General features: G+C 42.3%; 1 protein-coding gene and 1 non-coding gene across 2 annotated transcripts; one reads left to right on the top strand and one right to left on the bottom strand.

The window, feature by feature from the left end:
* Positions 1-51,164: 51,164 nt before the first annotated feature.
* Trnas-acu (transfer RNA serine (anticodon ACU)) lies at positions 51,165-51,236 on the bottom strand. The gene has a single exon. It is a non-coding gene; the product is annotated as a tRNA-Ser (tRNA).
* Positions 51,237-54,603: 3,367 nt separating this feature from the next.
* Positions 54,604-284,614, top strand: LOC126419097 (uncharacterized). The gene is made up of 10 exons (XM_050086195.1): positions 54,604-54,699; positions 156,149-156,312; positions 191,067-191,187; positions 200,033-200,145; positions 212,760-212,892; positions 227,288-227,441; positions 233,644-233,731; positions 260,384-260,590; positions 269,668-269,941; positions 282,525-284,614. The coding sequence occupies exons 2-10, from the start codon at positions 156,159-156,161 to the stop codon at positions 282,718-282,720; spliced, it is 1,440 nt and encodes a 479-aa protein (XP_049942152.1). The 5' UTR covers positions 54,604-54,699; positions 156,149-156,158; the 3' UTR covers positions 282,721-284,614.
* The last annotated feature ends 3,744 nt before the right edge of the window (positions 284,615-288,358 follow it).

The raw sequence follows: 288,358 nt of genomic DNA, 5'->3' as shown, positions 1-288,358 counted from the left end.
AAAAGTCTCTGTGTACACTGTGGAATGGGACACCCTTTTCTAACATAACCTTTTTTTGGAAGTAGCCAATACCAGAATTATCCTGAATCTGGTATAGATGAACATTCTTGGCTGTTTCACTGAAAGAATTTCATTTGATTTTGTATTATATTTCAGACTAAAATGCATAAAAAGAAATTAATCTGTTAAACTCTGTATGTACAGTTAAAATTATTCTTCTTTTAGAAATATTTGAAGGTATGAAATATCTGGCATACTTAAATTCATATTATTAATTTGCCCAATCTGACAATAATTATTAAATTTATTTTTGGACTCATTTATAAAATAATGACATAAATTAGTAAAGATTTTTCTTTTCTCAAGAATGTTTGTAAACTCTTTTTGCTTTGCAAATTCTTTGGAATATTGTTAGCACCGCAGAATGTTAGTAGTAGTGGGCATGCCTCTGATGGAAGCAGACGTAATTCTAATCTTGTCAACAACAATGTGAATTTGTGTTCTGAAGTGGAAATTGTCAAGTCGGTGTGATACAGAAGAATGAGATTAAATAAAATAAAGTCATAGCAACAGAAAGAATTTCCTCAATTATTCAGTTTAACAGGAACCCAAAAACCAAAATTTGGTTGTTTTCGGAAACTGGAATCCTGGTGGATTCAAGTTTCTGACGACTGTGAGAGATACACCATCTCAATTTCCCATCATTCTATCCTTTCAATATACGCTTGAATTTTCCCCTAAAAATTTCACTGTCACCAACTTCAGGTCCTAACTATCTTTCTGTACCTAGTATTATGTGAGCTTTACTGGAATTTATGAGTGCTTTAAACTTTCACTTTGCTGCAAATGCTTCAGCAGTTAATCACTAAGAATTTTAATACTCTTTCTTGAGGGGGAGGGCTTTTCTTTGGATCCTACAGTGATAGTTCTGGGCCTTCTACAGCTATTGTAATGAGGACTGGATGCAGAGTCACTTAATTAAAAAAAACTAAAAAAAGCTGTTGTTTGCACCCCATACACAGTCAGCTGTCTGGTAGCAGCCTATGATGTGCAGTGCACACCTGACCCACTTAGGGCAATCCCTTAGCTCTCAACCCTACGGCACAAGTCTAGGAACCCACAGCCTGGCGTGTCTCAGAACCTACACAGTCTCTGGTTCAGGTCTCCCGCTCACCTCAGAGTGAGGGAGCAATGATTTGTTCTGTGGACAATGCTGCAGGTTTGTGAGCTTCTTTTGGAATTCCATGGGCAAGGCTGGTATTCTCAACCTTTTCTGCCAGTCACTGAAATGATCCAAGTATGACGTTAGAGGCTAGACAGCAGGCATCTTTTGTCCCAATGTGTGCTGCAATGTGCAGCTGGTTGCGTACTCTTCCCTCAGTGGCTGTCAGAATGTACTGTTCAGCACACCGAATGAAGCTCCCAGGCATACACACTGAGTGCACATCCCTTGCTGCCACATCCATAAGGGGTACCATTATTTACTGCATGTCTAAACTGCCAACGAGTAATAGAACCCTGTGCTTTTGTGTTTTTCTTGCCTTGACATAGTACATTTCCCACCATGTGAAGTCAGTTTCACTGATGAAGTGGAACACATCACATCAGATTAATTGGTTAGGAGGTTGAGTGTAGCGTCTTGAGTTCTCCCTGATCTGTCTCCCCTGTAAGAGGCACCTAGCCCTCCTATTGACATGCCACTCACACTCAAGTGGATGGGTAGTGACAGATCCTGTACTTCCTGTACAGTAAACTGTATCCACAGAAGAGGATATGAGTGTGTGCCAAGAAGTAATACCTCCACATTTTTTATGCTTTTAAAATAAAACAAATATTAACATTCTACATCTTTATTCTTCAAGTCTACATGTTTGCAGCCCTCTGCTGCTAGAGAGTTACAAATTGTAGCGTGTAACATGGCAGTGTGTAACATAACCATGTTGCTGCATGGAGAAAACAGTGTTCTGTAATAAGGTTTCAAATTCAAATGTACACCCACATAAGGAGGACCTTCTCCTTCAGTGTGACAATTCCAGACCATATGTGAGTGCTGCAATATATGTGACAGACTGACACTTTGGGTTGACTGTTATCGATCATCCTCCATACAGTCCTGACTTTGCCAGATTAGATTTTCTGTTTTCCAAACTTAAAGAACACATTCACTGACTTCACTTTGATTGTGATGAAGTGGTGTAAGCATAGGTGAGGCTGCGGCTCCATCAGCATAGTGAAATATGCTACAGTGATGGTATCAACAAACTGGTCTCTTGTGGGGAGAAATGTGTTCGTTGCAAGGGTGATGAGAAATAAATAAAACAATGGAAACTCCGAGTTGGAATATCAACAATATTAGGAAAAGGGTAGATTGCTACTCACAATAAAGATGACACATTGAGTTGCAGACAAGTACAAATAAAATCTTCACTCATAGCTTTCAGCCAAAGCCCTCTCCGGAAAACAAATACATTTACACAAGCAAGCAAATGTCACACACACGTGACCACCATCTCTGGTAGCACAGACTGGAATGCAACAGTCACATTGAATGAAAGCAGTAATCTGGAGTGGGGTGACTAAGGGAGAGAGATGGCAGAGTATGAGTGGGATAAGAGAAGAGCACTGTCTGGCAGAGCATGCAGGGACCAAATGGAGGCATGACATGACTGCCAAGCACAGCGTCAGAAAAGAGGAGGGGGGGGGGGGGGATGGTCATCAGTAGCAGAAAAGGATAGGAGCAGTGAAGGGAAAAGACAGACGTGTGCGTTGGCAGAGGGTGGTACACAGTGAGGGTAAGGGGAAGTGAATAGAAAGGAGGTGGTATGACAGAGGGGACAGAAATTGTTGAGTTGAGGGTGTGAGAACAGGAGGCTACTGCAGGCCAGGATAATTTCAGGAGTGGAGGATGTGGTGTAAGGATAAGTCCTATCTTTGCAGTGTGGAAAAGCTCGTGGTGGAGGGGAGGATCCAGATAGCCCTGGCTGTGAAGCAGTCATTGTAATCAAGCATGTTATGTTCAGCTGTATGGGGTGGTCTACCATGCCTTTGGCCATCTGTCTGGTAGTTGGCATTCATCCTGGTGGGCAGCTGATTGGTAGTCATACCACTATAAAAAGCTGTGCAGAGTTTGCAGTACATTTGGTAGATGATATGGCTGCTTTCACAGATGGCCTGGTGTCTGATGGAGTAGGCTAAGCCTGTGACAGTACTGGAAGAGGATGCACTGAGTGGGTGGACTGGGCAGGTATTGCACCTTTGTCCTCCGTAGGGTTATGATCTCTGTGGCAAGGGGTTGGCATTGGGTGTAGCATAGGGATGGACTAAGACGTTTTGCAGGTTCTGCAGGTGACACACCACCACTGTACAAGATGTAGGAAGGATCTTTGATAGTATGTTCCTATTCCAGTCATGTCACTGGCTAATCCTATCCCATAGAGGCCGAGCCATCTGTGAAAACAGCCATGTCATATAACTGGTGTTCAGCTGTCCACCAGGATGAACAGCCACTGCCAAACTGTGGCCACAAGCATGGTAGACCACACTGTGGCACAACATGCAGCTGAACAAAACATGTTGATTTCGATGGCTGCTGCGCAACCTGGGCCATCTGGATCCCTCCTTTTACCACCAGCTTTTCTGAACTGCAGAGATGGCAGTTATCCTTACAACACGTACTCCACTCTTGAAATGACAGTGGGCTCAACCTACAGTAAACTACTGTTCCCACATCCTCCATTCAACAGTTTCCACCCTCTCTGTCCTATCATCTCTTTCCTATTCACCTCCCACCACCATCATTGTGTCCCACCCTTCACCAGTGCACCTGTCTGCCTTTCCACTTTGCTGCTCCTTTCCTTTTCCACTTCCCATTCCACCCTTCATGTTTTCTTTTTGAATAAGGCATTGGACGAAAGCAAACGAGAAGGGCAAGTTGCAATTCCGGAGTTCTGATACGTTGGTGTCAGTGGGAAGTATCCAGATAACCTGGACGGTGTAACACTGTGCCAAGATGTGCTGGCCATGCACCATTTAGCCACAGGGTGATCCTCATTACCAACAAACACTGTCTGCCTGTGAACCTATCAGAACTCCGGAGATGGGAACTTGCCCTTCAATATATTTTCTCCTCTCGTTACCCACCAGGCCTCAACCTCTGCTAATTTCAAGTTGCCGCCCCCCTACATCACTTGTCATTCAACAGCATCTTTGTCCCTGTACTTCCGCCTCAACTGACATCTCTGCCCAACCTCTTTGCCTTTACATATGTCTTCCTGTGTCTGTATATGTGCAGATGGATATGCGTGTGTGTGCGAGTGTATACCTGTCCTTTTTTCCCCCTAAGGTAAGTCTTTCCACTCCCAGGATTGGAATGACTCCTTACCCTCTCCCTTAAAACCCACATCCTTTTGTCTTTCCCTCTCCTTCCCTCTTTCCTGATGAAGCAACTGTGGGTTGCGAAAGCTTGAAATTTGTGTGTGTGTTTGTGTGTTTTTTATTGTGTCTATCTACCAGCGCTTTCTTGTTTGGTAAATCACAGCATCTTTGTTTTTTTTTCAGTTTGTTTCATCTAAAAAGGTATAATAGTTTTCACATTAAAAATTTGGAGGCATTACTTTTCAACATGCCCTCATACTTGAGGTACAATTGATAACACAGGTACCTGACACTTGGTAGCCCTTACAACACAGGTTACAATTGTTAGACAGTGGTCACAATGATTTCCAGTTGCTTACGAACAGTTACAAATTCATTCCTTGCCTGAGAACGTCATACACACCAGGGCTGCCAAGTGGCTTGTGCAATCTGTTACAGAACTTTAAACTAACTTTAATCCGAGCTTGCTGATTCTTTTTTAACTTATGGATCTGATGTACTACAAGTATTACCAGTAGCCTTTTAGAACTTAAGCAGTTAAGACCAAAAATAAATATCTATTATAACAACAACAAAAATTGGTATAAAATTTACTGTTTCACTGAAATTATCTCTGAGATTATAGCCACTAACAAATTTAATAGTAGCATTAATTAACAATAAATGCAGACTATATACACTCCTCTTAAAACAAAATTAATTTGACACAATATGTAAGTTATATACAGTAACTGCAAATCACATACTCTGATTTCTTCTTCTGTAGTGGTCAATCCAAGGATTGGTTTGCAACAGCTACAATGGCAGCTTGTCTCCATTCTGTGCGTCTTTGAGCTTTTCTCTCCATTTCTTTATAGGTGTTACATCCCACATCTTTCACGATTTGATCCATGTACCTCAGTCGTGGTCTTCCTTTTGGTCTTTTTCCCTTGACGTATCCCTCTATGATTGTGTTCAGGAGTCCTTTATGTCTTAATAGATGGCCTGTAAATTGCACTCTTCTTTTAACAATGAAACTCCAGAAGCTTCCCTTCTCACCTGCTCTTTCCAGAACCACTTCGTTTGTGACCTTGTCGATACATTTTATTTTGAGCATGCGTCTATAGCACCACATTTCAAAATAATTTAGCTTCTGGTCTTCCTCTGTCCCGAGAGTCCATGTTTCACACCCATAGCATGCCACACTCCACACATATGATTTCAAAAATCTTTTCCTGATTTCAAGGCTGATGCTCTTAGATGTTAAGATGTTTTTCTTCTTGTTAAAAGCAGCCTTTGCTTGAGCAATTCTGCTTCTCACTTCTGCCTTGCTCCTTCCATCCCCGGTAATATTACTGCCCAGATAAGTAAATTTATCAACTTGTTCAAGCAGTCAACTTGGACTTTCACTTGATCTTTTTTTGTCGCATGCCATTACTTTTGTTTTTGCTTTATTAATTCTCTGGTTTATTATGAAATAAAGGTTGATTCACAATGGCAGATTGTCACCCTCCCATTTGTCATATCAAAGTATTCTCCCCTATAGTTCAAATGGATGCATTATTACGTGCCATCAATGGAACGTAACAGAACTTCACTGTCATGTCAAGGTTTCTCAGGAAGAATTCTGTGATGGGCCATTGGTATAGTCCTGTGATATTTCCCTGCTGCTATTGACAAGGAACAATTCCATATTAATTCATGTTCTGCCCATATTTTAGAGTTCTATGGATGTATTCGTGTTTGGAGTTCACATATGGCTTCTATTGTGTATAAATTTCACTTCTATTTTTCATTTTATTTATTACCACAAGTTTGCAGCATATTCCATTTGTTATCTGGATATTTTTATTTTAAATTTGACAATATTATGAAAAGGGTTGGTTACTACTCATCATGTAGAGGAGATGATGAGTCGCTGACAGATGCAACAGGGGTGGGGGGGTGAGGGGGGTCACAGTCTAATATTCTGCCCCCTGATCTAGCTATGTAGTTTTGGTTTTACCATCTCCTTAATGATAGGACAGGTTCTGGTCATATAACTGGATTCATCAGACATGTCATGGCTAGTCTATCAGCTCATTCATTGGGACAGTTCTTGAGCAACCAGGAACCCACAGCAGGTTTATACTGTTGGTTTCCCATAGTTTGATGAGAACTTCATAGTATTCTGCAACAACCTTTGATCTCATTGTGAGAGCTGACAGAGATTTCATAGCTGCATGGCTGTTTGAATAAACGTAGATTCTATGATCCTTCTAGTATCTATGCAAATTTTCCTCCATGCACACTCTGATAGTAGATATTTCCACCTGGAATACTATGGCTCACTTTCCTAGAGAGAGTGCTGTCTCTAATCCATGTTATATCCTGGATACTTTGGCCTCAGCACCTTTGTGTGTCTTTGATCCATCAGTAAACCAGACTACATCTCCTGAATGGTGTTGTGGTTTTTTTCTCCCTGTCCCTTTTTCCATTTGTTACAATAAAAGGTTTATTGAAGCAGCTGGAAGTTATTGTATGAGTATCTGGCATTTCCTTGACTATTCTTATATTTACAACACTCACTATATTAGTGTGAAATTCTGGATATCCTAAAGGTATCTAGTTATTTACAGTTTTTAACCTGCATGGCTCTGCTGCTGCCTCCATTATAACCCAAAGGCGTAATGGCGGTATTCCAGCATGGTCTCCATTGCAGCTGTGGTTGTTCTGCTAATTATGCCTGTTATGGCTGCACTTTTCCAAGCTCCGGAGTAACCTCCTCCTCTTCTACCTTATTCCACCATACTATAGTCCAGAAATTATCATAGGTCTTATCACAGTGGTGTATATCCAATACATACTCCTGGAATTTAGACCTCAGTTTTTACCACAGGTCCTTCAAGTGCTCATAAAAGTGTCTTTTGACTTGGAGCATACATTCTGTATGTGGAGGAGTCCATGTTACTTTTGCATCCTGGGTTACCACTAGATACTTGACTACGGTACCTACTTTGCTGGTAGAGTGTTGCTGAGGAGCATGAGATTCCATTATGTGTGCTGGATATGCTTCCTAGTAAATTGTACAACAACTGTTTTCTTGGGACTGGCCCTTACATCCTGTTTTCTGCACTAATTTTGCGCAATGTTCAGTGCACATTTTGCCATTGTTCTAACAATACTAGCAAATTTTCCAAGTATTATTATGATTAAATCATCTGTACATCCTTGGCAAAAGGATCAACTAGTATTTAATTGCTCAGTTAGTTCATTCACCATTAAGTTCCACAGTAAGGGGGACAAAACCCAACCTTGTGGACACCCTGTGGTGGTGTTGATCAATCACCATTTTCTTATTCATCATACCCTACTTCTACTTTTCTTCTGTTACCATGGTTTCAATCTACCTGCATGTGGTGATTTCAATGCCATGCCCTTCTCCAGCTCTGACCATGGATTTGAAGGTTGTATTACTTAAACTCCCTTGATATCTAGTAAGTTGCCGAGAACAATTTCCTGAAAGTTTAGACCTTTTTTCATCTTCCCAACAACCTGGAAAAGTGCTGTTTCATGTGATTTGCCTTGTTGATAAAGTTGTTGCTTTACATGGCGAGGCAGCTCAGTTAACCTCTTTTTCCCTAACATGCACATTAACCAGTTTTTCTAATATCTTTATAAAAAATGGATAGGTTGATGTGAGGTCCAATAGTTATTCAGAGATTAGGATGCTTACAAAGGACAGAGTAATGTGGAGAGCTGCATCAAACCAGTCTTCATACTGAAGACCACATCAATTATAAGAAAGAAGGACAGACTGATCAATCTCATATTCCTATCCTTGGTGTGATAATTCTTCCATATTTCGGAATGAAGGCAACCCTCACTGTCCTCCAAGCATTATGAATGATTCCTGCAGCTAGACTGACCCTGAACAGTCTAGATAGGTATCAAATTAAACTCTCTGCTGCTTGTTGCAGTAGGGCTGGAAAGATTCCACCTGGGCCTAGTGATTTGAATAGTTAAAACATTCCCACTGCCCACAGGAATTTTATGAAATAAACACATTCTCTGGCAGATTTCCAGTTTCCTTTCTGGTTACCTGTAAACCAGTGCCTCTGAGGTAGTAACTCCTGGTCTGTGTTATCTGCCACAGGGCATTGAGGGACGTGGGTCTCGAGGAGTACATCCAGTATCTCATTCACTGTCCGTCTGTACCTACCATCCTGCTTCTGTAGAGTATCTCCTGGATTACTCGTTATTCTAGTTTGTATTTCATGAAGTCTAGTGCAAGTGGCAATACCTTCCACTTCCTCATAGAATGCCTTCAAGGATGATAGCTTTGCTTATTTGGTCACAAGGTTTTGTTTGACAAGGCTCTCCCGATATTTTGGCCATTGTCCTTTCTTTCTTACAGAGTTGAACAGTCTTCTTACCTGCTTCCTTTGCAATTCCATATTGTTATTACAACGTGGTACATATTTGTTTGTGCACTTCTTGGTGACTGGGCAATTTTCTAATTATGAAGTCGTAATGGCAGATGTCACTGCATCTGTCATTTCCTCAAAATCTAAATGGTTCCTTATCAAAATTGTGATTTAAGTTAAGTGTGAGTTTAGGTTTTCCTATGTGAGTCCCAGTCTGTTTTCCTAGTATTCCTGTGGTTCATAATCTGTTTAACATCCATTTCAACATCAAACTTAATGTATGTATGAATATAATAGAGGGAAACATTCCACGTGGGAAAAATATGTCTGAAAAGAAAGATGATGAAACTTACCAAACAAAAGCGCTGGCAGGTCGATAGACACACAAACAAACACAAACATACACACAAAATTCTAGCTTTCGCAACCAATGGTTGCCTCGTCAGGAAAGAGGGAAGGAGAAGGAAAGACAAAAGGATATGGGTTTTAAGGGAGAGGGTAAGGAGTCATTCCAATCCCGGGAGCGGAAAGACTTACCTTAGGGGGAAAAAAGGACAGGTATACACTCGCACACACACACATATCCATCCACACATACACAGACACAAATGTCTGCTTGTGTCTGTGTATGTGTGGATGGATATGTGTGTGTGTGCGAGTGTATACCTGTCCTTTTTTCCCCCTAAGGGAAGTCTTTCCGCTCCCGGGATTGGAATGACTCCTTACCCTCTCCCTTAAAACCCATATCCTTTTGTCTTTCCTTCTCCTTCCCTCTTTCCTGACGAGGCAACCATTGGTTGCGAAAGCTAGAATTTTGTGTGTATGTTTGTGTTTGTTTGTGTGTCTATCGACCTGCCAGCGCTCTTAATGTATGTATGGTTAGATAAAGATGGCTTCAATGCCACATGCCATTTGTGACATAACTACCCATTACAGTGCATCCAAAAGCTATGTTAGTTACTTCTTACCTTCTTGAGTTCCTGAATTTGGTTCTCTACTCCTATTCAAGATTTTAAAATTACTCTCCAGTACCTATTCAAGCAGGTGCTCGCCTCTCCTATTGGTGGTGCTGCTTCTCCACTCCAAGCTGGCATCACAGCTCATCAACAGTTCCTGTGAGCAGCTGTCTACTGGTCTCCTCACTTCCTGGGAAGGAGGAGTACTGTCCTTGTGGGGAAGGTAAGCTGAAGCCATTATAGTTTTCCTTGTGCTTTCTTCCTCCTTGTGTTTGGCCATGCAGTAATAGACTCTGGGAGAGGGGAATCTGTTTGCCTCAAAAATGTTTCATTATCAGCTCTGGATAGACATATACTGTTGGTGACAGTGACAAAGTACATGAAATATCAAGTATGTTTGAGAAATGTTAAAACAATCAGTTTCAGATATTTAAAGTTGTAACAAATTGCATGTTTAGAGCTTGTGTTAATCTTGTGATGCATATGTAGTTATCAATATACGTTTACACCTTTTCCTTTCTGTACTATTTCTTTTGCCATGTATGCATGAGATCTCTCTTCTTTTCATCATTATTTCCTCACCATAAGCAAATATTATTCTCTCATGTTTCATATAGTCACCCTTCACTTCGCCACAAACTGTCATGTCTTTTTCATTGTTCCCATTGCCAAGGTAATTTTTAACAAATGTAACCACTGCATATCTTTTGACTCTTTTTTATATTTCAGAAGCAGTTCACTGTTCTCAAATTCAAAGTGCCTGAATAGTTTGGCAAGTAAAGATCTATCTTTGTTATTTGTTTTATAATTGTTATTTCTTCTTGTTATTCATTGTTTCTTTGTCAGCTTTTGGCTAGGAATGACAAAGTTTTAATTGAATTAGTAAGACAGCAATCTGTACTTTACAATATGAGTGATGGTAGATACTGATACTCCACGAGGGGAGAAACATTGTGGAACTAAATAGGAAAGGAGATTGGAGACACAGGTAAGTGTAAATGAAAGACATTAAAAAAAATCCATTTAAAGCAAATAATTTAGGCATGCATGTTGGTTAATATGATTTTCTGTGCCCGCAAGGCTCCTCTCAGGAAAGCGCTCCATATGGACTATTGAACAAGTCCTTATACATTGTTCTGACAAGAAATGCCAAGTTTTTAGTGCGCTCATATTGTCTACTAGAGTTATTATTGTTTCTCAGTCAGTCTAATACATTATTTGGTCAGTTAGGCACAGTGTGGTCTTTCCTGTAATTATGCACAATGCCTGTAGGCAGTGTAATTCTGTCTATATTTTCTGGGATAGCATTTATTTGGTGCATATGTATTCTGAATTTTTGCTTCATTTGTTCAAATGCATTTTCCAAAACTCGCATGGTCCTGGAGAATCAAGCCTTGAAAATTTGATGTAACTCTCTTTCTTCCAATCTTTACCTGGTTTGGACTGTGCACAGATGTTTCCATCATATTTCATCTTCCCTGTCCCCATACAATCCAGTACCCACAGAAACTAATTTGTAATGTGCATCAGTCAATTTAAGCAGCACAATTGAAAAAGCCTGTTTGTAGTAATAGAACTGTGAGCCTGTATGTGCTGGTGCCCAGTTTGTACATGTTTGCCCTCAATGGCACCATGCTGTTCATGAAGTTCCAGATTTGTCATAATTTTCCTGAAATTTACTTCCAGGCCCCTTCAGTTGGTGAGGGCATTACCTGGGACATCATGGCATCAGCTATAGCTTGACAAACTTCCTTCATGATATTGTACTCTTTGGCATGACAAAGGCAGAAACTGGAAGAAATAATTTGTAGATTATCACCAGCTGCAAGGTACCTGCAAATATTAGAAGTGGTGTTAAATATGCTATTTATAAACTGGCATATTGTAAATCATATTTAGAAGTACTTTAACTATTTGCTTTATATGAACTGTATGTAGGAAATGCAATATGCTTCAAATATGTTTTATTTTATGTGTATCACTCTTTCCTATGGTATAGTTCAATTTTTAAAAGCATTTGAAACTGCATTGTGTTTCTCTCCCTCAGTGTACTTTATCAGTTGATTCAAATTATCAGTGATTCTGTCATTACTCATAACTGACAGTCACAATTCAAACTTATCTTAAGTTTATTAATTGGTTCTGACAAAAAAATTTCCATCCATGGCCTTGGCTGTGGACATGAATGTGAATCAAATTACAATCACTTGCTTTCGTTTCAGGCCATGAATGCAAATTGAGGCAGATTTCTTTCAGGGGCCAATATAGACAGATAATTAATACAAGATCAACAAGTGGTCAGGCAGTGGAAATATGAAAACTTCATGGGCTTCCTGATGCTTTATTTCAGAGAAAGGGAGACAATAACTAATACTACCTGACCAACTGCAGAAAAGGAAATGGTTTGCATACAAGAATAATAATAATAATAATAATAATAAGAAGAAGAAGAAGAAGAAGAAGAATCAAGGATGTCAACACCTGCCACCACTAGTTGCACAGTTGAGGTTTAACAATTCAACAACTCCAATAAGCACAGTCAGTTCGGAGAAGAGAGTTGGGTCAACATCCCACTTTTCTGACTTACTTAAAGAACTGGTGCATCGGATAACACAGTCCCCCCATTACTCTGTTTCTTATGAGCATGGCAGGTATGATGAGAATCCTGATGCCACAGAGACAAATAATCCTTTGTGATGATGCATATAAAATAGTCAGTAGGCTTTAAAGTCAGAGGCAGCTAGGAGCTATGTAGTAGGTTTCAGACCAGAATCTCAGTAATTTAAATTTTTTATAATAAACATTTCAGGAATGGCTACATATAGATTCAGAAGACTTTGAGGACATTAAAACAAAATTAGTCAAAACAGCCTTGGAATAGCACCACTCAAGAGACACAAAATGCTCGGTATTAGAATAAACAATGTGAAATATCATTACTGCTTAGAAAATAAGCCTGCCAGAAACACTACTCCATCAAATGAAGTTAAGACTTTATCAGCTTTAAACAACAAAATTTTCAAACATAAAAAATGATAAGGGCAGCCAAAAGGAAGTTTGAAATAAACTAGCTGTCACTAATTCAGGAAGACTTCCAAAAGAATGATACCAGGAAATTACATAAAACTTTTAAACAAAGCCTCTAAACTTACCAACCAACTAACTATGCTTTGAAAATGAAATTGGAAAATTAGCCCTAACATCCAAGAAAACTGAAATATTAGCAAGCTATTTACTGTAAAGAAGTTGTTGAATTGAGAGGAGGCAAGAGCAAATTTGTTAGAACAAAATCCATCATACACTTGCAGAAACTCAGAAACCCACAGCATGGATGAAATCCAAAGTATCATTAAAGATTTGAAGGACAGTAAGGTCCCCAGCGAACATTCAGTAACTTATGAAATGTGAAAAAAAGCAGATGTTTGTAAAGTAGCAGAATGGGAAGACATGTAACAAAAGCTGTGATTCTAACCATCTCAGAATATCCATTACTATATTATGAACTTAACACAAAGCTATGTAAAGCTTAAACCATGTATTGTAATATCGTTAAGATGAGGAGACGTATTGTCCCCAATGCTGTTCAATTGTGTTCTAGAAAAGGTAATCAGGCAATGGAGGAAAAACAGAAGCAATTTAAAAAATCATAGTTGGGATAATCTGAGTATTGGTGGTTTGGCTTCTGCAGGTGATCTTACCATCTTACAAGGGAATAGTCCAGTCTGACATGTTGAAACCCACCCTGAATATTTTTGTGTGTTAAGAACACAATGTAAGAAATACACTGTCAAAATCATAGCTGTTAAGACACATTGAAAATATTTTTTAAAAATTGTTGAATTTACTTGTTTTTGTTGCAAAAAAAGAACTGCTTAGGACAGTGGTGTGTACAGCCCTACCAACCGAGTACACAATCGGCTGCGAGAAGAGAGTATGGTGCTGCATAGTACTAATATCTGGACTGATTCAAGTGAAATTGAAGCTCCTAAATCATATGAAAAAAGTCATGTATCATTAGGGTTTTGAACAAGAGGTGGTTCATACCAACAGCTAAACTGTTGTGTATGAAATTCTATAAAGGTGACTAGCAGAGGAAAATAAATAAAGGCAAGCTGGCTAGAACATCTCAAGCAAACAATAATAATAAAGGAACAATAAGTATTATAGGTACTGGTAAAGGACTAGATATGTTTTGTGGAGAGAAGAAGGCCTTGTTCCATTTGGGCATAGTAAAAAATGGCACAAAATCCGAAAATATAACTACTTTCTTTCATAAGTGTTTCCCAGACCTCAAGAATTTTGTATTCAGGAAACTATGCATGAAGCTATTTAATTGCAGTTCTAAACTAGTATTTGGCTATGAACTAAAGGATAAATTAATGTAGCCTTCTATATGGCCTAAAATATAGTTATAAGGCATTTTTTATTGAAGAGGAAGTACAGCTCTCCAACTGAGTATTTATTCCAGACGAAAATGTGCCTTTAGTTGAAGAACGTGTAAATACACACTTTATCAGAACAAAACTAAACAGTTTAATTACCTTTGTGGACCAAGTGAAAACCAATGTTTTGTGCATAAGTGAAGTGTGACTAGCTGATCAGGAAGGGGATTATTATACACATGTGGAATATCTTGAAATGATAAGTGCATGGTATCATAAAACAACTACTCATGGTATTTTTCTATGCAAACATCAGTGTTAGTGTCTGAGAATATGGTCTGAAAAAGTTTTGTGTTGACCTGGATTTATACTTGGCTGCGTTAAAACTGTGTAACGTGAATATTGTTGTCATGTCTGTGTACCAAGCATCTGGTGGAGACTTCGATAATTTTCTCATCAAGATGGATAGCTGTTTTTGGTATCTAGTACATATAAATCAAGTACTTTAGCACCTATACTAGCAAAAGTGATTGAAACTATAATGAAGTACCAAGTGTTATGTTATTTTGAAGACAACAACCTTTTCCTGGATAACCAACATGGATTTAGAAGATTAAAATCTACATTTACTGCAATGCTTGATGTAATAACAAAAATACTGGAAGAATGTGAAGAAAAGAACTGCGTGGCCTTAATTCATTGTGATCAAACAAGGCATTTGATCACACCTCTTATAAGACACTGTTGGAAAAATTAAAATCTTTTGGTGTTAAGGGCATCCTTCTGAGACACTGTCATGTTACATAAGAGACAGGCCATAAAGTGTTTGCATTCAGTGAACAATGTCTCAGGAAATGGCACTTGAACTGAGTGTACCACAGGGCTCTATTCTTGGCCCGCTGCTCTTCTTAATATTTGTCAGTGACTTAGGTTGTGATAGTCACACCCTGTTCTTTACATATGATTAAACAGTCATGAATAAGGTTAGGAATTAAGTTAGGCATTAAAGGAAGCCAAAAAGTGGTTCAAAGCAAACGAAATGAAGTTAAATGAAGATAAAACTCAGAAAATTTTATACGACTGTGGTAATTGTGGATCCATAGCAAATTTTGACAATGGCAGACTCCTGAGAATCACAACTGACAACAAGCTGATGCAGACCAGACACACTTTACACAGTGTTATAAGCTCTAAAGAGTAATTTATCTCCTTACGAAACTCAAATATGTGATAACAGGCTAGTACTTAATCAGAATATATTATACATTATTCCACAGTCATATCTCAAATGGACTGTTATTGTGGAGACACTATACTGAAATAAAAACATATTGCTCCTACAAAAGAAAGCTGTAAGAGTATCTTCCAGCAAGAAATTTGACCATTGTAGACCCATTTTCAAGCAGCTGAGGATAATATTTAGCAAGTGTGTTTTTAACTCTCTTGTCTACACAAAAGAATGTCTACATTCTGCAAGAGACAAGAGATTCACAACTGTGACACATGAAATAAGGCCAACATCGATATTCCAAGCTTTCATCTGAGTAAGACACTGGACGGTTTTCCCACAGCAGCCGTGAAGATATTCTAACACATACCACCAGATGTTTTAACTTTGCCACTCAGTATATTCAGAGGTATACTGACACATCTGCTCAACCAACAGCCACTGTATTCTGTAAAAGAAGTTTTCTCTACATGTGGAATTTTAGACTGGTCAACATGATCCCATAACATGGGAAACCACAAACTGGAAACATTTAATGTTGTGGTTGGCAGGAGAGCCAACACCGTGTTACTAGAGGCAGCCGAAATGCACGCGTTTTAGCTCACGCAGGCTGGCGTGAGGTCTGGAACAGGACAAGGAAATTAGAATTTAGAAAAACGGGCGTAGCTTGTGGAATACTTAACTTTAATCCATTAATGATGAACATCTGTCTAGAAGGTACGTGATTCACAATATCAATAGTAACTGATAATGGCGCCTTGCTAGGTCATAGCAAATGACATAGCTGAAAACTATGCTAAACTATCGTCTTGGCAAATGAGAACGTAAGTAGGCAGTGAACCATTGCTAGCAAAGTTGGCTGTACAACTGGGGCGAGTGCAAGGAAGTCTCTCTAGACCTGCTGTGTGGCGGCACTTGGGTCTGACGTATACTAACGGACTGTGGCCAATTTAAAGATTACCACCTAGCAAGTGTCTGGCGGTGACACCACATTTAAGATCTATAAACTGTTGTTTGCAACCATTTTCAGAAATTATTATTGTGTAATCCTTCTTGTCTGTTATCTTAGTTTTAGTTGTGGTTTTAATATATAAACATTAAGATGCGATGCAGTCTGTCCGGCCATGGCTAGTGAACAATATTGACTTAGTAATAGTATATTACATTACACATGACTTCCATCAACTTTAATTTATTAAAGTGAAATATCCTTTACATATACATCATTTTATAACAATTCTTGAAGCACAGTTCTTATGATAATTTTTGAATGACGTACATTTTAGTAACAATGAAATGTTTCCTTGTTTATTCCCCACAGTTATCACAATACAGTGAAGAGTCATTTGAATAATGAAAACAAGATAAACGAAAAATTAATGCATTCAGGCACATCACAGTAGTTGCTGGTTTCATTCAGACAGAATTGCGGTTTAGTAAGAAAGGGTCTTGGTGGTTGTTCTGCTTATTGTACTGTGTACCGAGCATACTTAAAGCAATTCATAAAATGAGCCAATGCAAACTGATCACACACAAATGACTGAAAATTTAGAATACTTTTCTCCTGATAAACCTCAAATGTCACATACCTATCAGAAATTATATTGTCTGGCAATTTCCTTAAAAATACTTTCCACAATTGAAAAACTCCTTTATCAAGAGTCACATTGGTTGCTCTGGTTTGAATCTGAATTATATCAACATCACCGTCCTGAAAGGCAGAGGTATCGTGTCCATACCACGAGTCCAACAAAAGTAATGAATTAATTTCTGCAAATGGTTAGAAACCATAGTGAATAAAATGTTAGAAATTATTCTTTCCTATTTTTTCAGATTTTGATAACTCAATTACAACCTTTTTTGCCACTAATCAGTAATTTTTTAATTTTTTTGTCCTGATATGCCTTGAGGCCCCTGAAAGCAGATATAAAGCTATGGGAACAGTAATCCACTCGTACTTATCACTGTCATTGTTGTATATGAATGTGTCATAGCATTAATCAGTTGCACAGCAGACTGATAAAGTGTGATTTGCTAGCAGTTCTTTCATGAAAGCTAACTGATCAATATTAGATGCAGCAGATGGGGTAACAGCAATCTTCACCTTCATGTCAACTATGAATTAACTTGTTTTGCAACTTCCTGTTCTGTATGATTTCTTGAATCTGCTCAACCATATCAGAGAAGACTTGAAATCAGTTGCAGTGCTAAGTGCCCAAATCTCATAGCTCTCGTATGATAATGGTGCACTCTCTCTCACAAGCAGCTCTATATTTCAAGAAAACTCATCTAAAGGACTGTTGTTCATATTGTTTATTCAAGTTTAGGGATTTATGTTGATTCTTACTGGGGGTTAATAGGACTTTGTGGCCACTCTCTACAGGAAATCTCTCAGATAGTTTTTCTTTCACAATTTTGTGAATTTCATTTTGGCACTGACTTATTACTTTATGTAAGTCTTTCTTCCATTTACACAGTTAACAGTCAGATTTTATAAAGCAGAATCAGGTTTTCACACTGCTTAACACTAAGCCTTATCTCATTTTGAACATTTATGCTGCCACAAAAGCAACTGGTTATAATTTCTTTGTTAGCTGGATCTATAGAAGATGGAGCAATGCAGATAAATGTCTTGAAGAGACAGCACTGCATCACTGTCATTAGACCAGAATGACTTTCTTCTTCAGAATGCCTTTCATTAAATACAGCCAGACAATTAGGTGAAATAAAAAAGAAGGAAGGAAAAATTATCAGGAAAGTCTGGGGTCCAAATACAACACTGTGAAATGGAAATTAGTAAGCAATAAGGGAATTTATGGAAAAATAGAATGATATTAGACACAATGATGTAGGTAAGACACTTTAAAGGGTAGATGAAGAAAGAATAGAAAAAATAATTTCAACATTTTTGATAGAAACCCTAAAACACCAACAATATGGATCAAAGAAGTTAAAGCAGACCTGTGGGAAATGGAAATAATGGAGGAAGAAATAGGAGAAAAAGACAGAGCAAAAGTAAAATGTATCATGGGCTTCTAGGATAAAACAAAGGAAAAGACAGGTGCAGAAGAAAGAAGAGAACAACATAGGGAAAGAACGGAAAAGTCTTTTGAAAGGAAGAAAGGAGAAAAGAAAGAAGATGTAAGTTATTGTGTGCAGTCCTTAGAAATCCAAACCAATAAATAAATAGTTTCTTTAAGGAATACAATTTTTTCTGGCAAATTTAAAATGTGTGCCAGACCAGGACTTCAACTCCGGTTCAAGACTTGGTTCAGAACACAGTTTTAATCTGCCAGGGGATTTCATACCAATGCACATTTGCTTAAGAGTGGAAATTCATTCTGGGCTTTTAAATATGATTGAGTTCTGATTCATAAACACATTATATCTTTTTGTTTGTAATTGTGTCATTATTGTCACATGCCTGCATAGGATTTTCAATAGCATTTCTCTGTTATTTGCCCACTACTATATGTGTATTTATAAGTATAAAACAATGAAATGAATTGCAGTATGGCCACAATGTGAAGTGAAGAAAGTACTATGGTTAGAACTGAAGACTGACCAGTAAGTGGGATTTATTTAGTTTATTTGCATGTTGTCAAGCATTTGTAATGCTTCATATAGAAATAGACTGAAACCTTCTGAAACTACAACAGTAGTAAAACACTTTTTTGTGAACTATACATAAAGTAATATATTGCAGTTGTCTGTTTAGATATGGTACATAATGTTGGGTTGGCAAGATATGTGAAAACTAGACAGTTATGGAATATGGTATCACATGCACTCCATTAGTTTTTCATATGTTTAGTTGGGATTACCATACGTAAAATTGCTTATCGCTGGCAGCTTTCAGATCAGTGATAAACGGAATTTTTAACTGTGGGTTAAAGCCAGTACAAGCTGCAAGGCTACACTGAAGTCATGTCAAGTCAAGTCATGTCCAATATGAATGAATGCCAACTGTTTTTTCATGGGAACTACACACCTTGCAAATTATCTCTCTGCTCTTTTTATGCAGGAAGTATACATACAACACGCGAGTGCTGGAGTCCACATTGGTATAAAAATGGCATTTATCGGGATCAATGTTTTGCAATTTGCAACAATAGTTCTTGTGTTACCAAATATGGGGCCAAATGATTTACCACTATTCTGACATTCACACCTCATTTGCAGTTTCACTCTGCCTACGGAGAAAAAATATAGAGTTTCAATTTTGCTTTTATTTAATATTAGTTTATCTTTATGTAGTTCCTATGCAGACATATCAAGTATTGTCAGTACTTTTCTTTTCACTTCATATGTACTGCAGTCAGTTATTACAAGGGTTGTATCATGAGTGTATCTTACTGATTTGTAAGTCAAAGAACTAGATAGATCATTCATGTATATTAGAAGCAAATGTACAAGGAAGACCACTGTGAAAAAACTATGGGTAACATCAGAAATATTTCAGTTGATTGATGAAAGAAACAAAAACAAAAATGTTCTGGGAAATTCAGGAATACTGAAATACAGGTCACTTAGGAATGAAATAAGTGAGAAGTGCAGGAAAGCTACGGCAAAATGACTGCATGAAAAATGTGGAGGAATCATAAAATAGATGATTGTTGGAAGGACTGGCTCATACACACAAAATGCATAACAACATTTGGTTAAGGAAAAACAAGAGTGGTAACCTTGAAAATATAATGGTCATTCCACTGTTAAATGCATAGGAGAGAGCAGTTTGGTGGAAAGAGTGCATTAAGGCCTCTATGAGGGGGAACACTTGTCTGACGACATGATAGGAGATGAAACAAGACTCAATACCGGTATAGAAGAGATAGGTGATTCAGTATTAGAATCAGACTTTAAAAGAGTGTTGGGAGACTTAAGAATAAAAAGGCAGTAGGGATAGAGAGCATTCCATCTGAAGTTTTAAAATCATTGGGGGGAGTAGCAACAAAACAACTTTTCATGTTTATGTGTAATGTCTTGTGACGTACCATCTGACTTTTAGAAAAACATCCTCCACACAATTCCAAGGATAGCAAGAGCCAAAAAGTGTGAGAATTATCATACAATCATTTAGTAGCTCATGCATCCAAGTTGCTGACAAGAATAGTATACAGAAGAATGGAATAGAAAATTGAGAATGTGTCAGGTGATGATCAATTTGGTTTTAGGAAAGGGAAAGGCACCAGAGATGCACTTTTGACATTGTGGTTGATAATGGAAGTAAGACTAAAGAAAAATAAAGACACATTCATAGAATTTGTTGACATGAAAAATGTATTCAACAATGTCAAATGGTGAAAGATGTTTGGAATTCTGAGAAAAACAGGGGTAAGCTATAGGGAGAAAGACAGGTAACATACAATATGTACAAAAGTCAGGAGGGAACAATAAGAGTCAAAGACCAGAAACAAAGTGTGCAGATTATAAAGAGTCTAAGACAGAGACACAGTCTCTTGCCCCTATGAAGAAGCAATGACAGAAATAAAAGAAAGGTTCCAGAATAGAATTAAAATTTGAGGTGAAAGGATATCAATGATAAAATTCGCTGATGACATTACTATCTTCAGTGAAAGTGAAGAAGAATTACAGGATCTGTTAAATGAAATTATCAGTCTAATCAGACAGGAAATGGCTGAGAAAAAATTGAAGAAAGACAAAAGTAATGAGAAGTAGTGGAAAAGAGAACAGCAAGAAAGTTAACATCAGAATTGGGGCTCATGAAGTAGATGAAGTTAAGGAATTCTGCTATCCAGGCAGCAAAAAGCAACAATGGATGGAGCAAGGAGGACATAAAAAGCAGACTATCACAAGAAAACTGGGCATTTCTCTCAAGAGAAGTCTACTAATATCAAACATGCACCTTAATTTGAGTTAGAAATTTCTGAGAATGTACATCTGGAGCACAGCATTGTATGATAATGAAACATGGACTACGAGAAAACCAGAAAAGAAGAGTACTGAGGCACTTGAGATGTTACATTACAGAAAATGGTTCAAAATTAGGTGGACTGATGATGTTAGGCAGGAAGTGGTTCCAAGAGAATCTGTGACAAAAGGAATATATGGAAAACACTGACAAGAAGAAGAGACAGGATGGTTGAACATCTCTTGGGGCATCACAGAATAATTTCCATAGTGCTAGAGGTAGCTGTAGAGGGTAAAAACAGTAGAGGAAAACAGAAATTGGAATAAGCCAGCAAATAACTAAAGACATAGGTTGCAAGTGCTACTCTGAGATGAAAAGGTTGGCACAGGAGAGGGATTCGTAGTGGGCTGCAACAAAGCAGTCAGAAGACTGATGACTCAGAAATAAAAAAATAAAATAAAATAAAAAAATTAGAAACAGAAGAGGTCCAGGACAGAACTTCATGGTACTCTGATATTAACAGGTAGGGTATTTGATATAAAATTACTTAATATAAGAAACTATTCAAGAAGTAGCCTCCTGAGGCAAGTCAGATGATATCCTATAATATAAATGTCTAGCTGAGTACCCAGTGTTGGTGGGTATGTGTTTACTCCACTCATCTATTAGTCCATCTTCTCCTTTTCCTCTCTCTGACCGAGCGAGGTGGCGCAGTGGTTAGCACACTGGACTCGCATTCGGGAGGATGACAGTTCAATCCCGTGTCCGGCCATCCCGATTTAGGTTTTCCGTGATTTCCCTAAATCGCTCCAGGCAAATGCCGGGATGGTTCCTTTGAAAGGGCGCAGCCGACTTCCTTCCCTAATCTGATGAGACCGATGACCTCGCTGTTTGGTCTCTTCCTCCAACCAATCCAATCCGATCCTCTCTCTGACCATCTCCTCCTCCCCCAACTCTCTGTCAATCTCCTCCTGATCCTTTCTCTGTCTGTTTTCTCCTCTCTTGCCTCTCCATCCATTTACTCCTCTTCTCCCTATCTGTCCATTTGCTCAGAACTCTCTCTCTATCCATATGCTCCTTCCTCCTCTGACCTTCCCCTCATTCTCCTTCCACGCCCATATCCTCCTCCCATTCTATCTCCTCCTCACCTGCCTCTCTATCTCTGCATCTCTCCTTTCTCTCTTCATCTCCTCCTTCTCCCTATCTTCATTGCCTCCTTGTGACCTGCCCCTTGCTCAATTCACTACAGTAACTGTAGTAATAAAGAATTCGGCAAACTTTGTAAACTACTGACTTTAGGTGTATTTGCATAAAAATGCATATTAATATGAGCAAGTGCAGCTAGAATAATCAAAGTTTATTTCTACTTAACTTTGCAGTTGTTGAAATTGTTAACTGGCTGTCTGTCCAGATGGCAAAACACTTTCCTGCAAGACACAGTTGAGTTGTTACTTGGAAATATATATGTTGAATTAATATTGTGATACATCTACGTCTACAAGATCACTTTCTTTGCAAAGGCTGATTTTTGTGAGTAGCGTGCAGTGGTGAAATTCTGCTTTTTGCTTTGAAAAAGTTGAACAGAAACTCTTGAAATGTTAAACATGGGAAAAATGAAGAAATGTCAGTTCATGATAAACCTCCATCTTGTTGTCCTTCCACAGCCCAACCACATGCTTTTTGCTTTGAAAAAGTTGAACAGAAACTCTTGAAATGTTAAACATGGGAAAAATGATGAAATGTCGGTTCATGATAAACCTCCATCTTGTTGTAGGCTAATTACTGTTTAGCTCTACAGGGCCTTTATACTGAAATGTTTCCCCACACCACCTAGTATTGTCTTTCTATGTGTGTGAGTAACTGTATGTTCACTGTTGTGAGTAAATACATAAAGCGTACACAGGGCGGTGTGTGAAACTGATAGTGATTACACGCTTCCGCTGTTGTAGAAATCTGCTCCAGAAGCTGCAGATACCGTGTTGAGCTGAAAGTGGTAACCAAAGTACGGAGAAATATTCTTCGGGGCTCTGTTGCATAGCAATCAGATTGCTTTCAGTTCTGAGAAATGTCCAGTTACTATTGTGGATTTGAATGATCCATGAAGTGACTTCTTTTCCGAAGAAAACATCGAACTATTTCACTAGAACTGAACGCTCCCGTCGGAACTGTTCTCAGCTGGTGTTTATTAGTAAATCACAATAGCAGTATATCGCTGGGTGTATAATAAGACGTACCTTCTTGAAATGAACAATATTTTATTGTTCTATTAACTGATTTCCTTCCATATGCATTTATATTTTACAATTTGAATCAAAACTCGCAATGGCGTCGATTTTTTACATCACAAGAATGGCTCTCTTCCCCTAAAATTACTCTTAACAAGAACAAACAAAAACTATATCCTAAGAATAATTATGTGAGCGCTGACCGCCACAGAGTAATAAACAATATCTTTGTCTCTCTCTCGCACTGTCACAGCAAGTTACGCTGCATGATACATCATACTTCCCCTCATTCTCCTTCCACGCCCATATCCTCCTCCCATTCTATCTCCTCCTCACCTGCCTCTCTATCTCTGCATCTCTCCTTTCTCTCTTCGTCTCCTCCTTCTCCCTATCTTCATCGCCTCCTTGTGACCTGCCCCTTGCTCAATTCACTACAGTAACTGTAGTAATAAAGAATTCGGCAAACTTTGTAAACTACTGACTTTAGGTGTATTTGCATAAAAATGCATATTAATATGAGCAAGTGCAGCTAGAATAATCAAAGTTTATTTCTACTTAACTTTGCAGTCATTGAAATTGTTAATTGGCTGTTTGTCTAGATGGCAAAACACTTTCCTGCAAGACACAGTTGAGTTGTTACTTGGAAATATATATGTTGAATTAATATTGTGATACATCTACATCTACATGATCACTTTCTTTGCAAAGGCTGATTTTTGTGAGTAGCGTGCAGTGGTGAAATTCTGCTTTTTGCTTTGAAAAAGTTGAACAGAAACCCTTGAAATGTTAAACATGGGAAAAATGATGTAATGTCAGTTCATGATAAACCTCCATCTTGTTGTCCTTCCACAGCCCAACCACATGAAGATGTTGAAAACATTCATGCAGTCATCAACAAACATCAATGTTTGATCACTGTGCAGCCATTGGTAGTTAGTTAGTTAATTAGTTAGTTAGTTAGTAAGTTAGTTGGTGGCATGTTCAATTGATCAGTCACATGGTAAGGAAGCCATTATGATATGGAACATGTCAAGTGCACAAGAAATGCACTTATGATACAAGATTTTTTAATGTATATGTAATACAGTATAGTGTTAAAGATTAATATTTCTATTATTTACCCCATTCCCTTAAATGGCACAACATGCATATACTATATTAATAGATTTATTTATTCCTATTCAAGAATTCATCTATGGTTCAACTCAGAGTTCAGTGCAGTGAATTGTGACAGAAAATTTGGTAATGAAAAGGGTGGCTGCCAAATTCATACCACAGCGGCAGACTGCTGAACAAAAACAAGTTTATGTGGAAGCACACTGTGCTTTGAAAGAAAAGTTCTGAAATGATTCAAACTGACAAAACTTGGTGCTATGCTTTCAATTCTGAATCAAAGCAACAATCAAGCCAATGGAAGACTTCAAGTTTGCCTCACTCCAAGAAAGCCCTTCAGTTGAAATCAAACATTAGAACAATGCTGATTTATTTTCTTGATGTGAGAGGAATCATCCATTCAGAGCCTGTTCTGCAGAGTCAGACAGTTAACAAGGCTTTCTACTTGGAAGTTCTGAAATGACTGTGCAACAGTGTGTGGTGGACCTGGCCATATATGTGGCAGTCAGGTGACTGGTTTTTCCACCACGACAGTCCCCCTCCTCACACTGCCCTGTCTGTATGACAATTCTTGACAGGTTAAGCAGCAATCTGCAGTTGTTTGCTGATGATGTCATGGTGTATGAAAGGTGTCGAAGTTGAGACACTGTAAGAAGATACGAGACAACTTCGACAAAATTGATGTGATGAATGGCAGTTAGCCCTAAATGTGGAAAAATGTAAATTAATGTGGATAAGTAGCAAGATCAAACCTGTGATGTTCAGATACAGTATTACTAGTTTCCTGATTGACACAGTCAAGTCGTTTAAATATCAGGAAATAAGGTTGCAAAGCAATATGAAATGGAACGAGCATGCGAGGAGTGTGGTAGGGAAGGTGAATGGTCAACTTCGGTTTATTGGGGGAATTTTAGGAAAGAGTGGTTCTCCTGAAGGAGACCACATGTAGGATGCTGGTGCGACTTATTCTTGAGTATTGCTTAAGTGTTTGGGATCCATACCATGTCAGATTGAAGGAAGGCATCAAAGCATTCCTGAAGTGGGTTTCTAGATTTGTTACCACTAGGTTCAAACAAGATGTAAGTGTTAGGGAGATGCTTCGGGGAGTCAAATGGGAATCCCTGGATGGAAGGAGACATTCTTTTGAAGCTGATTGCCAAACAGTTCTACTGTTGCCAACATACATTTTGTGAAAGGACCACAAAGGTAACATAAGAAAATTAGCTCTCATAAAAAGGCACATACACAGTCATTTTTCTCTTGCAAGTGGAACAGGGGAGGGAATAACTAGTAGTGGTACAGGGTGCCCTCCGCCACACACTGTACAGTGGCTTGAGGAGTACCTACATAGATGTAGATGGCAATGTAGGTTTTTGTTCCTCATCCACCACACTCACCCAACTTTTCCCTGTGCAAGTTTTTCTTGTTGCCTAAAATGAAAAGAGACATGTTTGCTGATGTTGATGAAGTGAAAAAAAAGATGGATGTACTGTCAAGCAGCACAAAAGATGAATTTGAACAATGTTTTGAGAAATAGAATAAAAGATTAGACAAACATATTAGTGCAAGTGGAGAATATTTTGAAGAGCATTGAAGGCTTGTGCTTAAAATGTAAATAAATAAGTTAAAAAGAACAAGTCCGGTTTTTTGGGTATCATCTTGTGTGCAAAATTGATATAGTCAATATTTCTTAAATGAAGCAATAGAGTCGATTAATATTTCATAAACAAAAGCATCTTTCTATCAATTTTAGCTCTTTGAATAGTTGTGGATAGCAATAATTATAATACTGACTTTAAATATTCATAACTTTAAACTATCAAATATCATGTATCAACTACTTTGGATACCATCCTACTTGGAAAAAAGTGGGGGTTGAGCAGTTCAATCACAAAAGCACACCAAGAATTGTGAAAGCATGAATGTGAACAAACTTCAGACACCAAAATAATAGAACAGTCCATGGCTGCTTTTTAACAAATGTAAAAAGACACCATCAACTTGTTTAAAACTGAAATGTGTCCTGTATGCATAGACTTAAGAGTAGTTAAGTATTATTTTAATCACTTTGACATAAAACAAACAGATATTCACAAATGGTGTTAGAAATGATTAGCTAAATAATTTAACAATACTAAACATAGATACAATTAGTGGTGTAGTTTTTCATATAAAATATTCTTTGTAATTAGGATAAGAATGCCTCACTGCATATGTATATCAATTATCAGTGTTTATAACAGCAGAAAATACTTTATATAAAAAGGGTACAAACATCAAACTTTCCTTCACTTCACTTAGTTATTTTCATGTCCTTGGGATTACATCAGCTCATTTCTTGTAACGCATCAATCATTTTCACATCTTGACTTAATTGAATGTAATTTACATGATTATGAACACTTTTCACATCTTTGCTTAATATAAGGACCTTTAAAGCATTGTATTTTACTAGGTTAATGGATAACAAGTTTAAATACCTGCGACTGACTTAATTTCTGGGAGAAATAGACTAATATCAACTTTTCTCAGAATAAACTGTACTGGTAGAAATAATAGGTCAAAGTAGAAATTGTAAATGATTTTAATATTTGTACAAATCCTCAAAATTTAAAATTTGATCACATAAAGTTTCTCTAAAAAACACACAAACCATAAAATGATTTCCATTACTCTCTGTTATGTGGAATTTTCTCTGGCTCTGCCAAAATTCCTTTTTAGTAATCACATATCCTAATACAGATTCCACATGTTTATATTTTTATAATTTTAGTGCATTCCTCTTTTCTTGTCTGAAAAGCTCAACATTTTCATCATAATATTGCCCAGTCACTAAAATGTTATCTACGTAATCTGTTAATTTTGATACAAGTTCATGTTCAAGTACATGATTTTATGCTCTGATAAGTTCTGTTACAATGAATTTAAACCAAAAGGTACTACACAATATTGATAACATTCCAGAATGAGATTTTCACTCTGCAGCGGAGTGTGCGCTGATACGAAACTTCCTGTCAGATTAAAACTGTGTGCCGGACCGAGACTCGAACTCGGGACCTGTCCTCACAGCTTTACTTCTGCCAGTACCTCGTCTCCTACCTTCCGAACTTAATGGAAGCTCTCCTGCGAACCTTGCAGAACTATCACTCCTGAAAGATAGGATATTGCGGAGACATGGGTTAGCCACAGCCTAGGGTGTGTTTCCAGAATGAGATTTTCACCCTGCAGCAGAGTGCGCGTTGATATGAAACTTCCTGGCAGAGTACTGGCAGAAGTAAAGCTGTGAGGATGGGGTGAGAGCCGTGCTTGGGTAGCTCAGGTGGTAGAGCACTTGCCCGCGAAAGGCAAAGGTCCCAAGCTCGAGTCTCGGTCCGGCACACAGTTTTAATCTGCCAGGAAGTTTCATTGATAACATTGTCCTCTGTAAAGAAAAGCAGTATACTTTCTGGATTCTGTTTTAAGGGAACATAATGAGATCCTGGTGTCAAAATCTAAGCATAACATAATATGAATATGTTTGCATTTGTGTAAAACTGGGTGATCTGTTTCTCGATACAAAAATTTACATCAGGTATCTAGAATCCAAAAGTAACCTCACTCCTCCACCCCTTTTTGAAACAATTTCAGATATGTTGTAATATGGATTAACACTTCCGTCTATAAGGTCACCCATTTACATTTTCCGTAACTCCTTTCCAACAGCAGCTCATTTGGCTATGGATAACCAATATGGTTACTGTAAATTGCAGTGGTATCCTTTAACTCTCACTGTAATGTTTCTAGAAAACATCATTATATTCCTAGAATAAAGATTCCTACCAATGTCTTGATTTGTCAGTAAGTTCACCCACTTCAGAAATATTTGTGTCTAAAAGTCTTTTAAATTCTATTTCATCTGTGTCTAATCCTAGTGTATCTCTGTCATAAAATTTTCCATCTTTTGAAAACTCTGTGCTGTTAATTTTGTAACTGTGAGTTAAATTTTACTTTATAAAATTTGTACAAATTCATTCCCCACTTGGTGCTGTTATTTAAAGTTCTTGTTCTCCCCAGTCAGATGCTGCACTCACATCTCCTGTCCAGTTCATCCCCAGATTAAAGTTGTCACTGAAATCAGATATAATTAAGCATCCATGTCATGCAAGTTACTCCTTTAACAGTAAAAGTTAATAAAGTTGGAATTTTAATACATCACTATGTCTTCCTGTTGCACCTTTTATTTTTATACCAACTACAGGCAACTTAGTAAATCCTTTTGTGTTTCAATTTTTTACTTAATGCTTCTGATATCACCAAAACCTAACTACATTTGTATGTAAGACACTTGCCTTCCCAAAAACCAATCTGTACTTTGATGAACGGAGTACAAATTCCATCACTTTTATCAGAACTAGCTTCTTCATGAAATAACTGATCTTCAATTTTTTTGGAACTATGTCCTCCAAATTTACTGTTCCTTTTACTATCTCAATTTGCAAGTCACACTTTCACCACATTAACACAAAAATCATCATTATTACTATTATTATTAACAATCTTATTACTCCAACTAGATACATTTGTTTGATACTGCTTTTCACTATGGTACTTGTCTTTCAGTTGTTCAACATTACTGTACTTAATATTACATCACGAATCTGGATACAAAGTTACAAACACATTAATAATCGTTTTTATGTAGTTCTCATCCTTTCTTATAACATCATTATCTAGCATCCACCAGAAACAAAAAATTCTCGTTTTCCCACTTCATCAGGTAACATATATACACTGTCATGTTTGGTAGCTGAAACATTTTTATCAACTACACATTGTATTTCATAAGAAATCAAATCAAGAAACCCATTAGCTGCTACGCTATTGTTAGTATTACTCACTCCTTTAATAATGTCCTTGGGTATCTTCATAACATTCCGACAACTGCTAATATCATTATCGATTACCATTGCATCTAATTTCTCCATAAAATAGAGAAAATACTTCTCTTGTTCATCATCTATTACTAAGTCACCACAAGAGTCATTCTATCACACTATCACAAACATCATCAAAATCTCCTTTTACTTTTTAAAGATTGCTTGTACACCCAATTACATTAGTATCATTTTCAATTAACTCAGTGCTCACAACATGCTTACCTGATTCCTTCAACAGTGTTTCAATTCCTAAATCATCATACAAATTAATTACTTGCCCATTTTCTGATAAGTGAAAGTTTCCAGCCAGTCATAAAATTTTCATGTTTTCACTGACATATGTATGTTTGTTTACCTTATCTGCGTTCTTTGGTTTAACTGGTTGACATACTTCTTTTTCAACAGACATTATGTTGATAGAATAGTACACCTTTTTCAAATAATTTCTAATTACTTCACATGAATCTTTATGTCCTCTATTTTTACTACCGTTGGTCTGTTTATTATATCACTCACTTGCCCCTATCTTGCAGACTGACAGTGGAGTGCAAGCTAGTATTTTTTAGTTCCTGAATAGTTGTATTATTTTGTCTCTTTATGTCAGCGTGTCAATGCCAACTTCTATTCACACTTTTGTTACAATCATTTCCATAGTCTCCCCTTGGATGAAAATCATTACCATTATTGTTACTATTGTGATTATCTGAGAAAAAGTTTTTACCATTCTAACCCTTATGTTCTTTCTGTGGTTATTAACATTTCCCCAATTTTGATTATCTCCCTTTTGTAAATGACTGTGATTGTTGTAGTGTTGTCTTCCATTTTTCTCCATAATTCTATCTAGTTTTTTCACATATTGTAAAAGGTGATCTGCAGTGCCATGTGGCCCATACAACAAGTCCCATTGATTTTTTATTGGTAAACTCGTTTTCAAAGCATCTATCTGTGTTGATTCATTGAACAGTTTGCTTAAGAGTGCTACCTTCTTTATTTGACCTTTATAAAATTGTTTCATGCATCCATATCTTTACCTGTTATTTGGTCCCTTGAAAAAATTCATTTTTATTCTGGTCTGTTCCATTTCTGATCATTACATACCTGAGAACTCTTTTTGAAATTAGGAATAAAAAATACCCAATGAAAAATGTGATTAGCCAATGACAATGCCTCACCTTCCAAAATTTTTTTTAAGAAACTTAGTTTTCATGTTTCTAGCAGAACAGCCAAAGAGGAAATAAGAGGGTTGTAGAAAAAGTATTAGCAAGGTTTAGGAAATAGGGAAAGCCTGGAAAAGTAGCCCAGAATCCCATGTAAGGTGAGACTTATTGCAAAGGATGAGACGGAAAGACAGTTTGCTGGGGACTGCACTGGATAAGATTTGAAAACCTTTTATCTGTTCAGCAGATTGACGTAGAAGTTTCTGAAATTATGTCCAGCCTAATATTAGTTTAGTAGAAATGTATAGCACAAGAAAGGAAGAATTGTTCATATCATAGTGACTTTAAAGAAGGTTGAACTCCAGCAATACAAATACTAAGTGCAAATAAATGATGGAAAGTCCTTGCTTATAAAAAGAATAATTTCAGAGGATGCAAACTGTTTCATTTTTAACTAACATAATCAAAAATCATAATTTTAATGCAATATTTACAAATTCCAGCCCCTCCCCTCTCAGTCTGATGTACACTAGTTATAGTTTTTCTGCAGACCCCATGGTACATAGTAATAATAAAATAATTGGAACTGAGACACACACACACACACACACAGTGTGGCTCACCTAACATTACCACTGGAAACACCTCCCAAACCACAACAAACACTGAATAACCAATTCTACAGACAGAAATAGAGGAAAGGGGCTGGTAATAATGGTTAATATAAACCACTGAGAATGCACGGAAGTATGATTTTCAACACATGCTTATGTTTTTTAAATGTAAACCTGTTATTATTTTTAGCACAACTGAAAATAGAAACAAATACTTAATCAATGCTGTTTATTACGTTGTAAAATGTTAATTACATCCAGAGTAATTCGCAACATAAAATTGATGCTTGAGTAACTTCTCAGCAGTTCAGTTGTGTGTATCGGAGAGAACCAAATTAATTAGGGATACGAAAAGAACAGTGATGCAATGAAGGTACAGAAGAGACATGACCAGCACATTACATTCACATGCTAACATTTTTATTAGTCTTATTCTCTGGAGAATACTGTACTGCTCTGATTTGTTAGACAAAGATGTACATTAAAATGAGAATGTAGAAGAATGTAGGTTGCAGTAAGTACTGGGAGATGAAAAAGCTTGCACAGGATAGAGTAGCATGGAGAGCTGCATCAAACCAGTCTCAGGACTGAAGATCAAAACAACAACAGCAACAGTTAAACTTACCAATTTGTTTTTTGTTTTCAATTACAGAATGTAAAAGTGTGTGTCCTGACATTTCAGACCAATAAATGGTCAATGTGGTGGCCATCATTTGCTGCACATATTTGCAATCTACCACGTAATGAATGTCTTACACGATGCAGTACATCTGGTGTAATGTTGTCACAGGCTGTCTCAATATGATGCTTCATATTCTCTGGGGTTGTAGGCCCATCACAGTATATGCTCTCCTTTAACGTATCCCACAGAAAGAAGTCTAAAGGTGTAAGATCAGGAGAACAGGCTGGCCAATTTGTGTGTCCACCATGCCCTGTGAAACGCCCGTCAGATATTCTGTCAAGGATCAGCCTAGTGTTCACTGCAGAACGTGCAGGAGTACCATCATGTGGATACCACATATGTCTATGTGTTTCCACTGGGACATTTTCTAGCAGTGTTCGCAGATAATTTTGTGGAAACTCAATGTATTTTGCAGCCTTCAATGAAATGAGGACCAATGAGATGGTTGCCAATTACCCTGCACCATACATTTACATTCCACAGTCGCTGTCGCTCTGTCAAAGCCAGCGGGGATTGTCCATGGAACAATAATGCATGTTTCGCCAATTCATTGCATCATGGTTTGTGAAACCTGCTTCATCAGTAAACAGGTAGAACTGCAACATATTCTCTGTTAATGCCCACTGACAGATATTCACTCGATTATTAAAGTCTTCTCCATGTAATTGCTGATGCAGCAACACATGATACGGGTGAAATTTGTGACGATGAAGTATGCACATTACACTGCTTTGACCCATTGCACTGCCTCTAGTGACGTCACATGATCCCATGTGTGGGTTCATAGCAACAGAAGCTAACACATCAACTGCATCTGCTTCTCCTGTGATGGGTTTGTTACAGACCCATTTGCGTGTTACGACCATATCTGTTGCATACAATTGTTTGTAGATGTTTTAAAATGTGGGGTGCGTTGAATGATCTCTGTCTGGGCAGCTTCCTGCATACAACCTGCAGGCTGCAGGTGCATTTTGTCTACACTCGCCACAGATGAGTATCACCTCTGCCTTTTCAGTGTCAGAATAAACCATTTTCACATTTCTTACGACACTGCACACACTGTTGTACTTGCGACCTTCTCACGTTCCTACTGTGCATACTTCTGTTCTTACTTGTGTACCATACACTATCACAGATGTGCAGTTGCATAGTGTACTATAGTTATTGTGAGTACTCGGACTAATTCAGCATGCAGGCACTGAGACAGCAAAACTCTTAAACATATTAGTCTTCGTAAACATACCCGTACTGTACTTGTTTGTGACCTCACCTGACTGAACGTCTGAGCTTTCAAGCATCAACTTTACATTACAGATTACTCCAGATGTACTTAACATTTTACAATGAAAGAAACAACATTGATTAAGTATTTGTTTCTATTTTCAGTTGTGCAAAAAATAACAGGTTTCCAATTAAAAAACATAAGTATGTGTTGAAAATCATACTTCCATGCATTTCTCAATGGTTTTTATTAACCAATTCCACCAGCCCCTCTCCTGAGTTTCGGTCTGTGGAATTGGTTATTTGGTGTTTTGTTGGGGTTTTGGAGGTGTTTCCAGTGGTAGTGTTAGGTGACTCTCCTTGTATATAATCTTTAGTCATGTAACATGTGTGTGTGTGAGTTATGTTTGCATGTGTGTGTGTCATCTGTTTTTGACAAAGGCTTTGTTGGTCGAAAGCTAATATTGTGACAGTCATTTTGTTGTGTATATCTGTGACTCAGCATCTCAACAACTTTCCATGTATATACTTTCAATATGTGTGTACACTTTAGCTTAATATAATTAGCTAAGTACAATGACAAATGGTACTTGGAGTTTTATTAAGACAATAAGTATATTTCCTCAAACTTCTCATGGATAGAAATGACTTTCAGTAAAATAAATACTCACACAAATCTGAAATTCAGTGTGATTAGCTTCATCCTGTAGCCGATGTCTGAAGGACATACTGTACAGATGGTGAAATATTCTTACACCAGATTCAGTTTTTAAGCATTAACCACACGATGTTGTACCAAATATATTTACCAGGGGTATAGTATGAATTATTATTATCATTTTTCCTTCAGAATCACTTCCTTGTTTATCGTTAGATCTCAATTGATTTATACTTTGGTACCAATTACTTATAATTAGCTGGATCATTACAATTGTCCTTTCATCTGCATCATTCTACTTGTTTCAATCATTACATCACCATGTCATCACTGTAGTCCATTCATCCACAATCCATAGTCTACAAATATGTCACACTATCAGCAACTCATGAACATAGCTTCAGCTCAAACTCAATTTATGTAAACAACACTAACCCACCACAGACATTTCTCTCAGTGTACAGTCATAAACAAGATTAACATAAATTATAAAACAGAGCAGCAGGAAGTCCCTAACACATCCTGAACCTAGCATTGACATAATCTCTATAATCATTGCAGTGTGTATCACAAACATCACAATACAAATTTCTGTAGCTCTCATCATAATATTACATAAGCCTCAAAATACATGATCAAAACATCAGATATGTCCATAGTTTCATAAAGATCATCATATTACCTATACTCAAATTATATTCTGTATACAATTCTCATACTTCACTTATGACAACACACCATGTACTTGTATACAAGAAATACACTAGATTACAACTGATTTTTCAAGCATCACATTATATTCATATTCACTTGACCTGGCACTTATCCTCCTAAAGTATGCCTTTCCTTTTAACAATAATTATAGATTAATAGGTGGCATAGATTGCGAAAGTAGACCTTATATTTTTATTTCACAACAACATTTTCAACTCACTACAACTCTGGATCTTTTAGTTTCACAAAAAATATAACTGCTGACCATAACTAAATTTTGACAGTAAAGTTTGCTTTTCATAGACTATGCACTGTCAGTTTATCAGTATTCATAGGTATTCACCTTCCCGTATTTCAAGACAGCAATCATACAGCACAATAAAACTTTGTGATAATGCACTGAATCATGAATAAATTATGTTTAAGGAACTTATAAAAATTGCTTCAGTAGTTTAATATGAGGATTGGAACTTAAATAGTGGCAACTATTTATTTACAACTGATACCCAAGAGTTACATGTCTGCACCTGTTACTGTCCTTCAAAGTGGTCACCAGCATTGTGTAGAACCCATTGCCAGTGATGTGGAAGGCGTAGTATGCTATTAGCAGAGCCTGTTCTGTAGATGGTGTGAATGGAGCCGTCTACTGCCTGTTGAATCTCTGGAACAGTTCTGAAGCGAATGCCACGAAGTGGTTCCTTCATCTTCGGAATCAAATCAAGTCACAAGGACTTAAGTCCGGGGAGTATGATGGGTGGTACAGTACTTCCCAGTCCCATCTACTGAACAGAGCAGCCACAGCTTGCGCTGTATGTGCCCGCGCATTGTCGTGCAAAATGATGGGTGGGTTGCGGAGAGAGTGTCACCGCTTCTTTCGCAAAGCTGGTCGCAGGTGATGCTCCAAAAACGAACACTAATACTGTGCACTGATGGTCTGCCATGGAGGAATGTAATACAATAGGATAACACCATCACAGTCGTAAGCTAGAATCACCATAACTTTAGACCGCTCCATTCGCATCTGAACAGAACAGGCTCTGCTAACGGTACACTACACCTTCCACATCGCTGGCAACGGGTTCTACACAATGCTGGTGACTACTTTGAAGGACAGTAACAGGTGCAATCATGTAACTCTTTTGTATCGGTTGTGAATAAGTAGTTGCAACTATTTAAGTTCCAACCTTTGTACGTAGAAAAATTCTTCAAATTACAGCAAAAGTAGTTTCATCTTTCAAATGTTTTCATTATTGACAGTCTTTGATCGCTAACTGACATCTGTCACAGTCTATCTTTGGGTAGCCTGGGCGCGGTAGAATTTTATTCTGCAAATGTGTGCCGTGTACGTATTTTTCGTTGACCTTACATAAGATTAAACTAGTGTTGTGCTTCAATATGTGTTCATTCACTATTTTTCAGAATTCAACGGCAGGAAATATGTACTTTCTTTTCGAAACAGGAACCTCGTGCGGTAACACATTCACTATCCACCAAGTGAAGTGTTGTCCTCTTGCGGCGGCTGTTCTCTGCATCTGTTACATAAATGTCATTTAATTCAGTTAAATCGCCTCTCTGAAAACTTTCACTGCTTCAGAAAACGTGGAGGCCCAGCATGGGACGACGAAAATGCGTTTTGTATGTATATTATAAATTATCTTAGTTCTGTTTCATGTCAAATGTACGAGGACAAACCAGGAAATAAATGACTGTAAAAAAAGAAAAAAATTAAGATATTTGTCTGGAAGTAATTTAATTAAAAGGTGTACTGGTTACTGAATAAGAACAATTTTTTTGCTATCACGACGCTGTTCAAAAGATGAGGGATACCATCGCCCTTCGCTTGTTTCACAAGTTCGACACTTTTCAGACACTTAAAGAATGACCCGTTATGAATTTTAAGGGCGATTTTAATTATGCAATAATTATGTATGTTATTAATTAAAGTTTTCAGAAATTGCATCTTTCACGCTGTGCGTCTGCAAGAGGTGTTAGTTGGGCAGTCGTATGTTCTGTTACGTTGGCATCCTTCTGGCTTCTCTGCCTTGCTTAATAATAACTGTATCACGTAATTATAGACTCTGTTTCTGTGTGAATTTGTAGACAACTATTTCTATGAATGTTATAGTATTTTTATGCATTCAATGATGACAAAACCTAGAAAAGCGCAAAATATGGGCACGGAGCCCGAAACTGAAAACCAGGCAATGCTGATTAGCAGCTACATTGCCGATCAGACAATGAAGAATGCAGTCTGCCCCGATAGCTGAGTGGTCAGCTTGACGGATTGGCTTCCTACGGGCCGGGGTTTGATTCTCGGCTGGATCGAGGATTTTCTCCGCTCAGGGACTCGGTGTTATACTGTCTTCATCATCATTTCATCCCCATCCGGCGCTCAGGTCGCCCTATGTGGCGTCTAATGTAATAAGACCTGCACCAAGGCGGCCGGACCTGCCCCGCAAGGGGCCTCCCGATCAATGCCGCCAAACGCTCATTTCACTTCATTTCAATGAAGAATGCAGACTCTGGTCCTGATATATCGGAATCCGCGACTGCAAATGCCATTATTTATTTGAGGAGACCGATGTTTAACTGCAGTTCAGTGCGGAAGTTTACGCAAAACCATTAGCCAGTCACCTCATCCAGTGATTTATATGAAAGATTAGCCACAATGATGACTGCTTGCGATTCAGAATCATTGAAAAGATTTGATCGTATTGCGGAGAAGCAAGCCACTAAGACGACGGAAATATTTTCTGGGGTCGCGAAATAATAATCCATTAGAAAGAATAAAAAGCTCCACTGCGTCGGCAAGTCCATTAATTATCAAATAACCACAAATCCAGAAGTAATCAAAACAGAATTATCAAGCCCCGCAGAGGCTAGCCGCGAAGCACTGGATTCAGTGCAGAACCAGTCTGAGGATGACCAGACGCTAAAAGATGCTCAGATCACGATTGAAAGTAGGGAGTAGAAGATAACAATAACCTCACTGCTCAAAGGACGCTGTTTACAAAAGCCTTTAACGACTAGGGTTTCAAAAAGAATACGGATATCCTAGAGAAAGCAGAAAAGGACATTCATACTGCGATGTAGTCTGTTAGCGCGGAAGTTATGTCTGAACCAGGAATCTCAGGCGAAGCCATTCACAATGAGCTTCGTTAGTTACGGCAAACACTGAACCGTGACTTGCCAGGACGGGTGTGAAAACGGCACTATATAGGTCACTGAACTGAAGTGAGAAGCAGAAATAGATAAAAGTTTGTTGCGTGAGGTGATGACCTATGCTGGCGCGCCTGAGGAAAAGCTGCACAGTAGTTAGTCCGTGTGAGTAAACTTTCTCCAACCATACAGGGCCTATTAGCCCACGTGCAAAATGCTCATACGAATCCGTGGGGGCGTCACCAACATTAACAGCTACGCTTTTGGAAGAAAGCTTTCTTAAGCATCGGGAGTTTGAGTTCTTTACGCCTGAAAAGAAATGTCCTCACTCGGTCGTATTCATTCGGACTGTCAGACGAATTTTGTCTAAAACTTGGAACGAACGCCAAAAGATTCAGTTTGCAGTAGCTTAAATGCAACGGGAATCCTTGCTGAGGTCGCAGAAACGTCTGGATCTTGTTGAACCTACGATCAGTCTGAACAGGCGTTCCTTCTAAGATATTGGTCGATGCTTGTGCAAGCTCGCCTGAGGCGATAAGTATTCAATCCTGAGACATATAACCCAAAGAATGGCAGTGCTACAGAACAAAGAAGGAATCGGTTGACAGGAGACGTTCTGTGTGTGTGTGTGTGTGTGTGTGTGTTTGTGTGTGTGTGTGTGGAGAAAGGGGGGGGGGGGAGACCAAGAGACGAGTACAGTACGCAGGTTCGGGTTGCCATAGTTATTTGGAAGTGAGGAGGCTTGCAAAGGATAGAATAGCATGGAGCGCTCCATCAAAGCGGTCTTGAGACTGAAGACTATAACAACAGCATGACAGTATCACAGAACATTCTGTCGTACCCACCCGAACAACTCAACGTTCTGTTATAATGTGTTGTTGCTGTTGTCTAATATTCAGTCCGAAGATTTCGTATCCACCTTTCGGGGAACGTCTGAAGTAGGTATCCATAAATAACACGTTCAAAATGAGCTTTGGATCCATTACGTTACAATTAAATAAGATGCGTGTACCAAGACTTAGCAGGATATCTTTCTACAATGGGAGAAGCAAGGGAGAAAGTTGTACCTGAAGGATAGTACCCAGGAACACGTGAGGTTTTCTGGTCCATTTTGGAACCAAATGACGGAATACGCACTAGAGACGGCCAGAAGCAGTTTCAGCCATTATCTACAGTTCTTGTTGTCGCTAAACATAAGGTCGTCTTTTTGCATAATTTGTAAATATTTAGATTTCTACATGTTTAACTGCTGTATAATACATTAAAGCCATTTGGAGTATACTGTTAATTCTTGAATTACAGAATTTTAAGGCAAGTAAAATTCTGTATATTTTTAAAACTAGTTATATAACTGAGAACGGTCAAACCATTCGTCGTCGGTCGTACATCTTCTTGTACCTTGAATCAGAAGGAGGTCTTTTACCATGGAACTTGTATATTTAGAAATTAACTGAGTTTCGTTAAAGTGTTGCCAATTTTACCTGTCTTGCAAATGAAAATTTATGTTAGTTTGCAGTAGTTTCTGTTTCAAAATGTATTTAACTTGTAACTGGTTCTTGATAATACTTCTGCTGAAATTAATTTCACTTACTGAGTATTGGTACGTAACAGAGTAACAATGCAACATACAGACGATTAAATACAACACTGACAAAATTTTCCCGATTGCAACGATTTTAAATTTCAGTAGAATGTTGGTTCCTAGGTAGATGACCATGCTGTGGTTTGGAAAATGCTTTCACGTATGAGAAAACCTTAATTTTTAGGTGTAATTTTTGTAGTTTCATAAAAGGACTCCAGGGTATAAAGATGAACGCCACCGTTTAAAGGCGGAATAAGAAAATATAATAAACATCTATTACAGGATTTGTTAAAGGTGAAAGTCCAGTAAGTGTTCCATGGTACAACACCCTTCCATACATCTCTCAGGAACGTAGTAGAGACCGATGCATTTGAGCGGGGAGGAACTATTGATTACGTCCCCCCCCACTATATCTACATCTACATTTATACTCCTAACGGCATGTGGCAGAGGGAACTCAATGGAACAGTGTTACCCCCCATTTTCCTGTTCCAGTCGCGTATGTTTCTCAGGAAGAACGATCACTGGTAAGTCTACGTGCGGGTTCAAATCTCTCTGATTTTCTCTTCAAGGTCTTATCACGAGATACGCATAGGAGGAAGCAATATATTGGCTGCCTCATCTAGGGAGTGTACGCTCTCGGAAGCTCAACAGCAAACTACACCGTGACGCAGAACGGCTCTGTTGCAGTGTCTGCCACTGGAGTTGACTGAGCATCTACGTGACGCTTTCGCGCTTACTAAATGAACTTGTAACGAAACGTGCTGCTCTTCTTTGGATTTTCTCTGTTTCCTCTGTCAGTCTTATCTTGCAGAGATCCCATACTGACGACCAGCATTCTAGTACTGGTCGAACTAGCTCCTTGCAAGCTGATCCCTTTGCTGACGGATTACAATTCCTGCGCATTCTTCCAATGAATGTCAGTCTGGGATCTGCCTTACTCCCGATTCGTTTTATGTGATCATGGTTCACTGCAAATCCGTGACTGTGACTCTTCACATCTGTAGCTTGAGCATGAGCCCTTTCAAGGGGTAATAATAAAGTTTATTTACTTCATCGAAAAAATTTACGAAATTATTTTTTGTTTCTCTGTAGGTACATGCATGCATGTATGGAGATTTTCGCGCCACAGTACCGTGACACGTCGCTAGAAAAGCCAAAACAACGTGGCGCAGCCGTTTGATTAAATGGAGTATTCTGAAGAAGATGAAGTCCCAACTATGGTTCAAATGGTTCTAAGCACTATGGGACTTAACATCTGAAGTCATCAGTCCCGTAGACTTAGAGCTATTTAAACGTAACCTAAGGATATCACACACATCCATGCCCTGCGAGCGTAGCAGAAGCGCGGTTCCGGACTGAAACACCTACAACCGCTCGACCACACCAGCTGGTTTCCCTTCTATAGTCGGGCAAAGTGATACTGAGTGTTTTTGGGGCTAGCATGGTGTGATGCTAACAGATTACGCTCGTCTTGCGCAAACGGTCAGGGAAGCATACTGTCGAAATCTTCGGACATGAATACTGTAGACTGTCGAGACGAAGCCTTGCAGAAAGCTGTTCAAGTGGGTGTTCTTTTTTCTTATTTTCCTTTGGTCCACGACAATGTCTCATTTCGTTCTACACTGGTTACAGTCACACCTGCTGCTTCTTTGGGCAGTCAAATTCTTCGACTCCCTCTCACTCCCCCCCCCCCCCCCCCCCCCCTCCGCTCCCTTATTTTCCTACGACGCACGCAGTGACTTCTTGGTCTTTCTTCGGACGAAGAAACTATTACCCGGTAGTCGTTTTCAGAATGCGGACGGGGTGATTTTCGAGGTGAAACGTTTCCCAAACGGGAAAAATACGGACGTCTACGAGGGCTTTCAATAAGTAATGCAGCAGAGTTTTTTTCTGAAAGCAGGTTGGTTTTGTTCAGGATTCCAATACACCGTATTATTCCCCACACTTCTGATTACAAAACCCTACTTTTCAACATAATCTCCGTTCAATGAGACGCCCTTAAGCCACGTTAACTGGGAGAGCATGTATGCCCGACGTTGGACCCAACGTCTTGGTTCATAAATAACCTTTCCATCATCCACGTACAGTTCTCGCGGAGTGCGTCCTTCATTGGGCCAAACAAATGTCAGAATGTGCGAGATCCGGGCTGTAGGGCGGATGAGGAAGAACAGTTCAGTGAAGTTTTATGAGGTCCTCTCGGATACGCAGACTTGTGCGGGGTCTTGCACTCTCATGGTGAAGGAGAAGTTCGTTTGCATTTTTGTGACGACGAACACGCTGAAGTTGTTTCTTCAATTTCCTGAGGCTAGCGCAGTACACTTCAGAGTTGGTCGTTGCAACATGAGGGAAGACATCAAACAGTATAACCCATCTACATCTACATCTAATACATACTCCGCAATCCCCCATACGGTGCTTGGCGGAGAGTACCTCGTACCACAACTAGCATCTTCTCTCCCTGTTCCACTCCCAAACAGAACGAGGGAAAAATGACTGCCTATATGCCTCTGTACGCGCCCTAATCTCTCTTATCTTATCTTTGTGGTCTTTCCGCGAAGTATAAGTTCGCGGCCGTAAAATTGTACTACAATCAGCCTCAGATGCTGGTTCTCTAAATTTCCTCAGTAGCGATTCACGAAAAGAACGCCTCCTTTCCATCAGAGACTCCCACCCGAGTTCCTGAAGCATTTCCGTAACACTCGCGTGATGATCAAACCTACCAGTAACAAATCTAGCAGCCCGCCTCGGAATTGCTTCTATGTCCTCCCTCAATCCGACCTGATAGGGATCCCGAACGCTCAAGCAGTACTCAAGAATAGGTCGTATTAGTATTTTATAAGCGGTCTCCTTTACAGGTGAACCACATTTTCCCAAAATTCAACCAATGAACCGAAGACGACTATTCGCCTTCCCCACAACTGCCATTACATGCTTGTCCCACTTCAAATCGCTCTGCAATGTTACGCCCAAATATTTAATCTTCGTGACTGTGTCAAGCGCTACACTACTAATGGAGTGTTCAAACATTATGGGATTCTTTTTCCTATTCATCTGCATTAATTTACACTTATCTATATTTAGAGTTAGCTGTCATTCTTTACACCAATCAAATCCTGTCCAAGTCATCTTGTATCCTCCTACTGTCACTCAATGACGACACCTTCCCGTACACCACAGCATCATCAGCAAACAGCCGCACATTGCTATCCACCCTATCCAAAAGATCATTTATGTAGATAGAAAACAACAGCGGACCTACCAAATTTCCTGGGGCACTCCAGATGATACCCTCACCTCCGATGAACACTCACCATCGAGGACAACGTACTGGGTTCTATTACTTAAGAAGTCAACCCCTTCAGAGTCCTAGAAGACCGTCGCCATAAATCAGGGTGTGGTTTTCAACTTTTTCTTCGGAGAAGAGGTGGTGTGGTGCCACTCCATGGCTTGCCGTTTTGTTTCGTTTCGAAGTGATGAACCCATGTTTCACTGCGTGTCACTATGTACGACAAAAAATTGTAACGATCATCCTCGTAACGCGCGAACAATACCGCACAGATGGTCCTCCGTTGCCTTTTATGGTGTTCTGCTAGGCGGCGAGGAACCTAGCGTGCACACACCTTTTGTGTCAGCACTATTGACAGATACATCTAGCTGACCAGAGAGGTGCTGTATTGTGATCCGTAGATCACCTCGAATGAGAGTGTTCGCACGTTCCAGCATCGCAAGAATCGCAGCTGTTTGCATTGGCCGGCGCGCGCGATATTGGACAGGCTTCCTCGACTTTGTTGCTATGATGACGACTCACCATGCTTTTGTTCACTGCCAGATCTCCGTGGACATTCTACAAGCGCCTATGAACATCTGCAATGCTCTGGTTTTCAGCCAAAAGAAACTCAGAGGCAGCTCTCTGCTTGGAACGCACCTCTGTTACAGACGCCATTTTGGAGGTTGCGTATAGCGCCGCCACCTGTCGGAACTTCATGAACAATAGTGGTTCAAGAAGGAAAATTCCACTATGTCCCATAACAAATTCATTTGTTCAACCGAAACTGGCCGAGAAAAGAATGTGTTGTATTACTTATTAAACGCCCCTCGTACAACCATGGTCTCCACCAAGTCATCATTCACTGGAAAAAATGTGTAGCACTGAATGGTGAATATGAAGAGAAGGAATCTTATGACGGCAGCTTGACCGTTTTGGAGGCGATATTTAAATCTTTATGATGGTCTCTCGTACATGACTGTTATGACTATTGAGCACTCTGTCTCTGGAGAAGGAGGTTCCATTCGACAAACTAAATATGCTGGAAAACGAGGATCGACTGTGCGACGCTGGAGTTTCCATAGATACAACAAGACCGAAGGACTTACCACATAGTACTGAGCGCTACGTCCATTTCATATTGTACTGTTTTACGACTTTCAGTTGCCTGAATGTGCTTGCAGTCGATTGCAAACCCTCGTCGTTCATAATAGGCACTATTTAGGTATCTGAGGACATGCTGAAAAGTAATGTCTACGAATTTTTATGCTGTTTTATTACGTTTAATGCATGTTACTTATGTTAGTAGCCTTCGCCGCTTCGCTGGCACAGGTTGCTATCCTCTGCCGCTAGAGGGCTCCGAATTGTAGCGGGTAACATGGCAGTGCGAACAGTGCGAAACATAACTGTGTCGGTGCGTGACAAACAGCGTGCAGCAACAGAGTTTTGAATTAGGACTTCATTCACCCCTGCAGCGCCCCCTCTCTCAGTTTGACAATGGAAGACCATACATGAGCGCTGCGACATCTGCAACCGACGCCTTGTGTTCGCTGTCGTCGATCATCTTCCATACAGTTCCGACCTGGCCCCATTCGATTGTCATCTGTTACAAAAACTTAAGGAACACTTCAATTTGTCAGAGATGAAGCGGTGCAATAACAGGCGAGGTTGTGGTTCCGTCAACAAAGTCAAGCGAGAAATTTTTTCGTCGCCAGGGTGACTAAGTTGAGAAATAAATATGTAGACAGGAAGAATAAAGACCTAGAATGTTGATAACGTTTGTTTTATTTAAAAAAAGAACATTAAAGAGTTTTCACATAGAAATTCGGAGTCATTACTTTTCAGCACGCCCTCGTATATATCATGTAAACATCCATTGCAATTATTTTTTTGACCTGTTATCCTCACTATTATCACAAGCTCTTTTCGGCTCTCACAGAATTAAACTAATGGAAGGATAAAACTTCCTGCCGTTGAATTTATTTTTGTCGTACTGAGTTTACTGTAGCTATGGGAACGTATGGCTATACCTGACTTTGCAGTTTCAAAGACTTATATCGTATTGCAGGCGACGCGTTGTCAATGAATTTTGACTTGTTTAAATTTGATTATTGATTGTAGAGGTTTATACTATCTTCGTAAAACTGAAGTAACATTAACACGTAATTTGGATTATTTACTTCCTATCTTGGGCTAATGTTGCTTTCATCTTAGCGAAATAATTGCGTTACTCATTTCGGTTTTTGTAAAATCATATCTTCGGATATGTTCATTAAAAGTTGTACGATAATTTTTCTTATAAAATTTTAAAGTTTTCAACTCAGTATTTCTCTCGTCGTAAAAAATCAATCTTGAGATTCATCACAGACAATAAACAGAAAGTTCTCCTCTTCTTGTTCCCCTGTTTCCATTTTCTGTTGGGACGACATTGTCATGTGCTTTTTGGAAACGTTAGTGGCCGGATGCCCTTGCTGACGCCACCACTCCTGGCGGAACGGGAATTGTGTACCCCATTTGCGTACTTCTAATCTCATGTTCAAGAGTGAGAAAGTTCTTCTAAATATTTGCGTAGCGATAACGGAGGTCGGTATTTATCTGGTTGGATGTGGGAAACCACCTAAAAATCACATCCAGGCTGGCCAATTGATCAGCCCTCGTCGTTAGTCGGTGAGGCTCAATTGATCCGGGGCAGGATAGCATCCCCGAATCCCGGAAGCGGTTCGTTAACGCTCTCAGCTATCCAGAAGAGTAATAAATAAGCAAACACTCTGCCATGAACAAAGGTAAAACGTTCAAAGTTGTGAATAGCTAGGCTATGTGGACATAGAAAGAACTGATTTACAATATCGCGATTTTCGATACAGTTCAAATAAAATATTTATTTTTTTCCTAGCGACTCAAACGATTCCAGCGGCAACTTCTCCTGTGGGCTGGCCTTCGTCTGGTATGTCTCCCGCGATCGCCACTCTCAGACCCGAAAGATGGAAGTATACAATCTTCATGTCCTATTCTCTCGCTCGGTGAATGAGACGCTAAACACAATTATGTAGTTTAATTTACTACTCTGAAGCTGATACATTAAAGATGTCACTTAAAAAAGTAACACAAGCTCACCATATGTCTCTCAGCTCTGCACTGTGTCATAACTTTACGGCGTACTGCGACATGCAGTTGTCTGAATGCTCATTAAAGGCTCCTCATCGGTACAAACAAACACTGTTTCTTACGTACAGTTATTTGGCCTCCAAGGTCATTCCACTGTGGTCAAACGTAACCTGTTTTCCTTAATCGGTGGGGCAGTATGGGAAACAAAGTGTTCGTCGCATTTCATATAAGTGAGTATTTGGCCCCATACACCCTGTCGTCTTCCCTAAAGTTTCTGTTTTGCTGGTCTGTGTAGGATAACACTGTCTGTTGATTTCATAACCGACTAAAACGTAGTTTCATTACGGCTGATCTATTGTAAACGTGAAGTTCTAAACGCAGATTGCACTCTCCCAGACCTTGACGCCGGGAACGACGACGCCCGTGTAAACATTACGTCAGTCTGCACTGCGTTAGCGGAGTTTCCTCAAGGTGTGTGCCTGCATGTTCATTAGGTGTGCTTACCTTGCAGCGTTAGCAAATACGTGCATTATGCACTGCTAGCAGTTAAATACGGCCGCGCGGGATTAGCCGAGCGGTCTGAAGCGCTGCAGTCATGGACTGTGCGGCTGGCCACGGCGGTGGTTCGAATCCTCCCTCGTGCATGGATGTGTCTGTTTGTCCTTAGAATAATTTAGGTTAAGCAGTGTGTAAGCTTAGGAACTGATGACCTTAGCAGTTAAGTCCCATAAGATTTCACACACATTTGAACACAGTTAAATATGCACGACTACGAAGGACGCAAATACCGAAAATTTTGTTGATTGTGCATATGCGGGGTGGTCGGAAACGTCTGAAAGGCTTGTAAGAGTGTTATAGGGTAGCTTGTGCTGAGTAGTAACTGTTACGAAAAAGTTCGATGTTTTGCACCGTTTCCGACTTATTTTCCATTGAAGCTAATGAGGTCATTGAGTGCGCAAATTCAAGCACCTACCAGATACAGTGTCGACAAACATGTTTTTCGTTTGGTTTCCTCAAACGGAACAAGAAAGCGATACAAAAATTGGACATTGGATGGCAGCAAGGTGGATGGCAACAAGGATCGTTTCCCGTGTTTTTTTTTTTTTTTTCTGTTTCAGCTAACCAAACGAAGAATACGTCTGGCAACGCCACCTCTGGCAGGCGGATTGAATTTGGGCACGCAGCGATCTAACTGGCTAATTTCAGTGCTAATTAATCGGAAAAAGCACAACGTATCGAAATTTCCTCTTAACATTTATTGTTCAGCACAAGCTACCCTGCAAAACCATTTTAAGGCTGATTCTTACCTCCCTGTATGTTATAGTAGGAAACCTAAATGATTAATCGTTCTCTTGGAAGTTTTCACGCACGGAATCGTCCGTCGTGATGCTGTTCGCAGGACAAGGATTCATCTGAAAAGACGACGTCGTGCGACTCTTGTGTTCATTGTTATTGTTGAGAGCACCACGGTGGGCTCTCCTCTCTCTGCTGCTTTGGCAAGGAAAGCTGCAACAATGGTTCCCCTGGACAATGTTGTATGCCCACTGCTGTTCATTATCTGTGTAAAGATTTAGGAGACAATCTGAACAGCCGGCTGAGGCTGTTTGTAGATGATGCTGTCGTTTATTGTCAAGTAAAGCCATCAGAAGAAAAAAAAAAGACATTGCAAAACGGTTTAGAAAAGATGTCTGTATGGCGTGACAACTGGTTCAAAAATGGTTCAAATGGCTCTGAGCACTACGGGACTTAACTACTGAGGTCATCAATCCCCTAGAACTTAGAACTACTTAAACCTAACTAACCTAAGGACATCACACACATCCATGCCCGAGGCAGGATTCGAACCTGCGACCGTAGCAGTCCCGCGGTTCCGGACTGCAGCGCCTAGAACCGCACGGCCACCGCGGCCGGCGAAATTGACTGTAAATGACGAAAAGTGGGAGGTCATCCGCATGAGTGCTAAAAGGAATCCGTTAAACTTAGTTACACGATTAATCAGTCAAATCTAAAGATTGTAAATTCAACTTAATATCTTAAGATTCCAATTACTAACAACTTAAATTGGGAAGAACACTGCATAGGCTCTTTAATAGCCTACACATATGAATAAATATTTGTACTGATTCCTATTCGAGCCGTCCCCGTGCGGAAAAGATATCCTAGGGAGGTATTATATCTGAGTAAGCTCACAGAAAACTGAAGGCTATACCATCAATTTTTTTGTGTAGCTCAGTTGTTTCTTTCACCGATCTTGGTGTCTGCCGGTCTTTTGAGCTGGTGCGATAGAGACGTATACTTGCACTCTCCCAATATTGTGTTAATTAAAAGTTATGAACGCGAAAGTCGCAAGTTTTCATTCTCCTACCGAGCTATGTCCTAATCTCCACATCCAGATGCGACGAGGACTTGCATTTTTAAATGGATCTTTTCGGAGAAGAAGTGAACACGAAGAGAGATTAGCCGACGCAGCCACGCCGGCATTGTTGTACGTTGTTGGGAAGACGTGGTAAATATCAAGCCGTGCACCAGAACTTAAAGGAATTAACCTTCAATCAATTTTCCAGCTCTGTCACGTTTCTTAACCCTCACGCATCCATACCTCCGTGCGTTTCTCGACTTACCATTTCTGGTGCTGCTAAACGTGCATTTGCATTAGAACGTTAGCTCTGAACAATTCAAGTTATGTCTCTCCCTAACCACTACAACACATAGAAAATGTTGTGGGGAAGGCGAACCAGAGACTGCGTATTATTGGCAGAACAGTTAGAAGATGCAACAGATCTACTAAGGAGTCTGCCTACACTACGCTTGTCTGTCCTCTTTCGGAGTACCTCTGCGAGGTATAGGATCGTTACCAGATGGTATTGACAGAGCACACCGTGAAAGTTCAAAGAAGGGCAGCACGTTTTGTGTTATCAAGGGATAGGGGAGAGAGTGTCACGGGCATGATACGGAATTTGAGGTGGACATAATTAAAAAAAAAGTGTTTCTTGATGCGGCGTGATCTTCTCACGAAATTTTAATCACTAACTTTCTTCTCCGAATGCGAAAATATTTTGTTGACACCGACTTACATAGGGATAAACGATCAGTATATTAAAATAAGGGAAATTAGTGCTCACATTTTTTTCGCACGCTGTTCGAGAGTGCAATAATAGAAAATTATTGTGAAGGTGGCACGAAGTGTGATTTGCAGAGTAGCCATGTGGACGTAGATGTAGGTGTAGAATAGTCGCCATAGCAACAGTCCCATTTCCTCTATCAACGTGGGTGAAGTGGCTGTCCTTCAAATCCAAGTGAACTGTGTATCTGCCCCCTCAGATGTGAGTCGCTTGGGGCGGTTGAGATCCTATATGGCGTCGAGTATAGCCCTCCTGGACTCATCGATTCATTTATTCGCATTACACTAGTGAGATGCCGATCGGCGCGAGCAGCAATATCGCGGAATAATAAATTTCATTTTTGACAGATCATAATCCTACCACTTTCTAATTCCGACATATATACACATTGTAATAGAAGATTATCTTTTTTAAAAGAGATGTAACACGAACTTACCATAAACAACTAACATTCATATGCAAATTCTGAATGAGAGACCCGCTGTGTAAACTTTTCTCATTTACAGAATCTAGAAGGTGTCACTCAGCCTTACTTTGTGCGTATGTACAGAAATGCTTATCACTTTGATATCCATGCTAACTCACGCTAAAATGCAAGCACTAGAGTTTCATTCATAATGCAAAAAATAGTCAATGTAGGCCAAAACAGATTTATATTGCATTTACATAATTTACTCATGTATCATAAGTACTTTTTAGTTGGCATGTTGGCATACCTAGCTACTGTTTGGGCTCATAGAAAGCTACGTGGTAAAACTGGCGAAGACGTTAATGTGAGAAAAAAGTGGGGTCATGTTACGACTTACAGGAGCTTTCCGTAATGTACAAGGAGATGTCCTCATGGTGAGTTTCGGGATATGGTCTACCGACGAAATCATAAGATGCAGAGGAAAGGCGTACTGGCTCAGGAGACAGCACAGAGAGAAGATCAGCGACAATTTGGGTATTTATGCTGATAGCAGATTCTAAATAAGGAACATGTTAATGAAAAACCGGATGCGCCTCGAGCTAATTATCCGAATGGGACGGTAATCGGTAGATGCAGACAATCTAATGATTACAGTCTCGGTAAAAATGGATCATTTATTCAAGAGAAAGAGTTTCACAAACACAGCAAGTCAATAACGTATTGGTCCATCTCTGGCCTTTATTAAAGCTGTTATTCGGCCTGAAAGTGATTGATACAGTTGCTGGATGTCTTCCTGAGGGCTACCGTGCCAAATTCTGTCCAATTGGGGCATTAAATGGTGAAAATCGCGAGTCCTGTCAATACTCCTCCAAACGTTCTCAATTGCGGAGAGATTCGGCGACGTTTCTGGCCAACGTTGGATTTGGCAAGCACGAAGATCAGCAGTAGAAACTCTCGCCTTGACAGGGTGGGCTTTAATTTGCTGAAATGTAAGACCAGGATGGCTTGCCACGAAGGGCAACAAAGCAAGGCGCAGAATATCATCAGTATACCGCTGTGCTGTAAGGGTGTCACGGTTGACAACCAAAGGGGTCCTGCTGTGGAAGAAATTGCACTCTAGACCATCAGTCCTGGTTGTTGGACGGTAAGGGGAGCGACAGTTAGGTTGGTATCCCTTCAGTGAAAGGGACGTCTCCAGACACATCTTGCTTTTGATTGGGGCTCATTTAAAAGTGGGACTCACAACTGAAGATAATTCTACTCCAGTCAATGAGATTCCAGACCGGAGACACGTATGGAGCTCCCCTGACATTAGTGGTATACCAACCTAACTGTCGCCCGTCGTATGGTTCGACAACGAGGGGTGATGATGGTCTGGGGTGCAATTTCATTTCATAGCAAGATTGCTTTAGTTGTCATCTGCAGCGCTCTTACAGCACAGAGGTATGTCGACGTTACTATAGGCCCCTGTTTTTTTCTCCCTTCACAGAAGCCATCCTGGGCCTACATTTCAGCAAGATAATGCCCGTCCGCACACGGCGCGAGTTCCTACTGCCTGTCTTCGTGCTTGCCAAACCCTGTCTTGGCCAGCAAGGTCGCCCGATCTCTCCCAAATTGTTGTAGCAGTACAGGCAGGACTCTCCAACCATCTCGGGTTTTTGACGATCTAATGCGCCAATTGGACAGAATTTGGGTCGCTGACTTGCTCAATTTGTGAAGCCCTTTTTCTTGAATTAATCGCCCAGTTCTTCTGAAACTGTCATTATTTTTTGTCTGTGCGTGTGCATTACATCTACCGATTTCTCTCCTGTTCCCCCATTCAGATACTTCCTTCGCGGTGCATTGGGTGTATGTGTTTGTATTATTCAGGGGCGATGCCTATACATCCTGGGGTTAATACAGTTATTTCTGGATCCGGAAGATACCCAATATATTTGAAAAACTATATGTAAATTAAAGGGAGATCACCGCTACCAGCTGCAGCGGCACATTAAGCGGAATCAGCGGCGACAAGCGAAAATGTGTACCGGACCGGGATTCGAACCCGGGATCTCCTGCTTAGTAGGCAGGTGCGGTAACCTCTGCGCCATCCGCGAAACAGCGTTATCCCAACTACGCGGTCAATCTCGGTAAGCCTTACGGCCGATCCACACACACATTGAGCGCCACCTATCCACAGTCCATTACACTCATGTCCGCTAATCAGAGATTCCCACACGAGGCTGGACGTATTTGTGCATTTGCACTGAAGAAAGTGGAACCATTGCCCAGCCAGGTTCCACTGTCTTCAGTGCTAATGCTTAAACACGTCCGATCTCCTGTGGAAGTCTCTAATTAGAGAACAGGAGTATAATGGACAGGGATTGAGGATAGGTGGCGTTCGATGGGAGTGTAGCTCGGCCGTGAGGCGTACCGAGATAGTCTTTGCGGTTGCGATAACGCTGCGTCCCGGATGGCACAGGGATCACTGCACCTGCCTACTAAGTAGGAGATCCCGGGTTCGAATTCCGGTCCGGTACACATTTTCACGCGTCACCGCTGATTCCGCGAAATATCCCACTGCAGCTGATAGCAGTGATCCCCCTTCCGTTCTTTCGAAGAAGCAGACACTGCGAATTCAAATAATTTTTGAAAAGGATTCAAAAGCAAAAACAATCATATATGTGACTGTGAACAAATTAGGTTGCCAGAACACACTGTCAGTAACTGGTTGATTCAAAGATACTCAGGGTGTCCCGGAGAAATTGTCAGTAATCAGGAATATGACAGGAAGGATCATTCGAAGCTAAAAAGTGTAGTAAACATGGGCTGTAAGATGCAAGTCTTAAGAGCTATCAGCAATTATTCAGTGCAATAGATATGTTCCACAGTAGCGAAGATGAACAACTGCTCATAGTTCGTAAGGTATGCTCTTTGGATCCCATGTTTACTAGACTTTTTTTTCTTGTTTTGGCACCGCTCAAAATATCAAAAGCGAAGAGCCTGTAATGGAAGAGGTTTGTTTCACATGACTGGAGATGGAGAAGTGCTCATAGCTCATAAGGTATGCATTTTAGAGCTCATATTTACCAAACTTTTTGCCTCGACACGTCGTTCCTTTCATATCCCTGAATATTCACCATTCCTCGTTGAACACCCTGAACAACGGACGAAGAAAGGTGCACGTCGAGGAACAAAATCATTAAGTTATGGAAACCCAGGGATAGAATTGCGCCAGCAAAGGAACAGGGACCGTCAATAAGGAATGGGACAGCTCAAGATCTCGGAAAAGACGGGGGACCACGTGAAATATCAGAACAATAACACAAAAACATCGACTGATTCTGTGGGTGTATATACTCGTAAGTTCTCGCACGAATAGAACATAGTGGTGAAAGACTTAGTGATTCCCTGTAAAAGCAGTTACCGATAAGTCAGCTGAGTACCATAAAAGAGACCAAAAGTACATCAGTTTACTAAACAGTTTGGATGGTTAACAGAAATCTATTGAGACGTGCCAGGTATGTGGATAAACAGAAAGTGCTTCTCTGTTTTGACCCTCCATGCATGCACCAACAATGATATAACCATATTTTGTTCTGCAAATTGTGAGCCACTGGAAATGCAATTTTATGTAGTGCCACACCAAGGAAGAAACACGAGAATGATGTGGAGAACGAGATACCCGTACCGTTTCTTGTGCAGGTTCCACGATTTGCTACTCAGATATCTAAGAGTTGATTTTAAAAAATCTGCCTTAACGGTCAGAATACAAAACGAAGTACGACTGCAGAGCTACATTTATAAATTGGAGTAAAACCTCTGTCACTGTTGTTTCAATCTTCTCCTTTTCCTGTATCCATTCAGCTTCTGATAATAGTGAACATGGCTGCAAATGTGCTAAAGTAATCCATATCAATCTAAATGTCCTTAACTACTATTACTACTACTATTTTTATTTTTTGTTATTATTAGTATCATTATTGTTATTGGGAAGGTTGGAATATCTTTAGTGCGTGTCACTCCCGTCAAATGTAAAAGAGACCCTTACTGCCCCCATCTGGTGAGGCTAAATTAGCAATAAATAAACATAATGCACGGATCAGATTGTGAGTCCGATTTTATGAGGGTTATTAGATTAGTAGATATTGGGTATTAGGTAGCAATAGTTAACGTAGATTAGAATTTTTGGCGCGTCAGGCAAGCAGCGTTGGACGATTTAATCAGCTAGAGGAATTCGTCTGTGTCTGCTCTGGACGTACGCATCTAAGTCTACTAGTACTACGGACTTATTAGAGACAAGAAATACGATTAGACTAGACGAAGTTTTAACTTCATTTGTGTATATCTTGGAATAGATCACTAATATTTCATGCCGCAATTTACGCAAGAACAGAGAAAGTACAATGAAATTTTGCATAGACTACGTTTCTTTTTCATTTAGCAGCTAACACGATTTATCATAGGCGCCAAGCGTTAAATGTCATGGCAAATAAATATCGATGTATACAGTTCACTTCATGACAATTTGATGCTTGTTAGCATGTCGCCATCATGATGTTTCAATTGTAATGACTAGCACTGAAAATCAATTTACTACATCGTACAGACAATGATTCGCAGTTTCTCGAACAGTTATCCAATAACACATTTGGCTCTCAGTCGTTTCCGTCCAATTATTCTTAATCTGAAATTGACACATTAGCCGTTCTCCACTATTGGTGAAGGTTTGTATATCAACAGAGAAATACATGTTAATAATTTTGGAACACTAATTGCCTTTCATTGGAGAAACCTGTGAGGACGTCTTATAGGTCCATTGTATTAGATAAGCAAAGGACATAATCAGTATTAACATTGTATCAGCGAACTGAACGGTTGTTTCAAGACCTGGAAATTTTACGTGCGTAATATGGCGTTGAAGGTCTTTTAGCGAACGTGACTAGCACTGAAAATCAATTTACTACATCGTACAGACAATGATTCGCAGTTTCTCGAACAGTTATCCAATAACACATTTGGCTCTCAGTCGTTTCCGTCCAATTATTCTTAATCTGAAATTGACACATTAGCCGTTCTCCACTATTGGTGAAGGTTTGTATATCAACAGAGAAATACATGTTAATAATTTTGGAACACTAATTGCCTTTCATTGGAGAAACCTGTGAGGACGTCTTATAGGTCCATTGTATTAGATAAGCAAAGGACATAATCAGTATTAACATTGTATCAGCGAACTGAACGGTTGTTTCAAGACCTGGAAATTTTACGTGCGTAATATGGCGTTGAAGGTCTTTTAGCGAACGTGTAGACAACAGGTGTGATATCGTTGTCGCGTGGGCAGCAGTCTGCGCGAGAACCGGTCGTTTCATACGAGTCGCTGGCCAAGTAACTGCTGGCAGCGCATGAGAACAGCGCTGTAACTGAGCTGGTCAAAGATGTCGAACGATGCACTACCTCAGCTGCTGCAGAGTGGACTGTCTTTCTAAGCGCCTTGCCGACCGCGGGCTTCATCTGGCTGCGGCTAGCCGCGCGTCGCGGGTTGCGTGAGCTGCTGTGAGGAATTTGTGCACAACAGGTAACTTGGCGTCGCATAGTCGCTTGCACAGTATATCAAAACACTGTCTGTGTCTTCTGTAGGCTGCGATACCGTACTCAGAAACTACTGTGGCAGTTGTATTACATATGCAGTTTCAGTTGTCAGATGCATCGAAAGATACAGGAAAAGTTTACGTAATTCTGTCAACGGTGCATCTGCAAGAACGCATTCCGCTATTTGCTGGACTTTTAAATGTGATATCTGTTACTAATTGCTTAACTGTAAATGTGAATTAAGATCTGGATGTTCAGAACAGACTTTGCGACGTCTAGCGCTCTGTATTTTGTATGACTAGTGCTTTCGTTTTGTTCGACTATTGGAAAATATCGCTCCATTTACAAGTCAATTTGACCACCTTTTACGGCGTTTCGAGCGCATATTACAGGATGGCAAAATGTAGCTCTGAAAACACAGTTTCTGAACGTAAATATTCATTGTAATTGTAGGATGACCACGTGCCTGGCGTGTTACATAACCTTGGGGGCGGGGATAATTATTGTCTGTCACGCGCTCTCGACCAGCAGGAAGTGCCAAGAACATTGACCCTCACACCCACGCGAATCAAGATTCTGCTGCGGTAAGAAATTTAAACTGTCATTTACGATTTGGACTGCTGTTTGTGTATTGCTGGATTACGTTAGCATGGTTGACGGCCCAGAAAGGTAAAAAGTTACAGTATAGAGGAACGTCAAAGTATTTTCCCTACACCACAGATTCGTTACAGAGATATCAGAGGAAATTACTTTGTGAAATAATAGTACTGTTTGGCTTTGTCTGTTCAAAGCTTTCGGCTGGACACGCTTCATTTGTTCATTTTGTTTTTATAGTGACCTCAAATTCCACCACGTTGTTTCTTCGAGCTGTCCAAAATCGCCTTCATCGTCCTCTGCTTCACTCACGGTAGCAGAAGTCGCTTCTCCAGCTCGTAACTTTTGTAAATCTTTCGTGTTGCTGTGCGAATGTGAAACAAAATTCAGCACCCTAATGAAAAGACGTTAAAAGTAAATTATTTGCTTTCTAATTTAATGTTGGTAAGCTTAATTTAAAAAAATAAAGGAATGTGTGATAAACTTGGAAATACCGAGTGAAATAAATGACAATTACGAGTCGGTGCTTCAGGCAAGCAAGGATGTTTCACTGCCCCAGACGTGAAAAACGTCCCAAAGCAATAAATAACCCTTCTGAATGAGTAGTGACAAGTTATTAGAGCACATTATCCATAAAAGAATATTGGTCAGTATCGAATAATATAAATCCTACAGTGATGAAATAAGACCACAGTACAAAAAGGATTCTGATAAGCGTGTAAAAATCACATTTAACGGCGAACGAATAGAAGTATTCGTGGAATTCCAACCAGAACAAAAAATCTTTTTCGAGAAATATGAACACTGATTGACCGCACGTACTCTTGGCTTATTTGCGTATTTGATAAGGCACATCTCATCCATACGAGACGAATTTCTTTAGACTGTGAGAAAGCTGTTCATTTGTACTTGTTATCACTTTACTGTATCAATAATTACGTGAATGCATTACCACAAATTGCTATTTACTGAAGTGTAAGATTAACGGAACATTTTTCAAGGCATCATGGTCTTGTTGTCTATGTCCTCTTTGAGCGCTTTAACGAATTGCTGCACAATTCTTGTGAAATGCAAGGGAATGAGTTGCTATCCCGGTCCGGTGTAAAATTTTAATTTGTGACAGATATTTAAACGGTTATGTGGTGCTTCTTTGGAAGCTGACAAATGAAATGATTCACCTGAACTAAAGTGGCAGCTCATTGTCAATTCGTGGTACTCACTTATTCCCATTCCTACCAAAGATTTCAATGTTTTGGTGTTATGTGGCTAATAAATCCTGTTCTCAGACAGCTGTACTCCGTATAAACATATGGCGGTCACCAGGACTCGAACCTGAACCACTGTCGCAGTAGTTAGCTATGTAGGCCGGCCGATGTGGCCGAGCGGTTCTAGGCGCTACATTCTGGAACCGCGCGACCGCTACGGTCGCAGGTTCGAATCCTGCCTCGAGCATGGATGTGTGTGATGTCCTTAGATTAGTTAGGTTTAAGTAGTTCTAAGTTCTAGGGGACTGATGATCTAAGAAGTTAAGTCCCATAGTGCTCAGAGCCATTTGAACCATTTAGCTAGGTAAATAAAAAACTATGGAGACAGCATAAAGAGTAACAAAAACTACAATTTTTTTTGGAATGTTTATAGATGGTGTTGGAAGTGTCATGAACATGTGCATACTGTTTTAATTAGATGGAGCCATACGATTTTTTTAATTAGCCTATAACTTAGATCATATAGGCAGCTTATTTTTGCATGAAATAAACAGTTTTTGATAGATCATTACTGTTAGGATACGGATACACAGTTAGTTACAGACAGGTCAATTCAGTAAAAGCATTGTAAATTCAGACTTTATTGAACACTTTTGTATAATCCACTATGTGTAATATTTTGGCGTTGTAATATAGAGATGCTGATACTTGCGGCAACAGCGAATCTGTATATCGCGGTGGACAGTCTATGGTCCATTGTTGCTAACGAGGTCACCGTGTAGGTTGGCAACGGATGACTAAGCTTCACAGGTTCTTGGAAAAGGTTTAAAGTACTTGCTTGTATTCTAAGGGCACCCAAAGTGGAGGTGATCTGCATTCTCCTCTTCTCCAAAAGAGGAGAAAGACGTCACTAAGATGTGCAGCTTGTGAATATTCTTATGGAAACATCGATAGCTTAATTCAAGTCTGGCTATTAGAGGAGCGAGGTGTATAGACCTCGAATGTGTGTGGAATGTCGCGAAATGTGAGACCGACTGTGTATTACTGCTTACTTCTTGCCTTTGTGTCGTGTAGTTTCTTCCCTTTCCCGTTGCGACCTCTATCATACCAGGTGATACAGTGGTAAAGCATGTGCCTGCAAACCGGCAGGACCGCCGAAATTTTTATTCTGCCTTTTATCTAGCCTTGGCCTCTCGGAGGTGTGAGTAGTTGCCAGGATCAACTTGTAGTTCAGATTCCATGTCAAACGGCAGGTCCCCTTTCCTCGGTTGGATAACTGGGGTGGTTTCTGGACACATTAGTCGCCGTATTGGCTTTCTTTTAAAAGACTTGCTTCCGGTCATTGAACAGCACGAAATTATTACTACTATATGTCTCTTACAGTAAATATCGGTAATCCATACTTAGGATGACAAAGAGCGGTCGACAGATTCATTGCCTTCTACAGATATCGTTTCCAACACTTTCATAATTCTATATACAATGCGGTTTTCCGTCAAACAGTTCGCAAAATTTTTAATTACTTTTAGAGTAGGGAATATAAAGGTCCTGTCATCTGCGAGGAGAAACGTATTGCTTCAACTCTTGCAAAAAATTCTTTTATCATTATATATGTCTCTGTCGGAAATTTTAATACTCCAGACTTCAGAAAACGTGGAATGTGGAATTTAGTGCTGGTTTTGGAGATGTCAGTATAGAAATAGATTGGCTCCGGATTCTGTTTTATTGATGCGGATATCAAGCTCAAAGAGAACAACAGTTATTACATTCAACTGAGACAATTTTATATGGAAACTGGACGCTAAAATTATTTAGTCAAGGGACCGTAATGATCTTCCTTGAAATCTTCTGAGTATCGAAATATACTTGGACTAAGGGACGATGAGTTCCAGGAATCCAAAAGGTTCATGAATGTTATATCGAAAAAAAGCTAGTAAATGATAGAAAATGTACTTAGATTGTGAAATGTATGCGGAATGAATTATTCGCGCCCTCCGTTAAAGCACAATCCAAGACTTGTTTCGCTTGTGACTTTCGAAACTGTCCACAAACAACTGTAGTATCAGTGCAAATTCAGGAGGTGTCTGAATCATAAATATAAATGTAACACAAAATCCGAGGACAATTTAATTCAATGGAACAAGGCAAACTAATTAAAACGTGCATAGTGGATTATGGGGAAAGAGATTTTGTGTGCAGGGCAAGGGTAAAGCAAAACTAAGCAAAAACTGGAATTTGCTGATAGGTTTTAAACTGTGAGACTAACCAGGTCTCTAAACAGAAACGCTGCCATCCAAGGGTAGTTGTTTCAGTGGAAACACCCAAGCATACCTCACGCCTCTCCTGAAACCTACTTCACGATTCCTGCAAACCTAAGTCTCCTACCTAATAGCAACAATTACGTTTCCAAGAATCGTTGTAAGTATGGCGTATTAGTAAGGCTGCGGAAAAAATGTCGTTCATTAGAAGTCCTGAAGTTTTAGAAACTACCGGGATGTAAGTCAAGGACATAAGGCAGTTCTGCAACAAGATAGCGAAACTGGGATTTGAATAAAGTCTCCGCTCCTTGAATACACCGCACAACAATTGCAGGGCATCCTCTGATCATTGGTCTCCGATTCTTTCTGCTATGAATTAATCTTTTTGTAACAGAAATGTTAAGGAATGTGACTGAAACGCCGTTTAGAATATTGCAGGAATTTCGACTTTAAAAAAGGCGCTAACCATAAAATTGCTGAGCGTCTTAAAATATCAGTCCATTATGACAGGTTTAGTACGTGGAAAATTTGTCTTCAGATTGCTTATACTTTTGTAAATACCGTCTGAAGGTGGATTTATCCTAGCCCGCAATATGCCATGCTGCAACTCTATTTTAAAATTTGAAATAACTTTATGTATGCTAACTTTTATAGCTGTAGTCTGTTGCTTCATTGATTTTAATTATTACGATACTTAAGTTCTGTTTTCAAAACTGTTCCTATATCATAAATGAGTAAGATTGTACGGTCATACGTGTTGTTCAACAAAGAACATGTGATGTTACATTTGTTTTATTAGGGAATTAAGCTGTAACCTAAAAAAAAAAAAAAAAAAAAAAAAAAACCTGCGGCTATTGTGCTCTACCCCGAGACGAGAGTGAGACGGAAATTACTTAATGTCATTCCCTCTGTACAGCAGTAATATAGGACTGGTTTCATTTTAATTCGTTGAAGACTAGGTTTTTATACATTCGCCTGCTTCTCTTTACTGAGTAACTTTGTGATTGTTGAATTACATAGGATTTTGAAATAAAACAATCTGTTGGCTTGCTATTTCCTCATCAATTCATTTTGTTGTATTTAATTACTTGATACGTATTACATGGAAGCGTAAATATGTTTGTTGAGCTGAAGTTTCAACGGAGCAGTTAAATTAGTGCATTAACAACAAGCCCAGATCTATATTCAATTTCTGTTCCTCTTCCTGTGTGCACTGTAATATCTAAGATAAATCTAGTTTTAACATCTCACGATATAAACAGTTTTATTCCAAATCTGTGCCTTTTGCTTGGCATATACTGTTTGAAAACACGTCTATGTTCCCACGGAATTAGAGACACGTCGATGTACAAATCTCTGAATGGATTTAGAATTGAACTGGACTTCACTGTCAAGAAATTCACAACGCACTTCATTTTATAAAGCCTGTTCGACCTCTCAGCGTCTCCCAAAACGTCTGCATCATTAAAATGTAACATTCGAAAAAATGTAGGAAAAGAATACCTAGGCATTACTTTCTAAAAGAAAAGTGTTTCAGTCACTGGGTCTGTGGACCAAAAGTCCTTCATTTTGTCCTTCTTTATGTGAGCCATCAGCATGCATACTGCTAAAAACTGATACATCTCGTCTGTACTTGCATCTGTTCACTTTATGGCCCCGGATGATTCTTGACATCGCCCATTCACTACTTTATAAAAGCTGTTTGTTTCACTGGCAATGCGTCCCATCAATTGCTTGTCCAATTGCTTAACTTTCACTAGGTTCCTCACTTAGTCCACAGTGAAGAATCACTCCAGAATTATCGTTAGAAAAACGTAATTATGAGATGTAAACACGCCCCGTCTGTCAGCCATCTGTACCCACTGTTTCCGACTTTTTCCTTCTTTCTCACCCGTGAAGGGCCCCGGTTCGTGAATAATTGCAACGTCACACGATGAATCTTTACTTTATCTTGACAACACCCCGCAGTCTTCGTGGCCTTCGAAATCACTACCACATTCCACAGCTTAGTCTTCATTTAACAGTATTTCTCTAATTTCACCGCCACTCAAATCTTTCGAACGCTTCATTTTCACCAAACGCGAAAACTCAAGTGAAAGTATCGAATTTAGTTCCCACAGATTGAATGTATATAAGGCCTCCAGAAAACGCAAGTAGTTACAGACGTCCGCAACAGATTTCAGCACTGTTCAGTCACGGAATGGCGCAATGGTACCGATGCGGCGGCAGTTACACATGACAGAACAGCTCGCATTTACCCAACGGTCGTAGGCTGCCGTACTGGTACGATTGTCGTCCGCAATGGGTTGAAGCAAAATCTTTCAAACTAAAATTATTATTAGTTACCAAGATGATGTTGGCCGTTAGACAAGCTCCTCGGTTTGAAGATGTGTAGGGATACCAGTGGCGTTTTACTAACATGCTGCAATGTGGTGGCCTATAGCGTTTTATCCTACGAGGGTAGAAGTCATAATTAAATTGAATAGATTAATTTTACATATACAAACTGAAAAGTTTAAATATCTATAAATGTTATTTATGAAGAGTTTAACACTGCGAGGAATAAAAGAAAAAAAAGCTTATGATAATAGCAGGATTCGAACCTCAGCCAACAAATTGCTAGTCGGTGCACTGTGCTATCGAGCCAATATGTAACATTTCGCTCGAATCTCCATCATAACCTATGTGTAAATTTTTTTAAAGTGTTGCAGCTTTCCCCACGGCCTATTCAGACGAAATATTCTATGAAGTTAAAAGGGGCATCTACCTGTTTCTACTGACATAGCTTGAGACAAATCGGTGAGCCTCATTCCGTGCCCTCTTGTTATTAGATTTACTTTTCGAGTATATCTACCTAACTCTTCAGATCTCACTTTTTCCTTCAGAGATCTAATGGAGAAGGGCCTCTTCAGCAGATCGTCTACAGATAACACTTTCATACTAAACTTACTCGTACACTCGCTACTCGCTTTTTTTGCTGTCAAAGGTTGTAATCGTAACTAAATTCAATGCATTAATTTTATGTATATAAACTACATTGTTTAAATGTATTCAAAGTTTATAATTAATAATTTAATATTGCGAGGAATAAAATAAAATGAAAGAAAAGGTAGCAGCAGCAATCGAACTCGAGCCTGCAAACTGCCAGTCAGTGTACGGGACCACTTTTTTCCCCTCACTGTTCTCTTCATTTGATCTGGGCGGACGTCACGTGACACCCCTTGAAGTTCGTCGTTGAATCCGTCGCTCAGTTTTTTTTATTACAGAGGGGGCCATCCCTTTGACCAAACACGCTGACCTGGTGCTGTGAGCAACGTATCATTCATTGTCCCGAAATGGATGACGTCACGTCAGAGCAAGTCCAGTCGGAAACAGACAACTGCGTCCCTTTTCTGAGTTAATTTGCAAAGCGGCCGACCAACAGCTTGTTTCTAGTTACTGCGGAGAGAGCACTACAAAACATGTTTTTCTACGCTTTATTTGCTTACCAGCATGCATTCCAAGAGAAATGGCGTAATTTTAGCGCGATTTCTGGCTCGAATTCGAATAGAAATGCCATAATTATAGTGCATAGTGCGATGTTTACATTGTATTGTAGCATATTAGCATATGATAACTGGCAACCACAGAGGATACATTCCTGGGAGGCAACTGGCGGTTAGAATCAGTCAGGTAGTGGCGAACTAACATCTCTGGAGAGTTCTCTCAGAACTCGCAGTTGAGACACACAGATTTTTCAAGGAACGATCGTTTATGGTGCATAGCCTGAAAGTCTACTGTTTGGCCAATTTTTAAATAGGATCTAGCAGGATGACTTTTGTAGGTTTGTTGGGGTAGGCAACACGTAACGTCCGTGTCGATCTCAGAAGACCTCGTGGACAAATGCCCTCCACAGTTAGCACAACACGTCAAGATGCCACGTCTTGCACGCTATCAACTGATGCTTGATAAACAGTGAGGTTGGTATTGAGCACTAGTGCACTCTTTGCTTCCCATTTCAGAGCTTAATATTCACTTCATGTTGTCTTGTAAATTTAGAACTATGGAGTCGAATCATTACAGGCTGTCTACGGCCCATTCATCTGGAGAAGCGATATTGTGTCGCTGAAATCATCCCTCCTGACTTTCGACGAGACATTAATAGACGAAAATGTGAGGATCCAAGCAGCAGCAGCAGCATCATGAACTCATTCACAATTGAAATCGAGAAAGGGTTTCGTTGCAAACTGAGGAACTTGTACCATTACCACAGCAAACTGGCCTAAAAGCGTGGCGTGCTGGAGCTCAGCACATAGGAAGATGGACGACAACTGAAGAAGGGGTCCCTCATGGTACAAGGCCAGACGGAAGTGACATATTGCATGTGCTTCGGACTGATACCGTATTACCTGATATATAAGGTATTTTTCTATATTCTATAGTTTTCTTAGAGTTACTTTATCACGTTCATACAGATACAAGTGATAATGGTTGAACACATGACTATTAATGAAGGTCATTCTTCGTAATCATAGGTTATATGACGTATGCTTTTTGGGTATGTGTCTTTTCGGTTTGTGATCTTTGTGCCTAATTACAGCATGGACCATCGTTTGTATCAAAAATGTTTAAAACTGTAAATCATCGCCTTCTCAAAATAATCTGCTCAAACATTTGTTGCTGTCAAATATTTGATCAGACAATATGTGGAACAAACAACACTAATCCGTGTATCAAAGCTTGTAAGCGGGGTGCGCTGTGCAACTACTAACATGAGCAGTTAAATGAAGCCCTGATATATTAAAATCTGCCGTTTTAGGAAAATTTATGCCCCCGTATTCTACTGAAAATATTATCATCACGAATGACTAATGAAGTAGCCACACACACACACACACACACACACACACACACACACACACACACACACACACCCACACACACATATACATTTACTTAATACAAGTGCAACGATAGTGAAAATGCATAGCCGCGTATTCCGTCATCAAATTCTAGACAATCACTCATCAAAAGACCTTTAGAAAAGTTGCATAATGTGTACACTGTCAACTTGTATCAATGAGGCTGTTTCCTCGTAGCTCTAATCTCTGAATTTACACTCGAAAGAACTATTAGTCAGTTGCTTCATTAAACCAAAGAGCTCGTGAGGCAATCTGAGAATGAAATCTTCACATACAACTGAAAATTGAGAGACCTTTGCTGTCTCATGTTCCATGAAGTATCTCACTAATATATAAAACCACAGTGTGTAGTATTCTGAAGTTATCACCATTCCAGTATAGTGTCCAGTGACCTGCCTTTCTACATCTATAATTTGGTAATTCAGAAAGCCGTATACTTATTATTAATGTGTAGCTGTAGTAACGTAGGACTGAATCATTTAATTAATCGTACCATGACTGTTCACTGATATGGCAAAGTCTACAGCAACAGGTTATCACAAGATGGCGGTATGGCAGCGTGGAACTATTTTACGTAACACAGAAATGACTTACGGTTGATCGAAATAATGCAGAGGAAAGAAATTTGTATATTGTTAAAAAAAACAAGTAACTAAATCATAAAGACTTCATCAGTTCTTAAGTAATACGATATGAAGGAAGATTCTAGACAAAAGATAACGAAATTACGTGTTCTCAAGACACAACTTCCAGCTGGACAATAAACCATTTAGAATGGAAGAAAGGACGATAAGTATTTATTTACAGCACAGCGGACGGAAAAGATATTACTCGATCCAGTTTCCATTTCACGAAAAGTAAGCAGTCCATGAGCCTCGAGTCGCCACGCGTAAGGATACCATTCAACGTTACAAGTCACTACAAGTTCTGTACGCGGAATGATCGCAAGATAAAATGTGCTTGTATTTAGAACGCCCAACTGAAACTACATGAATATCACCTATCATGCACGCCAAATAATTATAAAGATCTCACTCAGGATCTCTAACATTCAAGCACGCTGAACCAGCTTGTGTCGCCCACAAACACACCAGACAAAAGCAGAAAGCAGGGGGGTTGGGGGTTGTTTTGGGGGAATAGACCAAACTGCGAGGTCATCGGTCTCATCGGTTTAGGGAAGGACGGGGAAGGAAGTCGGCCGTGACCTTTCAAAGGAACCATCGCGGCATTTGCCTGGAGCGATTTAGGGAAATCACGGAAAACCTAAATCAGGATGGCTGGACGCGGGATTGAACCGTCGTCCTCCCGAATGCGAGTCCAGTGTGCTAACCATTGCGCCACCTCGCTCGGTCAGAAAGCAGGACCGCGCAGCACAGACGAGAACAGTATCGAATAGAACATGGGCCAGAATGGCGTGAGCCGATTCGAATTATATTGTTTAGTGACTCAACACAGGCGAACGTTTCCTGTTGGCTGGTGTCTTCGTAGTACCCAAAGATAAAAACATACTCCAGCTTGATTCAAATAATTGAAGCTGGCCATAGTATAAAATGTCGAAACATTGCAAAACAAAGACGCGACTTTATAAACTAAAAATATTGTGGGCAAAAAATGAAAGTTTCAAGCGGTTACAGTTCCTTGCAACTTTCAGGGAAACTGTACTGTCTGAGTGGCCTTGGAGCACATGACCAGTTCGTCAGGCAAACCACAATTCTCACGCTTATCTTCCTAACACAGGACCACATTTTGGGACGGACAAGATAACGTATCTCAACAAGACACTTTGTCATACCAAACTGTGCAGAGGATGACCGTTAGGTTCCCCTCGTGCGCTGGAGGCACTATTAAGTCTTCATCGATCCCCAAGGCAGGGGGTCTGTCCCTCTCCACTCTGCTAAATAACCGACTCAACAGCGTGCGGCTGTTGCAAAAATGCGGCTTTCAGTGGATCCTCTGCATCGCGAGAGACGTTCCTGCTTCTTCTAGTTCTTTTGTACAGGGAGTTAAAAAATTATTCCATGTTTGGAGAGGTGGCAGTGTGAACAAATACACGCGGAAGAAACGAAACTGGTTCCGTTATTAAGGAACTTAGAATTTCCTTCAACTCAAATGGTTCAAATGGCTCTGAGCACTATGCGACTTAACTTCTGAGGTCATCAGTCGCCTAAAACCTAGAACTAATTAAACCTAACTATCCTAAGGACATCACACACATCCATGCCCTAGGCAGGTTTCGAACCTGCGACGTAGCGGTCGCTCGGCTCCAGACTGTAGCGCCCAGAACCGCACGGCCACTCCGGCCGGCCCTTCAACTCACAATGAAACTCCTAAGTTGGAAGAACTTGCTTTAGACAGTACGTTAAGCTATAAGGAACACCTGTCAAAGACATCTTCAAAACTCTGTACGAGGAATGACATTACATAGAAACCATGTGGCATTCCATCTACCAGCAACAGCTTTAACTCTTGTTTACTCAGCAGTAGAATACTGCTGTCCCATCTGGCTTAACAGTACCCCCCAGAAAGAAAATAGACGTGCAACTACTGGAAATTATACAATACGAATGATTTAGGGCACGATTAAAATTTCTCCCGCCTTCCGGGTACGAGTTCTAAGTCATATACCTCCACCGCAACTTAAGAAGACAAGATGCACTTCTTAAAGAATTCAGAAAAATTCAAAACAATCGACTTTCATTCGTTCTCTGGGTACATGAATATTGAACGTCTCCGCTCTAGAGAACCGTCATTTGTGGAAGGCATATGCATTGAAAGTAACAACTTTGACATTGAGCAATACTGGACTGCCTCTGAAGAAACGATAATTGCGGATTTCAAGAAATTCCGATACATCTCTGGAAAACCCACTGATTTTGACCTCCCGAGAATATCCGTGTTAAATCTAAACTGGTTTAGAGCCAAACATGTCAAATGTGCGGGCTTATTGTATAATAATGGAAACTAAACACTTCTCCGAAGTGTGACTGTGGAGCAGAAAGGCAGACAGTCCAGCAATATCCTCCAGACTAAGAGAGTACACGGGACAATTTGAAGACATCCTCAGTACGAGTGGTAGTTACATTAATACGTGGTCCATATAACGAATGCAGTCTGGAACATCAGCGACCGTGGCGGGTTAATGTATGGTGCGACATTATTGGAGGAAGGATAATTGGTCCCCATTTTATCGATGGCAATCTAAATGGTGCAATGTATGCTGATTTCCTACGTAGTGCTCTACCGATGTTACTACAAGATGTTTCACTGCATGACAGAAAGGCGATGTACTTCCAACATGATGGATGTCCGGCGGTTGAAGCGGTATTGAATAGCATATTTCATGACAGGTGGATTGGTCGTCGAACCACCATACCATGGCCCGCACGTTCACCGGATCTGACGTCCCCGGATTTCTTTCTGTGGGGAAAGTTGAAGGATATTTGCTATCGTGATCCACCGACAACGCCTGACAACATGCGTCAGCGCATTGTCAATGCATGAGCGAACATTACGGAAGGCGAACTACTCGCTGTTGAGAGGAATGCCAAATGCATTGAGGTTGACGGACATCATTTTGAGCATTTATCGCATTAATGTGGTATTTACAGGTAATCACGCTGTAACAGCATGCGTTCTCAGAAATGATAAGTTCATAAAGCTACATGTATCACATTGGAACAACCGAAATAAAATGTTCAAATGTACCTAAGTTCTGTATTTTAATTTAAAAACCTACCTGTTACCAACTGATCGTCTATAATTATGAGCCATATGTTTGTGACTATTACAGCGCCATCTATCACAAACCGAAAAAAGTGATCCAACTAAAACATTCATATTTCTTTACGTACTACACGAATATGTAATAAAAATGGGGGCTCCTATTTAAAAAAACGCAGTTGATATCTGTTTGACCTAAGGCAGCGCCATCTAGCGGGCCAACCATAGCGCCATCCGATTTCCCGCTTCAAGCTAGACGAGTTTCGTTCTTTGTAGTTTTTTTCGTTTGACGCTTATTTCGTGAGTTTGCGCAGGAACTTTCCTGTTTTTGACAAACACCTATAATAAAATGCCATGCCATTACTGTAGAGTAGATCGTCTTTGGAGAAACATGTTATAGCGTTAGTTTTCAGTCAAAAGAGTGCCACTCTGTTTATTTATTTATTTATCGTGTGGCTTAGTTATAAGCACACGGTCACGATCGATGGACCACCCTGTATACAGAACGTAGATGTCGTTATTCCTGCTTACTAATGGGCTGAAATGCTAGTTAATGGCATACCCAACCATGAAGTACACGTAATACCAGTTCCATGGTTATTTCGTGCCGCTTTTGTGATATTGCAGTTTTAATGCCCAGCAATGTGCTACAAACTGAAAAATCACAAATTCCTACAAGTGTTACAAAATGGTTCAAATGGCTCTGAGCACTATGGGACTTAACTTCTGAGGTCATCAGTCCCCTAGAACTTAGAACTACTTAAACCTAATTAACCTAAGGACATCACACACAACCATGCCCGAGGCAGGATTCGAACCTGCGACCGTAGTGGTCGCGCGGTTCCAGACTGTAGCGCCTAGAACCGCTCGGCCACTTCGGCCGGCACAAGTGTTACATCTAGTCCGTTTACTTACTATTAATCTGCAAATGCCACACTCTATTTTTACTGTAATTACTATGTGTAAGTAAAATCTGACACAAAGGTAATTATTAGACGCATTCTTGTTCACAGCATCAAAACATCGTGTACGAGGTACGTATTCTTGCCAATTATGTTTATTATTGCTGCTCACCTTCAGTCTTTCAGTCCACACACCTCTTCATTCGTTTCTTCCATTGCTCGAAACATTTCGACGCCTAATTTCCCGCGAGTTTGTGCAGGAACTGTCCCTTTTTCATAAACACCTATAATAAAATGCTCTGCCATTACCGAAGAGTCGATCGTCTTTGGAGAAACATCTTATAGCGTTAGTTTACAGTCAAAAGAGTGCCACCATGTTTATTTATTTATCATGTGGCTTAGTTATAAGCACATTAACGAACCTAAGCTAAGAGAAACATTCATAAATCACACAAACGTGAAGGCTGTGAATTCAACTAAATACTTAGGGATTACTATTATATATAACATAAACTGGAACGATCACAGGTAATGTGGATAAAGCTACCCAAAGACTGCGATTTGTTGGCAGAACACTTATTATACACAAACAAGCTACTAATAAGATTGACTACTCTACGCTTCTCCGGACACCTCTGAAGTATTGCTACACGGTTGGTTGGTCGATTTGGGGGAGGGGACCAAACAGCGAAGTCATCTGTCCCATCCGATTTGGGGAGGAGGGGGAAAGAAGTCGGCCCTGCCTTTCAAAGAAACGATCGCGGCATTTGTCTGAAAATCACGGAGAACCTAAATCAGGACGGCTGGATGCGGGATTGAACAGTCGTCCTCCCGAATGCGAGTCCATTGTGCTAAACACTGGGACACCGCGCAGATAGGATTGGCGGAGGACGTCGAAAGAGTTCAGAGAAGGGCAGCTCGTTTTGTAATACCGCGAAATAGGGAAGAGAGCGTCACGGATATGACAAGCGAGTTGTGGTGGCTATCATTAAAACAAAGGCATTTTTTTGCGGTAGGACCTCCTTGAGAAATTTCAATCACGAACTTTCTCCTCCGATTGCGAAAATGTTCTGTTGGGGCCCACCTGCACTGGAAGACATTATTGTCATGATGAAATAAGAGACATCAGAGATCGCACACAAAGATTTAAGGGCCCGTTTTTCCCACGTGTAGATATAATTGGTACTGAAGGTGTTACACTTCTGACGTGTTAACGTCGGTGACTGTGCTCTGTCTTCAAGATCTCCGTGACGTTATCTAGCAACAAGATAACGCAACAACGCATGTAGACCTGACTGTCTTGACCTGCCTCAGTTCAGAGTGTGTTCGATTGTTGCGCTGGCCAGAACATGCTCCATACAGCGGCTTGGCCGGCCGGAGTGGCCGATGGTTCTAGGCGCTACAGTCTGAAACCGAGCGACCGCTACGGTCGCAGGTTCGAATCCTGCCTCGGGCGTGGATGTGTGTGATGTCCTTAGGTTAGTTAGGTTTAATTAGTTCTAAGTTCTAGGCGACTGATGACCTCAGAAATTAAGTCCCATAGTGCTCAGAGCCATTTGAACCATTTTGAACAGCGGCTTGCCAGCCACTACGACTGATGGTCTTTGACATAGAACTGAAGCAGCATGAAAGAACGTACTGCGTCTGTCATCCAGGTTCACTTCGACTTCATGCTCGGCTGGATTATCGTCATTATATTTACATGTACATCTGCATTATCCTTCGCAAGCCGCCTAACGGTGTGTGATGGAGGGTACTTCTGGTGACACTGTAATGATACCCCCTTCCCTGTTCCACTGGAGAATGGCGCGTGGGACTAATGACTTTCGGTCAGCCTCGACATTAGCTCTAATTTCTCAAATTTTCTCGTCGTGAATCATTTTGTGGGGTGTATCTGGGAAGTCCGCAGCTTGTGGTCTTCCGGTAGCGTTCTCGCTTCCCGCGCACGGGGTCCCGGGTTCGATTCCTGGCGGGTTCAGGGATTTTTCCCTGCCTCGAGATGACTGGGTGTTGTTGTGTTGTCTTCATCATCATCATTCATCCCCACTACGGTCGGAGGAAGGCAATGGCAAACCACCTTCGCTACGACCTTGCCTAGTCGGCGGTGCTGGCCTTCCGCATCGTTCCCTATGCTCCTCGGAGTACGGGACCTCATCATCATCATCTGCGAAGATGTGATACGTTGACCGATTCTTACGGGAAAGTACTCACTCGAAATTTCAATCGTAAACCTCTCCGTGACGCACAACTCCTCTCTTGTAGCGTCTTTGCAGTTTATTCAGCGTCTTTGTGACGTCCTCGCGCGGAATAAATCATCCCGAGGATAAACGCACCGTTCTTCGTTGGATCTTTTCTCTTCTACCAGTCCTACTTAGTAAGGGTCCCATAATAATGAAAAGTACTCAGGAATTAGTTAAATAAGCATCTTGTAAGCCACTTATTTCGTGGATGAATTACATTTCCCAAGAGACATCAATGAATCTCAGTCTGATATCTACTTTTCCAGTTATCTGTTTTACGTAGTCGTTCCATTAAACGTCGCTGTTGATATTTTACGATATATGTTGTCCCCACTAACTTGTTATCAGTATTGTTACTCTACAGTAGCGAATTTCTTTTCCTCTTTATGCGTGATACATTGCATTTATTTTCGTCGAGGACCCACTATCAAAACCTACACTATTCATCACTCCTCTGTAGCTCATTCTACAAATCTATACTCTCTTCTGGCGTTGCCACTTTCTTATAGACAATCGTGATCATCTGGGAACAGCCTTAAGGGATTCCGACCCTTTCCACTAGATCTTGTGCATACATTGTAAACAGTAACGGTCCTGCCACACTTCCTTAGGGTACTCCGATAATTACATCTGTCGATTTTGTTCCATTAAGAGGGATGTGCTGAGTTCTATCTGCAAGGGAGTCTTGAATCCAGTCGCAAATCTGATCCGATGCCTGGTAAGCTCGTACTTTTTTCAGTAAAGGCAGTGCTGGAAGATGGCAAATGCCTTACTAAAGTCAAGCGACATGACATCTACCGCCGGCCGCGGTGGCCGAGCGGTTCTAGGCGCTTCAGTCCGGAACCGCGCGACTGCTACGGTCGTAGGTTCGAATCCTGCCTCGGGCATGGATGTGTGTGATGTCCTTAGGTTAGTTAGGTTTAAGTAGTTCCAAGTTCTAGGGGACTGATGACCTCAGAAGTTAAGTCCCATAGTGCTCAGAGCCATTTGAACCATGGCATCTACCTGAGCGCCGTTGCCCATAGCGCTATGGATCTCACGGAGGAACAGAGCGAGCTGAGTTTCGGAGGATCTCTCCAGGACCCATGTCGATTTTTATAAAGTAGACTTTCGTTTTTCAAAAAAATCATAATTCTGTGAGAGGTGGCAGCTGCGTAAACCACATTTTGCGCTCTGACTACCCGAAAATCATCTACAAGTTTAATTCGGTATTTTTCCCATTATACTATAAGTAAAACTTGGTAATTTGCTTTCCTACCGGCGTTGCAATTCAAATGACTTGGAGTGTAGTATTAGTAACTGAGGTAGTAATTCGTTTCAGGAAAAGTGTAGCGTAGTAAGCTGTACTTCTCCAGTCTACAAGTATCGAAGGTTAGAGCCGAGAGCGCAGCGTTTATGCAACTCGCGTGGCAAGGTGTGGTATGCGCCTCGCGCAGCTGCCTCCCACTGCGGATCACGTGGCTTACGTAAGAGCCAGCTGAGTGTGACGGAGCGTGGCCTCTGCCAATTACCCTTACTTCTTACTGCTCCATCGGATCTGTTTCGGCATAGCGTGTCCATTGACCAAAGTGTCGCCACTCAGCAATTCCATCTGAGAAAATAAAGGCCGAAAATTAGAAATCAGTTTACTAGTATATGACAATCTAGTGAATCAACTCGATCGTGCATTTCAATCATGCGGCAAGTGAGATAAAAAATGGAATTTTCCTTTGACACTAGGCGTATTCTGCTGTTCACAAAGCGACGACCGTTACATATTGGGTCAACGAAAACAGATTTTCTGGACTGGCTGCTCAAAATCCCGATCTAAACACGAACACGACGTGCCTCAAAATATGCTTAAAATGGCTCAAATGGCTCTGAGCACTATGGGGTATCTCAGGTTATCAGTCCCCTAGACTTAGAACTAAATAAACCTAACTAACCTATGGACATCCACATCCATGACCGAGGCAGGATTCGAACCCGCGACCGTAGCAGCAGCCAGTTCCGGACTGAGGTGCCTAGAACCGCTCGGCCACAGCAAAGATGCTTCACAGTTTCAGTGTACATAGCAGCGAAAAACCATAATTGCAGGACTACTACAAGTGATTCATTCGTTTTTAAAGCACTACCTTTTCCGAAGTATTACTTTGTAACGTTGTTGCTTTAATTTGTGGTGTAAGCGGTGCTGATAGACAATAAAAGCGGGTTAAAAGCTGTGAGCTGTTTGGGGAAGTTAACCTTGCATTACTGAGCAACTGCTTCACCAGGTATCCAGTCTAGCTTACCAAATTCCCAACCAGACTAACATTAATTATAATCTTTTAATAGTCATACGACAACCGGTGATATATATATATAAGAGAATTTAAATAAAAAGAAATAAATCAGTTTATATTTGGAAATTTATTTTAACATTGATCATTGAAATTTCAGCATATTAAACGTGAGTCATAACTAAGCTGGTGCCTTATTTAGGACTGTGAAAATGTGAGTTTGTAATCTTACGGAACACATCAAATGTGGAGCCAAGATTGAGAGACTGCATACAACACTGCATTCATAAAATAACACACGAAGAACGTTGAAACATATGCAAGAGGAAATTAAGCACAACCAACCGATTCAATTTTCACACAAAGAAATTACGTTCGTAGCACAATCCTGTCCGTCATGTAATTACCATACACCGGTATACTAAATTCATATTAACTCCCTGTGAAATCTTCCCGAAAAGAGTAGCTGAGGGCTACTTTGATGATTACACCACATGCTTCACGTGGTCAACTTGGTTTACACAAAGAGTGTAACTCCACAATAAATTTCGATAATTAAAATAAATTAGATCGAAAAGCAATTTACACAAGAAAAACCTCAAACTGGTTACTATCGTCTTACTATTAACCTGATGAGTCAAACAATTGTATAAGCACGTGGTACTGGTCTCACAAAGTACACCCCACGTGGGTTGAACATAAAGAAAGGTTGCTATATTGAAAAATATTGTCAAGACGAAACGTTATAATCTCACGCACATTCGCATTGAAGATTGATGTTGCTGGTCAGAGTTACTGATCAACATGTGGTTCCACTTTACTCATAAAGTAGTGACAAAGCAACTACCGGAAGATATTCTGAACTTCACACTCGAATTACACTGCGTTGCAATTTAAGATAACATTAGATAGTTTAGAGCTAAACCTGAAATAAAGGTGATTAAATTTTCAGTTAGGCTGAACTTAAGAAATCCATTGTCCTATGGACTTAGCAGACACGTGCTTAGCCGGAGATCTTACCACTTCAGACGCTCGCCACGGACAGACTGACGTGGTCCCTTCCTGAGGGTGGCTCACAAATACAAACGGAAGTGGCCAGAGAGGCAGCTTCCTATACCAACATGACAAGGGACGGACAGGACCGTACTAAGGATAGAAACCTCTTTGCTTTTAGAAAGCGTAGCTACCTGTTCCGACGTTGGTCCTACTGTTCTCTAGCAGACAGGCTTGTCTGCTACCCTCAAGCATGCAACTAGAAATACCTTTGCTCATTCATCCTCTCACAGAGAAGGGAAGGGGGATGGCAGTGTCTTATCATATACAGTATATAAAAGAAAGCGGATGTAGGTTCCGTATGAGACTGTGTAACATGAATTACATATAAACTGTGTTTTAAAGTGTAATAGTGTGACAGATCGTTCTTGTTTATGTGTAAAAGTAACACGTTCCACTACTCAGTCTCCTCCCAGATAGAAACGCCACAGTAAATTTAGACGAGGAATTTATGCCGTAAATGACAACAGATTTAAGAGATTAACATGAAAGGAATCCAACAGAGATCTTTCAACTTGTAGAACTGTGGCTCATGCATGAGTGGAACCGTGAACTTACCAAGTTTGAGTTTTGCACTCTATAGTTGTACTATGAGTGCTCCCCTCATCATCTGACACACATCCAAGCGGTAGCCAGGTTCGTTCCATATCTCGTGCAGCATAGCACTGATGCATTCTCTGAAATGTTTCACTGTTCGTGGCAGCAGGGGTAAGTAAATAAGGTCCTCAATGTACGCCCAAAAGAAGTCACAAGGCGTTAGGGCAGGCGATCTGGGGAGCCGTGGAAACAGGGCATCATCATCTGCACCAAAACACCCATTTAGCGGTACGGACGTTCGTCGTTTAGATAGCGACGAGCATCGATGTTTCAGTGAAAGGCTGCCTCGTCTTACTGGTAAATAAAATTCTCGGAATCGGCAGTCAATTGTGGATAACCACAACAGCAACATATCAAGGTAAGAGGATCGTTGATTCACTGTACTGTGTACCAAACATTCCCACACTATCTACACGGTTGCATGTGACGTACTTTGTCGACCGGTACTTTTCTGTTTGTAGAGAGAATGGTGTCCCTAAACTGTTGATGCCAACGAACAATGCTATGTTTACATAGCTGCTCTTTTCCATATTTCCTTCTGAATGCACACTGCACTGTCAAAACAGATAAACATCTCGCAAATTCCAACAGACGCAAATTCTTTTCTTGCTTTTCGTCATTTTGTCAAGGCACCACACTCGTAACGCCAAGAGGTGGGCACAATGAAAAATGTGTGTGTTTACGTTTCTATTCATGCATCATTTATATTTGTACATGTTACAGTTTTGAAAATGCAGAAGTTTGGAAACGAATGAGTCATTTATGGCAGCCCCGGAGGAGGTTAGAGTCCTCCCTCGGGCATGGGTGTGTGTGTTTGTCCTTAGGATAATTTAGGTTAAGTAGCGTGTAAGCTCAGGGACTGATGACCTTAGCAGTTAAGTCCCATAAGATTTCACACACATTTGAACATTTTTTATGGTAGCCATGTAAACAAAGTTTTCCTCTTACGTGCTTAACAAACCAAAAATATTCTGTTTCATAATATAGTCCTTTAGTGGCAGAACTAATAACCGCTTTAGATATCTCCCTATGGTCTCCTGCCTTTGCACATACAATGTAACGTGACGCCACGTGTCTCAGCACCGGTTTATCACCGAGCGAGGTGGCGCAGTGGTTAGCACACTGGACTCGCATTCGGGAGGACGACGGTTCAATCCCGCGTCCGGCCATCCTGATTTAGGTTTTCCGTGATTTCCCTAGATCACTCCAGCCAAATGCCGGGATGGTTCCTTTGAAAGGGCACGGCCGACTTCCTTCCCTAATCCGATGAGACCGTTGACCTCGTAGTTTGGTCTTTTCCCCCAAACAACCCAACCGGTTTACCTGCGCCCATTGTACCCAGACACATCGACAGTACGTGTTTTGGAGCTTTGGGTGGAACTAAATTAGGTTAAAAACAACAGGCTTCAACGGAAAAAACTAGTGCAGATGCTAGCACGTCTAACATCGTGCAGCAACCAGTGGACGCCTCAGACGCAAACTCGCAGTGCACATTCTATGGGATACACTTATTGTTGTAGCTGCACCTCCGAAGCCATTGCTGCAGTTATTAGTTTGCCACACCCTCCAGTACTGAGTTCCAAGGAAAAACAGGTCACTTTCGCTCCGAAAAAGAAGTATGGTCATAAGACATCTACTCTACTTCTTGGCACTCTCCCCAAAGGAAAACCATTGAGTGGGAAGGCGAAGCGTAAAAAGCATGACGTCAAGCCCTCTAACCGTAGTGCTTCAGTAATTTCTAACAGGGAAGACAGTACAATGGACCTAGACATACGTGTGGACGATGTACCAAGCCATCTATCTCTACCCCCAACCTTTTTAACTCCCCTCCTAGGGTAGAGAACACAATGAGGGTTAAACTCAATGGTTAAGATGCGCCCCTCCTTCAGTGGTATGTGAGCGGTTATTTGACGCATTTAGTGAACTTTAAGGCCATGAATAATCATGTTTTTCCTTCACAGGGAGGATGATCTAAGTTGTGATTGAGCAAAGGATGGTATAGCTGTGTCCGCCGGCCTCGGTGGACGAGCGGTTCTAGGGGCATCATTCCAGAACCGCGCTGCTGCTACGGTCGCAGGTTCGAATCCTGCCTCGGGCATGGATGTCTGTGATGTCCTTAGGTTAGTTAGGTTTAAGTAGTTCTAAGTCTAGGGGACTGATGACCTCTGATGTTAAATCCCATAGTGCTTATAGCCATTTGAACCATTTCAGCTGTGTTCAACAGGGAAAACCATCACACTGTGACAGCACGCAGAAGTGGGTCGCCCAAATCAGAAGTGATTCCTCCGTGTTTACATCTTCTCGGCAGCTTGGAAGAAAAGTCCTTTGGTGGAACAAGAAATGGCGATTAGCAATTAGGGACAGGCGTGCTGCATTAAGTTGATTTAGGAACAGACCAAGTGAAGACCATCTCGCATCCTTCCGGAAAGCGATTTCTAAAGCTAGGGGAATCATCAGAAGAGCAAACGGAGTGCACAGAGAGAATTTTTGAAGTCCATTAACAGTTCCATACCGGCAACGAAGGTGTGGGAGTCAGTTCTGAAGATATCAGGGAATAAAGCTCCAGGCCCAATATCTACCATATTAAACAATGGTGTCCTTCAAACAGCATCTAGGGAATAGCGCAGACGTTGACGAAACACTTTCGTGATTGTACCTCCACGTATTACGAAAAGTATCAATTCCGCCAGCAGAGACTGGACTTTTCGTCTTACAACTCGGAGCCATATTGCTACCCTTTCTTCATGCGGGAACTGCAGTCTGCACAAACTGTTGCGCGTGACATTGCTCCAGAGCCCGATAGGATTCAATAAAGCATGTTACGACACCTAAGCATGGAGGCAAAAGAAATTGTCCCATGCCTCTGTCGTCAAATTTGAGTTGAAGTCTATTCTCTTGAGCCGTAGCGCGAGGCGATACTGATACCGCCTCTCAGGCTACAGGAGTGTTGAGCTCACTAGCTGTGTAGAGAAGATTACGGAGCGGGTGGTAATTCAGCGCCTAGTATCAACTCTTGAAACCAAGGAATTGCTCAGCAGTTTCCGATCTGGGTTTCGGAAATACCGGTCCATGCTTGATGACCTCCTCCAATTACAGGGTACGCTACAAGGGCCATTCATACGCAAAGAGCAGTTTATGGGTATCTTTTTCGATCTGGAGAAAGTATATAACACCACGAGGAGACACAATACCATCCGTCAACTGCACGATTGGAGAATTCTTGGGCGTCCCCCTATCCTCACTGACGCTATTTCCGGTATTGCGTTGGTGCTACACGCTTCGATCCCTTCCATCAACAGAACGGTGTTCAAGGTAGCGTTCTGGACGCCAACCTTTTTATCATAGCAATAAATAGTGTTCTTTCACAATACGGAATTCCTAATTTGTGGATGACGTTGCATCCTTCTGCTCTTCCACAGTCCCACGAGTATTACACTTCAACTACAGCTGACCCTTAAGAAGGTGGAGGGTGTGCCGACTCTATTCTCTTGGCCCGTGGCGCGAGGCGATTCTGATACCTGGTTTTCAATTCTCCTCCGAACGAATTCGGCTCAGAGGAACTATCTTGCATTTCAAGACTTCATTGAGGTTCTTAGGCCTCATCTTTGGGAAGTTAACGTGGGCGTGACAGCCACACCTTCATGACCTGAAATTCAGATGTCTCAAGGCACTGAACACCCTAAAATGTCTTAGCACTGGGCAGAAAATCGGCCCAGTTTGCTCACATACTATAGAATCTCTGTCCGCACACGGCTTGAGTAAGGCAGCACGGTGTACGGATCAGCTATGACTTCTTATTTAAAGATTTTGGATGCTGTCCACTATTGAGGCAGGCTGGCCACAGGGGCTCACCGAACCAGTCCTATTCCTAGCCCTTATGCAGAGCACGTGAGACGTCTCCTACGATGTGGTGAGAACTCCTGATGGTTCAACATATGTATATGTACAAAGTGTGATCCATCTCCGATCATCCTGTTGCCGGTGTTTTTGGAGCCGCCAACAGATACAAAGGAGATGTCAAGAATGAGATTTTCACTCTGCAGCGGAGTGTGCGCTGATATGAAACTTCCTGGCAGATCAAAACCGTGTGCCGGACCGAGACCCGAACTCGGATGGTAGGAGACGACGTACTGGTGGAATTAAAGCACTGAGGACGGGCCGTGCTCAGATGGCAGAGCACTCGCCCGCGAAAGGTCCCGAGTTCGAGTCTCAAACCGGCACACGATTTTGATCTGCCAGCAAGTTTGACAACGAAGGTATAAACCGGTCGCACTAAGAGTTTTTATATCTGTGATGAGGAACATATCGAGCGACGGTGTAGCAGACATAAGACTTCTTAAAGAGTGATGAAGCAAATCCCCTCCCAGATGATTCACGGGGCCACTGTTAACTTGGGCATGACAGAGTGCAACAAGGTCACCACTCCGTCTTTAATTAGAAGGTGTTTTAACGGCGTTTTGTCGGAGTGTAGCGAGCGCATGGAGCTTTTTCCGAGGCGCCAAAGCAAGGAGACAGTTCTGGGTATTCCGTTACCTCCCCACACTTTCTCAACAATTAAACTACGCCTACTAAGACACATCTTTGTGTACTATGCAGAGCTGTGGGCGATCTAGAAGGCACTGGATCACATGAAACTTCTTGGTGTAGGAAAGTTTTTTGTCTGTACTGACTGTCTTACAACTCTGAAGGCTATGCAGCAAATGTTTCCACGAGACAGGACAGCTCAGATGGTCCAGAACGCCATCCACCACCTGCACAGGTAGAAGAGAGAGGTGGCCTTGTGCTGGGTCCCTGGCCACATGGGAATTGAGGGGAATGAGTAACTTACAAAGCAGCGAAAGTAGCCCGCCAGGCAAATACGCATTTCAACTTCACGTCCCCCTACAGGCTGAGGTGTCCTGGTTGACAGAGTGTTGGCTAAGTGGTGAAGGCATGGCTAGAAGTGGTAACAACAAGCTGCGGTCGGTCAAACCGACTACTCGCCCATTGCTCATTTCCTTTCGGAATCAACGAAGGGACGAAGTGGTCCTCACTCACCTTCGTATCGGACACTGCCTAATGAGGCCTGCTTATCTCTTGCGGCAGAAAGACGCACCAGAATGCAGAGTTTGCGACGACCAACTCACGGTGCACCCTGTTTTAAGGTCCTGTGAGTACCGTGCCGATGGGAAGGAAGGCATGGATCTATTTAAGGGGGTGACAGTAGCACGAAAATTATTGGAATTTCGTGTGGCGTCTGGACTCCTGCCCGATTTACTTGGATGGACTTTTTTTTATTTTTTTTATTTATTTTTTTTTTTTTAGCAGTGGCGTTATCTTTCTAGTTTCGCGATGAACAGGACATCTTACTGACTTCCATTGTTTTACTAATTCTTTTAACATGTGACAATGGAATGAGTAGATCTACTGGCAACGGTATGCGAAATTGTCTATTACTGTGGCTATCTATGACCTCAGCTTTTCGTTTTAACTAGAGTACTGCCCATTCACTAGTACCATGATCATGCGAAAGGGCGCTGACGACAATGCTATTTAACGCCCAACAATTTCAAGTCCTTCCATCCATCCATATGTGTGGCGATTAGTCACGCAGCAACTGGCCCTTCAGTACAACCCAGAAAAAGTGCCAATGAAATGTAGATATCGATTTACATAACGTGACGAACAGTGCCTCAACAACACAAGAAACAGCTTTTTTGTGATTTTGCCGTGTACAGAAAATCTTATTTCAGCCTCAGGCATATTAAGAAATTGATTTTCTGGCTATAATGTAATGACGTTATACAATGAGGTGACGAAAGTCTACATCTACATCTACATTTATACTCCGCAAGCCACCCAACGGTGTGTAGCGGAGGGCACTTTACTGGCCACTGTCATTACCTCCATTTCCTGGTCCAGTCGCGTATGGTTCGCGGGAAGAACGACTGCCGGAAAGCCTTCGTGCGCGCTCGAATCTCTCTAATTTTACATTCGTGATGTCCTCGGGAGGTATAAGTAGGGGGAAGCATTATATTCGACACCTGATACAAAAACGCACCCTCTCGAAACCTGGACAGCAAGCTACACCGCGATGCAGAGCGCCTCTCTTGCAGAGTCTGCCACTTGTGTTTGCTAAACATCTCCGTAACGCTATCACGCTTACCAAATAACCCTGTGACGAAACGCGATGCTCTTCTTAGGATCTTCTCTATCTCCTCTGTCAACCCGACCTGGTACGGATCCCATGCTGATGAGCAATACTCAAGTATAGGTCGAACGAGTGTTTTGTAAGCCACCTCCTTTGTTGATGGACTACATTTTCTAAGGACTCTCCCAATGAATCTCAACCTGGCACCCGCCTTACCAACAATTAATTTTATATGATCATTCCACTTCAAATCGTTCCGTACGCATACTCCCAGATATTTTACAGAAGTAACTGCTACCAGTGTTTGTTCCGCTATCATATAATCATACAATAAAGGATCCTTCTTTCTATGTATTCGCAGTACATTACATTTGTCTATGTTAAAGGTCAGTTGCCACTCCCTGCACCAAGTGCCTATCTGCTGCAGATCTTCCCGCATTTCGCTGCAATTTTCTAATGCTGCAACTTCTCTGTATATTACAGCATCATCCGCGAAAAGCCGCCTGGAACTTCCGGCACTATCTACTAGGTCATTTATATATATTGTGAATAGCAATGGTCCCATAACACTCCTCTGTGTCTTACTTTGTTTATCAGGCGACAGTGCGGAACTGTATCGAACGCCTCCCGGAAGTCAAGGAAAATGGCATCTACCTGGGAGCCTATATCTAATATTTTCTGGGTCTCATGAACAAATAAAGCGAGTTGGGTCTCACACGATCGCTGTTTCCCGAATACATGTTGATTCCTACAGAGTAGATTCTGGGTTTTCAGAAATGACAGTATTCGCGAGCAAAAAACATGCTCTAAAATTCTACAACAGATCGATGTCAGAGATGTAGGCCTATAGTTTTGCGCATCTGCTCGACGACCCTTTTTGAAAACTGGAACTACCTGTGCTCTTTTCCAATCATTTGGTACCTTCCGTTTCTCTATATATAATGGAATGATAATGAGGTCCCATACTGCGAGGAGCGTAGGGGTCGATGCGGGAGACCCGCACCGCCATACTAGGCAAGGTCCTCGTGGAGGTGGTTTGCCATTGTCTTCCTCCGACCGTAATGGGGATGAATGATGATGATGCAGACGACAAAACAACACCCAGTCATCTCGAGGCAGGAAAAATCCCTGACCCTGCTGGGAATCGAACCCGGGACCCCGTGCGCGGGAATGCTACTTCAAACCAGGAGCTGAGGACGAGTAATGGAGTGTAGTAGAATTCAGATTTCAAAAATGGTTCATATGGCTCTAAGCACTATGGGACTTAACATCTGAGGTCATCAGTCCCCTAGACATAGAACTGCTTGAACCTAACTAACCTAAGGACATCATACATATCCATGCCCGAGGCAGGATTCCAACCTGCGACCGTAGCAGCAGCGCGGAATCGGACTGAAGCGCCTAGAACCGCTCGGCCACAGAGGCTGGCAAATATTCAAATGTGTATTTATTCCTAAAGGACCAAACTGCTGAGGTCATGGTCCCTAGACTTACACACTTCTTAAACTAACCTAAACTAACTTATGCCCGAGAGAGGACTCGAACCTCCGGCGGGAGGGGCCGCGGCGCAATCCGTGACATGGCACCTGAAACCGCGTGGCCACTCCGTGCGGCTAGAATTAATACACAAAATTATGCGGAGGGAATTACCTTAGGAAATAAAACATTGAAAGTAGTATATGGTGTTTGCTATTTTGGTGACAAGATCACTGACGATGGCCAATTTGTAAACATCAAATATAAATTTAATTTTTAGGAAGTAGTTTCTAGTAGTATTTGCTTGCAGTGTAGAACGTGGACGTAAGCGGTGCAATAGAGGAATGCTAGATGCTACTTGGATAAACTGAATAACTAATAAGAGGTACTGATTCGAACTGGAGAGAAAGGATTCTGGTATAACTTGACTAAAAAGTGGATTCACTTTATAGTACACGTCCTGAGGCATCAAATAATAGTCAGTTTGGTAATGGAGGGAAATGTGCATGGGGAGACAAAGGTATTAGTTCAATAAGCAGGTTCGGGTGAATGTAGATTGCCATAATTATCCAGAATTGAAAGGCTTGCACAGGTTAGACTAGCATGGAGAGCTGCATTAAGCTTTTCTCGGGCTGAAGAGCACAACAGTGATTACATCGTGGTGATAAATTTATTTGTTTTGTTTCGCGCTGATTGACTTTACGAAAATTTCCAGCATCCATTTTGTTTCAAGTTTTCAATATGTCTCGGAACAGTATCCAATCATATTTCCTTCCGTGCTACTAGAACTTGCGAGTATCTCTGAGAGAGTCTAGAAAATGTGGATCTGAATTATCTGGCGCTTAACTCAAGGTTAGCGAGTTTTAGAGGACGTCAGCATCGAAGGAGCTGCCATTTCGGTCACGAGTCCACGAGCAACCTGCGCTGGAAGTCGTAGGCAGGGTTTATTACGGAGCCAGTCGGTCACATGTGGCATTGAGCCCACGGCCTTTAAGCGTACATTCTGTGGCCGGGTGACCTCCACAGCTGTCTGCGAACCGCACGTTCAGTCACGCCAGATGATGGTGCTACTCGGTCTGTCCAGTTTAGGCCGCGGGCAAATGTCTTAGTTTGGAGGCTCTTTTGTAAGATTTCAGCCGTCACTGGATTTTTGTAAGATCCTACGGGACCAAATTGATGAGGTTATCGGTCCCTAAGCTTACGCACTACATAATCTAACTTAAACTAAATTACGCTAAGGACGCCACACACGCACGCACGCACACACACACACGCACACACACACACACACACACACACACACACACACACACACATACCCGAGGGAAGTCTGGAACCTCCGACGGGGGAATCCGCGCGGACCGTGACAAAGCGCCTAAGACCGCGCGGATACCCCGCGCGGCCGTCACTGGAAAAGCATTTCGTAAAAAATGTCCCTAGCACAACAATTTTGAAATTGCTATTAAAAAGTGCTGTAACGTTGCGGGCTTTCGAATAATTATGAAATGAAATGATGGTGTGGTTGCCACCAACTACGTACCCTCCGACTCAACGTTGAAATATTAAAGGTTTGGCTGGTTTCGTTGTCTAGGGGCTGGGATACGTAGTTGCCGCATTACAGGCCAAATACTGCTGAGTCTAAAGTGTACGATAAGAATACGCACATGAGTCGAATGGTCGAAGGTTTCTATCACTCGGCAATTGCGAATGATGAAAGTAACATGTACATTTAGAAATAAAAGATTGCAATTAAATAAAACCTGCAGGTACTATCTTAACGACTTTAAATGACGAGTACGATAGTAGATGTACTTTTGAGAATGCGGTATATTTCTGCAAAACACTTATTGGTGTCGATGGTCCAGCAATTAAATAAAATAAAGTTTGAATAACAGGGAAACAATAGATTCCTACAGCTCTTAATTAGTTATGAACAACAATACAGCTCGCGAGATGTTCACTTCTAAACGCACACTATGTCTTCACTGTAGAAGCCACGGAAATCTCACAAGTGCACAAGTCGGCACCCCACAGCACTGCGACCACGCGCAAACTGCTCCAATCCAGGTCCTTCCCGAGGCCCTCCGCCGTACTGCTCAGAACTGCTGCACTGCCCGTTTCCTGTGCGACTCTCCCTCGCACAGCACTGTCAGCACTTCCCGAACTCTCTTCCATCCAGTCTCCCCATTCACAAGCGCTATGATTGGCTAGAGCGCTCGCGCCATGTCTTCATGCCAACGCACCCACACAAACATAATAAAACACATTCGAAGTACTGGATTTACATTTAAATAACTTGAAATTATATAAATATTCCTACGGCTGGAACATAAGCACGCTCTAACACACATTATTTGATACATAAACAAATTAAATAAACATATATCAAAGGAATGGAACAAAAGGTAGGTCAGTAGCCTAATGTCTCTGTGCTTTCTGTAACACAGTAAATATTTAACCAATTTCTCCAGGAAATACTGCAAAATACTAACGCGAATTCTTTACAGGCGAATGGAAAAACTGGTAGAAGCCGACCTCGGGGAAGATCAGTTTGGATTCCGTAGATATGTTGGAACACGTGAGGCAATACTGACGCTACGGCTTATCTTAGAAGGTAGATTAAGAAAAGACAAACCTACGTTTCTAGCATTTGTAGACTTAGATAAAGCTTTTGACAATGTTGACTGGAATATTCTCTTTAAAATTCTGAAGGTGGCAGGGGTAAAATACAGGGAGCGACAGGCTATTTACAATTTGTACAGAAAGCAGATGGCAGTTACAAGAGTCGAGTGACATGAGAGAGAAGCAGTGGTTGGGAAGGGACTGAGACAGGGGTGTAGCCTCTCCCCGATGTTATTCAATCTGTATACTGAGCAAGCAGTAAAGGAAATAAAAGAAAAATTCGGAGTAGGTATTAAAATCCATGGAGAAGAAATAAAAACTTTGAGGTTCGCCGGCGAGATTGTAATTCTGTCAGAGACAGCAAAGAACTTGGAAGAGCAGTTGAACGGAATGGACAGTGTCTTGAAAGGAGGATATAAGATGAACATCAACAAAAGCAAAACGAGGATAATGGAATGTAGTCGAGTTAACTCGGGTGATGCTCAGGGAATTAGATTAGGAAATGAGACACTTAGAGTAGTAAATGAGTTTTGCTATTTGGGGAGCAAAATAACTGATGATGGTCGAAGTAGAGAGGATATAAAATGTAAACTGGCAATGGCAAGGAATGCGTTTCTGAAGAAGAGAAATTTGTTAACATCGAGTATAGATTTAAGGGTAAGGAAGTCGTTTCTGAAAGTATTTGTAAGCCATGTATGGAAGTGAAACATGAACTATAAATAGTTTGGACAAGAAGAGAATAGAAGCTTTGGAAATGTGATGCTACAGAAGAATGCTGAAGATTAGATGGGTAGAACACATAACTAATGAGGAGGCATTGAATAGAATTGGGGAGAAGATGAGTTTGTGGCACAACTTGACTAGAAGGAGGGATCGTTTGGTAGGACATGTTCTGAGGCATAAAGGGATCACCAATTTAGCATTGGACGGCAGCGTGGAGGGTAAAAATCGTAGAGGGAGACCAAGAGATGAATACACTAAGCAGATTCAGAAGGATGTAGGCCGCAGTACGTACTGGGAGATGAAGCAGCTTGCACAGGATGGAGTAGCATGGAGAGCTGTATCAAACCAGTCACAGGACTGAAGACCACAACAGCAACAACAACAACAACAGTATATATCGGATATAAACAAAGACATAGATGAATAAACATATTTATAAGAATGCTGCTGCCGTTTTTTCGTGTAACTGTGGAGTTGGTTTAAATGGCTCTGAGCACTATGGGACTTAACATCTGAGGTCATCAGTCCCCTATAACTTAGAACTACTTAAACTACTTAAACCTAACTAACCTAAGGACATCACACACATCCATGCACGAGGCAGGATTCGAACCTGCGACCGTAGCAGTCGCGCGGTTCCGGACTGAAGCGCCTAGAACCGCTCGGCCAAACTGGCCGGCAACTGTGGAGTACTTAAGGCGTGACGCCATCGATAGTAATCGGCCGCTTTGACCTCCAATAACTGATGTACTATTCAAGTTACATGCCTGTAATTTATACCAATTTATGCTTGCACTAATAGCTTTCTATAGACACGTAGATCGACGAAATGGGATGAACCGTTTAGATTTTGGAAATTCGTTGCTGCGTGTTACTTGTGTAATTTACCGTCAGATACTAAACTTTAAACTAATAAAGATATTGAAAATCCGTTTACACCGTCAGAATCGTCGTGCAAATAATAGTAATGTACATGTTTCTTATTGAGTTAGCATCTGGCTACTATTAATTTCTATACGAACTGTGAAATGTCTGCCATGATGGTTTCACGAAGTCCGCCATCTTCGGCCTTCTCGGCTCACAGCGTCACCAAGTAATTCCCAGCCACGTGCTCGGACGGACCACGTGCTCCGCCTGTTGTGAGTCGCCACGCGGATGCTAACGATCTCGGCCCTGCAGCGCTGCCCAAGCGGTGGCCGCCAACTCTAAACTTAGAATATTTCCAGGGCGCCACAACTCACCCGTTAAACCACAACGTGCAGTTAGCAAAGTAACGCTAACCTACCTCAAAATACTGTGACCTGTTGCCACTATTTGTGTGTCTGTTATTTCAATCTTTTGCAGTACAATGGCACAGACCTGATTCTATCTCTTACTCAGTCCGCCCCCGGTAGCTGAGTGGGTAGCCGGCACGGTAACTCAGCGTGTGCGGTCAGAGGGTTAGCTGCCCTTTGTAATAAAAAAAACTGAGTTAATGGATCACCAACGAACTGAAACGGGTGTCTTGCGACGTCCGCACCGAACAGGCGAAACGAACGAAAACGAAAAAATGAGATTAAAAAAAAAAAAGTGGTCAGCGCGACGGACTGTCAATCCTACGGGCCCGGGTTCGATTCCCGGCTGGGTCGGAGATTTTCTCCGCTCAGGGACTGGGTGTTGTGTTGTCCTAATCATCTTCATTTCATCCCCATCGACGCGCAAATCGCCGAAGTGGCGTCAAATCGAAAGACTTGCACCAGCCGAGCGGTCTACCCGACGGGAGGCCCCCGTCACAACCGAGCGAGGTGGCGCAGTGGTTAGTACACTGGACTCGCATTCGGAAGGACGACGGTTCAATCCCGCGTCCGGCCATCCTGATTTAGGTTTTCCGTGATTTCCCTATATCACTTCAGGCAAATGCCGGGATGGTTCCTTTGAAAGGGCACGGCCGATTTCCTTCCCCATCCTTCCCTAACCCGAGCTTGTGCTCCGTCTCTAATGACCTCGTTGTCGATGGGACGTTAAACACTAATCTCCTCCTCCTCCTCCTTCGTCACACGCCATTATTTTATCTCTCACTCAGAAAGTTAATTATTGAATGCAGTCAAGCTATTATGTGAACTGGTTGAGGCCATGATGTTCGTTACTATGTGATGAAGCAACAAGACGCAGGAATCGTATCCTCCTTCCAGAATAATCCACTCAAAATATAAAAACAGAGAAAATGAAACACTTTCCACAAAAATTTGAGCGAGCACCAGCCTTTGCAACTCCGATTTACTCACTACGCAGCAATTTGACAGTAAGTGAAACGTAGCAGTAAAACCAAATTAACAGAAACACATTCACTTTTACATTCGTGTTAGCAAAATCACAGTGTATTGATATGGTCGTAACCTTACTATACTGATCATAAATATTTAGAATAATCTACACAAGTACAATGGAGTGGCAAAAATGTATCTAAATTTCATTGTACAAGTTGCCAGGTGCAGGGAAACATAACTTTTTGTAAATAATGAGCCAATTACAATGCGAATGGATTTGGAATAATTCAAGTGATTGAACATTGAAACAACAATGGCTCACGATTCTGATTATAATTCAGTATATAGGAACAGTTTTTAGTCTGGCATAAAATATTCCACACGGACATAAACAGGGCCGATATTCATTTAAAACTCTGTTCAAATGGTTCAAATGGCTCTGAGCACTATGGGACTTAACACCTGAGGTCATCAGTCCCCTAGAAGTTAGAACTACGTAAACCTAACCTACGGACATCACACACATCCACGCCCGAGGCAGGATTTTAACCTGCGACCGTAGCGGTCGCGCGGTTCCAGACTGAAGCGACTAGAACCGCTCGGCCACAGCGGCCGGCTAAAACTCTCTATTCTCAACTGGAATGTGTATCAAGTTATTGACAATCTAAAATCTGAATGGGGTCTACCTAACGTACAGCAAATCTTGGGCATGTTACCCTAGCTATTGACACATAGAAAGATGTTGCCACCGCCGCCAACTTCCTCAATGAGTAAGTCCATACTTGCGTTGTTGCACTGCATCTCCTTGAGTAAACACTTCCGCTGTCGTCGCTGAACAGTGGGACAACAACTTATTGCCGTACACTAAATGAGAGTTGTTTACAAAGGCTTTCCAGTAAGAGCTTTCACTACGTTACAATATTTTCAGGACGAGTAATTCCACATAAAGCTATAAACTTTAAATTAATTATGAATATGATAATTTACAAAATTTTCAACGAGTTACGTAAACAGCCAACAGACAGCAATACAGACTTGTCAAGTAATGTGTATGTGCAGTCAATACAGAAAATATAGTTTGAAAAACAAAATGATATTTACGTGTATATCCTCAGTACTACAGTTTGAGGTGTCAGTCCACAAATTTTGTGAAATTAAGAACTGAACGAGGTTTCTTTCGGTGCACAAGACAGACCCTTGGCAAACAGCTCAGCATTAAATCATAAATTTATCTGTGGACTAACAGATTGTACCGCACATGTGTTTCGCTGGGAAACGAAAAGTCCAGTAGAGGTAGAAGGTGACTCATTAAATGTACGTGGGAGAAAACTCGCGAAAACCGTCCTCAAACGAGACGAGTTTCCCTTCGTGAAGCACACCAACCTTGGGTTTCAACGTGGTTGGTGCGAGCTGAGAATTAGGCTGGTCGTCACACGGAACGTTCTGCTTAACGTGATTTGCGATCGTAGCGCTCTCCTGCGGCAGTTGCCTGATATACGACTATACGGCGTTCGAATCAGAATATCCTATTAAGAAAATGGACGCACATTTAATAGCTAAGTGATCTCTGTACAGCGGTCGTCGAAGACGAGCGGAGGAGATTGCGAACAAGATACTAAACAAGTTGATGGATCGATAAACTAACTGTCACGTGCGTGTAAAAAAATAACTTTGATATTCCTTTGGACTCATTAACTGAGGCCTGTGGACAACGGTCTCAGCTCAGCAATCTTTCTTGTGAAGTTGTTACTTTAGTGTTATACAAATCATCCTTCTTTATTGCTATATCCAGTGAAATGAACATTCGCTCCCTTGTCCATAGTGTGTAGACGGGCAGTACGTCATTTTATCCTGAAATGGTAATACAGATTTGCGTCATTCTTACAGGACACTAGGTGTGTGAATGTTGGGGATCTGATATGTCTCATAATGTATGGGGTGAAACAGAAATACGACAGAGGTTCCGAAGTTGTTCAGGAATCCCATCTAAGTATTTCGAATCAGAGACCCACGGTCTCCTGCTGCTCGTTTCAGAGTACCAGTGTAATAATGATTTATTCAGTTTGTTACCCCGATTATCTTCTGATCAAATACAGCCACAACGATGAAAAAGACTGTAATATGCTACACCAAAACGTAAAACACATCTGATTTCTCGTACACTCATAAAAAAAGTTTTGCAACACCCCGGATACCAGAAATCCTGAAGATAGACCACTGTCAATATTGTATCACAATCACAGTCCCTTTGACTGTTCAGAGATGTCACTAAACCCGCCCAAAGATGTAAACAACCATGCATGAGCAACACCTATTAGACGGAGGGAGTCCGACAGCCGATCAGTTCCAGTCATTCCACCAGGAAGGAGATACACGGCTCGTGTTGTCTGTAGTTCAACCGTGCCTAGACGGTCAATATCGCGGTTAGATCGCGTCCGCATTGTTACTTTGTGCCAGGAAGGGCTCTCAACAAGTGAAGTGTCCATGCGTCTCGGAGTGAGCCAAAGCAATATACAGTAGTTCGGACATGGAGGAGATACAGAGAGACAGGAACTGTCGATGACATGCCTCACTCAGGCCGCCCGAGGGCTACTACTGCAGTGGATGACCGCTACCTACGGATTATGACTGAGGGGAACCCTGACAGCAACGCCACCATGTTGAATAATGCTTTTCGTGCAGCCACAGGACGTCGTGTTGCGACTCAAATTGGGTGCAATAGGCTGCATGAAGCGCACCTTCACTCCCGACGTCCATGGCGAGGTCCATCTTTGCAACCATGTCACCATGCAGCGCGTTACAGGTGGGCTCAACAACATGCCGGATGGACCGCTCAGGATTCGATCACGTTCTCTTCACCGATGAGTGTCCCATATACCTTCAACCAGACAATCGTCGGAGACGTGTTTGGAGGCAGCCCGGTGAGGCTGAACGCCATACACTGTACCGCGAGTGCAGAGTGGAGGTCACTTGCTGTTTTGGGGTGGCATTATGTGGGGCGACGTACGCAGCTGGTTGTCATGGAAGGCGCCGTAACGGCTATACGATACGTGAATGCCATCCTCCGACCGGTAGTGCAACCATATCGGCAGCATATTGGCGAGGCATTCTACCAGATGGACAAAAATTCGCGCCCTCATCGTGCACATCTTGTGAATGACTTCCTTCAGGATATCGACATCGCTTGACTAGAGTGGCCGGCATGTTCTATAGGCATGACCCTATCGATCATGCCTGGGATAGATTGGAAAGGGCTGTTTATGGACGACGTGGCCCACCAAGCACTCTGAGGGATCTACTCCAAATCGTCGTCGAGGAGTGGGACAATCTGGACCAACAGTGCCTTAATGAACTTGCGGATAGTATACCACGACGAATACAGGCATGCATCAATGCAAGAGAACGTGCTACTGGGTATTAGAGGTACCGGTGTGTACAGCAATCTGAACCACCATCTCTGAAGATCTTGCTTTACGGTGGTACAACATGCGATGTGTGGTTTTAATGAGCAATAAAAAGGTCGGAAATAATGTTTATGTTGATCTCTATTCCAATTTTCTGTACAGGTTCCGGAACTCTCGGAACCGAGGTTGTTGTAACTGACAATTCGAACGTTTTCACAACACAACTTTTATTGACGTGAGTCTACATGGAAATGACTGAATAACAACTAAAAGTCACAATCACAGAGCCAGTAAGAATTTCCTACTAGAGGCAACAAAAGATAACTTCTAAGTTTCCCGCAAGAGTCCGTTGTAACACACATACACTTAATTCCAAGTCCTGTTCCGATGTCGAAGTCGTAATCTTCCGTGGAGACGTCCTAGAGGTCGGTATTCGGCGTGAACTGACTTCCGGTGCCGGTTCTGGCCTTTAAATAGTATTGGCCAGCCAGCCAGCCAGCCAGTTGGTGTAGTAATATTTCCTGCAGGCCATCTCGAACTCCCTCTGCAGGAAGTAGTACGCGGGATGTCTGTTTCCAAAACAGCCAATGTTTACCATTGCTTACGCCTTTGGGCATAGGCAACCTCGGCCCTGTGACGTGTTGCAGGGCCGTAGGGGCTACCTTGGTGACGGCGTAACAGAGGTGATGCAAAACTTTTATTGATGTGTGTATAAGCCTATGTACAGATGCAAAAGAACTGTGATGTGGGTGTTGTCACTGCGGGAACAGCTCACCACAGGCGTCGCTTTGCCACTCTTTCACTGCATTTAGTGAAAACATACACGGAGTGCATATTCGTCAGCTCTTCATTAGTAAACGTATCCATGCTGCTGTGTGTCACTGTTGGCACACAACTAACACAGTGCGCTACTGAATGCAGGCTTGAAGGCGAAGAGTAAATTGTGCATTGTTGTTGTCAACAGCATATGTATCGTGCATGAAAGGAAAAAGTTTATTTCCAAACAAGAAACACGACGCGTACACTCGACGTTTTCGCTGTTGTGCACTATTTTCAGTGCAATACAAATACAAAAGCAATTGGAGCAAGAAACCAAACGAAATGGAAAAACTGCAACGAGCCGCCAGAGACCACCCATCCCTTATATCAAAATACTCCGAATGTATCCCTGAACAACCTGTGAAAGTTTGTCAGTGGAGTTCTGGTTCACGATATACGGAGTGTAACAGGTAAACGTGCAGATATTTTTATTCGTTTCTGAGAAGAGTGTATTGAACAATATTATACCAGTATATTCTTCATTTACAGACTAATAATTGTAGCTTTTACGAGCTTTATGTTTTTAGGTTGGTTGGTACCTCCAAATACATGTGACAAGAGCAAGCCAATCCTTGTTTTCCCCTGAGCATGTCAGGTGTTGAAGTGTGGACGCGTGGACGCAAAACAGGTGTCTATACTGCAGGTGTAGTCCTTTTAGTGGTGCAGTTACGACCGTGTAGAAAAATCTGGTTATAAATTATGTGAGATGTTTCCAGGAATACTGTTTGACACTGAGAAAAAACAACCAGCATACTGTCGTGTGGATGTTAAGGTACAACATATAAAAATACCTACACTTATACCCGTTACACACTGTATACAGGGAGATCCATTGCTCGTGACCGGGCCAAATATCTCACGAAATAAGCATCGAACGAAAAAACTACAAAGAACGAAACTTGTCTACCTTGAAGGGGGGAATCAGATGGCGCTATGGTTGGCCCGCTGGATGGCACTGCCATAGGTCAAACGGATATCAACTGCGTTTTTTTTAAAAATAGGAACACCCATTTTTTATTACATATTCGTGTAGTACGTAAATTTCAGTTGTACTACTTTTTTCGGTTTGTGATAGATGGCGCTGTAATGGTCACAAACACATGGATCACAATTTTAGACGAACAGTTGGTAACAGGTAGGTTTTTTAAATTAAAATATAGAACGTAGGTACCTTTGAACATTTTATTTCGGTTGTTCCAATGAGATACATGTACCTTTGTGAACTTATCATTTCTGAGAACGCATGCTGTTACAGCGTGATTACCTGTAAATACCACATTAATGCAATAAATGCTCAAAATGATGTCCGTCAACCTCAATGCATTTGGCAATACGTGTAACGACATTCCTCTCAACAGCGAGTAGTTCCCCCTCCGTAATGTTCGCACATGCATTGACAATGCGCTGACGCATGTTGTCAGGCGTTGTCGGTGGATCACGATAGCAAATATCCTTCAACTTTCCCCACAGAAAGAAATCCGGGGACGTCAGGTCCGGTGGACGTGCGGGGCATGGTATGGTGCTTCGATGACCAATACACCTGTCATGAAATATGCTATTCAATACCGCTACAACCACACGTGAGCTATGTGCCGGACATCCATCATGTTGGAAGTACATCGCCATTCTGTCATGCAGTGAAACATCTTGTAGTAGCATCGGTAGAACATTACTTAGGAAATCAGCATACATTGCACCATTTAGATTGCCATCGATAGAACGGGCGCCAATTATCCTTTCTCCCATAATGCCGCACCATAGCCCGCCAAGGTCGCTGTTGTTCCACTTATCGCAGCCATCGTGGATTTTCCTTTGACCAATAGTGCATATTATGCCCGGTTTACGTTACCGCTGTTGGTGAATGACGCTTCGTCGCTAAATAGAATGCGTGCAAAAAATCTGTCATCGTCCCGTAATTTCTCTTGTGCCCAGTGGCAGAACTGTACATGACGTTCAAAGTCGTCGCCATGCAATTCCTGGTGCATAGAAATATGGTACGGATGCAATCGATGTTGATGTATCATTCTCAACACCGACGTTTTTGAGATTCACGATTCTCGCGCAATTTGTCTGCTACTGACGTGCGGATTAGCCGCGACAGCAGCTAAAACACCTACTTGGGCATCATCATTTGTTGCAGGTCGTGGTCGACGTTTCACACTTCCTGTTTCCTTAAATAACATAACTATCCGCCGAACGGTCCGGACACTTGGATGATGTCGTCCAGAATACCGAGCGGCATACATAGCACACGCCCGTTGGGCATTTTGATCACAATAGTCATACATCAACACGATATCGATCTTTTCTGCAATTAGTAAACGGTCCATTTTAACACGGGTTATGTATGACGAAGCAAATACCGTCCGCACTGGCGGAATGTTACGTGATACCATGTACTCATACGTTAGTGACTATTACAGCGACATCTATCACAAAGCGAAAAAAAATGGCCCAACTAAAACATTCATATTTCTTTACGTACTAAATGAATATGGAATCAAAAATGGAGGTTCCTATTTAAAAAAAACGCAGTTGATATCCGTTTTACCTATGGCAGTGCCATCTAGCGGGCCAACCATAGCGCAACCTGGTTTCCCCCTTCAAGCTAGACAAGTTTCATTCTTTGTAGTTTTTTGGTTTGACGCTTATTTCGTGAGATATTTGGCCCCATCACGATCAATGGAGCACCCTGTATATGGTCGTCCTCCCAACAGTCGTCACGCGCGTTTTCTGTAGTATTTCGGCATATATCTGCAATTTCCCTTTTGCAATGTCTAACGGTAATCAGCTCAAAAAAATAATACTCGTCACGTCTTTCATGCGACACCCATCGTCGACGGAAAGCGTGGTGTCGTTTCCGTTGACAAACAAAATGATTTTTGAAGCGGATTTTTACGTGCGCATTCGATAGATCGGTCTCACTTTAATGTAGTACGGTATTCGTTTTATTGCTATATGTTAACTGGCACATTAAAAGACGATGAATAACCAGTACTCCAAAAGCAACTAACCACCGCTGCTGCATGGTGGTAGCGGTCAGCGCGGGGCAGGGTAGCACGCGAGTCACCGCTGCAATGCTGGTTATTGTTATATTGTTCCAGTTAATACGTATCGCTAAACAGACATTGCACTAATCTAATGCGAGATCGCTCTATACAATACACACTTAAAACCCGCTTTAAAAATCATTTTGTTTGTAAACGGAAACAAAACCACCCTTGTGTCGACGCTTGGCGCCGCATGAAAAATGTGATGAGTAGTGTTTTCTTGGTCTGACAGCAGCTACACACTGCAAAAATGAAATTACGAATATCTACCGAAACAAAAGAGAAAATGTGCCTGACGACGCTACGGAAGACACCTTGTTTAAATACAACATGGTGACGAAAGTCGTGGGACAGCGATAGGTATACACTCCTGGAAATGGAAAAAAGAACACATTGACACCGGTGTGTCAGACGCATCATACTTGCTCCCGACACTGCGAGAGGGCTGTACAAGCAATGATCACACGCACGGCACAGCGGACACACCAGGAACCGCGGTGTTGGCCGTCGAATGGCGCCAGCTGCGCAGCATTTGTGCACCGCCGCCGTCAGTGAGCAAGCCAGTTTGCCGTGGCATACGGAGCTCCATCGCAGTCTTTAACACTGGTAGCATGCCGCGACAGCGTGGACGTGAACCGTATGTGCAGTTGACGGACTTTGAGCGAGGGCGTATAGTGGGCATGCGGGAGGCCGGGTGGACGTACCGCCGAATTGCTCAACACGTGGGGCGTGAGGTCTCCACAGTACATCGATGTTGTCGCCAGTGGTCGGCGGAAGGTGCACGTGCCCGTCGACCTGGGACCGGACCGCAGCGACGCACGGATGCACGCCAAGACCGTAGGATCCTACGCAGTGCCGTAGGGGACAGCACCGCCACTTCCCAGCAAATTAGGGACACTTTTGCTCCTGGGGTATCGGCGAGGACCATTCGCAACCGTCTCCATGAAGCTGGGCTACGGTCCCGCACACCGTTAGGCCGTCTTCCGCTCACGCCCCAACATCGTGCAGCCCGCCTCCAGTGGTGTCGCGACAGGCGTGAATGGAGGGACGAATGGAGACGTGTCGTCTTCAGCGATGAGAGTCGCATCTGCCTTGGTGCCAATGATGGTCGTATGCGTGTTTGGCGCCGTGCAGGTGAGCGCCACAATCAGGACTGCATACGACCGAGGCACACAGGGCCAACACCCGGCATCATGGTGTGGGGAGCGATCTGCTACACTGGCCGTACACCACTGGTGATCGGCGAGGGGACACTGAATAGTGCACGGTGCATCCAAACCGTCATCGAACCCATCGTTCTACCATTCCTAGACCGGCAAGGGAACTTGCTGTTCCAACAGGACAATGCACGTCCGCATGTATCCCGTGCCACCCAACGTGCTCTAGAAGGTGTAAGTCAACTACCCTGGCCAGCAAGATCTCCGGATCTGTCCCCCATTGAGCATGTTTGGGACTGGATGAAGCGTCGTCTCACGCTGTCTGCACGTCCAGCACGAACGCTGGTCCAACTGAGGCGCCAGGTGGAAATGGCATGGCAAGCCGTTCCACAGGACTACATCCAGCATCTCTACGATCGTCTCCATGGGAGAATAGCAGCCTGCATTGCTGCGAAAGGTGGATATACACTGTACTAGTGCCGACATTGTGCATGCTCTGTTGCCTGTGTCTATGTGCCTGTGGTTCTGTGTGATCATGTGATGTATCTGACCCCAGGAATGTGTCAATAAAGTTTCCCCTTCCTGGGACAATGAATTCACGGTGTTCTTATTTAAATTTCCAGGAGTGTATATACAGTAGCGGTAGTGGCGCGTACACAGTGTATAAAAGGGTAGCGCATTGGTGAAGCTGTCATTTGTACTCTGGTGCTGCATGTGAAAAGGAGTTCGACGTGATTGTGGCTGCATGACTTGAATTATCAGAATGGTAGCTGTAGCTTCGCGCATGGGACATTCCATTTCATAAATCGTTAGGGAATTCAATATTCACAGATCCACGGTGACAAGAGTTTGCCGAGAATATAAAATTTCTGGCATTATCTCTCACCACGGAAAACGCAGTGCCAGCAGGTAAGACACTGTATGAAATAACTGCAGAAATTAATGTAAGACTTACGACGAACGTGTCCGTTAGGGCACTGCGGCGAAATTTGGCTTTTATGGTCTATGGCAGCAGTCGACGAAAGCGAGTGCCTTGTCTAAGAAAAGGACATCGACTGCAGCGCCTGTCCTGGGGACTGGTTGGATTCCAGACGTCTGTAAAATTTTGACCTGGTCAGATGAGTCCCGATTTAAGTTGGCGAAAGCTGATGGTAGGGCTAGAGTGTGGCGCAGACCCCACAAAGCCGTGGAGCCAGGTTGTCGACAAGGCGCTGTGAAAGCTGGTAGTGGCTCCATAATGGTGTGGGCTGTGTTGGAATGGAATGGCAAATTTGGGAATTTGTGGTAAGGTCTTATGGGACCAAACTGCTGAGGGCATCGGTCCCTAAGCTTACACACTATTTAATCTAACGTAAACTAACTTACATTAAGGACGATACACACACTCATGCCCGAGGGAGGACTCGAACCTCCGATGGGGGAAGCCGCGCGGACCGTGGCAAGACGCCTAGGACCAAGCGGCTACACCGTGCGGCAAAATGGAATGGACGGGGTCGTTTGGTATAACTGAAATGACCCTTACAAATGAAATGACACAATTTCACAGACGTAACTGACCCCACACAGACATAATTTTATGTGTGTAGATTGAAGCGGCGAGTGAAAATTGATACCAAGTCTGGGAATCCAAATCGGGTCTTTGCATACTAGGCAGGTAAGCTAGCCACGATACCACCGTCATAGCTCAGCGGTTCGCACAATGCACGGATTACCATGGCACATCTTGCCCCTCGACGAAATTCTCACTGCCGCCCCAGTCTACATTAAATTACACATTACACGCGTAGAGAGTTGCCAAGGCTCTCCATGTTCTGGAATAGCACCTCAGCATTGAATGTAAATGGAGGATCCAGCCTGAAACACAGGTGCAGGTACTTATACAAATGAAATGTCACAATTTCAGAGATTTTACTGGTCTCATACAGTCATGATTTTATTTGTATACGGTAAAAATTCAAAAATGGTTCAAATGGTTCTGAGCACTATGGGGCTTAACTTCTGAGGTCATCAGTCCCCTAGAACTTAGAACTACTTAAACCTAACTAACCTAAGGACATCACACACATCCATGCCCGAGGCAGGATTCTAACCTGCGACCGTAGCGGTCGCGCGGTTCCAGACTGTAGCGCCTAGAACCGCTCGGTCACACCGGCCGGCTATACACGGTAAAAATTTCCTAAAAATTTCCACTATCCAATATCTTTGTGAGACCAGTAAAGTCCCTGAAATTGTGTCACTTCGTTTGTGTAAGTACCTGCACCTGGAATTCGGGCTGGATCCCACATTTTCGTTCGTTGCTAAAGTGCTGTTCCAGAACACAGAGAGACTCGGCAATTCTGTTCATATATAAGGGGGAATTAAAAGTAGAGTGAGCCGGCAGTGAGAATCTGGATCGAAGAGGGAGGCGTACCAGGGCGGTCCATGCAGTTGTGCGAACTGCCGTGCCAAAGTGGCTTAGTGGATTGTGCACCTGCCTAGTATGTAGGAGACCCCGGTTCGATTCGTGGCGTTGGTAACAACTGACCACTTACTGAAAATGGTTATGTTCGGCTACTTGGAGATCATCTGCAACCATTCATGGATTTCATGTTTCCAAAAAAACGATGCAATTTTTATGGATGACAATGAGCGACGTCATTGTGGCAATTCCTGTTTGCAAATGATGTGAAGAACATTCTGGATAATTCGAGCGAATGATTTGGCCAACTAGATCACCGGACATAAATTCCATCGAACATTTAGGGGCATAATCGAGAGTTCACTTCCTGCACAAAATTCTGCACCGGCAACACTTTTGCGGTTATGGACGGCTATAGAGGCAGCATGGCTCAATATTTCTTCAGGGGACTTCATACGAATTGTTGAACCCTTGCCACATTGAATTGTTGCACTGGACAGGGCAAAAGTATCGCGTAAGACTTAATATCCTTTTTATTACAGGAACCGTTCAAAATACCGGAAGTTGGATTTCGGCAAATGACACTACATAGAGGAACACGTAATTTTGCTGCATGTTTTTCATCGTTAACTCTTGTGTCAACCAAGAAATTGAAGCAAGCATGGTCTTTTTAAATACCCGGATATGTTGTTTTTAATGTAATTTTAAAGATCTTGAAAATACGAGTTTAATGACGTAACCCTTGTTAATGTTGGATGCTATGGCCAGCATACGACCGAGTGTCAGAAACGACTGAAAAGAAGCGCGATGAGTCTGAAAGACCAATCTGCGGTCGTCAACGGTGGGTCGCCGATTGGGAACGAAAAAGATAACGGACAAGTCGAGGCGGTCCAACAAGTAACTGAGAGGGAAAACGTGATAGTGCAGCATAGAGGTAGCGGTGGCCAAGAACCAATGGTACGCTACGACGATTAGTCCAGTTGGCAGGTACATTTGGCCTAAGAAATGTTCGAAATATATGAGATTTTGGTATAATTTATTTATTTATTGTATGGCGTCTACAGTGGTAGCGTTATCAATTTCTTATATTCAAACGTAAAACACTGATATATTAAGAATTACACATAAATGAAGAAAAAAGAATGTTTAATGGAGATTACAATATTTAAACGTTAATTAAAGTCTAGTTTCGGTGTAGCACTTAATTTTTCAGTATGTGTCTGTTGCAAGAGGACGTCCGGCGAGTTCAGCCACTCAGTTGTTTCATATGTTGTTGCTAGCAGATCGTCCCACGTCCCTTAGAATTTCCGGTGTTGGCACTCTGTCATCATGTGCTGTATTTTTTTTTTTTTTTTCTGGAGCGCCGTAGTCCCCATTTTCCACTTCAAGAAAATTGATTTCGTTCTGGTAGGCCCTGTTCAGATTCTGTGGAGGCAGATCCATGATTTCCGAGGCAACGCATTCCTCTAAGTGGTTTGGTTGGACCTGTGTGGAACATGTAGTTGTTGTCCTGAAAGGATGCCCATCTGATCTCCACTGTTCTTCCAACCATAGATGAGTGTAATGTGGCTCCAGACAGGTTTCCTAGATTTAAGCCTATTATGTATTGGCATATCTTTGGCGACCGAGATACGGACGATCTTGGTCCACTCTTGAAGTACCCGTAGTTGTTGCCTGAAGCGAGGAAGGACAATATTAGAGGCAACAGGCAGCCATGGAAGATGCATAGATTTGAGAGTTCCAGATGTTAGCCTCATTGTATCGTTAAGGTGTATATCTGCCGTTTGAACACGATGGCTTGTACTCCATGCAGGAGAGCAGTACTCAGCAACACAATAGACCGATGCTCGTGCAGCTATGCGCAGTATTTTGCTTGTGCACTCCAACTTGTTCCAGCAATTTCTCTAATGAAGCTGTTTCTGATTTTCACTTTTTGTCGCGTAGTTTCTAGGTGCTTTCTAAAGGTGAGATAGCAAAGTGGGTATACTCCAAGATGTTCTGGGAACTGATTTTGTTTTATCTTCATATCACGAAAGAACGTATTTAGCTCTCTACTTGCTGTGTAGTTGCTCATATCATAACAGCATACTTCAGTTTTCTGAGGGTTCGGACATAACCTCCACTCCTTGTGATATTTGCTTATGCTACCTAATTCCTTACTGAGTATTCGCCCACCTTGCTCACAGTCTTAGATTATGTGGCTATCGCTAAGTGATAGGCATCACAGTATTTTTCGCAGTTTGATTCTGGGACGTCATTTGTACGTGTATACAGTGACACAAAAGAGTCGTAATACCAAAAGATAATTAATGTAGAGTAATGAAACTTCGGGAATACACATGTCTAGGTAAGACATTTAAGTGATTAACATTTTAAGATCACAGGTTGATGCAAACGCGAGATAAGGCATTGCGAATGTGAAATGCTGACACATAAATAACCGATGTAACGGCCAGAATGTGGAAGGAAAGCATGCAAACGTGCATGCATTGTGTGTGAAGGTGCCGGTTTGTCAGTTTGGGGGATGGAGTTCCATGCCTGTTGCACTTGGTTTGGCATTACAATTAATGCTGTTTTTGGCTGACACTGGAGTTGTCGTCCGGTGATGTCAGATATGTGCTCTATTGGAGACAGATCTGCTGAGAGTGCAGGCCAAGGCAACCTGTCGACACTCTGTAGAGCATGTTGGGCTAGAACAGCGGTATGAGGGCGAGCGTTACTCTGTTGGAAAACACACCCTGGAATGAAACTTCCTGGCAGATTAAAACTGTGTGCCCGACTTCGAACTCGGGGCCTTTGCCTTTCGCGGGCAAGTGCTCTACCATCAGAGCTACCGAAGCACGACTCACGCCCGGTACTCACAGCTTTACTTCTGCCAGTATCTCGTCTCCTACCTTCCAAACTTGCCCGCGAAAGGCAAAGGTCCCGAGTTCGAAGTCTCGGTCGGGCACACAGTTTTAATCTGCCAGGAAGTTTCATGTCAGTGCACACTCCGCTGCAGAGTGAAAATCTCATTCTGGAAACACCCTGGAATGCTGTTCATGAATGGCAGCACAAGTGGTCGAATCACCAGAATGATGAACAAAAAATGGTTCAAATGGCTCTGAGCACTATGGGACTTAACATCTATGGTCATCAGTCCCCTAGAACTTAGAACTACTTAAACCTAACTAACCTAAGGACAGCACACAACACCCAGCCATCACGAGGCAGAGAAAATCCCTGACCCCGCCGGGAATCGAACCCGGGAGCCCGGGCGTGGGAAGCGAGAACGCTACCGCACGACCACGAGATGCGGGCAATGATGAACATATTTGCAGTCATGCTGCATTGGGATAACGACGAGAGGGCTCCGGCTGTCATACGAAAACGCACCACAGCCCGTAACTCCAGGTACGCCCAGCTGTTCTTGAAGTAAGCTATTCGTAACAGTTCGCTATGTCAGTGTGGCGCCAACTGCTGCTCAAACTGCTACTGCGTAAACAGTTCGATGCGGCAGAGCCATACGCCGAACATGATTAACTTCTCTCTCGGTAGTGCCACGTGGCCCTAAAATCTTCTCGCGACCACCGCTGCCAGCAATAATGTACAGTGGCTACATTCCTGCCACGTCTTTCTGTAATACCGCAGAAGGAACATCCAGCTTCTCGTAGCCCAGTCACACGGCCTCGTTCAAGCTCTGTGAGGTTTTGATTATGGCGTCTTCATCACCTTGAAGACGTTCTTGGCTAACATCAACTCACCACGTCCAGTCTCAGAGGTAACTAACACTCAAGATGGTTAAAGCGTGTCCATAAAGCAAACCTTATTTGCATGTTGATAGAGGCGCTAGTAGCACCAGTGTAACGCGACAAGCATGAAATTTAAATACGCATTCTCTTTCAGAAGTAGAAACACGTCTACTGTCTTGCGCTTATGGCGCAGAACTCCTTTTTGGTGTTGCAATTTTTTTCCGTTAGTGCGTATTGTAGAGGTATGGGGCTAGTACGAATCTCTACGATACTCCGTTCTTGATGAGAGTTATTTACTAGTGACGTCTTTGACTGTGACTTTAAAGTAGCGGTTTTTCAGCTTATTTTCCAGAAAATTTGTCATGTTGAAACTTGGAACAGTTTTCTCCACTTTGTGAATCAGATCGTCTACTTATCCGTGTATAGGGTCCTGTTGACGAATGCCACAGAAGTTTTCAATCCCTTTCGGAAGCTGGCCTCAATACATAATGCTAGGGCCAGAACTTACTCCCAAGAGCTACGCTCTGTACAGAACCCCGCCTGGTAGGAAGTGACAGATTCATCAGTATGTTGGTAAATACTGTTATGCAAGGTGTCTCAAGGCTTTTGGTTCAAATTGAAAGAACTGACAGTGAGTCCGCAGTAGATTATATTGAGAGAGGGAACCCATGGTCGGAAATGCATATTTATTGTGTTATGGACATACACAGTGTACACCGCATAACAACGTAGCTCATAGTAATTGTTCGAAGTGACGACGGCCAGTCTGAGTGCATACATGGCAGTGACACATGAAGATGAAGTTCTGCCGCGCTCTCTCAAAGATCAAAATGGTTCAAATGGCTCTGAGCACTATGGGACTTAACATCTGAGGTCATCAGTCCCCTAGAACTTAGAACTACTTAAACCTAACTAACCTAAGGACATCACACACATCCATGCCCGAGGCAGGATTCGAACCTGCGACCGGAGCGGAAGGCTGGAGAACGAAAGCGGCCGTGTTCTTTCGAAGCAATCATCCTGTCATTTGTCGTAAGCGATTAAGGGAAATCACGGAAAACCTAAATTTGGATGGCCGGGCGTGGGTTTGAACTGTCGTGTTCCCGAATGCGAGTCTAGTGTACTAACCACTGCGCCACCTCGCCCGGTCATGCAGTGTACACGGTAAAACACGTCACCATGTACACGTCACAAGCTGGCTGATGCAACTGACAACTGACGACAGGGATACTGGTGTCCATGTGGCACATGTTGATGTGCCAGTACAAAGCATGCGCTCTTCACATGACACACAAGTTGTGTACAGTACGTATCTTTGGTAGTCAGGGGTGTACGCTGTTTACCTCCAGCTACCTGTTCCAGTGTATTACAGACACTCGGGATCTTAGCAGGAGTGCGGCAGAACTGCAAGCGCCGTTGCAAAACATGCAGTGAGACCGGCGATCGTCTCTTTGAACTATTAGTATGAGCTACATTGTTGCTATGCGGCGTATGCCGTGTATGCTTGTAACACAATAAATATGCATTTTCGACCATTGGTTCCCTATCTCAATATATTCGGTTGTGGACTCGTTATCACCTGTTTCAATTAGACCCAAATGTTTGAGAGATCCTGTGTATCGGTTCAAATGTCTCTGAGCATTACGGGACAACGTCTGAGATCATCAGTCCCCTAGACTTAGAGCTACTTAAACCTAACTATCCTAAGGACAGCATCCACATCCATGCCCGAATGAGGATTCGAACCTGCGACCGTAGCAGCAGCGTGGTTCCGGACTGGAGGGCCTAGAACCGCTCGGCCACAACGGCCGGCTCCTGTGTATCAAGCGCAGTAAAAGATTATAGCGGAACTTAGCAGTGCTAAGAAACTATAACTTATCGGGACATCTTGTGGTTTTCCTGGTTTTAAAATATGAAGTGTTTTGGATATCTTTACTGGGGTACGAACTTGACCGATGTCAAAAATAGTTGTTGTAACCAGTTTCTAGCATGAGGTCCCAGGTAACGAACTCTGGAAATACAACATGAAGTAAAGCAACCTTTCCTACTTCAAGCGTTTTTATAGCCTTTTCTTGTTCAATCTTTGTTGACCCATTATGGACCGTGGGACAACGGCTGGCATGTATTTCTTGATGCAATAATTTACCAACAGCCGTATGTATTGTAGAGATTTAGTTTATGAACTTCTTAGGTGCTACCAGTTTCGGCATTACATTGATGCCATATTCAGGCCCCACACGTCATAGTCGTAAAATCGCTATACACGGAAGGAGCCATATAACTGGGTCCGTGACTCAAATCGTTATGCAACAGCTCTTGGTGGCCAGGCGACACAGACTGTGGCGGTTTCTAGTTCAGTCTCTGTGAGTGGAGTAGAAAGAGTGGTATCTTCTTTGGCCTGAGTATTCAGTTCATTCATTTGGAGTTTTATCTCGTCTTTGAACTTAGGGCGCAGTACAACATTTTGTGCTCGTTATTTTGTATGTACGGCTATTTGAGATATATTTGAGTGCCTTAATCGTAAATTGAGTTTTCAGCTTCCAGTTTACGTGTGACGGACCATGCTTACTGGCTGCTATGCGTTAGGTCTAGATTTTATGTAAATTCTTTACACTGTTCCTTGTACAGTTCTTCTATTGTGCGGTTCCAACAAGGAATGTATTTCTTCCTGAAACCTTGAGGTGTGTTGCGTTTTGCTAATGCTATCGGTATTGCAGGAAATCTTGAGTATTTTTTGCCATAGGGTTGATCCATCGGATGTGTCAGTCGATCTCTTTCGTGTACACATCCCAGTCTGCTTTCCTGAAATTCCACCTTGGTTGCGGAAATGATGTTATCAGAAGCAGTCGTAATCCTATGTTAAATACCGCTGGTCCACGTCGGCTAACTGGGAAGCACGGTAAAATTTTTCTTGTGTGTTGCAGTGGAGTTCCTGAGTTGTTCGTTGTTACTAAGCAAACACCTGGATTTGTTTCAATGTCCTACATTCCTCCGGGGGAGGGTTATAATCCTTTGTCGTCAAAAACTAAGTAAAGTTCGTACTGGTCCATCCAATTTTCTGGCAGTACAGCCATTCCTACAGAACTGTTGCATTCCCAGTCGGTAGGGTGACTATTGAAGTCACAATGTATACACCTTGGTGGTTTATGTTTAGGAGAGGCGGATTTGTGAAACGACATAAGGGCCTTAAAGAGCGACTTACTGTCATTCCTGAAATTTCAGTTATCTAGTAGAGGTGACAACTCTATATTCCTTGATGTTGTGCCGTAGGTTTATTATAGAGCCATAAACATCAGATGTTACGCCGGCTATAATTCTATTTCTATGAATTTCTCCTCAAAGTTTAATTAGTTCCTAATTTTTTAAGCGTGTTTCCTGGTGTACTGTAATGTCTGTATTATTAGCCGTCGCTAATGTACTAAGCTGATAACTGGAATCTCGACTTCAGCCTTCCATGTTTAGTTACAGAACGCAACCTGATGCCAGATGTCTTTAGTCTGGCGCTTCTTAGAGGTGCTGTTCCCTGGTTTCTGTCGCAATATCTGGCGTCGTCGCCATTGGTGCATACTTTTAGCCACCCTGTTTACGCAGACCGGTCTGGCCAGTTCTCGACATCTCGTCCGGCCTAGGGCTCCACAGCACTCGCCTTTAAGGCTACCAGATTAAGCAGATCTCGAAAATGTGACGTGCTTTTTCGAAGGCAGTAAATTCATATTAACCCGAAAGGAGAAAATGAACTACTAAAATCTATACGCTAACTGATCATAACCATCTGGACACCCCTATGTGGCGTGGAATTCACCACTGGGTGTACCGAGCGAGGTGGCGCAGTGGATAGCACACTGTACTCGCATTCTGGAGGACGATGGTGCAAAGCCACCACGCCCGGGTTCCCGGGTTCGATTCCCCGCGGGGTCAGGGATTTTCTCTGCCTCGTGATGACTGGGTGTTGTGTGATGTCCTTAGGTTAGTTATGTTTAAATAGTTCTAAGTTCTAGGGGACTGATAACCATAGATGTTAAGTCCCATAGTGCTCAGAGCCATTTGAACCATTTTTTTGCAAAGCCACGCCGCTCATCCTGATTTAGGTTTTCCGTGATTTCCCCAAATCGCTTCAGATAAATGCCGGAATGGTTCCTTTGAACGGGTACGGCCACCTTCCTTCCCCATCCGTCCCTAATCCTATGGGACCGATGACCTCGCTGTTTGGTCCTATCTCCCAAACCAACCAAGTATCAACCACAACATGTCATGAGAAGTAGGTCCGCCTGTATAAAAGGAGATGGGAAGCATTGTGTTGTCAGTAAGGAAGCGTTAAGGGGAGGTTTATTATCTTTGGCCCGAAAAAAGCAGGTTATTTGAGAATTTTTTTCTCGGGATTTGTTATAGATATCAATGTCAAATGTGGTCAAAATGTTTATTGATATTTCCTCTACAAACTGGAATTCTTTCGACCGGAAATGTCTAAGAGCAAAGGAAGAAGTGCCGTCGGAACGAAACAAAATTTCGATATAGACCTCCACGCGCGGTATGTCACAGGTCAGCCGGCTCGTCTGAAATCAAACCTGAGTTGACGTTAGCGAAGTACATAAGATTCTTTAGGAGTTGTACCTCGCTAGGACCGTAGGAAACAAAATGGGGGCCATTAAAAAAAAAACGGTTTCTTTCATTGATTTTTTGACTTCTTCGGCCAAGTAAAAATATTTATAGTTGATGGATCGAAATGAAAGTGGTACAACTCCTAGACAATTTAGTTATCTCCGTCGTAAACCAAGAATCATGTCAATCGGTTCAGTAGATTTGAAGGTACCATACCACGCGATAAAAAAAGAACGTCATTTCGAGAAGAACGCGTTTGAAGTTTTGACGACATATAAATGCAAGATTATGTAACGTACGTTCAATCTGCTGTTCCGGATCCATAAACTAGTCCTTCCTCTTCTTCATAGAGGACGTTCTGCTCGATCTGGGCCAACCTGCGATGCTCCAGAGCCGCTCGTACTGCCGGTGACAGGTGGTTTTCGGCCGCTTGAATCCGGTGGTCGTCCGAATGCTTGGCGAACTAGAGTCCCAGTGTGACGTCCGTTGTTGTCATGGTCTTCAGAATTGCTGCCAGGAAAGTCGCAACCTCCACAGTCTTCACGTTGTTGTTGTTGTTGTGGTCTTCAGTCCTGAGACTGGTTTGATGCAGCTCTCCATGCTACTCTGTCCTGTGCAAGCTTCTTCATCTCCCAGTACCTACTGCAACCTACATCCTTCTGAATCTGCTTAGTGTATTCATCTCTTGGTCTCCCTCTACGGTTTTTACCCTCCACGCTGCCCTCCAATGCTAAATTGGTGATCCCTTGATGCCTCAGAACATGTCCTACCAACCGGTCCCTTCTTCTTGTCAAGTTGTGGCACAAACACCTCTTCTTCCCAATTGTATTCAGTACCCCCTCATTAGTTATGTGATCTACTCATCTAATATTCTGCATTCTTCTGTAGCACCACATATCGAAAGCTTCTATTCTCTTCTTGTCCAAACTATTTATCGTCCATGTTTCACTTCCATATATGGCTACATACAAATACTTTCAGAAACGACTTCCTTACCCTTAAATCTATACTCGATGTTAACAAATTTCTCTTCTTCAGAAACGCTTTCCATGCCATTGCCAGTTTACATTTTATATCCTCTCTAATTCGACCATCATCAGTTATTTTGCTCCCCAAATAGCAAAACTCCTTTACTACTTTAAGTGTCTCATTTCCTAATCTAATTCCCTGAGCATCACCCGAGTTAACTCGACTACATTCCATTATCCTCGTTTTGCTTTTGTTGGTGTTCATCTTATATCCTCCTTTCAAGACACTGTCCATTCCGTTCAACTGCTCTTCCAAGTTCTTTGCTGTCTCTGACAGAATTACAATCTCGTCGGCGAACCTCAAAGTTTTTATTTCTTCTCCCTGGATTTTAATACCTACTCCGAATTTTTCTTTTATTTCCTTTACTGCTTGCTCAATATACAGATTGAATAACATCGGGGAGAGGCTACAACCCTGTCTCACTCCCTTCCCAACCACTGCTTCCCTTTCATGCCCCTCGACTCTTATAACTGCCATCTGATTTCTGTACAAATTGTAAATAGCCTGTCGGTCCCTGTATTTTACCCCTGCCACCTTCAGAACTTGAAAGAGAATATTCCAGTCAACATCGTCAAAAGCTTTCTCTAAGTCTACAAATGCTAGAAACGTAGGTCTTCAGAACAGAATGCAAATGCTTGGGGGCTAACTTCCAAACGCACGCGTTCAAACTTTTGTTTGATTTTTGTGTGTTTCCTCCCAAGCACCGGTACAATAACTCGTCCTCCGAAAGAAAAAATAAACTGGTGCGTGAAAAAGGCCGATTTCAGGCAGGTGCATTTTTTTGTTCAACCGCGAATAACAAACATTTCCGTTCAGTATTCGGAAAAACCGTTTCAGGGGTGGATTCTAAACACTTTTATGGATACAAAAATGCAATTTAAAAAACGATAGTAAACCTCCCCTTAACAGCAGTATGCGTCTTTCAGGAGGGCTCAGTGATTTCGAACGTGGACTACTGACTGGATGTCACCTGAGTAACATATCTAACAGGGGGATTTCAACGTTTCTAAAGCTGGCGAAACAGACTGTTAGTAATGTGATTGTGGAATGGACACGCGAAGAAACAACCGCAGCTAAAACAAGACCAGACAAACCTCATGTATCGTTGACCATTGCGAAGGGTATTTGCAAGAAATCGTGTGAAATCAGCAGAAGGAATCACTCGAAACTCTCGAGGTGCTAACATTAATCCAGTTAACACAAAAAATGAATGAGCTATAACGGTCGAGCAGCTCATTATAAGCCACACATTTCTGTAGTAAGAGATGGCGACGCTTGACGTGGTGTAAACAGTGAAGTCACTGGACAGTGGATGACTGGAAACGAATGATGTGGAGCGTCGAAACACGATATGCCTTGGGCTGCTTCTAGGCGCTACGGTGCGGAACAGCGCGACCGCTACGGTCGCAGGTTCGAATCCTGCCTCGGGCGTGGATGTGTGTGATGTCCTTAGGTTAGTTAGGTTTCAGTAGTTCTAAGTTCTAGGCGACTGATGACCTCAGAAGTTAAGTCTCATAGTGCTCAGAGCCATTTGAACCATTTCAGTCATGGGCTGCCATTCCTCCACAAACATTCAGACGCCTCACTGAAACGCCCCATTCGGACGCTCCAGCTGAGTTCAAGCCGTTATGAAGGCGAAGAATGGACACACCGCATATTAATGTCCACTAACAGGTTCCCGCATTCCTTTCATCAGACACTGTAGAAGAGTAGTGTAGATACGCATCCAGAGCTGAGCTTGCACCTTTCCTATCTGTTTCTGAATAAGGACGGTATCTGCAAAGGAAAAAGTTCGCACTGTATGCAGCGTTCACTTCGAGACAAGATGCGCAACTGTGCAGTAACTGACGGTGGATAGCTATTACATAAATCTGTATGCAATACAACAGCCCGCCAATTCGGCCTGTAACATGTATGAGGACTCTGAAAAAAAAGACACTCCTGCACAAAATTAGTCTCCTCCGCAACAATAGCCGTTAAAGTTTAGAAGATTTTTTTCTTGTCTGACCACACCAACAAAAGGCACCTCGTTTTAATGCCGATGACTGAAATGACTGCAAAGGGCATTGTGGTAAAGCAGGTAATAGAAGAATTAATCAGGTCTGCTATCCTGTAGGTTGTTTGCATCTCACACCCCTTTTAGTATGTTGTACGTACGTGTTGTGCAGTGCAGAGTGAAAATATCCGATCTGGACCATCTTGTGCTCATTTCTGGAGCCGGAGTTTTCCAGGTTTTTTTCTATTAGCTTTCTCCCTTGCAGCCTATGACGATACACCGCAAAATTTTTTTACAGCTTGCACTGGTCAAATGTACGTTTACACAAAATACTTACGTTACCAAAATGCAAAGCTGAAAACCCAAATTACCAAATAATCTGCAATAAGGACAGATTTTAGAATTATAATTTTAAATGTGCAGTCTTTTTAAAACGGGTCCCTAACGGTTAACACTTAATACCAAGAACCTCCACTCCCACACCTTTTAGCATAAACGAGATGCCGATCAGCTTCTTCACGCACTGTTGGCGCTGTACATTATTACCTTCCCCAAACCCAAACCCAGACTCTTTCGTCTGATTGCCATAGCGTATAACTTGATTCATCACTCCAAGTCACTCGTTCCCATCCATTGACTGTCCAGCGTGGTCGCTCTTTGCGCCCTCTTAAGCGTCGCCTAGCACTGACTACAGATATTTATGGCTATCAAGGAGCTGATCGACCATTGTACTCCATTCTTTTTCAACTCCCTAATCACAGTACAGTCACTGTACTAACTGAACTTTTTTTTGAGTCATCAGTCTTCCGACTGGTTTGATGCGGCCTGCCACGAATTCCTCTCGTGTGCCAACCTCTTCATCTCAGAGTAGCACTTTCAACCTACTTCTTCAATTATCTGCTGGATCTCCGTCTTCCTCTACAGTTTTTGCCCTCTACAGCTCCCTCTAGTACCATGGAAGTCATTCCCTCATGTCTTAACAGATGTCCTATCATCCTGTCCCTTCTCCTTGTAAGTGTTTCCCACATGTTACTTTCCTCTGCAATTCTGCGCAGAACCTCCTCGTTCCTTATCTTATCAGTTCACCTAATTTACAACATTCATCTGTAGCACCAAATCTCAAATTCTTCGATTCCCTTGTGTTCCGGTTTTTCCACAGCCCATGTCAGCCCAAGTTTCACTACCATTCAATGCTGTGCTCCAAACGTATTTCTTCCTCGAATTAAGGCCTATGTTTCCCACTAGTAGACTTCTCTTGGCCAGGAATGCCCTTTTTGCCAGTGCTAGTCTGTTTTTGATGTCCTCCTTGCTCCATCCATCATTGGTTATTTTGCTGCCTAGGCAGTAGAATTCCTTAAATCGCTGTTCTCATTTCGGCTACTTCTCATTACTTTCGACTTTTGATAGCACTTTGCAGTTCACGAGTGGTTCTTTCCTCTGATTTCATGCATTTTCTTACAACCACACTCCGCAATCACCTATGGTGAGTCTCCATCAGCAGGACATGAGATCTGCCTAGTCTTGTTTTAGGTGTTGCTGGTCCTATGTTTCTACTTCGCAATCACACCACCAACTGTCTGCTTGGACAACTTTAAAAAGACTGAAATGTCCCTGATGGATTTGTTACTCTGGTGACATCCGGTGACTATTCCACGTTCCAAGTCACTCAGCGCTTCCGGCTGTTACTGTTTCTCTCCTGGCAGCCCAGTACTTCCTGCCTCCATCTATAGTGGCGGGTCCAGCACGTCTGACATCTAGTAGTCATCTCCGCGTTACCTAGGGAATGTCCGGATGCTTATGATCAGGTACTGTATAGATTTCACTGCTAATACGGATTTACTGCCTTCCTAAGGGACGTGCCACTTGTCGGGGAAGCGCCCTGCCCGCTGCTGTTATAACGTGACTTGCTGTGGAACTGTAGACCGGACGAGGAGAACTGGCCAGACCGGTCGTGAGAGGACCGACCTGCACAGCGCAGGCTGCTTTCCGGCCTGGGGAAGCTGCCACGCCAAGAGCTGGCTGCCACGAATCGTCACTATATTTCAGCCCAGTCCACGGCAGTCTTTAGAAAAAGCTTTTTGGTTAAGTACCACACTGGCTCATTTTAAGGGAAACACTCTTCTATCTAGCCAGATTTACAACTGCAGCATGCAGAACGTTATCCTGCACTGGGTGAAAGGAAGAAGATTAAAGATTACAACTTTTTTTTTATCCCTGTTTGGATCCACGGCCTCTAAATACCTAACAAAAGAAAATGTGGTTAGTAGTATGTTGTAATGTAAACGATCTTTATTTAAATCGTGCGATTACCTAATTTTTGTCATTTTCAGGCACTTGTATGGTATTAACGTATTAAATTTGCAATTATATAATTATTTTCTTTGTACATACAAATTAGATGGAATATGACGTCTGCTTTGTATGTATAAAGAGAAATAATTTGATAATTACAACACTTGATACATAACATCACACATGCGCTTGAAAATAAGAAGTTTTCGAAATTAGCATTTAAGTGCACCATGTCGGACGGAGTTGAAGCTTCCTGGCACATTAAAACCGTGTGCCGGACCGAGACACGAACTGGGAACCTTTGCCTTTCGCCGGTAGTGCTCTACCAACTGAACTACCCAAGCACGACTCACGACCCGTCCTCACAGCTTCAGTTCTGCCAGTACCTCGTCTCCTACCTTCCAAACTCCACAGAAGTTCTTCTGCGAACCTTGCAGAACTAGCACTCCTGGAAGAAAGGATATTGCGGAGACATGGCTTAGCCACAGCCTGGGGGATGTTTCCAGAATGAGATTTTCACTCTGCAGCGGAGTGTGTGCTGAAATGAAACTTCCAGGCAGATTAAAACTGTGTGCCGGACCGAGACTCGAACTCGGGACCTTCGCCTTTCTCCGGTAGTGCTCTACCAACTAAGCTACCAAAACACGACTCATGACCCCTCCTCATAGCTTCAAATCTGCCTGTGCCTCGTCTCCTACCTTCCAGACTTCACAGAAGCTCTTCTGCGAAGCTTGCAGAACTAGCACTCCTGGAAGAAAGGATACTGGGGAGACATGGCTTAGCCACAGCCTGGGGGATGTTTCGAGAATGAGATTTTCACTCTGCAGCAGAGTGTGCGCTGATATGAAACTCCCTGGCAGATTAAAACTGTGTGCCGGACTCTGCAAGGTTCGCAGAAGAGCTTCTGTGAAGTTTGGGAGGTAGGTGACGAGGTACTGGCAGAAGTAAAGCTGTGAGTACCGGGCGTGAGTCGTGCTTCGGTAGTTCAGTTGGTAGAGCACTAGCCCGCGAAAGGCAAAGGTCACGAGTTCGAGTCTCGGTCCGGCACACAGTTTTAATCTGCGAGGAAGTCTCATATCAGCGCACACTCTGCTACAGAGTGAAAATCTCATTCTGGAATGATGGAGCTGATCACATAGGCTTGTACGTACATACTCCGCAACCACCGTTAAGTGCGCGGCGGAGGTTACACTGTTCCATTATTAGTCATTCCCTTTCCTGTTCCACTCGCAAACAGAGCCAGGGAGAAGGGTTCTCAATATGCCTCCGTATGCGCCCTAATTTCTCGTATCTTAACTTAGTAGTCCTTACGTGAAATGTATGTTGGTAGCAGCAGAGTCGTACTGCAGTCAGCTTCAACTGCCTATTCTCTAAATGTTCTCACTAGTGTTCCTCGGAAAGAACGTCGCCTTCCCTCCATGGATTCCCATTTGAGTTCCCAAAGCATCTCCGTAATACTTGCGTGTTGTTGGAACCTACTGGTAACGAATCTAGCTGCCCGCCTCTTAATTCCTCCAGTGTCTTTCGTTAATCCGACCTGATGTGGGTCCCAGACACTCTAGGAGTATTCAATAATGGGTCTAGCTAACGTCCTGTGTGTGGTCTCCTTTACAGATTAAATGCTTTTTCCCAAAATTCTCCTAATAAACCAAAATCGACCATTTGCTTCCCTACCACAATCGCCACATGTTTGTTTGATTTAATATCGCGTTGAAGTGTTATGTCCAGACATTTAAACAATGTGATTGTGTCAAGCAGGACAATGAATAAAATGTTCTCGGTTTTCAAGCCGCGTCAGTTCGAATAAAATCCTCGAGCTTTCGATGACCATCTCCGCCATCGTTGTCAGTTCACTGACTGCCGGGGCTGCTACGGTTTCTCGCTTATATAGGCATGATGACATCATCAGCAGCCAATCAGATAGACCCTATGTGGCGCGCGTGAGTAAGTCGACCCGGGCACCTAGCGGACCTATTGCCCCTGACAGCACGGGTGACGTCAGGTGGTGCCATTGCCTAGAAAACGGACATAAAATACAGTTCGAAAATACAAAAGTGTTGGCATCTACATATTGGGATTCCATTATAGAGGAAGCGGCCAAGATTAATTTGAACAACAACAATTTCAACAGAGACCAGGGGTACACACTCAGGGCATGGGGCGGGCGTTTCACATCGAAAGAAAGCAAAAACAGATGTGCGACGCGGGAGCGGTAGTTTCAAACGTGGCGCCTGCCCCTGGCGCCACCTGACGTCACCGGTGCTTCCACGGGGAATAGGTCCGCTAGGTGCCTGGGTCGACTTACGCTCGGCGCAACATTGGGTCTATCTGATTGGCTGATGATGATGTCATCATGCCTATATAAGCGAGAAACCGAAGCAGCCTCGACAATCAGTGAACTCCTGACGACGATGGTGGAGATGGTCACCGAAAACTCGAGCATTTTATTCGAATTGACGCGGTTTGAAAACCGAGAAAGTTTTATTCATGTATGCCGTCGCGAAAGATTTCGAGGACACAAGCAGGACACTTCTAATGTTGTATCCGAACATTACGGCCTTGTTTTTCCTTCTCAACTGCATTAAATTTTCTACATTTAGAACTATCTGCAATTAATTGCATCAAGTAGGAGTTTTGTTGGTTGGTTGATTTTGGGGGAGGGGATCAAACAGCGACATCATAGGTCCCTAGGAGGTTTGTCTATGTCATGTTGTATGTTCCTACAGTCACTCAAAGACAATCCCTTCCCGTACACCACAGCCTCATCGGCGAACAACTTCAGATTGCTGCCCACTCTCTCTGCCATACAGGAAGTAATACGAATCCTATCACACTTTCCTGGGGCATTCATGACGATACCCATGTCTCTCAAAAACACTCACTATCGAGAAAAACGTACTGGGTTCTATTACTTAAGAAACCTTGGAGCCAATAACATATCTGGGAATCTATTCCATAAGCTCGTACTTTCTTTAACAGTCTTCAGTGGGGCACCGTGTCAAATGCTTTTCGGAACTCTAAAAATGTGAAAGCTGCCTATAGCTCTTAGGCATTGTTCGCAGCAAATCGTGTGGGGAAAGACGACTCTTTCTCAAACCGTGCTGATTCCTGCACAGAAGGTTTTCCGCCTCATGGGAATTTTTTAAATTCTGACTGAGAATGTGTTCAAGAACTCTGCAGCAAATCGATGTGAAGGATATTGGTTTGTAGTTTTGCAGGTCCGTTCCTCTACCCTTCTTATATCCTGGAGTCTCGTGCGCTTTTTTCCAGTCGCTTGGAACTTTGCGCTGAGCGAGAGATTCTCGATAAAGGTAAGCTAAGTAAGCGGCCAGTTCCGTGGAGTGCTCTTTGTAAAACCGAGCTGGGACCTCTATCCGGACATGGCGACTTATTTGTTTTCAACTCTTTGAGTTGTTTCTCTGCGCCAGGGCTGCCTATTACCATGACTCCCCTAGATGAGTCTAGGCGATGGTCAAACATTGGTATGTTTGTACGATTCTCCCGCGTGAACGATTTCTTAAACGCCAAATTTAAAACTTCAGGTTTAATTTTGCTGTCTCCTACTTCCATACAAGTCTCGTCAACGAGTGACTGGTTGGGTGTCTTAGACTCGGTAAGCTGATTTTACGTAGGGATAGAATTTTCTCGGGTTCTCGTCCATGTCCTTTGCTTAGATAGGACGGTGGTAGTTGTATGTTTCGCGCATGGATCTTTTCACATCCGCACGAATCTCTCAGTAACCTGTGGCTATCTTCCTTGACGCGTTCTCTTTTCAACCTAGAGTGCAACAGCCTTTCTTTACTCAGCATTTTCCGAATTTCGTTGTTAAATAATGGTGGGTCTTCCCCGTTCATAATCCACTAGGCATATATTTCTCCAGTGTATGATTTAAAGTCTGTTTAAATTTTGCCCGTAATTCCTCTACGTCTATCATAACTGAACTAAATGATGTAAATTACTTGTCTAAGGTCCGCAGCTCGTGGCCATGCGGTAGCGTTCTCGCTTCCCACGCCCGGGTTCCCGGGTTCGATTCCCGGCGGGGTCAGGGATTTTCTCTGCCTCGTGATGGCTGGGTGTTGTGTGATGTCCTTAGGTTAGTTAGGTTTAAGTAGTTCTAAGTTCTAGGGGACTGATGACCACAGATGTTAAGTCCCATAGTGCTCAGAGCCATTTGAACCATTTGAACCTTGTCTAAGTGAGACGCATAACTGCTTATCTGGTGTTTTTACCAGAAACATACTCCTAGCCTTCTTGACTGATTTTTTAACTTTCTTAACCGTAGTCCGTTCGATGACATCTAATTCCGGTATCTATACTGACTCCGTCGATAAGGTCCGGCCTGTTTGTTGCTACAAATAGGAGATGATAAAGATGACGATGATGATAATGGAAATGATGTCGATAATAATGATGAAGACGAAGATATAATGATGATGAGGATGGTGGACGTGATAATTATCACCGCTACGGTCGCAGGTTCGAATCCTGCCTCGGGTATGGATGTGTGTGATGTCCTTAGGTTAGTTAGGTTTAAGTAGGTTTAAGTTCTAGGGCACTGATGACCTCAGAAGTTAAGTTCCATAGTGCTCAGAGCCATTTGAACCATTTGATAATTATCGATATGTTGATCTTGATGATATTGGAGTTGGAGATGAAGATGGATATGCTCGTCAGTAGCCTTATTGGCTGACAAAATACATATGTCGTGGCTATTTAAATAACTATAGTTTACATTACAACCTATTACGAGCCACTTTTTCTTTTATTCAAGATTAGGCCTAGCCTTCTGTTGACGACAGCATCATCAGAATTACAGCAGAAGAGGGTAAGCAAACTCCCAGGCATTAGCCTTAAGCGGTTATGTAAACGACTGGAAATCTAAATCTGGAAGGCCGGACGGGAATTTTTATCGTCATTCCCCCCCCCCCCCCCCCCCCCCCCCTCCCCTCCAATACGAGTCCAGTGTATTACCACAGCGCTATCCCTCTCACACCCTGAATGGAGACACTGGATACTGTGGTAATAACCGGCGTGCCCCAAAGGAATGTTAAGGCAACAAAAAATTGCTGACAGAGAATATTAACCGCAATATGACACTTCTCGCAGATAATGCAATTACCGACGAAGGAATTCTATCCTATAGAAATTTCAGGAATGTCCATCGATCTAATGAAAATATCAGCTACCTAATAGACTGCCAACTTTTATGATTCGTCGTAGCTCACAGCCACGACATACGGGAGGTTATTGAGGATTATTACCGTCAACAGAAAAGCTTTTGATTCGGTGCCACATCGACTGTTTCAACAAAAAGCAAGTTCCTTTGGAAAACTGGGGGTAGCCATGTCATGCAACTACGTTAATGACTTGTTCTGTCTGGAAAAAATTGTACTGCAGTGGCATCTCGTTTATCTGGCTGTCATTAATCCTTGTCTCCGGCACATTTGAATTATTTTTTCATCTTTGTTTAGCACAGTAATTGCATAGTGTTTGATACTCAAACCGTAATAGCCGACCGCGGTGGCCACACGGTTCTAGGCGCTGCAGTCCGGAACCGCGCTATTGCTACGGTCGCAGATTCGAATCCTGCCTCGGGCATGGATGTGTGTGATGTCCTTAGGTTAGTTGGGTTTAAGTAGTTCTAAGTTCTAGGGGACTCATAACCTCAGCAGTTAAGTCCCATAGTGCTCAGAGCCATCAAACCGTAATAGGGCGACAATCTACGATGAAAACTATTTTCTTTAATTCAGCGAACAACCATACATATATCCTGACAAGATGTTAACACATTGACATTGGGCTGCTAGCTACAGTATTGCTAACGTTTATTACGACTGCACAATGTTACCAAAGAAGAAGAAGGTAGCAGTGTCCATGGACAAAGAAACTGGATGCTCTGCATCGGATGGATAAATGGGAATCGTGAAAAACGTTGGTTCTGAATTTGTTGTTGAAGCAATTGGAAAGATTCCAGGAAGTTCAGACATCTACGGAACGGCAATGATGATGACTACAGTATGATTTCTGAAGAGCGGTTTATCGCCTTTTGTTTGTCCACTGACAGTGACGATAATGGTAAACGATTGCCAGAAGAAATCATTCTCAGGCTGAACAAATAACGACACATACAGAGAGAACAAAACAGCTGCAAAAATAGTGGATTATTTGATACGTCAGACAGAGAGAATATCCGCCGAGCTGTTGTTGGTGATAGCGCTGCAATCTACACGGCATACAAATCCGTCTCCAAAGAAATTCGCTGGTAATTTATGTGTCTCAAATACACTGATTTGTTTTCAACATTTGGACAACGTTTATCTGAAAATAATGCGTAATAAACTATCTGATCTGAAGTGTCAAGAAACACTTGTGTATTGCGATATTGATCAGTAATGGAAATGCCGTGTGGCTAAGTCCTCCCGTCAGGTACACCGTTCGCCTGGTGCAAGTCTTTCGAGTTGACGCCACTTCGGCGACTTGCGTGTCGATGGGCATAGAATGAGGATGACAACACAACAACCAGTCCCTGAGCGGAGAAAATCTCCGACCAGACCGGAAATCGAACCCGGGCCGTAAGGTTTGACATTCCGTCGCGCTGATCACTCAGCTACCAGGGGCGGACACCTCTCGTGATATCTGCTGATCAGCCCGACGGATTGTCATATCTCACGGGCCGGGTTCGACTCCCGGCTGGGTCGGATATTTTCTCCGCTCAGGGACTGTGTGCTGTGTTGTCCTTATCATCATCATTTCATCCCCGTCGACACGGAAGTCGCCGACGTGGCGTCAACTCGAAAGACTTGCACCAGGCGAACGGTCTACCCGATGGGAGGCCCTAGTCACACGGCATTTACATTTACGAGAGGTGGGCGCACCAGTTCAAAAGGAAGCGGGAAATACTGCGTTTTTCGTATATATTTTTTTAATGTCTTTATTTTGGGCGCTTCAGTCCGGAAGCACGTTGCTGCTACGGTCGCAGGTTCGAATCCTGCCTCGGGCATGGATGTGTGTGAGGTCCTTAGGTTAGTTAGGTTTAAGTAGTTCTACGTCTAGGGGACTGAAGACCTCAGATGTTAAGTCCCATAGTACTTAGAGCCATTGAAACCATTTTTCTTTAAATTTTGGGTTTGAGTTAAAAGGACCATACAGCCAACAACGCTTATGAAGTGCCAAAGAAACATAATCGCAAAAAAGCTAAATAGTATGAAATTACGAAGTTGACATACAAACACACTCTTAAAATAAAATAAAAGCGCAGTTAGACGAACACCAGACAGCCGGCGGCCGACGACAATGATACTGGAGCAGAACTACCGTCAGTACAGCATCTACATCTACATCCATGCTCCGTAAGCCACCTGACGGTGTGTGGCGGAGGGTACCATGAGTACCTCTATCGGTTCTCCCTTCTATTCCAGTCTCGTATTGTCGGTATGCCTCTATGTGGGCTCTAATCTCTCACGGTCTCTTCGCGAGATATACGTAGGAGTGAGCAATATACTGCTCGACTTCTCGGTGAAGGTATGTTCTCGAAACTTCAACAAAAGCCCGTACCGAGTTAATGGGCGTCTCTCCTGCAGAGTCTTCCACTGGAATTTATCTATCATCTCCGTAACGCTTTCGCAATTACTAAATGATCCTGTAACGAAGCGCGCTGCTCTCCGTTGGATCTTCTCTATCTCTTCTGTCAACCCTATCTGGTACCGATCCCACAATGGTGAGGAATATTCAAGCAGTGGGCGAACAAGTGTATTGTAACCTTCTTTCTTTGTTTTCGGATTGCATTTCCTTAGGACTCATCCAATGAATCTCAGTCTGGCATCTGCTTTACCGACGATCAACTTTATATGATCAATCCATTTCAAATCACTCCTAATGGCTACTCCCAGATAATTTATGGAATTAACTGCTTCCAGTTGCTGACCTGCTATATTGTAGCTAAATGATAAGGGATCTTTCTTTCTATGTATTTGCAGCACAATACACTTGTCTACATTAAGTTTCAATTGCCATTCCCTGCACCATGCGTCAATTCGCTGCAGATCGTCCTACATTTCAGTACAATTTTCCATTGTTACAACCTCTCGATATACCACAGCATCATCCGCAAAAAGCCTCAGTGAACTTTCGATGTTATCCACAAGGTCATTTATGTATATTGTGAATAGCAACGGTCCTACGACACTCCCCTGCGACACACCTGAAATCACTCTTACTTCGGAAGACTTCTCTCCATTGAGAATGACATGCTACGTTCTATTATCTAGGAACTCTTCAATCCAATCACACAATTGGTCTGATAGTCCATATGCTCTACCGTGTTCATTAAATCTGTGGGGAACTGTATCGAACGCCTTGCGGAAGTCAAGAAACACGGCATCTACCTGGGAACCCGTGCTATGGCCCTCTGAGTCTCGTGGACGAATAGCGCGAGCTGGGTTTCACACGATCGTCTTTTTCGAAACCCATGCTGATTCCTACAGAGTAGATTTCTAGTTCCAGAAAAGTCATTATACTGGAACATAATACGTGTTCCAAAATTCTACAACTGATAGATGTTAGAGATATAGGTCTATAGTTCTGCACATCTGTTCGACGTCCCTTCTTGAAAACGGGGATGACCTGTGCCCTTTTCCAATCCTTTGGAACGCTACGCTCTTCTAGAGACCTACGGTACACTCGTTATCAGTATAGAACCAGAAACTGCAGAATGGGTCGTTCAGAAGCGTCCAGTCACTACGAAAGTCGACTAGTGACTGAATGCCACCTGAATAACAAATCGATCAGACGTATGTGAACCCTTCTAAAGCTGCCCAAGTCAACTGTTGGTGATATCCTGAAGTGCAAACGCGAAGGAACAACCACAGGTAAAGCATAATCAGACAAATCTCATGTACTGACAGAGAGTGATTGTAAGAAATCGCCTGAAAACACTGAAGGAATCACTCAAGTGTTCCGAAGTTCTACCATAAATCCGTCTAGCGTCATGACTGTGTGTCGGGAGTTGAACGGGACACAGTGCTTGAGCTGCTCCTCATAAGCCACACATTTTTGAGGTCAGAGCTAAACGACGCTTGAGGTGGAGTAAAGTGCGACGCCGCAGGACAGTGGATGTCAGGAAACGAGCGGACTGGAGTGATGAATCACGCTGTACCCTGAGGCAATCCGATGGAAGGGTTTCGGTTTAGCGAATGTGTGTTACTGTGTAGGGTCTTTTCTGTGGTTTGTGTGTGGTCACCGTACTGCGCTTAAGACAACTCCAAGTACAGAGAGTAGATATCACGAAACGTGTCCGCCCTTCGTAGCTGAGTGGTTAGCGGGACGGAATGTCATACCTCACGGTCCGGGGTTCGCTTCCCGGCTGGCCGGCCATAGTGGCCGAGGGGTTCTAGGTGCTTCAGTCTGGAACCGAGCGACTGCTACGGTCGCAGGTTGTATCCTGCCTCGGGCATGGATGTGTGTGATGTCCTTAGGTTGGTTAGGTTTAAGTAGTTCTAAGTTCTAGGGAACTGATGACCTCAGATGTTATGTCCCATAGTGCTCAGAGCCATTTGAACCATTTGATTCCCGACCGGGTCGGAGATTTTCTCCGCTCACGGACTGGGTGTTGTGTTATACTTATCATCTTCATTTCATCCCCATCGACACGCAATCCAGCATTTTGTACAGCATATAGTAGACGAACAGTTCGGAGACATTGTTTGTTTCCGTCAGGATGTTAGTGCACCGTGTCATAGAGCGGACTGTGAGCGGCAATGGTCTGTGGAGAATAACATTCCTGAAATGTAAAAGCATAGGTATAAGTAAGTAAAAAATACAATGTAAATGTCGTGTGACTATGGTCTCCCGTCGGGTAGACCGTTCACCGGGTGTAAGTCTTAGGGCAACACAACACCCAGTCCCTGAGCGGAGAAAATCTCCCACCCAGCCGGGAATCGAACCCGGACCCTTAGGATTAGCCGGCCGGAGTGGCCGAGCGGTTCTAGGCGCTACAGTCTGGAACCGCGCGACTGCTACGGTCGCAGGTTCGAGTCCTGCCTCGGGCATGGACGTGTGTGATGTCCTTAGGTTAGTTAGGTTTAAGTAGTTCTAAGTTCTAGGGGACTGATGACCTTAGAAGTTTAGTCCCATAGTGCTCAGAGCCATTTGAACCTTAGGATTAACATTCTGTCGCGCTGACCACTCAGCTACCGGGGACGGACTACAAGTAAGAGTAGTATAGTTTTATAAGAAGTTACTTCGTAAAAAAAAAATGTCATTTGACCTCTGCGATCAAAGCTCTGTGAAAACGATTATTAGTGCCATCTTTACTGGTGCGTTAACAAGACACCTATATTACTAAATGTCTAAAACGAAAACACGGTATCAGTTGCAGGTTGCCTATGCAGAGGCTTTATGGGGCAATAAAATTTTGATTTTCAATATTTCACATAATTATTGATCGAATTAAAAAAATTAATCTACTCATTAGGAGAACTAGGCTCTCACAACACGGTTCGACGCCTGTTGGTGTCCGACGGTGCACAAACTTTGCACTGCTTTATGACAGAGTCTCCACTTTGTCAGAGAGCAATCTATTGCAGCTTCTTGCCCGCAGCTCATGGTCTCACGGTAGCGTTACGCTTCCCGAGCACAGCGTGCCGGGTTCGATTCCCGGCGGGGTCAGGGATTTTCAACTGCCTCGAGATGACTGGGTGTTGTTGTGTCGCCTTCATCATCATTATTCATCCCCATTACGGTCGGAGGAAGGTAATGGCAAACCACCTCCGCTACGACCTTGCCTAGTACAGCGGTGGCGGTCTCCCTCATCGTCCTCTATGCTCTGTCGAGGAGTATGGGACTTCATCATCAATCATTAGGAGTTGCAATCTTAAGTTAAGGGTTTAAAACAATACATCAAGTATTAACGTGAGAAACTGTGGGTGTGACTTGAGGCATAACTCACGACACGCAAATCACTCACACTGGATCCATCCGGTATTTCAGAACGAGAGCACTTAGCGACTACCGACGAACCTTATACGTAATTTCTAACCTTTTAGACACTTTTTCTGGCTGAACGGGAAAAGTCAATAGCTTACTGTAAGGGGCAATTAAAATTTCCGTTCGAAGTCCGTGCAGTCCACAATTGGTATGCCAGTCGAGTAAAATCGCCGTGATCATTCAGACGAATCATCTCACCGATACACCGGGTTGAAGACACCCATTTTGTAAGACATCATGTTCTGACTCGTCAATAAGTCCGTAAGAGCATGCTTCACATCCTCTTCCGACAGGAGCTGTCGACCCTTCAGGGACATTTTTAACGGACCAACGCCAGGGTAGTCACATGGGAAGCGAGCATGACTACAGGGCGGGTTCTGGAATGTCTCCCACTTGAGTTGGCGTAACTTCTGCGACGTGCTTTTATCATGGAGCAGCAGCACCCCTTGTCGCACGGAACTTGGCGCACCATTCCACAGCGGTGGCTTACGGCAGACCTGCTGCTCCCATTCACATCCTTCATGCCCCAACGGATGTGTAACAGTGTTTGTCCTTCGACAGCCAAGAAAATAAAAAGGTAATTTCGACGATCACTTGCAAGCGATATTTATCTGGTCCACCGCTGTCATGGTGGCAGATATCGATTTTGTTTGAACCGGTAACAACAACAACAACGACAAAAGAAGACAGTAATTAAAACTTATCTTACTTGTCATCGAAAAAAATGGTTCAAATGGCTCTGAGCACTATGGGACTTAACTGCTGAGGTCATCATTCCCCTAGAACTTGAGCAACTTAAACCTAACTAACCTAAGCACATCACACACATCCACGCCCGAGGCAGTATTCGAACCTGCGACCGTAGCGGTCGCGCGGTTCCAGACTGTAGCGCCTAGAACCGCACGGCCACTCCGGCCGGCACTTGTCATCCAGATCTTCATCACTTCCACTTCTGCACGCATCCAGAACCAATTATTTATTTAATGTTTTTTATTCCAGTATTTGATGACAATATCAATTCCTTTGACGATGACCGGTTCTAGTAAGTAATGACCATCTTGAGATCTACAATATAGAAATATATACACCTAATGGGCCGTCTGTCTTTCAAGACAATACAGCATTACATATCACAATATACTCTCATATTACCAGAGAAATGTACAGATAAAATACGGTAAAGTGCACCTGTTCTACACCATGTCTTATTGTGATAAGGCTGTAATGGCATCGTCAAAACATATAAATATACTCAGCACAGCATCGTCACATAGATCTAAAATATGGTGTAAAACACGCAACATCTTCCACACAGTCATTTTACAACTAGCTAATGAAGTGCAGTACCTACCAGAAATCTGTTTGCCTACATCTTTCATAGATGTCGCTAGTGTGGGCTTAGATGTAGTCATCATTTACGTAAGAAACATAATACGATAAAAGCACATTAGGTAAAATACATGTAGCAGACTTTTAAATATTGATAACTGTTATAGAAACCAAATGTGACACAGTAAAATACGATCACAGTTACCAATATAAAATTATTAAAAGGAAATATATAAAGATAATTGGTCTTACACTTTTATGATGAATTATTTTTTGCTGTAGCCAGCACTGGTCCAGAAACACGTACCGTTCGTCACTGTCACATAACAAACCTCACGACAAAAACCATAGTAGACCTAATCACAAACCGTATTTTGTAGATAATCCAGTTTCTGAAACATTGGCTGCTAACGTGTATTCTTTAATCCAGCAAGATGGTTCAGATGGTTCTGAGCACTATGGAAATTAACATCTGAGGTCATTAGTCCCCTAGAACTTAGAACTACTTAAACCTAACTAACCTAAGGACATCACACACATCCATGCCCGAGGCAGGATTCGAACTTGCGACCGTAGCGGTCGCGCAGTTCCAGACCGAAGCGCCTAGAACCGCTCGGCCACAGCGGCCGGCAATCCAGCAAGAGTAAAATTATACTCTGCTGTATCGGCAATTTACATCTGTCAAACCACGTGTGTTTTCTGAAAGTAGTTTTTTTGTGATGTTAAGTGCAATATAACTGAAACAGGAAATCAAAGTATGTCCTATTTTTTTACCAAGTCTCGCACACATCTCTCCATGACAATCCGCGCAGTCTCTAAAATCGTGATTCGGCAATGAATGATATTCTCAGCAAAAGTCTAAACTACTTTCCACAATATACAGTTTCGGAATTAACTTCCATGGGGTAAGAGTAGGGTCTACCGACACTACACCGGCTCCAGTAGAGCGCTGCTGACGAGGCTCCCTGTTACAAGATGTTCTGTCATCAACGCTCCAAACAAAAGCAATAACTAATCGACATCTGGCACCATGGCAGTAGTGCGCTCAAAATATATCGTTTGCGTCCTGCTTAGACACCTTTGGTAATAACGTCGGTAGTTCACGCTTCCGCATTTATCGCACGCACGTTGGAAAGACACAAGTACCACATTAACCCCTTGCCTGGGGTACAAAGTAGACTAGCCTCCAAGTGGTGTACCCCGGGCAACGTAACTAAGTTACGGCTAAATAGTGTACAGATATAGGCTGCTGGACCTCTGCTGGTTGCAAATTACCTTAGGATATCCCAGCTGTTAGAGGATACATAGCAATGAAGCAAAACAGTTCTGCCCAGAACTACCTGACAAAGGACTTAGGGAATACCCTCCGGCTCTTACAGCTAAACATAGAGGGAACAAGCAGAGCAAAAAGTGAGTATCTCACTCAAATATTGATTGGAAACAAGGTGGACGTTGTTCTACTACAGGAAACCCACTGCTCAGACGAAACCCAACTTCATTCCAGGCGTAAGCTCCCTGGCTACACGTTAGCTGCTGCGACATACCATGCAAGTTACGGATCTGTAACATATATCAAGAATGATGTTGAAGAGGTAACAGATGTCCAGACAAAAACGGAAAATAACATCCATATCATCAGGCTGAAAGTCGCCAACACAGATATTGTGAACATCTTTAAGCCCCCAGCACAACCATGGGTAAATGAGGCTGCTCAAAATATTCCACATCCAGGAATAGGAATTGGAGACTTCAACAGCCATAACACACAATGGGGCTACAGAACCACGAATGAAGATGGTGAGAAAGTATCAGAATGGGCTGAAATGGAACGACTTTTCTTACTATTTGACGGGAAGGACAAAGGGACATTCCGCTCAGCTAGATGGGCTCAGGACTACACTCCCGATCTCTGTTTCGTTACCACTAACAACAAAGGATTACCCTTGCAGAGCAGCAGGAAGGTGCTCAGGGATTTCCCTAGAAGCCAACACCGACCTGTACTGGTGAAAATTGGACTCGAAATCCCAGTTGTGAAGTCTATACCAAAGCCACGATGGAACTTCCAAAAAGCCAAATAGGAAAAATTCTCTGATCATATTATTCAGTTTATTCCACCTAAATTTAGGCAATACGACCGCTTTGTTAGACTAATTCATTCCATTGCCAGAAAACATATTCTAAGAGGCTACAGAGAGAACTACGTTCCTGGATGGAGCCCTAGATGTCAAGAATTGTATGACGAATTTAAAACGACTCGAGACACCAAGGTAACAGATGAATTGATTTCGGCCCTAGATTCAGCTAGGCAAAAGAAATGGATGGAACTAACTGAAAACATGTCTTTCCAACACTCGAGTAAGAAAGCTTGGAATTTATTAAGAAAGCGTGGCAGTGCCACAAAAGTTGATATCTTATCAGACAAAACAAATCCTAACAAAATAGCAGCCAGGATTGTTAATATAAGAAGAACACCAAGCAACAGCAACAAACAGAAAGCTAAAGAAATAAAACATGAGCTAAGGTCTAAAATGTCTCAAGCAGAGCCTTCCGAATTTGCACAGAAAATCTCTGCAGCCGAAGTTGTTTCAGCCCTAGATACTCTGAAATCTGGTAAAGCGGCTGGTTGTGATGGTATATACCCGGAGTTCCTTAAACATGCTGGCCAAGGTGCAGTGCAGTGGCTAACTGCACTGTTTAATGAAATTCTCGCAACAGGAAGACTGCCAAATCTTTTTAAGAAAACTAAAATAATTGCCATCCTGAAACCGTCAAAATCTGGTAACAATCCTGAAGACTATACACCCATTGCACTTCTAAGTGTCTGCTATAAACTGCTGGAGAGAGCACTCTATAATAGAATTGCACCATCCTGAAACACATTCCTGTAGAACAGGCTGGCTTCAGACGAGACCACAGGTGTAGCGATCAAGTGCTGGCGTTGGCAACATACATAGAGAAGGGCTTCGAAGACCTGAAGAAAACAATGGCCGTGTTTATTGACCTAACATCAGCATATGATACAGTGTGGCGGAAAGGCATGCTTCTTAAGTTCTTAAGAATAATTCCATGTAAAAGAATTGCACAACTACTCAATAACATGCTGTCCAACAGGAAATTCCAAGTTCACCTAAAAGGCCAACTAAGCAAGGTATACAATTTAAATGACGGACTACCACAAGGATCAGTATTGGCCCCCCTACTTTTCAATTTGTATGTCGCTGACTTGCCAGAAACGAAAGCAAGAACATTTATCTATGCTGATGACATAGCCTTGGTGACGCAGGCTAACGATTTTACAACTTCAGAAATGACTCTCACTCAGGATCTGCGAATTATAGATGAATTTTTTAATGGATGGCGACTCAAAGTAAACAGAAACAAAAATGAATCCTCCACCTTCCATCTGAGTAATAGGCATGCTCGCTATAAACAACAAATTTCCTTTAGAAATCAGTTGCTGTTATATAACACATTCCCAAAATATCTCGGCGTGATCTTGGATCGTTCGCTAACATATAGAAAACACCTAACTGAAACAGCTTTAAAAATGAGAACCAGAAACAATATATTACACAAACTCTCCGGAACAAGCTGGGGAGCTAAGGCATCAGTACTCAAAACAACTGCCCTCTCACTTGTATACTCTGTTGGGGAATACTGCAGCCCAGTATGGCTGAACAGCGCTCATACAGCCATGGTAGACACGCAGCTGAATGTAGCCTTGAGAAGCGCATCCGGGACAATAAAATCCACACCCACAGAATGGCTACCCGTTCTGTCTAATATTGCACCACCGAAGTTACGACGTCAAGCAGCGTTGAAAAGGGAATGGGAGAAATGCTCCAAGAATCCCGAGTTATCGCTACACCAGGACTGTGATGCCACTCAAAGGCAACGTCTTAAGTCCAGGAAACCCTCCTGGAGACTTGGAAAAAGGCTTACTTCTGAAGGATTCCAACCAGAAACAGCATGGCGGGAAGAATGGTTTGCAGCCAATCCCTATTCTGCAAGTCTCATTGCTGATCCTACACGAGTCCCTCCTGGATTCCACTTACTTAGGAGGTCGTGGACCACCCTAAATCGCATACGCACCAAGCACGGAAGATGCCAGGACTTGAAGCATTAGTGGGGAATTGCTGAAAGTGCCAAGTGTGACTGCGGACACCAACGACAAACAATACACCACATAGTCACATAGTGTCCCCTACGGAAATATGCTGGAACTCTGACCAGCATACATGAGGTCTCTGAGGAAGCAATCTCCTGGCTGGATACTTTAGATATTAACCTATAGCTTTTATTACAACTAGAAGCTCTGTTTGTCAATATTACTGTTTATAAAAACCACATTTTCTCTTTTACATGTAACTCATCCTAGTGTTTTTATCCATATGTATATTATTGATTTATCGTTCTAATCTAAGACTTTTATTACCATAAATGGATGTAATCTATTTTATTTGTAGCATATGCATATTGTGTTACCAGTAACATCATTGCTGTTCAATTCAAGTAATGTATCCTTGATGCCAAACGAAATAATAACAATAAAAAAAACCCTTGCCTACATGTCGGTTCTTATATACCCGAATCGGAGTCGCGCTACGTTGCATATACGTTTCAGCAATGCCCTCAAACGGAAACGTTTCGATCGCTGTTTACAAGTTCTCGCTGTTCACTCTCTAAGACTTCAACATCAGTCATGGCGTTTTGGTATATTGGTATTATTGACATGCATAACGTCAAATATCCAACACATTAACTTATTTGTAAAGTACTGAGACGAATGAAGTTTGTTTGTTCCTTGGCAATTCGATTGTATAAAGAACAAGGGGCGGTAAGGGGGTTATTGGTAATATATAAATTTCTAGATATACGAAGTGAACTAGTGTGAAGCGCGAACAGAGGCTGCTTGTTGTTGTGTAATATCCTCTTATTAAGGTTTCGTCATCTTTCAGTCACGGATAGAGTTTGGGAAGAACGCTTGTATGCCTCGAAGCGATTTGTTATTTGCTGTCTCGAACCGTGCGATCGCTACGGTCGCAGGTTCGAATCCAGCCTCGGGCATGGATGTGTGTGACGTCCTTAGGTTAGTTTGGTTTAAGTAGTTCTAAGTTCTAGGGGACTGATGACCTCAGATGTTAAGTCCCATAGTGCTCAGAGCCATTTGAACCATTTGTTATTTGCTCAATTTTATCTGCATGATCTCTGTATCATCGATTCGTAGAGTATTGAAGAATATTGCTTTTTATTAGGGAAGGCTATTGTGGAAGTTTTATAATCAGCTTCTTGCGAATCTGCAGTGTCGTTCCTCGCGTGTCGGCCGTTGCAGCATTTTCATCATTTCCGTTACACACTCTCGCCAGCCAGACATGCTGGTGACTACCGGCACCGCCCTTCTTTTCACACTATAGGTGTTGTGACTGACAATTTGCAATTTTTCACAAACACAACTTTTATTGATGTAAGTTCACAAGGTTGATGACTGAACATACAAACGAAAGGTAACAATAACGAAAAAAGTCTCCTAATTGAGGCAAACAAACGTTCACTTCTAATTTTCCACATAGGTTCGTGGTAACACATTCACACACTACTAACAGTCGAACACCGAGACGAAGACGTAATCTTCAACAGTCGGAGTACACGAGGTCGGCACCCAGCATGAACTGAACTTCAGACCTGGTTCTAGCCCCTAAATAGCTGTCACCAGCCAATCAGGTTTTGGCGTAGTGATACTGCTGGCCGTGGCTCGAGCTCCCCCTGAAGGAAGTAGAGCTCGGAATGTTTGTTTCCATTATCTTGTATGTAAATAGCCGGTGTTCACCATGGTGCTTTTGGGTACGCCTTGGGCATAGACAACCTCGTCCTATGTGGTGTTATATGGGTTGCCTGCCCTCAGGGGCTACCTTGGCTCCGGTATAACGCTAGGCGTCCCTTCGACCTAATATACTTGAACAGCATGCAAATATGGGTCGTACAGTTGATTTGTAAGATATCTCTTCTGTATTCAAACTGTATTTATGCGGTTTCCTAGCAAAAAGTCACCCACCCCTATAAAGTGGTGGATACATATGGGGGGCGCCCCCCCCCCCCCCTCCCCCTAGGCCCCTTTGGCGGGGCCAACCGCATTGCCACCTGCGCCGCCCCCGCCAGTCAGCCCGCACGCTGTTCGTTCGTTTCTTCCGCCAGTCAACTCGTCTGAGTCGAGTTATCGAGTAGTTGTACTTTCCTACACAGCACGCGCGTCCGCGTTATCTTATCTTATACGTTTCTGTCTGGCACGTAGTGATCGACTCCTGTGAACACTCACCTAGACATTGATTGTCCAATTGACGATGTAATTATTTGCTAGGAAGAATAGGCGCATAGAATTCATCATTTAAGGAAGAGAATCACAATTGTAACTTTTTTATATCATTTATATCATAAGATGGCATTGTCTTGTATATGGGTACAATTAGTTTAAATAAAACTTTCTTAAACTTTGCATGTGATTTGATTATTTTTTATTACGGTAAAAGTAAAGGTAACTCAAGATATCTGTAGTGCCCGCTCCTTGAGGTTTTTCCTTATCCGTCACTGCCTCCATAGCCGAGGTCACTGACGTACACGTGTACAGTGACGCTCGACCTGGAGGTAAGCAGGTTCGAATTAAGGTGGTGGGCGAAATTTCCACTACCAGTATATGCCCGGCAAGGGATGGGAGGGGGGGGGGGGGTGGAAGAGGTGGTGGCGCAGTATTCCGAATAACCATGCTTTGCACTGACTGAAAGAGGTTGTTAGCACACTGGACTCATTATGGAGTACGCAGTTCAAATATCTTGCGGCCGTATTGCGGTAGGTTTTCCCTGATTTCCCTAATTATGATTCCTTTGAAGGAGTACAGTTGATTTCCATCCCCGTCCTTCAAACAGAGTTTGGGCTCCATCTATAATGACCTCGATGTCAACGGAACATGAAACCCCAATATTCCCACGTTTTTCTTTTCTCCCAGGTATTTCGGCAATGTTCTTGATTCTATTCCAAACCTCTCTACAGCTTTTCATGAATTGAAGACATGTGACAGTGTTGGTGGTGATCCGTCCGGGGAATGGGGACGTTAGGGTTGGTGGCCCCCTTGGTGCTATTCGAGAGGAGTAACCTCTGTGCCGACACCGGGTTCCACTCTCCTATTTCTCCCTTCATCGTCATCCAACGCACACGTAACACTACACTTTACAGATACACGTACTACACACCTACCACATATCCGTGCGGAAAGGAACCAATGTTTGCAGAGCAAGAACACCCTCTCCGACAGGCGACTGAACACACCGCGTGGAATATCCCAGCCAACAGTGCCACCAGCGGAAAATTGCTCCTGCCGGAGCACAACAAAGGTGAATGTGCTCCAAGAGTCTGACGGAAACGTGGGGTACCAGCTGCCTCGTTCTATTTTCCTCAGCACCTTTAAAAATTTTGGCTTGCGAAGATATTCGCGCTCCTTTTAACATGGAACACACATCTTACTGAAGCTCCCCCAACTGTAATTCGCTCATACCGACTAGTCCATGGCTGTATGTCGCACATACCCATCCACTCCCACTTACCCATTCTCACTCGCTCATTCGCCCAACTCATTGTCATTATCTCTCTGTGTCTCTCTGTCACTTTTTCATAGCAACAGTCGCTTTCGTTCTGTCGTAGTACTACTGTTTCACTTGAGCTCTCTCTTACTGCTACTGATTCCTTACCACTGCTGATGTCTCTTCTCAGTCACTGTCTCTCTCTCTCTTCCTCGTTGTCAATGTCATAGACTATCCAGTCTCTCATTATCACTGGCTGTCATTCACTTCGACTTTCTCCTTCTCTTTACACCTCTCCCACTGGCACTGTTTCCTTCTTTCTTTTTCTTGCACTGTTCTGTCACTTTAAAAATATTTTTATTATTGGTTAGTGAATTAAAAGTATTCGTTATTTATTTATTATTAATAATAAATATTCTTTACGTGTGATTTTTTTTTTAATTATTGGTTAAGTCATTGTTTTAGTTGGTTTAGCTTAGTTCCGTATTTCCTTTTATCTTTACTCTACTGAAAACTTGGAAAATATAAATATTTCGCTTTAAATACCACAGCAGAGCAAGAGATGTATTCCGCCCTGGCGATCTCTCGGAAATTCGTCGTCGTTACCTGAAATCTCTAAAACCTGTACTCGCTACGCAGCTCATTCGGCACAAGTGCGTGCTAAGTTGTTTGATGAGTCTGGATAATACGTCCAGCAATTTAGCAAGTTACAATTTATTACTTCGGAGATACTCTCTCGACGAATTCTGACCGTGGAAAATGCAGGTTCGCACTATCGCCCCAAACTTCACCTCCGAGCGATCTACGTCTCGTAATATCTGTACCGTGATAATTAACTTGGATTACATTTAGTGCAAAACACTATTTGAACATTTACTATATACCATAATGGCGTCTCACAACAATACAATCTCTCTCCATTTCCTTCTTACAGTCTCAAAAACAAAATCTTTGTTCGTAGCACGGGACGTCGTATTCTCGCAGTCGGTATATGCCGTTCACCACAATATCAATTCGTCGCCCATGTTACTGCCATCTATGTTCCATAATTCGTTGTCAGCATGTATCTGTCACTCTCGCATCACTCACAACGTGATGGTCTCACTCGTTGCTCCTACACATCTGTCCTCCAAAATTTGTGATTTCTCGTCGATCTACACATCTGTCTTCCACTGTTTATAATTCCCCGTCGATTGTCCCTGTCTACGTTTCTTTCAGCATTAAACAGTGCGAATATGTTCGCGTGTCAAAATTTTTGGAAAAGTTTTAAAGGTACTGAGGAAGATAGAACGTATTCAGCTGATCCCCACGTTTCCGTAAAGTCTTTTAAAACTGGTATACATTCGCCGAGTAACGTGAAAGAGGCGCAGGTACTCCACATTTCAGTCAGAGTCTTTTAAATAAACGTGAACATATTCGCATTTATTGTTGTCCGATAGGAGCATTTTTCAGCTGGTTCCGTTCTTTTCTCTGTTGCAGCAGGGGATGTCATTTATATGAAAAGAAATGTATTGCTCATTAAAATTTTGATAGCTTACTTACGTGAGATTGGAATATCGAAAAACTAATTTTACACCTCAAACCAGATTTTACGTGCACAAGTGTTACGCATGTACTTCAGTACTACAACATGGAGTTTCTACAGCCCTTCTGACGATAACGGAGACACTTTGCAGAATATTTCTCTGTGCTACGTCACATTATAAACTACAGTTTCGCCTCACAGCGAATATTACATGTTTCACGTGTAGAAGTAGCGTAACTTTCAACCTCTGTATCTCGGACACGGATAAATCAGTGTATAGCCGTCTTGGAATGCGCGGCTCGATTTTGATACTCGAAAACTGTATCCTAATACGAGGGAAATATTTTTGAAAATGGGAGGATGGCACTCCTGGATAAATGCCTATAGAATATTCCATTAAAATGTGGGCAATCTGCCATGATTATTTATTGTTTACATTTCATCTTATATTTTACGTGTACAATTAGGGTAAGTTTGAACCTCTATAGCTCGGAAATGGATAAAAATATCAAGAAAATTTTCACCGTTGTTATAGATCTGGAATTTGGGAATATATTATAAAAATATCAGCTATTTACTTTCCATAGCTGTCTTCGAATCCGCGGCACGGTTTTGGTGCCCAGAAACCACGTTTTCGGGTTTTTTCACTAACCACCCATGAACTAGACGGTGCATCCATAAGCTCTTTAAGGCGCATCATGGACCACATATAACGAAAAAAAAAAAAAAAAACACCATTTGCTCCATTTACCTAAGCCGGAGGAAATGTGTAATATTCAAACTTTGACCCTGTCCTGTAAGATAGTTACAGTAAGACGATCCTTCTATTGGGTATATAAGACGTTCCTAGCCGAAGGGCTACCCATAACACTTGACGCTAGTTTTCTATCACCAGTAGAACCGAGGTATGAGCCGTGGCAAAATGCCGTTTTTATGCCCGGCTTTCTGGAACATACTAGATAGCGCATTCTGTTGCATACGTACCTATACATTTATATTTTACCAAAGAATTGCTTTACCTTCATCTGAATCATTTTGGTCGTTCCACTTCATAGCTGTACACATTGTTACTCCCAAACATTTTCGTGTTATGACGGATTCTAGTTGAGACTCAGTCCAAGGATATAGCGGTGTCAAGTTTTTTGAAGACTACAACGTTGCATTTCTCTTCATCAAGAGGTAGTTTCCATTCTTTGCACGAAGCTGGCATTTTGTCGAGACGTAACTGGGTGTTACTGTGAAACTTTGTTTATCTGGACAATCCAGATAATCGAAAATCCAGATAGTCTGGAAAGTCACATAAAAGCAGAAGAACGCCATGGGGTGAATGCTATAAACACACACGTTGTATACAATCCGATCAAACGTATTCAGACACCTATTGATCAACATTAATGTGCGATGATTCCACACTTCACTTCAATGACGTCTTTAACTGTACTGGGAACACTTTTGTACCTTTTAGTTATTTATACTATAACTGTAACCCGCTCTGGTACTGAGCGACTCGGTCAAAATTTGTTAAGACAGGAGGGGGTGAAGTAGATAAGGCAGTGGACTCGCATTTGAACGAACCGGGGTTTAATTTATCCTCAGATCATTAGTAATTGTCAGGAAATTCCTTGGGAGAGAACACAGTGAATTTCTTTCTCCAATCGCAGACTGCACTTCGTCTCTAACGATCTCTCCGTTGACGGGAGTTTAAGCTCAGTTCTTCGTTCAGTATTATTACGGGAGGTGTAGTATCAACTTTCACGAGGGTATGGAAATAACTGCACCTGATTTTCTTTCAAATCGTAAAGAGACGCCTATAGCACTCTGAATATTAAAACGTGCGTCTTGTCAGCGGTGCTTGATGAACACCGAGGACGCGGGATGATGAGACACATTTACGTTCTTTTTCTAAGCAAAGACCACATAAACACAGAAAGCTATTAATAAATTTTGTTTTGTGAGTTTGTATTACAGTCTGATTGTAAACTTGCTTGAGAATTGATGTATCCCATTCCTATAAACTGATTTTATTGTTTACCTTCAACAATGTACTTTTTATGGATGATGACAAATTTATTTTTGACACTAGTTATCCAAATTTTCTTTCCTTGAGGTAAATCAAATTTCGATATTTGCGTTTAGGCTCATTATAGAGCTATGTTCTTTGTAGTCAATTACCACCAAGCTGCAAGTAAGCCAGAGGGATTTCCATATGGGAATATTTGAAAGAAGGACTATGACGACGTAGTTCATCATCATAATGAAGATGACAGTGATCATGATGGAAATGATGTGGGTGGAGATGATGGAGATATGATGATGGTGATGATGATCGTGATGGAGCTGATGACGGGCATGGTCATCTGCACCCTTATTGGATGTCAACATGCTCATCTCGCGGCTTGACCGATGTCTGTTCTGACAAGCGAAATTACTGTGATGATTCCCCAGTAATACATGTTAACATGTATTTTTCAAAACGTTCGCCACTCATAAGATCAGTTGGGCACTACTTTGTCATTTATTAAAAGCCACTAAACGTTTGAGAAAAACGTCATTTGGCACACACAGCTATGACACTTAAAATATTCAATTCTCTATTTCCAGGATGGATAATTGAACTCTCTTCGTAATTGAAGGAAACCTTATTGATCCCGACATGAAATGATACTTAATGAAACGAGAATAAAAGGATGAATCTATCTGTTATATGTGGATGGTTCGTCACGTAATGAAAAACAAAGTTCATTGACATTCTCTCCACAATTAGTTAAAAAGCCCGAAGTTCCACAAAATTTTGAAATGCATTTTACGGTGTTGTCGTTGTTGGCTAGAATGTTGGCATGCTCTGTAGTCAAGCTGAGGGTTCTTCGTATGTCACTATGAGAGACACACATTCGTAAAATCTGTTGTACTGAAAATGATATTCCACAAGTTTCACATTATGATGGACGAGGAAAAAAGTGTGTTAGTTGAGAGTTTGTACTTGTAATCTTGCTAACATCAATTCTATTCATCTGTGTGGCTGGCAAGATGTTCGTCACGCCTGGGCGGTAGGTTAGATTGACCGTAGTTTTTTTGCCTACCCTCTCCAATCTCTAATCGTACCTGACAATGCCTCTGACAACGAGGCACACTTAAACATGTTTAATTTGAATAGGATCAATATACTGAACTTTGGAAGTGAAAATAAAATGTGATGTAAACTGTAATGAGGAAAAGAGACAGCTGCTTGATACTTTTGTGAATAATGCATCCAAATTTAAACTACGTGAATTTCACGGAGAGAATAAAACGAGAAAGTGATGTTAGTTGCGGTCGAAATAGTTCGTTACGAAGTTTTAACGACCACTAAAGATGGAGAATACTGATACGAAAATATTAAACTCAAGATGTGGCACTTCCAACAAAGGGTGTAATGAAAAGTGTACGCAGCGTACTGAGGAAAGAACTACTAACAGAAGACCATTTCTGTGAGCCTGAGGGACAGGCCGGATGCTGGAGCCGTGTTCTGCCCGGACATTCGATGAGAAATGACTCCTGATGACTTCGACTGGGATGCATTGTTGGATGCTGGCATAGTGACCGATGTGATACCAGAAATAGTTTCCAGATAACGCAGTGGTCGTCTCACGCTCAGAGAAGGAAAACAAGTTCGCATCAAAGAAATATCCAGTGGACTGAACAATGTAACACGTGACAGAGTACATCAGTAGCAGCAGTCTAACAGTAGAGGTCTAGGCAGGACCTCTTAGTCTTGTGGATACCGTCGGGGGTTCTCAATCGCGCGGTCCTGCGTTCGGTTCCCAGCCGGGTCGTGGATTTTCTCCGCTCGGGAAAGGGTATGTGTTTTGTCCTCATCATCATTTCGACGTCATCTGTGCGTAAGTCGCTGAAATAGCGTCATGAAAAGAGACTTGCACCAGGCGGACGAACACCACAGTTGTGTTCTCTGGGCCAAAAATGCAATGTGCATATTTTATTTATTTGATTTTTTTGCAGAAAGACAAAATTTTCGTAAATAGTCAAGAACAAATTTTGAGTGCCTCAGCTCCCGCTGCTCCAGGTCATAGTTCCTGACAAAGATGGCACATCACTCAAAGTGACGTAACACAATCCTGATGTAAGGGTTGTCCAGAAAGTAAGTTCCGATCGGTCGCGATATGGACAGCACAGTGAAAACCCGATGAACCTTTGCACAGATGAACACATCTGGGTAGTGTCTCTAATATGACCGTCGATCGCATCACGATGCTCTTTTCAGCTGTGAGCACACTGCGAGCGAGCCTAGAACAACGATGTCTCCCGCAAAGTAGGAGAGCCACTGAGAGGCTTCGCCTTAATGAATGCAGCCCACCTAACACAACTGCCACACACTTCCTTCTTCATGGCAATTGTCAGCCGCACTCTGCAGTCTTTTCGATGGGAAGTGTTCGATCACCCTCGACACAGCCCTAATTGGCTCTTCCTGAGTATCACCTCTGTTCATATGAAACGCTGGATACGAAGAAAACACTAGGGCGCAGGCTACGCGCTGTAGACCAGCGTAGAGAATTATCGGAAGACAAAGGCGGCTGCCTTCTATGACGATGGTGTTGGAAATTTGGTACGACACTCCACAGATGTCTAAGTCGGAGTGGGGACTATGTAGTGAAGTATCTTGAAAGTGTAGTTAATTACTGCAAATACAATGTTTCTGATTTTCACTGTGGTTTCCATTTTGCGACCGATCAGAACTTACTTTCTGGACGACCCTAGTATATAGTTTTAAGCGGTTAGGTGGTGGATTCTTGTGATAAGTTATTCCAAATTTAGCAGATATATTCAGCGGTGATTAATGATTATTTGGATGCACGTTTAATATTTGTTACAATATTAATTTGTCTTATACAGTCTGCAGTAGGTGACGAGATCGTAGGTTTAGTTTTCTAGCAGAAATAAATAGATATATGTCCGATGACGGGATGATAGCGTGCAGGAGAATCCCATATTGATTCACAAAACCTCTTCTACACGTTTCCTTGACTACTGTGTCAGCTGAATCGTTTCCCCATATCGCGACTTGTTAAGACAGAGATAGCATTTTTTGTGTGCCAGCACAAATATATGTATGAAGCCGTTCTTACACGGAACGAGTTAGCTAATGTCGACGTGGAGCTGTGCTGGTATTGTGGCGTCACTTCCTGCTGCTTCACACTGAGGAGCCATTTCGCCGCGTGAAACACAGAATAAGTTCTGCAATATTTTGGCAACGTGCCACGTAAAGCAGAACGAAAGAGAAGGAAGAACGCTCTCTGCGTCAGAAGCAGAACTTGCGAGATGACGTATTGTATTTTTCGTGTTCATTCGAAACCGGTATTTGGTGGGTTTTATACCACGAGTCACGGTCCGTGCGGTTCCCCCCCGTCGGAAATTCGAGTCCTCCCTCTGGCATGGGTGTGTGTGTTATCCATAGTATGTTAGGCTGAGTAGTGTGTAGGCTTAGGGACCAATGACCTAAGTAGTTTGGTCCCATAAGACCTTACCACATTATGCCACGAGATATATTCTGTAAGTAAAGTCTGATAGGTTGCGAATTGGAAACAACAGTGAAAATACGATGAAGCTTTGAACAGATGTCAAGGGCAAAGTCTCTAGTACGCCTATCGATCGCGTCGCGTCGCTCTTTTCAGTTCTGAGCTCACAGCGAGCAAGTAAAGATGCCCAGGACAACAGTTTCTCCCTCCAAATATGGGTACCCACTGCGAGGTTTCGCCAGATTTTATGCAACCCACGTAACGTACTTGTCATGCGTTTCCTTCTTCATGACAGTTCTCGGCCGCACACTGCGGGATCACAATGAGGACGCTCCTGCCACCCACTATATTTTCATCTCTGCTCACATAAACGGCTGGATATGAAGACAATATTTTGGCACAGCCAACGAACTGCAGATCAGTGTAGAGAAATGGCGGAAAGCACAGGCGGTCACCTTCTATGATGAGGGTATTTGAAAACTGCTACAACGATACGGCAGAATTCGAAGTCAGAGAGGTGGCTAAGTTGAGAGGTAGCTAGAAAGTGTAGTAAACTGTTGCAAGTAAAACATTTTTGATTTTCAGTGTGATTTCCATTACACGACCGAGCGAATCTTACTTTCAGAATTTTTCTCATGTAACTCACATCCTATGAATATATGCTGTTTCTAAGCACCAGAACGTTGAGGATCTCCAGAAAATATGTCTTTATTTGTACAATTCGTTGTAATAAAATACCGGGAAACGTCAAGTTGTTGGTTAAAGGATTTTCGTATTTTATTTTCGTTTTATAGCTTGCGTGTTACGACAGTATGTCATTTTATAGCACTGGCACATCGAAGAGTTATCAAAATCGCGTCGTTCTTGGCAGAATTTGCTATAGTGAAAAGTCAGTTATCGACGATTAAAGCCTTCAGAAGAACATATCACGAAATTCAAGGTCGTTCATGATATTCAAATCGGTTCTCCAGCAGGAACATAGCGTCATCTTGACACAATATTTCGGCGGTTCACCTGGCTTCCGTCTTCAGGTTAGTAAGCAGTCGCACTAGCTCGCCGGAACTGATATCAAACCGCAGCGGCGGCTCCTTTATACACCGTCGGCATCTCCGCCGCCGGTGCTCGAACGTAACTGTCCTCTAGCGCAAAACGCGACAGCGCACCAGTGGTGGAAACTCGCGGAAACGATAAATCGATATCAAACACTGTTGACATCTTTTGATGACCGAAACAAAGACATTTGTTTCTTAACGTCAAACAAAACTGAGTTTCAACTCTTACTTAAAGGATTCACTCTATATGATATTCTCAGCCTTATGTCAATAACTTCCTTCACTACACAGTCCCAATAATGTGACGCAGAGGCAAGCACTTGTGTCTCATCATACAACATTTTATGTCCTTCAATAAGACAAAGTTCCGCAACCGCAGATTTCTCTGGCTAAAATAAAGCCGTGTGGTGATGGTGCTCCACCCTTCGATCCTGGACCGTACGAATCATTTGTCCAATATAGGCTTTCCCGCAATGAAACGGAATTTTGTAGACAACAGGCCTCCAAAAACACCAATCATCCCTTACTGAGCCGAACAGCACTCTGGTCCTACCTGGCGAACGGAATAGACTTTCAATATATCAATCTCTTTAGAATTCTTCCTATTTTTGAAAATAAGCTTACCGCGAAAGGTAGGAACGCCCCGATTTGCCCGTATCTTCTGTTGGTTTCCGCGAAGGACCAAACTGTAGAGCATGACGGATCTGATTGTCGGTACAATCATTCTGCTTAAACACTGATTTTCGATGATTCAGTTATTGTATCAAACTATCTTCATCTGAGAAGATATAAGCCCTTTTATCAATGTACGTAGGACCCCTTTGCGTTGGTACAGTGGATGACAACTTGATGCATGAAGATATCGGTCCCTATGCGTGGGGTTACGATAAACACTATGTCCTAATGTCCCATCATCCCTCTAGTAGACCAATACATCTAAAAACGGAAGTTTTCCATCTTTTTCAGTTTCCATTGTGAACTTAATATTAGGATACAGAAAGTTAAAATGATCTAGGAAACGATGCAGAGCATCTGTCCTATGTGGCCACACCGTAAACGTGTCGTCGGCATATTTCCAAAAACAAGTTGGTTTGAAGAACGTCATCGTCAGTGCGTGTCCTCAAAATATTCCATAAACAAACTGGAGACTATGAGGGATAATGGACTTCTCATAGCCATTTCGACAGTTTGTTCAAAGTATTTGTCATTAAATAAAAAATAGTCGACGTCAACACACGGCGGAAAAGCTTAGTTGTTTCTTCGTCCAATTTTACAGAATCTTCGAGAGAAAATCTGGTAAAAAGTGATACAACTTCGAAAATTAACGATCAAATGCGTGGGACTGACACACAAAGACTTCAAACGCCAAATACGAACGAGAGAATTGGAAATATGATATTCACATTTTCGACATGGGGACTGAGAATGGCTTCTAAATACTTGGTCAAGTTGTGAGTAGAGACACCCGAATTGCTAACAATAGGCCAAAGAGGAACCCATTTCTTGTGTACCTTTGACAAACTGTATAGTCTCGCCGGCGCTGCAGCACCAGATCGAAGTTTTTTAAGAACATCTTCAGGTAATGAACTCTTCTTCAAAAGTGAAAGCGTCTTGCGTTTTATATGTTCAGTTGGATCGTTCTTTAATCTTCGGTGTGCTGAATCTGCCAAAATAATCGTCCTGCGAAAGAAGAACCGTTGCATTGCCCTTGTCCGCTGCTGGGATTACTAAATCCTGGTCTTCTCTGATGGATCTTTCAGGCGAGGAGATTTTACTTCGAAAACGTATGCGAGACCTCTTGCCTAACTCGATCAGTTAGATCCTCGGAATACTTGGATACCGCTCGTTCAACCGCGGAAGTGAATTAAGTAATGGGAACATTCCTGGTGTAGGGGGAAAGTTTAATTTCTTTTCGAATACAGCCGACATAGTATCGTCCAGTTGTTTGGTTGTGAGATTAATCACAACATGTCTACGGGTGTCATCATCCGTTATTGTAGACTGAGAAGAAAGTCGTTGGAAGTTCGAAGATTGCCTACTGATGGCGTTTGCGTGGACCCAATCCGATATTGCCCAGGAGCAACTATCAACTCATTCTTAAGATTCAGCAGATAGCAGCTCCGATGCCTCCAAATGGAAATAAAATAAAGCCTTGGATACGAAATTTAGTTGTCTGCGAGTAACACGAATGCGCTCCATTACCAAGGCTACACCAGCACGCTTCTCAGCGTTGTTGACCATTTTTGTCCCATTGTAATGAACAGTTCTGGCAAATTTAGGTATTACCCTTCATTCAGGCATCTCAGTAGAAAATCGAGGGCACTAAGCAATTTTCCCTTCTTCTTACGAAGTTTATCAAACTTCTTTACAACTTCAAACACATTCTCGTAGAGGAGCCACATACAAGGTCGTTCATTGCGTAAGTTTAGCGTAACGTAGTTGGCAGAGGCGCCGAGTTACGAAACTATGCGTAGTGGTTTCTTTTTTTCACCTTCCTGTTTTATAAAAGGCTGTGGGACGTCTCATTTAATAATAATAGTAATTTCTGTAGCGTCTGATGTTATGTAAAGATAAGGGTGCTGTCTCTCAGAGTGAGGTTTTGTTGTTAAGTTTTACAGCTGGTAGCCTCACTGACTGGACGTGGAACTTCTTATAAGATGTTGATTATTGAAGATTTTATTTATGTATACTGCAGACAGAACAACATGACTATCATGTGGACAAGGAAGGAAATGTGCGTACGATTGTATGCGGGTCCATTTCCGTAAACTAACTGTGTGGTTTGAGAGCCAAACAAAACTAAGAAATGCCACTGGACAGCGCTACAGTCCCAAATCACTTTAATCAGCACGTCCCAACTGATACATGCGAGGTTAGATATCCCGCTCGCATCCACAACAACATTAACTGCTTCGGCCCGTCACAGGGCGGCGTAAGTGTACGTTTATGTTGGAGCTCCGATAAACGACAGCAGGAACGATACTTGCGTAGGGTTGAGAAGTGTAAACGGAAATACCACAGCAGGTTTCATACCGAGGCATCGCTTTCAGCCATGCTCAGAAACTAAGCAGTGATAGCGGCGTCGGTAATCCTTAGTTCAGTTTTCTTCGCTGGCATTGAGCATGGATGTTTGGAATTTTATTGGTGAAATACTCGCCAGGCTCCATTTAAGAATCAGAGAGACAAAATCATCATCTTGCTAGGGTTGGAAACTCCAGTTGACATTTTTCCGTGGTGGCGAATTATATTTGGGTTTCTAAGAACTCCATCTTCGGCAAAACACAACGTATTTGTATATATTTATTTTTTCTGTTATTTACCCAAACATGTTTCAACAACTATGCTTCAGTGGGTCTCGTTTTATTTCTGAAACTACAGTAAGTGTGCAAGTTGGCCTGCTTTTATCTGTTCTATGGCTTGACAGCATGTAATGGTTTCCGTCGTACTGCACACGTTGGTTCCCTTACAGCTTGCAATTATATGCAGTTTTTCGCTTTCCTTTAACTTCACTTTCTATAGGTATTATTGATTTTCACAGACAAGAACGAACTTGAGGCAGGAATTTACGTCGCCACGCTTATGAACGAACAACACTGCACAACACACTTGTTGCCCTCTGTATGAAAATAGGCTGGTTCAAATGGCTCTGAGCACTATGGGACTCAACTGCTGAGGTCATTAGTCCCCTAGAACTTAGAACTAGTTAAACCTAACTAACCTAAGGACATTACAAACATCCATGCCCGAGGCAGGATTCGAACCTGCGACCGTAGCGGTCTTGCGGTTCCAGACTGCAGCGCCTTTAACCGCACGGCCACTTCGGCCGGCATGAAAATAAGCGATTGTGACTTATTTTCATATGCTGAATTCTGAAATGACTTAAGTTTCTCTCCATCACGTATCGTTTCTCCTAGATATCAGTTTCTGCGCTTGCTTTAATTTAATAGAACTAAGTTTCACTTCACATGCAACATGCAGTGGGGAAACTTTCTTCTGCATGTGTATTTTGATATCTGTGTTTATCCACTTAGTGTTAGCTTTCATAAACAGAAGTCACAGTTCTACCTTGTGCTGCCCCTCGTGAGAAGAAAAAGTATTACTGCTGCAACGTGATGGCAGCTATTAATGTACAGTGTGTTGTGCGTATGTGAGTATATTCTGCCAGAAATTTCTGTACAGAATGCTTAGACAGTGTCTAAATAATCCCGATATATTTTGTTACATACTAGTATGTGGGGAATATATAGTGAAAAGCCAAAGTCTTAATCCTAATCCATAGTTAAGAAGGCACACGAGTTGTATTTTGACTGCAGAGTTGGGGACCAAGATAAACCTTTTGCTCCTCATCCTTGTTGTGGCACAGTGGTACAGGTTTCTCGAACGTCAGTGCCATTTATGGTACCAACAGAACAGAAGGATCATGCCAGAGGCTGCTATTTTTGCTTAACCAAAGTGAAAGGATATTCTGCAAAATCAAAACATGCTGTTCAGCATCCAAACCTGTCATAGGCCAGTTCCCTACTGTTGACAGCAATGGGAACGAAACAGTTCCAGGATTCAGCACAGCACGTGTTGGTCTGGATACAGAGTATTTGGCACCACAATCATCAGCTCATTACATTGCGTTGCGAAGACTTAACGACCTCTGTAAGGATTTGAATCTGTCACAGGCAGAATCTGAGTCTCTGGCTTCGAGATTACAAGGCTGGTATTTGCTCGCTCAGGGTGTTAAAGTGACTTCATAGAGGAGGTGCCCGGGTTAGCGGCAACTTTTTTCTCTTCCTCCAACGGGTTTTTGTACTGTAATGACATCAGTGATTTGATTGGAACACTGAGTCCAGCTTACAACCCTGAGGAAGGAAGGCTCTTTATTGATTACTCGAGCTCAAGTTTAAAGGCAGTCCTCATTCATAATTTTAATAAATATCCTAGTCGGATACTCGGTTAACAAGAAAGAGACATATGAAACCATGCGAGATTCGTGCAGTTACTTGCAGCATGATATGTTTATCTGGAAATTGTGTGCCGATCTGAAAGTAATAAGGCTGTTGACTGGTATGCAACCAGGTTACACAAATATACTGCTGTTTTCTGTGCGAGCGAGACAGTCTTAACAAGAAAGAACATTATACAGGGTGTTACAAAAAGGTACGGCCAAACATTCAGGAAACATTCCTCACACACAAATAATGAAAAAATGTTATGTGGACAAGTGTCCGGAAACGCTTAATTTCCATGTTAGAGCTCATTTTAGTTTCGTAAGTATGTACTGTACTTCCTCAATTCACCGCCAGTTGGCCAAATTGAAGGAAGGTAATGTTGACTTCGGTGCTTGTGTTGACATGCGACTCATTGCTCTACAGTACTAGCATCAAGCACATCAGTACGTAGCATCAACAGGTTAGTGTTCATCATGAACGTGCTTTTGCAGTCAGTGCAATGCTTACAAATGCGGAGTTGGCAGATGCCCATTTGATGTATGGATTAACACGGGGCAATAGCCGTGGCGCGGTACGTTTGTATCGAGACAGATTTCCAGAACGAAGGTGTCCCGACGGGAAGACGTTCGAAGCAATTGATCGGCGTCTTAGGGAGCACGGAACATTCCAGCCTATGACTCGCGACTGCGGAAGACCTAAAACGACGAGGACACCTGCAATGGACGAGGCAATTCTTCGTGCAGTTGACGATAACCCTGATGTCAGCGTCAGAGAAGTTGCAGCTGTACAAGGTAACGTTGACCACGTCACTGTATGGAGAGTGCTACGGGAGAACCAGTTGTTTCCGTACCATGTACAGCGTGTGCAGGCACTATCAGCAGCTGATTGGCCTCCACGGGTACACTTCTGCGAGTGGTTCATCCAACAATGTGTCAATCCTCGTTTCAGTGCAAATGTTCTCTTTACGGATGAGGCTTCATTCCAACGTGATCAAATTTTAACAATCAACATGTGTGGGCTGACGAGCATCCGCACGCAATTGTGCAATCACGTCATGAACACAGATTTTCTGTGAACGTTTGGGCAGGCATTGTTGGTGATGTCTTGATTGGGCCCCATGTTCTTCCACCTACGCACAATGGAGCACGTTATCATGATTTCATACGGGATACTCTACCTGTGCTGCTAGAACATGTGCCTTTACAAGTACGACACAACATGTGGTTCATGCACGATGGAGCTCCGGCACATTTCAGTCGAAGTGTTCGTACGCTTCTCAACAACAGATTCGGTGACCGATGGATTGGTAGAGGCGGACCAATTCCATGGCCTCCACGCTCTCCTGACCTCAACCCTCTTGACTTTCATTTATGGGGGCATTTGAAAGCTCTTGTCTACGCAACCCCGGTACCAAATGTAGAGACTCTTCGTGCTCGTACTGTGGACGGCTGTGATACAATACGCCATTCTCCAGGGCAACATCAGCGCATCAGGGATTCCATGCGACGGAGGGTGGATGCATGTATCCTCGCTAACGGAGAACATTTTGAACATTTCCTGTAACAAAGTGTTTGAAGTCACGCTGGTACGTTCTGTTGCTGTGTGTTTCCATTCCATAATTAATGTGATTTGAAGAGAAGTAATAAAATGAGCACTAACATGGAAAGTAAGCGTTTCCGGATACATGTCCACATAACATATTTTCTTTCTTTGTGTGTGAGGAATGTTTCCTGAAAGTTTAGCCGTACCTTTTTGTAACACCCTGTATACGTAAAGAGTGGCCTCAGCGAAACGCCTACATTCCAGCAAAATGAATACGTCGTACGAGGCTTCAGTAAACTCTGAAGATGTGAGCCTCCAGCCCCTGCATATTAAAATGGAGTTAATGAAGATATATGTAAAAGCGCTGGTCAGAGAAGGAAAGCTTTTACACACCTGATGAAAAAAGTTTCCCACTACCAGCGGCGGAAAAAATAAATAGGTAACGTTTATTGGCTCTCAGATACGACAGCTCATGCAAGATAGAGATTTCACCAACTAGTTAAGTGAGACTGAAAAAGATGCTGGAACGCCTTCGCGTCAGCGTTTTCCCACTATCTTGGAAATCACAAGTCTGATGGCTATATATAGCTTGTGAATAAAACGATGTGTCCAACGAATGAAGTGTCATACGTCACAAAAGCTACGTTTCCTTTTTTACCATCTTGACTTTTTCGATCTGAACTTGGGGGATACAAGTGGTGAAAGCGGGGACAGCTTTCACAAGGACATTACAGTAATGGAATGGCGGTCTTTTGGACGATGTAACTGCAGCATATTGGTAGCATATTCTTGCTCCTTAGTTAAAGACACTACAGAACATGAATACAAAAGAAAACGCCCAAAAATTCACTTCTGAACTTATCCTTGTGTGAAATATTTGTGTTTCCAATGTTTCATAACTATGCATGTTTCATAAATGATAAAACCACTGTTTTTGGAAAACGGTATGTGATAGGAAATTTTTATTTTCAAAACCTCCTTCACAAACTCATGACAAGTGAAAAATCATAATTTTATCTGGAGGGGAGAAAAATAGTTAAAATGTGGTATAGAGTGTTCAGTAGTCTCATAAACTCGTTTGCAGCAAATAGAACTTTATTCTTCTGCTTTCTCAGCATAGAGCTAGCATGAGCAGTGCAAATAACTTGAATGCATCTTTCCCAGGCACTTAGAAACATTCCTAACAGGTTGTAGTAGTCATTTGTTATATTTCTGAAATCGTCCGTTACAGTTTTAACAATCTAACAGTCTTTCCTAATAACTTTAGTGACTCATTGTCCCATTTTCGCAGTAGTTGCAACTCCAATACGGAAAAAAACACTTTGTTTCTAGTAGACGGATCTCGAAAGATATCGGTATTTCGTAAAACACGAGCTTTTGCTCAATTTATCGCGTGTTTATATTTATGCAGTATAGTTTACAAGAGCAAGGTATTGTTAATCATAAGCCAAAACATAATGATCATGTGCTTAATACCGTGTCAGTCTACTTTTGAAACACAATACAGCAGCAGTTCCGCATGGCATGGATGTGACAAGTCCTTGGTAGATTTCCAGGTCTGTGTCGTACCAGATGTCTACACTTCTTTTTTTTTTTTTTTTTTTTTTTTTTTTTGGTCTTCAGTCTACTGACTGGTTTGATGCGGCCCACCACGAATTCCTTTCCTGTGCTAACTTCTTCATCTCAGAGTAGCACTTGCAACCTACGTCCTCAATTATTTGCTTGACGTATTCCAGTCTCTGTCTTCCTCTACAGTTTTTGCCCTCTACGGCTCCCTCTAGTACCATGGAAGTCATTCCCTCATGTCGTAGCAGATGTCCTATCATCCTGTCCCTTCTCCTTATCAGTGTTTTCCACATATTCCTTTCCTCTCCGATTCTGCGTAGAACCTCCTCATTCCTTACCTTATCAGTCCACCTAATTTTCAACATTCGTCTATAGCACCACATCTCAAATGCTTCGATTCTCTTCTGTTCCGGTTTTCCCACAGTCCATGTTTCACTACCATACAATGCTGTACTCCAGATGTACATCCTCAGAAATTTCTTCCTCAAATTAAGGCCGGTATTTGATATTAGTAGACTTCTCTTGGCCAGAAATGCCTTTTTTGCCATAGCGAGTCTGCTTTTGATGTCCTCCTTGCTCCGTCCGTCATTGGTTATTTTACTGCCTAGGTAGCAGAATTCCTTAACTTCATTGACTTCGTGACCATCAATCCTGATGTTAAGTTTCTCGCTGTTCTCATTTCTACTACTTCTCATTACCTTCGTCTTTCTCCGATTTACTCTCAAACCATACTGTGTACTCATTAGACTGTTCATTCCGTTCAGAAGATCATTTAATTCTTCTTCACTTTCACTCAGGATAGCAATGTCATCAGTGAATCGTATCATTGATATCCTTTCACCTTGTTTTTTAATTCCACTCCTGAACCTTTCTTTTATTTCCATCACTGCTTCCTCGATGTACAGATTGAAGAGCAGCGGCGAAAGGCTACAGCCTTGTCTTAAACCCTTCTTAATACGAGCACTTCGTTCTTGATCGTCCACTCTTATTATTCCCTCTTGGTTGTTGTACATATTGTATATGACCCGTCTCTCCTTATAGCTTACCCCTACATATGTCAGAATCTCGAACAGCTTGCACCATATTATATTGTCGAACGCTTCTTTCAGGTCGACAAACCCTATGAAAGTGTCTTGATTTTTCTTTAGCCTTGCTTCCATTATTAGCCGTAACGTCAGAATTGCCTCTCTCGTCCCTTTACTTCTCCTGAAGCCAAACTGATCGTCACCTAGCGCATTCTCAATTTTCTTTTCCATTCTTCTGTATATTATTCTTGTAAGCAGTTTCGATGCATGAGCTGTTAAGCTGATTGTGCGATAATCCTCGCTCTTGTCAGCTCTTGCCGTCTTCGGAATTGTGTGGATGATGCTTTTCCGAAAGTCAGATGGTATGTCGCCAGACTCATATATTCTACACACCAACGTGAATAGTCGTTTTGTTGCCACTTCCCCCAATGATTTTAGAGATTCTGGTGGAATGTTATCTATCCCTTCTGCCTTATTTGACCGTAAGTCCTACAAAGCTCTTTTAAATTCCGATTCTAATACTAGATCCCCTATCTCTTCTAAATCGACTCTTGTTTCTTCTTCTATCACATCAGACAAATCTTCACCCTCATAGAGGCTTTCAATGTATTCTTTCCACCTATCTGCTCTCTCCTCTGCATTTAACAGTGGAATTCCCGTTGCTCTCTTAATGTTACCACCGTTGCTTTTAATGTCACCAAAGGTTGTTTTGACTTTCCTGTATGCTGAGTCTGTCCTTCCAACAATCATATCTTTTTCGATGTCTTCACATTTTTCTTGCAGCCATTTCGTCTTAGCTTCCCTGCATTTCCTATTTATTTCATTCCTCAGCGACTTGTATTTCTGTATTCCTGATTTTCCCGGAACATGTTTGTACTTCCTCCTTTCATCAATCAACTGAAGTATTTCTTCTGCTACCCATGGTTTCTTCGCAGCTACCTTCTTTGTATCTATGTTTTCCTTCCCAACTTCTGTGATAGCCCTTTTTAGAGGTGTCCATTCCTCTTCAACTGTACTGCCTACTTCGCTATTCCTTATTGCTGTATCTATAGCGTTAGAGAACTTCAAACGTATCTCGTCATTCCTTAGTACTTCCGTATCCCACTTCGTTGCCTATTGATTCTTCCTGACTAATGTCTTGAACTTCAGCCTACTCTTCATCACTACTATATTGTGATCTGAGTCTATATCTGCTCCTGGGTACGCCTTACAATCCAGTATCTGATTTCGGAATCTCTGTCTGACCATGATGTAATCTAATTGAAATCTTCCCGTATCTCCCGGCCTTTTCCAAATATATCTCCTCCTCTTGTGATTCTTGAACAGGGTATTCGCTATTACTAGCTGAAACTTGTTACAGAACTCAATTAGTCTTTCTCCTCTTTCATTCATTGTCCCAAGCCCATATTCTCCTGTAATCTTTTCTTCTACTCATTCCCCTACAATTACATTCCAGTCGCCCATGACTATTAGATTTTCGTCCCCCTTTACATACTGCATTACCCTTTCAATATCCTCATACACTTTCTCTATCTGTTCATCTTCAGCTTGCGACGTCGGCATGTATACCTGAACTATCGTTGTCGGTGTTGGTCTGCTGTCGATTCTGATTAGAACAACCCGCTCACTGAACTGTTCACAGTAACGCATTCTCTGCCCTACCTTCCCATTCATAACGAATCCTACACCTGTTATACCATTTTCTGCTGCTGTTGATATTACCCGATACTCATCTGACCAGAAATCCTTGTCTTCCTTCCACTTCACTTCACTGACCCCTACTATATCTAGATTGAGCCTTTGCATTTCCCTTTTCAGATTTTCTAGTTTCCCTACCACGTTCAAGCTTCTGACATTCTACGCCCCGACTCATGGAACGTTATCCTTTCGTTGATTATTCAATCTTTTTCTCATGGTAACCTCCCCCGTGGCAGTCCCCTCCCGGAGATCCGAATGGGGGACTATTCCGGAATCATAGGTCAGTAATTTCAGTAATTTCCATAAATACGGCCTCGTGGTTTGTGAGCGTGAACCAGTGGCCGATAGCGTCCCAGATGTGATTCATCGGGTTCTGGTCAAGCAAATTTGGTGGCCCAGATATCAGCTTGAGATCACTAACACGCTCCCCAAACTACTGTGGCTAGAGTGTTGTTTTGTGAGACAGACATTTACCCCGCTGTAAGATGCCATTGGTGTCAGGGAAGACATCAGGTAGGGAGGGATGCTGGTGGTCTGCAGTAATGTTCATGTTGTACACAGATGACACATTTGACTGCTGCGGCAGGTTCCATGAGTAGGATAACATTGCGGATGTGAGCCAAGATAACAATCTTATGTCTAGGTCATTGATGTGGACTTCTGGTGTTACATATGTGGGCTGATTATATTCAAGGTCAACCGTACTACCTTCCCTTCCTTCCCCCCTACCTCGCCCGGTATCACTGACAATTGTTGAAGGGTATTAAGAGAAACTGCTGCCTTGCCCACATACTCAGGCAATTGGGTTAGTTATATTCAAGGTCATAGTGTAACTCGGTATCAGTTATGTGGTCTTGTGTGTCAAAAAACTGGTGGGAAACCCTACCCTCCTCCTCTTATCCGTGCACCCCTTACTTCCTGCTTTTATAACTAGAGCACTTGAGTGGTGAGTTCATTCTTGAGCTGTGCGTCATATCGGGAGGATCAGCTGTAGCTATTTGTTAATAGCTAATTAATTTTACTGGTATGTCATTCAATGTCTAGGGTGTTGATTTCGTTAATATTATTCGATTTGCGTCATTCAAGGCACCCACCGAGAGCATATCCAGGCAGATGTATAAGTATTCTCATTTCTCAACATTCGTATTTTTCCATATTTTCACAATTTACCTATTTTTCACATTTTTACAAATTTTCGAATTGATCATCAATTTAACAATTTTTACATATTTTTTTCCATGGCATCCATAGTCTGTATGAAGAATATAAGGGTGCAAGAATACGCGAGGATATGCTCTTACAGTAATGAATCATTTAACAACAAATACGCTTTTGCCAAGACCGTAAACAAATACCATAATAAACTCTTGTTTTACCATTCTTAAATTGTGTATGTTTAAAATGAGCGCACTGTTCGAAATAATGACGTCACTATTTCACTGCATGTTGCACAGAATCTCAGTAAATTTTACGATGTCATAGCAAAATTCTGAGGTTCCCTGATTATCCAGGATTGTCAACCAAAGATACGCTATGTGTATACGAATTATCACAGCGCTACAAAACATGGAACTGGAGAGGTGAGCAATATCTCCAGCTACTACCAACAAAAAGTAAGGTGCCTTTCGGGAACACCACTCTTTGAATACTGATGCATAGGGGGCTTATAGTCCGACTGCGACGTTGAACACTATGCTAGTTAGCAACGCATCAACGGCCAAGAAATTTGTGTTATTTAACCAATATATGTGTAACAGTCTCCAGTCTTGCTGCCCTGGCAGAAAAATTAATGATGTAATCGAGAACTCAGAAAGGACCACATCAACAGCAAACCGGACATGACCTGTCAGCGGAAATACACTATGTGATCAAAAGTATCGTACATCCACAAAAATATACGTTATTCGTATTAGGTTCATTGCGCTGCCACCTACTGCCAAGTACTCCATATCGGTGACCTCAGTAGTCATTAGACATCGTGAGAGAGCAGAATGGGGCGCTTCATGGAACTCACGTACTTCGAACGTAGTCAGGTGATTGGGTGTCACTTGTATCGTATGTCTCTACGTGAGATTTCCACACTCCTAAACATCCCTAGGTCCCCTGTTTCTGATGTGATAGTGAAGCGGAAACGTGAAGGGACATATACAGCACAAAAGTGCACAGGCTGACCTCGTCTGTTGACTGACAAAGACCGTCGACAGTTGAAGAGGGTTGTAATGTGTAATAGGCAGACATCTATCCAGACCATCACACAGGAATTCCAAACTGCATCAGGATCCTCTGGAAGTACATTGACAGTTAGGCCGGAGCGGCTGCTCATAAGCCACACATCACGCTGGTAAATGCCAAACGATGCCTCGCTTGGTGTAATGAGCGTAAACACTGGATGATTGAACAGTGAAAAAACGTCGTGTGGAGTGAAGAATCACGGTACACGGTACACAGTGTCTGGGGATGGCGAATGCCCGGTGAACTTCATCTGCCAGCGTGTGGTATTATGGTGTGGTCATGTTTTTCGTGGAGGGGGCTAGCACCCCTTGTTGTTTCGCGTGGGATTATCACAGCACAGGCGTACATTGATGTTTTAAGCACCTTCTTCCTTCCCACTGCTGAAGAGCAATTCAGGGATGGTAATTGCATCTTCAGCACGATCGAGCACCTGTTCATAATGCACGGCCTGTGGCGGTTACACAGTAATAACATCCCCGTAATGGACTGGCCTGCACGGAGTCATCACCTGAATCCTATAGAACACCTTTGGGATATTTTGGAACGTCGTCTTCGTGCCAGGCCTCACTGACCGACATCGGTACCTCTCCTTAGTGCAGCGCTCCATGACGAATGGGCTGTCATTCCCCAAGAAACCTTCCAGTACCTGACTGAACGTATGCTTGCAAGAGTGGAAGCTGTCATCAAGGCTAAGCGTGGGCCAACACCATATTGAATTCCAGCATTGCAGATGGAGGGCGCCACAGCCACGTGTCCGGATACTTTTCATCACATAATGTATGTGAACAGTTGTGCAGATAAGCGCCAAGCACACCCCACCTTTCCGTCTGGACCAATAGGAATGAAGCTCTCCAACCGTCCTGCTTTCAAAACTAGTGCGAACGCTTGGGCAACCCCGTTTTTAGCCAGACAGCACTTCCAGGTGGAATGATACATAATTACAGTTACTATATTTATACAAATAAAAGTTTTAATGTTATTATTTTGTGACAGTACTATAAGACCACAAATAACTTTGGAAAATAATATGAATAGGAGTGTAGAATTGTGTAAGGTGTGTGGGTAAGGTGGGGATTCTCTTGGATGACTTTGAACAACTGCCAGTGAATTCCTATTGTGACAGTACTAAAAGACCAGTAAATAACTATGGAAAATAATAGGAATAGGAGTGCAGAACTGCCTAAGGTATGAGGGTAAGGTGGAGATTCCTTTGGATGACCCAATGGAAGGGGAGTGGAGGCTAACTTTGAATGTAGGTAGCCACAGTGTGTAACCTGAGGCAAGATGTTCTCATCAGTGACTTGGAGATAAGATTATTCTCTTGGTTCATACCAGCATTGCTATACTACTCCCATGGAAGGCCTGCTATATGAGCCAAACAGCAGCATACTGCCTCCACCACTCTGCGTCCATGACCCAGTGCACGTTTAGAGCAACCTGTTTGCCAGAACGACAGCATGTGATTCATTCAACGAGGCAACATAGTCCAATCCCGATGATCCGATGCCTACTGCATTCGCAGTTGAGGAGGAAGACACAGAGGTTGGCTTCTGTGGAGTCCAATGTTCAACAATATGTGCTTTACAGTGACCTCAGAAACATGCCTGCATCAGAATTGTATTCTTTCATCCGAAGACCAGAATCAGTTGCAAAGCGATTTAGAAACGATTGCTGTATGGTGTGGCAGGTGGCAGTTGACGCTAAATAACGAAAAGTGTGAGGTGATCCACATGAGTTCCAAAAGAAATCCGTTGGAATTCGATCACTCGATAAATAGTACAATTCTCAAGGCTGTCAATTCAACTAAGTACCTGGGTGTTAAAATTACGGACAACTTCAGTTGGAAAGACCACATGGATAATATTGTGGGGAAGGCGAGCCAAAGGTTGCGTTCCTTTGGCAGGACACTTAGAAGATGCAACAAGTCCACTAAAGAGACAGCTTACACTACACTCGTTCGTCCTCTGTTGGAATATTGCTGCGCGGTGTGGGATCCTTACCAGGTGGGATTGACGGAGGACGTCGAAAGGGTGCAAAAAAGGCCAGCTCGTTTTGTATTATCACGTAATAGCGGAGAGAGTGTGGCAGATATGATACGCGAGTTGGGATGGAAGTCATTAAAGCAAAGAGGTTTTTCGTCACGGCGAGATCTATTTACGGAATTTCAGTCACCAACTTTCTCTTCCGAATGCGAAAATATTTTGTTGAGCCCAGCCTACATAGGTAGGAATGATCATCAAAATAAAATAAGAGAAATCAGAGCTCGAACAGAAAGGTTTAGGTGTTCGTTTTTCACGCGCGCTGTTCGTGAGTGGAATGGTAGAGAGATAGTATGATTGTGGTTCGATGAACCCTCTACCAAGCACTTAAATGTGAATTGCAGAGTAGTCATGTAGATGTAGATCTGCCACAGAACACCACATAACCTGCTTTACAGATAAGGCAAGTCTCCGACCTGTATGTTCTGCGATGAGACACCCAGCAGGTAATTTCCTACTTATGCTTTGACCATCCTTCAACCATTTACCATTGAAGCTCGTGACTCTGACATATAATATCCGACGAGATTCGCCATTAGTGGAATGATTGTTACTGGGAGCTGGGCTATAACAGTCTTCTCTTTGTCAAAGTCACTGTGGTTGCCCAGTTATGAACCAAATCTGTGGTAGAATAAACGACCATTCATCATTTCTCCGCTTAATCCTTCCTTACCATTCTTCTCTCCGCTTACCTTACCATGTTATCTGGCCTCAGTGCCACCAGACATCATTCAGACTCGTGGTGGGCAGTGGTCAAAATGTTTTGGCTCGTTAGTGTAAATCAAGAAGCTTAGGACTACCTTCGCTTCGATTCCAAAATAAATATACTGTTCACTCTCAGCTCCACGCTGTAATCAAAGCTCCTCGAAGAGCTAAGAGCCATATTGCGATTTAGTCCCTGAGCTCTTTGGCACTCACACCATTTAACAGAGCTCCAACAGGGCTCATCCTAAGTGAGAAATATAACATAGTTTGTGGAGTGGTCCTGGAGCCTGCCTGAACCCACTTGTGATTGTCCTTCCACAGGGGGCAGGGCATGGCGGATCGCATGCCGCTGCTGCGGCCACGGTTCGCCGCAGCGAGTGACGGTGTGGGGGCCCGCCTCACACTGCTCTTGGCCACGCTCAGCATCATAGACCTGCTGGGTGTGCTGCCCATCATCGTGCTGCCGAGGACCATAGCTGAGTGTGGTGAGCCAGCATCTTCCAAGTGTGTGCTCTGAAATCGCAGTTGTTTGTCATGGATAGAGAAGCTTCCGATGACATAGTACTGAGTGCCAAAGGACGACAATTGCAAACACACACACCTATATATATATATATATATATATATATATATATATATATATATATATATACTGACCAACCACAATAACTCGAAAAATAAGCTTCACACCTATATATATATATATATATATATATATATATATATATATATATATATATATATATACTGACCAACCACAATAACTCGAAAAATAAGCTTCACACGAAAAAAGTGTAGAATCCAAAGTTGATTATTTTCCAGGGGGTATCTGCTGGTGCTAAAATTAGCCCATCACCTTGGGGGTGGGGCAGGAGGCAACTTTAAAATTTCAAATGGGAACCCCCTTTTTTTATTGCAGAATCATATTCTACATAATAAGGTACGTATATTTTGTCTTAAACGTTTGTTTTGATTCTTGGTAGTAGGCGCTGTAATTCAAGAAAATCCATGTTCTCATTTTTGCCTGGAAAATGGTTCCGTATAAATAAAAACTGAGTTCACTCATTAGTAGGTAGGATGTTTGGTTAGTTTATTAGCTAGTCAGATGATTTGTTTGATAATTTAAACTTATGTTTCCTCATGACCACGAGACAAACAAAACTTATCCGAATCTGCGGAAAAACTTAATACAGTATTTGGGTCGACATTTATAAAATATAAAACTCTAATTCCTCTCTCTCAAACCCCACCCTTTTAGATAATCAAAATTTACGAAGTAAATAAGTATTTTTTATTTATCTGTAACCATTTTCCACGCAGAAATGAGAACATGGATTTTCTTGAATTACAGCACCAACTACCAAGAACCAAAACCAATGCTCAAGACAAAATATATGCAGTTTTTTTATGTACAATCTGATTCTGCAATAAAAAATGGGGGTTCCCATTTGAAATTTTAAAGTTGCCTCCCGCCCCACCCCCAGCGAGCTGTGGTGGCGGGCTAGATTTAGCACAAGCAGATGCCCCCTCGAAAATAATCAACTTTGGATTCTACACATTTTTTTGTCTGAAGCTTATTTTTCGAGTTATTCTGGTTTGTCAACTTAAAATTTACGCCCTGTATATAATGAAATAAATCTAACAACACTGATTCGTCAACCTAAAGCTAAAAATAATTAAATGAGAAAAACGGCCATATCTACCTAATTTCAGTTATACACCAGCAAGAAATATTAAACCAGAAACTGCAGGCTCTACATGAGCCTTATAAAGTCAAAGATCAACATAAATATTGGTATGATAACCAAAAACGCTAAAATTAAAAAAATATATGAATACTAAAGTAATAGGAACAAAAATGAAATAATAAAGGAAAACAAAGAGTATTAGTAAAATAATAAATGTTGAGTAAAACCAGTAACAAACGTTATCTTGCAATTTAAGTGTAAGAAATTAAATAAGCACCGGCCTGAGAACACTCAGGTTCATAACCCCAGCCTAAAATCAAAAGTTAAATAGGAACCATTGTAGATTTAAAGAAAATATAAAAAGACAATAGCCTTAATCTACACAACAGGCAATATAACGTAACTATTAATAAAAACATGAAAATAAAAGAAATTAGAGTGATAAGAAGATAAATAAACTGAACCTCTAGCAGTAATCTTTAAAGGACAGACACAAGAACTCAATAAAATCAAACTAAAAGAAAAAATCAAAACAATATCTGATGATATTTAAATCAGCATTAAAAATCATAAAAAATGACATAAATATCGAAAAATTAACCATTCATCAACAGTTATTCAATAATAAAAGGGGGAACAATAAAATAGTTGTAAGTACACTAACATTAAAAAATCGCAATATCAAAATACAATTAACGTAGCGTAGTGAATTTTGAGATTACATTTCTCTACGTGACATATTAAAGTGTTTAATGTTTCAAGACCACAGGTTAATGTAAGATAAGCCATTGCAAATACCACAAGCTGGTGCGTTAATAACTAGTATAACTGCCAGAACATTGGATGCAAGCATCGAAATGTGTATGCGTTGTGTTGTAGAAGTGTCTCATGTTAGATTATGGGATGGAGCTTCATGCCTCTTGTACTTGGTCGGTTATTGCAGGAATGGTTAATGCTATTTGTGGATGACACTGGAGTTGTCCAGTGATGTCCCATACGTGTTGATTGTAGGCATATCTGGTAGTCGAGTAGGACAAGGCAACATGTCGACACTCTGAAGAGCATGTTGGGCTACAACAGCGGTATGTGGGCGACCGTTGTACTGTTGGAAAACACCGCTTGGTTTGCTGTTCATGAATAGCAGCACAACAGGTCGAATCATCTGACTGATGCACAAATTTGCAGTCAGGGGGCGTGGGATAGCCATGAGAATGCTCGTACTGTCATACAAAATTGCACCCCAGAGAATTATTCCAGGTGTGGGTCCAGTGTGTGTACCATGCAGACAGGATAGCTGAAGGCCCTCATTTGGCTTCCTTCTAACCAACCCGCAGCCATCACTGGCACTGAGGCAGAACCAGCTTTCATCAGAAAACGCAGCAGACCTCCACTCTGCTCTCCAATGAGCTCTCGCTTGACACCACTGAAGTTGCAAATGACCGTGGTTTGGATTCAGTGGAATGCATACTACAGGCCATATAGCACAGAGTTGTTCCTGAAGAAACTACTGCTTGAATTGCTGCTGCAGATGCAGTATGATGGACCAAAAATGAAGAGAAAAGTAACATTTCTAACACCCAAAAATATGAACCTTCAGACCAGAAAATTTCAAAGGTAAGCAGTTTGGGATATAACGTGAACAAGGGGAAGACATAAATGAAACGATCAGAACTGTCCTAAATGTTTTTGACAGGAAGCTTTTGAAGGTGAGATGCTTTGATGCTTTAAGAAATAAAGCCAGTCAAAGAGAGAAAAACATAATGAAGACATAGTGAGCTGAAGAGACAGAATGATTGGGCACATATTACGACACGAGTCGTCGATGAACATTATAGTTCAGGAGTTGATGGGAAGGTCAAGAACTGGAGTGGCTGGCTTTTATAGCAGTATGTAAAACAAATTTCGCGTTAAATTCAAACTACACGGAGTTTTAATGTAACTTAGTTCACACGCTGTCCAGTGGAACAAAGCTGACAACCTGTCAAAAACTTGAACAGTCACGTTTTGCAGCGCAGATGCGGCGAGACGTGCAACTGGAGGGTCATTGAGGTTCTGGAACGTACCGACAGAGATATGGAACCATGTCGATTCCAGTGCCGTGACTGCTCTGCTAGATTACACGGTTGATCCCACAAATTATCGACTGGTTTCAAAACCGGGGACTTTGATTGCCGGAGGAATACGAAAACTCGCCATTTTTCTCTTTCCCAAGTACGCTACTGCCCATTGAAATTGCTACACCATGAATATGACGTGCTACAGACGCGAAATTTAACCGACAGGAAGAAGATGCTGTGATATGCAAATGATTAGTTTTTCAGATCATTCACACAAGGTTGGCACCGGTGGCGACACCTACAACGTACTGACATGAGGAGAGTTTCAAACCGATTTCTCATACACAAACAGCAGTTGACCAGCGTTGCCTGGTGAAACGTTGTTGTGATGCCTCGTGCAAGGAGGAGAAATGCGTGCCATCACGTTTCCGACTTTGATAAAGGTCGGATTGTAGGCTATCGCGATTGCGGTTTATCGTATCGCGACATTGCTGCTCGCGTTGATCGAGATCCAATGATTGTTAGCAGAGTATGGAATCGGTGGGTTCAGGAGGATTATACGGAACCCCGTGCTGGATCCCAACGGCCTCGTATCACTAGCAGTCGAGATGACAGGCATCTTATCCGCATGGCTGTAACGGATAGTGCAGCCACGTCTCGATCCCTGAGTCAATAGATGGGGACGTTTGCAAGACAACAACCATCTGCACGAACAGTTGGGCGACGTTTGCAGCAGCATGGACTACCAGCTCGGAGACCACGGCTGCGGTTACCCTTGACGCAGCATCACAGACAGGAGCGCCTGTGATGGTGCACTCAACGACGAACCTGGGTGCACAAATGGGAAAACGTCATTTTTTCGGATGAATCCAGGTTCTATGTACAGCATCATGATGGTCACATCCGTGTTTGGCGACGTCGCGGTGAACGCACATTGGAAGCGTGTATTCGTCATCGCCATACTGGCGTATCACCCGGTGTGACGGTATGGGGGGATGGTTACACGTCTAGGTCATATCTTGTTCGCATTGACGGCACTTTGAACAGTGGACGTTACATTTCAGATGTGTTACCACCCGTGGCTCTACCCTTCATTCGATCCCTGCGAAACCCTACATTTCAGCAGGATAATGCACGACCGCATGTTTCAGCTCCTGTACCGTCCTTTGTGCATACAGAAAATGTTCGACTGCTGCCCTGGCCAGCACACTCCCCAGATCTCTCACCAGTTGAAAACGTCTGGTCAATGGTGGCCGAGCACCTGGCTCGTCACAATACGTTGTCATTACTTTTGATGAACTGTGGTATCGTGTTGAAGCTGCATGGGCAGTTGTACCTGTACACGCCATCCGAGCTCTGTTTGACTCAATGCCCAGGCGTATCAAGGCCGTTGTTACGGCCAGAGGTGGTTGTTCTGGGTACTGATTTCTCTGGATCTATGCACGCAAATTGCGTGAAAATGTAATCACATGTAAGTTCTAGTATAATATATTTGTCCAATGAATACGCGTTTATCTTCTGCATTTCTTCTTGGTGTAGCAGTCTTAATGGCTAGTAAGTACACAGCGTGCTGTGTGACGCGTTGCATTGTCCTGCTGGTAGATGCCATCATGCGGGAAAATACAAACTGCGTGTGGGGATGGTCATTATCTCCAAGGATAGATGCATACTTGTGCTCACTCATTGCGTCTTCGAGAATGACGGGATGACTCAGGGAATGCCACGAAAATATTCCCCAGCCCAATACCTTCACTCCTCCAGCCTGGACCCTTTAGACGATTAGTGCAGAGAGTTCATCTGTTCGATGGAGCATAAAACTTGAGTCATCTAAAAAGGCCACCTGTCACCATTCAGTGGACGTGCAGTTGCGGTGCTGGCCTGCGACTGCCAGCCTTCGTCGCCGATGAACAGGAGTTAGCATGGGTACATGGAACAGGTACATCCTGCAGTCCCCTAAGTAGCAGCGTTCACTGAATGGTCGTTGACTGCTGGCAGCCCCTTGGTTCATCTGGGAAGTCAGTTGCCCTGCAGTTGCCTGTCTATTCGTCCGCAGCTGTCGTTACCCTTGTTATCACAGCTGCCTCGATGCCGCCTTTGGAAAGCGCCATTTTGCCATGTACGGTATACTTTAATCGCCAACGCTCTTGCCGCAGTTGTAACACCGGTTCCCGTCGGATCACCGAATTTAAGCGCTGTCGGGCTGGGTTAGCCCTTGGATGGGTGACCATCTTGTCTGCCGAGCGCTGTTGGCAAGCGGGGTGCACTCAGCCCTTGTGAGGCAAACTGAGGTGCTACTTGATTGAAAAGTAGCGGCTCCGGTCTCGGAAACTGATGTATGGCCGCCAGAGCGGTGTGCTGACCATGTGCCCCTCCATATCCACATCCAGTGACGCATGTGGGCTGAGGAGGACACAGCAGTTGGTCGGTACGTTTGGGCCTTCATGGCCTATTCGGGAGGAGTTTAGAGTTTAGCATCCGAACAGTTTACAAACATAGCCGTTTAGGAAATGCCTCCACCCTTGGCCCGAAAGCCTATGAGCATGCCCTTTTGAATGTCAGATAAATCGCTCCGTTTCCGCGTTACGACAAAGACTACATTATTTTCCGCCTCCCTCAACGCGTTTCATATACCCCCTACTGCTGATGCTGCCATCGGTCGTCTGTGAGTGGATTATTGCACACTGATGTCGAACGTAAGTGGTGGTCACATATCATTTGGTGTGTGATGGATGTTTGCTATACGTTATTATACTAAAATGAAATAAAGAGTCCTAATGGCACCAGGCTTTTGAAGTAGCTAGGTTAGGTAACAACATTCAATGTTCCATACCATCACGTGTCGGTCTGGCGTCCAGTACATCTTGATTATTCTTTCTCATCTGAAAGTTTACTGGATCGTATTAAGTGCGAAGAGTTTGAGCGACTTTGTTTCGTAACTAAATCGTTTTGCGAGTGGATGCAAAATGAAATCACGGACATGGCAGTTTCTGTCTCATTGTGTAAGATATACGGAAGAAAGGCTATGAGAAGGAATGTTCGAATCGGACACTATCAGTGTACAGTCAACACTTCACATCGGTGGAACATCCATTGAAATCGAGGGAGGTGGCGCAATGGTTAAAACAGTGGACTCGCATTTTGGAGGATAGCGATTCAGACCCCCGTCTGGGCATTAGTTTCAGTCTTCTGTGATTTCCCTAAATCGCTAACATCAGATTCCAAGAAGATTCTTTAGAAAAGGGCCCAGACGTGTTTTTCCTCCATCCTACTACAAACATTGTTGTGGCCGGAACGTTAAGCATTATCTTCTTTCTTTCCTTCCCTCCAGTTTGTGTGTGTGTGTGTGTGTGTGTGTGTGTGTGTGTGTGTGTGTATGTGTATGGTGAGAGAAAGAGAGAGAGAGCGAGCGAGAGAGAGAGAGAGAAAGAGAGAGAGAGAGAGGGGGGGGGGGGATGTGATATTGTGAGAACTAGCCGTATAAGATAGCGGGTGGAAGAGGAAATAGGATATAAGTTCTACTCACTCTAGTGCGACAAAAACAATCAATTTACTGCAAAATTTGTGACATTTCTATTGATAGAATAGTAGAAATAAGGTAGACTGTTTTGTAAAAAAAAAAAAAAAAAAAAAAAAAAGCTTACACGCTATGTGACCTATTGGCGGGCCGGCCGCTGTGGCCGAGCGCTTCTAGGGGCTTCAGTCTGGAACCGCGCGACCGCTACGGTCGCAGGTTCGAATCCTGCCTCAGGCATGGATGTGTGTCATGTCCTTAGGTTAGTTAGGTTTAAGTAGTTCTAAGTTCTAGGGGATTGATGACCTCTGATGTTAAATCCGATAGTGCTCAGAGCCATTTTCACCATTTTGAAACTGTTGGCGTGGGGAAGGGAAGGGGAGGGGGGATGGTGGGATAGAGGGGCAGGGAGACTGTACAACTAATATCAAATTCGTGGAAGCGGGATGGGTGAAGGAAACCAAGCATTATTTTGTAATAAAATAAAACTTAATAGTATTATGACCAAATATATTAATTATACCATTTTTAATAGGTATCTACTATCTACATTTCACTTAACTGAGAGAATATACGTAGTTTGTACTAGGTTTTACCCGCTTTCGAAGCAGAGAAGGCCGCTGAAGGAATCCTATGCAGTGACATTCGATTCGGAGGTAAACTGTCTCGAATCATAGTGTTGGATGAAATTTTCGCCACCAGTATTTGGCCGGTAAAGAGAGGAGAGGTGGTAAAGCAAAGTTTCTAATCACGTCTTTGTGCCAATGTCCTGGATTAAATTCCAAACATCTCGACATGAAATGCGCGCTTGTGACAGTGTAGATGGTGATCCGTCCGTCGGATGTGGATGCTTACCTCGGCGGCTCTCTTGCTGCTATTCGCGAGGAGTAGGTTACGTGCCGGCACTGGGATTCACCCTCTCTCTCCCTTTCGTCCATAACAACACAAACCCAACACTGCATTGCACAAGCGTTCATGACATTCCTCCAGACGACACACGTACTCACCAGAAACGTGATAACAGGGGTCGGAATACGGCAATGGTAAACCACTCCCATTAGGACCTTGCCTAGAGCGTTGGTGCAGGATTCCTGCCTCTCTACGCTCTTTTTTTTTGCAGAGTATGAGACTACTTTCAGTTTTGGATATGAGATTGCACATACATTTTTGCTACTACGCAGGTTCCGTTCATATACAACAGAATACTTTCTAAAGTTACATTTTAGTAGTCTGGTAACGAATCATGTCGACTTGCTCAGCTCATTGGCATAATTAGCATGTCTGTCATAAGTAAGCATGCTCCAACAGTAAGATGAGAGGTGTCGCGCAGTTGTTAAGGCATTGGACTCACGACGCGGCTCAAGTAACCTTTTGGCAAGATCAATGTGTAGTTCTTTTAGTAGATAAGGAATAAGGATAAGGAAGGGAACTTTATTTAATTTCTATAATAATGAGTGAGATCACCCACGACATTTATTTTTTTATAATTATCAATACCTTTGACCCACACTGACACAGATCCCGATTCATATACTTTACGGTGATTCCTGGTCCTGAGAACCAACGGCATCGAAGACAGGTAATACGATTTATCCATATCTCTATTGTAGACCTCTGCAATCTGAAACGTCCGATAAGAGATGACTTCACGACTGTTAAAATTTTGTAGACCTGCAACTTTATCGGCTTTAGGTCCACGTACTAGAGCAACGGTGACCCAGCCATTACCGTGTTGATTGGTATCATTGTTGCCTAGGGTGAAGTTCAGAACTCCACCACAGAAAACTGATGGACCATGGAGGACAATTTGTGCGCTACATAATTCTCGGCTTTAGTAGAAATATTGTCTATTGCTTTATACACTGTCGGACGGTTACGCCTTCTCCTCCTATAATAACGGTTTTAATATATATATATATATATTAATTTCAATTTCCAGGAGTATATATATATATATATATATATATATATATATATATATATATATATATAAAAATATATACTACTGGAAATTGAAATAAGAACACTGTGAATTCATTGTCCCAGGAAGGGGAAACTTTATTGACACATTCCTGGGGTCAGATACATCACATGATCACACTGACAGAACCACAGGCACATAGACACAGGCAACAGAGCATGCACAATGTCGGCACTAGTACAGTGTATATCCACCTTTCGCAGCAATGCAGGCTGCTATTCTCCCATGGAGACGATCGTAGAGATGCTGGATGTAGTCCTGTGGAACGGCTTGCCATGCCATTTCCACCTGGCGCCTCAGTTGGACCAGCGTTCGTGCTGGACGTGCAGACCGCGTGAGACGACGCTTCATCCAGTCCCAAACATGCTCAATGGGGGACAGATCCGGAGATCTTGCTGGCCAGGGTAGTTGACTTACACCTTCTAGAGCACGTTGGGTGGCACGGGATACATGCGGACGTGCATTGTCCTGTTGGAACAGCAAGTTTCCGTGCCGGTCTAGGAATGGTAGAACGATGGGTTCGATGACGGTTTGGATGTACCGTGCACTATTCAGTGTCCCCTCGACGATCACCAGTGGTGTACGGCCAGTGTAGGAGATCGCTCCCCACACCATGATGCCGGGTGTTGGCCCTGTGTGCCTCGGTCGTATGCAGTCCTGATTGTGGCGCTCACCTGCACGGCGCCAAACACGCATACGACCATCATTGGCACCAAGGCAGAAGCGACTCTCATCGCTGAAGACGACACGTCTCCATTCGTCCCTCCATTCACGCCTGTCGCGACACCACTGGAGGCGGGCTGCACGATGTTGGGGCGTGAGCGGAAGACGGCCTAACGGTGTGCGGGACCGTAGCCCAGCTTCATGGAGACGGTTGCGAATGGTCCTCGCCGATACCCCAGGAGCAACAGTGTCCCTAATTTGCTGGGAAGTGGCGGTGCGGTCCCCTACGGCACTGCGTAGGATCCTACGGTCTTGGCGTGCATCCGTGCGTCGCTGCGGTCCGGTCCCAGGTCGATGGGCACGTGCACCTTCCGCCGACCACTGGCGACAACATCGATGTACTGTGGAGACCTCACGCCCCACGTGTTGAGCAATTCGGCGGTACGTCCACCCGGCCTCCCGCATGCCCACTATACGCCCTCGCTCAAAGTCCGTCAACTGCACATACGGTTCACGTCCACGCTGTCGCGGCATGCTACCAGTGTTAAAGACTGCGATGGAGCTCCGTATGCCACGGCAAACTGGCTGACACTGACGGCGGCGGTGCAGAAATTCTGCGCAGCTAGCGCCATTCGACGGCCAACACCGCGATTCCTGGTGTGTCCGCTGTGCCGTGCGTGTGATCATTGCTTGTACAGCCCTCTCGCAGTGTCCGGAGCAAGTATGGTGGGTCTGACACACCGGTGTCAATGTGTTCTTTTTTCCATTTCCAGGAGCGTATATATATATATATATATATATATATATATATATATATATATATATATATATATATTGTCTATTGCTTTATACACTGTCGGACGGGTACGCCTTCTCTTCCTATAATAACGCGGCATCTCTGCAATTATCAACTGCAATAACGACTGACAGATATGCCGTGTTATTATTGGAGGAGAAGGCGTACCCGTCCGACAGTGTATAAAGCAATAGACAATATTTCTATTAAAACCGAGAATTATGTAGGCGCACAAGTTGTCCTCCATGGTTCATCAGTTCCCTGTGCTGGATTTCTGAACTTTACCCATAGCAGCAATGATACGAATCAGCACGGTAATGGCTGGGTCACCGTTGCTCTAGTACGTGGATCTGAAGTCGATGAAGTTGCAGGTGTAGAAAATTTTAACAGCCGTGACGTCATCGCTTATCGGACATTTGATATTGTAGAGGTCTACAATAGAAATATATGGATAAATCCTATTACCTATCTTCGATGCCGTTGGTTCTCGGGACCAGGGATCACCGTAAAGTAAATGAATCGGGATCTGTGTCAGCCTTTTTTAGTTTTTAGTGGTTTTCCCAGACTGTTTAATCGAAAACTGAGACTATTCCTTTGTAGAGATCGCAGGTGGCTTGCGTCCGCATTTTTCTACTCTGTTCGGAATAATGTCACTGTCGAATGGGCGTTGAGCGCTAATTTTGTTCTGTTTTTTTAACACTTAAACGAAGTGCAGCTCTAACCACACGTCTTTCTCTTTGAATTACGTCAGTAGCACATTTATAGAAGTGCAGCAGCAGTGCACATCAAGCGGTAACGCTCTCGTTGCAACATTTAAAGGAGACAAAAAAACGCCGTGGCCCGTAAGCTACGTCAAGCGAGCGCCGACCGGGGTGTAGTGACCTCCCTCGATGGTTTGGCAGTCTTCTGGCTTCACTTGTTATGCAAGACCCGCACGGCGCGTGCACTCGGAGTTTCATGTCAGACAGCTCATGCCCATGTTTCTCATCCGCGCCAAACGGAAATGGTAGGCGAAATCATTCGTCTCTACACTCTTCCCTGTCAGTCAGATCCAGGTTATAAAATAAAAACAGACCTGATTCATTTCTTACTTTTCAAGCTTCTGTTTAGTCCGCAGCTCGTGGTCGTATGGTAGCGTTCTCGCTTCCTGCGCCCGGGTTCCCGGGTTAGATTCCCGGCGGTGTCAGGGATTTTCTCTGCCTCGTGATGACTGGGTGTTGTGTGATGTCCTTAGGTTAGTTAGGTTTAAGTAGTTCTAAGTTCTAGGGGACTGATGCCATAAATGTTAAGTCCCATAGTGGTCAGAGCCATTTGAACCAATCAAGCTTCTGTTTTATTTCTATCGCCTCTACGTTACCGATATTTCTGTCACGTTTACTAATAACAGAACTGTAAAACGGTTGTGTCTGTCTGTCTGTCTGTTTGGTTAATCTCCAGAACTACGAGACTGATAACCAAGGAATTTTCACAACAAACTTAATCGTAGCTTGGGGCAACATATAGCCTTTGCTTCATCAGAATCAGATCACGAAATAAACTATATTGCAACTTAAAGTTTTATTTAAAACGGTCTTGTCTGTCTATTTGTTTGAACACGCCAATCACTAGAGCTACTACACTCATGCTCATAAATTAAGGAAAACTGCAGAATGTGGTGCCACACAACATGGTACTACACAAAACTGGGTGTAATAGCATAGGCACATAGGGAAAACACACGACACAGATCTGTAAGTCCACGGTATTTCTGATAAGTTGAGCAAACCGACCCGAAACACATGTGCTACAAAGCATCAGTGTTTCCTGCGCATGTACCCCGACATCAATATGGGATATCATCACTATGCACACGTACACAGGCCGCACAACGTGTTGGCATACTCTGGATCAGGTAGTCGAGCAGCTGCTGGGGTACAGCCTCCCATTCTTGCACCAGTGCCTGTCGGAGCTCCTGAAGTGTCGTAGGGGTTTGAAGACGTGCAGCGATACGTCGACCGAGAGCATCCCAGACGTGCTCGATGGGGTTTAGGTCTGGAGAACAAGCAGGTCACTCCATTCGCCTGATATCTTCTGTTTCAAGGTACTCCTCCACGATGGCAGCTCGGTGGGGCCGTGCGTTATCATCCACCAGGAGGAAGGTGGGACCCACTGCACCCCTGAAAAGGTGGACATACTGGTGCAAAATGACGTCCCGATTCACCTGACGTGTTACAGTTCCTCGGTCAAAGACATGCAGGGGTGTAGGTGCACCAATCATAATCCCTCCCCACACCATCAAACAATGATCTCCATATAGGTCCCTTTCAAGAACATTAAGGGGTTGGTATCTGGTTCCTGGTTCACGCCAGATGAAAACCCGGCGAGATGAAAACCTGAACTCGTCCATGAACATAACCTGGGACCATTGTTCCAATGACTGTGTACTGTATTCTTGACACCAGGCTTTACGGTCTCTCCCACGACCAGGGGTCAGTGGAATGCACCTTGCAGGTATCCGGGCGAATAAACCATGTCTATTCGGTCGTCTGTAGACTGCGTGTCTGGAAACAACTGTTCCAGTGGCTAGGGAAGGTCCCGAGCAAGGCTACCTGCAGTACTCCGTGACCGTCTGCGGGCACTGATGGTGAGATATCGGTCTTCTTGTGGTGTACGCTGTGGACGTCCCGTACTGTAGCGCTTGGACACGTTTCCTGTCTGCTGGTATCGTTGCCATAATCTTGAGATCATACTTTGTGGCACACGAAGGGCCCGTGCTACGACCTGCAGTGTTTGACCATCCTCCAGTCGCCCTAATAGTCTACTCCTCATAACGTCATCAATATGTGTTGTTTAAGCCATTTTCAACACGCAGTAACCATTAGCATATCTGAAAACGTCTGCACACTTACTCGCTGCACCTTACTCTGACAAGCACCAACACACCTCTGCGTATGTAGACTGTTGCCAGCGGCATCGTGCGAAGATCACAGGTCATATGCACCGCATTCATTCTCTGTGCTTTCTCAACACCTTGAGATTTTATAGCCTTTTGATTGCTAATACTTCCCTCTGTTGACATAGCTGTGTGCTTGGCAGATAATGTGGTGGCACTGACCGCTGTTTCTACACAGTCTCCTGCTTTACTTTCCCATTTACGTGATCCACTCACAGCTGATGTCGTTGCACTCAGCTGTTCCTGTGTTGTGTCCTGGCATGTTGTTTTGCCGATTTTTCTGTAGTTTCTTCTTCGGAACTCGTATTACCCTTTTCTAATGGTCGTTTCTTGTTGATCCAGTTTCGATGAGAACAGAAAAGACTCTCATTTTCCATCTCTGTTTCGTTTTCTTGTTCTTGAATTGAAATCTCATGGACTCTGTAGCTGTTTTCCTGAACAATAGTTACAGACTGGTTTGTATCGGTTACACCCTCTTGATCGTTGTCTGCATACTTATGCAGTTGTTTTGTTGCTAGTCTGTTATTCAAGGATGGGAATTCCTTTTCACTTAAACTAGGAGAGTGGTCAGTGGATTCCACGTGAGTATTCTCGGTGTTGCCCGTTTCAGTACTTGAAGGAATCAATTCTTGTACCTGCAGTCTCGTGCTGTTGCAGATTATTTCGTAGAATAAACACACTCCCTAGGCAATTTTCTCGATGATGTATTGGTTCATGGCACACTTGACATGGTGGAGTTTGTCCACATATATTATGTGTGCTTTTCAACCTTCTACAAGAATGTGGGTCGGGATGTAGGAAGCAGTAAACATTCACACGTCATTATCTAGCTCTGGGGGAGATTTAGCATCCTAACAGTTATCAGTTCGCCGTTAGTGTTACTAATATCAACGATACTGACAGAATCATCACGATGATGGAATTCAAATTTGTCCTAGGTATTTACTAATATTCTATCTAACGTAACAGAACTGTGCAATTTGGCAAAAACACAGTGTTTCTCATTATCCATTTGAATAATCTCTGCATCATCACCACAAATACCAAAATTTTCAGGTAGCCAGTTGTGATCTTCCACATGTATTCTTGTCAAAGGCGAACCTCAATTTATTTTTCCTGGTCGACTCCATGGACATTATTTACTGGTACGAAGTGGAACGTACACTTCAGGAACTATACACAAAGATTGTGAAGACGGTGAACAAGAAATATCACTACTTACTTACAAGTTTGGTAGCTGTAGAAGGAACACAATATACATGTACCGTTTTGTTAACGTAACCAGTCAGCTACAACACGTAGCGCTGTACAGCACAACGACACCGGGACTCGAACACGGATGCCCCACTTCTCTAGAACGGTTACCCTAGCCGCCTAGGTCAACCGGACATGCTAATCTGCGAGCAGGGGGTTAATGGGCGGGGGTCGATGCGGTGCAGCTAGCGGGAAGTAGGGAATATGGATTGCCCGGATGGCCAACACGGTAAAGGCAACCGTTTTAGAAAAGCGGAGCATACGGGTCGAGGTCAGGCCTCGCGTAAATGTTCAACTCTCGCCGTTGCAGTGTCTCAACGCCCTATGCGGCTGAAAGTCATTATTTCTATCTTATCTCTTTCCCATCCAGTTTCCTTTCCATTCCTTTCACCCCATATATCCAGGGTTGTACAAACCCCTGTTATAAGTAGCTCTTCGTGCGGCAAAAATAAGTAACTGTAATATATTTAAAAAAAAAAAAAGTTGCAGTTCGCCTTAGCAGCTAAAATAGTGACAGTGACTCCCTTTCGGTGTGCTCTGTCGTCGGAGCAAAATACAGCCAGGGAAAAAGCACCACAGGCGAAAAGATGCGAGTTGGTGCCAGTGCCATAGAGACTCGCCACCATCGCACCACGGGCGTCGCTGAGGATGAAGATATCGACATCTCCTCGGCCCATTGCCGGTCGAATACAATCCGCTAAAGACCGGAAGACAACGGACAAAACCTACTCGGGAGATGGAAGAGTAGTTTCGCGTATTTGGTTATAGATCATCGTATAGGGCTGACTTCTACGGGGAACGTCATTCAGTGACCTCTTATAAGTGAAGGGACAGTTGTTGTAAATTGCACTTGCTATGTACTGTGTAGTTTACCTGCGATTATTTACGCCTAGCCGTTGAGGGCTGTTTTTTTGTTATACACTCCTGGAAATGGAAAAAAGAACACATTGACATCGGTGTGTCAGACCCACCATACTTGCTCCGGACACTGCGAGAGGGCTGTACAAGCAATGATCACACGCACGGCACAGCGGACACACCAGGAACCGCGGTGTTGGCCGTCGAATGGCGCTAGCTGCACAGCATTTGTGCACCGCCGCCGTCAGTGTCAGCCAGTTTGCCGTGGCATACGGAGCTCCATCGCAGTCTTTAACACTGGTAGCATGCCGCGACAGCGTGGACGTGAACCGTATGTGCAGTTGACGGACTTTGAGCGAGGGCGTATAGTGGGCATGCGGGAGGCCGGGTGGACGTACCGCCGAATTGCTCAACACGTGGGGCGTGAGGTCTCCACAGTACATCGATGTTGTCGCCAGTGGTCGGCGGAAGGTGCACGTGCCCGTCGACCTGGGACCGGACCGCAGCGACGCACGGATGCACGCCAAGACCGTAGGATCCTACGCAGTGCCGTAGGGGTCCGCACCGCCACTTCCCAGCAAATTAGGGACACTGTTGCTCCTGGGGTATCGGCGAGGACCATTCGCAACCGTCTCCATGAAGCTGGGCTACGGTCCCGCACACCGTTAGGCCGTCTTCCGCTCACGCCCCAACATCGTGCAGCCCGCCTCCAGTGGTGTCGCGACAGGCGTGAATGGAGGGACGAATGGAGACGTGTCGTCTTCAGCGATGAGAGTCGCTTCTGCCTTGGTGCCAATGATGGTCGTATGCGTGTTTGGCGCCGTGCAGGTGAGCGCCACAATCAGGACTGCATACGACCGAGGCACACAGGGCCAACACCCGGCATCATGGTGTGGGGAGCGATCTCCTACACTGGCCGTACACCACTGGTGATCGTCGAGGGGACACTGAATAGTGCACGGTACATCCAAACCGTCATCGAACCCATCGTTCTACCATTCCTAGACCGGCAAGGGAACTTGCTGTTCCAACAGGACAATGCACGTCCGCATGTATCCCGTGCCACCCAACGTGCTCTAGAAGGTGTAAGTCAACTACTCTGGCCAGCAAGATCTCCGGATCTGTCCCCCATTGAGCATGTTTGGGACTGGATGAAGCGTCGTCTCACGCGGTCTGCACGTCCAGCACGAACGCTGGTCCAACTGAGGCGCCAGGTGGAAATGGCATGGCAAGCCGTTCCACAGGACTACATCCAGCATCTCTACGATCGTTTCCATGGGAGAATAGCAGCCTGAATTGCTGCGAAAGGTGGATATACACTGTGCTAGTGCCGACATTGTGCATGCTCTGTTGCCTGTGTCTATGTGCCTGTGGTTCTGTCAGTGTGATCATGTGATGTATCTGACCCCAGGAATGTGTCAATAAAGTTTCCCCTTCCTGGGACAATGAATTCACGGTGTTCTTATTTCAATTTCCAGGAGTGTATTATATGTACTGTTCATTATTCGACAAGCCACAAAGATAAGTAAACCTTTTTAACTTATTTGTGTGACTTCGTTACTAATTTGTTGGAATGTTGTAGACGCTTCGATCTCTTATCCTGTTACCTGACCCTGGCTCATAGCTGTGTAATAGTGATAGGGAGAAATTGTCTTAGCGGTGTACTGCACCAGAAGCCGTTTCACGAACTCACAAACTCGGCCTACCGTAACAGCAGTGGCAACTCGGCCTTCACAGTAGTAGCGGCGAGGCTGTTACAAAACTGGTGACCAGGGCTTACAAAACGGTGCATTCTTGCAGTGCGAAAAATTTCAGGGTAGGTTCCGACGTACTGGATTGGACTATTCCCTCGTAAGTGATGGTCCAGAATTTGCACCAAGTACTCTGCATGAGAAGAAAAGGTTAAAGGTGGAAGAGAGTCTCTGAACAGCACGGTAATAAGTCTTTTATGAGCGCTTGATTGCATTTTAGATGCGTTCAAACCTATGTTTTGCGCTCACTCACATACGGCAAGTAAGTCAGCAGTTACGTGCTGAATAGGTGCACATAGGTTTGTTGGACGTCTACTTAGATACAACTGAAGGTCGCAGAGTATAGTTTACGCGGGGGGAAAAAAATTAAAATATCCAGGAAAACAAGAGGAATGATTAAACAATCTCTACTTGATACCACTTAAAAAAAACCATTATTACTCCATGATACATCTCAGTCAGTTTTGTGTTGGAAAAGGAAGTTGACACCTCATTGGAGAAAAAGAGCTAATAACACACTATGTACCCTTATTTACTTTATTTGGATTTCGCATGTAATTTAGCAATTTTTCTAAGAATTGATCAATTTTGCCCCTCCCCCTTTCGCCCACCAGTCGATGGATCGATGTCACGGTACCTCGATGACTGGTCTCTAGCAACTCAGTTTAGCAAAATGACAGAGGTATCTCAACTCAGATATCCAAGTAGAAATTATTCAAACACGAGCATTAAGCTATAAAGCGCCGGCCGGAGTGGCCGAGCGGTTCTAGGCGCTAAGGTTCGAATCCTCGGGCATGGATGTGTGTGATGTCCTTAGGTTAGTTAGGTTTAAGTAGTTCTAAGTTCTAGGGGACTAATGACCTCAGGAGTTAAGTCCCATAGCGCTCAGGGCCATTTTTTAAGATATAAAGCAACTAAACAGAGAACATCTACAGTTACAAAAGAAGTAGTCACCAAGAACAGTCAGCTCCAGCAAGTGAGCGTGTTATGATACCCCGGGTACTAGGAGTAGATCTTTTTGTGTTACGTTTTTAATAACGTCATGTTTGCGCCAAGTGTGCATTGTGATATTTTTTGCACTGGTTTCATAAAGAGGAATAAGGCTACTAAATAGAAGATATACACTGTGTGATCAAAAGTATCTGGACATCTGGCTGAAAATGACTTACAAGATCGTGGCGCACTCCATCGGTAATACTGGAATTCCATATGGTGTTGGACCACCCTTAGCCTTCATGACAGCTTCCATTTTCGCGGGCATACGTTCAATCAGGTGCTGGAAAGTTTCTTGGGGAATGGCAGCCCATTCTTCACGAAGTGCTGCACTGAGGAGAGATATCGATGTCGGTCGGTGAGGCCTGGCACGAAGTCGGCGTTCCAAAACATCCCAAAGGTGTTCTGTAGAATTCAGGTCAGTACTCTGAGCAGGCCAGTCCATTACAGGGATGTTATTGTCGTGTAACCACTCCGCCACAGGCAGTGCATTATGAACAGGTGTTCGATCGTGTTGAAAGATGCAATCGCCATCCCCGAATTGCTCTCCTACAGTGGGAAGCCGGAAGGTGCTTAAAACATCAATGTAGGCCTGTGCTGTCACACAGCCACGCAAAACAAGAGCTGCAAGCCTCCTCCATGAAAACCACAATCGCACCATAACACCACCACCTCCGCATTTTATTGTTGGCACTACACACGCTGGCAGATGACGTTCACCGGGCATTCGCCATACCCACACCCTGACATCGGATCGCCACATTGTGTACCGTGATTAGTCACCATACACAACGTTTTTCCACTGTTCAATCGTCCAATGTTTACGCTCATTACACCAGCCGAGGCGTCGTTTGGCATTTACCGGCGTGATGTGTGGCGTATGAGCAGCCGCTCGACCATGAAATCCAAGTTTAATCACCTCCCACCTAACTGTCATAGTATTTGCAGTGGATCGCCGGCCGGAGTGGCCGAGCGGTTCTAGGCGCTACTGTCTGGAACCGCGCGACCGCTACGGTCGCAGGTTCGAATTCTGCCTCGGGCATGGATGTGTGTGATGTCCTTAGGTTAGTTAGGTTTAAGTAGTTCCTGAGTTCTAGGGGACTGATGACCTCAGAAGTTAAGTCCCATAGTGCTCAGAGCCATTTGAACCATTTGCAGTGGATCCTGATGCAGTTTGGAATTCCTGTGTGATGATCTGGACAGATGTCAGCCTATAACACATCACGACCCACTTCAACTGTCGACGGTCTATGTGAGTCAACAGACGAGGTCGGCCTGTACACTTTTGTGCTGTACGTGTCCCTTCACGTTTCCACTTCACTATCACATCGGGAACAGTGGACCTATGGATGTGGAAATCTCGCGTGGAGACGTATGACACAAGTGACACATAATCACCTAACCACGTTCGAAGTTCGTGAGTTCCGCGCCGCGCCCGATTCTGCTCTCTCACGATGTCTAATGAGTATTGAGGTCGCCAATATGGAATAACTGGCAGTAGGTGGCAGCACAGTGCACCTAATATGAAAAACGTATGTTTTTGGGGGTGTCCAGATACTTTTGATCACATAATGTAGGTTATGTTGTAAAAAGGATCTATTGCTTTTCATACCTACGTGACAAACAAAGTTACAAGAAAGGCAGTCATACTTGTTGTTGCCGCCATGGGGACTAAACAACATTTAATCGATGCATTTTTTACTTTCCTTCTGGACAAAGTTTTTTGTGGTGCTGAAGACAAACAAATGGCGATCTCTCTAATGTTGCTTACATTACAGTCATTTGTTTAGCGCCACGGGAGCTCAACTCCTCGATCGCGATCGACCGGACTATCGCAATGGCTTTATTAGTCGATCTTTCAGTACTTTTGTCCGCAATCTGTTTAAATGTGCTTTTTTGCAAAATTCCAGTTTGTTGACAGTTCTGCACAGTATCTTGTGGTGATAAATCTGACGATAATGGTCCGCCTCTTTCGCCTCCACCTGCATTTCACCGGCTTCATAACGCTCGCGCCAAGCAAGTTTTATTTCCTCCTGTATGGTGAGGTCACTACTCGCAATCTATAGCTTAGTGAATTCTGTGGGGGGAGGGGGTTGCGGTGTGAGGGGAGATTGCTCAGGGTTTGCTGTAACAAGCTGCACCTCCAGTAGGCAATGGCAATAAAAATCTCTATTCCAGTCTCCACGAAACAACAACGTGCTCGACGGAAATATTGTCAATTAAATACTTCGTGCTGCGGAAACCCTAGGTGGATGTTTGTATTGATATGTCAGATAACTGCCACAGAGTGCGTAAGGTTCTTTTTGACAAATTATTCTCCAGGTTATAATAAACTGTCAATGATGTACAAAGCCAAGTGTCTCGCTAAATGTTTTTCAACAGTTTTGATGCTTTCTGTTTTAATTTTTTTTTCATAATGTTAACGTTTTGAAAATTGAGCTGTAGATATTCTACTTTTGACGGAGAGAAAATTACCTTTTATTTGTTTTGAGTAATTCAAATTAATTATTTTTGTTACGGTATATTTTTGTCTTTAAACCCCTATGAATTTTTAAGTGAGTAGATCTCTAAATGGACTAAACTGCATGTACCTTTGGTTTAGCGGTTTCTTCAGTCCAAATCTACTATTTTACACAACCTTCTTCCCATGGTTTCTCAAAGCAATAACTGATACTTGCAAGCGCAAATACAGACGTATCCCGATTCAGCGTACCAGGTTATTTCCCCGTTATGAGTCTACGAGGGCAGACAGGTTGTCCGTACCGCAAAATCAAAGCTGCATCAAAAAAATATTGAACATTTTCGTGACATAATTCCCTCGGTAAATTCATTTTTAAATTAACATCTCTTCATCGAGAAATAGGCCGAGTGGATTCATATTAGCGTCTGACTTACAACCATCTGTTTTACTTCGCGATATGAGCACAGCAAGAACCAGTTTTCACTGTAATATAATGACGATCAATGGACATATACAGTAAGATAGGAATTAATGAGACCTAGAGCTTCTTCCAGTGCAGTATCATAAATTACAAAATTAATTGTCGTGTAGATGTTGTAGAGTAACACCAGCGATCATGATTTGATGAAGCAAGTCTTATCGAGTCCTGAAACGCTGAAAGAAAAGTTATAATCATTTTAGATCAAAAATAAGAAATTATAATTCGGTGCAGTAGTCGCATAAAAGCTATGCACCTCTGACAGCAATTCATGTAGAGTAATTCAAAGATTTTTATTTTTTAATTTTTTGTAGCGTACGTTTATAAAAATTAGTAATTTGTGGTAAGTCCTATGGGACCAAACTGCTGAGGTCATCGGTTCCTAAGCTTATACACTGCTTAATTTAACTTAAACTAACTTACGTTACAGACAACACACACAGACACCCATGCCCGAGGGAGGACTCGAACCTCTGACGGTGGCAGCCGCGTGAACCGTGACAGGGCGCCCAAGAGCACACTCTACCCCGCTCGGCGTACGTACGGTTATAAGCGTGTGCGTTAGCCACCTCAAGCAGATGTGCGTTTGTTGTACTCGACATTTCACGTCGTTTTTGTGAGATGTACTGAAGCTACAGTGTTCATGTTTGCCACGCCAGTGTTCAAGACGGGGCAAAATCAGCTAAACTGCCAAATCCGTGTAATTCACAAATTTATTTACTTATGTATCTAAAGCTGACTCCAGTTAATTCCTTTGTCTTCGAGTAAAATCTCGCGCGTCACATAAATTCATTTCGTAAATATAGGAACAAAGACTTGACATAAAATTTAAATGTGTTTTTCGTTTTGATTTTATAAAAACTCGTGCAGGTGTTGTGAGATATTGTGCAGTGTTTAATCATCGTTTGTAGACATAACATGGGTGCTTTTCAGGAACGTGATACATTGTGTAGTATTGTATAGTCAACTGTTAACTTAACTGTGCTGTTCAGAAACTTCTCCCACAGGATCCTTGTTCACAACTGACAGTTCCTAATTTTAATTATACGTTTACGTGAAAAAGGTATATTTATGAGAAGTTTCAGACGCTTGCAAAAGTTTTGCTAAATTACGAGTGTATTGCGCAACCTATTTCGTGATACATCGGTGATTGTGGTTTACAGTTACTGTAACTACGCAACATATCATCTCACATTAGAAGTGTATATTATCAGAATTTACCGCAAATTAACACTACTATCGAATTTTATTATTGACCACAATATGAGAAACGTTTCAGAGAATCAGTTAAACTTATAACAAGTATTCTGTTGTCGTAATAGCTATCTCATTTTTGGTTGTAAATAGCTGCAGTTCCTGACAGCTACTAGTAATACTTGTAGCTTACCAGACTCATAAATTAAAAGACGATGAGCAAGCTTCATATAAACTGATTTGTTTATTATTCTGTAAAACACTGTATTAGGCGTAAGTTATTTGCTTATTGTTCTGCAAAATACTGCATGAGGCATAATTCATCCTCACTGTGTTGCTGTTCTCGGACAGGGGATAAGTCGGTTGCTATTCGCAAGTAGCTGATCACCATGTCTCCTGTCAAGTGATCAGTGTCTACTACGAAAGCGCGTAGTTGAGACGGCTACTAAAGGCTGTATAGTAGAGCTACCAAATGTACCTGTCCTGTGGATACTGTCTCTCCTGCAGGAAATACAAGAGCCATCATTACTCGTCCACTTAACTGTGAGTGGCGTTTCAATGATGTTCCACCAATCCAGCTAACCAACAAGTTCGAGGTGATGTCTTCCGCTGAAACCGAAACTGAGCCAATGAGATTCACCCCATCTGTTGAGAAACCAGCAGTGACCTGTGTCAAAGGGTAGCGGACGCAAATGGGCAGTGGTCTACTAATCGTCGGCGATTCAAACATACGGCGAATAATGGTACACCTTAGGGAAATGGGAGCAAGGGGTGGATAGTAACATCAGGAACACTCGATGTGTATGCCTGGTGGCCTCATTCAGCATGTTGAAGACGCTCTTCCGGTAACCATTAAGGGAGAAGGGTGCCACTAACTGCAGATTACGGTGCACATGGCAATGCCTGTTGTCTGGGCTGTGAGGTCATACTCGGATCATTCCAATGACTAGCACAGAAGACTGCTCACTCAGTTTCAACGAAGCACACGGTCTGCAGCATTATCCCCAGAACAGATCGTGGCCTACTGGTTCTGACTCGAGTGGAAGAATTGATGGGAATACTGCAAAGGTTCTGCGACAAGCTAAGCTTTGGCTTCCTAGGCTTGCGACATAGGGTTGAAAATTGTAGGGTCTACCTAAGTGTGTCTGCACGACCAACCAGACGCACTACCCAGGTAGCTGACTGTGTGTGTGTGGTTCAGACAATTTCCTTTTTTTTTTTTTTTTTTTTTTTTTTTTTTTTTTTTTTTTTTTTTTTTTTTTTTTTAAGATTCGGCGACTCTCCAACCAACCCAAAAATAAGATCCAAGGAAATGCCCGCTGCATGTCAAAGCATTAAAATTCTAGCAAGTTCCAGATCTTGAAATGCTCCTAAAAAGCGCTGAAGCTCACATAATACGAAAAGTTGGTTAAAACCTGGATTTGATAGTAGTGAGATCTTTGGGAAAAGTTTAAGTGTATAATGAAAGAATAGGAAAATGCGAAAAGGAGTTGGTATATTTCTCAAATCCGCCAAGACAGAAACTGAAGCTGCTTGTGAGAAAGTTTGGGCAAAGCACATTATCATGGATGGGCATAAAATTTTAATACACTCCTGGAAATTGAAATAAGAGCACCGTGAATTCATTGTCCCAGGAAGGGGAAACTTTATTGACACATTCCTGGGGTCAGATACATCACATGATCACACTGACAGAACCACAGCCACATAGACACAGGCAACAGAGCATGCACAATGTCGGCACTAGTACAGTGTATATCCACCTTTCGCAGCAATGCAGGCTGCTATTCTCCCATGGAGACGATCGTAGAGATGCTGGATGTAGTCCTGTGGAACGGCTTGCCATGCCATTTCCACCTGGCGCCTCAGATGGACCAGCGTTCGTGCTGGACGTGCAGACCGCGTGAGACGACGCTTCATCCAGTTCCAAACATGCTCAATGGGGGACAGATCCGGAGATCTTGCTGGCCAGGGTAGTTGACTTACACCTTCTAGAGCACGTTGGGTGGCACGGGATACATGCGGACGTGCATTGTCCTGTTGGAACAGCAAGTTCCCTTGCCGGTCTAGGAATGGTAGAACGATGGGTTCGATGACGGTTTGGATGTACCGTGCACTATTCAGTGTCCCCTCGACGATCACCAGTGGTGTACGGCTAGTGTAGGAGATCGCTCCCCACACCATGATGCCGGGTGTTGGCCCTGTGTGCCTCGGTCGTATGCAGTCCTGATTGTGGCGCTCACCTGCACGGCGCCAAACACGCATACGACCATCATTGGCACCAAGGCAGAAGCGACTCTCATCGCTGAAGACGACACGTCTCCATTCGTCCCTCCATTCACGCGTGTCGCGACACCACTGGAGGCGGGCTGCACGATGTTGGGGCGTGAGCGGAAGACGGCCTAACGGTGTGCGGGACCGTAGCCCAGCTTCATGGAGACGGTTGCGAATGGTCCTCGCCGATAACCCAGGAGCAACAGTGTCCCTAATTTGCTGGGAAGTGGCGGTGCGGTCCCCTACGGCACTGCGTAGGATCCTACGGTCTTGGCGTGCATCCGTGCGTCGCTGCGGTCCGGTCCCAGGTCGACGGGCACGTGCACCTTCCGCCGACCACTGGCGACAACATCGATGTACTGTGGAGACCTAACGCCCCACGTGTTGAGCAATTCGGCGGTACGTCCACCCGGCCTCCCGCATGCCCACTATATGCCCTCGCTCAAAGTCCGTCAACTGCACATATGGTTCACGTCCGCGCTGTCGCGGCATGCTACCAGTGTTAAAGACTGCGATGGAGCTCCGTATGCCACGGCAAACTGGCTGACACTGACGGCGGCGGTGCACAAATGCTGCGCAGCTAGCGCCATTCGACGGCCAACACCGCGGTTCCTGGTGTGTCCGCTGTGCCGTGCATGTGATCATTGCTTGTACAGCCCTCTCGCAGTGTCCGGAGCAAGTATGGTGGGTCTGACACACCGGTGTCAATGTGTTCTTTTTTCCATTTCCAGGAGTGTAGATTCTTGTACTGACAATCACACTAGTATTGGGACGACGGGATTCTTGCGACAATTTTTACGTATATCAATTTGAAGCACATTAATTAGTTGACTCCATTTTCCCAGTGAAACAGTGCTGTAGCGTACTGCTAGAGGAGACAAACCCATTGATAAAGTGGAGTATGTACATTTACATCTGCATACGTACTGCGCAAGCCACCATATCATGTGTGGCGCGGAATACCGTGTACCATTCCTTTCCTGTCCCACTCGCAAATAAAGTGAGGGAAAAACGACTCTGTATATGCCTGCGTTTGAGCCCTAATTTCTCGTATGTTATCTACGTGGTCCTTTCGCGAAGGGTATGATTGCGGCAGTAGAATCGTTCGGCAGTCAACTTCAAATGTCGATTCTCTAAATTTTCTGAATAATGTTCCTCGAAAAGAACGTCGTCTTCCCTCCATAGATTCCCATTTGACTTTCCGAAGCATCTCCCCAACACCTGCGAGTCGTTCGAAACTACCGGTAACAGATCTAGCAGCCTGCCTCTGAATTGCTCCGAAGTCGTGCTTTATTCTGAACTGATACTTAACTCATACACTTGAGCAGTACTCAAGAATCGCTCACACTAACGTCCTAAATGCGATATCCCTACAGATGAACCACACTTTCCTGAAATTTTCCTAATAAACAGAAGTCGACCATTCGCCTTTCCTATCAAAACCCTCACATGATCATCTCATTTCATTCCGCTTTGCAATGTTATACCCAGGTATTTGAACGACGTGATTGTGTCAAGCAGGACACTACTAATACTGTATACAAACATTACGGCTTTGTTTTTTCTATTCCTCCCCATTAACTTACATTTTTCTACTTTTAGAGCTGCCACTCTCCTAGATAGGAGAGCTAGGAACACTCTTCTAGCCTTATTGACGGATTTATGAACTTTCGTAACCACAGTTGCTATAATTACATCTCGACCAGTAATGCGTGTCACCGTACTGATTATGTCGATAAGGTTCGGTCGGTTTCTAGCTGTAAGGTCCAAGATATATCCATTGCTTGTAGGGTACCAAACTAGCTGCTCGAAAAGGTTTTCAGAAAACGTGTTCAAACATATTTCCAAACCAGTCTGTCAGTACGCCCCACAATGAACCCATAGAAGTCCCAGTTTACATCCGGCAAGTTAAAGTTGAAGCCAACTAAAAATTTTGTCTATAGCCACTCATCTTCGACACCTACCCGTACACTATAGCATTATCAGCAAACAACCGCTGCCTACCCTGTCTGCCAGACGGTTATGTATATAGAAAATAATAGCGGTTCTATCACACGTCCCTGGGCACTCATGATGATACCCTTGTCTCTGATGAACACTCACCGTCAGGGACAAGATATTGGGTTGTATTACTTAAGAAGTTTTCGAGCCGCACACATATTTAGGAGCCTCTTCCGTATGCTCGTACCCCCCGTTAACAGCCTGTAGTAAGGCACCGTGTCAAATGCTTTCTGGAAATCTAGAGATATGGAATTCGCCTGTTGCTCTTCATCCATATTTCGCAGAATATCATTTAAGAAAATGGCAAGCAGAGTTCCGCACTAGTGATGCTTTGTAAAACAGTGCTGATTCGTTGACATAAGCTTATCGGTCTTAAAAAAAAATGTTCCAAATGATAATATGTTTAGTGATTATGCAGCAAACCTATGTTAGGGATACTGATCTGTAATTTTGCTGGTCCTTTCCTTTATCCTTCTTGTGTACAGGAGTCACCTGCGCTTTTTTCCAGAGATTCGTGATAAATGCAACTAAGTCAGTGGAGTGCCCGAATTTGGATTCCATCCGAACATCGCGACTTATTTGTTTTCAACTCTTCCACCTTTTTCTCTTCCCCAGGGATGCTTATTGCTACGTCGCCCATATAGGAGTCTGTTAGATGGTCAAACGACAGATGTTTCTTCGGTTCTACTGTGTGAACGATTTCTTGAACGCGAAATTTAAAACTCTGCTGTCTTCAACTGCCGCATGAGAGTGGTCAACGAGTGACTGAATGGAAGCCTTAGACCCCCTTAGCCATTTTACGTGGGATCAGAATGTTCTCCGGGTCTCGGACAAATATTTTGCTAAAGTAAGATGCTGGTAGTTGTGGTGTGCTTCGAGCATAGATATTTTCACAAACACATGAATTTCTACTAAGCTTTGTCTGTCTCTTTTGAATCGGGAATACAACAACGTTTGCTTCATCAGCATTTTCCGAATTTCGTTGTATAACCATGGTGGGTCTTTTGCGTCCTTAATCCACTTACTAGGCACGAAGTTCTCCAGACCACGATTTAAAATCTGTTTAAACTTTGCCCATAATTCCTCTACGTCCATCTCACTGGATCTAGATGGTGTCGTTTCCGGTGTCTGAGTGAGATGCTAAAAACTGCTTACCCGCTGTTTCTGGTAGGAGCACTCTCCCAGCCTTCTTGAAGAATTTTGTGAGGTAACGGGGGATAATATGGCCTTACAGCAGCTTTGCTACGGAAAAATGGATAGGATGTGAAAAGCACAAACACAAGTCAATACATTTATAGTATCATCTTTTCCTGATCAAGAGAAGGAAGCAATCAGCAGTTTTAGATGGTTTAAATTAGTTGGTTACATAACTGCATATAATTACTGTACCTGACTTTGCACTTAAATGAATAATGTAGGGAGTGCTTGTAATGTGAGTCCTTGGATTTGCTGGATACTTAATCATTGAAACAGAAGTCATGTGAGAAAGAGCTCTTCCAAGTAGTTAGTAATTTCAATTTAAAGCACAGTAGCAGAAATAATATGATGGGCTGGTGTACTTCAATCAAAGCGTTTCATAGTAGAATTAAGTTATGAAGATGTTTAGAACAACTGCAAAGTAAGTCATTATTTTATTATGAAGACAACATTCAGTTTCGATCTTTATAGTGCCAGGCAAGTATTTGTATGTCTCATATCTCGTTCAAAGACATCATAAAATGAAGGGAGAGGGGTGAAACTGTCCCAAAAATGGAGTTATTCGTAATTATGTAAATCTGATAGCATGTCATAAATTACTACTGATTTTAATTTTCCGTGCTTAAGAATAAAAATATGTATTAAATGCAGACAGAAAATAGTGTACTGTAAAATGAACATGAAAATACTTGTTTTGTGTTTTGATGAGCGTTCGTAGTTCCGTTGCATTGTGTTTCATTTTTTTAAACTGCAACGAATTATAAAATTATGCGGTGATAAATGTGTGTAAAACTATGTAATGTATTTAGGTTTAAGTATTTAAATCTTGTTGCTGTGGTCTTCAGTCCAGAGACTGGTTTGATGCAGCTCTCCATGCTGCTCTATCCTGTGCAAGCTTCTTCACCTCTCGGTACCTACCGCAACCTACATCCTTCAGAATCTGCTTAGTGTATTCATCTGTTGGTCTCGCTCTACGATTTTTACCCTCCACGATGCCCTCCAGTACTAAATTGGTGATCCCTTGATGTCTCAGATCATGCTCTACCAACCGATCCCTTGTACTAGTCAAGGTGTGCCACAAATTTCTCTTCTCCCTAATTCTATTCAGTACCTACTAATTAGTTATGTGATCTACCCATCTAATCTTCAGCATTCTTCTGTAGCACCACATTTCGAAAGCTTCTATCCTCTTCTTGTCCAAACTATATATCGTCCACGTTTCCCTTCCATACAGGGCCCCACTCCATACAAATACTTTCAGAAACGACTTCCTGACACTTTAATCTATACTCGATGTTAACAAATTTCTCTTCTTCAAAAACACTTTCCTTGCCATTGCCAGTCTACATTCATATCCTCTCTACTTCGACCATCATCAGTTATTTTGCTCCCCAAATAGCAAAACTCACCAACTAATTTAAGTGTCTCATTTCCTAATCTAATTCCGTCAGCATCACCCCACTTAATTAGACTACATTCCATTATCCTCGTTTTGCTTTTGTTGATGTTCATCTTATATCCTCCTTTCAAGACACTGTCCATTCCGTTCGACTGCTCTTCCAAGTCCTTTGCTGCCTCTGACAGAATTACAATGTCATCGGCGAACCTCAAAGTTTTTATTTCTTCTCCCTGGATTTTAATACCTACTCCGAATTTTTCTTTTGTTTCCTTTACTGCTTGCTCAATATACAGATTGAATAACATCGGGGATAGGCTACAATCCTGTCTCACTCCCTTCCTAATCACTGCTTCCCTTTCATGCCCCTCGACTCTTATAACTGCCATCTGGTTTCCGTGCAAATTGTAAATAGCGTTTCGCTCCCTGTATTTTACCCCTGCCACCTTCAGAATTTGAAAGAGAATATTCCAGTCAACATTGTCAAAAGCCTTCTTTAAGTCTACAAATGCAAGAAACTTAGATTTGCCTTTCCTTAATCTATTTTCGAAGATAAGTCGCAGGGTCAGTGTTGCCTCACGTGTTCCAACATATCTACGGAATCCAATCTGGTTTCCCCCGAGGTCGGCTTCTACCAACTTCTACCAATTTTTACATTTGTCTGTAAAGAATTCGTGTTAATATTTTGATGCCGTGGCTTATTAAACTGATTGTTAAGTAATTTTCACATCTGTAACACCTACTTTCTTTGGGATTGGAATATTTATATCCTTCTTGAAGTCTGAGAGTTGTAAACGAATTGTGGCTATGCTTAGGAATTATTTTGATTAACGTAGTGTCACGTGAACCGACTCAGGACTGGGGATATGAGCGTGAAAGTGTGGGTTTTGGTCATTGTCTGTCGTGGTAAGTTCGGAACGGCAAAGTGTGGCGAGGGTAAGCATGGATGCCAGTGTATGCGAATAAACTGTGAGGGAACAGCGTGAAAGTGTGTAGGTCCGAGACAATAAACCACGTGTACGAATTGAACCGATTATCATTTATCCAGATCGGATTTATTTGTGAACTTTAATATGCATGGCCAAGATGTTAGAAGTGTTTTTTTATTTTAATAAATAAGTTTCGATCTGATCTTGTATAGTGTACCTCATTTTGTGCAAGGTTGTGGTATAGGCAATTGTGTATTCAGTTCACTGCTGTTCAAAGGCTAGCCCATATATGACTCAGTATTAGGGGCGCAAATGCAACCTTTCCCTACCAACCCCCTTTGCTGATGAGTCACGTATAAAACAGTTAGTGAATGAGCCCAAGTAAAGTTGCAATTTATTGTCTTTCGTAACCACAGTTGCTATAATTAAATCTTTCCCGCTATTCTTTGTCACTTTACTGACTCTGTCGATAAGGTTCGGTCTGTTTGTAGCTACAAGGTCTAAGATATTTCCGCTGCTTGTAGGCTGCCAAACTAGCTGTTCGAAACAGTTTCCAGGAAATGTGTTCAAAATTACTTCCAAGACCGTCTGTCAGTACACCTCGCAATGAACTCATAGAAGTCCCAATTTATACTCGCTAAGTTGAAGTCACCTCCAACTAGTATTGCATGATGTGGTTATTTACGAGCTACTAACAATAGACTTTCTTTGAATGACGCTAGAGCTGTCACAGCGGTATCGGGTGGTCGGTAAAAACATCCAACAATTAACATGGTTTGACTTACACCTGTTACACGCAAGTAGATAACATTCAACTTAGACCTCAATTGAAATAATATTTTTGTCAACTGCAATGAACACTCCCACTCCTACGGCATTTTTCCGATATTTCTTCTACTACTCGATAAATATCTCAGAGCTTTCTACTTTATATCTAAGCCAGCTCTCGCTCCCATGAATAATTTGAGTACAGGTACATTCCTGGAGTGCAGTAAATTCGGAAACTTTGTTATGAATACTTAGACAATTTACTGATAAAATTTTGACACTCGAAGTACCTTTACTCTAAACGCCATCCGACTTCCTTTCCCGCGTATCGACTGGCGAGTCTTCATCAGAGTACCTCAAACTACAGTCTAGCTTAAGAAACCTCCAAGTACACTCCACAAATACTCTGTTATCTGAGTAGATGCTTCCTTTGTGTAGTGCACCCCTGACTTGTCGATCGGTAGTTCGTTTTTTTGAGCAGCGAAAACGTCGCAAATGCGTCAGGTCAATTCAGATGACTTTTTGAGCCATCTAGGTTATCCTAATAAAGGTACAATATTTCCAAATCTCTCGAAAACGAACTACTCCTCAGTACTTTATTTTATGGACAGGTTTGACGATTGTGTTTCGGTTCCTCTTTCGGTGTGCTGCGGTCCTGTGCCACAGGGATTTCATTGTGTATAAGGGTTGTAATTATGTAGCTGTTAACAAAAAAATAATTACATAATTTTGTTTCTTACAGATGATAAATTAAAACTTCATGACTAACTCCTGTATAACCTCGTATGCTTAATTCTTTCGTTGTAAAACTATGTACACCTAACTTTATTCACAGCTGTTATTTTCTTAGCAACTGTGGTGTATATTCAGAATAAAATTCAGTCGTCAGTTGTACAATTAGAAAATATATTTTTCTTTTCCACTTCTGATTCATCTGTCGTCTTCAGAAGCTTAATATTGGTTTAGTAGATGACAGTATCTTCATCACAGAAGCATAATGCAGAACTTATAAGAAAGGACACACACTGAGGTCGCAAAAGTTATGGGACACCACCTAATATCGTGTCGGATCTCCTTTTGACCGGCATAGAGCAGCAACTTGACATGGGAATGGACTCAACAGGTCAACAGGTCAACTGGAAGTCCTCTGCAGTAATATTGAGCCCTGCTGCCTCTATAGCCGTCCATAACTGCGAAAGAGTTGCCAGTGCAGCATTTTGTGCAGGAAGTGAACTCTCGATTATGTCCCATAAATGTTCGATGGGTAACCAGATCATTCGCTCGAATTGTCCAGAATGTTATTCAAACCAATTGCGAACAACTGTGACTCAGTGACATGGCGCATTGTCATCCATAAAAATTCCGTCCATCAGTGGCTGCAAATGGTCTTCAAGAAGTTGAATATAACTATTACCAGTTGATGATCGGTCCAACTGGACCAGAGGACCCAGCCTATTCCATGTAAACACAGCCCCACAGAGCTGGCACAGTGCATTGTCGTCAACTTGAGTCCAAAGCTTCGGGTATCTGTGCGACACTCGAGCTCCCACCGTAAGCTCTTACCAATTGACCCCGGGACTCATCTGACCAGCCCTCGGTTTTCTTGTCGTCAACAATCCAACTGATATGGTCCAGGAGAGGGGCTGCAGGCAATGCCGTGCTGTTAGCAAAGGCACTCGCGTCGGTCGTCTGCTGCCATAGACCATTAACGCCAGATTTCGCCTCACTGTCCTAAGGGATACGCTCGTCGTACGTCCCACAATGATTTCTGCGGTTATTTCAAGCAACCTCTGCTCTCGGTCGTTAAGCGAAGTATGTCGGTCACTGCCTTGTCCGCGGTGAGAGGTAATGCCTGAAATTTGGTATTCTCGGCACACTCTCTGTCTTAGAATTCCCTAACGATTTCCGAAATGAAGTGTCTCATACGTCTAGTTCCACCTACCATTCCTCGTTCAGCGCCTGTTAATTTCCGTGGCGCTGCCGTGTTCACGAAAGCTTTTCGCATGTATCATCCGAGCACAAATGACAGTTCCGCCAGTGCACTGCCCTTTCATATCTTGTATACGTGATACTACCGCCATCTGCATACGTGCATATCGTTATGAATCACCTCAGTGTATATTGCATGTAGTAATTGTAAGCGCAGATAATGTATTTTTATTTATTTATTTATACGTCAAGTTCCGTAGGACCAAATTGAGGAGCAAATGTTCAAGGTCATGGAACTTGCCAGTGCATGAAATTACAACATAAAAGTAGTAACAGATAAAATTTAAATGTTTATGAACCAGAAAAAAGTCAATCCATAAGTTTAAGTAAACGCAGTCAACAATACAACAAGAATTAGCTTAATTTTTCAAGAAACTCCTCGACAGAATGGAAGGAGTGACGCATGAGGAAACTCTTCAGTTTCGATTTGAAAGCGCGTGGATTACTGCTAAGTTTTTTGAATTCGAACGGTAGCTAACTGAAAATGGATTTAGCAGTATATTGCACACCTTTCTCCACAAGAGTTGAGGAAGTCCGATCCAAATGCAGGTCTGATTTCTGCCGAGTATTAGCTGAGTGAAAGCTGCTATTTGTTGCGAATAAGCTCATATTGTTAACAAAAATGGTTCAAATGGCTCTAAGCACTATGGGACTTAACATCTGAGGTCATCAGTCCCCTAGACTTAGAACTACTTAAACCTACATCTGAGGTCGTCAGTCCCCTAGACTTAGAACTATTTAAACCTAACTAACCTAAGGACATACACATCCATGCCCGAGGCAGGTTTCGAACCTGCGACCGTAGCAGCACCGAGGTTCCGGACTGAAGCGCCTAGAACCGCTCGGTCACAGCGGCCGACTATTGTTAACAAGAAATGACATTAAGGAATATTTATATATTGAGAGGCGAATGTCAAAAAACCCAGACTAGAGAACATAGGTCGACAAGAGTTGCGCGAAGTTACACCACTTATTGCCTAAACCACCCGTTTCTCAGCTAAAAATATTCTTTTAGAATGGGAAGAGTTACCCCAAAATGTAATACCATACGACATAAACGAATGAAAATAAGCGAAGTAGACTAATTTTCGTGTCGAACGACCACTCACTTCACATACCTTTCGAATTGTGAAAATGGCAGTATTAAGTCTTTGAACAAGACCCTGAAAGTGGGCTTTCCACGACAGATTACTATCTGAACAACTGAAAATTTGAAGTGTTCAGTTTCACTAATCATATGCCCATTCTGCGAAATTAAAACGTCAGGTTTTGTTAAATTGTGTGTTAGAAACTGTAAAAACTGAGTCTTAGTGTGATTTAGCGTTAGTTTATTTTCTACAAGCCATGAGCTTAGGTTATGGACAGCACTATTTGAAACTGGTCTAATGTTGCACACAACATCCTGTACTACCAGGCTAGTGTCATCAGCAAACAGAAATATTTTGGAGTTACCCGTAATACTAGAGGACATATCATTTATATAATTAAGAAACAAGAGTGGCCCCAATACTGATCCCTGGGCTCCTCCAATTTGACGGTACCCCACTCAGACCCCACATCACAGCCATTCTCAACATTTCGAATAATGACCTTATGCTGTCTGTTGCTAAAGTAAGAGGTGAACCAATTGTGAGCTACTCCGCGTATTCTGTAATGGTCTAACTTCTGGAGCAATATTTTGTGACTAACACAATCAATTTACATCGAAAGAATCACATTTATGTACAACAACTTGACTATGTAAACAAATGTGATTAATTAACTGTAAATTACCAGTCCGTGTTTACAAGTATCACACAGAATATGTAAATGTTTCGACACGTCGTGTCATTATGCTTTTGTGATGAAGATATTGTCATCTACTCAACCAATATTAATCTTCTGAAGACGACAGGTAAATCGGTTGATACCGGTAAAGCGAAATAAATTTTCTGATTGTGCAAATGACGACTAAATATTCAGAATAAAACTATGTACACCGTGGATGAAGAGCGGCATTTTGCTCCACTGCCAGAATGCCCCTTGTGTAGAACTGATACTCACCACCAGTTTGTGCGCATGCCCACAGGGTGGCTGGGTATCCCTCTGACGCTGCTGGTGTTTACGCTGCAGATCTACACGGCGCTGCTTCTGGGCCGCTGCTGGATCATCGCAGAAACTCTACATCCAGATATCGTGTACGACAGCAGGTGCGTCGTTCTAAGCCTAGACTCACTCGAACAAAAACTCTGATCACATCAAATTAGTCGCTTTAGTGCTAACACCGATTTATACGTTCACTGAAGCAAGAAACGTTAGTCCGATGAACAACTATGTCATTAGAGACAGAGCTGAAGCTGCGATGAAGGGAAGGATGGGCAAGGAAATCGGCCGCGTCGTTTTCAAAGGAGCCATCTTGTCATTTGCCTTAAGTTATATTGCCTGTGAACACCTCGAAAAATACTAACAATTTTCATATCTAAAAAAACGTTAACTCTTATTGGGATGAAACTGTAGGACAAAGGGGGCCTTCTTGCAGAACATTTTGATATGCGAGGGCTATCCAGAAAATAACAGACGCTCTGAAATAAAAAAATTAACAATATGGAATAAACAAATTTTATTATGTACATTTTAAAGGTACACTCTTAAGCAATTTTTCTACATAATCGACATTCGGAGTCAGGCACTAATAATATCGTGGCACAAGTTTTTCAACACCGTCTCTGTAGAAATCTGGGGCCTGCGATTGGAGTTTAGGAATCCACCTAGTACAAAAATTTGTGGTAACAAAGCTTCTCCGCCACAGTTTTATGCACGAAACTAAAATTTTGGGGAAAATGTGGAAGTTCCGTAATCGTGAAACGACGATTTTTACGAATTTTATCGTTAGTTTTCATCACTAGTTCGTCAGTCACAAAACTAGGCGTACCACTGCAGTCCTCATCGTGAACACCGGTGCACTATTATTAAAATCAGTCCACCATTGTCTCATTCGGCTTTCACTCATTATTCCTTCTCCGTACACATCGCAAAGGTCGCGATAAATTTCAATTGGTTTGCAATTTTGTCATATGGTGACATTATGGAGACCGTGGCTGTTGTTTGCAGATAAATGTTGATGGTGTTAGGACAGCAACCAGCCACAAATTTACTTTCAGTTCCTTTATTCAAAGGGTACCGTTACCGGTTTCGAATCGTTGTGATTCATCCTCAGGCGGTTTACACGCTTTCTTTATGACATGCGGTGTTTTTTTTACAGATTAATTGTCCCAAAATATAAATAATACATAATTATAAACACGCCACGGACAGATGGTTGCGTTACAGATTTTCGTTGCATGTGACTTACGTGGAACGTCGGTTTGGAGTGTTTGTTTTCGTAACAATCGTCCAATAGATGTAAATACATTCTCACTACATTCTTATTGTTGCCTGTTTAGCTGCCTCAAAGACCCACTTTGCAGCTTGGGCTACAGTAATAGAATCAATTTCCAACAAGCAGTTTTTGTCATATGCAACCGAGAATACGAGAGACAAGTCCAGGTCAGAGGATTTCCCCATTTGCGGCTTATATACAAAGTTGTAATAAATGACTGAAGCGATTTCATAAATTCACCGTAGCTACATTAATTAAGATGTTGTCACAAAACTGAACACTCATATAGCAAAACTAAAAGCTTTTGTGTTGATACAGCCACACTTCAGATTTCTGCCACGAGAGCACAGCAGTGCAAAATTACGCAAGATGGTTAGGTTAGGTTAGTGTTTAACGTCCCGTCGACAACGAGGTCATTAGAGACGGAGCGCAAGCTCGGGTTAGGGAAGGATTGGGAAGGAAATCGGCCGTGCCCTTTCAAAGGAACCGTCCCGGCATTTGCCTGAAACGGTTTAGGGAAATCACAGAAAACCTAAATCAGGATGGCTGGAGACGGGATTGAACCGTCGTCCTCCCGAATGCGAGTCCAGTGTGCTACCACTGCGCCACCTCGCTCGGTTTAGGCAAGATGGCAACAGGCCCTGAGAAAGAGTGTGTTGCGATTGAAATGCATTAACATCAGTCAGCCGTAACAGTGCAACGTCACATCAGAACGAAATTCAACAAAGATCTACCAGCTGCCAACTCCATGCGGCGATGGAATACCAGTTTGAAGCTTTAGGACGTCTCTGCAAAAGTGTGAGTGAAGAAACGGTTGACCTTGTACGGGCGAGTTTCACACGTAGCCCACAGAGGACAACGAAAAACGCAAGCACAGAGTTGAAAATAGCGCAACAGATCGTTTGGAGATCTTAAGGAACTAGAGAAGCTTAAGCTTTAATTCTTCCCCGGACTCCCGATGACAAAGTCAGACGCTTTGAATTTTTGGTACAGTTGGTGATCAGAAATTCATGTCATGGTCCCCACACTCTCCCGACGTAATCCTAGGCGAATTTTTTCTTTGGGGTTATGCGGAAGATTCAGTTTTTCGCCTCCTCTACCAACAAACCTACCAGATCTGCGAGTTCACATCAACAGTGGTCTTGAACAGACTGATCAGTGCATTCTGGATCGAAACTGGGAAGAATTTATTATTCATAGTTACAGAGCCACTAAGACGGTACACATGGAGCACTTGTAGTACATGACTTTTGTTTATTTTTTCTGTGTGTGTGTGTGTGTGTGTGTGTGTGTGTGTGTGTGTGTGTGTGTGTGTGTGTGTTTGCAAAGCACTATGGTGATAACTCAAATAATACAGCTACAGCAATTCTGTAAAATTGCTTCAACCATTTATAGTAACTTTGTACTTTCTCTTGACCATAGCTCTACCAGGTGGCATTCAGTCTCACAATGAGCAGTGGATATTATGTTTTCGCTCATCAGTGTATGTCATCCGGCTGCATGAGTAAGCAGCAAGTACTTGTGTGTAGTGCAAACCAGGAACTCCACTCTCCTAGTGTCCCACTTGAAGATGTCCTACACAGACGAGGACGAAACGTTGAGAAATTCATTCAGTTATGCTATTATAGAAGGGGAAATTTTAAATTGTAACAATGATGGTCGTGAAGGATTTATTTTATGTCCTGATGACACCTTGATCCAGCTCATTCCACACTGCATACAGGCACTTGAAGCTAGTATTAGTTATCACCACCACGTGATTAGGTGATTAATTTTCTTGCCTGATGAGTTTAATTTGTTGTTAAATTTGATTCATCTGTCGTTAATTTCCTCACAGTGACTCAATAAAGGTGGCAATTCTTTTCTTTTGACTGAATTTTGGTCCAGTTGGTAGCCTCAGCATTTATCTATCATATACGAGGCGCAGCAGGTGGCTACATTTTCTCTGCACACACAAGCTAAATATCTATCCTTGTAGTAAAAAACACCGATAGACAGTAAATATACACTGACGTGAGAAAAGTCATGGGATACCTCCTAATACCGTCTCGGACCTCCTCTTGCCCCAAGGTGAAACGTCCCCTTACAAAACTTAATGAATTACTATGCAGATAAACCTCTTACATTATTTTCAAACAGCTGAGCAGAACTGAACGTACTCAGACATTTCTCTCTTTACTTATTCTGATCAACACTAAAGTGACACACAATATTTTTGGCGCAACGCAATCTGACTTTCAGAAACCCCTACAAAAGAATGGCCCTGACTAACATTAACCTATACGTTTCACGAATCACTTACTTCACAAAAAGCTTCGTTACTCGAACTACTGCAATACAGCGAGCGCCAATACCGCTAGCTAAATAATAGATTCTAACTACTGAAGGCACTAACTACTGACACTAACTACTGATAGGCATAGTTAGCAAATGAAAGATTTTGATAGAGAACATGCAATGTATTTACCTTAATAATGTTCAAAATTCATTATATATATATATATATATATATATATATATATATATATATATATATACATATATATATATATATACACATACAGGGTGTTTCAAAAATGACCGGTATATTTGAAACGGCAATAAAAACTAAACGAGGAGCGATAGAAATACACCGTTTGTTGCAATATGCTTGGGACAACAGTACATTTTCAGGCAGACAAACTTTCGAAATTACAGTAGTTACAATTTTCAACAACAGATGGCGCTGCGGTCTGGGAAACTCTATAGTACGATATTTTCCACATATCCACCATGCATAGCAATAATATGGCGTAGTCTCTGAATGAAATTACCCGAAACCTTTGACAACGTGTCTGGCGGAATGGCTTCACATGCAGATGAGATGTACTGCTTCAGCTGTTCAATTGTTTCTGGATTCTGGCGGTACACCTGGTCTTTCAAGTGTCCCCACAGAAAGAAGTCACAGGGGTTCATGTCTGGCGAATAGGGAGGCCAATCCACACCGCCTCCTGTATGTTTCGGATAGCCCAAAGCAATCACACGATCATCGAAATATTCATTCAGGAAATTAAAGACGTCGGCCGTGCGATGTGGCCGGGCACCATCTTGCATAAACCACGAGGTGTTCGCAGTGTCGTCTAAGGCAGTTTGTACCGCCACAAATTCACGAAGAATGTCCAGATAGCGTGATGCAGTAATCGTTTCGGATCTGAAAAATGGGCCAATGATTCCTTTGGAAGAAATGGCGGCCCAGACCAGTACTTTTTGAGGATGCAGGGACAATGGGACTGCAACATGGGGCTTTTCGGTTCCCCATATGCGCCAGTTCTGTTTATTGACGAAGCCGTCCAGGTAAAAATAAGCTTCGTCAGTAAACCAAATGCTGCCCACATGCATATCGCCGTCATCAATCCTGTGCACTATATCGTTAGCGAATGTCTCTCGTGCAGCAATGGTAGCGGCGCTGAGGGGTTGCTGCATTTGAATTTTGTGTGGATAGAGGTGTAAACTCTGGCGCATGAGACGATACGTGGACGTTGGCGTCATTTGGACCGCAGCTGCAACACGGCGAACGGAAACCCGAGGCCGCTGTTGGATCTCCTGCTGCACTAGCTGCGCGTTGCCCTCTGTGGTTGCCATACGTGGTCGTCCTACCTTTCCAGCACGTTCATCCGTCACGTTCCCAGTCCGTTGAAATTTTTCAAACAGATCCTTTATTGTATCGCTTTTCGGTCCTTTGGTTACATTAAATCTCCGTTGAAAACTTCGTCTTGTTGCAACAACACTGTGTTCTAGGTGGTGGAATTCCAACACCAGAAAAATCCTCTGTTCTAAGGAATAAACCATGTTGTCTACAGCACACTTGCACGTTGTGAACAGCACACGCTTACAGCAGAAAGACGACGTACAGAATGGCGCACCCACAGACTGCGTTGTCTTCTATATCTTTCACATCACTTGCAGCGCCATCTGTTGTTGAAAATTGTAACTACTGTAATTTCGAAAGTTTGTCCGCCTGAAAATGTACTGTTGTCCCAAGCATATTGCAACAAACGGTGTATTTCTATCGATGCTCGTTTAGTTTTTATTGCCGTTTCAAATATACCGGTCATTTTTGAAACACCCTGTATATATATATATATATATATATATATATATATATATATATATATATATCTCAGTCCATGATATCCAATATTACAAATTTACTCTTTCTGATGGACACACGTCCAGATCGACCGCTCTCAAAATTCCGCCATCTCTCTCTCCACATCCACCACTGCTGGCGGCTCACATCCAACTGTGCAACGCTACGCGCTGTTCACATCCAACTGCCCAACACTACAATAGTGAATATTCCAACAATGCCAACCACCGACAGAGTGCACACAGCACAGTCAGTGATTTTCATACAGAGTGTGCTAGGCGGGAGGAGAGAAAACGTGGATTTCATGGTCGAGCAGTTGCTCATAAGCCACACGTCACGCTGGTAAATGCGAAGCAACGCCTCAATTGGTGTAAAGAGTGTAAACATTGGACGATTTAACAGTGGAAAAACGTTGTGTGACGTGATGAATGACGGTACACAACGTGGCGACCCGATGGCAGGGTGTGGGTATCGCGAATGCCCGGTGAACGTCATCTGCCAGCGTGTGTAGTGGCAACAGTAAAATTCGGGGGCGGTTACCAGCGTGATGTGTTGCTTATGAGCAGCCGCTCCACCGTGAAATCCAAGTTTTCTCCCTAACTCTCATAGTACTTGCAGTGGATCCTGATGCAGTTTGGAATTCCTGTGTGATGGTCTGGATAGATGTGTGCCTATTACACATTACGACCCTCTTCAACTATAGGCGGTCTCTGTCACCCAACACACGAGGTCGGCCTGTACGCTTTTGTGCTGTACGTGTGCCTTCAGATTTCCACTTCACTATCACATCGGAAACTGTGGAACTAGGGATGTTTAGGAGTGTGGAAATCTTGCGCACAGACGTGTGACACAAGAGACACCCAGTCACCTGACCACGTACGAAGTCCGTGAGTTCCGCGGAGCGCTCCATTCTACTCTCTCACGAAGTCCAATGACTTCTGAGGTCGCTGATATGGAGTACCTGGCAGTAGGTGGCCGCACAATACACATAATATGAAAACTGTATGTTTTTGGGGGTGTCCGGATACTTTTGATCACGTAGTGTATACAGATAGCTGTAGCCTCGTATTCACAAGGTATAATAGGCCAGAGCACTGGCAGAGCTGTGATTTGTACTCAGGCGATTCATGCGAAAAGGTTACCGACTAGATTACGGACTCGCGACGGGAATAATCAGTTTTTGAACGCGGAATTGTAGTTGGAGCTAGACGCATGGGACATTCCATTTCTGAAATCAGGAATTCCATATTCCCAGATCCACAGCGTCAAGAGTGTGTCGAGAATACCAAATTTCAGGTATTACCTCGCACCAGCTGGAAAACGCGGTGGCCGATGGCCTTCGCTTAATAACCAAGAGCAATGGTGTTCGCGTAGAGTTGTCACTGCTGACAGACAAGCAACATTGCGTGAAATAACCGCAGAGATCAGTGGGACACACTACGAATGTAACCGTTAGAACAGTACGGCGAAATCAGGCAGTAATGGGCAGCAGACGACCGACGCGAGTGCCCTCGCTAACAGCAGCGCCTGTCCTGCGACCCTGCGGAACCTGCGCTACACTAGAACACCACCATCAGCTCTTACCAACTGAGATCAGATGCAATATTACCAACCCTCGGTTAATAATCTCTTTTTTTCCAGTCTATTCTTTCTCATTAAGTATGAAAATTTCTACTATTATATAGTATTGAAAAGTATAGTATTAAAAAGTATAGTATGAAAAAGGCTTCAGATGTTGCATTAAGCTCATAAAATTCAGAGATAGAGCTGTACTTTAGCTGTAAAAACAAAATAACAATTGCAAAGGTAGCATTATAAATGTCTGGTGGGTATTTTACTGCAACTTTGCTCTCAGATTAATGTAACGACTCATAAAATATTTTTTTATGCGTTCTGACGTACGCTGTAGAGACCTGGAGGACAGGAAAAGGCTGTATGTTCCTGAAACGTGGATTCTGCTTACAATGGAAAACACACAAAGGAAAAAGAGGAACAGGTTAATAAAAATAAAGAAAAACTGAACTGGCTGTATTACAGAGCGAACGGCAAAGAAGTATGGAGGAGAAAGAGAAAAGCAAGACAGTGAAAAATTCAGCTCCTGCGTAATCCAAAGGAAGGCTTCAGATACACTGAATGGTAAAAAGAAGCACTGGATCGTAAAGAGACAGACTTAGCTGTTGATTACAAAAGTAGTAAGTAATATGAGGTCTTAGAAACGTACCTGAACTCACTGGATATAAAGAACATAGAATTTGGATCATTGGTTTGCCAGGTCACCGACACACTCCAACGCATAGTATATACACTGAGGTGACAAAAGTCGTGGGATAGCGATATGCAGGATACAGATGACGATAGTGTCGCGTCAACGCGGTATAAAAGGGCAGTGCATTCGCGGATCTGTCATTTCTTCTCAGTTGTCATTTGCTCATGTGAAAAGGCTCAACGGAAATTGACAGACTTTGAAGGCGGAATATTAGTTGGAGCTAGACGCATGGGTCATTCCATTTCGGAAATGGTTAGGGAATTCAATAATCCGAGATCCACAGTATCAAGAGTGTACTATCAGTACCAAATTTCAGGCATTACCTCCCACCACAGACAACGCAGTGGTCGACGGCCTCCACTTAATGACTGAGAGCAGCGGCTTTTGCGTAGATTTGTCGGTGCTAACAGGCAATCAACACTGCATGAAATAACTGCAGAAATCAACGTGGGACGTACGTCGAACGTATGCGTTAGGACAGTGCGTCTAAATTTGGCGTTAATGGGCTATGGCAGCAGACGACCGACGTGAGTGTCTTTGCTAAGAGCACGACGCGACATCGCGTGCCGCACGCCTCTTGGACTGTGATCTTGCACGATCAGCCGAGTCCCGATCTGAGTTGGTAAGAGCTGATGTTAGGGTTCGAGTGTGGCGCAGCCCTACGAAACCATGGACCCAGGTTGTCAAGAATGCTGTGCAACCTGGTGGTGGCCGCAAAATGGTGTGGACTGTGTTTACGTGGAATGGACTGGGTCCTCTGAGGCAACTGAACTTATCATTGATCAATTTCAGCCTTCATAGACTTCATGTTCCCAAACAACGATGGAATTCTTATAGATGACAAAGCGCCATGTCACTGGGGAACTGTTCTGAAAAACATTCTGGACTATTCGAGTAAACGATTTGGTCACTCAGATTGCCCCAAATGAATCCCATCGAACGAGTTGTGGGATATAATCGAGAGGTCTGTTCGTGTACCAAATTCTGCACCAGCAACACTTTCGCAACTATGGATGGCCATAGAGGCAACATGGCTCAGTATTTCTGCAGAGGACTTCCAACGACATATTGAGTTCATGTCACGCCAGGCTGCTTCACTACACCTGCCAAAAGTTGATCGGACACTATGAACTATTCTTCATTACTTAAACGTTTTCAGTCTTTAATACTTTCGATCTCGATCCCTGTACTGATGAGCCATCCTTTATTTTTATCGACGTTTATTAGAAGGATAAGAATGAGTAGTCCCAAGTATATTAACTATAGACTGTGTTTTAACAGGTATCCATATGCGGCGCTGGCTGAACTTTCCTACGGCCGCAAATTTGGGAAGTTCGTGACCATCCTGCTAGACCTCCATATCTTCGGCAACGCAGTACCTGATCTGATCGTGGGTGAGTGTCTGCTCAGTTTTGAAACACACAACATTGCAGCTTGAGTTCACAATAAGAAATTGTATGGCCGAATGTACATGCCATGTTTGAATGAATAGACCATGAGAACCCCATACTCTCCAGATCGTCATTCTGACGTCATCATACAATATCGCAGTGCTAGAGATCCATATGATTGCATATGTGGCATTGGAAATAGTTGTGCTCTTACAAAGAAAATAGAGGATAGTCTTTTTAGGTATTTATGCAAAAATGCTGGCCCAGGGGAGAAAGGTATGCTCCGAAACCAGGAACTTTTGCTCTGCTGCCGTAAAATACATTTCCACAACAAGTTAGTTGCACAAAAGTGTCATCGTCTAGTTGTTCTTTTTCCCAACACAACGGTCAGACCAAACAATAAATCGTCTGTTTCTATCACTTGCACAGATGTCATATTTATTTAGACGTGCGGCAGTTTCAGCTGATCCCAATTTTTCTTAGGATTCATACCACGAGCGTTCTCGAGTTTCCTCTACTATTGCATAGAAGACAGCAAGGATATATGTAGTAAGATGCCGCTGATGATACATAGTTGCTTGTCGTAATGCAGGCAAGATAAAATTTGCTGCATGTCGACACATACATAACCACAAAATCTTTGTTGAATTTTGCTTTCTCAATATCAACATGCAATGTTTTGTATGCTAATTCAGCTTGGGAATGGTGGAGATTATTTTTGTCTAAATTTGTTGTCTTTTTTCCTCGTCGTCCGGAAAAAAAGCTTAACAAACAACTGATCACAATATTTACACGTTATTTAATCTAGGTGCACCACGTTTTAAATTAAATTCAAAGTTAATAATATCTCTACGCAGATGTTTACTTGCTGGACTACTTGGACGCATCTCCTTGTTTATATGCTTTACCCAACAATAAAATCAAGTGATAGGTACTTGGTCTGTTTCGCCTGCTGTAGTAGATGGGCTGCTTCGCCACTTTTCATGTGTGCTCTGATTTGGTCCTTCAGAGCACCAGTAATTGCATTATTGCGCAATAATTTTTACCGTAGTTATCACGTAGGCTCCAAATTAGAAATCTGAGTTTATTCTGTAGAATCCAGATGCATCGAGGTCTAACTGGAACTGCATCACAGTACGTTTATAGACAAATATCAACATTCTTACCTTCATTGATAAGTAATAACGAAATGTAGACTCCATGTGATGAGGCATCAGTATGATCTCTTCTCCTGAATGGTTCCAACAGTTCAGTTAAGTTACTTAGTTGATGAGATCGAGCATTGTAGTCATCCTTAAATAAATGCTCTCTTATATCTTTATTTATCAAAGAACAACTATTTTAAAGCAGCCATGGGCGTTACATATTCTGCTCTGAAACTTAAATATTGTAAAATTATAAATGTGATAATGGTTTAGGAATACAATAAACTTTGAGAGGCACCCACATGCCTTGCTCATACTGTGGCATCAAGCAGTCAGGCCTGCAAGATGAGTGGTCTGCCAAGCGAGTGGATTCATTCTTATTTGTCGAGTAACATGAACTCTAGTACTCACAATTAAGTTACAAATTATTCTCCTGTATGAATATTACGCAACGGAAACGCATCTTTGACTATTAGTAATTTACACTACTCTGACTGTTCACTACGCACTGGCAATACCACATTTTCATTTTTTTTTAATTTTTTATTTAACGGCTTTTATCAACACGTGGCCATCGCACTGAATATGAATGGCGCACACATTATAAATTCTGGATATCATGACAACATACAATTCGAAGGAAAAGGCCACCAATCTTTTTCTTTTCACTCTCTTATTTATTCCGATAAATTCTATAACCTAAACACACAAGTTCTATAACCTACAACAATAACACATGAGAAATTCCGCCCAGTGGGCATGGCTTTACATTGGTGGTTCTCTATCTTATGGTCTCGTAATTATTTAATGCTACAGTGCACTTTCTGGATAGGATGGTGGATTTTTTTTTTTTTTATATCTCACACTTCGACTCTCACAACCATCACGACGAAACTTTCCTCCAGACCGAGCGGTACAAAAGGAACATGCATAACCCACTACCTCTGAAACTACCTTGCTACTCTCCCATGCAAACCACACATACTTAAATTACATGACATACACCACACTGCAACATGGAATACAACATAAGGAATAGTCACAACATTATAATCACATCACGTCAATTAGTATTCATCCCAGTTTCACACGACACTGCCCCCCACTTCGTAACTTTTCTTTCCTACTACGAACTCTGGACGATATATGCACGTCTTCCTGTGCAATGCAAGCCAAGTGGCGTTGCTGGATAGACGGCTGACTCACCTTGCTTCTCTCTCAGAGTATTATAGTTGAAATCAAGCGTCACACGGAAACATAACACGCAAAGTAATATTAAGAACATATTCATCACACACGCGAGTCCTCAACTGATAGCATGGACGAGTACTTCTCTTTATCCTTTGTCTCATACACAGATTGAGACTCACACAGTACTCACCACGTGGAAGTACTCGTCTCTAATTTCAAGTCCTGCACACGCCATTTCTTAAATATTTCCAACTTATAGTACACACGCTAGTAATTCAGCTTAACTTAAGCACTCGGAAGTATTTCAACTTATTGCTACACGTGGTTTCATTGTGACCGTTGGTCACTTCCGAAGATTACTACGATCCCCTTAATATTACCTGCCTGACATTTAATCCTCCCCACAAAGGTTACAGAAATTATTATTCTAAACTATTCTTAAGTATCTCACATGCATACCACGTCTCCATTCTTTTGTCATTACGGAGCACACCTAAGACAGGTCTTACCAACACTAGATACAGCGGCAGAGTGCTGAAACATGGTCGTTCTTCAGGTCCTCTCGCACCGCTGCCGAAGTGGGGGAGCACCTTCCTACCGTATTAGTCAGCCACATTTCAGGCGCTCAAAGCTCAGGTAAATTTCATCTCTTTGGTACCACCAAAGGTGACCCAAGTACCGTCTCAAAGATGATCATATATTCACATTCACTATCTGCGGTTAGCAGACGACCATACATTCATTCATTTCACAGATCTCACCAAACTGGATGTAGGAATATATTTTGTGGGAGTGCACATGTGATCAATTAAATAAATAAATTGTCATTCTCTCCCACACTGGTATCCGGCTTCGCTGTATTAATTGAAATTGAGTTATTATTAGAAAAAATATGTTGTTCTGACAAGAATAACGAAGAATGTAGTACCTATTTTCAATGTCGGGCGGTACTGTACCCTTTCAACTTATCTTACTTTATTCTTGTGTACAAGTTTAAGGTTATAATGATATATAACGTTCTTGTACATACCACGTTTCACGTAGTTTTTCCACGTGCCTCTTCGACAACAGTAGAATTGTAAGTCTGTCCACTGTTCCTTTTAATTTTCTTGGCATTATGATTCTAATTTGATGGATATGTTTTCATTTTTTTTGCCTTTATTTAACGTTACAATAACCTTTGGACCAAAACACGTAGCAGCCATAACCGCCATTTTTATTGATATACAACGTTTTTCCCACCTCAGCTTGAAAACAGAACGGAGGACGTCCGTTTCTATGGAAGCATGTCTCTTGCGACGTTCAACTTCATTCAAGTGAAAACTCAACATTTACAAAAATGTGATATACACCCTTCCGTGAGGGGGGTGTTCAATCCACACAACACTGCTCCGAGCCGTACATGTGGGCTATTGTAAAATGATTATCATTGGAGCATTTTTAAAATGTATAACATTGACAATATTTGTGCTAAATGCATTTATAGATCACTCTTCTCACTTTTAAATTAATTACAATATTACAATATAATTTAAAAACATTTTTGTTTATTTGACTCCCATCTATCCAACAGAGTGCCAATTATCATGAAGTAAAACATAAAAGTACCAATCTTCACATTATTTTCAATTCGAATCGGTGCTCTATTCTATGTTTTGTGAAACGTATTTTGGTAAATGTCCACAAGAAAAAATAATTAATTACAGTTCTGTGGCCGGCCGTGGTGGCCGATCGGTTCTAGGCGCTCAGTCCGGAACCGCGCGACTGCTACAGTCGCAGGTTCGAATCCTGCTTCGGGCATGGATGTGTGTGATGCCCTTAGGTTAGTTAGGTTTAAGTAGTTCTAATTTCTGGGGTACTGATGACCACAGCTGTTAAGTCCCGTAGTGCTCAGAGTCATTTGAACCATTTGAACAGATCTGTGTGCATATAACTTTTAGTTACACTGGCAGTAAAAAAATTGCAACACAAAAAAATAATTAGAGTAGTTAAATTTTGGGAACACATTTGTGTAGGTAATACTTCAGTGATTAATATTGCAAGATGACAGGTTAATGTAAACGCGAGATAAGGCATTACAAATATGAATGTTGAATGCAAGCATGTACACATGAATGCATCGTATTCCACAGGTGCCATATGTCAGTTTGTGGGCAGGAGTTCCATGCCTTTGGTGGATCAATACAGGGACTGTTAATGCTGTTTGTGGAAGACCCTCGAGTTTTCGTCCAGTAGTGTCGCATATGTGCTCGAATGGAGACAGATCTGTGCCAAGGCAACACGTCGACACTCCGTAGGGCACATTGGATTACAACAGCAGTATGTGGGCTGGCGTTAACTTGTTGGAAAAGACCCTCTCCGGAATGCTATCCATGGATGGCAGCGCAACAGGTAGAATCAGCAGAATGACATATAATTTTGTACTCAGGTACGTAGGTAATCACGAGAACTGTGATACGAAATCACACCGCAGACAATAACTCCAGGTATAGGTCCAATATGTGAAGCACGCAGACAGGTTGATTGCAGGCTCTCAACTCGCCTGCTTCTATCCAACACGCAGCCATCACAGGCACCCGAGGCAGGACCAGTTTTTTTCAGAAAACACGACAGACCTCCAATCTGCCCTCCAATGAGCTCTCGCTAGACACCCCTGAAGTCGCAAATGACGGTAGTTTGGGGTCAGTGGAATGGACGCTACAGGGAGACTGGCTCGTAGCTGTTCTTGAAGTAGCAGATTCGTAGCAGTCCGTTGTGTCACTGTGGTGACAGATGATGGACAAATTGCTGCTGCAGATGCAGTACGATGCACCAGAGCTCTCGCTAGACACCCCTGAAGTCGCAAATGACGGTAGTTTGGGGTCAGTGGAATGGACGCTACAGGGAGACTGGCTCGTAGCTGTTCTTGAAGTAGCAGATTCGTAGCAGTCCGTTGTGTCACTGTGGTGACAGATGATGGACAAATTGCTGCTGCAGATGCAGTACGATGCACCAGAGCCATACGACGAACATGGTAGTGCCACTTAGTCGTCTGAAGCCCGGTCTTCTTGCGACCGTACATTGTCGTGACCTCCACTGGCAGCAGTCATGTACAGTGGCTACATTCCTGCCAAGTGTTCTACAGTATTACAGAAGAAACATCCGGCATCTCGTAGCTCTATTACACGACCACTTTCGAACTCAGTGAGGTGCTGATAATGACGTATTTGTCATCTTAAAGGCATTCTTGATTAGCATCAACTCCCCACGTCCAATCTCAAAGGTAACTGATTATCACATCCACGTCCATCATATGGCCATATCCATTCTGAATACGAAGCAAGTAAGTTGTGCAACAGGGCACCTTATGTCCTACACCACGAAGATGACGTGCTACAGAAGTGATAGGCAAATGATTAGCTTTTCAGAGCATACACACAAGGTTGGCGCCGGTGGCACACCTACGACGTGCTGACATGAGGAAAGTTTCCAACCGATTTCTCATACACAAACAGCAGTTGACCAGCGTTGCCTGGTGAAACGTTGTTGTGATGCCTCGTGTAAGGAGGAGAAATGCGTACAATCACGTTTACGACTTTGATAAAGGACGGATTGTAGCCTATCGCGATTGCAGTTTATCGTATCGCGACATTGCTGCTCGCGCTCGTCGAGATCCAATGACTATTAGCAGAATATGGAATCGGTGGGTTAAGGAGGATAATACGAAACGCCGTGCTGGATCCCAACGGCCTCGTATCACTAGCAGTCGAGATGACAGGCGTCTTATCCGCATGGCTGTAACGGATCGTGCAGCCACGTCTCGATCCCTGAGTCAACAAATGGGGACGTTTGCAAGACAACGACCATCTGTACGAACAGTTCGACGACGTTTGCAGCAGCATGGACTATCAGCTCGGAGACCATGGCTGCGGTTACCCTTGACGCTGCATCACAGACAGGAGCGCCTGCTGTGGTGTACTCAACGACGAACCTGGGTGCACGAATGGCAAAACGTCATTTTTTCGGATGAATGCAGGTTCTGTTTACAGCATCATTATGGTCGCATCCGTATTTGGTGACATCGCGGTGAATGCACATTGGAAGCGTGTATTCGTCATCGCCATACTGACGTATCACCTGCCGTGATGGTATGGGGTGTCATTGGTTACACGTCTCGGTCACCTCTTGTTCGCATTGACTACACTTTGAACAGTGGACGTTACATTTCAGATGTGTTACGACCCGTGGCTCTACCCTTCATTCGATCCCTGCGAAACTCTACATTTCAGTAGGCTAATGCACAACCGCATGTTGCAGGTCCTGTACGGGTCTTTCTGGATACAGAAAATGTTGGACTGCTGCCCTGGTCGGCACATTCTTCAGATCTCTCACCAATTGAAAATGTCTGGTCAATGGTGCCCGACCAACTGGCTCGTCGCAATACGCCAGTCACTAATCTTGATGAACTGTGGTACCGTGTTGAAGCTGCATGGGCAGCTGTACCTGCACACGCCATCCAAGCTCTGTTTGACTCAATGCCCAGGTGTATCAGGGCCGTTATTACGGCCAGAGGTGGTTGTCCTGGGTACTGAATTCTCAGGATCTGTGCACCCAAATTTCGGGAAAATGTAATATATGTATATTAATTTGTGGTAAGATATTATGGTAATCGGTCCCGTAGAGTTAGTCTTTTTTTTTCTCTTAACGTACAATTACTGATACAAGAAGAAAAGTGCCGGCCGCGGTGGTCTCGCGGTTCTAGGCGCGCAGTCCGGAACCGTGCGACTGCTACGGTCGCAGGTTCGAATCCTGCCTCGGGCATGGATGTGTGTGATGTCCTTAGGTTAGTTAGGTTTAAGTAGTTCTAAGTTCTAGGGGACTGATGACCACAGCTGTTAAGTCCCATAGTGCTGAGAGCCATTTGAACCAAGAAGAAAAGTAGTAGTAGGTCGCATAACGAAAGGACGAAAAGCCGCCATAGAATGTTTCAAAACAAACTGATTGTAGTTCAATGTTGACATTGTTCAGTACATGTTAAACTGCATATAGCACACCACATATAATACTAGAGCTTACAACTACAGTCTATTTAAATAATGAAATGCGAAGAGTAGACTATGTTACGTTTTTGGAGCTACCGTGTGACGTGTCTACAAGAAAGAAAGGTGACATTCAGGATCGAGGTGGGCAGTGTTCATATAGTCTGGGCCCAACAGTGCATATCTGCATCTTAAGTTATTTTTCGGACAACTTGTTACATACTGTACAAAATTAAAACACCTACTTTATTGGTTTAGCGTGGTTTGTATGCTTTGCATCTTATTCTCACGAATTTAAGGAAATATCCGGTAATAAAATGTTTCTTACGCTTACTATTTCCTCACAGCGCCGGCTGATGATAAACTGACTACCTTTTCCTTGTTGATCTTACCTGTTACGATGCTCCTGAATTAATTAACTCATCGGACATAATTCGAAGTATTTCCACCATGTGCTTCGAGTAGTAACAACCAGGTGGAAACAAACGGAATGCAATACACAAACAACAAGTGTTTTAGTTCAGACATCGAGTCTGTTGGTAGGAGGTCTTGTTCTCGGATGTGATGCTGAAATACCCTCCTCAGTCCTGAGTTTGTATTTTATGAATGAAAAGTGTAATTTGCGATCAGTGCATTGCTCTGTTACATAACAGTATTGAAATACCAAATATAAAAAATTGGTGTTCAAAAAATGGTTCAAATGGCTCTGAGCACTATGGGACTTAACTTCTAAGGTCATCAGTCCCCTAGAACGTCGAACTACTTAAACCTACCTAACCTCAGGACATCACACACATCCATGCCCGAGGCAGGATTCGAACCTGCGACCGTAGCGGTCTCGCGGTTCTAGACTGTAGCGCCTAGAACCGCTCGGCCACTCCGGCCGGCAAATTGGTGTGATTCACCAAAATTTAAGAATGTAATTTGATTACTATTTTTGCTAAAAAATAACTGAAATATATGCAGTACTCAGAAGATTCAACACCTCATAACTAAGAGAGCAGTGCCGCTAGAATGTGAAATTGTTGGTTGTTGACGAGTGTAGTATCAGTGCTACATTAAGTGCTATAGTGATGAAATAAACAATCTTTTATTTGATAACGTAGTGTGTGTTAGGATATTACAGCATTTTCTGATGGCGCTCTTGTCCAAAATTACTAAAAGAAACAGAAATTACTCTTATTTCTCAAATATGTGCTGACAGTGTGACAAACAGCTTTCTTTAAGCAGACGAGGGTCTCCATGAGGGCAAGAATTGTCTGATGACGTGCTAGAAGAAGAACGTGGAGTCGATGTGGATGACATAGGGGATCAGTATTAGAGCCAGAATTAGAAGAGTTCTGGAGGACTTGAGATCAGATCAAGCAGCAGGGATAGATAACATTCCATCGGAATTTCCAACATCATTTGGGGAAGTGGCAACCAAACCATTATTCAAGTTAGTGTGTAGAATCTGTGAGACAGGCGACGCACCATAAGACTTTCGGAAAAATATCACACATAAAATTCGGAAGATAGCAAGGGCAGATAAGCGCGAAAACTCTAGCACAATCAGCTTAACAGTTCATGCATTCAAGTTGCTGACAAGAATAATATACAGGAAAATGGAAAAGAAAATTGACGATAGGTTTCACTATTCTAACGTTAAGCTTGGTAGTGGAAGTCACATTGAAGAAAAATCGAAATGCGCTCATAGCATTCATCAACCTAGAAAAACCATTCGTCAAAGTAAAAAGTGCAAAACATTGGAAACTCTGAGGAAAATATTGGTAAGTATATGGAAAGACGGGTAATATACTAAATGTTCAAGAAATAAGAGCGATAACTAAGACTGAAAGACAATGAACAAAGTGCTCGGATTAAAAAGGATGCAGTCTTTCACCCCTACAGTACACCGAAGAAGCAAAGACGAAATAAAGGAAAGGTTCAAGAGTGGGATTAAAATTCAGTGTGAAACGATATCGTGACAAGATTCCCTGATGACATTGGTGTACTTAGTGAATGTGAAGAAGAGCTGCAAAATCTGTTGGATGGAAAGAACAGTCTAACGAGAACAGAACATAAAAGCAGGCATAAAAGAGGACATAAAAAGCAGACTAGCACAGGCAAAGATAGCATTCTTAGCCAAGAGAAATATACTTAATTTGAGGAAGGAATTTCTGAGAATTTACGCCTGGAGCACGGCTTTGTAAGGAAGTCAATCATGGACAGTTGGAAAACGGAAACACAAGATAATCGAAGCGATTGGGATGTTAAAGAAGGATTTTTGAAGTCAGGTTGGCTGATAAGATAAGGAATGAAGAGATTCTCCGCAGAATCGGTGAAGGAAGGGACATATGGAAAATACTGACAAGAAGGGGGGACAGAATGATAGGACGTACGTGAAGGCATCGGGGAATAAACTCCATGATACTAGACGGAACTGTGGAGGGTAAAAACTGCAGGGGAGGGCAGAGATTGGATTATATACAACAGATAATTGAGAACCTATGGTGGAAGTGCTATTCTGAGATGAAGAGGTTCGCATCACACCAGTCAGAAGAATCATGGCTTGCTGTGAACAGGCAGAAACGAAAACAAGGGATTCACTTAAAGCACGTGGTATAAAGTACAAGCTACAAATCAGGCACGGCGAATTTTATTCTCTGAGCTGGAACAAAAAAAAAGTTACATTTAATATACAAGGTGAATCAGAACTAGACTGATAAAACTTTCAGGGTTGTTCAGGTATACCTTCTGAGTATTTTGGCATAATGAAGTCACAGTATCCGCCAGCTTATTACAGATTTATTGCATTTAATTTGTTTTCTTGCCCCAATTAGCTTTGTATTTGTATTGTACTGAAAATAGTGTACAACAGTGCAGACGTCGACGGTATGCGCTGTTTGTCTTATTTGGATCGTTAATTTCATCAGAAAACAGAAACGCAGGAAATACATCCTTGGCTGGTTTGCGCCGAATTAAAGACGCAGTTATGGGCTAACAGTAAATTACGCAATTTCCAACGAGCTCAAACGTAGTTTCTCTTCATTTAGTGGTGACGAGCTCGAAAGCAGTCATTCTGCTTCTGTAGAGAGGGTCGTAGGTGCGACAGTCTGCCAGCTATACGCTATGTTTGCCCTAATTCTGACAAGATGGCCAGGGACGGCGGACAGCGCAGAAGCGACACGGGCTACTTCTTTCGACGATCCTCCGGACCATTATTCCTTCTGGCTGGAGAGGTGTGGTGTTATGTAACTTCTCTGACGCTTTGTTACTATTACATTCTTTTCTGTTTTCTGTTTTTTAGAATGTCGTACCTATTTAAAATCCGTTGTTAGTGAGTTGTACATCGTCAGCGTATGAAATACACCATCTGATAAAGAATGCCTGGATACCCCTATGTAATGTGGTATTGACCACTAAATATAACAAGAGGTAGATCGGCCATTGTAAAAGGAAGCCGGGAGTATTGTGTTGTCAGTAGAGAAGCAGAATGGATCAGACAAGAGAGCTCAGTGACTTCGAACATGGGCTAAGCATAGGATGCCTCATGAGCAATAAGTCCATCAGGTACTTTTCAATCCTTCTAAAGCTGCCGAAATCGACTGTTGGTGATGATATTGTAAAATTGAAACATCATGGAATAACCACAGCTAAGCTGAGACAGACATGGACCATCGAGCATAGCCGAGGGTGATTGTAAGAATAACATGAAATCAGCGGATGAAATCGCTCGTGAATTCCAAAGTGCTACCAACAGTCCAGCTGCACAATGACTGTGCGTGGCGAGTTGAAAAGAATGGCATGGACGATTGGAAACGAGCGATTTGCAGTGATGAATCAAGCTATACTCTGTAGCAGTCCGGTGGAAGGCTTTGGGTTTGTCGAAGGAGGTGATGTTACGGTAGGGGATTGTTTTGCGTGGTTAGGTTATGATTCCATTGTTGCACTTATTAAAACGCGAATGAATATGAGCACATTTTACAGTATTGTGTATTTGTACTGTGCTAGTACAGTGTCGAGACGATGATTATATCGGAATGTCAGTGCAGCCTGTCAAAAGTAGCTTCTGTAAGGCAATGATTTATGGACAATAACATTCCTGAAATAGAATGACCTGTCCAGAGACCCATTGGAACACCTTTGGGATGAGTCAGAAAACAGACTTCGCTCCAGACCACAGTGTCCAGCATTACTACCTTGTCTCGTTTCGTGTGTTGAGGAAGATGGAGCTACTATTCCTCAATAGACATTCAGAGATCTCAGCGGAATTCAAGCTATCAAAGAGGCAAAGAGTGGATACACCTATATTAATACCCACCAACAGGTGTCCGTATACTTTTTATCAGATGGCGTATATCGTTTTTCATGACTATCATTCCGTAAACAAGAGCAAAAAGATAGCACTATTTCAGAAAAGGGGTTGTACTGGTAGAGAATCTACGCAGTATTTTCTTCGCCCGTTGTACCCCTCCACGTGGTAAATTCAGAAATCGTTTCCAGTTCGCTAAGCTCGTCATGTTGACCCTTTGTTTCTCCTGCCTACTCAGCTATATTTGATGACAAAACAGGTTACTAAATAAATTCCTAAAATCTCAGCTTTGCCAAATAAAATTATTTTTCTACAAGCATGCCATTTTAAAGTAATAATGGGTCTCATATTTGAGTTAAACTGCTTGGAAACAACAAATATAAAAGGTTTGATTAAAAAAATATTGTTAGTCTATTCAGTAGTTACTCGAAAAATTTTGGGTCCAATGTATGAAAATAATATTTGGAACTGAGAAGAAACAAGGAAGTATACGAAAAAAGTGTGAGCATAATAGCTGCAACGAGAAGGTGGAGGACTATATTTTATAGGTGCTCAAAAATAATTGATTGCACAAGGCTGACATATAAGTATCCAGTTTGTTCGACAAAAACTGAAAAACCCAAAATTCATGGTTTGTGGAAGTTCATAAAGATCTAGAGGAGTCGGAAATAACAGACGAAGACATAGAGAACAGACATGAATTCATGAGAAAGATCGAAAAAGTCGAGACTTTTTATAAGAAAGAACAGAGAAGAGGGACTCCGACAGAAGAAAGAAAAGAACAACATATAACAAGAATAAAGAAGTGTTGGAGACTACAAATAAAAAAAAGGGAATGGGCCAGCTGTTTCTCATGGTACTGAGTTGGCTAAATTCGGAGTATTATTAATTATCATTATTGTATGTGCTAGTTTGTAGTGCTGATGGAGGTCTTCTTTGAGTGAAGTGGTGTATGTTTTGTGATGACAGCGGCAGAGAACCTGCAGCTGCTGGGCCTCAAGTCGTCCTCCTGGGAATTCGACTTCTCCTTCTGCTACTGGACGATCGTCCTGGGCATCTGTCTCTGTCCCATCACCTGGCTCGGCACACCCAGGGACACCAAGTGAGTCTGCACTCTGGCGCCTGGTCCTGCCTATGCGTTACTGCTGTGCTGGATATTTCTGCATATACAGTGCATGTGCATGCATGCGCACGCACACACACGCACACGCACGCAAGCGCGCGCACACACACACACACACACACACACACACACACACACACACACACACACACAAACACACACACACAGTGGTAAGACAATGAAACATCCCCATCTAGATTTTCCATGATTACACTAAATCACTAAAAGTGAATGACAGGATTGTTCTTTTGAAAGGACGTAACTGACTTCATTCCCCATTGTTAGCTTCTGCACTGTCTCCAATGGCCACACCATCAATGCAATCTGCACACTGATCATGTTCATAAGGGGCTGTCAATAGATGCAGTCTCATAGCTTTCACAAGTGTTTGGAGCTGGTACCAAAATCGCCTTAGCTCCAGCACTGTTGTGTCCTGCTGGGTTTCTTCAAAATGTCGCAGTGGAAGTAGTCAACTTGTCCTAAGTTTAATATTCAAGACAGAAATCCGAGATGGCGAGCTTATGATGTTACAATCCAAGATGGCGATCCAGGATTTCATCGATGACGTCAACATCCAAGATGGCTATTCAAGTTCACTGACCTGGGGATACGGGGCAGTCTATAATAGCTGTTGCAGTTTCCGTAGCGTTGAAGTCATATATCCTCACTATTTATCCTTAGCTTCTAGGTTTGATAGACATTAAATGGACTCGACGCTGGTGCTCTGAATACCATAGCAATAGGCTGATCATTATCATGAAAGCATCATTAGAGATCTATCAAGTTTACACACAAAAAACGTCATATGCCCTTTCTCTTGCTTGACAATTGTTGTGAGACAGAGTCTAAGGTTATCTAGTGTTTCTTCTGCCTTGTTAACGCCATCTGTGCATTATCAGCAAGTTACTGTTAAGTTCAGACCTTAGACGCTAATGCCTCGCATTTGTCTATTCCCACCAAGGAGCTCGCTTTCACCGCATTCGCCAATGACATGTGTATTGAAACTTCCTGGCAGATACATGTGTATTGTTAACAGTCGGTTTCTGTATTAATGATAACAGACTGTGAAAAGCTACCATCTCACGGTAAGCATTGGTTAAAACCAATAGCAGATTTTAAATATAAAAACCATATGCAGTGTATCTGTTGAGAGGCCAGACAAACGTGTGGTTCCTGAAGAGGGGCAGCAGCCTTTTCAGTAGTTGCAAGGGCAACAGTCTGGATGATTGACTGATCTGGCCTTGTAACAATAACCAAAACGGCCTTGCTGTGCTGGTACTGCGAACGGCTGAAAGCAAGGGGAAACTACAGCCGTAATTTTTCCCGAGGGCATGCAGCTTTACTGTATGATTAAATGATGATGGCGTCCTCTTGGGTAAAATATTCCGGAGGTAAAATAGTCCCCCATTCGGATCTCCGGGCGGGGACTACTCAAGAGGATGTCGTTATCAGGAGAAAGAAAACTGGCGTTCTACGGATCGGAGCGTGGAATGTCAGATCCCTTAATCGGGCAGGTAGGTTAGAAAATTTAAAAAGGGAAATGGACAGGTTGAAGTTAGATGTAGTGGGAATATATGAAGTTCGGTGGCAGGAGGAACAAGACTTCTGGTCAGGTGACTACAAGGTTATAAACACAAAATCAAATAGGGGTAATGCAGGAGTAGGTTTAATAATGAATAGAAAAATAGGAATGCGGGTAAGCTACTACAAACAGCATAGTGAACGCATTATTGTGGCCAAGACAGATACGAAGCCCACACCTACTACAGTCGTACAAGTTTATGTGCCAACTAGCTCTGCAGATGACGAAGAAATTGAAGAAATGTATGATGAAATAAAAGAAATTATTCAGATTGTGAAGGGAGACGAAAATTTAATCGTCGTGGGTGACTGGAATTCGAGTGTAGGAAAAGGGAGAGAAGGAAACATAGTAGGTGAATATGGATTGGGCCTAAGAAATGAAAGAGGAAGCCGCCTGGTAGAATTTTGCACAGAGCACAACATAATCATAGCTAACACTTGGTTTAAGAATCATGAAAGAAGGTTGTATACATGGAAGAACCCTGGATATACTAAAAGGTATCAGATAGATTATTTAATGGTAAGACAGAGATTTAGGAACCAGGTTTTAAATTGTAAGACATTTCCAGGGGCAGATGTGGACTCTGACCACAATCTATTGGTTATGACCTGTAGATTAAAACTGAAGAAACTGCAAAAAGGTGGGAATTTAAGGAGATGGGACCTGGATAAACTGAAACAACCAGAGGTTGTACAGAGTTTCAGGGAGAGTATAAGGGAACAATTGACAGGAATGGGGGAAAGAAATACAGTAGAAGAAGAATGGGTGGCTTTGAGGGATGAAGTAGCGAAGGCAGCAGAGGGTCAAGTAGGTAAAAAGACGAGGGCTAGTAGAAATCCTTGGGTAACAGAAGAAATATTGAATTTAATTGATGAAAGGAGAAAATATAAAAATGCAGTAAATGAAGCAGGCAAAAAGGAATACAAACGTCTCAAAAATGAGATCGACAGGAAGTGCAAAATGGCTAAACAGGGATAGCTAGAGGATAAATGTAAGAATGTAGAGGCCTATCTCACTAGGGGTAAGATAGATACTGCCTACAGGAAAATTAAAGACACCTTTGGAGATAAGAGAACGACTTGTATGAATATAAAGAGCTCAGATGGAAACCCAATTCTAAGCAAAGAAGGGAAAGCAGAAAGGTGGAAGGAGTATATAGAGGGTCTATTCAAGGGCGATGTACCTGAGGACAATATTATGGAAATGGAAGAGGATGTAGATGAAGATGAAATGGGAGATATGATACTGCGTGAAGAGTTTGACAGAGCACTGAAAGACCTGAGTCGAAACAAGGCCCCCGGAATAGACAGTATTGCATTGGAACTACTGACGGCCTTGGGAGAGCCAGTCCTGACAAAACTCTACCATCTGGTGAGCAAGATGTATGAGACAGGCGAAATACCCTCAGACTTCAAGAAGAGTATAATAATTCCAATCCCAAAGAAAGCAGGTGTTGACAGATGTGAAAATTACCGAACTATCAGTTTAATAAGTCACAGCTGCAAAATACTAACACCAATTTTTTACAAACGAATGGAAAAACTAGTAGAAGCCAACCTCGGGGAAGATCAGTTTGGATTGCGTAGAAGCACTGGAACACGTAAGGCAATACTGACCTTACGACTTATCTTAGAAGAAAGATTAAGGAAAGGCAAATCTACGTTTCTAGCATTTGTAGACTTAGAGAAAGCTTTTGACAATGTTGACTAGAATACTCTCTGTCAAATTCTAAAGGTGGCAGGGGTAACATACAGGGAGCGAAAGGCTGTTTACAATTTGTACAGAAACCAGATGGCAGTCGAGGGACATGAAAGGGAAGCAGTGGTTGGGAAGGGAGTAAGACAGGGTTGTAGCCTCTCCCCGATGTTGTTCAATCTGTATATTGAGCAAGCAGTAAAGGAAACAAAAGAAAAATTCGGAGTAGGTATTAAAATTCATGGAGAAGAAATAAAAACTTTGAGGTTCGCCGATGACATTGTAATTCTGTCAGAGACAGCAAAGAACTTGGAAGAGCAGTTGAATGGAATGGACAGTGTCTTGAAAGGAGGATATAAGATGAACATCAACAAAAGCAAAACAAGGATAATGGAATGTAGTCGAATTAAGTTGGGTGATGCTGAGGGAATTAGATTAGGAAATGAGACACTTAAAGTAGTAAAGGAGTTTTGCTATTTGGGGAGCAAAATAACTGATGATGGTCGAAGTAGAGAGGATATAAAATGTGGACTGGCAATGGCAAGGAAAGCGTTTCTGAAGAAGAGAAATTTGTTAACATCGAGTATAGATTTACGTGTCAGGAAGTCGTTTCTGAAAGTATTTGTATGGAGTGTAGGCATGTATGGAAGTGAAACATGGACGATAAATAGTTTGGACAAGAAGAGAATAGAAGCTTTCGAAATGTGGTGCTACAGAAGAATGCTGAAGATTAGATGGGTAGATCACATAACTAATGAGGAGGTATTGAATAGGATTGGGGAGAAGAGAAGTTTGTGGCACAACTTGACCAGAAGAAGGGATCGGTTGGTAGGACATGTTCTGAGGCATCAAGGGCTCACCAATTTTGTATTGGAGGGCAGCGAGGAGGGTAAAAATCGTAGAGGGAGACCAAGAGATGAATACACTAAGCAGATTCAGAAGGATGTAGGTTGCAGTAGGTACTGGGAGATGAAGAAGCTTGCACAGGATAGAGTAGCATGGAGAGCTGCATCAAACCAGTCTCAGGACTGAAGACCACAACAACAACATGCAGTGTAATTCTATACTTTACCAACTAGGTGCCTAAACATAGTGTAGATGAGGAAAGAAGTATTGCTAAACATGTCAAATAATCTTATTATTCCAAGGTACCCCCTAGATATTTTGTCTTTTTGATACATGTAGTTTCACAAATCTTTTTTCTTCTTTTCTCGTGTGTTCGCCATGACGACGTGAATTACTTGATTTCTAGCGTTTCCCAGCAGCTCCACTGATTGTATATTTTTGGATTTCGGTACAAGTGATTCCACGTTTCTCGTGATATTTATAAATCTGACTTAGTTGTCTTCTTAAAGTGCACTGAGCTATGTCTTAGATGCGACACAATAAATTTCTATTTCAAAATCATATAAACATACGTTCTGTGCAACCCATCATACAGCGTGTAATCAAGGGTATCTTATATCCCAGCTAGTCATTCTGTTTCCCATTGAACTCCAAAACTGAATGATGGGAGAAATACTATGTGTCTTCAGTCAAGTAGCTTCGTCCATGTTGTGACGAAAAGTCTGGTACCTATACAGTAATTGCATGTGCGTATCTAGTAGTACTGCTCCGTTGATTTAACTTGAACATTTAGACCTAGGCGCTGATGGATGATGTTAAATCATTGTCACCACGTTCATGTTGCGAGTTCTGAATTCTCATATTGTGTACATAATCGCATTCAACAGGACTCGTATCCATCTTCATATGTTTCATTCAAGAAAGGCGAAGAATGTTGTACCGTTTCAAAAATACGCGTTTCAGTTCCTTTCAATCTATTAAGGGCTAATCCAGTCCATGTAACACGGAATCGAGATGGAGTACTGTGAGCAAAAACAGGTGGTCAACGATTTATTAAGCAGACGCTCCCAATTCTAAGAACTGCCATCGAGTTCACGCACACAATATCGCTAATATCGAATGATTGTAGGATTACGAAAGAAATATTGTACTCCTGTATCCTAACCTTTCTAGAGGCGGACTATCAGCATGTATTCCATAAACAATGACATCGTGAAATTCAGCTCGTTTTACACGTCCACAAGGCTACAGAGACTGTAGATGTCGATACCATCTAGCAATGGAGCGGTCAAGTGCAGTAACCATAATGGTATTATCTTGGTGTGACCTGTAACTGTTGCAGATCGGTGCACTGTTCTAAAATTAGCGCAGTTTTAAGAGCAATGTCATGTAGGCAGCTGTGGTGGACTGTACTGTCTACAGTGTATAACAGACAACTCCCCATATTCCTAACTGATTATGTGGCACAGTGACGACATAGATATACTTCTTGTTCCAACATGCATTGGTGAAAGCTTTGTGATGGACCACTAACTTCATGCAGGTGCCTGGTTTGGGGTGGTGGGGGGGGGGGGGGGGTGGGGGGAAGGGGAGCAGGAGCGTAGTCAGTGGGATCATGCTCTGTTACCGTTACTCAGGTATGAATACAGTGCTGGTTATGATTACAGCACTGTTGTTTTATTACATCAAGCATCCACTGTAGGCTGCCTGAGCGCATGGGGAGCTGGACTCATTGCTAGTGGCATTCTGACCCCTTCAGCCCCATCAGGCACAGTGCACAGTGGCTGTTGAGTGATGTGCACGGTTTCATCGTCGGTGGCGGCATGGGCAAGGCGTTGTCGACATGTAGTTCACTCCAATATGATGTGGAATAAGTTTAAATAAAGACATGATTGTTCACACCTTATCCTAAGCTAGTGAAAACGGCATTGGCAATTGTTAGACAAGGATGCAGGCTGAAACAGTGTTCTGCAGTTTTAAATTTACTATGACAAGCATATAGGTTGCATGAAGTGGGAATCCTTTTATTTTAAACTTAGGACAAGTAGAGTCTGAATTTATACCATTTTAGACATAGGGCATGAACTTTTTTTGAATATTTTAGAGAAGTTAATTGTTGAATCCTATAGCGTGATGACCGTTTAAACTATGATGTCAGAGGGGTGGGGGAAATTATTTAAACTTAGGACAAGTGCTATGTGCCATCAGGAAAAACCAAATCACTGTCCTGGATTGGCATCTTGAAATCTGTACTTAAAATAAGTGACATGCCAACGATGCAGACTGTTCCAGCATGCACCAAGTCTGCCATCTTGGATTCTGATGTCATAGGGCTGAGGGAAATCTGCTAACCATGTAAGCTGTCCTAGTATCATCTGGTCTTTCAGCTAGGATCCTAGTAATTTATTTATTTATTTCATTAACAGTACAGAGTAACCCACTGCCTTGAAATGTAAGGTGGGTCGGTTGCTTCTGAATCCAACAGCAAAAACTTTTCAGTGTTACACTGTTATTGGTATACGATTGTTATTGCTTTGTTTTTAAATAATATAAAAAACACAAAATAAAATTTTTTCTAAGGTTACAGCGCCTTGAGTGCTTAACAGTTGTTAAAATGGTTCTATACAATTTTTTTGTGCCTATCTGATGAGAATATGATTTATACACGCAAATGTCAAAGAAAAATAAAAGGAAAAATGTAATACAATGAGTGTCGAGACTTGGCTGCACGATCCGGAGGAGGAGAAGGAGATTAGTGTTTAACGTCCCGTCGACAACGAGGTCATTAGAGACGGAGCGCAAGCTCGGATGAGGGAAGGATAGGGAAGGAAATCGGCCGTGCCCTTTCAAAGGAACCATCCCGGCATTTGCCTGAAGCGATTTAGGGAAATCACGGAAAACCTAAATCAGGATGGCCAGAGACGGGATTGAACCGTCGTCCTCCCGAATGCGAGTCCAGTGTGCTAACCACTGCGCCACCTCGCTCGGTTACAATGAGTGTGGTGGAAATAATTTGTACTATGTAGAGGGAAGTGATACACAGTATCTGGATGTGAAATATAGCCTATGTAGCATGTTGGTTGGTAATGGCCTATTTCTACCTGTTTCAGGTAAGAAGGCCTCGGTAGAACCTTGAGCTATTCTCATCTGAAATGGTTTGTGCCTATCTATGTTTACTGTGCTTCTGTGTATTGGTATATTGCCGGGAGTGTTGCAAGTCAGGAGACTACATGAATTTGGCCGAGCGCTTCTAGGCACTTCAGCCTGGAACCGCACTGCTGCTAATGTCGCAGGTTCGAATCCTGGATGTGTATGATGTCCTTAGGTTAATTCGGTTTAAGTAGTTCTAAGTCTAGGGTACTGATGACCTCACATGTTAAGTCCCATAGTGCTTAGAGCCATTTGAACCATTTTGAACACTACATGATATTCAGCAGCTGTTTGTTCATCATATTGTTGGTAGTTGTGGTAAATTGTACGTGATACTTTAGATACATACATGTGATATAATACAGATTAAATACTGACTGAGCATTTGATACATGGAATATATTTATGCCCAGGTCACCATCTTGGACTACAATTTTGGATTGTGACACCATACAGACTGTCCTAGTACACCTGGGTCAGGATCTTGGATCGCCATCTTACATTTTTTAATTTTACATCAACAGGATTGTTGTATTTTTGAATTTGCTGCCAATTTAAACTTACGACAAGTGATTCCAGAATGAGATTTTCACTCTGCAGCGGAGTGTGCGCTGATATGAAACTTCCTGGCAGATTAAAACTGTGTGCCCGACCAAGACTCGAACTCGGGACCTTTGCCTTTCGCGGGCAAGTGCTCTACCACTGAGCTACCGAAGCACGACTCACGCCCGGTACTCACAGCTTTACTTCTGCCAGTACCTCGTCTCCTACCTTCCAAACTTTACAGAAGCTCTCCTGCGAACCTAGCAGAACTAGCACTCCTGAAGGAAAGGATATTGCGGAGACATGGCTTAGCCACAGCCTGGGGCATGTTTCCAGAATGAGATTTTCACTCTGCAGCGGAGTGTGCGCTGATATGAAACTTCCTGGCAGATTAAAACTGTGTGCCCGACCAAGACTCGAACTCGGGACCTTTGCCTTTCGCGGGCAAGTGCTCTACCACTGAGCTACCGAAGCACGACTCACGCCCGGTACTCACAGCTTTACTTCTGCCAGTACCTCGTCTCCTACCTTCCAAACTTTACAGAAGCTCTCCTGGTAGAACACTTGCCCGCGAAAGGCAAAGGTCCCGAGTTCGAGTCTTGGTCGGGCACACAGTTTTAATCTGCCAGGAAGTTTCATATCAGCGCACACTCCGCTGCAGAGTGAAAATCTCATTCTGGAAACATCCCCCAGGCTGTGGCTAAGCCATGTCTCCGCAATATCCTTTCTTTCAGGAGTGCTAGTTCTGCTAGGTTCGCAGGAGAGCTTCTGTAAAGTTTGGAAGGTAGGAGACGAGGTACTGGCAGAAGTAAAGCTGTGAGTACCGGGCGTGAGTCGTGCTTCGGTAGCTCAGTGGTAGAGCACTTGCCCCGGAAAGGCAAAGATCCTGAGTTCGAGTCTTGGTCGGGCACACAGTTTTAATCTGCCAGGAAGTTTCATATCAGCGCACACTCCGCTGCAGAGTGAAAATCTCATTCTGGAAACATCCCCCAGGCTGTGGCTAAGCCATGTCTCCGCAATATCCTTTCTTTCAGGAGTGCTAGTTCTGTTAGGTTCGCAGGAGAGCTTCTGTAAAGTTTGGAAGGTAGGAGACGAGGTACTGGCAGAAGTAAAGCTGTGAGTACCGGGCGTGAGTCGTGCTTCGGTAGCTCAGTGGTAGAGCACTTGCCCGCGAAAGGCAAAGGTCCCGAGTTCGAGTCTTGGTCGGGCACACAGTTTTAATCTGCCAGGAAGTTTCTTACGACAAGTGACTTAATTACACAGTGACATTAGAGGTCTCGGGGAAAGCTCTGGCTATTTTGAATTTGCTGCCAATTTTAGAATTTGCCACCATTTTATACCTAGGGCAACTGGTATACATCAGGAAGGTGAGGGAAGAGGGAAGTGTGGCAATGTTACATTATGTCATATGGTGGAACGGAGGAATCTGACAATCATTCCGACTGTCCCAGTGTCCCTAGGTATGCCATCTAGGATTATGACATTATACGGTTGGAGACAATCTGAGAACCATGCGGGCTGGCCGAGTATCCCAAAGTCTGTCATCTTAGATTATGACGTCATAGGGGTGGGGAAAATCTGACAACTATGCAAGCTAGCCCAGTATCCCAGGGTATGCCATATTGGAGTGGGTAATTTTTCAACATCGTGGAGTGGGAGGAATCTGACAACAATGTAGCCTGGGCTGAAAGTGACATAAATGCGAGACATTGTTTTTCAACATTGTCAAAAAGGCACTGTAAGCGGTAACTTGTCCCAATAATTCAGTTTCTTGACAACATAAATCTGCCTCTTAGACATGGAGCTGTTCGAGAACTACTGCGTGAAGGTCCTCAACGTCAGAAAACCTGCAGTTGGTGTATGACAGCTTCTCGACTTCCTGGACATTGTGGTCGATGTCGGGGCTCTTCCTTCCACAGCTGCATCATCCCTGTCCGTGCAGCGTTGGTCAAATTGTTGACACCATTTTAGTACGGATGGATGCTACATTGGGTGTGGTAAATATATTGCTAGAAGTTAACGGTGAATCTGTGTGAAATGTGCCCACAAATTGTTTCCAGCTGCCACGCTATTTCACTCCCGCAATGTTATGCACCTGTTATCTATATCGCAGCAGAACTGTGTCTTCAGGACACCCTGAAGACGTACTCTCTTCTAAAAATGCACCACTCTAGATTAAATACTGACTGAGCATTTGATACATGGAATACATTTATGCCCAGTGACCTTTGTGTGGGACGGCATGTGTTACTTAACTTTTGAAGTCCCCCCGTACCTTAATCTACTCTTCAGCATGATCTCCGACAAAATTATGCCACTTATCGAAACGATTAGTTTTCTTTTGTATTCCAGTCTCATGAAAATCTACTGCCTGGTTTGGCAACCACTGCTCTAGGTTAAATGACACAAATTTTTGGTTGACAGGCTGCAGTAGCAGGGAACAGCCAATGATACTAAAAAGTGGGCAACATGGGAAGCACGCGGAGACGAGAAATTCCTGCGATCGGCTACCAGCTGTCGCCACCATTCGATTCCATGAAACGTGAATTGCGAACTTAGTATAACCAAATTAGTATAACCAAAGTAATCTACACTGTCGTAGCACTACTATGTCACATAGAACACTTCTCGAAGCTGAAGAAACCATTAGAAAAAGACAAAATTGTGAATTGTGTTTTACGAGAGTTATTCGGAAAGTAACGTCCTAATCGCCGATGTCCTGCGAACATCGAAATGCGCAATCTGACTGACTCCAGTCATATCTTGCCTGAGAAACGAAGCCATCTGCATTGGTATTACCACAATTGTGCTGTTTGCAATATCATTTAAAAATGTTGAAAACTATTGACCAGGCCGGCGACTGCGAAATACGGTCAGTGATTCGATTTTTGACAGCAAGGATCGTTGCAACAGTGGAAATTTATCGACTGACAAGTGAGTTGCATGGCCTCGATGCGATGAGTGGAAGAAAAGTGCTTGAGTGGGTGAGAACTTTCATGGACGGACGGAAAAATATCCGTGATGAACCGTGAACCGACCGACCATCAGTGTTGTCAGAAGATTTGGTCAAAGGCGTGGACGAAAAGATACGTGAATACTGGCGATTAACAATTTCAATTTTAGAATGGGAGTTTCCAAAAGTGAGTAGAGCAACTTCGCAACTTTTTAGAGACACTTTTTTACAGTTTCCCAAATTGTGCGCTCGTTGTATTCCCAGGCTGCTCACTGAGAAACACAAAATGAAAAGCACGACTTATGCACTTGTTTTTTTCGGACCAAAATCATACAGAAGGTGATCAGTTTTTTAGACAACATTATCACAGAAATGAAACATTGGTTTCTCACATGACTGTGGAGTCTAAGTGTCACTCAATGGAACGGCGCCACGCGAGATCAACAGTTAAAGTCAAGACCAAGGAGAGAGCAAGTCTATGGCAACCACATTTTGGGATAAACATGGAGTCTCTTTAGTCGAGTTTAGGCAGCAAGGAATAACAATAATCGCAGCCGCTACATGCGCTATCCTGGCTAAATTTCAACGTGCAATAAAGAATAAGTGGCGTCGCCTTCTAACATCTGGAGTTTTGTTGCTGCATGGCGATGCCAGATCCCATTTCTCCGTTCACAACCTGATCAGATCTTTCGGGTGAGAACAGACTGTCCACACGCTGAACCGTTCAGACTTGGCACGGAGCGTTTTTCACTTGCTTCACTATCTCAAGGAGTTTATCGGCGGCAAGCGCTTCGTAACAGATGACGAAGTGAAAGAAGCAGTAAGAGACAGGTTATCCTCACAGGCGCCAGACGTCTATGACTTAGAGATACAAATGCTTGAGAATGCTATGAGGTATGTTTAAACAAGTATGGAAACTATGTAGAAAAATACGAAAACTTTTAAGTATTTAAATAAAAACAATTTTTTGAAATAAAAGTTAATTTATGTTTCATAAGAAATCAGCCCTTATTTTGCGATTAACCCTCGCATTAGACCTGGAATCAACTTTATGCACAAAGTCTTCATTGATGACAGGCAGTCATATACCACTGCATTTCATTACGAACTTTAGTGAGATATCTTTAATTTTACTAATCCTGTTTACTGTGCTTGGTGTATCTTCAAAAACATCATAAATCCTTCAATGAATTTATACGCATCTCGCGTCTTTTGCATACAGAAAACGAACGATTGCACATATTTTACACTAGTTCGAATTTTTCCATTAATAGTGGAAATAAAAATCTTATATCATTCAAAGGAGAAAGAGGAATTCGTGTTATCAGTTTCGACAATGTGTAGCGACTTACCGAAATAGTCAACAGTAAGTTTATTTTTGCAAATTCAGGTGGTATTTCCAAGAGAAAAAAATGATCATTTTATTTCGAAAGATTTCCTTAACTGCAGTTATTATCTTTTTAGAGTTTCTCTTTTGTTATGCCTACATGAATTGGGATCTAGATTACCAGGTCTTGCATTGTTATCACGCATTTCAGAAAGTTATAAATCAAGTGTAATAGAAGAATGTACTCGAATTAAACCAGGCAATGCTAGAGGAATTACATTAGGAAATGAGACTCAGGAGACGGTAGATGAGTTTTTACTATTTGTACAGCAAAATAACTAATTATGACGGAAGTAGGGAAGATGTAAAATACAGGATGAGACTAGCAAGTAAAGGATTTGTGGAAAAGAGTTAACATTGAACAAGAGAAAGAGACTTTTTTAAAAGTGTTTGTCTAGAGTGTGGCCTTGTTCTGATGCGACACATGGAATATAAGCGGTCCAGAGAAGAAGAGAATAGAAGCCTTTGAAATACAGTGCTACAGAAGAACTATGAAGATTCGACAGGTGGATCAGATAAGTAATGAAGTAATGCTGAATTGAATTGGGACTGTTACACAGAATACACGTGTTAGGAGCATGTGTAAGATTTTCTCAACATGGTTTCCAGGTGGCTAACACCCCATGTCGGAATCAGGATGACAAACAGGAAGAAAGCTGGCACTGCGAATAGCAAAACAAACCTGGATGATACTGCCTCACTTTACACAAGCGAAATACCTGAATAATGAGTCCAGCAACGTGACTTCAGTGAGGAGAAGACTTAATGTCATTTAGACAGCACATATTGATTTCACAAGAGAGAATAAAAGTTTCATACGAACAGCCTGCTGAAATGGTGGAAAGACAAGATGAAGCTCTGAAAGCCATTTTTCGGTAAGTTATCGGTGGTGAAGACCGATGATGGGCCCAGAAAAGTAGACCACATTTGGTCATCACTGGTTCGGTGGGTCCAGAAAAGTAGGCCTCGTTTGTTCATCGCTGGTCAGATATAACGTCATCGCCTCAGACGACCAATAACAAATAATAAATAATTACGTTGCAGTACATCAACTACAATGCCGAACCTGTGATGTGCTGCTACCATTCCTAAAAATGACTTCTGCCAACTGCTACTTATCTGGTCTTCTGTACATGGTCGCTGTGAGCTGCTAACCTCTCACCCACTTATCAGGAGACTCGGAGATTCTACCTCTAGTTTCCTGAGATGATTTGACGAGGTCTGGAAGCACAGTCATCCTGACGCAGTATTCAGGAGGCGTGCTAACCACTAATGCTCCCAACTAGTACCTGTAAGAAGTCATCAACGTCCCTGTCCTTCTTTGGTGGAAGGTCTGTACTGATTTTCATTTCCACACCGTGCACGGCTGCTGAGACTTTACCCAAACACATTCTTTCGAAGTTCACATGAGTGCTCTGGGCAGAAACACCTGCAGCGCTGGCTACGTCGGCCACAAGTGAGATATGCTGTCCACTCGACACCGTATTTACGTGAATGGACGCCACTGGAGCGATGTTCTCCGAAGATTTCTGAGACAACGTCAACACTCTCTGAGGCCATGCGCTGCTCTGCTGCTGGCCTGGACTCCACCATAGAGGAGAACACATAATCCTAAAGTTTAATGTAATAAATTATTATGCCGTTAATGTTGTCTCATTAGCGCCCAGCGTCGTCTGATCTGCTGCACCACACTCCAAGCTCTATCATCCCAATAACAGAAAGGGTCTCTACCCAGATCCTTATGGGAGAAACAAGAAATATGTGGTACAACTTGACTAAAAGAAGGGATCAGTTAATAAGTTACATCCTGAGACATAAAATAATTGTCTGTTTCGTAAAATAAACATGTTGAAATTGATACATGTTAGGGTAGTTTACAAAGAGACGAAGAGGCTTGCATGGGAACTAGTGCGGATAACAGCGTCAATCTAATCTTCAGACTGAAAATCAGAACAACACCAAATAGACAGCAACTAGACACCTTTTCTCTGAACCATTACATTATCACATTAAAATGATTCTTGCAGAAAGAAGGGTATCGTAGGTCAGCCTCCATCAGTCGTTCAAATTATGTGGATACTGAGAGGGGAACGTACTGATGCTTCGGTGCTTCTGGGGGATAATCCAGTCTATTGTGATGTTTGTTGCTGGATTTTATGTCAGAGACCTTAGACCAAGTCAAATACTGTGTGACAGAGTATTCTTTGTGCATCGACAGATGGGTGACGACACTATCAGTGATGCTGGTGGTGTCCTCTACGCTGCTGGTGTGGGCGTGTTTGGTCGCCAGCGGCGGCGAATGGAGGCCCGTCCCACTCCCCGATCCTGCCTGGGACTCTGTCGCTATCGCCTACGGCGTTCTCGCCTTCCAGGTACGTGTCATACTGAACTGAGACCATTCTCAGGTACACAGATGATGCACCACCAAAACTTCTCCTCCCGAGCTGGGGATATTTCACAAAAATTGCTGTACATCCATGTGATGAACTCTAGGGTTCATCTCAACATGTACAGAATAGACACTGGTGAAAGACTGGCGTGGCGCATTGGTCTAGAGACAGCAGTCACATATGAGGAGTCACCTCTTCAAATACCCATCTGGCCATCCTGATTTAGGTTTTTCTGTGTTTTGCCTAAATGGATTGAGTCAGAAACCAGGTTCGTTCCTTTGAAAACGGATATGTCCTATTTTCTTCCTCATCGTTATCCTTGTTCATTCCAAGCGTGTGTTTCATCTACAATGACTTCATATGCCAATTCATAAACTTCTTCCACTCTATCATCCACTGTCGAGTTGCTTCTGAACAGGTGCTCTAACAAACGGTGCAGTCTCTTGCAACATATATATGCAGTCGACGAGACCTGTGCATCAGCAAACAGAAACTACAGTTTATGTCCTGTTAGTGTTGTAGTTATTCGAGTTTGAGCAGTAGCTGAATTGGACAATGATGGAGGAAAACTTTGATTGTTATTTTGCTAAATGTATCGGTCTGTTTTGCACCTTAACTGATGTAGGGACATTTACTTACTAATTTATTTATTTCCAGGAATAACTTCATGGCAAGCTGACTAGATACTATTGTCAGATGGTTCTTTCAATCACTGACACATCAACCAATCATAGTTACAGCAATAAAATCATATGCAATTATAACGTTTAGCTACACTCCATGTACATAATCTGATTTTAAATTGCAATAATTGACGTCTAACCACTAATTCTTTGTAAAGCCTATCATTATCTAACAGATACAAAATATGCGGAAAATTAAAGAAATTTAACGTGAAATTTATAAGAGAAATTAAAGAATAGAAAATAGGAAGATATATCGATTATGTCATCATTGCAGCTACTGTGGCCTTTGAATGCACGCAAATTTCACAGTTCACGGCTAATTACCTGCATTCTACTAGTATTTCCACTTCATGTTGTTCCTGAAGCTCTGGATCACACTCGGAGTTACTATAACCGTAACTTTTCCCTTACAGGGACGCTATTGGAAACCTAAATATAGCTGGCTGGATGGTGATTTAAATCTTTCTCCTCCTGAATAAAAATCTCTCCTTACAACTTGTTCCACGTCTGTAAGTAAGGCAAGAGACAGACTGTAAGGACATTCATAAAAACTGAATAATATTGTCATTAAATTCACTGAATGGCGTCACCAAGATAAAGGCGACCCAAAAAATTCTGACAAGACTAAAATTGCAAGATAGTTATGCATTATAATCTTGTTCAGCAACAGCTAAAAAATCTGTGTAAATATACGTGTGTGAATGCAGTCAAGCAGTGTTTCACCAGCGTTTCATGATATTGGCTATGTACCCCAAACATTAACACTGTTTGGGAAATAGCGAACTACCAGTCCCACATGTCACAGATCTCTCACTGTCTGCAGAATACGACGAAGTGAGTTCTTGGGCCCCACCAAATATGAACCTATTTGACTATGAACATTTGCAATCCATAGAAAGTCCTGTATCATGAATCAGGGATCCAGATGTACCCTTCTTCAAACATGCCTTGTGGTAGTCCATTGAAGCCACAAAAAAGAGGAACACAGCCAACACATATGCTGACACCTCATCTGGTGCAAGGGGCAGTAACACAAACGGGGTTACAGCTAATGCATGTAATGTGTTTGTGGCTGTAAGATCAGTACGAAATCGGTCACACCTGTGTTCACTACTTATGTCACATGCAAAACTGATCCAAGATTTTAAGAAATGGTGAAAGTTTGTGGTACTTCTGACAGGAATATTGTTAATGATTTCTGTATTTGGTTCCTATGAAACAGTATCCTCAGAATGAACATTGTGCTTGTCATTAGCACTACAGTGAAACCTCAGTAATTCGAGATAATTTGAACTGAGCAGAGCTCGAATTTGAGAAAACTTCAATTACATTAAGTTTGGCAATTTTGGAGACCTTTTATTTGAAATAGTTTCAGAACTTGATGTTCACAATTTTATTACTGTAAACAAAGTTATTTCATCAGTTAATGTATTACGTAGAGTTTATTTTAGAAATAATAGTCAAGTAGAAACTCAACTATAATACAGTATATATGTAATAGGACCTGGCTACACATGCACTCAACAGTGAGCCTGAGCAGACACTGCTGACTGGTGACATGCAAAACAACAATAGAGGCTAAAGTGGGCAAAATTGTAAACAAAGTATGTGCACATATCTCTACTGCTCATCACAGTCACTCCCTGTGTATTTCCGATTTTATACTTGATTTTTTTAAAATTCTTTTTGACACTGTAGTCATTTGTCATCCAACTCAGATTAAATGGAGGCTTGGATTGCCGAGCATTCAATTACTGAGGTGTTGCTGTGTTGTTTCTTAATTCTTCTAAAATTACTGCTTGACATGCAACTGATTCATCCTCAGAGCAGCTACTAACCGTGCCTAGAGATCTATACTTTTCAATTACAGATATGAGTGATGTCAACTGCAAGCTCCATAGTTCACTTGAACTACCACAAATGTACTTGCTACCAGTGTAACATATACAAAACAGGTGCTGTGTGAATGAATTGTTTTGTAGTGCTTCTCCATATTTTACAGAATGTTTCTACAGTCTCGAAATCCAAAGGGATGTTTACGATTTTTGTTTTATCTCACCTCACCAATATTCTAGTTTGTTGATTTGATTATTTTTATTTAAACTGAAATAGTAAATTATTGTGATATAAATGAGGTTCAATAAATAAGGTACATTTGGTTGTTTCGTGATTCATTTGTGTATATCTTTTACTGATGTTGAAATGAATACACTAGCATCTTTATATTAAGGTAATGTAAAATTTGTGAGCAAAGCTATGTGAAAATTCATTTTGGATTTCTCTTATTCAGACTACTAATAACCTAGTGGCATGATCTCAATTTCCAATATGTTTGAATGAGTTCATTTTCTTCAAACATGAATATCATTGGGCTCTATTACATAAATATCAACTAAAATATGTATCATACATTAGTTTTGATGCTAGTAGTAATGCACATCTTCATTATTATGAAACTAATATGTTTGGGAATATAACAATATTACAATTAAAATCAGAATTTTTTACTCTTATAATAAGTTAACAGCAACATGAAGTCATAAGTTCTAATCTTAAAAACAGCTAGTGGTACGTCATACATATTCAGATGCTAACGAAGAGTACTGTGGGCATAATGTGGTATTCAGATGAAGTCCTCATATATCATATAAAATCTGTGGTACTGATTTTATGTAATAAATTAACAAAATTAGGATAGTTCAAGTTTGTTATGTGGCTTATGTGGAGAAGTTGTCAATTCTCTGTCTGCAGACATTAGACTGTCTAACTACACTAAATTTGTTTTTTATATTAGAATTTCATTTGTACTAGTATATGTATGATTTTGAGTAGCTAAGGAATAATGTTCATTAGCAACTAACTATGCCAAACATAGCCAGAAGTACATTACAATTTGCAACTGCTAGCTAAATTATTTGAATCTGATCCCTGCTATACCTATGTTCAGCATGGGATTCAGATTAAATTGTGGTAAGGTGTAACTAATTCAAAAAAACGTATTAATGAAGAAAATACACCAAACAATTAGATAATGTACGAGTATGTATCCAAAAACTTGTAACCTATATTTAAGGTAAAGTAAATTATTTGAACAAATACAAATAAACCAAAATACAATAATCTTAAATTAACATTTATTAGACAACTTTAAATATAGGTAACGAAAGTTTTAAATACAAATACCATTAAGAGCAGCATACACATATTTTATGTGCGAGTTGTCTATTTGCATATGCCAAAGAAGGAAAATACATATCACTAATTCTTCACAAGCCAGAAAACATAAGTTTGAGGAGATGGGTAAAACCTAACTTAACACGTAGTGAAGTTAATACTATTGGCTGGTTATCCAAAACAACTTTTATATTGACTATTATGAAGGACTTACAAAGATAATTGTCTGCAGTGGGACAGGTTAAACTCTCACTATCCAGTCAGTCCACCTACCTGTTTCAGGTTGTCTGACGCTTCGCTCTGTGGTGGTAGATACTGGTTTAGCCGACAAATACAGCGTTGATGAAAATTCGACTAAATTCCTACCATGCAAAGCCCACATAACTCCAGTCCATTAGTTAAATTATAGAGCGTTCGTGATTCTTGCATGACTCATTTGAAAAAATGTCTAGAATTTCCTTTAAGTTGGTCTATTGTCTTTAACACACAGAAAATGGCTATCAAGTCCGTATTTAATATCCCAAAATCAATTAAGCAATGTTACTGATTGTCTCTGTTACAAGTTGACACACAGAAGCAGCTAGAACATATTTAGGCCGACCCGGATTTTGAACGTCCTAAACAGCCACTGACTCACGATCACTTGCGAGTTAACACATTCAGTCGTTCAGTAGGCTTCTTGTAAAGAAGTGCTCGTCATAATGTCTCGTTACCTGCAAGTAACACGCCACACGTAGCTAACGTACGACATGAAATGTTTACACTCAAATATCTCCTAAAATAAACCACTCAGAACGCTCAAACTTTCACAAAATACTCAACGCTGTAGTCGCTTTTCGTCAGCGACTCGAGCGCCGATCAAACGAGCGAATTCCTTCATTCTGGTAGAAATTTGATTAACGCAGTTTAACATAGGTGTTTACTGGAAGACGTCTCCCGAGCGTCTGTATCGACTCACAGAGCTAAGGCACAAAATCCTATTCAGATGCATGGGAAACGCTGAATTCCTATTGGCTGGTATGTTAAACAGCCAATCAAACCAACTTCAGCACTTCTATACTCGTGTTATTTCTAATGTCAGCCAGTGAGATTACTACAAGTAATTTAGACTAGAAATCTCTTAATTCCGAAACTAAATAAAATTTAATGAAAACAAAACACAATTACTTTCCACAAAGTAAATTACCGACCAATTTAATATTTCACGCCCCTTCTATCTCATTCTTACGTCATTTATAACCTCGCCCCCTCTCTGTATCTCCTACACATTTTCTGTATGTTTCCTCATGCTCGTCTCTCTGTCCATCTCCCCTCCTCCCCCACATACCCTCAGTCCATCTCTTCTTCGCCACTTCCTGTCCATCTCATCCTCGTTCTTCGTCTTTCAGTCCTCCCTCCCCCTCACTCTGTCCAAATCCTCCTCTCTCATATCTGTGTCCATGTCTTCCTTTTCCTTTCTGTCTGTCCACCTCCTTCTCCCCCCTTCTCTCTCTGCGTTATCACTCCCATAGCAACAGCAGTTTATTGGTTCTCACCCCCACAGTACTTCCTTGCAGGTAGTAATTAATAGACATGTATGCCAAGAAGTGCATGTCCAGGTATTTAAGTAGGGCTTTTTACCTCCAGCTCTATCATAATACTCACACGTCCCGTGCATTTCATGTACTTTTAACATATTTCACAGGTACTTGTACACATTTTTCACTGGTTTCTGTAGCTAATTCGTCCTGCAGTTTCGTTTTCCCGCAGCTCAATCTCTATGACGTCATACCTCCTGAACAGTGTGTCGTACAGTGATATAATTTTGCACGTTCATTCAGTAGTATAGGCAAATAATGTCCACAAAATCTGTCGTGAATGCAGTTAGTAGTATAGATTCAGTGGATTAAAACGTCGTGCTTGATGTGGCTGTTTTAATGCATGAACAGCGAAAATGTAGTAAGTGGTATATGTTTTCCCTTTCATCATTTTATGGGGATTGTCAGCAAGAAATAGTTTCGTGAAGGTCTGAAATTATGGGTAAAGTTGATAGCAAGTCACTAAGAGCTCTCATTATCAAATAGTGGATGAGTAAAGCCTATGAATTCGTGCGTAGTGAGCTACACTATTTTTTCACCCCCACCCTCTGGTCCGCAGATTGTTCTTACTGCTACAGCGATTGTTTCCAGACAGTAAGTGATGTGTGTGCAAAGTTTGGTTGAAGTCGGTCCAGTGGTTTAGGAGATGTGGAACATACATCTTCATATATACGTACATCCATTTTTATAAAATGCGTGAATTATACCACAGAGCTATGTAACACAATTTGCTTACGTCTGTTCCAGTTTGACGTACACCCACTTATCCTTAGCGTGCAGATGGAGATGGACCGCAAGGATCATATCGGGTATGCCATCCTCGGAGCATTCTTTGGTGAGTTAATATACCATTATTACAAATTCCAGTAGCCTCAGCTGAGCTTTTATGAAATTATTTAATGTAACTGTTCATGTTACAGTTGTATTGTTGCACAGAGGCGGTTTATCCTTACAGCATATACGGCAGAGGTACCCCACATCCACTTTGCCTTCTGTTGGGAGGGGGGGGGGGCGGAAGTTAGCAGTTTCGAAATGAAACTAATAATACCATTGACGACAATATGCGCATATTTGGTGGCGAGCAATGATATAAACGGAGGCCATGATCGGCTCTATTATTGCGCAAGCAAGCGCGGTGTTTTTGAAGCACTGAAGCATTGGCGTAAAATTTTGGGTATTTTGGAATAGTTGAATACATTCTTCGTTCCTTTAATTTAGTAAACTACGTTTTATGTGTTAAAAATCACACAAGTGTTTTATTTCAATGTTTTATTTCACTCTCTTCTGCTTTGCGTTACTACGAACTTCTGTTAAATTTCCTCGACAGCTACTGTTTGAGTTGCAGTTTTTGTTGTCAAAAATTATTTGTTAACTACCCTTCTAGCTAACGACATACACAGCCAAACGAAACTGACTGCCACCAAGCAGAATATTTCATCAATCTGAAACCCACCCCTCTGAATTGAGGTTAGTGATAACTTAGGTCAGTTAGTGCTGCTTCTGCAAACGTTTTTTCGTTCCTTAGTACATTGTCTGCCATGTTTCAAAGCATTTATATGAAGTTTCCATACTTGCTGTAATGTTTAATTCATTTAGATACGTCAGTGTGCTTATTGCTGAGCCGAAAGTAGATCAGACATTGCTAACAAGAGTGACGCTGTGTTATTCTTAATCGATTAATTAGTTACTTGTTTAATGGATACGAGTTTGGGAGTAGCAGATATATTCAAAAGTACGACACGAGCAGAAGACACGTTCCGCACTGCTCTTCAATGTATCTGGCTTTCGCTGAGAAACGGGTGAAGTATGCAGCAATAAAAAGTGTTTGACAATTTATACATGGAAATGAAGTGTCAGGCATATAGCAGAGTGTTTTCAAGTGTAGATTAAAGAAGTTTCTCGTAAACAACTCCTTTGTACGACAGGAGAATTCTTTAATAGAAATAGTCATTTTCGGAGGAAAAAAATCTATACATGGTCAGCATATAGTCATACAAATATTTCCGATTATATGTATACAGGGTGATTAAAAAAAAGAACAGATTTCAGTTGTTTATTGCAGACAAACTATAAAATATAGAAACACGTTACGCATGTCACTGGCTCAAAGTTTTGACACAGCTGCACTGTTGTTTATATGTAGCAACATGGCGACTGTGCCACAAGAGAAATCGGTTGTGTTGGAATTTGCGGGATGTCAATCCATTGTTCAAGTGCAACGAGCATTCCGCTTTCGATTCAGCAAGAAGGCGCTTCTACAGAAAATTCTTGGAAGTTGGATGAATATGCAAAACCAAGAGCACTGGTCGTACACACAGGTCTGATGAAAATGTCAAGGGTATCAGAGATGCTTTCCCACGGAGCCCTCGGAAGTCCACAAGACGGGCAGGCCGGGATCTTCAACTTCCCTAAACAAAGGTATGGCGTTTTCTGAAACGACGCCTGCATACGGAGCCTTAGAAATTGCAGTTATTGCAGAAACTGCGTCCCGGCGACCATAACAGAACGTGTAAATTTTGCATTTCAGTTCTCCAGGATATGGCAGAGGATACTTTTTCTGAGGCACTCATCTTCTCGGACAAATCGACGTTTCATCTACCGTGCAACGTAATCCGGCATAATCTAAGAACATGGACTCAAAATCCTGGCGTTGTCATCGAACAAGAAAAAGACTCACCGAACAGGTTTTGCAGGGGAAACTGTGACAGTAATGTCATACCTAGGAATGCTGCAAAATTGTTTCCTCAACTTCAAGAAGATACCAATGAATTGATATTTGTGCATGACTTTTGTGCCTCACTTAAATCTTGAGGTGCGACATTATCTTGACAATACCATCCCACAGTGTTGGATTGGAAGAGGTGGACAGCAATATCTTGTTCATTGGATTTGGGAATCCAGGTTATCATAATCAGACCTTGCGATTTTTTTCTGTGGGTTTAAAGAAAAGATAGAGCCTTTGTCCCGCCTATGGCAGCTAGTACTCATATACAAGAGCTGAGAAATGGAGTTATTGAAGATATCGACTCAATAAACAGGCACCTGTCGATTCGTGTGTGGAATGAAATGGGCTACCGTTTCTATGTTTCTCGAACAACGCATGCTGCTCATGTTGATTGTGTGGTATAGCGTCCGTGCGAACATAAAACTTCGAACATTTCTCTATCCAGTTATATGCGCAACGTGTTCCTATTTTTCATGGTTTGTGTATAATAAAGAACTGAAACATGTCCTTTCTTTTTATGTCGTGATTCAGAGGTCATACCAAGCGAGGTGGCGCAGTGGTTAGCACAGTGGACTCGCATTCGGAAGGACTATACTTCATATCTGCATCCGACCATCCAGATATATGTTTTCCGTGATTTTCCTAAATCGTTCCAGGCAAATGCCGGGATGATTCATTTGAAAGGACACAGCCAATTTTATTCCCCATCCGTGAATCGAGCAGAGCCTTTGCTCCATGACTACTGATCTCCTTGCAAAATATGAAAATCAAAGAGATTGCAGTAGAAAATACTTGTTTCACAGTACCGAAGATGAAGAAGTGATTATAACTCCTAAAATATGCGTTTTACAGTCCATGTTTACTAGCCTTTTTTTGCTTTGAATGATCATTCCTGTGCTCTACCGGAATATGAAATCGTTCTGTTAGCCAAGAATAAATCTAATGTATAGTTGTGGTTAATATTCCCAAGTACACCTACATGCTGACCATTAAGGGCTTACATTCTAAAAATGACAATTTATTTCTATTCAAGAATTCTTCTTTGGTATAGAAGGAGTTGTTTAGGAGATACATGTTTAATTTACATTTGAAAACACTTCTGCAATTTCAGACATATTATCTCCATGGGTACATTGTCAAACAGAATTATAGTTGCATGTTTTACGTCTTCCTGAGTCAAAATTAGATTTATTAAAGGATAACACAGACCACTTTCCTGCTAGTGTTGTATTTGCAAATATGTCTGTTACTCTCAGACTTAGATAAATTGTTGATATCATATTTCACAAGCGAATAAATGTAATGTATGGCTGTGGTTAATAGTCCCAGCTCCTTAAGAAGATTCCTGAGAAGTATTGCCAGGTGAATAATTCTTATTACTTTCTTTTGTGCAATGAATGCTTTTTGCCTAAGTGAGGAGTTATTCCAGAATATTACCCCATAAGGTACCACCGAATGAAAATATGCAACACGTGATAATTTGCTGAATTCTGTATCCCCAAATTTGGTAATTGTTCTTATTATGAATATAGCCTAACGTAAACATTTCAGGTGGTCTACTATATGATTTTTGTTTCCAAAGTTTTCATCTATGTATACATCTAAAAACTCATAGTTTTCTACCATGTTTATTATTCTTGTTGATATACTATGTTAATGACCACTCAGATATATTTGATTGTACAGTACTGATTGAGCAGTGATTTTCAAAGTTTAAAGCTAGCCCATTTGTGCAAAACGTGTCAGAAACTTTCACAAAAGTGTCATTTACTATTTTAGTTGTTGATGCTTCTTTGCAGAGCTTCCCAACAATATTTGTATCACCTACAAACAGGACTAATTCTGCCTCCTGATTAAAATGGTTGATCATTAGTGTAAAGCAAGAACAGTAGTCGGTAACTGACCAAACCTTTTGGGATTTCTATTGTAATTTTTCCCTATGCAGATAATGTGAAACATATCTTTGTGTTATTCAAATAGCCTAAGATATCTTTCTGCATTCTGTTATTGGAATAAGTATCAGACTGTGCATGTGCTGAACTACACATTCCATAAAAACTTAATGTGTCTAACAGAATACAGTGAGTGACACAATCAGACACCTTTGATAAGGCACAGAGTATCCCAAATGGTGATATTTTATTGTATAAATATTTTATTATGTGTACCATAAACATTTAAATAGCTGATTCATTAGAGTAGCCATTTTGAAATTGTAACTGTGACTGGGCAGGTATCCCATTGTTACACAGTGTTTTACAACAGTGAAGTACATTACCGTCTCCAAAATGATAGAAAAGGGTTTGGGAAGTGAAACTGGGTCGTAGTTATTAACAGCTGTTGAGTCACCTTTTTACAGAATGGCCTAAGAAAGGCATACTTCAATCTATATGGTAAAACAGTGTGAGTTATTGATGCATTGCATAAGTAACGAAAAACATCAAGTAATTCAAGGCCACAAATTTTTAATATCTTACTGGAAATGTTCTCTCTCCACCGAACAGGCCTCTAAAGGCCCCGTCGGTACCGACTGACGGCTGTATCATCCTTTGCTGATACACGTCACTGGATGTGGATATGGAGGGGCACGAGGTCCGCACATTACTCTCCTGGCCAGGGCCGCTATATTTCAATCAAATAGCTCCTCAGTTGGTCTCACAAGGGCTGAGTGCACCCCACTTGCCAACAGTGCTTGGCAGACCCAGACGGTGTCCATCCAAATGCTAGCCAAGCCCAACAGTGCTTAACTTCAGTGATCTGACAGGAACCGGAGTTTCTGCTGCAGCAAGGCCGTTGGTGGCAGAGATGTTATCCACCTCTTTTACTTCTTAGAGTCATAACGATCTTCCTTATTTCAAATAAGTATGTGAGTTTAATTTTTGTTTCTCTACATATCCTTTATGTCGCTTCTTCAGTTGCATCTACTTTCACACCTGTTTTTAAAAAGTAATTATTAAAAATATCTGCTGCAAATGAACTGTCTTAAAACGTTCTCATTCTCTTTAACAGAATTAATGTTGTCTTCTATGGCTTCTTTCCCAATATCTCTCTTAACAATATTGAATATTAATTTTATTTTATTGTCTGATGTATCAATTTCAGACAAGATGTGCATACTCCTTGTCCTTTTTACTTCTCTTAATATTTTACAGTATTGTTTATAACTTGTAATTATTTCTATATCCTTTCTTTTATGGCTGTTTTGAAGAGACTTTTGTACCTGTAGTGGTTCAAGATTTCTTTAATGACTTCCCTTATTATATTTAATTATCTTTTTAGGACAACTATTTTACAAAATATGAGCTCATTAAGAAGTATATTGAATTTTGAGCTAACATTATGCTCGTGTTAAACTTGACCCTAGTCACTATTTATTTATGCTTCCTTTAACATCTTCAGTAATTTTGTAATTAATCAGCCTCTCTATTTTCTTAGAGTGTTTCTGCATTGTAACTGGAGCTGAGTTATGTTACACTAGTTAACAAATCTGAACAATTTTTTCTGCATCTGGATTGTAAATGGGTGGATTTACTTAATTTTGTGGAGCTGAATAAATGAGTGAAATCAGTTTTTCTCTATGACATTTCCTAGATACACAGTAGAGTAAAAAATGGTAATAGCGAAAATTGACAAGTCAAACAAAAATACACCTTCAGAACGCTTTAAGTCAATACTATTTTGTGTGTCTATATGGGCACGATGCCAATGAAAGGTCCACATTAGTTCAGAAGATATTTTCACCTTTTTATCGACTCTGGTTTTTAAAAAATGCGACGACGGAGCTCTTCTTTTGTTTGAAGTTTCATCACTGTCTCTAACAAGAACCCAGAAGTAGTCACCCATAATAGAAGGGTTCCAATGGCCTCGGTAACGGTGTTCCATGGTAAGAATGTCTTGGTGAAAGCGTTCACCATGCTCATCGCTTACGCCTCCCAAATTTTCCGGGAAGAAATCAAGGTGAGAAAGTAAAAAGTGAATTTTAAACGGCATTCTACACCCCATGTTCTTATAGTTGTCCAACAGATCATTCACACTGGTAACATTGTTTTTGTTTTTTCTGTTACTCGAAAAACACTTCACAATTGCTTGAAAAGAAGACCAAGCAACTAATTGGATATCTGTGAGTTTAGTATCAAAGGTTGAATCTTTCAGCAATTTTCTTATTTGTGCTCCAACAAATATACCATCTGCCAGGAAGTTTCAAATATAGCATCTTTCAGCTTTGCCTCACATAATTTGGGAAACTTTTATTTTAAGTGATCGAAGGGCTCACCTTCTTTATGCAGAGCTTTTACAAAGTTCTTGACAAGGCTCAAGTTGATATGAAGGGAAGGCAAAATGATTTTATTGCTCTCAACCAGTGGGGCATTGTTCACATTTACGTTTCCGGGAACACATGATTGCCTTATAGGCAATTCCTTGATGTATAGTGGTTCTTGGCGTGACGGCTATCCCAAAAGCACAAAAAGTCGCAGTATTTCGTGAATACAGCCTGTAAATTTGTGAGGAGAGCAACAAATTTTGAATCACAGCAAAGCTGCCATTCATGATCCTTATATTTGATTGCTTCTAGCAGCAAAGCCATAATTTCATAAGTTTATTTCATGTCTACTACGTAAGCCAAAGGTACCGATGGAAATGTATTGCCATTATGCAGTAGTACTGCTTTCAAGCTGGTTTTACTGGAGTCAATAAATAGTTGCCACTCCTGTGGATTATGTTGTACACCTAGCTGCATCATTAAACCATTGACATCTATATATACACAAATTGAATTCAGCATATCGAAATATTGAGCGAAGGAAGCACCACTTGATCTGAAACAGGAAATTTTTACCCCTGGAGCCAGAAGCTTCCATTGTTGTAGTCTCGACCCCAAGACATCAGTAAGTTTCAGATCGCGAACCAAATCGTTCAGTTCCTTTTGATTAAAGAGCTGAGGCGAAGCGTCATGAAATTGAGGGCAGTACTCTTCTATATGTTCAATACTTTCTGATTCACTTGACATGGTGTCTGGTTAAGTGGCTTTCAAGTTACAGACAGGAACAGACAACCCCTCATCATGGAGCACAGGCAAATGCACTGAAGATACATTTTGATACTTTATTTTGTGTCTAGTTTTGCTTGAATGTCCTGGAATATTTGTAAGACAGAAGTAACAGTCTGAATAATGATCATTAGGCTTACACCACACCAACGGAAGAGCGAATGGCATGACTACGCGTTTTCCTTTCAACCATTCGGTTAAGGTTGTCGTACATGTTATTCAGGCAACATGAGGTGCAAAATTTTTATCTTGATCACCAACAGGGCAATCAAAATACAATTTATATGCTTTCTTTACCAAATCAGTGATTGGTTTTCTTTGGGCTTTTGGAGTGAATTTCCCACGCACATAAAAAAAGTTGTTTGGATGGTTTAGACAGCAACGAGATTTACTAGTTGCCATTTTTCTTAGTGTAAGTTTTAAATAAAAAAGTTTGGACTATCTTTCACAGGAAACACACACTGAAGATCTCCTTCACACCACTGTATTACCACACCAACCATTTACTAACGATTTGTAGATCTTCTAGTTGTCCTCTGCAAATCAAAAACAAACAATTAAACATCAAAACAGAAGAACAACAAAAAGCGAAATACTGAATACGAAAAATAAAAAGCCTTTAAAAACTCAAAAATGATACGTGCTAGAATATTTTCAAAGGTATATTCAGATTCTACACACGAAAATACATACTAGTTGATGTATCACACCCCATATGGAAAATAGCTGTTGACTAGTGTTATTTGGCTAATTATACTACTATTTTGTGCAACTGTGATAAGGAAATTTATTACTAAGACTAAATTATAAGCAGCTAACAGCACCTCTAGATCTCTTTTGCTTTCAGAGTCTTTCAAAAAGTTTTCATTAAAATCATCATAAACTAATAATCCTTTCCTTCTGTCTGACAGACAATACAGCAATCCATCAAATTTTGCTTCATGAAAATTTCCAAATTACCCAGTGGAGACTTGTGTGATGTAACGATCACAAGTGTTACATTCCCTAATATTAACTCACAACCACCATGGTTCTGTGTCCCATAACCTATAAAAATTTACGTAGTGTTATACTTTTATATTTGTATTCCTGTTTTATGAATGTGACAATACCTCCTTTATCCCTATTGGATATGCAGCTAATTTACAACCCATTACATTAAGATTTTCTATCCTTTAGGTTATACGGTCTTCAAAGAGATAAATGGCATCGATTTCTTTCATACTACTAATATAATGCAATTCTAATGAAGCAAGTTGATTTCACTTTGCACTGTACTATTATAATATGAACTGGCAGACTCCATTAATTTAATTTTGTTTAATTCTGTACGTCTGAATTCTATATCCGATCTAAAATCAGTGTCTCACCAGACTCCAGTAACCACAGGGATTTGCCTTTGTGTGCTACTGGCAGCCTTATGTTTTCTGCTCACAGATCTGCTAACTTTTCATTACTCCCTATTCTGGTGTAGACCATGAGTAGTATATACCTATATTCCTATAGAAGCTGCGTAACAGCACCAATAAGAGATTTTGTACCTGGTGAAGGAGTCCTCTCAGCTCCATGTTTACCTGGTTAACAGCAGAGATAACTCAGTGGTGATGATGGCGCCACAGATCCTCCACGAAATTCATATTTGTATGCTCGGTAACTGCTCCTATTATGTCAGGTCACCTCTAATGACCGATGACCTAGCAGTTTGGTCCCATAAGATTTTACCTTACCTTACCTCACCTCTAATACATTATTTTTCCTTTTTAAACAGGCAGCTTCCTGTTCCCACAACTACCAGCACCTGATATACTTTGTTGAAATTCTTACACATTTGTCGTAGTTTTTCTGTTACGTGATGAAGACTAGCTTTTGAGACTTGGTATTCACCATCTAATTGTTCCTATAGTTGCTGGCCTACACCAATAAACGTCTGCAAGGAGGCGGAAACAGAGGGCATCTTCACTCTCCTTTGGAATCTGAATCATAGAGTTTTTATTCATTAGAAAATTTCATAAATTTCTAGAAGGAGAAATATTGAATGGCTAACCATTAAGTCTCTGGGGTATAATAAGTTTTTTTGAATCACTTACAACTTTTTTTGTGGCATGAGACACGAATTAAAATCGACCAACTAATTTATGTCAAAAATGGTAATTTTAGAGTCTTGGCCACCCATGGATAAATTTATACGGACGCCCATGTACATAACTCCCGTGACTCCTACCTAGCAGCAGAACTCTTCTTTGCCTGCTTTGCTTTTCAGCCTTCTATAACTCTGCCGGAAGAGCACAGAATTTCGCCTCTTGTTTCTCGATTTTCAGGTGCTTCCGGCATTATCTACAGTTTCTTGGAAGAGCCTCATTCTGTTTCCCATTGCAGTCGTCCCAGGGAAACTATAACCTTCAATTGTAGCAAAACACTCACTGTTTAACAAATCTGCAGCAATAGACACGCTTATTACACTTGACTGATCCATGTTATAAAACTTCAACACCATATACAATGAAACAAAACAATTGAAGTAATGAAACAGAAATTTGTGTTACTCTTTTTGCACATTTCTCTCACATTAAAGTAGGCCTAAAGCTAGAACTGTATTCCAGAGAAAAATAATACAACCATTTACCTTATTTAACACAACACTAATACTTACAGTAATGTAATTAACTTACATTATGTTTATAACAAGAAGAATCGTTTAAATGTAGCTTCTAATATCTTATTCACATAATTACTTGTGGAGGCAGAATTCACTATGATCTCGCGGGTGCAGTATTGGCAACTTGAGTGTAGTTGTTTCACTGAGTTAATAGTTTTATTTATTGCAAAAGGACATGATTTATTTACCTATTTATTTGTGTAAAAAGCAATTGATAAAAGTAAATGTGATGGGTAGTTTCAGTGCCTTGACTGATGTTTATGTGTTACTCAGATGATAGTTCAAAAATAAGTGCTTACTTTCTGTTAGTGATTATACACTCCTGGAAATTGAAATAAGAACACCGTGAATTCATTGTCCCAGGAAGGGGAAACTTTATTGACACATTCCTGGGGTCAGATACATCACATGATCACACTGACAGAACCACAGGCACATATACACAGCCAACAGAGCATGCACAATGTCGGCACTAGTACAGTGTATATCCACCTTTCGCAGCAATGCAGGCTGCTATTCTCCCAAGGAGACGATCGTAGAGATGCTGGATGTAGTCCTGTGGAACGGCTTGCCATGCCATTTCCACCTGGCGCCTCAGTTGGACCAGCGTTCGTGCTGGACGTGCAGACCGCGTGAGACGACGCTTTATCCAGTCCCAAACATGCTCAATGGGGGACAGATCCGGAGATCTTGCTGGCCAGGGTAGTTGACTTACACCTTCTAGAGCACGTTGGGTGGCACGGGATACATGCGGACGAGCATTGTCCTGTTGGAACAGTAAGATCCCTTGCCGGTCTAGGAATGGTAGAACGATGGGTTCGATGACGGTTTGGTTGTACCGTGCACTATTCAGTGTCCCCTCGACGATCGCCAGTGGTGTACGGCCAGTGTAGGAGATCGCTCCCCACACCATGATGCCGGGTGTTGGCCCTGTGTGCCTCGGTCGTATGCAGTCCTGATTGTGGCGCTCACCTGCACGGCGCCAAACACGCATACGACCATCATTGGCACCAAGGCAGAAGCGACTCTCATCGCTGAAGACGACACGTCTCCATTCGTCCCTCCATTCACGCCTGTCGCGACACCACTGGAGGCGGGCTGCACGATGTTGGGGCGTGAGCGGAAGACGGCCTAACGGTGTGCGCGACCGTAGCCCAGCTTCATGGAGACGGTTGCGAATGGTCCTCGCCGATACCCCAGGAGCAACAGTGTCCCTAATTTGCTGGGAAGTGGCGGTGCGGTCCCCTACGGCACTGCGTAGGATCCTACGGTCTTGGCGTGCATCCGTGCGTCGCTGCGGTCCGGTCCCAGGTTGACGGGCACGTGCACCTTCCGCCGACCACCGGCGACAACACCGATGTGTGGAGACCTCACGCCCCACGTGTTGAGCAATTCGGCGGTACGTCCACCCGGCCTCCCGCATGTCCACTATACGCCCTCGCTCAAAGTCCGTCAACTGCACATACGGTTCACGTCCACGCTGTCGCGGCATGCTACCAGTGTTAAAGACTGCGATGGAGCTCCGTATGCCACGGCAAACTGGCTGACACTGACGGCGGCGGTGCACAAATGCTGCGCAGCTAGCGCCATTCAACGGCCAACACCGCGGTTCCTGGTGTGTCCGCTGTGCCGTGCGTGTGATCATTGCTTGTACAGCCCTCTCGCAGTGTCCGGAGCAAGTATGGTGGGTCTGACACACCGGTGTCAATGTGTTCTTTTTTCCATTCCCAGGAGTGTATTAATTGAATAAAAGTCTGTTATACATTGAGACTTCCTGGCAGGTTAAAACTGTGTGCAGACTGAGACTTGAACTATAAACCTTTGCCTTTTGCGGGCAAGTGCTCTACTGATGGAGCTACACAAACATGACTCACACGACCCGTCTTTACAGCTTTACTTCCGCCAGTACCTCGTTTCCTACTTTCCAAACTTCACAGAAGCTCTCCTGCGAAACTTGCATTCCTGGAAGAATAGATATTGCGAAGCCATGGCTTAACTACAGCTGGAGGGGGGGAATGTTTCCAGAATGAAATTTTCACTCCGCAGCGGAGTGTGCGCTGATTTGAAACTTCCGCGCGGATTGAAACTGTTTGCAGACTGAGAGTTATAAAAAATCTACACTAAACGTCATTCACCAGTAACCTATAATAGAACCAGCTGAGGTATTTCTCCGACAGTAACAATGTGGAGATAGAAAAGGACATTCGTTCAGTAAAACAATTCATAGGGAAACAAAGGGGAAACAAAATGTTCAAATGTGTGTGGAATCTTATGGGACTTAACTGCTAAGGCCATCAGTCCCTGGCCGCGGTGGCCATGTGGTTCTAGGCGCTGCAGTCCGGAACCGCGGGACTCTACGGTCGCAGTTTCGAATCCTGCCTCGGGAATGGATGTGTGTGATGTCCTTAGGTTAGTTAGGTTTAAGTAGTTCTACGGCACTGATGACCTAAGATGTTAAGTCCCATAGTGCTCAGAGCCATTTGAACCATTTTCATCAGTCCCTAAGCTTACATACTGAAAGTCCCCTTTGAACAATTATACACGACTGTCCTTAAACTGATACACAATATTTTTTTTTTTAGCGCAACGCAATCTGACTTTCAAAAATCCCTACAAAAGAATGGCCCTGACTAACATTAAACTATACCTTTCACAAATCACTTACCTCACGAAAATCTTCGCTGCTCAAGCTACTGCAATACAGCGCGTGCCACTACTGCCAGCTAAATAAAAGATTCAAACTATGGAAGGCACTAACTACTGATAGGGATAGTTAGCAAATGAAAGATATTAGTAGAGAACAAACAATGTATTTACCTTGATATCATCATATATAAATATAGCAGTTCATGCCAAATTACAAATCTCCGCCATCTCTCTCCCCACATCCACCACTGCTGGCGGCTCACCTCCAACTGCGCAACGCTATGTGCTGTTCACAGCCAGCTGCCTAACACTACAATGGCGAGTATTACAACAATGCAAAGCAGCCACAGACTGCACACAGCACAGCCAGTGATTTTTCATATTGAGCGCTACGTAATGTTGCCAATAAGAAAACATAAACAGCCTACTTACACAGAGAAAACATAAACAGCCTACTTACATAGCCCCCATGCTCCCCACAAAAAATTTTACAAATTGGGTTGGGCAGTGGCCAATACAGATTTGAAAAAATTTTTCATAATTGCAATAACATTGATACAATGTTGGTCAAAAGCTAAAAATTTCTCACAGTCCATAAAGACAGTCCAGATTGTTCATCACAGTAAAATTGCAGAGTTTTTCTCAAAGTCTGAGCAGTAAAAGAAAATGCACACAGAAGTAGTGGATTTCCATGCAGTCTTGAAGAAGTAGTGTTGTCCTTCCAACGGAAAGACAGTGCTGACTCGACATGCAGACAGGTAATGGGCCACAACAGAGTAAACCCACAGCAGAGTCAGTCGAAGTTTTGATGAATATTGGTAGGTAGGTCATCACAGAGCAGACCCACTGTAGTCCTGGTAGAGAGTATGGTATTGGTGGGTCATCAAAGGTGCAGACCCACTGCAGTCCTTGTAGAAATAATGGTATTGATGGATCATCAAAGGTGTAGACCCACTGTAGTCCTTGTAGAGATAATGGTATTGGTGGGCCACCAGAGGTGCAGACCCACTGTAGTCCTTGTAGAGATAATGGTATTGGTGGGCCACCAGAGGTGCAGACCCACTGTAGTCCTTGTAGAGATCGCCAGCAGCCATCTGTTGCGATTGTGCAGGTGCACATTCACCATCGAAGAGTCTTGCGGAGAATATAGCAAGTCCATAAACCACCACTTGTGCACTCACAAAGTTTTTGGAATTGTCCTTAGAACCAGCAATGCTGTTATCCAGTCCCTTGCTGAATTATTAACACACGTGCAAACACTAACAGTCCCTACTTCTCACATATTGTCCATATACTATGACCAACAGAAACGTGTGCAGTGAAATGTAACTTACAAGTTAATAATAAGATGAACTGGTGTCAATTACAATTTTATAAATTTACAACATGAAAATACAATTACAAAGGTACAAAATACATCATTAAAGAACATAATAATACAGATAACATTTGTAGTACAGGCTTTACAAAAGAATAGAAATAGACATATACATCAGTGTTACAGGAATTATGACATGAGTACATACATAAAAGATCGAATAACTTTCGAAACATCAACTTCACACATGAGCATTAACACAAAACAGAATAAATAATGTCTAAACATCTTTACAAAGTAAATAACACATTATTAATGCCAATTGTATTTGAGGATAACAGTATTCCTCATCATAGTGAATGTAACTTAGTATTAGAAGAGAAAATTGTTCTATGAAACAGTACACAGAGACAGGAAGAAAACAAATACACAAGGGTACACAAACATATAGTGGGATAACACAAAAGGGAAAGGACAGGGTTTGTTTTACTGCAGTATTTTGCATGGAGATCTCCCTTTGTTCATCATTATTCCCAAAAAGTCCTATCTAAGCCTGCCTTCTGTATTTTGTTCACATCCTCTGTCAATAATAGTTTTTCTCCACTGTACAGTATCCTATTTCTTATAAATTTATAATAGTTAGTTTCTTATATAGTCTACCCCCTCTTAAGTTAACTTAAATCTACTGAGCTCAGATGCTAAACTAAGGAACGAGGCAATGCAGCAGCACATAAAACAATTAATATAAACAGCAATAAAAAAAAATGGAAAATCGCAAAGCAAGCTACAGTAAATCTAAATTACCAAGCAATTCAACATTACAACTAATATGAGGCAATGTGCAGCAAACAAAAAAATAAATCTGGCTTAGCAGAGTAACACAAATTAAAGTTCAGTGGCACTATGCCTGGCAAACAGCAGCTTATATCTAAACATGACATAGCTCAAGCAGAAAAAATATTACAGTAAAGATAACAATGCAGATAAGGGAAATGTATAATCACATCTTAATGTCTAAGTAATTAAAGTGGTGCACCACAACAACTGATTGTAAAAAAAATATTACCATGTACTTGAAAATAAAATTATGTATCCAGTTACTGTTACTAGTCCCTTCTTATTGTTCTTTCCTTTCCAAGTGCTCCTTTTTTTTAAAGAATGTGGATTACAAAATTATCATTTAATAGATCTGTTGACAGAAAGTGTTCACATTAGCAAATGCATCAAAGTTTATTTTATAAAACTAATGCTGTAACACAGCTGGAAAACAGGTATCAAATGAAATAAGCAATTACGCAAACCAAAGCATAAAAATATCATTCAATAGTCACGTAACATTTCATAAGTTAGTAGAAATTCTCTCAACTCTCGTAGAAAGACGCTTGTCGTAATCAGGTGTGCAGATGTAAAAATATTTCTTGTCATTTCATTAGGCATTTCAGTAAATATCATAAATTACGAGCTCCACAGTATGCTTTCAACAAGGAAATGTCAATAGCGAGTATAATGGCCCCCCCCTTTTTTTTCTACCTGTGCCGCTGAAAGGCTAATGGCTTTTTTTCGGGCGGCTGTCGCCCATGTGGGTACCCGCGACGCATTACGTGCAGGTGGTCACTTAACTTTCTTACAGATATATTTACGACAGCAGTTTCCGCTACAGTGACAGTCTCACATAAAAATATTTCACAGGTCAAGAATTAGCGTTGCAAATCTGTAGAAGGAAAATCCTATAAATATAAGTGTCCAAATAAAATATTCGTCAGCATTGTGATACAGTCACGAATTTACGCACATTTCATAACTCTTAAAGTACGATTCTTGGTTTCCAACATACTTCTTATTCCTCATATACGGTAGCATCATCTTATTGATCATAAACATATCTCAACAGCATAGTACACATCGTCGTCGTAATAATAACATCATAACACCTCAGTCAAATCTCAAAATCGTCGTAGCTTCCTCCAATAATTAAAAAAAATTCTCTGCTCATGTCAAAAGTGTCATCTGCCTCAAACGTACTTTAAAAATCATGAATCCATACCAAATACATCATTCAAAGCTCTCATAGTATCACAATGGTTCCGAAAAAATATGAAGAGTTCACACAGTACAGACAAAATACAATTTCGTATGTGTAAAGTTATCCAACGGTGTAATTACATAAACATGTGTCACTGACGTAGTAAAAAACATGTTTATCTCTCAGTTAAATGATCAGATAGCTGTGTAATTTATGTTTTAGAGAAATATGGTACCGATGTGTAAAGTTGAATAAGCAAATACCATATTAGCAAGGGTTCCTTGTGGTTGCCACACACATGGTACACAAAGTAAGCGTGTTCCCCCCTGAGGATTAATGTAATTATACCCTCAGGTGTTACAGATTACAGCAATGGAATGAAATGTATCACGGAAAACTTTCTTTGTAATTCAAAAATCTTTGAAAATAAATGTTTTAAGTACAAAATTAATCACTCAAATACGTGTACTGTAGCGCTAAATGTGCGTCTTGTTGCAACATAATCTCTGTGGAAGTGTCGTAGTTATCGTCCTCCGAAAGCTAAGTTCTGCAGAAGTCAATGTACTTACCTCATAATACACAAAAGTGAAATGCTTTGCGTATAAATGTCTTAGTTATTACGCTTATTGCCGTGATGAGGAAAGTACTGTGCTGTAACGTATTGTTGTGCTACGGAAAAGGAAATCTCATTGTAGCTATACCACAAAAGTTACTACTAAAACATGTTTTACTTTGCAGAATAAAACAGAAAGACTGTGCAGAAATTAAACAGAAACACTACAAAAGCAACATTGTAAATTGTCACTCATTAGAAGCGTCGTGATAAAACCGTGTAGTTGTCACTTAAACTAACCACTGTGTCGCCTGGTATCTCACAGAAAGTACATTAAACCCAGAATGTATTTTCAAGTAAACCAAAATGTTGCATTAAAATCTCATTAGCAGTACCAGTATGTGTCCTAAGTATGTAAGCCTGATAGTCGTTACGTAATCGTGCAACTAACAAGCAAGAATGTACAAATACAACACTGTGTCGTCTGTTCACTATAACAATGCATTCGTAATTTCTGTTTAAAAATGTTCCCTAGGTTCTAGACTGGATATTTAACTTCAAACATTGTTGGATGTTAACAGTTTCTTAAGTCTGACAAAGCATACTAGAAATGTGAAGTGAAAAGTTTTGTGGCAAAGACAAAGTTAAAAAGCAGATTATCTTTCAATAAATGATTTTACATGTGAAATGTGGTGTAAACCTTTACTCTTCCTAGTACGCAGAGTTTCAACTTCAACGCAATTATCATGTGGTATACGTCGGATTCTGTATGGTCCATTGAAAACTAGAAAGAATTTGTGACTCAAGTGTTTCTGCTTATGTGACAATGAATGAGCTTTAATGAGAACTTTCTGACCAATATACAATTTCTTTGCATTTGCTTTACCGTGTAGTTTTCTCCTTTTGTCTGCTGCAGATTTTATATTTTTAAGAGCCAAATCAATTATGTCTTTGTGTCGAAGTTTACGTGTATTCGGGAAAGGTACAAGCTCTCTGATCTGTTCGGTGGTTCTTCATTCTTCAGTACCAGAGTAGGTGGTAAAGCAGTGGAATCATGAGGCATTTCATTCAGCACGTTTTGAAATAAGTGTAAATATCTGTCCCAATGCTGATGCTTTCTGTGACAATAAAGCCTGCAAAGCTTATTGATTTCTTTCATAATCCGTTCGGAGGGGTTACAATGTGGTGAGTACAATGAAATAAAAACAGGTTTGATTTTATGGTTGCGAAGCATGCGTGACCAAACAGCAGATCTAAATTGCGGTCCGTTATCTGAAATGACTTTAGCAACGTGGCCAACTTCACGTAAGAAATTTTTTACAAAGGCGTTGGATACAGACCGTCCAGTGGCTTTACGTAACGGTGTGAAAGAAACAAATTTTGAAGTAAGTTCAACAGCGACTAGAACGTACGAAAATCCATTAGATGTTCTGACAAGCGGTCCCAAGAGATCAACAGCAGCAAATTCTTTTAATTTAGAAGGAATGATAGGAAACAACGGAGCACGATGTGAGACAGTAGATGGTTTCGCCTTTTGACAAAGTTTACAAATAGACAAGACTCTTCGAATTCTCTTTTCCATATTGTTAAAATAACAAGTCGTTCGAAGAATATGATAACATTTTCGTGGACCAAAATGTGCGTAGCTGAAATGAATGTACCAAATGAGCTTATTAACAAAATCGTCAGGAATGCAAAGTACCCATAGCTTGTCATCAACAGTGCAGCGTTTGAACAGTATGTTGTTTCTAACCAGATAATAATGCCGAATCTGTGTGTGTGTCTTTTCATGCCATTTGCTCTTGATGTCTTTCCAAATCGGATCTTTATCTTGTTCATGAGCAATGTCCTTTAAAGATGTGGTGATGAAGTTTTCAAAGGCGACTTTCTGAATGTAAAGAATACTGAAATTTTTCTCGAGGTTGCCTTCTGTGGTACTTTTCTCAAGCCCAGCCGGTGCGCGTGACAGTGCGTCCGCAACAATGTTCTCCTTGCCGGGAATGTAGACTATTGTGAAGCGGAACTCTTGCAGAAACAATGCCCAACGTTTTAACCTGTCATGATTTAATTTTGAAGACATAAGAAATTGTAATGCACGATGATCACTGTATACTTTTACGTGCTTACCAGGAAGAAAGAAACGGAATTTGTTAAATGCCCAAACGATAGCTAAAGCTTCTAATTCAGCAACGGAATAATTTTTTTCAGATTTTGTTAGCACTTGGCTAGCAAAAGCAATGGTTTTCTGAATGGTAGTGCCATTTTCTATGGCTTCTTGAAATAAATGGGCACCAAGACCGACTTTAGAAGAATCCGTGCTAAGGCAGAAATCTTGTGACAGATCTGGATGAGCTAAGATTGGCGCGTGAAGTAACGCTTCTTTCAAAGAATTGAATTCCAACTATGCTTGTTCGTCCCAGTTCCAAATAGTATTTTTTCCAGTGAGAGAACAAAGTTTTGGTGTAACAAGAATTTGCATATTCAGAAAACGACGGTAAAAATTTACGAGACCTAGAAAACTGCGGACTTGTCTTTTTGTGGATGGCACTGGAATGGCTCTGATTGCTTCTAGCTTTTCAGGATCCGGCTGAATCCCTTCAGAAGAAATAATATGTCCCAAAAGCTTCACCTTTGTCCTACCGAATTCAGACTTTTCCAAGTTAACTGTAATTCCAGATTCTGCAAAAATACGTAACAAACTGTTGAGGATGCGATTATGTTGTTCCCATGAAGCTTCTGCTATCAGAATATCGTCCACATATAAGGTGATGTGACGTTTTAAGAACTCAGGTAATATGGAATTTAACCCACGAATGAATGCTGCCGAAGAAATGTTCAAACCAAAAGGAAGTTTCCGAAACTGATAACAAACGCCGAAACAAAGGAAAGCTGTGTATTTTCTACATTCTGGAAGAAGTTCGATCTGATAAAAGCTGGATCTGAGATCAATGGAAGACAACACTTTTACACCATTAAAATTTTGAAGAAGTTCTTCTAACGTTTGCGGCCTGTCTGTTTCAGGAATAATGATCGTATTGATTTGTCTCGAATCTAAGACAAGCCTGATCGATCCATTTTTCTTCTCACCAACATGTAATGGATTGTTGTATGAGCTTACTGCAGGCTCAATAATGCCCTCATTAAGCATAGATTGTATTTCTGTTCTAACACGGTCCCTATAATGCGCCGGAATTACATATGGTCTAACACAAAATTTAGTATGCTCACGAACACGAAATTGGTATTGAAATCCCTTGATTGTTCCTGTTTTATGAGTAAAAACTGTGGAATGTGCTTGTAAAATCTCAAAAAGGTCCTGCCTATCAGTGTCATTACAATTCTCAATTGTTTGAATTTTATTCTGAATTAACTTATTAGTGTCAAATGCGCCGTCGATATCATCCCTGTCAGTACTTGAAGAGTGATTGTTAGTGTCTAGTTCCGTAGAAAAGTCCGAACTGTTGTCTAACAGAAGGTAAAGCCGATTAATTTCCTCGTCATGGTTTGAGAGCCAATCTTCAAATTTCAAAGCTATTGACTTACCTTCTTTCTCTAAACTTATTTCAGCATCGTGAAAGTTTAAGATTGCTTTGTATTCATTCAAAAAGTCTACTCCCAATATAATTTCCGTCGACAATAATGGAACAATGAGAAAGTTCATAGAGAAGCTGTGGCTTTGACAAAAGAATTCTAAATTGGTTTGTTGGCGTACATCTACACTTTTTCCAAAGATTGCACCTTGTAATTTAATCTTACGTAACGGAAGTGTGGGGCAATCGTTCGATTTGTTGCATTTGCTAAAGGCTGTTTCACTGATTACTGAAATGGGACTGCCAGAGTCAAGTACTGCCGTAAATTTTACGTCATTTACAGTAATGTGAATCACAGGATATGCAATATTGTTATGTTTTACGTCGTGTTCCTGGAGTAAGATGTCCCTAATATCTTCCATTTTTACGTAATTACTAGCTACGGCAGCTGCGTCGTTAGTGTCATAAGAACGTTTTGTGGCTGCCAGCGGTGTGAGTCATTGCCTATTGTCTCTTTGTTGGCGCGCGTCGTTACTGGGATTTGGAGACCTAACTTCTACAAATACACCTCCTCGAGAGGGCCCTGCTCTGTTTGAATCCCGCCAGTTCTGATGCAATTCAGGTCTGTCGTTACGATCACATCGTCTGTCGTCATGTCGGTAGTTCCTGTAGTTTCTTTCTTGTCGGTTAAGTGGTGGAGAATTTCTCCCTGAATCGTAACTGCGCGCTGAACCGTTGCGTCTGAAGTTATTCTGTCTCCCTTGATAATAATTATTTTGGTTCCCATATTGTCTGTTTCTCTGATTGTCTCTGTGATAGTCACTACCGCGGAGAGGTGATCTTTCCCTGTAATTATTACTACTCTGCCAACGGTTGTCGTACGGGTGGTGTCTATTTTGGTCACGATTTGCATTGTAAGAATAGACCAGTCGTGTCCGGTTATTGTTTCTGTCGTCGCGGAATTGTGACGGATGTGACCTGTAATTGTTGTGTCCTTGTTTTCGCGTTCCGCGATTATCAGTGTCAATTTCTAGTTCTTGTAACAGTCCCTGAAAAGCTTCAATGTCGTCTTTGCAACGTCCTGCTAAAATAATATGCCGTAAATGTTCAGGTAATTTGATTAAGCAAATGCGGATGAGTTCTGAGGGGCTGTATGGGTTTGACAGGTACCGATTCTTGTGCAACATGTCTTCAAAATATTTCACAAGACTGGAGAATTCAGATTGTCCGAAATGTTTCATCATTATGATACCATGTTTTACTCGGTCTTGTGTGGCTTGAGACCAATATGCTGAGAGGAAGGCATGGTAAAATTCTCCTTCACTGTGGCAATCGTGAATGACCGATCGCATTCTTACAGCTGGTTCATTCTCTAAGTAGCCACACATAAATTCTAATCTGTGTTCCAACGACCAGTTGGGAGGAAAACAATGAGAGAATTGATGGAGCCATGCTTGTGGATGAATGTCGTTGCCAGAATTCTTAAATGTTTTGAATTTACGTGTAGTAATGAACAGCTTATAGTCAAAACCATCATGTCGGCGAGTCGCATATCGGTCATTGTTAGGTTGTGTCGGCCGTTCCATCTCAAAATTCGGTGCACATTGCCAATTTCTTTCATAACTTCCGAAATGCCCTGTGTTATTATTTTGCGGCTTTTCCGTGTTTCTAAGTCCCTCTTCCCGTGTTGGAGCGCCAGTGTCCTCTGAAATACGTAATTCTTGTATTACCTGTGTCAGCTGATCTTGTACTTCCCGGATTTCTCTTTGGTGTTGTGTATTAATTTGATTCTGATTTTGTTTGAATTTTCTTATTTGTTCATACTCTTCTGTGTCAGTGAAGGCTACGGGTCTTGTGTCATTCAGATCATCATCTACCTTTGTAGATAAGTTAGTGACCTGATCCGAAAGTTCGGCTACTTTCTCCGATAGTGTCCTTATTTCTTCAGTGTGTTTTTCTGAACCAAGTTTCAGAGTATCTACTGTGTCCTTAAAGTTTTCCTGAGTTTTTGCAAGTTGCGTAACCGAATCGGTAGATGCAACTGAGTCAAATTTAGCTTGCAAGGTCTCATGATTTTCATGAACAATAATTTGCAGTTCTTTTATGGCTGCTTCGTGATTCTGTAATGCATTTTCATGCCGCGAAAAAATAGGTTGAAAATGCTCACAAATTTGTGTTTTTACGTCATTACAGACTTTTTGACATTTCGATTCAATGTTATGTAACTCAGTAGTTAAATCTTCACGTGTTTGTTCAAGTGTTTGTTCCAATGAGTCTAACTTTTTAAGATTTTGTTCCACTGTGTCTAACTTTTGAAGCTTTTGCTGTGTTTGTCTCTGATTTTGTTCCATTGTGTCTAACTGTTGCTGTGTTTGTCTCTGATGTTGTTCCATTGTGTCTAACTTTTCAAGCTTTTGTCCCATTTGTTGCATTAATTGTAATAACAATGCACTGGTGTCTGAAACATGTTCCTCAGTGCTTTTCGGCAGTGAAGTTGCACCGGCAACATTCACATTTTGACAAGTGGAAAATGTGTCTTGACTCATTTGAGAAAACGGTGGGAACCCAAAACCTGAGTCTGCAGTATTTGCAATATTGTGTTCTGTCATTCCCGATTCCTGAGGCGAGCTATTGCCGACCGATCGATCGATAATGCTTCCCTCTTCACTAATTGTTTCACTGTCCACGCCATTGTTTGACGCCCGCTCCATTTCCCTGTGCACAGTTACCAAATTACTACTTTGAACATTAGTAAATTCATTACTCGGCGGCGCTGATAAGCTACGCTCGTCGTCACTATTATTTCTCAGTTTAGTTTGGAGCCTAGTGTTACGTTTTTCACACGCCATAATTGTCACAATATTTCACACGATAACACAGAAAAGCACAATTTGAAGTGCAAAAATAGGAGAACACATTAACATGGCACTGAAAATAATATCTAGTTAATTGCAAGCGTAGCTGCGAAATACTTTCAAAAATCCCTACAAAAGAATGGTCCTGACTAACATTAAACTATACCTTTCACAAATCACTTACCTCACAAAAATCTTCGCTGCTCAAGCTACTGCAATACAGCGAGCGCCACTACTGCCAGATAAATAAAAGATTCAAACTATGGAAGGCACTAACTACTGATAGGGATAGTTAGCAAATGAAAGATATTAGTAGAGAACAAACAATGTATTTACCTTGATATCATCATATGTAAATATAGCAGTTCATGCCAAATTACAAATCTCCGCCATCTCTCTCCCCACATCCACCACTGCTGGCGGCTCACCTCCAACTGCGCAACGCTACGCGCTGTTCACAGCCAGCTGCCTAACACTACAATGGCGAGTATTACAACAATGGAAAGCAGCCACAGACTGCACACAGCACAGCCAGTGATTTTCATATTGAGCGCTACGTAATGTTGCCAATAAGAAAACATAAACAGCCTACTTACACAGAGAAAACATAAACAGCCTACTTACAACACTACTTAACCTAAATTATACTAATGACAAACACATACACCTATGCCCGAGGGAGGACTCGAACCTCCGTCGGGACCAGCCGCACAGTCCATGACTGCAGCCCCCAAGACCGCTCGGCTAATCCCGCGTGGCGAAACAAAGGGAGTTCAGCCTTAAATCCACATCGCTTTTATATACAGAGGGGTCCCAAAAAATGTACACCGTGTTTAAAAGTCCATAACTAGCAATCTAATTGACGTAGTTGTCTCATCTTTGGTAGTGTAGTAGTTTGTAGTTCCAGCAATCGCCACACAAGCGTTGTATTGCGTTGTTTTGTTTTGTCAGATGACAGTCGCCAGATAGTCAGTGTTTTGTTCTTAGTTGCACCTGGTTACTCGAGTAAACATGGCCGGCGCAAGGCGTTACATTCGATGAAAGAAAGTCAGTTTTGAAGTGGTATTTTAAGTACGAAAACATTAATGAGGTTCAACGGCAATGGCGAAATGAGTATGAAACAAAGCCACCGACACGTTTAACGATTCGTCGAATTCTAGACATGTTTGAATCCGAAGGCTGTGTTAAAGATGTACACAAACAACGATCTGGACGACCTGTAACAGTAACAAGCCCAACTGACTCCCGTCTTGTGTTACAACAATTCACTCGCTCACCGCAGAAGTCTGTGAGACAGTGTACCCGTGAAACTGGAGTGAGTCGCTCAAGTGTTCGGCGAATTTTGAAGACAGCAAAGTGGAAGTGCTACATCCCACGATTGCTACACGCAATGAACGAGGACGACCCAGATCGTAGAATGGAGTACTGTGAGTGGTTTACCAACACGGTGCGCAACGATGAAGAGTTTGCAGAGATGATTCAGTGGTCTGATGAGGCACAGTTCAAACTCAAGGGTACAGTAAATCGCCACAATTGCATCTACTGGGCCGCCGAAAATCCGAACGTCCATGTAGACAAAGCTGTGAATTTGCCAGGAGTAAATGTGTGTTGTGGGTTGTGTTACCGGGGCTTGATTGGACCATTCTTCTTTAACGGCACAGTTACCGGTGAGGTGTACCTTCAGAAGCTTTAGACATCAATTTTACTTGCCATCCGAGACTTGTATGGAGACGGAAGAGTTTACTTTCAACAAGATGGTGCCCCAGCCCACTACCAAAATCGTGTTAGGGCGTATCTCGACGAAAATATACCAGGAAGACAGATAGGCCGTAGAGTTGCTGTGGAGTATCCACCACGTTCCCCAGACCTAACTCCGCTGCACTTTTACCTGTGGGGAACACTAAAGGACGTCGTTTATCGACCAAAGCCACGCACATTGGATGAACTTCGAGAATCCATCGTACATTCATGCGCAAGTATCCAACTGAACGAGTTGCAGTCAGTAGTTAATGCTGCAGTTCGGCGGCGTCGTTTGTGTGTGGATGTTAATGATGGCCATTTCGAACACCTACAATGATATCTTTAAGTTGGACTTTAAGCTACACTTTCAGCAAAAATGAGACAACTCCGTCAATTAGTTTGCAAGTTGTGGACTTTTAAACAGTGGATACATTTTTTTGGACCCCTCTGTATTTTGAAAAGCCTTTCGATCAGGTTTTGAGTTATAAATTATTTACAATAATGAATGACAGTGGCTCACACCTAACAAGAGCAAGGAAAAGGTTATATCATGAAACGAAAATGATTACAAATACAGGAGAGAAAAAGGATAAATGAGAGAAAAATGAGTCGAGAAGTGAGACACGGGTTCATTATTTTCACCCACTCCTTCTAACGTTTATACTGACAATGTCTTTATAAATTGGAAATGACAAAATTATTCGGATTAGTCACGGAATAATTTATTCGGCGCAAGTGTGTTACGGAGATGCTCGACAAAAATCGAGTGACAGGCGCTACAATAGAGGCGTTGTGCATCACAGAAAGGCTTACTATCGAAATTTTGATGATGATGTCTGGTTTGTTGGGCGCTCAACTGCGGCGTTATTAGCGCCCGTACAATTTCCCAATATTTGCTCAGTCCAATCTCGCCACTTTCATTAATGATGATGAAATGATGAGGACAACACAAACACCCAGTCATCTCGAGGCAGGTGAAAATCCCTGACGCCGCCGGGAACCGAACCCGGGACCCCGTGCTCGGGAAGCGAGAACGCCACCGCGAGACCACGAGCTGCGGACCGAAATTTTGAGAGAACGCTTTCAAGAAGACCCTCACAATATATCACTTCCTCCCACATGCATCCCGCGTAAAGACAACGATATGCAAATCGAGAAATTAGAACTTATGCAGCGGCTTACCGACGGTAGTAATTCTTCCCACGCGCCAGTCGTGTGTGAAAGAGAGAAGGGGGGAGCAGTTCGTATACAGGGTGAAAAGTATTTAAACCGACAAACTCTGGGAGGTTGTAGGGGACATCAAAACAAATATTTTTCCCTAATGTCATTTTTTCCTATGAGGAGTATTTATACCGGTAGAGGAAGATTTCTGTGGCGGCATATTAATTAAACCAATAAAACACTTTTCCATTTTTTTATGACCAAGAGACAACAACTAGGTAGCAGATACGGCCCAATTAATCAGTCTCCAACAACATCGACCCACACATTAACGAAGAACCGCACTTGATGAGTGCTAGTTACTGTGGCATGTGGGTTATCCTCACTCCAAACATGCGAATTGTGCATGTTGAAGACTCCATCACGTCCGAACGTTGCTTCATCGGTAAACAACACAGAGGATGGAAATGTAGGATGCGTTTCACATTGTTCCAGGTACCACTGCGAAAACTGTGCTCTGGGTGGATAATCAACTGGTTCCACGTTGGGGACACGCTGTAAGCGAAATGGACGTAAGAATTGCTCTAGAAGGACTGTTCTTACATTCGTCTGATTCGTCCCCATGTGACGTGCAATTGCACGAGTGCTGATTGAAGGATCCCGCTCCACACGCTGCAAGACAGCTTCCTCAAATTGCATCGTTCTTACCGTGCGACTGCATCCCTGTCCAGGTAATCTGCTAAATGACCTGGTCTCACGCAGACGTTGGTACACAATAGCAAAGGTCGTATGATGCGGGATACGGCGATTGAGATATTGTCGTTGATAAACCGGCTGTGCAGCTCGTCCGTTGTGGTGCGCTACGTAGTACGCACCAACCATATCAGTGTACTCACTCCATGTGTATCGCTTCATTAGTAAACAGAGACAATGCACTACTACACTGGTGGACAGCAGTTGCCTACAACTCAAGAGCGTAATACGCCCTCTAACTACTGAAGATCGTAACACGGCCTCTATCAACTGAAGAGCGTGATTAGGGCTCCAACGGTTTAAATAATCCTCGTAGGAAAAAATGACATTAGGGAAAAATATTTGTTTTGATGTCCCTTACAACCTCCTAGAGTTTGTCGGTTTAAATACTTTTCACCTTGTATACTCTCCACGGCACACTGCTAGGTTGCTTACAGAACAGATAAATATTAGTTTTATGTATCGTTTCCGTTTGTGCAGTGACGGGCGGCCTGTCGCTGGCGACGACGGGCGTGGTGCTGGCGCGGTTCGGCGGCGCGGCGCGCGCCAACCTGCTGCAGGGGTTCGCGTCCAGCCCGCAGCTCTACCTGGCGCTGCTGCTCTCCACGGCGCAGCTCTGCCTGGCGCTCGTGCTGTCCGCCGCGCGCTGCTTCGGCGACATCGAGGACAAGCTGGGCATGCCGCAAGGTCGGCTGCGCTGCCGTGCCAGACTGCGGCGCTGTTGTCATTGCTGCATGCTGATGTGACACATGTACTCTCCACACTGATACACTATGTGATCAAAAGTATACGGACAATTGGCTGAAAATGAGGTACACGTTCGTGGCGACCTCCATCGGTAATGCATGGTGTTGGCCCACCATTAGCCTTGATGACAGCTTACATTCTCGCAGGCATACGTTCAATCAGGTACTGGAAGGTTTCTTGGGGAATGGCAGCCCATCCTTACGGGGTGCTGCACTGAGGAGAGGTATCGATGTTGGTCGGTGAGACCTGGCACGCAGTCGGCGTTCCAAAACATCCCAAAAGTGTTATAAAGGATTCAGGTCAGGACTCTGTACAGGTCAGTCCATTACAAGGATGTTATTGGCGTGTAACGACTCCTCCACGGGCCGTGCATTATTGAATAGGTGCTCGATCGTGTTGAAAACTGCAGTCGCCATCCCCGAATTGCTCTTCAACAGTGGGAAGTAAGAAGGTGCTTAAAACATCAATGTAGGCCTGTGCTGTGACACTGCCACGCAAAACAACAAGGGGTGCAAGCCCCCTCCATAAAAAAAACACGACCACACTATAACACCACCGCCTCCGAGTTTTACTGTTGGCGCTACACACGCCGGCAGATGACGTTCACCGGGCAATTGCCGCACCCACACCCTGCCATTGGATCGCCACTCCACACAACGTTTTTCCACTGTTCAGTCGTCCACCTACGCTCCTTGCACAAAGCGAGGCGTCGTATGGCATTTACGGGCGTCATGTGTGGCTTATGAGCACCCGCTCGACCATGAAATCCAAATTTTCTCACCACCCGCCTACCTTAGTACTCTTATAGGATCCTGTTGTAGTTTGGAACTCCTGTGTGATGGTCTGGATAGATGTCTGCCTATAACACATTACGACCCTCTTCAACTGTCGGCGGTCTCTGTCAGTCAACAGACGAGGTCGGCCTGTACGCTTCTGTGCTCTACGTGTCCCTTCACGTTTGGACTTCACTGTCACATCGCAAACAGTGCACCTAGGAATGTTTAGGACTGTGGAAATCTCGCGTACAAACGTATGACACAAGTGACGTTTGAAGTCCGTGAGTTTCGCTGAGTGCCCCATTCTGCTCTCTCACGATGTCTAATGACTACTGAGGTCGCTGACACGGAGTACCTGTCAGTAAGTGGCAGCACAGTGGACATAATATGAAAAACGTTTGTTTTTGAGGTGTTCGGATACTTTTGGTCACATAGTGTTTCTACAAGGATGGGAAAAAATATGAAAACGCCAAAAATACAACAGATTACCAGGCCTAATACGGTCTAGGAAAACGGTAGGCGCCGGCCGGTGTGGCCCTGCGGTTCTAGGCGCTTCAGTCTGGAACCGCGTGACCGCTACGGTCGCAGGTTCGAATCCTGCCTCGGGCATGGATGTGTGTGATGTCCTTAGGTTAGTTAGGTTTAAGTAGTTCTAAGTTCTAGGGCACTGATGACCACAGATGTTAAGTGCCATAGTGCTCAGAGCCATTTGAACTTTTTTTTTTTTTTTTTTGGAGACTGGTTGGCATTCGAAACATCTTCGATATGGATAAACACAGGTTCCGTATGATCATAAAGTCAATCTAACACGGTCCGCCTTTGTTCCACGTCGTCGCGCAAAACGTGAAAAACGTGAACGTGATTACTCAGGCTTTTGACAGTGGAAGACGATGTTTCTGGAACGCGGAAAAACAGTGCAGTCCTTGTCGTAATGCGGAAACAGAGCGATTTACCTTACGTCCAAAAGGGCATGACCATTGGCTTTCGGGCCAGGGGTGGAAGCATTCTCGAAATGGCAAAGTTTGCAAACTGTTCGCGTGCCGCCGTCGTTTAGGTATGCTGTGCATGGTAAAGTGGCACTATCCAAAACCGGCGGCGAGTCAATTGTGGTGCAGCACGGGCCTTTCGCGATAGGGGTGAACGACGTCTGTGGAGAGGTGAATGAGCGAATAGACATGCAGCTGTTGGGCAACTCACAGCTACACTCTCTCCACAACGACCATTCAGCAAGCGTTGCTACGTATTGCCATCCGCAAGAGACGCCTGGTTCACGCTCGCATGCTGACTGCTGTAAATCGGTGGGAAAGGCTGCTGGCGTTCGCTGGGTGGTGACTGGTGGCCCTGCAACAGTCTGTCCCTGCAACAGTCTTTGGAAGGCTCCAGGGTGGATGAGGGAGCGTTACGGTCTGGGAAACATTTTTCTGCCATTCCCTGGTTGACCATTCTGGAAGGGGGAGTGGATCAACACAAATATGCATCTATTCTCGGGCACCATGTCTACAGTTACATGAAATTTGTTTTTCCTCGACACGATGGCGTGTACAGTAGAACAATGCCAAGTGGGACACAGTTCTCGGGGTACGCGCTTGGCTCAAACAGCACGACGACTAGTCTACCGTACTCCCTAGACCAGCAAATCCAGGAGACATAAACGCAGTCGAGACTCTCTGGGACTAACTCGATCCAGCTGTTTGCTCCATGGATCCTCAACCGAGTAATCTACTGCAGCTGGCCACGGCACTGGAATCACCAAGTTCCACCTCCCTGTCTGTATCCTCCAGAACCTCATTGACACTCTATCTGTACGTCTCGCAATGGCCCACATTTCAAAAATGATTACTCAGGCTTTTGACAGGTCGTCGCCTTAATGTCTATGGACAGTGTATAACATTCACCCAGCAAGTAAGTGGCGAGCTCAGGTAATGATGATAAAGGTGGTAAGCGATCACGCACCCTTCTCTGCAAAGTAGATCACAAAGACTCAGTAGTATTGAGATGTCGTGACGGCGACGGCCAGGGGGTATGGGACAATTCATCCTCGTGCTAACAAAAATAGTCCTGGACAATGTAAGGTGTGTGAACAGCAGCTCTCATATCTTGAAACACAGTATGAACATTGCGGAACAGACATTGTACGATGGTATGGAGCTGATCAGCCAAAATGGTCGCATAATCCTTGGAAGTAATGCGATCTTGTGTAGTACTCATGAGGTCCATGGACTATCACAATATGGCTGCACGAATCATCACCACACCTCCGTCATGTTTCACTCTTGGGACCTAACTCGACCAGAAGTTGGAAACAGTGTGAAACAAGACTATTCCGACCAAACGACATTCTTCCATCGTCACATAGTCCAAGTTTTATGGCTTCGGCACCAAGTTTTCCTGTTACGGGCATTTGCATCACAGATGAGTGATTTTGGAATTCCATCTCTCCTTGCGATTCCCACTTAAAAGCACCACCTTTCGTTTTGTTTTGGTGCTGACAGAAATCGCGAGTGCGATATTCAGTTCTGCAGTGGCATTTACAGCCGTCATCCTCTTTCGTCACAGTCCTCTTCAATTATCGTGTCACGATAACTTAACACACGCTTTCGTCCTCGTTCTCGGATAACGATTTTCCGCCTCCCCTGTATGCCGTGTAAATCCTCGATACGATGCCTCTTGAGACACCAGACACTTTGTCTCCCTTGGTTACGAAAGTACCCTCCATAGGAGCACCAACAATTTGCCCATCTCGAATGCACTAAGCTGCGACATAAGGCACTCAATACGCGTCAGGACACTGTTTCTGAGCATGACTGACGCTTGCAAAGCATTGAGGACATTGCGCTGCTGCGATTCATGGTTAAATACACGCTTGCCCTGCATCTACATTTATTTTCAAGCGTGCATTTCTAGCGGTGTTTCCATATTTTAGTCAAATCCCTGTACATATATTTTCTCTACACAGTTGTGTACAGCTTTAGTTTATGTAAAGAAGGACATCAACGAAAAAAGAAAAGGTGTTGCAACATATGTATAATGATTCACTGGCACATTTCAGCCACGAGACCACCTCTAATTCTCGGACTAGCATTCTATTATGTTCAAAAAAGATTACCAGGCGTCAGTTATGTAATTTTAAGACTGTATGCCTCACAATTAGTAAATATTTAAAAAATCTCGCCGGCCATTGTGGCCGAGCGGTTCTAGGCGATTCAGTCTGGAACCACGCGACCGCTATGATCGCAGGTTCGAATCCTGCCTCGGGCATGGTTGTGTGTGATGTCCTTAGGTTAGTTAGGTTTAAGTAGTTCTAATTTCTAGGGAAATGATGAACTCAGATGTTAAGTCCCATTGTGCTCAGAGCAATTTGAACCATTTTTTTGAAAAATCTCGCGATTCATCGCCAAGAGCTGCTGCTAAAAATTTCTTTACTGTAGAATCAGTTTCGTGTCTACAGATCAACAGATATCACGAAATATTTACACCTTACAAGGAGATAAATATCAATGTCATCGTCACCGTTCTCAAATACTAATATGTATTATATCGTCAGTAGTAAAATGAGCCGGACATTGCTCTCCGGCATTTATACTAACATGAAATAATAAAATTACGAATGGAAGCGCACTACATACTGATGAGAGCGGGGGGTACGTGGATCGAACGGGGGAAAGCCCTAATAGCAGTTACAGTGGGACGTGCCCCCTTCCATACACTTCATAATGGTTTGCAGAGTACAGATGTAGATGTGGATGCAGCTTTTTAGGAGACCACGTATGGAACACTAGTGCGAAGCATTATTGAGTACTGCTCGAATGTTAGGGATCCCCAATAGGTCAATTAAAGGAAAACATCGAAGCAGTCCAGAGGTGGGCTAGTAGATTTGTTACCGGTAGGTTCGATCAACACGCGAGTAACACGGAGATGCTTTGGGAACTCAAATGCCAATCCCTGAAGGGAAGCTGGCGTTCTCTTCACGCAACTGTACTGAAAAAAATTTAAAGAACCGCCATTGGAAGCTGACTGTAGAGAACGACTTTGCAGCCGCCAAGCTGCAGGACTGCGAAAACAAGAGAAATAAGGACTTGTATAAAATGGTTCAAATGGCTCTTAACATCTGAGGTCATCAGTCCCCTAGACTTAGAACCACTTAAACCTAACTAACCTAAGGACATCACACACATCCATGCCCGAGGCAGGATTCGAACCTGCGACCGTAGCAGCAGCGCGGTTCCGGACTGAAGCGCCCAGAACAGCTCGGCCACAGCGGCTGGCAAGGGCTTGTATAATCTGTCGTTTTTTCCTCTCTCTATCTGCGGGTGGAACAAGAAAGGAAATGACTAGTAGTGCTATGTGCTATCTACGTCTACATCTACATCCATACTCCGCAAGCCACCTGACGGTGTGTGGCGGAGGCTACTTTGAGTACCTCTATCGGTTCTCCCTTCTATTACAGTCTCGTATTGTTCGAGAAAAGAAAGATTGTCGGTATGCCTCTGTGTGGGCTCTAATCTCTCTGATTTTATCCTCAAGGTCTCTTCGCGAGATATACTTAGCAGGGAGCAATATACTGCTTGACTCCTCGGTGAAGGTATGTTCTCGAAACTTTAACAAAAGCCCGTACCGAGCTACTGAGCGTCTCTCCTGCAGAGTCTTCCACTGGAGTTTATCTGTCATCACCGTAATGCTTTCGCGATTACTATATGATGCTGTAACGGAGGGCGCTGCTCTACGTTGGATCTTCTCTATCTCTTCTATCAACCCTATCACACCGGTAAGCAGTAATCAAGCAGTGGGCAGCATTGAAGGAGTGGGCGAACAAGTGTACTGTAACCTACTTCCTTTTTTTTCGGTCTGTATTTTTCTTAGGATACTTCCAATGATTCTCAGTCTGGCATCTGCTTTACCGACGATTAATTTTATAAGCTCATTCCATTTTAAATCACGATTAATGCCTACTCCTAGATAATTTATGGAATTAACTGCTTCCAGTTGCTGACTTGCTGTATTGTAGCTAAATGATAAAGGATCTTCCTTTCTATGTACTCGCAGCACATTACACTTGTCTACTTTGAGATTCAATTGCCATTCCCTGCACTATGCGTCAATTCGTTGCAGATCCTCCTGTATTTCGATACCGTTTTCCATTGTTACAACCTCTCGATATACTACAGCATTATCTGCAAAAAGCCTCAGTGAACTTCCGATGTTATCCACAAGGCCATTTGTATATGTTGTGAATAGCAACGGTGCTACGACACTCCCCTGCGGCACACCTGAAATCACTCTTACTTCGGAAGACTTCTCTCCATTGGGAATGACATGCTGCGTTCTGTTACCTAGGAACTCTTCAATCCAATGACACAATTGGTCTGATGGTCCAATTGCTTTTACTTTGTCCATTAAACGGCTACTGCCGTTGATGGCCACATGGTACCACTCACACACTTTCACACATGTATGAATATACACTGTTATAAAGAAACTTTGTCAGCATCCAGTACACGTGGAGCCAGCTGGCTATCACAACGGCAGCAGACAGGTGGATGCCAACAACAAAAGCCCCCCAAGCTGTCGCAAGCCAGCAACACGCCTGAAACAGCCATGCAACCTCCGGAAAACCATCTGGAGATGAGCCCGGAATGGCTCGAAAACCGGGTCATGGAATCAATAAATAACTATTCAAAAAAATGACTGGTTGCTGTTTCCTGTATTTAAATTTAAATACTTCGATGACTGCTGAGTGGAGAGAAGTCTTCCGAAGTAAGAGAGATTTCATGTGTGCCGCTGGGGAGTGTCATAGGACCGTTGCTATTCACAGTATATACAAATGGCCTTGTGGATGACATCGGAAGTTCACTGAGGCTTATTGCGGATGATGCTGTGGTGTATCGAGAGGTTGTAACAATGGAAAATTGTGCTGAAATGCATGAGGATCTGCAGCGAATTGACGCATGGTGCATGGAATGGCAATTGAATCTCAATGTAGACAAGTGTATTGTGCTGCGAATACATAGGAAAATAGATTCCTTATCATTTAGCTACAAAATAGCAGGTCAGCAACTGGAAGCAGTTAATTCCATAAATTATGTGGGAGTACGCATTAGGAGTGATTTAAAATGGAATGATCATATAAAGTTGATCGTCGGTAAAGCAGATGGCAGACTGAGATCCATTGGAAGAATCCTAAGGAAATGCAATCCGAAAACAAAGGAAGTAGGTTACAGTACGCTTGTTCGCCCACTGCTTGAATACTGCTCAGCAGTGTGGAATCCGTACCAGATAGGGTTGATAGAAGAGATAGAGAAGATCCAGCGGAGAGCAGCGCGGTTCGCTACAGGATCATTTAGTAATCGCGAAAGCGTTACGGAGATGATAGATAAACTGCAGTGGTAAACTCTGCAGGAGAGACGCTCAATAGCTCGGTACGGGCTTTTGTTACAGTTTCGAGAACATACCTTCACCTACATCTACATCTACATCTACATCTACATCCATACTCCGCAAGCCACCTGACGGTGTGTGGCGGAGGGTACCTTGAGTACCTCTATCGGTTCTCCCTTCTATTCCAGTCTCGTATTGTTCGTGGAAAGACGGATTGTCGGTATGCCTCTGTGTGGGCTCTAATCTCTCTGATTTTATCCTCATGGTCTCTTCGCGAGATATACGTAGCAGGGAGCAATATACTGCTTGACTCTTCGGTGAAGGTATGTTCTCGAAACTTTGACAAAAGCCCGTACCGAGCTACTGAGCGTCTCTCCTGCAGAGTCTTCCACTGGAGTTTATCTATCATCTCCGTAACGCTTTCGCGATTACTAAATGATCGTGTAACGAAGCGCGCTGCTCTCCGTTGGATCTTCTCTATATCTTCTATCAACCCTATCTGGTACGGATCCCACACTGCTGAGCAGTATTCAAGCAGTGGGCGAATAAGCGTACTGTAACCTACTTCCTTTGTTTTCGGATTGCATTTCCTTAGGATTCTTCTAATGAATCTCAGTCTGGCATCTGCTTTACCGACGATCAATATTATATGATCATTCCATTTTAAATCACTCCTAATGCGTACTCCCAGATAATTTATGGTATTAACTGCTTCCAGTTGCTGACCTATTTTGTAGCTAAATGATAAAGGATCTATCTTTCTGTGTATTCGCAGCACATTACACTTGTCTACATTGAGATTCAATTGCCATTCCCTGCAGCATGCGTCAATTCGCTGCAGATCCTCCTGCATTTCAGTACAATTTTCCATTGTTACAACCTCTCGATATACCACAGCATCATCTGCAAAAAGCCTCAGTGAACTTCCGATGTCGTCCACCAGGTCATTTATGTATATTGTGAACAGCAACGGTCCCATGACACTCCCCTGTGGCACACCTGAAATCACACTTACTTCGGAAGACTTCTCTCCATTGAGAATGACATGCTGCGTCCTGTTATCTAGGAACTCTTCAATCCAATCACACAATTGGTCTGATAGTCCATATGCTCTTACTTTGTTCATTAAACGACTGTGGGGAACTGTATCGAACGCCTTGCGGAAGTCAAGAAACACGGCCTCTACCTGTGAACCCGTGTCTATGGCCCTCTGAGTCTCGTGGACGAATAGCGCGAGCTGGGTTTCACATGACCGTCTTTTTCGAAACCCATGCTGATTCCCACAGAGTAGATTTCTAGTCTCCAGAAAAGTCTTTATACTCGAACACAATACGTGTTCCAAAATTCTTCGACCGAAGAGTCAAGCAGTATATTGCTCCCACCTACGTATATCTCGCGAAGAGACCATGAGGATAAAATCAGAGAGATTAGAGCCCACACAGAAGCACACCGACAATCCTTCTTTCCACGAACAATACGAGACTGGAATAGAAGGGAGAACCGATAGAGGTACTCAAGGTACCCTCCGCCACACACCGACAGGTGGCTTGCGGAGTATGGATGTAGATGTAGACGTAGAGTGCATAGTACAAACCTGAAGAAGATACCGCTTGTCTTTGCTACTTTTTTTTGAAACTGTAAAGAGGCTTCATGGGCATCTTGTATACTTAACTTGTTAGGTAAGACTTTGTAGACGTAGACGTACAACAGGACTAATAATTTTTTGGTGGTTGGAACACCGACAACTGGGTGGCTTGCGGATTTTGTAGATAACCGTGAACGAATGTCTCTCCGCAGATGCCTTAGCTTGTGGACACGAGTGTATGTGGTGCAGCCCAAGGTGAGGGAGCGCGTTCTGTGCGGCAGGTTTCGGATGGCAGCGCGCGCTGCTGCGCACGGCCCTCGTGGGGCTGGCGGTGCTGGCGGCGGAGGGCGTGCCGCGCTTCGACCTGCTGATGGGGCTGGTGGGCGGCGCTCTGACGGGCCCGCTCATGCTGCTGCTGCCGCCGCTCGTGTACGCCCGCCTGCGCACCATGCAGGACCAGGCGCGGCGCGTCCCGGCGCCCGACTACACCGCCACCGACGACAGCGTCGACGAGACGCTGCCGCCGAGTCTGCCACCTGTCGGCACTGCCGAGAGGTCAGTAGAGCCAACACCGCCTAGACTACAGGCCTGCGCGCACACTCGTGACGTCACATACTGATGGCCGGATCAGTATCGGAACGCTCCTGTTAAGCACTCTGCAGCTGTACGAACTTTACGAGTTGTAGAGCTGAGACCGCATAGGGATTCTCGTGCTTTCCTCTTCTACATGGCCTTGTAATGAAAGTATGGAAATTTATATCATTGCGAAAAGCAACTGAACAAAACTGCCCTATTTTATTTCAAGATGTAAAATTATTTTGACGATTTGCCTTAAATACGCATTTCCATGCTTGAATACAGACTCTAATTTTAAATTCCGTCTTTTACCTCAGGAGCTACGTTTTCTTGCAGTAAAAAATCGGCAATATGCAACAAGTAGACGTTTTCGTTTTTAAATAAAGCAGCTGCAGCTCCTACAGAATTTAAGAATGTGTTTCCCCGGTTATTTTCGTAAATTTTCCTCTCCACTTCAAAATTTGCTGACCTCACACGAAGCTCACATCATTCGACGAAATGGAGCACCTCCTGACAGCCGGCCGATGTGGCCGACCGGTTCTAGGCGCTTCAGTCCGGAACCGTGCGACTGCTACGGTCGCAAGTTCGAATCCTGCCTCGGGCATGGATGTGTGTGATGTCCTTAGGTTAGGTAGGTTTAAGTAGTTCTAAGTTCTAGGGGACTGATGACCCCATCACTTAAATTTATGCAAATTGAATTTGGAGGGAGGAGAAAGGAAAGGAAAGGGAAGAAACTACTGAAGTCAGCTACAGCAGAACTTAACGCGGAATCAGCGCGACGAGTGAAAATGTGTACCGGACTGGGATTGGAATTCAGGATCGCCTGCTTATTAGGGAGTTGCATTAGCGAATGCGTGCTAAGAAAGTCTGCGCATTTGCAGTTAACACTGAGTCCGAACGAAACAGCCGTCAATGCAACTCCCTAGTAACAGAATAACTCATCTACTTACTTTTAGTTTCTCATTTTCTGATCTAATTCCTACGGCCTCTCACTTAATTTGATTACACTCCATTACTTGTGTTTTACTTTTTCTGATGTTTATCATATAGCCTATTTTCAAGACACTAGTCGTTTAATTCATCTGCTCTTCCAAATCCTTTGCCATCTCTGATAGAATTACAACGAAATCGGCGAACCTTAAAGATTTTATTTCCTCACAATATACTTTAATTCAGTCCCTACATTTCCCCTTGGTTTCCTTTACTGTTTGCTAAATGTACAGACTGAATAATATCGGAGATAGGCTACAACCATGCCTCGCTTCCTTCTCAACTATGGCCACCCTTTTATATCCTTCAACTCTTATAACTGTAGTGTGGTTGCTCGTCAAAGTAGGGCTCGGCAAGGACGAAGACATTCAGTACAAACTCGCACCGTTTGCAGTTGGGCATTGTGTTTCTGAAATGTAAGCCCAGGATGGTCTGCCATGAAGGGCAGCAAAATAGGACTTTGATATCGTCGACCGGCCGCTTTGCTGTAAAGCTGCCGCTGATGACAGCCAGAGAGGTCCAACTATGAAATGAAATGGACCCCAGACTCCTGGTTGTAGAGCCGTATGGCGCGTGGCATTCAGGTTCATATCCTACTGCTGTCCTGGACGTTTTCAGAGACGTCTTCGGCCTAGAATCTCATTGACTGAAATAGAAAGATTAAAACAATTTAGATTCACAAGTAGACGGAATATAGTGATAATGACATTAACATACGTATGAACCATAAAAGCGCCTACAGATACCTGAGATAAGCGTGTAAGACAGATACACAACAGGCAGCCTTGAAATACCCAAACTGGGATGCTGAATTGAACAGCAGACAGGACGCTAGATATACGTAATTTGGTCACGTTATTTTGGTGAAAGACGTGTCTTGAGACGGTCTCCGTGGTGTCTTCGACCTGTAACCTCATTGACTGGAGTAGAATTGTCTTCAATGATGAGTTTCACATCGAACTGAGCTCTGACGACCAGCGAAGACGTGTCTGGAGACGCCCCAGACAGTGATGGGGTACAAACCTGACCAGGAGTGATGGTCTAGAGTGCCACTTCTTCTCATAGCTGGATCCATTTGGTTGTTATCCACCGCATCCTGACAGCTCAGCGGTACATCGACGATGTTTTTTCACCCCGTTTTGTCGCCTTTCACGGCAAGCCATCCTGCGCTTACATTTCAGCAAGATAATGCCTGCCCCCACAGGACGAGAGTTTCTACTGCTTGTCTTCGTGTCTGGGAAACATTAGCTTGCCCAACAAAGTCGCCGGATCTCTCCCCACTCGAGATCGCTTGGATTATTATGTGCGGGGCACTCCGAGCAGCTCGGGATTTTAACGATGTAACGCGCCAATTGGACAATATTTGGCACGATCACCCTCAGGAGGAAATTCAACAAATCTGCCAATCAATACCAAACCGCACAACTGCTTGCATAAAGACCGAGGTGGACAAACTCACTTTTGACTAGCTCAGTTTGCGAAACTCTATCCGTTGAATAAATCATCCAATTTTTCTGAGACTGTACTCATTTCTTTGTTTGTACATGTACATCACATCTACCAGTCCCCGTCTCATTCTGATAATTTGAGTGATTCCTTCGTAGTTCGTCATTTTTTTGTTTTTGTTTTGAAGCGTAATTCTATGGTGCCTTCAGCAACGCTTACGAGTAAAGTGGCGGGACCAATGTTTTAGTAGTCACGGTGTAACGTGCCAAAAAGACGATAAATTACTTCGCCTTGAGTACTTCAGCTCCGATAACAGTATATCGATGGTAAAAGTGATACAGAAAAATCGGGACATGTAGTTGACGCCAGTACGTGAACTGAAGATAACAGAATATCAAAAAATTGCTTCATATTACTATAAAATAATCGAAACTAAAAGTTTTGGAAAGAAAGGAAGAAATGGGCAGAAGTTTCCAGTACGGTGGAGCTTGTTTTGTATAATATAAACCTCTTTTCTTGTTTTTTTTTGGGTTCATTAAGTGACAGTCTAATTTATTTGTAGCTCTAAAACAAATAGGATTGGTTGCGTACGGGAGTATTCATTCGTTAAAACGAAAGCTGCAGTGAGCATGTTTCTCAGAGCTAAAATTTTCTTCATGTATTTTGTCTCTGATGCCTTCAAAATTTCGTGGAGTGCACTCCAGTTGACATTATCAAATGCTTTCTTCAAATGTATAGATGACATATACATAGGTTTGCCTTTCTTCAACCTACGAGTATCTGCTAGGATAAGTCGTAAGGGCGGTGCTGATTCACATGTTCCTAGATTTCTCCAGAACAGGTTGACGTCTACCAGTTTTGGCATTCTTCTCTAAATAATCTCTGTCAACATTCTGCAACCATAACTTACGAAACTAATGGTTCCGTAGCATTCAAACGTGTCATCACATGCTGTCTTTGTAATTAACATTACTACGTTCTTCCTAAAGTTGAGGATATTTCGCCTCTCTCACATTTCTTACAGACCAAGTGGGCAGATGGAATAATTCCGTCGTGTCTGGCTCACACAAGAATGCCAACAATTCTGAGAGAATCTCGTCTACAAAAGGGGCCTCGTTTCCGTTTATGTCTTTTAGTACGCTATACAATTTTTTTTGGCAGTATCATGTCTCCCATTTCATATTCACCTGCTTGCTCTTCTCTGTCTGTAATATGGTCGTCAAGATTGTTTACCTCAGATAGGCCCTCTATATAATCGTTCTGTTGCATCGCTCAGCTCTTTGCTGCGTACTGCTTGCCCTGTGAGCTCTTCATATTTATACAACTGCTCCTTACTCCAAAGGTCTCTTTGATTTTCCTGTACACGACATCTATCTTTGCCCTAGATATGCAGTCTTGCATTTGTCGTCTAGTCTTTCCTGATCAACTAGTTTGCACTTTTTGTCAATATCATTTTCAGACGACTGTATTTCCTTTCATCTGCTTTGCTTGCTACATTTTTGTATATTTTCTCCTTCCGCCAGTTAAACTCAATATCTCACATGTTTTCCAGGGATTTCCACTAATCCTTTTCCTTTACCTATATGATCCTCGGCTGCCTTCATTATTTCATTTTTCAAAGCTACTCGTTTGTCTTCTGTTGCATACCTTTTTTCCTGTTTCGGTATAACGTTACCTAACGCTCCCACAGAAGCTGTCAACAATCTCTGGTCCCCTCAATTTAGCCAGATTTATTCTGCTTAATTTTCTGTCTTTCTGCAGCGTCTTACAGTCAGCAGTTCATAAAGAATAAATTATGGTCAGAGTCCGCATCGGCCCCTGGAAATGTCTTAGAGTTTAAGATATGTTTTTCTTTCTTACCGTCATATAATCAGTCTGAAACCTTCCAGTGCATCCAGGTTTCCTCCACATATAGAATCTCTTTCACGATTCTTAAGTAGATAGCGATGATCAAATTATGTTCTACGTAAAATTCTACGAGGTGTCTGTCATTCCTTTCTTCAATCCATGTTTTCTTACTATTTTTACTTCTCTTCCTTTTACTACCACCTAATTCCAGTATCTTTTTAATAACTGAATAATTTCGTTCACGTTATGACATATTGTTTCAATCTCTTCATCATCTGCAGAAGTAATTGACGTATACACTCGTACTGTTGTGGTGCGTTCACTAACCTGTGCTCGTACCAAAAAGGACGCTGCCCCTCTTCAGGATTATGGGTTAGCCTGGCCTTTCCACAGATACTCCACACATCATGGATCGCACTCAGAAACTGTTCGACCAAGTGAAGGATTGCTATGATGTGTTATTTGTGAAAAGGGGGGGGGGGGTGAGAATCGCACAAGGGACTCAAATGAGTAGTGTGTTACAAACAGTTCAGACTGAGTTTGAATGCGATGGAGTAAAACATTACCTCACTAAAAGACCTCTTCGCTTGCCGAGTGCAGTGACGACGATAGACGTAAAAGGACTCTTTTTCATTCCTCCAAAATAATCCTCGGGTGAAAGTCCTTCCACCACCTACATGAATAATTTCCTGAAGGCAGATGAGATGGGTCATCTGATATGGGTTCCGACGTACTCGTATGTTGCTGTCAGCATTTACTAACGTGTATTCGACTATAACGAATCGTTTCCACAGTCCGTTGTTGTAAGATGGGGGTGCCTTGATCCGATTCATCACGATGGCGTAGCCTCTTCTCTGCCCAGGCCTTCTGGTTTCATTTGGCGGGACGGAGGAGGCAGGAATCCGACAAAGGTGATGGTGGCCGCTCCAAGTCATACAGATTACAGTAAAACTCTTTACTATTGCATCAAGCTCGGTTGTACACTGGAGTGCGCCCTCATCTGCTGGCTGCGGCCTAGAGCCGATTCAGTGGTCGTTGTAACAGACGCAGCAAAGGCAGCCATGCCTGGAGACAACTTGCGCTGATGAGGCACTGCGCTATGTGAGTTGGTGGTCAGCTAATGACAGTGCAGTGTTCTTGTAGGCGGAAGCAACTGCGAAAAGCGAAGCCAGTGGCAACTTGGCGCTGGCCCGTCTCGTGCACAAGATTCTGTGGACAGTCTGCTGACATCGAATCGCGGACCCCAAAGTCTGGCTGACTTTTGGATGGTGGAGGCCGTTTAAACCGATACCCAACTCCGCTGCCCTCTTCTACTGAACTATTTGCTGCTGGCAGGCCACCGAGCCTGTTTGTTGGTAGTCCCTCCACACCGAATTGTTTTGCTGGCCGATGGTGGGTGGCAAGCAGGGAAGATTGCTGCAGTGCTGTGCCGTGCTTAATTACAGTGGTCGTATCATATGTTGACGTAACGCCGACGGTGGTCAGCAGGTTGGATGTTTCGTCAGCCATGTGTCTTTTGGGCGGTTACTGAATCACTGTACTTCGTAATTCCTCTTCGTTGCGACATTCCGTCTGCACTGTGACTTAAGAGTAAAAGCTACAGATTTCTATCTTCTCGATAGCCATATCGTTGATTCACATCATGGCTTGTCAAATAACACCTTGGATGGAAAGAATGAGGTTTTCACTTTGCAGCGGAGTATGTGCTATATAAAACTTCCTGGCAGATTAAAACTGTGTGCCGGACCGAGACTCGAACTCGGGACCTTTGCCTTTCGCGGGCAAGTGCTCTACCATCTGACACCGTGGATGTCGTATCGTCATGTAAACAGCGTAGAGCGCCAGATTTGCACCTGGTCTCCGAAATTAGAACTAATTTTTCTCGGCGTATCGATACCCCATTAACGCGTTAGCTCTTCTACTAGGTTTTGCTGCCGTGCGATAGTTACAGCTCACACTCGACCTGCATTAGTCTCGAGGGTATGGCTGGTCTAGAATTGATGCTACCCAGCACCGAGATAGTTCGTAATTCACTGGCCTGCAGTCCTCACATCTGCTGTAACCGAGCGAGGTGGCGCCGTGGTTAGCACACTGGACACTCATTCGAGAGGGTGACGGTTCAAACCCGCGTCCTGCCATCCTGATTTAGGTTTTCCGTGGTTTCCCTAAATCACTCCAGGCAAATGCCGGGATGGTTCCTTTGAAAGGGCGATTTCCTTTCCCATCCTTCCCTAATCCAATGGTACCGATAACCTCTTTGTTTGGTCCCCTCTTCCGAACCAACCAACCATCTGCTGTTAAAAGTCATGAGAGCCACTGTGATCAACACGACAGTTGCCTCTGGCGGCGGTGAAGTTCTTCGAATCGATGTACTCAGGGGCCTCACTATGGCACAGTGTTGCGTGAGTTGCCAGAAGCCAATGCGACCCACTAACTAGGTGCGATCAGAAGAGGTGATACCGTGGGTCTTACCCAGGCTGCAATCGGGTGTCACGCCCATGGCCAGTACACGGCTTGTCGTAATCCTACTTACGTGACACGCCGAACTATGCTCTTCTCTTTGGCAACACATCAGCTGCCTCTAATTCAATTGGCCATTACGTGAGGTATTGTGACCCGACTCCGGCATCTGTCAGTTGTTTATTTTTTATCATTGTGTATCGTTTATCTACACGATGGAGTACAAGATCTCATTGAACACTATAAAGGAGGTGTGACAGCTGATAAGTGGAAATTCTGTACTTCCAAGTGTGGCGTCGCGCTATTTCTCCAATCGTAACTATGATGTGCAGCATTAGGCACAACTACGATGCTATTCAATCTGTATATTGAGCAAGCAGTAAAGGAAACAAAAGAAAAGTTCGGAGTAGGTATTAAAATTCATGGAGAAGAAATAAAAACTTTGATGTTCGCCGATGACATTGTAATTCTGTCAGAGACAGCAAAGGACTTGGAAGAGCAGTTGAACGGAATGGATAGTGGTCATGCTGAGGGAATTAGATTAGGAAACCAGACACTTAAAGTAGTAAAGGAGTTTTGCTATTTGGGGAGCAAAATAACTGATGATGGTCGAAGTAGAGAGGATATAAAATGTAGACTGGCAATGGCAAGGAAAGCGTTTCTGAAGAAGAGAAACATGGACGATAAACAGTTTGGACAAGAAGAGAATAGAAGCTTTCGAAATGTGGTGTTACAGAAGAATGCTGAAGATTAGGTGGGTAGATCACATAACTAATGAGGAGGTATTGAATAGGATTGGGGAGAAGAGGAGTTTGTGGCACAACTTGACTAGAAGAAGGGATCGGTTGGTAGGACATGTTCTGAGGCATCAAGGGATCACCAATTTAGTACTGGAGGGCAGCGTGGAGGGTAAAAATCGTAGAGGGAGACAAAGAGATGAATACATTGCGCAGATTCAGAAGGATGTAGGCTGCAGTACGTACTGGGAGATGAAGAAGCTTGCACAGGATAGAATAGCATGGAGAGCCGCATCAAACCAGTCTCAGGACTGAAGACCACAACAACAACATGATGCGCAGCATCAGGCACAACGAAGTCGGTGGGAATTGAAAGTGTTCGTCACTATTGTCATTGCGCCCTGGCCAGGTAGTGCAGTAACACTGTTGCGAAGCAGGTCGGGCAGTGGTAGTCTCGCGCAGTTGGACTTTTTGGCCTGGAGAACGAATTTTTGCACTGCTTCCGTGGGCGTTTTCTCATAGAATTGTCGCGCCTGTTTCTTGAAGCACTCATGGAGGGGCAGCATCCCCGCCATATCGTGAATCTTTTATGTAAGATACCAAGAAGATATTTCCAGTTCACGTTTTAAGGCGCGGTTGTATACTGTCCGCAGCATCAGTAGGTTCCATTATGCTGTGTTGCCCCATACAATAGCAACATATTCCAGTATCGACAACACCATTGTTTTGTATAGAGTGAGGCGAACGTGAAGGAAGAGAAGACATGGGGTCGAAGAGGAGGTAATGTTCCCTGTCTTCCGAATGCCTTTCCTGTGATCTGGAGAATATACTTGCGCTAGATAAGTCTCCTGTGCAACGTGAAGCCTTGTGTGTTGGGGGATCGTTCGATGGTTTCGCCTCTCACCTTTGCTTCTTGTAAGTCTTTGGGCACCATCTTCTGAGTAACTATACCACTGTGTTTTCGAGACGTTATAGGAGAGTAGCTACGGCCTTCCCCATTGGGCGAGGGATATACGTCGGCCCAGAAAGCGATGGAGCTAAGACTGTGAAATCGGAACAGGTGCACACTGATGAGACTGTGGATCTCAGCCTGTTGAATTCCCAAACGATTTCCAAAATGGAATGGCCCTTGCGTCTAGCTCCAACTACAGCCGCATTCAGAGTCTGTTTATGAGCCGGCCGCTGTGGCCGAGCAGTTCTAGGTTCTTCAGTCTGGAACCGCGCGACCGCTACGGTCGCATATTCGAATCCTGCCTCGGGCATGGATGTGTGTGATGTCCTTAGGTTAGCTAGGTTTAAGTAGTTCTAAGTTCTAGGGGACTGATGACCACAGATGCTAAGTCCCATAGTGCTCAGAGCCATTTGAACCATTTCTGTTTATGGCATTCGTGCGACCATAACACGTCCCATACCTTTTCACATGAATCAGCTAAGTACAAACAACAGCTCCACCAATGAACTGCCATTTTACACCTTGTGTACGAGATATTACCACCATCTGTGTATGTGCATATCGCTATCCCATGACTTTCGTCAGCTCATTGTAAGGCGGGGCCCATCGGAAGAAAAATCAGACATCGGGACCACCTGTAAACGTCAAGTCAGCTGGCCTACATATTGCATCTTTTTTTCCGACGACGCCACCATGCTGAATACTGAAGTACATTTCAAAATCATCATACGCTGAGTAAGACTGAAATAACACATTTTGTAATTAGTATTGATCTACTGATAACATTACCGTGTACTCTAGGTGTTCGAATTATTTTCTCGAGTTCTTGCCGTAAAGCTCCTCCAACGTATAAACTTACGAAAATTTTCACAAAAAGGTGTAATTGTCGCAAACTGCTGTTTCCTGAAGTGGCCAGGATGAGATTTTTGAGAAATCTTTGGATTTTTGAAGCAGGAAACGTAACACAAGATCTCTGATGCTTTACTTGATTAAATCAATGGAGTTTTAAGTTATTGATTACGACAACTGTTCATTTTGGTTCCCAGAAAACGTCCTGGATTTTTCGTTGGTTTTTGTTTACGTGCCGGCCGAAGTGGCCGTGCGGTTAAAGGCGCTGCAGTCTGGAACCGCAAGACCGCTACGGTCGCAGGTTCGAATCCTGCCTCGGGCATGGATGTTTGTGATGTCCTTAGGTTAGTTAGGTTTAACTAGTTCTAAGTTCTAGGGGACTAATGACCTCAGCAGTTGAATCCCATAGTGCTCAGAGCCATTTGAACCATTTTTTTTTTGTTTACGTGATGTGGAAGAGGTCTTATACTTTTTTCCTAACAAATTTCGACACCTGCACTATGTATGTTCTCTTTTCATTAACCATTTTCACTTTAAAAAAACTTACATACTAATGACAGCTGCAGCCTTACAGCAATTCTGCAACATTTGGCTAACTGTTTCGACCTAACGCTGACCCTTAATGTAGACATTAGACAATAACTCACAGTTTTACTATTATTATCGTTAGTGTTTCAATTGAGTTAAAATTTAAAAGTAGACAGATATAAGTAATTTCACGTATGACATCATGGTACGTGCACGCGTGCGTGCGAGTTTGTGTGTACATGTGAGCGTGTGTGTTTGTGGGTCTGTGTATACAGGGTCTTACAAAAAGGTACGGCCAAACTTTCAGGAAATATTCCTCACACACAAAGAAAGAAAATATGTTCTGTGGACATGTGTCCGGAAACGCTTACTTTCCATGTTAGAGCTCATTTTATTACTTCTCTTCAAGTCACATTAATCATGGAATGGAACAGAACGTACCAGCGTGACTTCAAACACTTTGTTACAGGAAATGTTCAAAATGTCCTCCGTTAGCGAGGATACATGCATCCACCCTCCGTCGAATGGAATCCCTGATGCGCTGATGCAGCCCTGGAGAATGGCGTATTGTATCACAGCCGTCCACAATACGAGCACGAAGAGTCTCTACATTTGGTACCGGGGTTGCGTAGACAAGAGCTTTAAAATGCCCCCATAAATGAAAGTCAAGAGGGTTGAGGTCAAGAGAGCGTGGAGGCCATGGAATTGGTCCGTCTCTACCAATCCATAGGTCACCGAATCTGTTGTTGAGAAGCGTACGAACACTTCGACTGAAATGTGCAGGAGCTCCATCGTGCATGAACCACATGTCGTGTCGTACTTGTAAAGACACATGTTCTAGCAGCACAGGTAGAGTATCCCGCATGAAATCATGATAACGTGCTCCATTGAGCTTAGGTGGAAGAACATGGGGCCCAATCAAGACATCACCAACAATGCCTGCCCAAACGTTCACAGAAAATCTGTGTTGATGACGTGATTGCACAATTGCGTGCGGATTCTCGTCAGCCCACACATGTTGATTGTGAAAATTTGCAATTTGATCACGTTGGAATGAAGCCTCATCCGTAAAGAGAACATTTGCACTGAAATGAGGATTGACACATTGTTGGATGAACCATTCGCAGAAGTGTACCCGTGGAGGCCAATCAGCTGCTGATAGTGCCTGCACACGCTGTGCATGGTACGGAAACAACTGGTTCTCCTGTAGCACTCTCCATACAGTGACGTGGTCAACGTTACCTTGTACAGCAGCAACTTCTCTGACGCTGACATTAGGGTTATCAACAATTGCACGAAGAATTACCTCGTCCATTGCAGGTGTCCTCGTCGTTCTAGGTCTTCCCCAGTTGCGAGTCATAGGCTGGAATGTTCCGTACTCCCTAAGACGCCGATCAATTGCTTCGAACGTCTTCCCGTCGGGACACCGTCGTTCTGGAAATCTGTCTCGATACAAACGTACCGCGCCACGGCTATTGCCCCGTGCTAATCCATATATCAAATGGGCATCTGCCAACTCCGCATTTGTAAAGATTGCACTGACTGCAAAACCACGTTCGTGATGAACACTAACCTGTTGATGCTACGTACTGATGTGCTTGATGCTAGTACTGTAGAGCAATGAGTCGCATGTCAACACAAGCACCGAAATCAACATTACTTTCCTTCAATTGGGCCAACTGGCGGTGAATCGAGGAAGCGCAGTACATACTGACGAAACTAAAATGAGCTCTAACATGGAAATTAAGCGTTTCCGGACACATGTCTGCATAACATCTTTTCTTTATTTGTGTGTGAGGAATGTTTCCTGAAAGTTTGGCCGCACCTTTGTTGTGTGTGTGTGTATTTACGTAATAGTTTTGTCAATTAAAGTGTACTCTGTGCTAAATTGCGTAAACGTAGGTCGTCTTTGTTGGACTGTTCAAAGGAACTGCAACTGTTTATGATAATAGTTCAAATAAAACAATTATCTGCGTTCAGTCGCTCTTTTCATTTCTTCCCACGACGCGTTTCAATAGTTTACACTATCATCTTCAGTTGGAACAATGATATTATGTTTCAAGTTTGCTACTGGATGCAGCCGGTTGTTTGTTGTGGTTTTATGTCGCTACAAAAACGTATAACAAACAATTGTTACCGTAATATGGCACTGAGATTATAAATTATAACGGTGATAGACTTACTTACAGTGTACTCCAGTGCAGTAGCTCTATCATCGTTTAAAATTTATAATCCTAGTCCCATATTACGATAACAAGTGCCTTTTATACGTTTTTGTGGCAAAATGAACCACAAAAAACTGGCTGCATCCATTTAGAATATTCTTCCACCTGAGGACGAGAGTGTAAAGTCTCGAAATGCGTCTTGGGATGAAATAAAAAGAGTTATTGACGCGGATAATAGTTTTATTTGAGCTTTTAAATTGCGTAAAATCATTTAAATATAAATGTGTAAGATTTTTCAAAAAAGAAATTACGATTTTAATTACCTAAAATAACACTAACTACAAACTTTAATGTCTTACCTTTTGAACTAATAAAGTGTGTGCTGAATATTGTAAAAGTAACATTTGTTACGTGATGATCACATTTTCCCCTTATCTTACGACATTTCTGCATGCAACGAACTTACGGTGCATCGTGATGTATACTTAAGAGAGATATCGTGTACTTCTACAGGTTATTTTCTGTGTGTTACGCTACACTGCACACCACGCCACGGCTCATGGTATATTGTGTGTTGGCCTTTGCAGCGGTCTGCTGCGAGCGACCGCGTGTCGCCTGCTGTCCCTGGAGGGAGCTTCGGATGAGGGCCCTCTGTCTATCTGGGAGACGCTGCTGGTCTCTTCCGTCGTCGTGGCGGGCATCGCCGCGTCTCTGGCAGCCACCTACTTCAGCATGCGAGACTCCATCAACATCGCCCCGTTCTCGCCGCCATGTCTGCAGTAGCCGGTCGACCAGTGGGATGGTCAGCGTCTTCCTTCCGGTGCCCTGTTGCTGGCAGAACACGTACCGTCTCTTCATCCACTATCTTCGACTGGCTCTCAACAAACATCGCATTTTCCATATGGTTAATGCGTAAGCAGTCGGGAGGAAACGGTGTAACACTTCATCGTGTTGCGTTCGCAACTGCATCCTGGTCAATTCAGGGAAGCACCTCACTTTGTTTTTGTCAGGGGCCGTACTCGATCTGTAGCCAAGAGATGCGAGCTTATAGCGAGCAATCAGCTACCACACCCACACTGGTCAGCTCCTAGTTCACGTCGATCATCTCACCTATACTATAATTTTATGTCCATAATCCTGTTATACCCAATATATGTCACTCTGGAGCAGAGTATGAGCTGTTCCGTAACCTGCTGCGACATTAATGCTTTGTGATGTACCAGTGTTTTACCTTTCACGTATATTTCTCTTACTAATTGAGATATCCAGCCACGACGTACGACCTCCCTTCATACTTTCAGTTATGTCACTACCACTCTCTTCAAGCCCTGCTAAAGCCTCTGTAATTTGGCGATTCACAAAATAATCCGTCAAACCAAATGAAAGCAATGAAACTCTCTTTGCATAACTGCCACAGTTTACATCCGTTTTTGATGGTAATCTGATGTATGGGCCGTGGTTCAAGGTATAATTTTCTGCCTAACGTTCGTCTTCCACTGCCGGAGAGATCATCAGAGACTTTAATGGCTCAGAAAGCTATTACACACTCATACTAGCTCAGCAAGCGAAATTGTTTATATGTATTGCCGCAACGATCGGTTCGTGCCACCATCAAGCATTATTCTCTCTCTCTCTCTCTAAAATTTTTATCCCTTGCACTCCATTCCACCAACAAATTGCCGATTGCTTGATGCCTCAGGGTGCATCCTATCAGTTTATCCTTTCCTTTAGTAAAGGTGTGCCCAATTTTCAACATTCATCTGTTGTACCACATTTGAAAAGTTTCCATTCTCTTCATATCTGAGCTGCTTGTCGTACACGTTTCACTTCCGTAAAAGTCTACACTCCAGTCAAATGCCGTTAGAAAAAACTTCCTAATAATTAAAACTTTATTCGATGTTAACAAACTCTCTTTTTCAGAATTGCTTTTCTCAATATTGCTAGTCTGCATTCTAAATCCTCATTACTTTGACCATCGTCAGTTACTTTGCTGCTCAAATAGAAAAACTCATCCACTACTTTTAATATCTCATTTCCTACTCTTACTCTATCAGGATCGGTTGATTTAAGTCAACTTCATTCTATTACATTTGTTGATATTCATCGTATAAACTGTTTTCAACTAACTATCCATTCCATTCACCTGTTCTTCCAAGTCTCTGATAGAATTACTTTGTCATCGACAACGTAGAGTTTTTATTTATTCTTCCTGAACTTGAGTTCCATTTCCAATATTTATCTTGTTTTCCTTTAATGCTCGCTCAATGTACAGGTTGAATAATATCGATGAGGGGCTACAACTATTACATTCCTTCTCAAGTACTGCTTTCCTTTCGTGTCCTTCGAATTCACTCTGGTTTCTGTAAGAGATATATATAACTTTTCACTATCTCTGTTTCACCATGCGAATTTCAAAGAATATATTCCAATGAACATTGTCAAAACATTTCTTTAAGTCTACAAATGCTACAAACATAAGCTTGTTTTTCATCAGTCTATCTTCTTTGAAGGTGAGTATGATCTCATGTGTATCTAAATGTCTTTGGAACCCAAAATGATTTTGGTCCTATCGGTCAGTGCAGGCAAGCGCACATTGAACTATCTTCCAACCACACCTTAAAGACACCCTTACAAAGAGTGTATTACAAATATTTTTAAAACTACAGGAAGGGGCAGGTTTGGGGGAGAGGCAGGGGGGAAAGATATTCGGATTGGGCGGGCGCTTCAAGAGACGAAAATAAGATAAAGGGCAACGCGGATGTGTACATAAATCATTAGGTTCTAAGTTTTTATTGAAACAACGACGTATGAAAGTTCTAGCGTCAGAAACTATTCAAGGAAGGTTCGAAATGCCCTCCATTCTTCTGCACACAAGCACTCGTTGGTTCATAGACTGTCGCACGTTTTCAGTGACCCTCAAGCAATACTCAACTGGCACTCCTACTGTGTTCGCATGTAAGAAACAGTTGTTCATTACTGCATTTACTCAGAGCTTGCGTCAATAAGATGGCAGGTTACAATCACCAAACTTGGATTTTTGTAAAAATTTATCGTTAATCTTGTTTATGAAACCTAATTTTCAAAGCCAACTTTGATCCTCATATCTGTGATTATATGACGTTTTCGTTTCATTTTTTGCGTCATAAATAATACAGTTTAGTTTAGTTCCTAAGTCTATATGGTTACAAAATATTCATAGCAACCCCTCTCACAGAAACAATGGTTGTAATACTAGCATAGTGCCTATTTTGTATCAATTTAACAATTATTTATTGTAAAATTGAGATGTGTTACGTTCAGAATAGATTCGTCAGGTGTACAGTGCAATCATATAATATAGCACGTCATCTTAAGTTTAACCTACTAAATAGTCTTATAATAATGCACAGTTCAGAGAAAACTGAGGTTACGAATTCCACGTCTGTTGATGTTGTTGTAAGCCCTTGTTATTCCTTGGGTCAAGAATGCAAAATTGTCATGCTGTTGCATGGTAGGGAGCATTGGTGTTAAGAAATAGTGTGTACAAGTACTAAGGATACCAATACTGTATGAGCTACAAATTCCTTGACTGGTGCCCCTGTTGTTTTTTGCCACTACACTGTAATTACTGAAGCATGCAAGCCAAGATAGCCTGCATGCTAATTTTAGGTAAGGAGCTGAATATATTGTGAGTAGTCCAAAACTTTTTAAAGGGATCAGAAGGGTTAACTATTGTACAGTGTTTCTCATTTAGCTATATGTCTCTAGTGAAACCAGTTCTTAGTTGAAGACAACCCAGCATATCACTTATGTTCTTCTTGGGACATAATAACAAAAAGTGTGTGAATTGCAGCAAGTACTTCAGGTGTGCTTCGCTTCCTAAAGATCAGTTTGATTAATGTGAGATTTTTTTTACATGGACAAAGAAATGTGTCCGACTTTTTGATCCATAGAAATGAAAGAGTATTTCACACAGTAGAGAAAAATGTCATTAAGACTGAAATAAAGATAGCTATAGCAACATTTTTGTATGTGCATGAACCATAACTTCTAAATACACTTGGTATCTGCTTAGCATTCATCGCACAAAACAATAAGGCAGACATTTTTGAGTAGTGTATTAACAGTAATTTTAATGTATCATATATGAATTCATAACGAGAAACTTCACCTGCCATGGTGTCAAAGAAGACACTGAATACAGGATGGAAAATCACTTGGAAAGCTCTCCAGAGCAATTTTGCCATAAGTGCGGTTCTCCATACAAGCATTACAAACTAAATTTACCTTAACATTTGTAATTGTATTACTTCAAAGACTGTTTGAAGATATCGGCACGCATTTATTCACTGTGCCAAATGTATTGTCACTGCCTGGAAATGTTTATGTAGTCGTTGCCTATTCAGTATTTTGTCCTGTAATTGACATTATAATTGGAAATTCAAATAATTGTTGTTTATTTGTAAGATTTGTTACAGAATGTGTTATGTGTAGAATTATTTTATTGTCTGTATTTGTACAGTGCCTTGTTCCTTTAATAAACACCAATGAAGTGTTCTTCTGGTTAATAAATAGAAAGCATAAAAATGTGGCACTTTTAATAAATGGATTCGAATGTAATGCAGACACATGACATCAAAGCGCATATATTCCAAGAAAAACATGGAACATAAAGGGACAAGAGATGGAAGGAGACAGAGAGGAACAACATGGTAGCCAAATATTGGGGTACTGTAAGAGATAATTATAGTTCCTATTCCTTATGATTAATCCCTCATATCTTTGAAAATCTAAGACTAAATGACGAAAATTCGTCGCAGTTGGCTATGGTAAAATCTTCTCATAGTGTCTGCAATTAATATACTGTGAGTATGGTATTGCACTTGATTTTTTAAATTTTGCAGTGTTCTACAACATTGTGCTACAAAAAGATGCTCCACCTCAGAAAAAGGACACAAAACAGTTAAAACATAGAAAAATACAAGAAGAATTATGTGCATGGAAACATGTTTATACAACGCTTCACATGATATGAAAGCATGAGGGCTTTATGTCCTTATTTCAGGGATGCCAATGGGCAAAAAAAAGTTTGCACAGTGGCAACATCTGTAGCAGAGAGTGCTGCATTGTGTTCTATTATGTGGGAAACATGGCAATTGTCAAAATACAAGGAGTTTTGCCTAACTTCCTTGAATGGACTGGAGCACATGAGTAACTATGTAAGAATTAGTTATTATGATCATTTGTAGTCTACTGTGTGTAGAAACTGATTATATATACTTTGTCTTTCTTCTCCCCCATATTGTTATGAATGACACTGGAAAGGGTCCATCAGTTCATAGCTACTAAACTAGTATAAGTTATTTAAAACAGTAAAGCCATCCTGTGTCATAATGTTGGTCTAAACACTGTTGTACTTTATTACAGTCCTGTTCATGGTGGTGTCCTCTTACCTTTCTTTGAAATGACCTATCAGTCCAGTTACATTGAAGTCAGAGCTACAATGTTAACTCTGAATTATAGTGCAGCTCGATATTTTTTACATTATAAAACAAGAGGTAATATAAATCCTAATACCTAATATAAATCCTAATACCTTACCACTGAGACATGATGCCACACAAGACATTTATGGAAAGCTAATTTTCCCTTTGATCTCAATTCCTTGCATTATTTTTTATAATGGAAATCTCAGTGAACATGAAACAAATTTATTTTGGATTCTAGTAATTTGCCCAATTATTCTAAAAAGAAATGTAAAATTTCTTTTTCTTCATTGAAAAAAGCAAAGTAAACAGATATCTTGTACATCTATGAGAGTTTTCAGTGGATAGATGATACATGGCCATTAATTGTTATATGTGGGCCTCTGAATGGCTTTCCATATAATGATATATACATAACAAATGAGCATGATCATTTTTACTTATAACTGTTCAAAATTATTTTATGTTTCATTTATTGAGATTGATGTTTCCAGGATTACTCATATTTATACAGAAATTTCTAAACATGTATGGGCACTAACATAAATACAGCCATCAGTACCAGTTCCACATAAGTGAATGTGGTGTCCATATCATACATTATGCAAATAGACATAAAACTATAGAAACACCATGACAGTAACATAGTTTTATATGATATAATTGTGTGGGTTTCTGCAGCAGGACTCGACTGACATGAAAGTTTCCTCGGCATGGCATTGTATCATATTGTAAAATACTGTCACTGAACAAAACCAACATTCTGACCACAGTTACACAAGACCCAGAGGATGGTCATTGCAGCTATGGTGAAATGTCAGTTTTATATAGTGACTCCAAGCGACCTAATTTACAATAAACGTGGAATAATATGTAGAAAACTTTTGTGTTTTGGTCTCATGGACTGCTGTCTAGAGCAGGGTCTTCAAAATACTGGAGCAAGAGAGGCACATATC

Source organism: Schistocerca serialis, chromosome 9 (assembly GCF_023864345.2).
Source record: "Schistocerca serialis cubense isolate TAMUIC-IGC-003099 chromosome 9, iqSchSeri2.2, whole genome shotgun sequence".
In the NCBI taxonomy this organism is placed as follows: domain Eukaryota; kingdom Metazoa; phylum Arthropoda; class Insecta; order Orthoptera; family Acrididae; genus Schistocerca; species Schistocerca serialis.
The sequence above is the reverse complement of the archived record's forward strand: the minus strand, read 5'-3'. Positions and strand labels throughout refer to the sequence as shown.

Coding starts and splice junctions, on each gene's coding strand:
- LOC126419097 (XM_050086195.1), top strand. CDS start 156,159: ATGGCGGATCGCATGCCGCTGCTGCGGCCACGGTTCGCCGCAGCGAGT. Junction 212,893..227,287: donor GGCACACCCAGGGACACCAA/GTGAGTCTGCAC, acceptor GTGCATCGACAG/ATGGGTGACGACACTATCAG. Junction 260,591..269,667: donor CAAGCTGGGCATGCCGCAAG/GTCGGCTGCGCT, acceptor TCTGTGCGGCAG/GTTTCGGATGGCAGCGCGCG.